General features: G+C 36.6%; 1 protein-coding gene across 9 annotated transcripts; it reads right to left on the reverse strand.

The window, feature by feature from the left end:
* Positions 1-47,974: 47,974 nt before the first annotated feature.
* Positions 47,975-229,170, reverse strand: LOC131078102 (uncharacterized). 9 transcript variants are annotated; one of them, XM_058015761.2, is made up of 10 exons: positions 228,794-229,167; positions 228,329-228,433; positions 227,988-228,066; positions 201,977-202,097; positions 162,845-163,092; positions 128,237-128,371; positions 127,875-128,031; positions 103,497-103,636; positions 103,346-103,381; positions 47,975-49,344 (listed from the first exon to the last, which is right to left on the reverse strand). In XM_058015761.2, exons 4-10 carry the CDS (start codon positions 202,053-202,055, stop codon positions 48,367-48,369), a joined length of 1,773 nt encoding a protein of 590 aa, XP_057871744.2. In that variant the 5' UTR covers positions 202,056-202,097; positions 227,988-228,066; positions 228,329-228,433; positions 228,794-229,167; the 3' UTR covers positions 47,975-48,366. The 9 variants fall into 9 exon arrangements, with proteins under 9 accessions (XP_057871744.2, XP_057871742.2, XP_059067602.1 ...); XM_058015759.2 differs by having other exon boundaries at positions 227,988-228,071; XM_059211619.1 differs by lacking the exon at positions 201,977-202,097 and having other exon boundaries at positions 228,794-229,170.
* Positions 229,171-273,876: the final 44,706 nt, after the last annotated feature.

Genomic DNA, 273,876 nt, shown 5'->3' on the forward strand with positions numbered 1-273,876 from the left:
AGTTTCATTTTGAAGATTTTAGATCAAGTTTGAGGTAGGAGTTGATTTCTTCCCTAAGTATCATTTTCATTGTTTAAATGTGGTTGGATTTAATTTGTACGAGGAAAGAAAACATTCTTTTAGTTTATACCAAATCATTTTTTGCATTCCTCATTTAGATTTCAATTAAAGTTGAAAGCCATGCTTGACAAAATGTTATGCTACCCAAATTTGTATGTAACGGGTGATATATTGAATTGATATGGTTTTGTCGTGTTGGGAATATGGGGATTGAAAGGGTATTTTTACATTTTTTATTTTTGCATTTAAAAATTGAATGTTTTTGAAGGTCCATTCATGGTGGAAAGCCATGGGTTTGGTTATTGGACAAAAATGCAATATGAAACAAGAGTGGATTTTGAAATATTTGATGTGATCTGAAAAAATGTTTATGTAATTTAAATTTAAGATCAAATCCGATCCATTCTCAAGATATTTTGGCCCATTATGTATATTGTAAATACCTAAAAATGTTATGTCTTAATTAAATAAATATTTATTATTTATTTAAGTATTTCTAATCCCAAACCTTAAATATGCATTTTGGAACATTGGGGGAGAGAAATGAGAGGAGACAAAATTTCGTAGTCAGGTGAATATCCGTAGGAATGTGAACACCCACATCAACAAAAGGGAGAGTTGTTATTTGCGACTGGCCACAATAGGCAATCGAATGTGCAGAGACAAGTAAATAGAGATCGTTGGGCAACATCTCTTCAAACACGCCTTCCTTTACCACGGGCAAATGTGATTTTATTGAAAGGGACACAATTGGAGAATCGGAACAAGAGTCACCCCGTCAACAAGATTCCCAAAAGTCCTAGAAGATCGAGAATGGGCGGCTTTAAAAAATAGCTCAAATAGAAATTGATGTCTAAAAAGGGAAGCACGACAATGGTGATCCCCGCGAAACACATATATTTGATCATAGGAAGATTTAAAGATAGATCCCTCTATGTGAAATGTAGCGGAGAGGGAGATCGATTGCAGGATATCCTAAAGTGGTGGCCGATCCAATTCAATAGTCAGGTAAGCATTAAGCAACTTGCAAATGGTTTCTTTTTTATTGAATGTATTGATACACTATTGAAACAAGAAATTTTTGGGGGAGATCCAATCTTCTTTGAGGGGAGGGCTTTTTTGAAAATTGACTAGATCCCAAATTTTAATCCCTGGGAATTCAAATTCATTAAAAAACCGATATGGGTGGAGTTGAAGGATCTCCCCATATAATACTGGGCATTGGAGACAATGATGGTCATTGGCGATGCTATAGGCACTTTCATGGGTATAGAAGATTTAAAAAAAAAAGGTATAGAGCACTTTAGATAGCGAATGCTTGTAGAGGTCCCGATTGCGAGCCATGTTCTGCATGATTTGGAAATGATCTCTGCTAATGGAAAATGGATACAAAGGATTGAAAGTGACAATTTTCAGGACGGGGAGAAATGCATTAGCTGCAAACATCTTAAGCCTTGCAATTCCAACAATAGTTGTCATGAGATTAGGGTAGAAAACTCCAACCCTAATTTAGAGAAAGAGGGATTACAAGGTCACATCGCAATTGAGATCCAAGAGGAGACTGAGAAGCACAGAAGTCTCGCTCGACAAGATATGAACTATTGCGACCCATTATTTAAGGAGTAGAGCCCACAAAAGGATAAAGAGTAGGAACCCTTGCAACAAAAAAATTCCTGAGTGTTGGAATTGAAAGTTTCTTCATTAAAAATGGTGGTCCTGGGAAAGTCGTCTACCACAAGATGGTCAGAGGTGTCTGGTGAACTTGGTGAGACCCAAAAAGAACCACAGGTTTTTTGGAATCCCCTCCACGGACTGAATTAGTAAATTTTCAATTTCTGTAGAACAACATGGAGGATGCTCAATAATTGACAGAGTCCCTGTTGAGGAAGGAGAGATAATCAGCCTTGCAAAAGGAAATTTGGATGTGATCGAATTGGATGTCGTAGAAGAACATATTGTGGAAGAGCATGTGATATGTTGGATAATATCATAACTAATGAAGATCTTTTGGAGGAAGTCAACAATGTCCCAGACTAGGAACCTTTGGCTAGAGAAGATCCAATTGTAGAGATGGAAGAGAAGGAGATCATGGCCAATGAACAAAGCCTCTTGTTTGGAAACTTGGAAGATCAAGCCATCGCAATTAATAGTGATAGGGAGGAAGACAGATTAGGGATTATCCAGATCCCAACTTTCAAGATTGAACTAGATTGTGGTCATAAGAAATCAAGAGGGAAGAAGTCTAATATATAAAAAAGGGCATTGGATGGAGAAGCTAAAGGACAAACAAAACTATCAGAGACTCTGAGATTAGGGAAGGGGGCTACACTTCCCCGCAATCATGAGGCTCATATCGTGGAATATTGAGGGCCTTAATGCCCCTAACAAGCGCTTGGTCAAGCAGAGATTAAATGTGTGTCAAGGTTCAATCATTCTACTACAAGAAACAAAGCTGACCAACATTAATTTTGATCCTTCTAAGAGAAAAATGAAAAAATGGGATGGCATTGTGGTGCAAGCTAATGGAACTTTTGGGGGGTTTGGGTATTCTCTGGTATCCTCAGGGTGTTGCGGTAGAATGAATCGAGGATAGTGATTTTTGGATTGGTTGTAGGGTCAGAAGTCATAATTCAAATCTTCACATTGCTCTTGTCAATGCCTATGGGTCGAATAATTGTATTAGAAAGCGAAAGACTGGGATGGAGCTAGATAGATTTTCCCTTCAGCGCAAGACCAACATATCATATATGGAGGCGATTTTAATGCAATCCTTAGTGGTAAGAAGAAGTTTGGAGCATTTGTAGGGAAAATCAGTTGCAGAAGGAATTTGTGGATTGGGTAGACAAACAATTTTTTGGAAATTCATTGTTCAAATAGTAACTTCACCTTAACCAATCGGAGGCTGGGCTTTAATCAAATAGCAGAAAAACTAGATAGGTTCAGAGGTGATCTAGCAAATTTTCAGTTCAACTTTGATTACGAGATTACTTGTTCTCGATCAGACCACTTTCCAATCCGGTTGGAAATATAGGGGGACAACAAGCCTTGCAGATGCCCATTGAAGTTTGAAAACATGTGGATGAGCGATCTAAATTTTTTCAATCTCATCAAGGAGTGGTGGTCTTTGTATAACTTAAAGGGGGTAAAAAATTGTTCATTTTCACCTCTAAGTTAAAAAGCATAAAGCAAAAATTAGAGGAATGGAACAAGTCACAATTTAAAGATATCTTTGAAGCAAAAAAGGAGATGGAAGCTTATCTATAAACCCTTGGGGAGAAAGTCATTAGTGATGGAATGGACCAAGAATTATACTTGAGAGAAAAACAGTTGATGTTGAGTTATGAGGAGATTTTGGTCAAAGAGGAAATTTATTGGAGGCAAAAGTTTCGTGAGACTTGAATCAGGGAAAGGGATAACAACACAAAATTCTTTCACAACAACACAAAACATAGAAGAGTGGTGAACTGAATTTCTTATCCCAGAGCCCATGATGGGACTAGTGTAGAGGACCCGATAGATATAGTAAAAATTACGGTTGCCTACTTTAGCAATATACTTTCAAATAGAGAGAGATCGAACCTTTTAGCATAGAGGGAGTTATTGCAAAATATCCCTAGTCTAATTATAGCTGAGCAAAATATGTTTCTCAGTCAAGATTTCTCTACTACAAAGATTAAAATTGCTCTCTTTTAGTTGCATCTAGATAAAGAACTTGGGCCGGATGGCTAGCTTGCAAGCTTCTTTCAGAATGTTGGGAAATAATTGGTGAGGATTTGGTGGATGCCATTAATGCATCATGGTGATCTGGACACCTCTTAAAGGAAGTAAATAACCCGTTCATTGCTTTGATCCCAAAGAAATCAGGTATTGATTCTCTTGAGGATTATTGTCCCATTTCCCTATGCAATACAACTAGAAGACGATGACAAAGGCAATGTCTAATTGGATGAAACTCATAATTGAGGGCATAATCTTGTAGGAGCAAATGGGATTTGTGCCTAGTGGATCGATATTAGATGGGGTGATCATAGCTTAGGAGGCTATCCATTCTATTTACTCTATGAAAAGGTCGAGTATGCTCATCAAATTAGACATCAAGAAAACATATGACAGAGTGGGTTGGTGATTTTTGCTCAAGATTATGGAGGCTTTTTGGTTTAGCAAAAGATGGATTAATTGGATCTAATCATGCATTTTTAGTCCTAGATTTTTAGTTATCGTGAATGCATAACCAAAGGGGTTTTTCGAATCTTCATGGGGTATTCGACGAGGAGATCCAATGTCTCCTTTTCTTTTCATCATCATGGCTAAAGCCCTTATTCTTTCTTTAGTCAAAAGTTGTGATAGGGGTCTGATCCAAGGATTGGAAGTCACAAGTTCACTACCTCTTCTGACCAACTGATGATTTGCTGACTATACCTTGCTATTTGGGACAATAAAGGGAGGCATTCCATCTCAATCAAATTTTGAACAAGTATGCTACTGTAGTTGGTCAGGAAGTGAGTAGAGATAAGTCTCAAATCTTCTTTTTTAACACTCCACTATTGGAGAGGGAGATCACACTAATCTTGGAATTCAAACAAGGTCAGTTGCCCTGCACTTATCTACGAGTCCCTTTGGCAAAACGTCTTAAGACCAACAATCTTTGGGAGAATCTAAAATAGAAAATGGGATAGAGAATGCTCTCTTGGAAAGGGAAATGGCTCTCTTGGGCAAGAAGAGTAACCATGTTAAAATCTGTCATTTCAGCCATACCTATCTATCTTCTTTCTTGCATGACTCTACCCATTAGAGTGACTACCAAATTGAATCAAATAATGAGAAGGCTTTTTTGGCAAGGGGGAGAAAACAAAGAAAAAATCTCATTAGTGGCTTAGGACAATGTATGCAAGCCCATGGTTGAGGGAGGGGTTGGTCTTAGAAATCAAGCCATTCAAAATAAGGTTCTTGGGGCTAAATTGGCTTGGAGAATGTATAAGGAACCCCATAGGAAATGGGCTCAAATATTGAGAAGGAAATACCTAGTTAATGACAGTCCAAAAGGAGTGATGACAACTATGGATCCCACGAAGGGATCAAGGATCTAGAACTTAATGCAGAAATGCAAGAATGTCATTATTGACTTCCTTACTTGGGATGTCCATGATGGTAAGAAGGCCCATTTTTCAAAAGATTCATGGGCAAATTATTCAACTATGGATAGTTTGGGTCTTAATCCTAATTTGAAAATTGCATTGACCTAGTTATGGGCCCCCTGTGTCTGCGACTATGTTGTCTTGGATAATTCAACAAATTCTCATGGGTGATATTAGAGGGACTTGTCTGGTCTTGGCTTGGACGATCAAGATGTGGCTCGTCTCAAATAGATTGTAGAGGATAGAAATATGGTCTTCAAACCTAGGGATGATGTGCTAAATGGGTATGCAAAGATGATGAGTATGGATGTTTATCAGAGAACGAACTTGTCCCTTCAAATATGTTGGAACAAATACCGTATTCCTAAATCTGGTATGTTTTTGTGGGTGGCCCTTCAAAAGAGGATATTGACAAATAATAGGTTCACAAAAATGGGGTTCTCGGGTCCTCTAGATGCATTTTGTGCAAAAATAGCAAAGAAACAATAGATCACCTTCTCTTGGGATGGCCCTTCATAGAAGAATGTTGGATCTGGTTATATTGCAAATTGGGATGGTTTAGTACATTGCCTAATGATTAATTGAGTCTTTTTTAGTTTTAGCCAAATATCAAGCACAAAGCAGTGTTTAAGTGTATATGGTTAATTCAACCAACAAAACTTATTTGGGAATTGTGGAAGGAAAGAAATCGTAGACTCTTTCAAGATAAGGGGATGCAAATTTCCTCCCTTCAAAATAAGATTGAAGGTATCGTTATCAAAATAGTCAATACTAGGATGGAGCAATTTATCCCAAAAGTTGCCTTCTTCTTCGATTGGGATGCTAAAATGAGATTAAGATGGAACGGATTGAAAGTACCCCCTTGGGTTGGATAGGAAGAACACATCTCAAATAATCTGAGAGCAAAAGTAGTATGATCTACTCAATTTGGTTGGTTAAAACTGAACTTTGATGGAGCTTTCAGAGGAAATCCTAGGGTATTTGGAGTGGGATGCATTATTTCGGGATTAGAATAGGAAACTAGTGAGTTCTATTTCCAAGTTTCGTCCCACAAGAACAAATAACAAGGCCAAAAATTTCACTCTTATTCTTGGCAGTGATAACTTTAAGAAACCCCCCTAAAAAAAAGATATAAAATCTTGGCGAATTTTTATTTATTTTGCATAAAAATTATAATTTTTATTGGCGAATCTTTCATTTTTAAAAATAAAATATTAATTTTATTGGCGAATTTTTTTACATCAAAATTATTTGGTAGAAAATATTGGTGAATCTTAGGAAATAATAATAGTATGCATTAATTACTATTGCAAATAATTTCCTTTAAAAAATAAAATCTTATTGAAAACTAGAGGCGTAAGTTGGAAATCATTAATGAGTTTAAAGGTTAGACACTGCTTTATTTCGTTACTTCCATTAATTTAAATTAATCCAATAAACCTCTTTGTATTTTGTCAAATAAAATGAACTTAAAATGTGTAATACTCATGGGGCCCAAAATTGTTTTTATACCATTGATTTCCATTGAGGTCAATAATTGAAGAGCAACTCAACCCCATGAGCATTACAACTTGTAACTACAATTTACCTCATGGAATGCAATGATGGTCATTAGATTATATTTTGATTTTTTACAAAAAAATTATATAAGTCTGGCAAATATGATCCAATTATGTATCGAATATTTTGGTGAATCTTTGAGTTCAAAATGTTAATAGAATAAACTCTCTTGTGATTTAAATAGGAGTAAAATAATTTTTTGTTAAAATGTGGCGATTTAGGTCACCTAAACACTTGAACTATTAGACAAATTTTGATTTTCAAATTTTAAAAAATAGTCAATTGGCGAATATTAGCCACTAAAAAAATCACTAATTCTTTGCTTGAAACTTTGCAAAGAGCTACAAATTAAAAAGGTGGAGATTGAAGGTGATTCGACTATCGTCATCAATGCAATCAGAATTGGAATAAGCCCAAATTGGAAGTTGAAGGATTTGTTGGAAAAGGTGCTACTGATAGTCGAGTCGTTCGATTCCTCTCTTGTCGACCATAATTTTAGAGCGAGAAATTTAGAAGCAGATAGCTTAGCTAATTTGATGAAAGATGGTATTGATAGTTTGAACCATGACACGCACAGTAATTTACCTTGATAGTTTGGGCAGGCTTTCTAGGACGAAGCAAGTCATTTCATATTTATTGCTACCTCAAGGATGTTAGTTGGCCTGACAAATTGAATCATATTTGGTACGAACTGGAATGGGTGTGGTTTGAGGTGATCGCTTTAGGATGATTTTTGGGATTTCTTGGAATGTTTGACATTTATGATGCAAGGTGGACACTCATGTGTAGTGGCATTAAATGCCCCCATCAAGCATTCTTCCCTTCAAGTTGCATTATTAATGAAGAAAGTGTGTTCTACTTTTGAGCTAGGTACAGAATGAAAGGTTGGTAGCATTCCATGGACAACCCCATTAGGCTTAAGAGCAAGAAGCGCCAAATGACATTCTTGGGTCTAGTTTCTAATCTTAGGCTGAAATGCATCACGAAAGGTCATCACATTCCATTCATCCATCAGCTCGAGGTGGAGGCTATGAAAATGGTGCTTGGGAGATAATTTTTGGTTTATAAAAATCGTTAACGTGTTAACTCTGACATTTCTTCATGATTGTTGGTTTTGCTTTCGGACTTGGGTGGTAGGAAGGACATTCTTTTATTACTGTGGGAGGTTTTCAACACAAACATCTTGGTGGAAGATCTGGATATCATAGTATGGGTAGAAATCAATGTCGAAATTCCTTGGGAGAATGACATTCACAAACTTTATAAAGGAGTAGAGTCGACAATTTGAATATCAAAGCCCTTGGTGGGCCAATGTGGAGTGAGACTTCCTTCACAAACTTGATGTGGTGGAAAACTTCAACTAACTCTTCCATTTTGTGGACATTGTGATGGATGTCGTCTTCTTCATGAGAGATTGAATCTCTCCTTCTTGACTTTTTGAGTTTATCAGGCTCTTGTCTAGTTTTCTTTTTTCTATCTTCATTCTTTTGGTCTGTGTTCCGGATGTAAGTAACTCATTTTGGTCATGTGTGCGACCTAATTTTATTTCATATGGGCTCTAGTTGATGTCATCGTCCTCTTTGATGTATCATTGGGAATGGGTAGGGTTCCATAACTACTAATGAAAATAGGGCAAACAACTAAGAGGGGGGGTGAATCAGTTGTCACAAAACTCACACTTCTTAAACTTATTTTCAGGTTTGATAATTAAACATGAAAGCATAAATCAACAAAACATCATAAACACACATAACACCAAGATTTTTGTATGTGGAAACCCAGTTAAGGGAAAAACCATGGTGGGGGTGAACCCACAATATAGGTATACTTTTTTTTGTATTATTACAGTCAGGAATGCACATGCATTTAGGCACATTGCCTAAAGCTCACTACTCAAAATAAGAGACTCACTGCCTATACAAACAATCATGGATCACATCTGGAAATTATGTACTAAGAAATAACATCTCCTTAATGCCTGGTTCAGTCCCTTTGAAGCACAAAACAAGTTTCTTCTTCACATTCTTCTCTACCTTCAAAAGATGTATGCATTCAACACACATACACACTCATACTCATCCACATACCACTACATGTAACTACAAATTTATTACATTTATTTATACATGACATCAACCTTGGAGAAGTCATCAAGGTCTGCTCAACACTCACCACCTAAATACAAAAATACAACGAAACTCAATACAATATTACATGTGGACCAAGTAATGTTGGCCAAGACATAACATGAACCCAAATATTTTGCCTCAAACACATTACACCTCCAAGAATTACACTTTGAACATCCGCAACATGTTACAAGCATCCGATTGGCTAATAACATGAAGAACACCAACATAACGAAGGAAAACATCAATTACGAGCTCAATGATCAATGTGAACCACCAACACAAAAGGCACATGATCTAGAAACATCCACAAGCATCATGAATTACCATAGCAACATCCACACCAACACAAATTACTAGAATCACCATTATCTTCATATCGGACCCCAAGAACACTAACTGCAATGATTATCAACCTTGAAAAATCACTTGCGGACCTCCAAACCATGAACAATTTGAATTGAGGACACACACAAATGTTCCAAACATACTTCCAAATCCATAGAACAAGATATTACAATGCGGAGAAATGTAGATCAAAATACTGTCATTTTGTCACCACTGAACAACTGAAAAATCAGCCACAACATAGATACCCATAACTCAATCGAATCTCCATGTGGACCTCTGATAATTGAACTGAATCAACTACAAACAACCCTCTACTAATCCTTTAACTCACAAACTCTGATATTCATCATGCTTACTACACTTAACAAACTAACTCACTAAACTTTACTACATCATTGTCTCAGGCAGAGAAATATGTTGACATCAATGACAACACATCTCTCAAATATCTCTTAAGCACATATTTGCAACATTCTTCCAACAATCTCCCCCTTTGGCATTGATGGCAACATATGATGTGAAAAAAAATCAATGACAAAGAAAATCAACAGCTCCCCCTTAGACCTTGCATACTACTCTATTCTTTATTCATCTCTTCACAGTTTTTCACATGACTCTCTCCCTTTGATATCAACGACAAAGACACATATTTGCAATCAAACCACAAAATTGACTACCCCCCTTGAGTAGCAACCATCAATCCATATCACAAGATATGACTGTGAAATGCAACAGACTGATGCATACCAATGCATCTTAATTTTGATCAGGAGGAGCAATCACCCCTAATTTACCTCTGAGATACTGAAAAGTATTCTTAGGCAAAGGCTTTGAGAAGATGTTTGTGATCTGTTCCTTAGTAAATACATACTCCAATTTGACTTCCTTTTCATTTATCTTTTCTCTCAAAAAGTGAAATTTGATGGATATATGTTAGTCTTGGAATACAACACCGGATTCTTTGAAATGTTAATTGCACTTGAATTGTCACAGTAGATAGCAATAGCCTCATCATACACTACTCTGATATCTTTCAACATCTACTTCATCCAAACCACCTGAGCACAATTGTTTGCATCAACAATATACTCTGCCTCTGCAGTATATAGAGAAATAGAATTATGCTTTTTGCTCAACCATGAAACCAATTTTTTTCCCAAGAAAAATGCACCACCACTGGTACTCTTCATGTCATCCACATCTCCTACCCAATCAACATCAGTAAAAGCACTCAATGTAAAATCATCGTCTTTAGGATACCATAGACCAAAATCAACTGCTCCTTTCAAATATCTAAAAATTCTTTTGACAGAGCTATGTAACACGAGATTCATTAGGATTGGTTTGAAATCTAGCAACAAGACAAACAACATTCATGATATCTAGTCTAGTCTTAATCAAATAGAGCAATCCACCAATCATAGATCTGTATCTAGTCTAATTTTCCCTAGGGGAATCACCATCTTTAGTCAACTTACATCCAGTCACCATAGGAGTATCAACCGACTTTGAATCTTCCAATCCAAACTTCTTCAACAACTCTTTTACATATTTGAATTGCGATATAAAGATTCCTTTTTTTGACTGTGTGATTTGAAAACCCCCAAAAAATTTCATCTCTCCAATCATAGACATTAATTTCAAATTCATTCTGCATTTTATTAGCAAAATCTTTGCACAAACTATCATACCCTCCAAAGATAATCATCAACAAAAACTTCAACAATCCGAATGTTATCATGATCAATATTGAAATACAAATTACTATCTGCAGTACCTTTGGTAAATCCTAGCTTCAATAGATACTTATCCAATCTGGCATACCATGCTCTTGGGGCTCGCTTCAGTTCATACAAAGCTTTCTTCAACCGAAAAACCATATCTCCTTGATCAGATAATTGAAATCCATTTGGTTGCTCAATGTACAACTCTTCTTTAAATTCACCATTTAGGAATGTTGACTTGACATCCATCTGATATACTTTGAAATCCTTGGAAGCAGCAGAAGCAAGAAACATTCTTATAGCTTCAATTCTTGCCACATAGGAAAAAGTTTCTTCAACATCAATTCCTTCCATTTGTGAATATCCTTTACAAACAAGTCTCGTTTTGTTTCTAACAACTTCACCTTGCTCATGCAATTTGTTTCGGAAGACCCTTTTGGTTCCAATCGCATTTTTGTCCTCAAGTCTGCGAACAAGATCCCATGCATTATTCTTTTTAATCTGCATCAATTCTCCTTCCATTGCTTTTACCCAATGTTCATCTTTACATGCTTCATTCACATCCTTAGGTTCAATCTTTGAAATCAAATAATAAACTTGATCTTTAAGAATTCTTCTTCTTGTTTGAACACCTTTATTTCTATCTCCTATGAGTTGATTTTCAGAATGACTCAACCTTACATACCTGAGAGTCTTAGGATTTTCTTGAATTTCAGACTCTTGTGTTCTTTCTTCAACACTTGCACTAGTTCCTTTTCCTTGAGACCATAGGGGCTTCACTTAGTGAGCCTGAGTTATAGTATGTGCATTCATTGAATACTAAAGAATCCCCTATTTTCAAAAAATATTGCCCTAAACTCTTTTTTTGTCACCCCCTCCCAATACATAACCTGAATTAAAAGCCCCCTATTTTCACCAAATATTGTATTTTTTCATAACTGGAACTTAAAACCCCCTTATTTTCATTGATAGGCAATATATTGCACCCTCATTTTTGGGATATTAAACCTCCCAATATGAATGCACATGATATAATATTGCCTATCCAATGAAACCCCCGTGCTTAAAACATTGGATTCACCAGAATGATCTGGACTTGATTTTGGGTTTGAGGTTGCTTCCCATGTTTGTACTGTCACTTTGATAATCTGAATCATATCTGCAAGATTTGTATTGTCTCTCATTGCTTTCATCAACTCTTTGCACTCTCAACTATCTTCCTCACTCTCTTATTGTAACACATGTATGCCTTTCTTTTGGTAGAATAACCAAGAAATATTCCTCAATCACATCTAACATCAAACTTTCTTAGATCTTTGTCCTTCTTGATATAACATTTACTTCCAAAATTTTAAAATATTTAACAGTAGGAGCATAACCAAACCATAATTCATAAGGAGTCTTACTGGTATCACCTCTGATATGCACCTGGTTAAGAGTGTAAACAACAGTACTCACATGCTTCTCTCCACTAGATATTACAATTGGAAGCAATGCAAATTAAAATACTGTCACTCTGTCACCACTGAACAACTGAAAAATCAGCCACAACACATACCCATAACTCAATCAAATCTCAATGCAGACCTCTAAAAATTGAACTGAATCAACTACAGACAACCCTCTACAAAATCTTTAATTCACAAACTCTGATCTTCATCATGCTTACTACACTGAACAAACTAATTCACTAAACTTTACTGCATCACTGTCTCAGATAGAGAAATATGTTGACATCAATGACAACACATCTCTCAATTATCTCGAGCACATATTTGCAACATTCTTCCAACAAGTACTGTGTATATAAGTTGGGGCTAGTAGTTCAAACTTGTTTTGTGGTGTTTGTAGCAATTGACTAGGGCATTGCATGCCTTTGTCTGTACTAATTGTGAAGGGTATGTAATGAATTATGTAAAATTGGTGAATTTTTTAATATAATTTACCTGCTATGCATTTTATGGAGCTAAAAAAATAGTATTTCTAATCTCATATTTTTTTACTATTAATTAAATAAACATTTTTAATTTAATTAATTAATTCATTATCCTCTTCTTTCCAATCCTAGCCCTCCAACTCATTCATATGAATCAGAATGTAAATTTGTAGTCATGTGACAAGTGTCTTATTCCTCTTCATTATACTTTGTCCTTTCTCCATTGTCTATATTCCTTCAACCAAAAAGTCAACTCACCTCTTAATCTCCTCTTGTCATTAAAATTGACCTCTTAATCTTATTCACTCTCCTCCAACTTTTAAGCACATTTACTCTCCCTCACCTCTTAATCTTATCCCCCCATGTCATTCACACCTCTTAATCCTATTGATTCTCTCTTAACCTCTTAATTATGACCATTCATTGTTTAACCACTTAATCTAAGCTCTTGATTCTCTTGGAAATTTTTATAGAAGAGACTTATTCTTCCCATTTTAGATATCTAATTTTCGGGTCTACCTCTATTATGTCAAAATTTGCATAGAGCTTCCACCATCATTATTTTGCTTGCATCATCAATCAATCACACTCCATTTCTTTATGCCATCTTGTTCTAGTACTTAATGCTGAGAGAAAATAAATCTTATTCAAAAGATCTTGAACGATAGGAGAAAAATGGATTAAAGCTTGTCACGTATGTGAAGGTATAACTTTGTTTTTTTATTTGTTATATCCATTTGATTTAGAGCTCCATTGGTGGTGTTGAATGGTTCTGTATATTGAAGGCTTGTGGTTGGGCTAATTAGGAGTTTACAATAGGGTTACAATTCAACATTCACATTTTGTCACAACTGTTGGGACTATAGTCTCATTTCTAACAATTTTGCATGATATTTTAGTGTTTTTGGAAGTGATAAGTCAAATTTGTGCAGTTGATTTCCAGCTCTACACAATTGAATTTTGTTTTTGCACAACTGCTTTATCTTTCTATGCAATCACTTCATCTTTCCGTGCAATTATTTTTCTCCACCTTTCCATGCAATTGCTTTGTCTTTCTGTGCAATTGTTTTGCTTCATCTTTTCGTGTAATTTCTCTATCTTTTTGTAGAATTGCTCCATCTTTCTATACAATTTATGTCTTTCTCTGCAATTGATTTTCTCGGTGTTTCCACGCAATTGCTCCATCTTTCTATGCAATTTTTTTGCTCCATCTTTCTAAGCAATTATTTTGTTCCATCTTCTTGCTCATTTGCTCTCTATTTCTACACTTTTTCTCTCTTTGTATTTTTGCAGGTTTTGTTTGTTTGCACATGTGAAGCCTTTTCCTGTGAATTTGATCACTAGTGTGGTGCATTTGTACTCTATTTTTATGCATTTGTGAGGTCAAAAAAGCAATCTCAAGGAGTTTCAAACACAATTGGAAAGCATTAAATCTAGGTGCACTTGTTCTAATCCCTCTCATTTACATTTCAAAAATGATCATAGTATTATTTATTTATCACAAAATATTTTTGCTTGGTGTGTCTTCCACATATTGGAAATGAGCTTAAAATTGCATATGCACGTTTGGATTTAGGCTTAAATTGGAACCCTTTATCCTTCAATCCCTAAGATTTCCTTATGCATGCTCTCCTCTTACATCCTAGGAACAAAATTGAGTGCACTAGAAATAAGAGATCTTGCCTTTTCTTTTAGGAAGCCTACCTAGAGAAGTGATCACTCTACCATGTTCCAGTGGAGTATAAATAGAGAGGGTGAATCAAAAGACAAGCCTCTTGGAAGTGGAATCTTGTCATTCTAGGCTAAGCCTTTAAGAACTTTATACCTTATAGAAGTGAAGGTGGAGAGTGGGTTACCCTTTCCTCCTGGCTATTTAGCATTATTCTCTTTAATTTCACGAATTTAGGCCTCAGCATACCATTATCGTATATAGAGGATACCTCTAGTTGAACTTGTAAGGCCTATAGTGGAAATTTTTGGTTGTCATTTCTTATGTATGGAAGGATTGGTACTCCTACTTGAGTAGGCTTGTTGGTGTGTCTTATGTGCTTGATTATTTAGATCACCTTCCCACTTGTAGCCAAAAGGGAAAAAAACATTCTAATTGAGCCATAGGGAAAATGTCTTCATCTTTCATTTCTTATTGCATTAAAACCAATCACAAAATTTAAAACAAGCATGCCTTTTTAAGTCTAGAAGTTGTTGATGTGCTTAGTGTCCTTGTAGGGTTGTGTGTATATCTCTTCCAAAAGACATCATCCAGCCAAAACATCAATCTAATAACACGTCAACCAAACCTAGGATTCTTCAAAAACCAATCACACCTAACACATTAAGATCTCAAACATCATGGATTGGTTTGAAAAAATGGTAGTTATGGAAGTTAAAGTTGTTGGCAAATGTTGTCATTGATGTCAACTAGGTCAAGCAGTTGCAGGTTGCAGAAGAATTAATATGCACAAATGAATTGATTTTATGTGTTGCAGAGGTGAAGATCGCTTGGTTCATGCTCTACATAGACCTCACAATGTGTTGGGTTTATCGCTTTTATGTTGCAGATTGAAAAATGTGAAAAATCCTTATGTTTGCCAATTTTCGCGGTTTCACTAGTTAGTTTTTTGGTTGACCCAACTCATTGCGATTCAACAAAAAAATTATTCGCATGGGTTGAAATAAAATGTAAGTGTAGGGGCATTTCGCTATTTCGCAAGTCAATCTTTTCGTTAACTCTAGCCTTTTGCAAAGCAGCAAAAAGATGGGATGACCGCGGGCAGAGGATTATTGTTTTCGCCTTTTCGCGGTCAACACTTTCTGTCGACTTAACTTTTGTGCAAAACTGTGAAATGCTATTATGACTATCGAGCCCATGTCCCTCATGTGTCTGCATGTATCCACGTGTCAGCAGTGGTCTGGTGTGCTTAGGCAGTGATGTGTCAAGTGGGGCCCCACTTCTCTTTCGTGCTTTGCAGGTATTCAGGTGGTGACCGCTCATTGGACCACTTGGTCCACCTTGGCAATGATGTATTGATTGCGTGTGGGCTCTTTTTTTTTATGCACTCAAAGACTTTCACCATTCGCGGCTAAATGGTTCAAAAGGTGATTGTGGCCCGCGAAACCACGAAAAGAGAAATGTGACTGCCAAGTAAACAAAAGTTGTTACGGTGAGGGTTATATTGTGGTTTTCGCCATTTCTCGAGAGTCACTGTAATGCCTGGCCAAAAACCCTAAAGGAAAACCACACTACAAGGCAACTAAAGGGTGAAATAATTTTTTTTTAAAAAGTTTAAGTGCATTAATTATCACATTGCACATTTTAATATCACAAGCGGAAGTCTAACAATGACATCCTAAAGGGTTACCAACGAAGATTACTTCGTAACTAAAACAACATCATAATGTTAATCCAATTATCCATCTAATTAGGGAAACTCAATTGCCATTAATTAAATCATACTCATAAAACTCAATTCCACATTGAAAGACTTAAAGTGTTACAATATATTTACTTCCAATGATTCATTTACACATACAAAGAAAGATAACTGAAATAACATACATTCCATTGAATTAAGATTACAATATTCAATAATTACATGGCTTCCAATAGTACAAATGAAATACATAGGTTACAATGCCAAGGTTAATAGTTTACTGAAACAATGACCACATGGTCTCAAATGTACAATAATCTCGAACATGAGCTGATATAAGAGTCACAAACCAAGAAACACCAGCAAAGTCGATCCTCGCATGAAGGTATGAACAAAGATATTTGATGGGAAGTGGCACTACCACCCGACCATGTGATCCCAAAATGGAACGGCCCCATCGTGCTAGGAGATAGCAGAAGACCCTCAAGCAAGCATAACAAGACAAGTACGATAGTACAACATGACTCCGCAAAACTCAAGTGACTCAACTCACAAAACACTAGTGACCCTAAAGAGAGAGTGTCATCACATGGCTTAAGATGGTTACCCTAGGTAGGTCTCCATAGGTCCCGACCCCCATCCTAGGTTATCCTAGTAACCTTTCCCAAACTCTCGGCTCCATCTGAGTATCATGCGGATGCTACCAACCCTTCGTGAAGACAAGGTGGTAAGTTTGTCATTCCAAGCCTTCCCACAACATCTTGAGCCTATACAAGCACTCAACCATGTGCGAGGTACAATATCTTAATTAACATTACAACTACCCACCCCCTAATCATTTATTATGTTATCACTTATTAACTGACTTTCGAGGGGTTATCCTGCCATCCTCTTTGGGTGCGGCCCCCGCTCGAAAGCCACTCTCTCATAGGACACTAACAGGAACGGTCTCTCAACGAGAACCCTATGGCGAAACTGACAGCCATATCTAATCCTGACAAACTACAGGTGAAGAATACACAAATCAATAACCCAGGATTTGACCATTTGGAACAAAACACACAATGACTCACATCAACAGGGTTACACAACAACACCTTACCAAGGGGTATACCAACCATTACGACATGACAACAACTCAAAATCAGATTTACAATGTAAATATGCTTTTAACAAAACTACCATTTATACTAAAGATCCTATAACATGCAATCTTTTTAAAACAGTAAAAAACATTAAATACTTGCAGAATACAAATATTCTAGAAAAATAAAAAATACATCTTTATTGATAAAAGAATAGCAGAGTTGTCATTTGTCCAATAAGGCTAAATTTAAACACATTAAAATTAACCCCCTAACATCTATCCATGATTAAATAAATAAAGAATCTAAATATATGCTTTTATGAAGATAAAATAAATTCCGAATTAATTATATATATAATAATATAGTATATGCATATGAGTATATATTCACCGAATATATCTCATATAAATATATTTATATTAATATATATATATATATATATAAATTAAAACATAAATTAATTTCCACAATAATCATTCATACTCAAATAATAAAATGTCATGGTTTAAACGCACACACACACACACACACACACACACACAGATATATATACATTTTTACTAAACATAAAAAAGAAAAATCAGAAATCATAATTATTCTAGAGGCACACAAAGGAAGGCAAATTTATGTTTGTCTGTGGCAGTTTTGCTACCCTACGGTAGCATGCTACCCGTAAGGTAGCCCTGTTACCGTACGGTAGCAAGCTACCACCATCCCCCCCCAAAATAAATAAATAAAAATTATATATATATATATATATATATATATATATTTTAAAATTTTAAAATTAAAATTCTTTTTAAACAGAGATGAAGAAATCTCATCTCAACACTCTGAGAAAACAGAGTCTAATAAAATCACAGGGTTCTATATATATATATATATATATATATATATATATATATATATATATATATATATTTTTTTTTTTTTTAAAAAATTTAATACATTTCTTTTTATAAAACTAAAGTCCAAACATAACATTTAATGGTAATTAATCTTACCAGAAGATTCAAATCTCTGAGCCAGAAAAGAGATTCATAAAAACCCAAATTTCTTTAAAAGGGAAAAATCTTTTTACACAAACTATAAGGAATAATTTTAAACGAGATTTCTAATTTTTTTTTTTCACAAACAGGAAGAACACAATCGAACGCACATGAAGAATTTATTTGAAACAAAGGAGGGTAAATCTGACAAAATTTTGCCAGTATAACCCCCTACAATTTCACAAATATCAAAGCTAGATAAATACACAGAAAGAAATTAAATAAAACATGAGAATATCCACAACAGATATTGGAGATTCATACTAACTTATTTATTTTTAAAACAAAACCAGGCAAAGTTATCCAACTTGTGAAGCTTTCCTGGAAGAATCTTGTGGAAGAGCTCAGCCCTGCAACCAGATTTCCAAGCCAATCCCTCTTACCAACAATCCTCTGATTTTTACTTCTTCAACAAAAAAAATGCATTCAAAAATAATTTCTCTCCAAAAATATTCGCCTCCTTCCCGTGAACTCACAGGAATGAAAAGTAAAATATATTTAACCTAAACTTTTAAGTTGAAAATCTTTTCCCCCAAAAAAACATAATATTTAATATAATAAAAGAGATTTTCTTTTCTTTTCTAATTTCCACAAAAGGTAAATAGAATGTAATTTGCAAAAATCATTACTTTCCTTATTTTTTTTTTCTCATGCCCATTTAATTAACTTTCTAAACAAACTAATTAAGGAAAGTAATTTACTCTATTTTCTTTCTTTATTTTATTTTTAAAATCTAGAGAACAATAAATGCAATTAATTTTATTTATTTTCCACTAAATTTAAATAAAATTATATTTCTAATATAATGCAACTTGCAAACTAAATTTAATTACTCCATTTAATTAATTAAATTCATAATCACAAACGCATAATAATACATAATTTAAATATACCAACTATGAAATGATGCAATAAACTCAATTAAATAATCTAATCCACTAGGGCACGCAAATTGAGAAAACCCAACGAACACTCTGAAAAAGTCAAACGACAAAACTCGAAGGCCGAACAAACAAATAGGACGACCAACTGATGGCACTCACAAGAGTGTAATTGGGGTAAAATTAGGATCAACCACTATCTCATCCACTCCCATCGGACAAATAAGGCACGCTCAGACCTGTGAAGCCAGGTGGAGACGATACCCCGTACCTACCTGGTACTTGTACCTGCAATGTCCTGCATCAGCGAACCACACATGCATATATACAAATATAGAATACACGACATACACACCGATGAAGGAGAATCATGACATTCCCTGTCTCATCGGAGTGAGTGAAGGAAAATCATCCCCTCGCATCCAATAGACTTGCAAACACGCAACATATACATGACACATCGCATAAGTAAGGTAAAAGTGTCAGTCCATGACAATAATCCATAAACGTAATAGTAATCACAAGTACTGAAATACTGTAAATAAAGCATACATCGCATATCCAGTTTAAAGCATGAGCTACTATCAATAAGTCTGAATAACACACAAAAGTAATGTATCCACTAAAAGTAAACTACAGTAAAATATGAGTCTAACAAGTTCGATCGAGGAGGGGTACTACAGTCACCACCAAAGATAGTAAACCGCCTGCGAAACAGAGATGAATGCTAAGTGTTTTTGTCAGGTAGCGGGTCAAATCTTCCTGTTGACCTGACCCGTTGTGAAACCCTAAAAGGCTAAGGCTTTTGGCTTTTCGCGAAGATGATTGCCAAAATGATTTAGCCATTAGAGATTCAACGAAGGGTTTTAGGTTAGTATGACCGTTAAACCTCTTAGCGATAAAACCCTATTTGTGGGCTTTTGTCCATATGTGAAGATTTCAATGACACGTCTGCATGTCGATGGACAAAATGATCCATGTGGTGGTTGACCAAGTGTGACCAGATGATTTGGAATACAAATATGAAGACACATGATCATTCAGGTGTTCAAAAGATAATTAAGATATGCAGAGGTCGGTGTCCATGATGTGCTTAAATGAGGTGGTTGTCAATCCAATCAATCCAGGTCGAGAAAGGATGGAGAATGCATTAATGGCATCCATGTTGTAGACTGTTGAGTGGATCAACATGATTGACAAAGAGAATACTGGATCTTATGGGTAGATGACAATTACTAAATTAGTAATTTGAGTGCAGAAAATGATCTAGAGAAATGGAGGATGCATAGGTGGAAAATCTGAGAACATTTTCAGGATGGAGAATAAAAATCTTTTGTAGTGAAGATCTCCAAGATGTTAATAAGTGAATTAAATATTCGAATTATTCTTGGAGGGAAATTTTTTGAGTGTATAGAGATAAATGGAGTATGAGGTGATGTGATAGAAGTGGTTGAGATGAGTTGGCTAAGACTGAGGTGCCTGAAAAATAAAATGTTGTTGCAGAGTAGATGAGAGCAAATTTAGCAGGGAGAGAGAGTTAGAGAATTAAGCAAACCAAAAAGAAGAAATCTAGAAGACAAAGAAGGACAGAGAGAAGACTTCAAGTAGAGGGATTGAAGACTATAACAAGAAGACTAATTTGCAGAGACAAGAAGGCAGAGCTAAAGTATCAGTGAGATATCTTTTTAGAGCAATAGTAAGGTGTTACAAAATTAATTTATAACAAGGTTATTCATTGTAATTATTTATTTCCTTGTTTCATTGCAATTATGCGAGTGGGTGCTTAGAGTAGGGGTAGGTGCTCCTTGGGTTGGTGCCCAAAGATATATTGTAATTAGATTATTTATTGTGAGGCTAGATTGGAGCAGTGGACTCCAACAACTTTTCTCACTGAGGTTTTTCCCACATTGGGTTTTTCTTGTAAATCCATGTATTATATGATTTTTGTTTGGAAACTTTGATTTGAAATTTTAGTATATCACTGATTCACCCCTCTCAATGATCACTTGTGTTCTTCAAAAGCATCTCAGCCAAACCCCACCCAACAAAATATACCTCCAATCCAACCAACATCACTATCATAACATCCTTCATTCTCTTATGAGACTATACCATCACAACAACTTATCAATCCAACTCACACATGTACCAAAACTTGAACAAAACCTACTATTCCCAAATGGACGTCATTTATATTTCACCATGACCAATAGAGATATTAGCTCAACAAATACAGATCTTGGAACAACAAATTGAAAACATGCAACTAGAAGAGACAAAACCTCCACATCACCACAACCTATAATTCACAAATAATTTCTACCAACAACCCAACATACCACCTCCCATCTCACAAACAAACATGACAAACCAAACTCAACAAACAAACCCAAACCAAAATTCAACCAACATTGCATAACTCAACAACAACAAAACACCTTCTCCACAATCACATACAACCTAAACGCCCAAGTCACACATTAACACTACATTCCCCAAAATAACATTCTACCCAACCAACAATCCACATTCACACACACACACCTCAAACAAACCAAACAATCATATACAATTTCAACCAAACAACCCAACCTATTGCCTCTCATCACTACCATCAAACCACATCACCCAATCATGTCACCACATCCATCCCCATGAAAAATCCTCAAAATCACTCATACGCTTCTCATCTTCTAGCAATTATTCTCCACACACCAAAATAAAATATACATAATTCTTACATAACCAATTGAATCTTGCTTAAAAAATTAGTCTAGTAAAACTGTGTCACATTACACAAAATTTGTCAATATAAAATTAAAGTCAAATCCTTATGGTGGAATAGTAGTGACTTTTGTGAATACCATAGGACCAAAGGACATAAAACTTTTGATTGCTCAAAATTGAGAAATTGTCATGCCCAAAATTTAGGGCAAAAACAGAACAATTTTTTTTTTTTTTTCTAAAAAGATACTAATTTAATTAACAAGTACTCTCTTGCAACAAGCGTTAAAGAAAATTTCATTATCAAATTCTGACTAATTCCGATCGAACTAAGCTTCGATAAAATGTTATATTTTAATTGCGGAAAACCTACTGGTTTAGATTCTATCTCCAAAAGATAATTAGTTAATAGCTTTATTAAATTAATCATACTAAAAGTATTAGGAGAGATATTTTAATTTATCCTCCATTATGACTATATAGTCTTAGCAAATTTAATTAATTTTCTCTTTATAATTTACCCAAAATCAATATTGTGTACATATAAAATGTACATATATACATATTGATTATGCATACATTTTGTATATTTATAATTCAATTTCCTTGTTTCAAAAAAAACTCAAAAAAAAACATATTTATATATATATATATATATATATATATATATATTTTACTTATATATTAATATTTTAATTCTAAATTTGAATACCAATATAATTACCAAATTATAAAACCATGTTTATTCCCCAACCCTAATTAGGGTTTCTAATTTCTTATATAAACATTTTCTATCCAAATAACATATTTATTTTTTTTAATTTTCAAATTGCTAAACTGCCCTAGCCCCTTTCGGGCTAGGGTTTAACCCCTTTCTTTTTAACAGGTAAAATTCCTTGCTGGGCCGAAATCCCTACGGGCGGCCATGAAAATTTCTCTTGCAGGTTACGGGAAGAACAAGGTAGGTTTGGGCCGCGCGCGCGCCACTGTGTGAGCGCACAGTGGGCGCCGCGGCACCACTGTGTGCCCACACAGTGGGCGCCGCTGGCGGCACCACTGTGTGGCCACACAGTGGGAGCCGCAAGCGGCTCCACTATGTGTGCACACAGTGGGCGCCGCGCGGTCGTCCACTGTGCGTACACAGTGGAGTCCGCGGGGACCCCAAAACTTAAATTTTTTTTTTAAATTTTTTTTTTTTAAAAAACTATAACATTTAAATATATATATATATATATATATATATATGTATATATATATATATATGTATATATATATATATATGTATATATATATATATATGTATATATATATATATGTGGTATTTACATAACTTAATAAGCATAGATAAAAAGATAAATCTAAATTCCAAATAAAATTTATATATATATATTTTTTTTTTAAAAGAGAATTTTTACATGCAAAATTTTAAGCTAATATAATAAAGGAAAAGATAACATTAAGATTAATCAAATATATATATAAGACAAGCTTTTAAATCAATGTAAACAAAAATACAATTTAAAGCATTTTACAAAGATACATCATACTTTTTTTTTGAAAATAAGAAATCCATTAATATTTTTTTTTAAATATAATATTCACATAAAACAACTTTCCTTTCCATTTAAAATACTTAAAAGCTTTCAGCTTAAATAAACTTCTAATTTGTCCCATTTTAAAATACGGGTAAAATCTAAAAGAAAACAGACCTTTTATATCTTCCATAATACAAGAAGCTTTGCATGCATCACTAATTAACTTTTCTTCTTTTCAAATATACTAGAAGTAGAAATAACAAGCTTTTCTTTTTTTTTAAAAACATCTTAAAGATATCCTACAAATTTACAGAATGCTTTCTCTGAGTAGTCACAACAATAAGACTTCAAGTCTACTTTCACAAATTACAACTTGCTTCTCTTTTCTATGATTGAGGCATATTTCTATAACAACTTTGTAAACAGACATCTGCAACTAAATTCAAGTATCTTCAATAACAATCTTCTGTATCTCTTTCACGGTTCCTATTCTCTTTCTTCTGTATTTTCCTGCATAATGGAAACACAAATATGACCACGGAGTGCTCACCTCCCAGCCTAGGCTAACTGGTAGCCACCCCCAAGCTCGGAGAACCAATTCCTAGACGGGTAACAAACAGACAAACACAAAGGAACACAAAACATACAAATATTCCAGACACATTCCCAACCTGGCTTTCACAGCACCACACTCTGGTGGTGAACATTTTCAAAGGGTGGTAGTGGACCAAATACCCTGAGGAGAATCTGCAAGTATGTAATAACAAGAAGCCACCTCATGGCACAAATAAAATATCAAGAATCTCAACCCCATAATCCTTATGCCCCCCAAAGGCATTCTAGCCTTATAACCCTCCTTATGACCCCCATTGCACAAACAGGCCATGCAGCAAGGGTCACACAAAGATCCCTTGTGATCGCTCTCAAAGGAGAGTCTCTCACTCAAGGGCTATCACTGCTACCACCCTCAAGATCCTCTTCTCCCCCAAGAGTAAGAGATCTTGAGAAAACTCCCAAAACACATTCATTCATTAAACAAAACACCAAAAGATTTTCAAACATCCATTTTCAAGAATACAGATTTTCTCATTCAACAACTTTCAGAAATAAACAAGAAAAAAAAAGACATTAAAAGTATATATTGAAGAACCAACCTTAATCTGCCCAAAGGTTATGATGATATCTGAAGAAGAGCTGCCCAATCCACAATTCTTTTTTTTAATCAAATTCTTTATCCCATAACATTATTTTCTTCCAAATTTTCTTCTGTCTCCAAAAATGGAGAGTGGGTGATTAACCAGCTATTCCCAAAAATCTTCCTTAAGAAGCTCACTCTCCGAGTTCTCACAGGATTCTTAAAAAAAAATAAACAAAAAGAAGGAAGAAAGCAAAAATGCAAAAAGACTTTCCTTCCAAGAGGGAAAATCTTGATTTGATTTCACTTCAATTTTCAATTTTCGCTCAACTCAAAAAAACCAATTTTTAAAGCGTTAAAAAGATCATTATAAAGTAGAAACTTGCCTAAAATTACCCCTAACCCCTAGGTATACCTTATGGGCTTCAGGAAACCCTAATAAACTACCCCTAGGTGTTCATTTAACCCATTTTAAACCCCCCTGAAGTTTATTTTCGGGTCAAACATAAGTTGACCACTCCAAATATTATATTCTCAAAATATCTTTTTGACAACACATTATTTTATTTAAAATTAATTATAATTAACACTTTCCCATCAAGAGACAAAATAAAATATTTAAATTTAAATCCACACGTGTCAAGTGACACTAATAAAATACTTTTACAAAAATAAACATGAAATTGTCTCTTGAGGTTTTTACACAATAAATTTAAATAACACATAACACACATGCAGCATATACTGATATGAATAAAATACAACACAAACGGGGTGTTGTCTCTCCAAATAGACAAACCCTGGCTTACGAACATACATAAGTCTAGGTTTGATTCTCCGTAATTTTCCATGGTCACATGGTAAATTTCCTGCGCATCTCAATTTACACATTAGTATTTCCAAATATCCAAATATAATATAATTTCCATAATATAACAATGCACATCATCACTTGCATACAATTTCCATCCGCACAGATTGAATACATTTTTTATCAAGCAAATTTCACATAAGCAATTTCATCCCAATTCACATAAACTAAACATACATCATAGTTCTATATTCAGAGTAAAGTCCTGCAAATTCAATTAACGACATCTATCATTGCAATTATCATCCTATCTAATAATCATGTAGTGTTCTATCCCATAAAGCATGTAAGTAAATCATCAAATCATAGCAATGTTATCCAATATCCTGAAATCATATAAGTTCTAAGTCTCAAAAATGCATCAAAATAAAGTACCCATAATAGTCTAAAATATAAAATCCACTGAATGTCAAACTGAGTCGAGGTGAGGCCTCACAGAAATCTCATTCAGGGCCTTATTGATCAAAGTGACATTACTATTGAAGAACATCTTAATAATTCACCTAACAAGGAATTAGGCATATGTCAAGATACCTTTTCTAAGCACAATCAAAATCATCCACTTAGGTCTGGCAATGTCCCATCCGAAAAGAATCACACCAATGACATATCTACTTTCCACAAATAAATTCACCTAAAAGTAGCCTCCATCTCTCCTACAATTCCTTCAGCCCCTCAAGCTTTAGAACAACAATTTACACTATCTCTATGAAACAATAAATCCAATGATGACACCTTTCGAGTTTAGCCCCAAGGGCTATCCATAAAATAAATCCAAGCTAATCCATTTCTTGATACAAATCCCTCCTGTGACTCAGAAAACCTACATCCAATTCCACCATGCACTCCACTTGTAATCGAACCCAATCCAAAGAGTCTCATTCAAATTTAATTCATATCATGCCAAAACACAAACTGCATCCAACAAACCGCCATGCATATCCAAAATCATATTCCATGTCAAGAGCATAAACCGAACCACAAAGAAACAAGTCCTAAAATAAATCTAGATCAAAATACCAAAAATCTCCAATTTTATCTAATTATTCACTAGGATCCTATCTCCTTAGAGTTTCATGATTATCCCATGATACCTTTTCATTCCATCCAAGATGATCATGTTGAACACAACCGGATGTTGAGAGAGGAGGGGGAGGGGTTGAATCAGCATACACTAAAATTCATTCATTCATTGATGCTTAAAACATTAAACCTAGATTTGAAGAACTAAATAACAAAACAAAGCATGCACTACATAGAGACACCAATATTTTTATGTGGGAAAACCAATGAGGGAAAAACTACGATGAGGATCTGCTCACAATATATAAAATAAGTATTACAATGTTGTTTTTAGGCACACTGCCAAGGAAGTTCAACACAAACCTAGACTTGCAAGCTAAGGTGCACTACCCTAGGAAAAAATACAAGAACCTGCAAATTGAAGATCATTTCTTCAAGGCAATATACAATATCATAAACATCAAAACTTTACAATGAACAACACTAGGTAAAATGCTCTAGAGGAAGCATCTCATATGTTGGTAATGCAATCCTCTTTGAAACTCAATTTTTTTTGTTACACCGGCTCTACACACTTCATAAGTTTCTATCAATGCATATATTTGCACTAAATGACCATCAAACACCTTGTATCTCAATTCACAAATGATTTGTTCCTTATATATCCTTCACAACATCCAAAAACATCTATTAGGTTAGCATAATCAAACCTAATAAGTGAAACATGTGAGAAGGCATAGATTGGACCAAAAACATGATACAACATCACCAAGATAGGTAGCATATCAACCCAACACGTAATCGACGTCAACAAAATGATAACACACCTCCAAAACATGCTCTAACTCAAAAGGAATATGTTAGGACCCACCACAATCAATGAAACACTCTGGGTTAGCCTCATACATCATAACTACATCTTAAAGATAGATCTTTGTCACAACTAACCTTCAAAACATAATGTAGACCACAAGGAAGACTTGTGGTGCAACAACAATTATTCTCCATTCATCTCCTAAAGTAATTGATCATTGAAAATTGATGCTCAAGTAGAAGATCACTAAACTATTAAACACTTTGTAAAATTGGTGGATTAAGTAACAAGAAGTAATAAATCTTTCACAATTTCACCAAAGGCTCTAAAGATCTTGTCAAAGGTCCAAGACATTGTCCACAACATATCCTCAGAGCATTATTTTGTATGACCTCAAATTGCACCTTTGACAAACTAGGACCGAATGGTCAAACATTCATAACTTTTTCTGTACTTAATCAAATCAGCTTAAAAATTGATAACATGCACAAAACCTTTTACAAACCCAAACACCGGATCCACACCAACAAAAGATGTCATGTGGTCGAATGGAGAGAAAAATACTAACTATCAATCTCATAGAGATTCACTGATACAAGACTTCACCATTTTTCTTCTAATTCATAGTCATGAAATTGAACCATTATAATTGCCAAGACATCCCTAAGCATGCGACCACTAACTAGAGTGTCTTCATAGAACGATGGATATATTATGAGAAATAATGCATACCATAACCTCCAAATAGATATGTACTCAATTGTTAAGCCTCCAAATATACGTTTGCACTACTCACCAAAATTTGATATACCACTAATCATAATGCATCCACCATCTGTCCAAACTAGTTGACAACAAATATTGCCGAATATCAGTATTCACATCAATGACAACATACATTGCCAACATCCTCTTACTCAGATCAACAAGTCTCTAACAAATCCTCTTCCATCTCAAGAGCAAAGTATCCTTCCAAGTCCCACTCATAATCCACTTCCGAAGGAAGATCATAATATCCCTTCCATCCTTTCAAATGATCCTATTCAAAATCAAGAGCAAACCACTCTTTCCACTCCATCCAATGACCCTCTTCCAAGTCAAGATCAAAGTATCATGTCATCTACATTTCATAATATTCCATATTCAGCTCAATATCCCATAATCCCTCCTAATCCCCATCATGATCCTAATCCTCCTCAAAACCCCATCACCCCCATATAGCTATTCTAGAACCCCTTACATATAAAATGGGTTCATGCACTTTCATCCAATCCAATCTACTTCATGATCTTATCATTCGTGACATACCGTATCCGCCTAAGAATGCACTCACAACATCTTTCAAAAGTAATAAGTATCTCATTGCTAAAAAGATTTGGCAAAGCATGCATTATTAAGGAAAAAGGTTAGGCATCTATGAACAAGGTATATTAGAACCCCTTGATATAAAAGAAAATCCTAATTATCATGGCCTTGGCTACATAGATCATTCACAAGACGTTCGTATTGGTGTCATACACCACATTTCTCCATCTAACCCCAAACATATACATTCTCCATCCTCCAAATCTATTTTGGGTCCTTATACCCCAACATTAAAGCCTTCATCCATTGCATCCATCTTAGGCTCTTCTATCCCTCCATCCACTATCCATATCACCCCTAGCTCAAAATCTACTTACCCTACTATATATCAAGATAAGAAAAGGCGTATCCTTGAAAATATTCCAACCATCTACCTACATGAACTCACATCATTCGTATTTACCCATGAATTTCAATGCTCTCAAAAGCAATTTAGATGCCAAGCATAAAATTCATGTCCAAAAATCTACATACGTTCAAAGATCAACATGTCCTATTTAAAAGACATGTAAAAACAGAGCAAAATTTGATCCAAAAGCAAAAAGAAATATAAACATTAGCATAAAGACCCATTTAGAAAAAAGGAAAATAAAAAACCATGTAAATTCCTAAATTTCTCATAAGAGCAATGCATTTCAAAGATTCAAAGAACCAAAAAAAAATGAAAATAAAAAACCATTTGGATTCCAAACTTTCTCATAGTAGAATTGCATCATAAAGAAAAAACAAAATTTGCATCTAAGCTTGCTATTCCAAAGGCTTTATTCGCTCCTCCATCTAAACTTCTCCCACCTTTCAAATCTATTATGGGACCCTATATCTAAAAATCCACTATCTTAGATACCCCATCATCTCCTCCATCCATTTTGGGTCATTATATCCAAAAATCCATATCCACTTCTCCATCAAAATCTCAAACTCCAAAATCCATTTTTCCTTCATCATTCCACCACCCTTCAAGGCGTATGCCAAAGTTGATCTTGCCAACGTTTCCATCCACCCCTACACAAATCCTCCAATGCCCTATCCATCATCCAACACCTATTTTGTATCATTCTACCCCTCCTATCCAATCCTTTGAATAAATCCTTACCACAATCCATCTTATCATCCATGTCATCTCCCTTTACCATCACCCTATCGAAGTCTTTGAGTATACCTTCAATAGCCAAACTCTTTGCCTCTTGTTTTCATGACCACTTTCTTGTCCAAAATTGCCTCAAGTTGCTTTGATGTCTCTTTGGGAACCTATTGCTCCCACTTAATGATTTGTTCTCCACCTTTTTCAGGAACTTGAATTGTTTGTTCCTCACCTTTATAAGGGTATAGGTCTACAACATTGAAGATAGGATAAATTCCAATGCCTCTTGGAAGTTCTATCTCATATGCATTGCTAGAAAATCTCCTCAGAACCCTACAAGGACCAACTTTCTTAGCTTTCAACTTGTTAGCATCACATTCAACTTGAAATAGCTTAGTAAAACCAGGTAAGGACAAGATAGGTTCTTCTGTAATTTTCTTCTTTTTATCTCCCTTAATGGTATCCACTATTGGAGCACAAATCCCAGTAAAATTCCTTATGAATTTTCTATAGAAGCTAGCCAAACCATGAAATCTTCTTACCTCGAAAATACTATTAGGAGTAGTCTACTCAATGATTGCCTTTATCTTCTCCTTGTCCATCTTCAATCCTTCTTGTGAGATTACAAATCCCAAGTAAACCAATTTTGTCTTCAAGAAGGTACACTTCTTGAGATTGATTAGTAGCTTCTCTTCATGTAGTTTGTCCAACATCATTCTTAAATGCATCAAATGTTCTTCCTTTGACTGACTATACACTAGGATGTCATCCAAGTATACTATGATAAACTTTATTGTGAAATCGCTAGCCATTCATAGAGCCCATCATTTGTCTTGAAGGTTGTTTTCCATTCATTACCCTCTCTGACTCTTATCTGATGATATCCACTTTTTAAATCTATCTTAGAAAAATATCTTCCACCACTTAGACAATCCATCAAATCATCAATTCAAGGCAAAAGAAATCTATACTTGATTGTGATTTTGTTGATCGTTCTTCAATCTAAACACATTCTCCAACTTTCATCCTTCTTTGCACTCAACACCGTTGGAATAGCACAAGGACTCAAACTTTCTCTTATTAGTCATTTGTCCAACAACTCTTGTACCTGATTCTTGATTTCTCCATTCTCCTTTGGAATCATCCAGTAGCCTACCTTGTTTGGAAGATTTGCTCCTGGAATCAAGTCTATGTGATGGCTAATACTTCTCAATGGAGGTAAAGCCTTAGGAAGATCATCCACTACTATGTCTACATACTCTTTCAACATGTCTTGAATTTCTTCAAGCAAATCAATTTGCTTTGTGCTAGTGACTAAACTTTTAAGGTTTCCTATCAAAGCAAAGTTTACATCTTCTTTCTTCATTTGATATAAAAAATCCTTACCTTCCATAAACATCACTTTGGAGCTAGTTTCAACAACAACTTGTTCTTCCTTCAAGGGTGTAAGAATGTGTTTCTTCCCATCTTTCTCAAAAGTGTAAGTATTGTGACTCCCATAATGTATATCTTTTCTGTCATATTGTCCGAGTCTTCCAAGCAGAATTTGGCAAACGTCCATGGGCAGAACATCACATACTATTTGATCTTTATAAGTTCCTATTTGGAAATCTACCTTGCACTGCTCATTAACCAAAATTTGATGCCCTTTTTGCAACCATGATACTTTATAAGGAGTAGGATGCATTACCTTTTTCAAGCCTAGTTTCTCCAGCATCTCTGTTGAAAGTAAATTGTCTGCGCTCCCTCTATCTATGATGACTTTGCAGCATTTTCCTTCACTCTTCCATATTGTTCTAAATAAACCATTTTGTTAAGCTGGTTCTATCACCTCCTTGTTGGGTTTAAGTAATACCCTTTTCATCAAGAGTGATTCACCCACTTCAGGTGGATCCTTGTAACTGACATGTTCCTGTACATCTTCCTCTTCTTCACCTTGGGCAATATGTGCACTCCTCTAACTTGTGGTAGGATTCACTACACAATCATAAGATCTATGACAATATTTATTACATTTAAAACATTTGCCAAAAAAAACTCTACCTCTACCTCTTAAATAGGGCCTTCTTCCCCTAAAAGAATCATTTTCTTAAGAAGATCATTAATATTGATGTGAACTATTGGCTTCTTCATTTTGAGCTTGTCATTGTCCTCTACCACTTTGTGATCCTCTTCCTTTAAAACTTTAGCTTTTTCCTCTTGAGCTTTGTGTTTGCTTCCTGGGTAATTTTCCTTATGCTTTAAGAGCATATGGATATGCTTCTTCCATTGTTCTAGGACACAAAAGGTTAATTTTATCTTGAATATTGTATCTCAATCCATTGAGATATCAAGCCACCTTTTCATTATCATCTTCAATGTGGTCATCTCTAATGATCAACCTATAAAATTCTTTTGTATAATCTTTAACTGACATATCTTTTTGCCTAAGAGTTTGCAATTTCTTAAAAAGATTAAGTTGGTAATATTTAGGCAAGAATTTACCTTTTAGCTTTGCCACCATCCTGTCTCAGCTCTTGATCTTGGACTTGCCTTTCAATCTCTTTTCATCTTGTACTCCATCTCACTAGAGGGATGCATGACCCTTCAATAGGGTACACCAAACTTCACTCTCTTGTCATCAACACCATCTTCATACTCAAAAAATTTGTTCACTACATTGATCCAGTCAATTAGCTCCTCAACATCCAAGCTACCTTAAAATATTTGTTCACTACACTGATCCAATCGATTAGCTCCTTAGCATCCAAGCTACCTTCGTATATAGGAACCTCCATCTTTGGTTTGGAAATCACTTCTAGAATCTCTCTAACGATTCTTGTTTCAAATCCTTCTTACTCAAGTTTTGACGCTTCTTCTTGAGGTTCTTCCTCTCTGTCACTGACATCTCCTATGTCAACTCCCCTTCTTTGCACGAGTTCCATTGCCTGCAATCGTGCTTGAATCTGTCTCATCTCTTCTAACATCTCTACATTTGCAACTTGTCTTCCTCGACCTCGTCCTCTTCCACAAACTCTAAAAGCCATCTCTTGACAAAGAAAGTCTTCCCTTATACTGATAGGGATTGCTTTGTTTTTGGATAGCAATAATGGTATAGGACTGAAAAATAATTTTTCACTCATAAAATTGTGAACCTTACAAATGAATTCTACAAATTGCAATCTTTAAACAATAATTCTCGTTTTACTAATGCAAAATTAGACATAATATTGCATACAATCTCCTTAAATGTGAGCGACTTTCACATGATGGAGCACAAAGAACAATAAATGTTAGCCATATAATTAACACAATTTGATATTTGGCATGTAAGTAACACTTTTTAACCAGATCCATGATCCCCAATTTTTATACAATCTATAAATTTGATTACCTTAAAAAACAGTGAACTTACTCCTTTGAGTGATGACTTCCAGACTTGTTGAGACCTATGATTTATTTGTTGACTCGATCTCCTCCTCCTCGACAACAACTTTATCTTCAAAGACATGGTGACCCTACAGAGCAGCTACGTGGCAAGGATGGACAACGTCTTCAGCCAAGGTCACGAACTACTCACTTCTGCCATCATGACAAACTTGCATGAGTTGCACTACTTTCTTCACTAATAGGAGGAAAAATTCGCTCTTCACATGCGATCTTCCTCATCTCACATGTCTTTGTTTTCTCTAATGCTCTGTAGCAATGATCTCTCCTCCAAATCATCTCACACAACAGATAGATCAGATCTCCACAAGAATTTGTCTTCCCTTAATGTAGTTCAACGACTCTCTCATCTATTAGACAACTACAACAACTATTTCATGTCAATGATTAGCGGAAACCTTGAAGCACATTCCTTAGCAGCACTCCTCAAGGCAGCCACTCCAACTCTCCAGTGATCAACAATCTCTTTTTAAGCTTTCATCACACGCTTCCTTTAGGCACTAGTAAATAAACACAATGTTTACTCCTCTATGGATTCTATAGGTTTTTTTACTCTTCTATGAAGCAACAATTCCTCAATAGTGGCAGATTTCCAACAATAGGTTGATATACACCTCCAACTATACTCTTGAATTATTGACACACACAGGAAAAACCTCGCTCCGATACTAAAAACTGGTGCAAACCAAAAAACTCAACTAAAAGTTTATTTGTAGACCAAACCAAATACTATATGCTTGTTTTCTTATTTCCTTACACTCACACTAAACTTACTCTAAACTTACTGTAAAAGTTGAAAACCTAGAGCAAGAATATGTAATAATAATAATCAGATTAATAAAGGATTGCAAAGGGATCAATCCTTATAGAAGGAGATCAAACCTAAAAACATAAACCCTAAAATCAATTAATAATTAATAATAAATATTAATTATTAAAATTCCTAAGTTTAGCTCCCTAAATTTAGCTTAAGTGAAAAAGAGAAAAGGTGACTTAATTATTAAATCAATATGATTTAATTAATTAAGTAAACTAATATCTTTACTCTAGCACCTCCCCTTAAGATGAAGATAGGGAGAAGCTAAAAAACAACTAAGGACTAGATGCATGAAAGCCAAAAAATGGGTCCCGACAACAAGCCCTGATGAGGTACCCAAGTACAAAGAAATCTCTATAAAATGGAGAAAAAAGAGAAAACCCAGTGGAAACAAAACTCCTCTCCAAGAAGAGATGAAATCTCAAGTGAAGGACTACGAAGCCTCCAAACAAGAATGTTCCAAAAGATAGGAACAAAAGACAAGCATGAAGAATCACTGAGGCATGAAGAAACTACAAACGTTGTCATCAAATGACTGCTATAATGCTAAAATCAGAACCTCCTCTGAAACAAAAGATGACTAGGATCAGGAAGACATGAATATGCATGAGTGCCCTCAATGACACTACTCGAATCCGAATCAGATGGCAAACACAAGCAAAACATCTGGAACCCGAAGATATAGATGGCACAAGTACCAACAGTCTGAAGAACCAATCAAATGAAAAATGGAAGGTCACCTCCAAAAAATAGGAATACAAGAGTGTCCATATGGTAAGTATTCCATCTCCCTGAAATGCATGGGTAACTAGCCACTGCATCCGCTTAGTACATAGGAACAAATACTGAATACATAGCTCACTCCAATACGAAACCAAGGAAACATTAACACCAATAGTAGAAACCCCCCATAATGCTGACAAGGGAGAGGTATGACAGGTACGCTGAATCTGAAAGCAATAATGTAGTGCATGAAGAATAACCAAGAACATTTGACTGTGCAAACATCAAAGTACAAGCAAATACAAAGGGTGTGCAAACCAAGGCACACACACATGAGAAAGGTATGAAGGCAAAAAAGGAAAACATCAAACCCCCATGGCACTTTATATCATAGTGCGAGTACAATAAGGCACAAAAATGATGTGTAAGATCCTATAATACATGTGCAATACAGAGGCACTTTATCTCAGTGCGTTTACAAAATCATAAGTGCTTACAGTGAAAGCTCAGAATGTCAAAATAAGACATAAGACTGGAAATACATGAAGAATAGCCAAAAAAAGTCATCCCACACAAACTAGAAGCTTCTACGAGCTCATATGTCCAAGTAATTCACCAGAGTGTGAAAACACAAAAAACTGAATAAAATGTACCTGAAGTAAAATCTGGAAAAAGTGCATGGATGGCTGTGAAGAGCTCCGAAACACCGTCCTAACGCTGCTGGAATCGCGAAAAACGAACAAACTGACGAAAAGATATGAGCTAGGGACTGAAAACAACACCTCTAACTTCAAATGGTTGTAGAATGTACTAGCAACAAATCCAGGTGATGAAACCCACAAATCTGGAAAGTAGACGAAACCATCTTTCCAACAATATCTCGTTTGCCAAAAAACGATATCGTATGCCCAAGTTATGGCCAAAGAAAAAAGCCCCTCTTTAAGGGCACAAAGAGGATCACAAGGGCCATGCAAGTTGTCTGTACTGCTTACATCACCATGATGTCATGCTGATGTCAGCAACCGAAAATCAAAATCCCTTAAAACACACTTACATATATTTAATTAATTAAGTAAACTAATACCTTTACTCTAACACTTACATATATTTCTAGTCTCTCCCTCATTCTTGCAAACACACAATATTTATAGGAGGACATATTGTTTACATCTGCAACAATTTCCCCTAAAACACAACAATAAATTTCTATAATTTATTGTTAGTGATAACAAAATAACTATTTGATGTTACTAAATAACTATATGATGCTACTACAACCTAAACCCAACAACAACTTATAGAATTTTCAAATTCTTAGAAGCTATACAATGCTTCTGAATCAAGGACTATCAAAAGAATGAGACACTTGAGTCCTTCCACCATCTCCTATCATGAAGTAGAGAGAAATAATATGTCCAATGGTGAAAACCACCTCTTGTGTCATCTTAGGCAAGCACCATGATGTAAACCTTGCAAACAACTATCATGTCTAATCTATTATCCTCTTGCACTCTACACTTTCGGGTAAGCTTCATCCATGCTATCCTATCCCTCATCCTCCATTATCCCTCATTCACCCTATCTACCTCCATATTCCCTTTTCTACCTTTGATCTTGCCAAGGTTAAGGATCTCCATAAGCATCATGCATTATATCTACTTGACCTTATCCACACCTTTTAGTAAGAATGTATTATCATAACTAAGGACATAAAATGAAAAACATGTTTTCAAATAACTATTGACATGTCCATTCTTGTGGACCACATGTCATTCAATGCACTATTCTATCACCTTATATTATGATATCAAGTTCCTTAGGCTTGATAAACATTTTATCCCATCACATGATAGTCCTTAAAAATAAAATTACCTTTGATTCCATTCTTCACTTACCCATTTGCATCCCATTAGTTCATGCATATGCTTATAATGCTTTATGCCTTGCTAGACACTAGGGGCAAGCATGGAAATAAATCTTGTTATATGTCTTGTCAGAAATAAAAATCTAAATAATTAAAAAAAAAATTAAAAAATAGTTTTTCAAAAACTTAGTAAAATAATTAATTAAACAAATCTCTTTTTTTGGTTTTTGAAAAACCCAAAAATATCAAATATTTCAAAATCCAACAATATCCAAATAAAACCCAATCCATATCTTATCAACATCCAATCAAAATTCATCCATCATCCATAGTAAAGTATCTCTTGTTGAGACACCAATACTTTGAAAAACCACAATCAAAACATTACACAAAACACCGAGCTTCATAAATCATGAATCAATAAAAACTTCCAAGCTACCCTACAACATAACTAATCAATTGCTTAATCAATATTAGCATCTTTATCAATGATCACTTGCCTTATATGGGTTGTTACATCCTTGAAACCAAACACTTATCTTATACGAGATATTTCATTTCCAAAACCAAACATTATCCTGTTGATCTATGATTTGCCTTATACATGTTTCATTCTCAAAACCAACCACTTGTCTTGTACGAGATGCTTCATTCCTAAAACTAGACACCATCATTACAATGCTACCAAGAACACTTAACTTTGGCAAGCTCTAAATGGTTGTTGACTTGTTTGGTTCACTAAGTCTTCTTTTACTTCACCTTATCTTAATAATATGTTTCCTATGCTACTCAAGGATGTCATAGACTAGAAGAGCTCTGATCGAGCATAGTCATTTATTTGCTGTGATTTTAGATTATGTCTTCAATAATGCTATGACTGCTCAAAGATGTGATTGTCTATGATCATCAAGGACCTACAACTCTAGAGTGAATGAGAACATTCCTTCTTGTTTGAAAGTGTCTTCAATCCTTGCAAATGGTATGCGAGTATCCACTTGCCATAATAAGCTCCATGATAATATAGCAATATACTAAGTACAAGTATTCATCACCATCATGTTCTCTATCTCCCATATCCACTCTCATCCATAACTACATCTATGGCCATTGAACTACCATCTCCTTATCCGAACCCCCTTTCATTCATAATCGACTATTTCATTTTCTTCTAGGATTATTCACCATCTTTCCTTTCGAGAGCACATGCGTGTTCTCTTAACTCACCTATCCTCTGGAGGGGGCATCATCCTACTAACTCATCATTCTTCTTTATCCTTCCAACAACTTAACCATCATGCTTCTAGTCCTTATCTCTTTCTTACACACTATGTTTTAATATTATTTGAAACAATGCGGTAAACCGCATTATCTCAAAGAGGGAAAAAAATGTAGACACCTAAAAATGTCCTCAATTAAATTAATACATATTATGTATTCAATTATGTTACCATCATTTCCTCTATTAATTAAATCAATATTATTTATTTATTTAATTATTTCTATTCCCACCTTTTTCCACTATTAATTAAATATATACTTTTATTTATTTAATTAATTCATTATCCTCTTCTTTCTAATCCTAACCCTTCAACTCGTTCACATGGATCACAATCTAAATTTGTAGTCATCTAAGAGGTGTCTTATTTCTCTTCATTCACTTTGTCCTTTCTCCAATATTTACATTTTATTAAACCAAAGAGTCAACCCACCTCTTAATCTCATCCCTTCATTCAAATGAACCTCCTAATCTTATCTCTCTCCTTCACCTCTTAATTTTATCCCTCCATATCATTTGGACTTCTTAATCCTATTGATTCTCCCTTAACCTCTTAACCATGGTCATTCATTATTTAGCCAATTAATCTAAGCCTTTGATTCCCTTAGAGATTTCTATAAAAAAGGCTTATTCTTCCCATTCTAGATATTTAGAGCTTGGGCGTACATCTATGATGCCAAAATTTGCTTAGAGCTTCCATCCTTTCTTTCATCATCATCGAAAAACGACATTCCAATTCTTTGAGTCATCTTGTGATAACGCTTATGCTTTAGAGAAAATACATCTTATTCACAAGATCTTGAAGGATTGGAGAACAATGGAGTCAAGCTAGTCATGTATGTGAAGGTATAGCTTTATTATTTTATTTTGTTACATGCATTTGATACAAAACTCCATCAGTGTTGTTGAATGGTTTTGTAGATTCTAGGCTTGTGGTTGGGCTAATTAGGAGTTTGTAATAGGGTTACAATTCAATATTCAGACATATATGTAAAATGACATTTTGTGATGTTGTATTTTAATGCATTTTGTTACCTCATTGATTGGGAATGTGATAAGCCTAGGGTTAGATCCCAGAGTGGGTATAGGCAATGGCTCCCAACTTGTTAATGGATTGTAGCTAATACACTAGCAATCACGTTTGAGGAGTCCCTTAATCAAGTGAAAACTTAATAAAACAAAGGGTAAAACACTAAATAAGATATTTGGTTCCTCAAGCATGCCTTTGTGCAGGTATGAGGCGAAAGATGTCTTAGGAAGACATGCTCGCACATGGTAGCATTGGATCTTACCTAGAGTGGTACCCCACATATGTGGCACCAGATCTTGTATGATTATCATTCTCACCTTTATGAGAAAATGCTTGGTTCCATGTGGTGTCATCACATGGTGCACACACACTTGCACTCTAGCTCTAATGCCTATTGTAGACATGAGTAGATTCTCAAGATGATTTCATGGACTTGTATTCTCTTCATCATTGATGTTGCATCATGATCTTGTATGTCACTATGTGTCGTGTATGCACCATTTATGGCACGTGTGTAAGCCTTCCTATCCCCTTGTATGTTTTTGTATGACTGTATGGGCCATGTGACTATCTCTTTCAAAATGTGAACACTTTCATATCGAAAGACAACATTGTAGCATTGATCATTTATATCTTGAACACTCCAAATGTAGATTAATGTAATTGAAAATCATTGATATGGATTAGAGTAGTTTTATGTGCGCTAGTGCTAGTATTGGGCACGATCTATGGCATTGTAACTTAGTCTATTCTTGATGTATCTTGTTATGTTCATAGGAACACTTTAATTGGTGCTTTAAAATGAATCTAGATGCGTCTCGAGTATCTTTGAGAGTGATTTAGTCCTCTCTCAATTTTGTTAAGTAGTCTTGATAAGTTTAGTGAAGTTTAGTGGGGTTTGAGTCAATCGGGACCCGTTTGGGGCAACCCAAAAAGATTTGCAAGGCATCTTAATCAATATTTAGGTAATTTGGATATGACTAAGACTGCTGGAAGTGGTTTAAGGAAGTTTTGTGCGGATTGGATATGTTTAGGATCCACCTAATTTGTGTTTATGCTTGTAGGTGTCACCTAGTGACCTAGAGACACTTTTGCATACCTTGTCTCCAATCTTTTCATCGTTTTCTCTCCATTCAAGTGTCGTATTTTTATTTTTTCTTTAGCAACATGTCTGGGGTGTTGGGGGACCATTCTATCAAAATGAGAAGCTCACTGCTCTCGAGAAATGCACGATTAGAGGACAATAGTGCAAAATCAAGACTGTTATGTGAGTTCGGGACACTAGTACAAGTTAAAGGAATTAGGTGGACCTAATGATATCTTTGAGCTTAGTTATGCATTGGATAGATGGAGCTTGGAATGTCTTGGAACTCTCAAGGTGTCTTGAGTAAGTTTAGAGTGACTTGGAGCGGTGTTGATAGCATTCAAGTGCAAGTCATTGCTTGTTAAAGGTCATTGGTGACCCCTAGGACTTAGTTGAAGGTGTTTGAAGGCCTTTCCCTATGCTCGGTTGATGTTTCATGTGTTTAGTCTTCCACTTGTGCAGTGTAGTAGCATGTCGACAAGTTGACTTAATCTTGAGATTTGAGCTTTGGAACTTGCTTATAATGCATTTGTTATGCTAAATTGCTTAAACAAAATATTTCCATGTCTTCATATTTGTATTCACCTTATATACTCAGTTGTTCCTTGGTAGTGAATTGTGTCTAGTATCAAAGCACATGTTCATGCACTGAGAGCTCTGGTGTATGTGTGCTCATTATGTTTGCCATGAATGATGTGTGTTTGTTATACAATATTCTATGGTACTTATCATTGTGTTAACATTTCTTTAGCATGGCTTATAGGTACATTTATGTTTATTGTAACTTATGCAATGGTGTGTTATGAAGGATGCCTCCTAAGGGTCCCGATCGTAGTCAAGCTCATGGTACTTCATAGAATGCTCGACTCAACCATAATCAGAGGGGGCAATGAAAAATCCTTTAGCATAACCTTTATCTTGATGTTTAATTTCAAAAAATCTTTCTAGTTTTTATCTTGATGTTTAATTTCATTGTTAGAAAATAACTTTGTTAAAATTTAGAATATACCTAACATTTTGTACTAAACTTTTGATGTCATTATTGAGCAAAATTCTAACATTGTATATACCTTTTACTCATAAGTTGTTGTCACTAGACAAAATAGATATCCATGTAATCACCATCAACAACCTATGACCCTCTTATGAGACACCTATTGAATCGTCAAACCTATCAGAAAAAGTTGGATTTTGACCTTTAACAAGATCAATTAGTACTTGTTGCAAAAGAAATGACTATAAGAAACCACAATTCTCTTTCTTCCACTCCACAACAACAATCCCACAAGCAACAAAATGAAGCTAATGTGGCAAATATTGTTAAAGAAGACCATGATGAGCTTACATTTATGTTGTTTTGGAAGTGTTAAAATAAAATATTTATTCTTTGGTCTAGGTGCATCTAGACTCTTCACATGTCAAAAGAAAAAACCTTGAAAAACAAGACAATTAAGTTCTAGTTTAGTTGTTAAACATATTCATTTTGCTTATTCTCTGATCCTTTTCAAGTTTCTAAACCAGAGAATTTCTTCAAGCCCCAAGGAAAATCAGAATGGAAAGCTCATATGCAGGTTGATTATAATTCATTACTAAAAAATCTTACTTGGGAGTTGGTAGAATTGCCTCTAAAAAAGTGTCCATTTGGTGCAAATGGGTTTAAAATGTAAAGGGCAAATTTTATAGTTCTTTGGATAAGTAAAACACACATCTTGTTGGTAAATGATTTTCACAAGAAACAATAGACTGAAGAATTTTTCAGTATTACCATAAATATGGTCACCTTTCAATTATTTCTCTATAATTACTCAATTTAATTAGAAGTATCAAATGGATATCAAAAGTGCCTTCCTAATGGAGGTTTTGATCTATATATTGCAACCTAAGGATTTTCAAATACCTAGTTAACAACATCCAATTAATTATTTATTTGAGCTCTTGTATAGGGTTAAACAAGGCCCTTAAGTCTAGTACATAGATCATTAGATCCAAATATTTTTGTAAAAAGCAATAGTGAAGATATTGTAATTCCTGTTGCATACGTTGATGATCTTGTCATCATTTGAAGCACAAACACTAGAATTCAACACTTGAAATCAAACTTGTGCATAGCTCTTCACAACTCCAAGCCCTCCTACAGAATAGCCTAAAAATTGAGTTTTTGCATTTTGACCATTGCATCTTCACAATTTAGTTAGAAAATGCCATGTCTTTTACAATGTTTTTGAATGAAAAACATGCTAAAGTTATCAACCTCTAATGATTGGTTTAGTCAATAAATCACTTTATAAATGGTGGGTGGCTTAATATATATTACAACTACTAGGTTAGATCTCTACTTTTTATTTGGTATCACTTTGTTATAACTTAAGCTTTCTCATTAAATAGCCACAAAGCAAATTTAGTGGTATGCTAGTGATCTGATTTATGAAAACCAGATTACAATACCTGGTGTGATACCTGCGGTATTGTAGATTTCAACACAAAAATTGACAACAAGAAGATTGCAAACCAAAAACTGTCTCCATTCTATTCAAAATTGGAGTTTATACAAGTCGAATGTATCCCAAGGGTCACACAAATCCCTTGGAATTGAAACGAAGAGTCACCATAATGTTTATTACAATTAAACTACTAAAACTATCAAAATTATCAAAAAACTAAATATAAAATTTTAGTCCACTTTGAGAAGGCATAACTTTCTCATCCTAGCTCCGAATTACAAACCGTTTGATGTGTTGGAAAGGTATTCAAATAATCTAGAACCAAATTTCGGAAACATCGAAGATATTTCTTCATGTTTCAGGGCACAACATTTGTCCAAAAATGCACCGAAGACCCTCAAAATTGCATTTTACTAAAACATAGAAAATTTTGAAAAAATTAGATTTCAATATTTTCCCAATTTAATCCTGATCATTCCTCCCCCCTTAAGAGGCAATGGGCCCCATTGCACTAATCTGCTGCAACAGATGAGGAAATTGTTCTTCAATTTGTTCCTTAGTAAGCCACTTGCCTTGATGAGAATGCTGACCAGCTCGAACCACCCAATACAAAGGGATTTTCTGATTTCTCAAAGTCTTTAAAATGGCTTCAGTAACATGGTCACACTGGACTGGAGCAGTAGTAGAGGGGTTTAATTCTGCAGCTTGAATGTATTCAGTAGCTTGGGAGATATCCAATAAAGGAGGAAAATAGGGTCTCAACAACTCCACATTGAAAACTGGATGTAGTCCCAAAAAGGATGGCAAATTAAGTTCAAAAGCATTCTCACCAACTTGTTTCACAATAGTGTATGGTCCATAACGAAGAGGTCGAAGCTTCCTATTTGGTCCATGCAGACGCTCTTTCTGAAAATGTAACCATACCTCGTCACCAACCTGAAACTGATGGGGAGTTCTATGTTTATCATGTCTTTCCTTATATTTCTGATTACTCTGCTCCAATATCTCATAAACTTGTTGTAATTCCTTTCCAACACATCAAACGGTTTGTAATTCGGAGCTAGGATGAGAAAGTTATGCCTTCTCAAAGTGGACTAAAATTTTATATTTAGTTTTTTTGATAATTTTGATAGTTTTAGTAGTTTAATTGTAATAAACATTATGGTGACTCTTCGTTTCAATTCCAAGGGATTTGTGTGACCCTTGGGATACATTCGACTTGTATAAACTCCAATTTTGAATAGAATGGAGACAGTTTTTGGTTTGCAATCTTCTTGTTGTCAATTTTTGTGTTGAAATCTACAATACCGCAGGTATCACACCAGGTATTGTAATCTGGTTTTCATAAATCAGATCAGTGGTATCAGAGCGGGAACGCTCCTTTATGCCAATTTACACAAGGTCTTCCTACCAAAGATTAGGATTGGATACACAAGATTTGTCAAAATACCCACCTTTGAGACGCACACAATCGAAGATGTCAGACAATGATGTTAAGAAGTTGATCGAGGAAGCTTTAAATAAGCAACGAGAGGAGATGATGAGTCAATTTTCAAACCTCCTACAGAAGCAAAAACCCTCTGAATCTGAAACACCATTTCGTGGAAATACCCCTTTCAAAGTGTAGGTCAATTTCGACATCCCAAATTTTGAAGGAAAGGTCGATGCTGAAGCTGTTGATAACTGGTTATCAAAGTTGGATAGGTACTTTTCTGTAAATAATTTCTCAGATGCTGAAAAGATAACATTTGCCCTCCTCAAAGCTGAAACCCATGTGAAATTAGCATGGGAAACCAAAGTAGCAAACAAAGAACAAGAATCAGTTGCTGAAGATGATTTTATACTATCTCTTGATAAGAAGCCCACATGGGGAGAATTTGTGGAATATATAAAAGAAGCTTACCTCCCGGAGGATGTATATGAACAAAAATACATAGAATGGCAGCTTCTTCGCCAAAGGAGGGATCAGTCTGTGCAAGATTACACCAATACATTCCATTCACTTTCAGCAAAACTCGGTATTAATGATTCAGAGAAGCATAGAATTTTAAAATATCGGAGTGGACTTCACAGGTATATTCAAACAGAGATGGATTTTTTAAATATTGAGACATTGGCAACTGCCTATAAATATGCTACAAAAATTGAAGAAAAATCCAAGCAAAGATGGAAGAGGGACTACTTTGCAAACAACAAGCCAAGGGCTGAAGGTGGCAATAAATTTGCAGGGAAACAGGTGACCAAGGAACCTCATTCAAATTCACCCAAGAACACATGGTGGTCTACTAAAAAGATAGACATAGGCATGTGGTGTGAGCTGCATAGGTCCCCAACCCATAATACAAAGGATTGTCGAAGTATTAAAAATTTGATGACAGAAATACGAGGGGAGGAAGCTGAACCTGAATCGCCACCAATAGATAATTCTAAGAAAGAGGAGAATGATTCCATCATAGAAGCAAACCCATATGCCGTAGTTGGAACTGCTAAAGTATTTCCCCGTGAAGATGAAGAGAGACTTTTTCATTCACAGATGTGGGTTGATGGAAAGCCTCTACATTTTATTGTTGACAGTGGGAGTCAAAATAATTTGATCTCTAGGGAGACAGTCAAAAGATTAAATTTGAAAGTGACAAGACACCCACAACCATACTCTATGGGATGGGTGAATGAGGGACAAGATATTCAAATCAATCAACAATGTCGTTTGCCATATTCAATCAAGCCTTTCAAGGATGAAGTGATATGTGATGTAGCACCATTGGATGTATGCGATGTCTTGCTGGGGCAGCCATACATGTATCAGAGGCATGGGGTGTATGAGTCAAGGCCACGTAGTGTTACAATCAAGCTTGGTGAGAAGAGGTACCGAATACCAGAGGTATGTCCAACAAAAACTGCATCTTTAATTAGTGCTAAACAATGTAAACGGTTGATTGCTCAAACTGGAGCTTTTATTGTACTCATGATTCGCCCTGAACAAACAAAGTCAGTTGTTCTTAATACACATGCTAAGGTAACAGAGAATCAACAAAATCAAATAGATAAAATTTTGAAAAAATTAGATTTCAATATTTTCCCAATTTAATCCTGATCAGCTAGTAAGTACACTTGACTTTGGCATTCTCTTTTAAACAACATCAAATTTTGGTTTAATTGGATATGCAAACTCTAATTGGGTAGTATCAATTGATAAATAATCTACTAACAAGTACATTTTATATCTAGGGTCGAGTAATTTCTTCACAAACTAAGCTTTAGCAAACTATAGCTCCACTGCCAATATTTGTATGAGTACATGAATGAGATCAAAGAAGAGGTTTGCTAATCTCAAGAAGAGATGGCAGCCTTAAATTATTGAATAATGTCTAACAATAAATTAAAATTACATGACCCATGATGGTGGCAGTTACAAACAAAAGATGCTAATAGGCAAGTGTAATAGGAGTTACACCATTATATTACATACAAATATTGCATGTGCAACCTCCTCTTCCTAATGTCTGCTAAATACTCACAAGTGTAGAACACTAAAACCAAAATAGAGGGGATCAACTCTAATTCCATAGCGAAGAAAATGATTTCTAGCAAAATCAAAACCACACGACCAATAATGCATTCTTAATTATAATTCTAATATGAATGTTAATTGAACCCAATATTTTTATGATATATCTAATAATCTAAAAATAAAACTTGTCAAGTAATGGTCTATTAATGATGCATAAGTCTTAATGATTATATCAACTAATATTTCTAGCCCTATCCCATCTCAACTTTTGCAATTTCGCAACATTTATCATTGCTATGTTGAGCAGCTAAACTAAATGTTGAGCAGATAAATTTTCTTGACAAGTAGTCAATCTTTTAGGAAAAAAAAAAACAAAAAAAAACTCAAAAGAACAATGCCAATACACACATTTACATTCAAATTTGCTAATGATTTACTTGGTGGCTACTAACTAGTCTTCCAACGTTTTAATCTATTGTTAGCCTAGGGTATTGAGATAAATCAGTGTGTAAGACATGTTTATATCATACAAGCAAAGTGATAGGAGATGCATCAAGTCCCCTAAGATGTATATCTAATATACCTTTGGAATAGAAGGTGTACAAAAATGCCTCCAATGACCAAAGAAATTGGGTCGGGGCTCCCATTCTGGATGCGAGTATCTCCTATATTCATTAACAAAAAAATTAAACCCAAAACAATAGTGGAAACACTCGGCTATAGTGAGAAAACCAACAAATTCAAGTGAAAAATAGACTACACCAAATAGGCGAGTGAAAATGTTGAACAATGAAAATTGAAGGCAAGTGACAAATTGTATAACCAGCAATAAGGATGTCCATGCAATAGTAGTAACAATGACATGTTACCCTCAATAAAGTTTAGTGTCCTAGTACTTCATCTGTTAGACTATAGACTTTGACTGTTAATTTTTCAAATATATAATTTTTATTTATAAAAATAAATTTTATTGAGTATTATTATTTAGAATTGAGAATTTTACTGTTTTGATTTTTGAGTTTCAATCATTTTTAACCTAGTAAAAACCTTTTTAAAACTTTAGATTTAGATTTTAACTTAATTTTTTTGGATAAATATAAATTTTAAATCAATAACTAAAAATAATTATGATGTAAATTTACAAGTTGAGGTCAAGTGGTTAAAACTTCGAAATTTTTTTGTGGAGACAAGTTCAAAACCATATGACTCATGGTTTGGCTGCTTAATTTCTTAGTTGTTCACAAAGAGCTAGGTATTTTTATCACTCGGCTCGTATACTTGTTTGAGATTATATTTATAGGCTATCAGAAATATATATTTAAAAATAATAATAATAATTCATATTATTTATTTTATTCAGCATAAATATTAATTATTATATTTTATAGTAAATAGCAAAAAAATTGAAAATTAACATTTTACTAAGCTAGTATTTTTATTTTATCATTATGTATTAATATTTTAGTTTTTTTTTTTTTTTTTAAATATGTAAATTTCTTTTACTTCTTACCACTACTTGTACTGTCCCATTTTTCAAAAAGTAGCATAGCAGCACACTACCACTACTAGTACCCATCCCCATCTCCCATCCCAGTACTGCTACTTATCTCCTTGCAACTATGGATATATGCGATGAGGAATTTCAGACATTTATGGCTATTCTCACAAAAAATGTACAAAGAGTTAAAATGCATATTAATGTTGAGGCTTATTCGCTCAAAACAGTCATGCATATATGTCAAATAAATGAAAACGAATCTAAAAACCATGAATCATGTTAAGTGCTTTGCAAAATTAACATTTGCTTATTGACAAACAGCAACGCTTTTGAAAGACATTAAACAAAAGCTATAACATTGTCACGATTCTTAACATACTTTCCTTTCAATAATGTAATCCAATTTGCAGAAAGAATGTATGCATATTAACAAACAGCAAAGGATTCAATGATACTACACAGTAGCAATGAGTTAGTTACAACTTTTAGCATCTTTTCGTTTCTACTGTTTTCTTAAAACACCTGAACAATAAAATTCCATAATCTAAACTTCTATTAACAATCTGGTCTGCAATCTGCAGAAATGTGATGCATATTATTGTTGTTTAATGAGAAACTTCGAGGATATATTCATTTAAATTAAATTCAGAAAAATAAACTCTTGAATCCTGAGCATGTACAAAGTTCCTGACTATTTCTTAGGAATGATACTACAATCCTAAGATCGGGCAGCCCACTTAAGTGAGACTGCAAATACAACAATTGTGAATGTATTAAATCCACACAGGCAGGAAGATATTTGTATCAAGCTACATTATCTAGTTACATTACTGCAGTTTCAAGATGTCTATTGATTTGCAGCATTTATTGCCGAGAAATTGGTGGAGCAGTTGGCAAGGGTGGCTGATTGTAGAAATTAATGTCAGCTGGTTGAAATGATTGGTAAGGATTAGGAGGTATCGAGTAATGTGGTGTTCCTGGGGGAGGCAGTCCAAGCATTGGATACCCAGGTAATGGTGGTGGTCGTCGTATGCCACCCCCTCCATACCCATAAGGCATTCCCATCATACTACCTACACCTTCCATGTACTGCATTGGTGGTGGAGGTGGAGGCTGAGGTTGAGGTTGATGTTGAGGTTGAAGAGGAGACATTTGATGAGACATTGAAGAAGAATCTTGAGTTGGCAAAGGAGATGATACCTGATGATGTCCTTTTGAAGGAGATGTCTGGTGCTGAATATTCATTGACTGATGCTGCAAGTTGGAAGGAGACGCTTGATGCTGCAAGGGAGACACTTGCTGTGATGCAGGAGTAACCTGTAATCTCATTGAATTACTCTGAGGCAGAGCAGGGGAAGGATGAACCATGTAAGGCAAGCTGTCTTCTGAATTAGAATGTTGCTGTTCAGTTTTTGGCCTTTTCTCTGGAGGATAATCTGTTGGAAGTCCAACTGGAGCAGCACTTGTTCTCAAACCACTGCTCATAGAAGCAGCTTCTGATGCAAGAGATGATAACACATAGGAAAGCATTTGTGCAGATGAGGTTGAAGCTGCCAATTTTGCTGCAACAGCAGCCGCAGCCTTTTTATGGTCTTCATCAATTTGTGCTACATTCTCTGCAAAGGGAGATATGGTCTGCATTGGAACACCAGGGGCTACTTGTACTTTATCTCCTCTCAATTGATTTTCATGAAGGAGACTTGAAGACATATCAGAAAACATATTGTTATCAGCAAAACTCTGCCGGGACAGCAACTGTCCCATGTTCTTATTGTTCATCATTTGCTGGCATATACTACCTGCCTGCTCTGATTGACACTGTGCAACCTGAAAATACATAAGCTGAATTGAGCTCAAATTGACGTGTCACCCTAAAAAGAGAAATATGTACTAGTATGACATTAAACTATGCAATACAAACAAATGACCAGATATCGATATTGCCCTCGGCAAGACCCATAGGGAACCTGCAATAACCGTAAACCATGTATACATGCAGATGTACATGCAAGAAATGATTCATCCAGGACAATCTGCCTCATTATCAATCAAATCTATCAAAATAGAATAATCTGATAAAATGTTCATTATAGAACATCAAATGTCTTTTCCATGTAAATATGATCCAGGAATTTTTTCTTGAAGCTTTTTCCTTAATGGTGATATTTAAGACCACAAATTTATCTGTTTATGAAAGGAAAAGCTTTTCCATTAGTGAAACTAATGGCTTGGATAGCTGTACATTCATTCTTCAAAAGCCATACAGATTATCCAAGGATGGAAAAAAAAATTAAATGATGAGGTTAGGTTAGTCATTTGACAATATCAACATCCTACAATTGTGAAGCGTTTACATTTTGTATGAGTTGCACGTAGAATATAATAGGCCTAACGAGATGGGATAAAACATCATAACTTACTAATAATAAAATAATTATCATGCAGTCAAACCAGATGCCTTATATTGTTATGTATATTATGTCTTTGATGCTAAAAGATGTAACTTTGTATGGTGTACTGACTTTTTCATATAAGTTATACTTTATATTTAAGCAATTTTATACTTGTAGCCATCTTATTTGCTAACATAATTCTCCCTCAATCTAACCAAATCTAAGTTGCCCTTTAGGGTTCAGATAAGGCGGTACATATTAGAAATAAGCAACAAGCATAAACAAATAACACAATATAATATTAAAAAATATTGCAATATTACAAAGAGGTTCATCTCTTGATATAGAATTTGGGAGATGTAACCAAATATATATTAACATTACACTTGTCCAAGATTCTAAACACTAACAATAGCAGTACTAACACACCACAAAGAAACTGCAGTGACATTGTCACAGATAAGCCTTATATTCTAGAACCTCTCTTAAGGCTTACTATACTAAAAGCAGAAACATAATAACACAATCACTAAAAACTAAAAACCTCAAACCAAACAAAACCATACATTTTTCAGATGCTTTTCTTTGCAAATAGTTCTTGGAGCAAATAGAACTCCATCAAGCTAGCTCATAACTCTCAAAACAGTGTAGCTCTCGAGCTGAATTATTGGGTTCTTGAATTCCACCTCCCCAAACTCCCAAATTATGAATCTCCTCAATCATTGGACAACCATCCACGTTGAACTACATCCACAATGCTCCATCAAGTTGTCTCATGATTCTCATGAGGATATAATTTCCAAAATCCACAGACTTCTGGACTAGCTAGACAACCATTCATGTTGAGCTTCATCTACACTAGATCTCTTCCTATCTTCAAATTGTGGAATTCCTAATATACATATTCTTGATTAGTGAACAATTCTCACTACTAATATTCAAAAAATCTTTAACACTGGCTTTATTAATTTCATTTCGTTCTTCTTAGAACTTTCCCTTAAGAAGATCATTGGCTTGAGTTCTATAGTTCAATGCTATGTGACCTAGTTTCTAGCAGTAATAACATTCAATCTCCCTTTTGCATTTATCCAATCTTGTGCACTTATTTCTTGTGTAATACCATATCAAGTTGAAGATCATCTTTTGTATCTCCAGCAATTTTTCTCTTTTCTTCATCTAAGAAAGCTGAAATCATATCTTTGAAAATTTTTTTACATTGATAGTCGTTTACAAACATTCTCCTCATATGACATCAACATGAAACCAATACAAGCTCCTGTGAGCTCAACAATGAGACTAATACCAGCCCCTTTCAAGCAACGACACTAGAAACCACTTATGGAAGACCAAGAGTCACAACTTATTGAGAAACCACCTCCACACTAAAAGCCAACTATGAAAGACCAAGAGTCACAAAACAGAATTCCATATTAGAAGTCCCTTTGGGATTTGAACTTGGGTCTCTACAATGACAACTCAATGCTTTAACCAATTGAGCTCAACCCCTTGGACATATCTTTGAAAGTTTGAGAAGGTAGCAGACCAAAAATAAGGATGGTACTATTGAGTTTAGAAGATAAATTATTCAAACCAATGGTTTTCACATCAGCTGCTATAGCATTGACTTCTAGTAGTTGTCAAACAAGAGATCCAAGATTTCTTATGTTGCTAGGCATAACTACTTTTGAAAAGTTGAAGCTTTAAAGAAAATTATGCATTAAATAATTTTGCTCCAAAACTTATTCAGATTATCCAAGATTTCCTTGCATGATTTTTCCATATCTACATGTTGTAACTCAAAATAGAAGAGAACAAGACCAATGATGGCTTTGAATTTATCATCTCTCTTTTGCCAACCGATAATTCATCATTTCTCATTCCCATTTACTATTCCTCACAAACTTTTTTTCAATAATTGCATTTAATTTTTACTTTTGAAGGTGTGGACATTGATGCCAAAATATTTACTATTTGCTCTTATAAAAATAAAATATAACTCAAAAATTGATCGTTCTACTCAACAACCTGTTGACGTGGCTAAAATCGTATTGCTACAACTATATCCGGCCAACGCAGAATAGAATTATTTTAATGAGTATTCTATCCTCTCTTGTATAAGGGATCCCTAATGCTGTTTTAATTGATCAACGGGGACGACCTCAAAGTTCCAACTATCAGTTCATGACTGCAGGATAACTCAATTGTTTGATGTGTTTAGCTGGAAACACAAAGGGGACTTACGTGGTTAGAAAAAATCAGTTTTGGTTGTACAGGTTCCCTAGGACTCTACAGTCTCGACTTCATCAAATTTCTCTTTAATATGATGTTGTTTTGGACTTCAACTTTCTAATGAAAAAAAAGGGGAAAAGAGGTATAAAGCAGCTAATTAGTCTATCTAAGACAACATATTCAGGAAAATAGACTAAAACCTTCAAAAAACCAGATTTAACTTCACCAGCTAATAAAACACAATTTTGTAAAATCTGATGCAATCTTCAAGGAGAGTTAGATTTTCATGCTACTAAACATAAAATGTAGAACTTTTACATCTATCCATCTGATATATAACAACTGAACTAAGCATATAAGTGGGTTCAGATTAACCATGTTGGGGGAATGCCAATCAGTCAATCCTTAATGGAATGAACTCCAAGGTTTCTGTCAAATACTAACCTGAAAATAGTATCTCGAAACAAAATACTTGACATGAAAATTAAATAATGAAGGAGACCATGCACTCACATCACAGCTTTAACTTCCATTAAATCTACATAAAATTCGCCAAGGTTTCAGCAACAATCTTAGAACTTCTTACAAAAAGAGGGAAAAACAATCCCTTACATAGATTTCCAAAATTAGATGAATGGCCCAAATTTAATCTTACACGTGGCCCGGATTCATCCTCGTGGTCATGGCTGGCCATACCTATTAATAAGGAACAAATATCTCCTTACCAACTATTAACTAACTAATAACTACCCAACATAAAGTTGTCCCCCAAAAAGTGCAGTTGTACAGAGTTCAAAATCTGCAATGACTTTGGGTAGTTGGAAAGAAATAACTACTTTGGAAAAGTGCATTTGGAATTTGGAAAGAAACAACCATTTCTAGAAAAGCATTTTTGAGAATCCCAAAGTAGATTCTCTCGCCAAAAAGTCACTTTCTATATCCAAAAAGTCCCCCAAGATATCCTGGTTCGCTGCGCCCTCCATCCGAACATGCTCTAGGACCTTTATGCACACAACCCTCACCAGATCGAGGGGAGGCATAGGCGGGTATATTATCCATTAAGCAGTGTCCTTGCAGCGATTATCCACTTCCTCGACCACATGGGTCCAATCAGCTCTTTCGGTCCCATACTCTACCATGGTTGTCTGAAATTTGTCGGCGTGTGCTAAATCATTAACAATGTACGCACCTTCCTTCTTTAACTGGCCCTCCCAGAGGAGTTTGAATTCACTCGGATCCATGTCCAAACTCCAATTGTCAATTAGAATCTTTAAGAGTTTTGTTGAGTTCTACTTAATATGGAGTAGAGCTGCCTCGTTACTTTCCCAGTCATCATTGAGGTTGTTTAAGACATCATTCTTCACTAATGCAGCTCGAAACCAATCTTCAAAAATACTAAGACCATAAGGCTCGAAGATTTGTTGGGCATTTGGAATTTTCGGGCAGTCCAGAATAAGGATCTCATGATCAGAAGCAACTTGCCAATTATCTCTCGTTTCCTTCCAATGTCGTCCCTTAGGGATTTGACCCTTTGGAAGATTTCCCCTGCATCCTGCTAATATTCAACTAAGTGACTAATCATTGTGCCCCCCATTATTGTGATCTTCTATATCCACTCCTTAGCTGCCTTTGTGATGTATCGGGCACTCTCGAACTCAATTGTAGTCTTCTGCACCAATGCAAATGGAGGAATATGGGATACAGTAACATGTTGTAGTGGTTTCAATAAATGATCTATGTACCCCTCAGCCTGCTCGGCCCGAGCTCAATATGCATCTCGTTCAACAGTCATCTCATCCGGCTGCCTTAGCATGTTCTGAACAAAGTCCTTGAACTCTTCTCTCTCATGTTCCTTGGTCGGCTTCCCTAGGGGGGTAGATGTAATGCTATAATGGACCAATGCGACCTGATCTACTGGTTTGTCTATGGGTGGAGCAGCAATATGAATCGTCTGATTCCTCTGCTCATCCTTGGTGATTCTGGAGTAAGTTCGTGGCTTCTTCTTTCCTTTGGCCTATGCTTCTCCTATCTGAGAGAATATGTCCTCTAGGTTAACGGACGTCTTGACAACTACTTTTTGTTGTGCCCGGGCTATCAACTAGTCATGAGGGATGGTTTGTCCTGATGTAACCACCAACCAGCTCCCCACCTTGTCCTCTAGATATCTTAGCGGACTCGCTGCCCATCTGTGGCTGATCGGATGTAGAAGGTGGGTTTGGTGTTGTATCTGGTCCATTACTCATAGTTGAGTTTTCTCCCACTTCAATGAGCAACTGATGTGTAGCTTCTAATCGTGGCTGCTCCTTAGTTCTACTAGGTTCTTGGGTTCTATCTTCCTCCTTTTCTCCCTCAACTGTGGTGTTATCCATGTTGTCACCTTCCTCCTGCTGCACCTCATGTTTGTTCCCCTGTGTGAGCTATTGTCTATCAGTCCCTTGCTCTGGCATAATTTCTCCAATCTTCAACCTGGTTTTCAAGTCCCTCCAAGCTAATGATCTGTGTCTCTGTTTCTTGCTCACTTTGCATCTGTGAATCATTTGCTTCCGATGCAATTGAATCATTCTGTGAAAGTGGGGTTGCTAGGTGATCAAGCTCGACTACATCATCATCCGAACTGGGATCCTTGGATGAGGTAGTAACTTCTAGCCTCCCAATTGGCATCTTCTCCCTTCTTGTTCTCTTTGATGTCCTGGATCCCCTGCTAGCCTTTGCCTTCTTTCTTTTCAACTTCTTGTAGAACACTAGATGTCACTGAGAGGGGAGGGGGGAATCGGTGATATCCAATCTTTTCCCTTTTATCCTATGTGTGTATACCAGTTAACAGATCTAACATAAAACAGACATGTCGATTAGATGGGAGGATAACACAAGTGCCATCACACATAAAAGGGTACCAACCCCTGATTTTAAGGCACCAACCCAAGGAGCACCGAGCTTCAACTCAATGATTACAAAATCATTTTTTAATACAAAAGTTATCTTCTTATTACAAAAGAACTTTGTAACTCTCATGTATATCTCTCCATCGGTTCTCCTCTCTACAGATCTATGTTGGTTCTCTATTCACCTTCTCTCTGTTGTACCCTTGTTGGTTCAGTCTCTTTTTCTTCTCCGTCGATTCTCCAACCTATCTATCACATTGTTGCTGGCCACCACTGATCTACTTTTCTCAATCAGTTGTCTGCTATCTAATTGTTGTCGATTCTCAGATAACCTTCTCTGCAATCTTTTGTGAGTCTTCTCTGTCGGTTTAGTCACCACCGGTATACTCATCTATCAGACTCAATGGCAAGATACCAATTGCCTCACTCTTGCCAGTTGAACTCTTCAACACAATTCTCACTCACACACTAGGTCTCTTCTCTGATTTGCGTTGAGCACTTGACTCATTTTCTCTCACATGCAGCAGCCCAAACAATGTCTTTGGCTCGCACTCTTATAGCCAGATTTTCCCGCCTAAACGTGAGTTTGAACAATGACACGCTAGGGTTTCCGCCATGCACTGAATCTGCATCCGATTTGATCTTTGATCATCGTGACATATCATATCCAATCTAATATCATGTCCTTGATTGATGTTCAGCACTCAATCAATGGGTATCGCCCATCTGTTTACCTTGCGAACCACGTCTTCTCTCTTTTTATCATTTGTAGCATGATTTTCGGCCTTTTGTCTGATCGATCACGTGCGTGATGTGGTTTCCTTCTTCCTCTTTGATCTGCAAGATTAGTCTGTACTGGATCTCTGTTGTTTCCTTCATCTCGAGCCGCAATCCTCTGCCTTCATTCCTTGAGCTTCGTAGTCGTCATAAATGTTGGACCAGTCGCCAACGACATCACCGACTCACCACACCGACCTGGGCATGCATGCCACTTCACTTTTACGTGGCCCCTTTGTCGGCATCCACCTCTGCTAGGTCGGTTATGTCGGTTTGGATAGGATCACCAACCCACCACACAACCGAGTTCATCTACCGGTTCACAGACTCTGTCGGTTATATCCTAGCTGGTCTGCCTTCAACCTTGCATTTTGCTTCTCTTTCGGTGGAGCACCCAAATCGGTCAACACACCTGCCAACTTAACTCATGCACATCTTCATTAGATGGGAGCCTTCTGCATCTGCACTTTGTCAGCATTACCGATGGACATACTTACTGGTAAACACCTTGATAACAATGCATCTGCTCAAACTTGCCTCCTTCATCAATATATCGGTTTTGCTATTAACATGTTTGTCAAAGTGACAACCATATCCTTCAATCTCTGTACTGGCAACTCATCATTGTCTACATAGCTGAGTTGGTGCTTATCTTTGATCTCATGCACCTAAGGCAACTTAGTGTTTCATCAGTTCATCTGGTGTGAGCCTTCAAACACTTGCCTTTAACTCTTTTCTCTTATCTCCAAGAACTATGATGCATTTCTTGCATAAAAGGAGATAAGCTCCACTTACAGGTGGGAGTGGATCCTTGTCATTTGCATCTTGCATTGCACCAACGTGGCTTCCCTGTTTGAGCATGCCTTTGCACATGTGATCCGGTTTGGCACATTCACTATCAGTCATCTCTTCATTTGGTGACTGCATCTTTATCCGATGGGAGTCCTGTTGTTTCTCATCCACACAACATATCGGTGGCTTGCACAAAACTTCTCCTCCGATGTTGATGTGATTTTGGTAACATTCCCCCTCTTCATCACAATCAATAGCCCAACATACTTGTCCTCTTACAGATGGCATCATTTACCGGTTGTTATATCATGTCGGTCTCATGTCCATATCTTCAGCACATGTCAAACACTAACTTGTGTACCAGTGAAGCTGACATCAAAGACATCACATCCTCTATGTACCAATGACAGTAGTGCACATACATCTCCCATACCAGTTGCCATCCTACGCTGGTTAACATCAATGACAACACAATGCCAACACTTCTTCCCTTGGCGCACTTGACGCTCCTTCGTCCTCTGAAGATTGGGAATCAAGATTGCCCATAAGATTATAGGTGAGTTGGGTCCCTTCATGAGTTAGCCTTTCTATCTGTTGGGATAGCCAATTGTCTGTATATCTTCTAGGGCCTTCCATGATAGCCTCCAAGTCTGTGATTGGGTCCTGGGCCCAGCTAATGGCTGGTGGGAGGTCTTTAACAACTTCATAATCAACTACCTGATCCGAGACATGGCAGTACTCGAAATCTCTCATTTGCTGAACTCTAACCTTGAGTATTCTAGGCAGCGGACCTCAAAGCCATCTAGGCAGTTAGCCCAGTAGTCCTCTATGGATGCCTTAGCTCTGTAAAGCCTACCATAAGCCTTCTTTCCTAACCCAGCGGGGTCGAATTATCTCCTGGGGAGATGCTCTTGCAAGCAATATGTTGCCAATTCATCAAAGGATTCCTCGGCTTGCACAGTGTTTTTGAAATACACATCTCGCTTGCCTATGACCATTGGGAATGTGAACCCCGAATGCCTTTTCTCCCTGAGTATGCTCCTTGTTGGGTGCGCCTGTCTTGTAACCTCCATGAGGACCATTCTATCTGATGGATAAAGGGGAAGCCGGTATGGTGTGCCCTTAAAGCCTGAGATTCTGATGTAGGAGAAGCGAGGGAACTGAATGAACCACGCCTCGTACTTCTGTATCAATGTGGTAGCTTGTTGTGAATGCCTTATGTGTAATCCCCCCTGCATCATCCTAACCATGTGCATTGTGAATGCATCATTCACGCGCTCATACTAACCAACTGCATGGGCAATGTTGTTCTTTTCTCTCTGAGCTATGTTATAATAATGCAACTAGGGGTAGCAGTCATACACCTTTACCTGATTCGGCCCATTCCCAATCTCACCCCTTTTGATCAACCCTAGCAGATACTGATACCTAGCGAACATATAGACTAAGTAAGAGGTCATGGTGAAGTATTTATTCTCCTGAAGCTCCACTAGCTGCGTGTGAATGTTGTTGCTGATGATCTGAGCCTAGTCAAACTTAGCCTTTCCATTAAAGACCTGCTCGGTGAAATAGAACATATAATCCTCACACAGGTTAGACTGGAGGAGCCCCATAACTCAGCTGAGCAACGTGACCATGTCCCCGTACTCATCATTAACTCACTTTTGTAGGTCCTTTTGACGATCCTAGTGCTTGGGGGTCTTCTTACTTTAAACCATTCTTCATTTATTAATATTTTGCACTTATTGGGATCCTCATCAACAACGAGCTGAGCCTCATCAATGTTCACCGCGGTGGCGCGTTCAGGCAGCGGGATGTCAAATGCTTCTCTGGTGGCCTCAAGTGTGAAGTCGACCATTACCATTCTCTCTACCACCACCATTCTTGTTTCCGGCTGATAGTGCCTTGCGGCCTGAACCACAAGCTCATAATTTTGTACTGTCGGTGGGAAACCAGCAGCCTGTGCAATGCCACTTTCTAACATCTGCCTGGGTTTGCCATATGCATTTAGAGCATACACTTTGTCTCTGAAGTCTTGAATGTTTATATGCCTAAGGTTTGTATCCCCAACATTATCCCACTCACTTTGGACCTTCGACTCTTTGATTACCCCCCCCCCCCCTGATACTGATATTTCATTTTTTCCAACTTGCAAGGAATGTCGGCTCTGGAGGTTTGTGATGTTCTTGGTGCACTAGGTGCCTTTGAAGACTCTGCCAACTAATTAGGCATTTATCCTACAAACCCGGACATTGATTATGAGACAATTTTTAATGCGAAAACATGGGTTAGCAGTGCTAGAAGACAGCATTAGCATAAAAAATTGTTAAACAACCAAACAATTTAGAACTTGAAAGCATACTAAAAACGGGCTATTTAAACAATTCAAATTTGTGCGTTCTAAACGGAATATGGACACTGAAGATTAGATGGTTTTAAATTTTGGGTAGTTGATTCGAGCTGATTTTGAAAAGAATTGCTCCTGACTGCCGATGTTCCGAAAAAGATGCTACAATTCATCGGTTTGCACAAATAAGCATTTTAAACTCTAAATTTTGTTTCGCGCTTAATGTTTCAAAGATGATCATGCTTAGAATTTTGCGGAAACATGATCCTATGTGTTTTGTAATTTCGGGCCAGAATTCCTAAATTTTATCCAAGTTTGAAATTTCGGCTAGAAGGCCGAATTTGATAATTGAATGCTGATGTTCACTTGGTTTGCAATCTTTAAAGTTTTCTTAAGTTATATTTTCACAGTCTCTCACATTCACATTTATACCCTGACCCTAGGTTAACAAACATGATCATTTGCGCAGATCTTAAACTACTTGGAGGGGAAATTCGAACTTACCTAGAGATTAGCATTTTGAAAAGATGAGCTTATTGCAAATGCTGATGAAAGCCTTGCACTTTGGAAAGGTCTGCAATTTCACCTTGATAGAATAAAATGAGAGGATGATCTCCCCTTTTGAATTATAAATTTCTTCTCTCCCTACGTGATTTTCTTTGCTCAACTCCTAGATGTCTCTCCTTAGCAAAGGAAATCGGGTGATTGAAGGCACAGATGAGCGATTTAAACCTTGCTATGCATTTCAGGTTTTCAGGCCGAAATGTGCGATTTTGAAGATGTGACTTAAACTTTGAATGCACTTTACTTTCTTGGTGAATTTCGACTTACTAGAAATTGGTGGGAAATTGTAAACTCCTTGCAAATTCTACAAGACGATCGAACCCTGACCTCGCTTCCTTGATCCAACATGGAGTTCGGCTCACTTGTGATGGGCGTGCATTTTAAAAAGATAAGCTTTAATAGGTGATTTAAATATTTGTGCTTTTGGCGAACTTCGGCTTACTGGGTGAAATTGCATGATTTGGAAATTTTAGCATAGTTTCTTCAAGATTCGGCTTCTAAGTTGATTTTAAGAGAGTTGTTCAATAATTTTCAGGCAAATGATTCATTTGGGGCGATACTTTGGATTTGCTCTATGATTTTTGGCTTACAAGACAATTTGAGATCTTTTGATTAGTTGTTCTCCTAGCACGACTTGGATGAGAAGAGATGCGATTTTGATTTTTTTTCTTTTTGTTTTCGGCTTAAATGGGGATTTTGTGAGGTTATGACCTGTTGATCATTTTCGGCATTTGACCCATTTTGGCAAACTAAGAACCTTTTTCAGCCTTTTGGGCCCTTTTGCAAGTTTTAGGATATCGCGCAATTTTAGTTTGTAACTTTTGACGCTTTTTGGCCTAAATGGGCCTTTTGCACAAATTTGAACTTCCCTTCCTTTCGGCCTGAAAGCCGATTTTACGATTTTTAATTTTCATTAGTTTTTCAGCTCTTTAGGTCGATTTGCAAGATTTGGAATTCTTTGTTCATTTTCACTTATTAAGCCGATTTGAGAGCTTATTGGAGTTTTCGGCTTTGAAGGCTATTTTGTGAGTTTCTCTTTTTCCGATATTTCCGGCCTAGAAGCCGATCTCGAAAACCTTCTAAACGTTTTTCTCTTTTCGGCTCATTAGCCGATTTTGAAAACTTTGACGATTTTCGGCCTATAAGACCTTTTTGCGAGTTTTGTCTCACATTTCGGCCTAGAAAGCCAATTTGTGAGCTTTTCTAATTTCGGCTTAGGAGGCCGATTTGCAAGTTTGTGTTGATTTTCGGCCTATGAGGCCTTTTTGCATTTCGTTGGTGGTTTTCGTATTTCGGCCTAAAAGGGCGATTTGCAAACTCTGTCTCACATTTCAGCCTTGGAGGCCGGTTTGTGAGCTTTTGATTTTGTCATTTTGGCCTTCGGCCGATTTTGCAAGTCTAAGGCGTTTTTGTTGGTCTTCGGACTTCTGAGTCCCTTTGAGCGACCTTGGTTCATTTTGGCTCTCCAAACCGATTCATGTAAATCTGAACCTTTTCTTCATTTCAAAATCTCAGCCTATTGAGTTAAAAGGTGAAATCCTTTGATTTGCCTTAGGCATTAAAGCTTCAGGCTACAAACTTGCTCATGAGCAATTTTGACTAGACAATATTTGTGATTTCACCTCAGGTTCTTCATTCAACTTTCCTTTGCGAACAGAATCACGATCAACTTTCAAGGTGTGAATTCTCCAGGACTTAGGATGTATCATCCTCTCAACGCTCAAACTCCTAACTATTGCATCTCCTCTCTGTGAATTTACCAAAATATCCTACTCGAGATCTCAGCGAGGACAAGATGAGAAAGAGGGGGACCATGTCGACGACAGGGAGTGTGTGCAAGGCACAACACAACCCTCTTATAAATTTCCTAAAGAACTGAAAATTTGAAATGCAGTCTCCTACCAAACATTTATGCTATTGCTCATCAACCCTAGCAATGTGAGAGCTTTCATGATTTTATTCTTGACTAACCACAATTGCAAAACAATTCTATGCAAAATTCAGCAAGTGAAAAACAACCAATCTCGTTTACATGTTTGCAAACTTTCAACTAGATTCAAGTTTTGAGACCCATTGATAATGATTAACCTTACATTCAACCAGCAAAAGTTTTCTCTATAATATTGCCACACATTTTCGGACTTGAAAAAAATAAAAATTGCCAGCAAAACGAAAAAAAATTGTGGCATTGTGCAATTGAAATTTTAGCAATTTCTACCTATAATGTGATAACCACAGTTCAAAGACTATGCCAGTACTCTGCAACACTCACCAAACTCCTAAGTCGACTAGACCCCCATGCTGATTTTGGCTAAGTCTTCGAGAGTATTCAACTAAGCCTGGCTCCAAGACTCGCAAGTCTTAGGTTCGAACATGCGAGTGTTGAGCTCGGACTCTTCTAGCGCCTGAACATGACAAACATAGTGACTGAAGTTTCAAATTTTGAGAGTTTTTGGATCATATGACATGTGTAATGTCTAGATTATGACATAATGATAGTCAAAATAGACTTTTTATGTCCTATAAAAGTATTGACTTCTTTTTTATGCGTCATTATGAGGTGGTTTTTTTGCTGAGTCTAGAGTCCAAGTCAAAATTTTGGGTTATCAAGTCGAGTTCTAGTGACAATGTCATACAAATGTTGCACAATTATTCTTGACCAGTTTGTGCCCTCTCCTTACATTCTTTCAACTATTGCTCCTGCATAACACAATATAATAGTTATTTCCTTACAATTCTATGGAAGGCCCGCCTTACAATTCTATGAGACGCATTAATTCACTAATTAATTTGTCGGGTATAGTTATTCTAGATTAATTGGCCTACTAAAGTAAGTTACCCCCCTGTATGACTTGGGAACTCTGGAACTTTCCCTAGATGTTCAACGAACTTCAAGGAATCTCCCAACCATCCTTGATACTTCCAAATATCCCAAATGGAAGGAAAATGAAAAACTCAAGAGGTGTTATAAATTTATATGCCACAAACCTTAACCCTATTAGTCTATGGGATCCACCTAGACCCTAAACACTCACAATAACTTATAAATAGGCATCTAACTTGTAAGCCTCAACTCAAATCACTCTTTAAGTTTCAAAATTAGTAAGGACTTGATGTTGCCAAGAAAAAATGATAAAATTGTTAAGAAGACATATGCCCCTAAACCCTCACAAGAGGCACTACCCATCATCTCTACTGGGGGTTTTGCCCATAGACCCCTACCAAGGGCATTGCCCCTCAACTCCCAAACCTCCACTTGCCATTGTCAATGCAATCAATGCAGTTTTATTAATGTTTAGTAGTTTAAACTTTGCCTAATATGCCAAAGTTGTATTTTTAATGTTATAGATTTTTTTATAACTAATTTTTTAAGTACTATATGTATTTACACTACCTCCCTATCATCATCCCCATACTATCCCCAAACTCAATACCTTAGTCCCTTTGTCCCCAAAACCCGTTTCTACATCCCCTATCAAGAAACTCTATGGAATATAGGATAATAGCAACACTATCACACCACAAGTCACTACGAAGATTTTATTACAAGGGTAAGCCTTATGGTCAAGTGCATTGATATGGCAAAAAGAATTGGCATTATCATTGTTTTGGATATGTTTGTAAAAGAGAAACAAAATCACAAATATATCCATAGTTGTTGTCTAGACCAAAAATTAAGTTCATAATACCATATAGCATACTTATTTTAAACAAAACCATAATAAAAATTAGATATACTATCTGTCATGATAGACATTCATTGTTCAATTAGTGTCATACGGGTTTTCCTAAAAATCATCATGTAGGTAGATTAGAAGAACCATGAACAATGTCACTGGCACTCATACTAAAAATATGTTGGTCATCCAACTCCTTAAAAAAATTGTTGGGCAATATAAGCATCCTAGTAAAGAATGCTCTAGCTCTACATCCTTGTAGTCATTTGATTTGTATAAAATAAGATGCAAGTTGGAATACATGTAAAGTTTAAACTAACTCCATTGCCTTTTTCTATGTATATTGGTTGTGCTTTACTAAGTGGTGTTAAATTTTGATCAGTTTTAGCAAGCAGGTAATTTTCATTTTTTATGAGGACTTAGATCACAATCTGATATCAGTGGATACTATGTGAATATATGAAATCCAAACCATAAGGAGCAGATGTAAATTCTATCTGTTGAATGTATATTCGAATTTGCTGAGTGACTATATAGGTTTGTATTGCTGTGTATAACTATATACCGATCTGCTATGTGTTCTTCAATATGCCAAGTTTATGTGTCTACAAATTCTCTGAATAATATGATCTGCCTGCTGTATATTATTCACGTCCTTTTTCTATTCCTATATGCACTTTCTAAGGCACATAATACTTATATAAACACCTGATGGCTTTATTCAGAATGTCATGACTCTAGACTAAACCCGATGGCTATCACTAACCTTAATCGGTTGCAAACCGATTCATAAACACAATCGGAATCATACACAAACCGATAACAAATACAATCGGTCATGTAATATAATTATAATAGCAAATCAGTAAGTACAGATTCAATCATAGTTGATTGGCTAATTAATCTGTAAATTGAATACAAGAATAAAATAAAAAAATCAAATGAATTGAATACACAAATGTCTAAGGCCGATGGGCCAATTAGACATTTGGGTTAGCTAGGTTGGTCAGAGGAATCCGAACGTAGCTATAATATCATCAACACTCCCTCTTAGCTAGGGAGGAGTCCTCCTTAACCTCTATAAGTCAGATCATCTCATCGTGATGACTAACACAATGATCACACTCGTGTATGAAAGAAGCTTATCCCCTCATCGTGATATTAACCATCATGGCTGCACCCATGGATGGTGTAAGAATAGATATCACCTCATTGTGATATCAAGCATCATGACTCATCCATAGATATCACCTCACGTGATATCAACCATTATGGCATATCCATAGATATCACCTCACGTGATATCCACCATTATGGTTTATCCATAGATATCACCTCATGTGATATCAACCATTATGGCATATCCATAGATATCACCTCACGTGATATCCACCATTATGGTTTATCCATAGATATCACCGCACGTGATATCAACCATTATTGTAAGATCGTCACCTCACAATAATGGTGAGATGTACAAGTGTTCATCATTGTGAAATTGTCACCTCGTAATGATATTCACCATGGCTCATCCAGAGGGTAAACACACAAGTACTAGAAAATCATCACGGACTCTCTCACGTGATGTTGTCATGGCGTCACACATGACATCCACCATGAACCATATCAGAGGGTGTAGATAAGGGCTTTCACCTTAAGTCTCTCTCAAAGAGAAATGCATTAACAAGAGTTTACACTTTAAACATCTCACAAAGAGAAGAATACATTAGTATAAAAATATAAACGAATCAATGATGTTGAGACTCAATCTCAGCTAGGGCTTAATTCTCCACAATACCAAGCTTACCTCGAAAGTACACAACTTTATTTTGGAGAGAGGTTTGGTAAGAGTGTTTGACGTCTGCTCATCAATACTAATGTTTCTTAACTTAATAGCATTCCTTTCCGTCATGTCTCTAACATAGTGATACTTGATCTTCATATGCTTTGACCTATCATGAAATACAAGGTTGGAGTTTGCATCACTCTTGGTGTATTCCAAGCTCACCAAGTATCCATCTATCCAGGAATATCATGACCAAGGAGTCAGCATAAAAGCCTTCCAGCCTACATACATGGGACTCCATCCCATGAATCATAGTCCTATGACTGATCACTGGAGAAACCATCTCGACATGGTCCACTCCCTCTAAACCAATATGACCAAGATCCTCGAATATCAACCGAAGCACATCTTCTTAGCTGCTCCCTTTGTCACGGAAGCATACCCTGCTTACATGGTCCCAATCATGGAAGATATCTTGCTCCAGAAGGCTCTCATCATCTGGTATGATCTACATAAGGCTGAAAGTGCTAGATCCAAGACCACCTTGGACCTACTGTCATAAGATCGAGCCCTAAAACATCATGAGAATTGGAAAAAAAATCACCTTGCAATACGCTCCCTCTCACTGAGAGAACCTTCTTGTCTCAACTTCGCTTTGTAACCCTAGATGCTATCATCACCTGCACAAATGCCTTGATAGTTTTCCCAAGTGGACTGTTGCACTTTTGCAAGTAAATATTTGTTTTATAAAAAATGGAAATGCAAAATCTCATAATCTTCACTAAAGTCCCCTACATATTCCTCTTGAATTTCAATCTCTTCATCACAAATAGAATTACAAAACTCTATAGCCTGAAGAGCAACAGACTGTGATTCTAAAGATGTCCTCTTTCAAATCAAAATCTCTTCAAGTGCTTTGATGAGTCATGGAGTAAGGCTTGAGGAGGAAGAGTGCAAAGTCTATAGAGACATCCATCACAAACTCCAATGACTTGAGTTGTCTTGATGTTTGATTCCTTGGGCCATGCAAGGACTTTGCCATCTATGAATGCAATTCGATGTCCTTTGTCTTCCAAGGCTGATATGGAGACAAGATTTCGGTCAATTCCTAGAACGAATAGTACATCATTCAATTTCAAGGAAATGCCTGACTTTGAGTGAAAAGAGGAGGTCCCAACTCCTTTTAAGGAGTAACTAGTGTCATCTCCAATGATCACTTCTTCATTTGAATTTCTCTCCACCAAATAATTTAGGTGTCCTCTAAATTTGATAATATAGCGAGATTCACCACTATCAATTATCCAAGTATTGTGTTTGGTAGGCACATTGCTTGAAAGGGCTCAATAGAATATGAATCCATCTGAATCCTTTTGTGGAAGAGTCTCACCAACATCCGCAATGGAAGCTTGAGGCATAGTCCTGGTTGGACATTTCATTGCGTAGTGACCATATTTGTCACATCTAAAGCATTGGATTTCTGAAATATCCTTCCTTCTTTTGAATGTAGGAGCACCATTGGATTCCTTATCTTTCTTCCTTTTGAAATGTCCTTTCTTACCTTTCTTCTTTGAGGAGTGTGAGGCAAGAACATGAATATCTTCATTTGTGGAGCTTTGGCCAATGCCTCTTGTAACCAATCTTGGCTTATCCCTTAAATAAATGACTCCCATGATGAAGGGAGACCATTAAGAGCCAACATGGTTAATTCTTTGTTATCAATAGTGTGTCCAATGGTAGAGACTTGATCTCTCAATTCGGTAATCCTCATGAAGTAAGACATGATGGATTCTTCTTTTGTCATCTTGATGTGGTTTAGTTGTTGTTTCAATGCGAGAGCTCGACTCGTGTTGTTAATCTCATACATCTCCTCTAATGTCTTGAACATGTCACATGCCTTCGTCAACTTGGAGATAATTGGCACAATGTTATCTTTCACAGAGTCAACCAACATTTTCATTGCTTTGTTATTCTTTCTCCTCCATTGAAGCTTCTCATCCTCTTCTTTTGGTTCCGGTACCGCTTCCTTCACAAATTCGTCTAATTCGTTTTCCCCCAAGGCAAGCATAACTCTAAACTTCCAAGAGACGAAGTTTGATGCACCATCAAGGCGGTCTTCAACTCTAAGTCCGTTCACCATCTTGACATTGATAGATGTAATCGAAATTGAAGGCAATAATGGAGGATAACCCTGCTTCTATGAATCTGATCTGATCTTTCCTTAAGCCTGTTCTGATACCATGTTAAATTTTGATCAGTTTTTGCAAGCAGGTAATTTTCAATTTTTATAAGTACTTAGATCACAATCTGATATCAATGGATACTATGTGAGTATATGAAATCCTAACCATAAGGAGCAGATGCAAATTCGATTTATTGAATGTATATTCGAATTTGCTGAGTGACTATATAGGTTCGTATTGCTGGGTATATACCAATCTGCTATGTGTTCTTCAATATGCCAAGTTTATGTGTCTACGAATTCTCTGAATAATATGATCTGTCTGCTGTATATTATTCACATCCTTTTTCAATTCCTATATGCACTTTCTAAGGAAGATGCATAATATTTATATACACACCCAATGGCTTTCTTCAGAAAGTTGCGACTCTAGACAAAACCCGATGGCTATCACTAACCTTAATCGGTTGCAAACCGATTCATAAACACAATTGGAATCATACACAAACCGATAACAAATACAATCGATCATGTAATATAATTATAATAGCAAATTGGTAAGTACGGATTCAATCATAGTTGATTGGATAATTAACCTATAAATACAAGAATAAAAAAAAACATCAAATGAATTGAATACACAAATGTCTAAGGCCGATAGGCCAATTAGACATTTGGGTTAGCTAGGTCGGTCAGAGGAATCCAACCGTAGCTATAATATCATCAACAAGTGGAGGAAGGAGTATGTACTCAAATTCAACTCAAAAGAAGATGAACTAGCAACCTGTAGAGGCAAAGTTAAAAATTAAGAGATAAATTATAAATGAAACTTCAAATTGGCAACAACTTTATTTCAAAATTAGAAAGAAATTCAAAGTTAGCATAGTTTAGATAAAAAAATAAAAAATTTACAACAAAACATTTATCACAAAAAGTTGTAGGTTGGAGTGCTTGGCAATGGTGCTACCATCAACAATAAATCCTTCTTATACTTGTCACAATGACCAGAAATAATTTGATCATTGGAAAGTACAAACTTAGCAAGCTCATTCGTGACTACATCCTCCAGATAAAGACCAAATAGTAATCTATCAACTTACCCTACACACCTTCACATCTCTATATGGTAAAGCATACCTTGGTGAATAAAGGATCATGATTATGTAATTATTTTGGATTCAAAGAAAAAGGCCAAGAAAATGCACTCGGGTGGTCATTTCATTCCATTGCTCAACAAGAATCATTTGCACCTATTTGAAGAAAGTTTCACGGTCTTGCTCTTTCCTCGTTCATAATGGTATCCATCTTCTTAATCATTGAGTCAATACAATCTTATATCTCTGCCAAACACGACTTATCCAAGTAATTATAACAAATTGTTTACTACTCTATCTAATAAAATAAATACATGAATTAATAATAGAGATGAAAATGCATACCATATACACAAGTAAAGTATATCTTTATTCGCAGATGAAATTATTACAGAAGAAGACCAGAGATGGGCAGCCAAGGATCGAAGTTGATCGGACTAGATAATACTACTTTCCTTGACAATACACAATCTATCTAAAGAACTTGATAGTTGCCAACAGGAACACAAGCATCAACCAACCCCAGAACTAGGAACAAAAACTTAATATGAACAATTAATATAGTCGGATAATCAATATTATCAAAACATAATAATAGATTGTAAGTGGACTACATCATCCCACCCACACCTCCCCCCCCCCCCCCCCCACAAAAAAAAAAGAAAAAGTCTTCCAAATGACAAGTAAGCATCAAGTAATATTAGGTAAGATTGATGGCAATATTGTCGATGAAAACTTGCACACAAACTTGGAAGTGTACCTTGCAAACTTAGACTTGTAGTGTACTTCACAATTTAGTTGATGTAATGTCCGCATTTTGAAATAGGATTTAATAATAAATAATAATACTATTTTAACACAAAATAATAATAAAATAATATTATATAATTAAAATGTAATTAAGTTAATGAATGGTCAAAAGGCATGGAATGGCGAGTTGCGACTCTCTCAAACATGAGATATAAGAGCGAGAGGAGATCATTTGAAAAGGGATAAGGAGGGAAGAATTGAATGAAGCATGTCAATCAATTAAGGATTAATGGAAGAAGAAAACAGGAAATAGATAAGGAGGTGACTCTTTCAAATGGCAGAAATTATTAAGGGTTGTACTCTTTCAAAGGGTGCCAATTGAAAGGTTGTGTCTCTTGCCAAAGGGCAGGCATGATGAAGAGATGTGACCTTTTCCTCTCATGGGAAGATATAATGGCAAGAAGGTTCATTTAAGGAAGAGAAGGAGGGGAGATCAATTTGGAAAATAATATATTATTCTCAAAAGTAGCAATGAAAAGTGGTGAGTCAATTGTTATGAAAGGTGGCGCCTCAATTCCTATGAAGGTGGTGCCTCAATCCCTATGAAAGGTCGTGACTTTTCCACCAATAAAGTATGAAGGATCATTCCAAGCATCCAAAGATCACTAACTCAATCAGCACTCATCACTCATGGATCCACAAAAGGATTTACATGTTTTGCTTAACTAATATAATCAGCCATGATAGGGGCAATGATGGATTACAAGGAGGGGAAACAGCGTTGGGGTCCTCTTCTAAGTACACTACGTCATCTTAGTAGACTAGGGAGACCCATTAGGTCAAGGGGGTACAAGGGATACTATTATTGGGCTTAGAAGGGAGAGACTTTGAATACACCTCAACCCTCTATCATGGTAGATGAACATATTAAAGAATCCAAACATAGGAAGTGGAATTGGACGACATGATGAATGGGAACGGTTATAGGACACCTCACTAGGTACACTAGCTCATATGGATGGCATGGGAGACATGAGGTCAAGAGGGATAGTATATCCACTCTTGGGCCTAGGGTAGATGATGTCTAGGGCACCCTATCAAATCACCTCACCCTAGCTTCCCTATGGTTGAATTTCCTCAAACTAATTAAAGACATCTTATGATTGAATTAATGTTTCTAATATAATAGGAAAGATCTATACTTTTGATGTTCCTAATTAAAAAGATCTATTTTATGATTTATTGTTATAAGTAGTTTCTAACCTGCTTGTAGGGTCTTAATTAGGTAAATAAGATCAAAGTAGGGCAGAAACTAGAGCATTCACAAAAAGGGGGCATTATAGTTGAGTCTAATAGGGGTTTGGAGGTAACAACCCCTACATGGTCTAGGGGCTCGTGATATAGGACGAGGTCTAGAGGTGGAGCACCTACAGTCAAGCCCAAACTAAGACCTCCAAAACCACACAGATCTTCATGACACGCATCATTTTCATGACGTTTTAATAGGCAAAAAGAAATGCTGACAAAGCCTGAAAATAGAGATTTTGAAGTGTTTAGCCAACATGTGGTGTCAACTAGGGAAGGCAATTGTTGTATGATGGCCGATTATTGTGCAATGAAGGGTATGTTGAAAGATTCCATACTATGAAGAGAAGTAGTCATTAAGTGGTGAGGTAATTTGTCTACTACCAGATGAAATAATTGGTGTAGTTGGGACTCATATGCCTTTCTGGGATTGTGGATGCTGAAGGGATGTCATTGTCTATTCCCTAAGGGGTATGTGCTTTACTACTGGAAGTAAATAGGAAATGTAACAGGAATAGAATAATATAGAATTCACAACAATATATGGCAGAATGATCTATCTTTTATTCCTCGTTCCCAATACAAGATGAGATATATATACCATTCGACAGTTGATTAAGAGTGTCAACCATTGACAACTACCAACTACCCCTAAGGGAACTATAATTCATTACATTGCCATTATTTAACAAAACAGTATTATTTATTTAGCCATGAAATATTTGTTGTCTACATCAGTCCCCCAAAAAGGAAGTCGTCTTGCAAATGACGGAAACAAAATGGTACCACTCAATTACAAAATTACTAAGGAGAGGGAATGTGAGAGGACGTCCCTGGAGTAACTAAAGAGGTCAGTCTGGGGGCACCCTAAGATGCTGCCAACAGTTGATGGAGGTTTGCACCTAATTAGTCTAAATACGAAGGTCCCGCTCAGCAATCCTCTGGCGCTCCCGAGCTACCTTCATCAACTGAACTACTTCCATGAGGTCCTTCTGGTGGTTTCCAACGGTCCACACTAGTCGACTGGGCGGGTCTCTGTCTCTCTCAACTATGTATCTTTCCACACCATGGCCACCTATTGTTGTTTGGAATCTATATCCAACACCATTCGACAGTCCCTCTTGCTGGTGGTAAGATGCTTCTACTTCTCCAAATCCTCGAATGCGGCTAGTTTGCCTGCTTCAGCCTCCTCAGTCGAGTCTGCAATTTACAAAAAACAACACGAAACATGCTCTCCATATTTTGAAGGGTACCCAACACCCCACTCAGTCCCTTGTCAACATGTGGATGAAGCCATGATCCCACCGTCTCGAGCGTCTCAATGCCTAGCCACCCCTGGGCTTATAAGTACTGCCCAAAATCCTCACATTGACTCACCATAAATGTCAAGAGTCTCTCGACTTCAGCTGATATGACACCCACATCCACCCGCTTGCCCAATTTGTCCACCTCCTGACTAACCACAACAATATCCCCATCTCCGAGAGGTACCTCTGAATGGTACCAAGGGCATCATGTGGGGCGTGTTTACAAACCAACGTGTGTTCCCCCTGTGTGGCTCTTCCACTAGAGGCCTCAGCTACTTAGATGCATCCCCCTTGCCACCAAGATGTGCTCTCTCCACATCAATTTCTATCAGCTCCGATCAAACCTCTTATCGAGTGGCTTTCTTCTGTGCGGATGAGGGCATCTCTGCATGTTGTGACTCTTCCACCTGGATGCCCACCGTAACACTTGGTGACAGTGAAGGAATATTTGTGGTACCCATATTGAATCTACTCAAGAAATTATCAACTCTAGCATCAACATCTCCTTCCACCCCTCGGTCATAGGTGTATCAACCTTAGGTAGGGCATTTCTATGTACCATCCCTTCGGCTACAATCCCTTTGTCTGCAAATGTAGTCATGGTGGCCTCGGAGACAATGCTTCCCCTCTGTGGGATTGGTGTGGCAGCACCTCTTGGAGGTCTTGTAGGCTGTAACAAAAGGGCAACAGGAGTTGCCTCTCCAAACAGTGTAGTGATACAGACTTGGCTCGTTTCCACCAAGTGTGTTGTAGGGGACAACCTCACTGGTGCGAACTTAACCCTTGTTGTGATCCTCTTTGTAGATACTGTGCCTATGCTCTTCTTGGTTGTAGGTGATGTGCTTGCTAGCACGGCCTCGATCACCTCAATGGCTAAGGGTTCATTTGCTCCTCCCTCGGCTACTTCTCCCTCACCCTTAGATCCTTCCACGTCTTCAGTGTCACAAACATGTGGTGCTAGTCTGAAGGGGTCGTCACCACTTCCATCTCGGATTCCTTTGTACCCTCTTCTTCCTTCGTAGTGTCTTCCTCCACACTCAACCTCGTGTCCTATCTGCATTTCTTCCTCAATGGCGGCTGAATGTGGGCATGGCTACTCCGTTCGGTTGTGAAAGTATCCAAATGCATCCAGTAGAACGTCAAGGGCGTCGTAGGGTCTACTTGGTTGCGAGGTCAGAATCTCCCCCAATTGTCTACTAGAACCTGTGTCCGAAGGGATTCCAAGAATAAGCCTATGGATGGTGGCACATGTAAAATGTCTTGTGTTGGAGGGTAAGAAACTCATGTATGCACTTTGAGAGTACCTGCGCCCAATTGTGCTCTTAGCCATTGCGGATTCTGTTCAACAAAGCAATCGTCCACACAACAATATCTGAGGCCCTCCTTGCTCTCGTGAAGTAGCTCTTCACTAAATCTATCAAGCACCGCCACTCTAGAGAACCGATAAAAGTTTTCTTAACCCCTCGGTTGCTACTGGTGCTCCACAGACTCCCATTCTTAAGTCGTCAAGTCACTTCAGCACACCAATTTGAGTAACCACTCCTTCCTCTACTTAGTCATTGCCTTCCACTGCTTGGCCACCTTCTCCCCCCTATTAGGGATGAAGATCACTCTTTGAAACTCCCTCGACTTAAAGGATATGGTGATTGTGCACCCTTGAAACTAGACCACCAGCTTGTAGTAGCAGTCATACCCTACCACGAGGGTTTTGAGAACAAGTTCAAACTCTCGAACATTGAAGAGTGGCATTTGTATGGCATTGGCCACCTCCACTTTTCTAAGTATTTGAGTGGGTGGTCATCTAGGGTTTTATCCCATTAGGAGCGACATTCTATGCCATTGATACTCTCAAAGGTAATATTTTTTGTCGTAATTCACTCATCACTTTGGACTCTCCGTCAAATTCTCTTACCACTGTTACAACCTCTGCTCCAATTGCCATGATTGGGAAGGTTGATGACTGACATTTCTCTTTTATATTGTGAGCACCTACCAAATAATGATCATAACCGTCGTTTCTCCCTCTACCAAGGTTACCCATGATAGTCTTTACTGTTTTGAGATTTGGGCTCCCTTCATGATTACCTCATGCATGTACGGTATGACCGTACGGATTTAACCCTTTGTCTAAATCTTCCTCGTCGTACTGAGTGCCTATGTTCCCCTCCTCATACAGATTTAACCCTTCGGTGTTGCAATCTTGGTGTACAGATGACCTTCTCCACCTTTGTACGACCTTCTCCACCCGTACAGACTGTCAAATCCCACGTGCATGGACTTCACCTCCATCTCTCATCATACAACATATGAGCTTCAGTCTCTTCATATGGAAACAACCCCATACGGTTCTTGCACTTTGTGTTTCCTTCGTACGTTGTACGGATCTCTGTTTGGCACGTACGGTGGTGATTCGTACTTTCTTCAACTCTTATCTCATTCGTTTGTTGTACGGATTTCCATTGCTCAACCTACCTCTACCATATAGGTCTTTGTTCCTCACCATAGACTCCTTTCTAGTTCTTGCTCTGCCTTGCCTTCATACTTTTTCACTTGTCATATACTTGCCTTGGTATGGTAAAATAGCTTTGTAGACTTGCTTTATAACAAGTTTTGTCCTTTAGGCTTAGGGTTAAAAATAGATATTTTATCAACTTTTTATAGAAAACCCCCCTTTTTAATTTATTTCGTTTCTCTCTCCTCAACTTTATTATTTCCCTTATTTGTTTTATTCTTTTAATAAACTATAACTCTTTTTAAAATTTACAACCACCCTCACTTTTTCTAATTTTAACATCCTTTTCAAAAAAAATATTTTCTCCAATATTTTCGTGGGTTGGGGTTTTTTAATTTTATTTTTTATACCTTCCACATTCTTCAATAATTTCTAGCCTTTACTTTTCTTGTATTTCTTTTTCCTTGAGTGTGTGGTTGAATTTTTGTCAATAATATGGCAATGGCTTTTTTCACTTTCTTTATTTTTTCCCTTCTTATTTTCTTCTCAGGTCATCGTCGTGTCATTCTTGCTTCTACCATGTTACCAACTTCTCTCCTCCGCTTTTTATTAGCCTTCTCATCACGATCAATCTCTACCCTTCGTTTTGTCCCTGTAGGTTCCTCTTGGGATCATATTTTGATTTTCAACTCATATCTCCACCAATACGTTCCTAGAGGCATCTTATAACACTCATGCTTAAAAAATGTTCCAACATATTGTAAGTCAAAAAAACTGTCAAATAGGGGTGTCAACACAATCCCCTTATATGATTCATCTACATACCGACCTCCGTACTACTGGTACCATGTTTCTTCCTCACCATCGATCTTCGGAGGTTCTGCTAGATTAGGGATGACTTTCCACAACGAGTTGGATACTGGTAGGGGTGGAGGCTCCTTCCCCTAGGCTATGCACCATAGTCAATTCTTCATTATAGCCATCTCTCTCTGCAATAAACATGTCATTAGCCTTTATAATCATCTTCAAGTATGGGCCGAGAGTTTCACATACTCTTTCAAGTCAATTTCCTCTTACCCATCCTCCTGTGGTTCCTTTCCTTTCACAGCCTATTCCTCCTTCTGCCTTGCTTCAACTTCTTCGTCAATCTCGTAGGCTAGGTAGGTTCGACGAGTACCTTTCATATGGAGACTTTCGTTTCCAATGACCGTCAATCCTCACCCATAAAGTTGGAGTGTCAAAGTAGGCATTCGTCAAGTGCTTATACACCCTTGGTACTGCAACACCTTCCACATGCTTTGGCACCATCCTCTCTTCGAGAAAAGTTACAGGGTTGGCCCAATTCTGATTAGGTCTATATGGTTGCTCTTTGATCACCGAGTCCTCCTTTGGTGCTTTGTTCCTCACCACTGTCCAATGGCCTCTTGTAGCGTATCCCAACATTTTGATGGCTATAGGAGGTCTTTCCTTGTAGATTTTTTACTTTGATCTGTTTACAGGATCCCATATGGGGTTGTCGTCAAGAGTGGATAGCTTAACTACACTATACTTGCCAACCTCTCTGATTTTATATGGCCCTAACCAACAAACTCGAAACTTCTCTAGCCGAAGTTCATTACAGCCGTTATACTTCAATACCAATTGCCCCGATCAGAAATTAATTCGCCGGAGATCCTTGTCGTGCCAAAACTTCCGCCTTTGTTGAACAACCTTCATAGCCCATTGTGCCTGTAAGGGAGGAAATTTGTCACCTCAAGGATGAGGGATCCTCAAGAACAAACTAACCCTTCGTTACCTCCTCGAACTGGCACTAGGATGAGCCCAGGGATAACAGAATTATGCAAAAAGTGTCAAACACCCGAGAGGTGTCTCTGGATGGCTCTGCAGAGCCTCTATCCTCGGGACAAGCGCGCAGAGCTAGAACACCAGCGCAACGCATTGTCATCCTGTATGGACGGAGCGCAGAACGCAGACAGAGAGTCTAGGATGTACTAACAGAATTTGCAAAATGACTAAACAATGCTAATATGATTGAAAAGCACGAATCACGAAATAGGATAAGAAAATACTAAAGGAGTAAGAAAATCTCAAAACAAGTCCACATTATGAAGCCTCCCGCAATTCGACATCCTCCTCACGATGATATTCCTACACACATACAAGAGAGAAAAATGTTGGGGTTGTGTTTTGGACTCTGCCTAAGTCAAACCAACGTTTTGGTGTTTCCACCTCAACAGACAACCCAAGAAGCCAAGAGAAAAGAGAAATGATAAAGATAATAGATAATGCAATATGAGATTGGAAATAAAGATTGGAAAGTGAAAAAAGAGAGGTTTCAGTAGACTCCCCTTCCACGAACGATCGTTGGAGTGCTGGTGTGAAGTGTTTCAAATGCTTGAAAATGCTTTAAGTGCTGCAACAATGGTGGTGTTCTCCAAAATAAACTCCAAGAGCTCAACCTGCAAGAAGGAATACCAAAACGCCAAAAAGAATCCCCTCAAATGCCTCTAACATGAAAGATAAATGCCTAAGAAGGAATTCAGACGTCAGTGGGCGCATGCAGAAGCGTTACGATTCGTTGTAGGCACGGGCATAACGCTCAAATGGCCACCTACGAACTCTCAAATTCGCAGGACGCTAGCACGCCTGTTGGTGGAGTTGCTAATAATTCGACCAAAGCTGACAAGGATGGTCTAAGTGGACAAAAGGACAAGATGGTGGAGTCCGACCTCCAACGACATGGGGAAGGTGCCATTTGTCACGTTTATCGCAAAGGGGTGAGATTTTGACACTACAGTGCCATCATCCGTCGTTTTTCTAGCTTTGCAAGATTCAAAAGTTGTTCACTCAGGCTTTCCGCATCCCCGAACTAGTTCTCCATTGTGATCCACAAACTTGGTAGGCAGTACTACTACTTCCTACCTGTACATAAGTTGGAACGGGGTAAGCCCCATCGTCACCTTGTACGTGGTATGGTATGCCCACAAATTGTAGGAGGCGCTCCTCCCAATCTTCATGCTCCACCCCACATGACATGTATATGATCGAGACCAAAACATTGTTGGTTGATTATGCCTGGCCATTAGTGCGGGGCTACTACGGACTACACAAAGTGGAATATTTTGAATTATGTTGTCATGGCCTGAATAACATGGCTCACAAAGTGTACCCCGCAATCACTGGTCGTAGAGAAATCTTGTCGTGTTCATGGCAGCATTGTCTAAAAGTGTCCTCCCCTCCGCCCACTTCGTAAGGTACTCGGTTGCCACTACGATGTACCTACATCGGTGCATGTTACTTTCAATGGCCCGACAAAGTCGAGACCCCACCTCTTGAACAATTCCTATGGCTATGAAGGGAACAGGGGCATAAAGTCTCTCTTCAGTGGTTTACTCGCCCTCTAGCATATATCACATCCAAGCACCGATTCGAGAGCATCGATAGGTAGGGTTGGCCACCACAGTCTTGTTAGTAGTACTTTTGGTGCAGTGGCATCGGATCCCATATGTCCTCCAACCAATTTTCCATGTGCTTCTCTCAGTGCTCCCTAGATCTCTTGTTGCATTATGCACCGCCGTAGGACTTGATCTAACCCCATCTTGTACAGGAGTCTATTGATAAGCTCGACTGTCTTACTCTTCAAGGCCAGCTTTCACCATTCACTCAATGACATATCCCTCAAGAATGTAGAGGTGGACAAGTACTCACCTATGCTCTCATACCATGGTGGCAATGCCGCAATCAAGAATAGATGAGCATCAGGAAACTCTTCATTCACCCCCTCTGGAGGCTCTCCGGACTTAATCCTCAACAATTGATCTGCAATGACATGACTCCTCCCAGGCCGTACTATGATGGTGAAGGTGAACTATTGTAGTAGGAGCAGCCACCTACTCACCCTTCCTTGGATAATTGGTTTATTCACTAAGTACATCAATGCCTACAAAGTACACCATAACAAGTGCCTCCCTCTCGATCGAACTATAGTTCTACTCCGGCTTGGAGAGTAGGCAGTTGGCGAAGAAGATTAGGTGGCCTAAGCCTTGCATGCCAACTTGTGCCAATGTGGCACCAATGGCATAATTGGAAGCATTCCCATGCATGTCGAACACCTTAACCCAATCAAGGTATGCGAGGATAGGTGCACTTACCAACCGAGACTGCGGTTTTCTAAAGGCCTCTTCTTTTTCAGCTCCCCATACAAATGGATCACCCTTTTGTGTCAATTTGTCGTGTGGATAAGAAATATGTGCAAAGTTTTTAATGAATCTCTGGTAGTAGCCCATGTTTCCAAGGAAAGATTTCACTCCAGACACGTCCTCCAGACTCCATTTTAATGATAACCCCTACTTTGTCAATAACTTGCTTTGGTGTACCATAAAACAACATTTCTTCAAGTTGAGAGGCAGTCGTGCCCTTTGGGACCTCTCCAAGCATTCCCTCAATGCTCTAAGATTAGTCTCTTGCCTGCAGGTAAATGGATCAATCATCCAAGAAGGCCTTAAAATTGCCCATCGACATGTTATCAAATATAAGTAGTATTGTCCAGTGGAACGTGGTTGGGCATTACATAGAGCAAATGGCATTCAATTGTACGTGTATGGTCCATCCTCTACCACGAATGTGGTCTTGAATTTGTCGTCTTCGGCAATATTGATCTCGTTGTACCTGGAAAACACATCCATGGATGAGTACATCTTGTGGCCTGCCACTTCCTCTAGAATGCTATCTATAAATGGAATTGGAAATGGATCCTTGATTGTGGTTGCGCTTCGACACCCGAAGGACACACAAATCCGTATTTGGTTTGCCCTCTCCTTCAAGGAAATAACAATTGGTGACACCCACTTACTTGTTTCCACCTTGAAGATAATGCATGCTTCTAACATTTTCTCGATTTCTTCATTCACCTTGGCGGCATAGTTCTCGGTCATTCTGTAGGGCCTATTTTATACGGGTTACACATAGGGTACGAGAGGGATCATTTGCACGCACAATTTTGGAGGTATACCTTTTAAATCTTTATATATTTAAGTTCAAGTGTCCTTGTACTCAAGGAATATCTTGAATGCTACTACCTTCAGTATAGGGTTCCACTCGTCCCCCATCAAGATCACCTTTGGGTTATCCTCATCCCCAAAGTTTACTTTTTTATTTATTTTTGGTTCTTCGTACTTAGTCTTATCCCTCTCAAACCGATGGGCAGGGGTATCGTCCACCTTTGCCACTCCCTCCTTCTACTCTCCATACTCTAGAGGAAAGGTGGTACTTCCCATACCTTCACCGACCTCTTCAATTTCACTAATTTCTAACATATTGCAAACCAAGTAGAAAACCTCATAGTCCTCCATTTGCTAGTGGAACAACCCATTGAGAGAGATTGTCTAATCCTCTAAGCAGACTTCCAGTTCTAGTGTCCCCTCATCATTAGGTTCCATCCTTCTCCTTCCATCCCCCATACTCCATTCACAGTCATTACAATCATCAGAGTCCAAGTTGAAGGATGCCAACTCTTCACTTGCTGCCTAGTTCTTCAAATCAATGATATACTTTTGTCCTTTGCTCTCAATGGAGATTGTGTTCTTTTTCCATTTGTGGTTTGCCTTGGTGGTGATCAGCCTACCTCTTCCAAGAAGAGCATCGTATGCCTTCTTCAACAAGATGATAACAAAGTCTAGAAAGATATGTCGGGTGCCAATGGTGACCTTCTGTGCCATGAGCGTTCCAAGTGGTTTGATGTTGTGCTGGTCCGCACCTACCAGATGTAAGGTTGGTGGCCAGAGTGTTGGCTTGCCAAGCCCCTTCCAAATCTCCTTTGATAGTACGTTAACGCCCAAGCCTCCATCAATGATGGTGTTTGTCAACTTGCATCCCATTATCTCCATCTCAACGACGGTCGACTTCCTCCTGATGCCTACAATCAGCAACAACAGGTTACTGGCTAGGTTGCCTATTGGCTTTTTCGTTGACCTGTTGTGCTCCTGGCTGACTGCAAGTATCTCAAGATGTGCTTGGCTGCAACTAGATAAATTTGTCTAGGTTCACACATAAATTGAAAAAGAGCACTCATTGCATAACAAATGTCAGGTCTAGTGTTAACTAGATACATCAAGGATCCAATCAACTGTCGATACTCGGTAGGATCCACAAGATTTGAACTCGTTGTAGATTCATTCAACTTCATCAAGTTAGACTCCATAGGAGTAGACATAGATTTACAATCTAACATTCCAAACCTCCTCAAAATATCAATGGTATATTTTCCTTAGAATAATCTCATTAGGTCTTCGCCATACTTCTAACCCTAGAAAGAAATGCATGAGACCTAGATCTTTCATTTAAAATTTTGAAGTCAATTCTTTCTTACATCGAAGAATCAGATGATCTTCTCCAATGAGAAATAAATCATCAACATATAGAACCAAAATTAACATCTCACCATTGAATACCCCGAAATAAAGATTTGGATCAGCATCATTCTTACAGAAACCTAAGCTTACCAAGTACTTGTCAATTCTTTCATACCAAGCACGGGGATCCTGCTTAAGGCCATATAATGCTTTCTTCAATCTGCATACATGAGACTATCTCTCATGGATCACAAAGCCTTCAGGTTGCTCTATGTAAACGTCTTCTTCAATAACTCCATTGAGAAAAATTGTCTTTACATCCATCTGATGTAACTTTCATCCCTTAGTTGTGGCAATAGCAACAATAGTCCTAATAGAAGTATATCAAGCCACAAGGGCAAAGGTTTCCTCATAATCTATGCCTTCCTTTTGAGTTACCTTTGGGTCTAGGCACAATATGCCAAACATCATTCTTGATGATAGACTGATATTCTTCATCCATAGCATTCTTCCATGCTTGTTGGTTCATGGTATCTTCAACACTGGAAGGTTCAGTCTCAATGATGTTGCACATCAACGCAACATAGTTGGAGAACTTCTGAGGTCTCCTACTTTTTCTGAATGTGCCACTTGGAGCTGCAAACTTTTATGCCTCTTGTACAGTGTTTGTTGCCCAAAGGGCTCTCTTCTTGCTCACAATAATATCTCTAGGCCCATCAATAGGATCCATAGGCTCAACCGGATCATCATGCTCTTCAGGTTCTGTAGACTCCCTCTGAATCTCAGTATCATGATCAATATCCAAGTTTTGAGGGTTATCATGAACTTCATTGTCAATCTCCATAGTTGAACCTTTAGACTTTTTGAATGCAATATCTTCTTCAAAAGTAACATCTCTACTAACCTCAATATACTTCTGACCTGGAATGTAGATTCTGAATGCTTTGGAGGTTTCGTTGTAGCCCACAAGAATTCCTCTCTTTCCAGAAGGTTCCAACTTGGTTCTCTTCTCTTTGGGTACATGAGCATATACTGGACTCCCAAAGATCCTCAAGTGGCTGATGTCAGATTTGATCCCTGAAAATGCTTCTTTTGGTGTCATATCCTTCAATACACGATGAGGGCATCTATTCTGAATGTATACTGTTGATCTAGATGCTTCGGCGCAAAGACAAGTCTACAAGTCCTGATCATGAATCATAGCTTTCGCAACCTCAACTATAGATATGTTCTTTCTTTTTGCAACCCCATTTTGTTGAGGGTTGTAGGGAACACAAAACTCCCTCTTGATTCCTACCTCAATACAAAAATCATGAAAACTACCTAAGGTGTATTCACCTCCATTGTTAGACCTTAAAACTTTAATTCTTTTCCCAAGTAGATTTTCAGCTAAGGCCTTGAATTCTTTGAGTCTACCTACGACTTCATCAAATTCTTTTGACTTTAGAAAGTAAATCCACGTTTTCCTAGAGTAGTCATCTATGAAGATTACATAATATAAGAATCCACTTGGAGAAGCAACAGACATAGGTCCACATAAATCAGAATGCACAAGAGCTAATTTCTCTTTAGACCTACTTTCACTTTTACGAAATGGACTCTCTGTGTTTTTACCCATAGCACAACCTTTACATGTATCATCATGAATATGACTAAGTTTACGCATACCTTTAACCATGTTCTCTAGGATAGGAAGGGCTCGGAAATGAAGATGTCCATTTCTTTATACCATAGCTCGCTTGACTCAAGTGCTTCATGAATGAGAACTTGAACTGGACGAGCTGAAAGCTTATATAGGCTCTCATACCGATTCCAAATGACACGAGCTGATTTGATGTTGGACTTCTTAGGTCATGCAAGAACTCTTCCCTCTGAAAATGCAATCCGATAACCTTTATCTTCCAATGCTGATATGGAGATAAGGTTCCTCTTGATTCCCGCAACAAACAATATAAAACCGAGGTGAAGAGAAATTTCAGAATCTAAGTTAAAGGAAGTATTACCAGAACCTCTTACAGAATAGCGTGAATCATCTCCAATGATCACGTATACGTTGGACTCCTCCACCAAATCTGAAAGATGCTCCCGGTAGCCGGTGATGTGTCTATATGCTCCACTATCAATCAGCCATGTATGACTGTCTGTAGGAACATTGCTTGACAAGGCAGAGATGAAAAGGAAGTCTTCAGCATCATTTTGATTTGAAACTTCATTTATGTTTGCTCCTTGTTACACCTAGCATAGTGACCGAACTTGTCACACCTGAAACACTTGATGCGTGAAAGATCCTTCTTCTTCTTTGAACTAGGAGCTAGATCAGATCATTGTTCTCTATTTCTCTTGAAATTGTTCTTCTTCCAATAGCCTCCTATCTTCTTGATGGACTAGGCAGCCAGAACATGAATTGCTTCTCCATAAGTGCTTTTGATAACTCCTCTGGCGGCCAGTCTTGATTCTTCTTGTACGCAATCTGCCCTCAAACGATCAAACATGGGAAGTTCTGCGAGCGCACTAATTCCTTGAATGTAAGACTCCCAAGATGTCGGAAGACCATTGAGGGCTAACATGGTCAAGTCTTTGTCATCAACAACATTTCCGCTAGAAAAGAGTTGATCTCTCAAATCAGAAATCCTTATAAAGTATGCTATGGCGGACTCTCCTTTCGCCATCTTGATGTGATGAAGCTGCTGCTTCAAGGCTAGGGCACGGCTAGTGTTGTTGATTCCGTACATCTCCTCCAAGGTTCTGAACATATCGCTTGCTGTCTTCATCTTGGAGATGATGGGAACAATGTGATCCTTCACGGAATCAACCAGTATCTTCTGAGCTTGAATGTCTTTCTTCCTACATTGAATCTTTTCTTCTTCTGCCTCAGGTTCGGTGGATTTTATGTCCACAAAGTCTGCAAGATCACTTCCATTCAAAGCAAGCATAATTTGGACTCTCCATAACATGAAATTGGAAGCACCATCCAATCTATCTTCAACCCTGAGACTATGTACCATCTTGAAGAAGTGGTAAGAGCATAATGAAGATAAATAATTACTGTCAATCTGATTACATCTAATTCGAACCAAGCTCTCATACCATGTTAATTTTAGCAATCAGACTAAAAGTAAAAAAACAGAAAACACAAATGCAACACATAACATAGTGATACCCTAGGCCTCTCGGAGGTGTAAAACCTAGTAAGAAATGTCTCAGATCTGATTAGAATAAACAGAGTAGCAGATTAAAGTCTTTACCCTCCTTTAGGGCACACATCAACTACTGAAACTTATCTGAAGATAGAGGACTGAATGTATATACAGGTCGCTGTTACAGTAAGCTAATCTGAGACTGAATTCAACAATCCTAAGATACTTTGCCCAGTCTGAGACAAGTTCGGCAGCCTAGGATAGTATTTGTTCAACCTTAGAATAACCTCGCCAGCAGTAACATAGGTTCGCTCCACCTTAGGAAAATTCACTGATGTAGAGACACGTATTTGCTGCTCTAGGAAGATTTGAAAGTGCAGAGATAAGTCGCATATGAGAGCGATATTTGTCTTGTGATTGATTGCTTGTGATCTTCAAATCAACTTTCATATATAAGAGATGACACATACAATAACCCTCGGTTATATGCCAAAAATGCTAAGGCCGATAAGCCACTTAGCACTTTATGTACTAGGTCGGCCCTAGAAGGGATCCAACCTAGCTACAAAACAGCACATCCCGCCTTGTCCTTAGCCTCCAGGTCTGTAGACCAATCTATGGCAATTCCCCGTAGGGTTGCAAGAAATGCTTTCAACCAGTAATCTTGGTCATCCTGGCCATTCGCCTCCCATATTGTTATACAGGTTTTGCAATAGCGTATGGGATCATCTAATCTGTCCCCTGTGAATTTCAAAAGTTTTTGCTTCCCCTCGGTGCTTAACATTGTCTTCGCCAGGAAGGTACCATATGTATTCGACCAGATTGGACCGTCTTTCTCTCGTTCACGTTTCAGTGCCTCTCTTGCACTCTTGGCCACACACAAGCTCGCTACGCATCCACCTTTTGCATCTTCTACACCTTGGTCACCTTCTTTGCTTTTGTATTCTCTCCTCCCTGAGGTCTTTGTCTCAAGCCCCCCTATTGTTGGTTGCTCGATAAGAGATAGGTTCCCGATATGGTATCGGTTTGTTTCAAAGACTTCGACAACTTCTGCCTATAAGTTCCTTTCTTCTTTGTCACGTATCGACTCTATGAACAAGCTCCTAGCACTGGCACTAGATTCAGGGTCTTCGCTTTAAGCAGAGTGTACGATTTGGCTATTGGCCTAGTCAACGAGATCTTCGCTTACTTCATCGTCTAGAACTGGTGGGTTTTTGGCAACCTCCTCCAACTCATTCCACGTACACAATCTCTCTCTCCGACTACAACTTCGGCTAGCACTCCAACTCCTACTTCCCACTAGACTCGCCAAACCTTCAACAATTCGTTGTAACCGTCGTCTCCTCTCACTTTTCTCTCTCAGGCAAAGAGATCTTACCAACCCACCCCCTTCCTCTCGAAAGTTTTTGGTCTATCGGTCTTTATTTGGTCATAGGAGCATTAATCGCTATGGGTACATCGTCTGCTAGTATCCCGCTCTTCTTCCTCCCTACGAATCCTCTCTTCGTACCGTTGTAGTAAATGTTGTCGATGTTGCTCTTGGCTAGTCTCCTCCCATTGGTTTTGCAATTCAATTAGGTTTCGTGCCAACAACCTTGGGATTCTTCCATGAAGATCGAAGACCACAAGGTTCACTGAGAGTTTGTTGTGTATCGTGCCTTCAAGGACCACTCACTCGAGAGCTTCCCTCTGCACGTACTATGCGACCAAAACTAACTACAGATACACCAAGTCCTCCATCAATCGATCTTCTCATGCTTCTCCTCAAGTTACCACTTCTTTGCTATCACTTTCATTTACATATGCTTCCTATTCGAATCATCGGCCCATTACGCAGGCATACCACTTGCCATATTGATCTCCGAGTTTGTATCGCCAATGACGCCAAAATGTTTACTCCCTACGGGGTATGTGCTTTACTATTAGAAGTAAATAGGAAATGTAACAGGAATACAATAATACAAAATTCACAGCAATATATGGCAAAATGATTTATCTTTTATTCCAGGAACATGTAATGTATACAACAACAATCTTCTCGTTCTCGATACAAGATGAGATATATATACCACTCAGCGGTTGGTTGAGTGCCCACTGTCGGCAACTACCAACAACCCCTATGGGAACTATAATTCATTACACTACCATTATTTCAAAAAACAAAGTATTATTTATTTAGCCGCGACATATTTGTTGTCTAAAGTCATGAGTGTACAACTTGAAGATTCCTAATGCCATAGAAAGGTCTTTGTAAAACATGCAACAAGGTTCGTATGGAATAATGCATAGAGAGGAAAGGTCGTTGCATAAACAAATGCTAAACAAATGAACAACACTGTTGTATGGTGCCTGATGAAGAATGGTGTATTCTACAAAAGGTATGTTGTCATATATCCGCATATCGTACAATATGCCTAGTGTGGTAAGGCCATATGTTTAAGAGATTTTTGTGCCGCTAGATGAACCACAAACGGATGCACGGAGGTTGTACGATGAGAAACAACAACCATACAATGTGATTGGATACCACCGTCAAGTATCACAAAGAAGTTGTCATACGACATGGAAGAGTGGAAGTCATGCAAAGACATTAAAACGTTGTCATATGTTATGAAGGAAGAACAAAGGTAGTCATGCAACGGTCCTCTTATATTTTTTTCCTCCATATACAATTTGTTCCACTCTTCAAGATCACTTCGCTCTATGCCATACAATGTAATGATTAAATGAATTTGCCCGACCTTGCTACCAAGTTCAGTAGTTTATCAAAAACACAAGGTATGAGTAGGGACATGCACATCTACTTGTGACAAGCAATAGTGGAACTAGCCTCACCAAGCTTCTTCAAAAGGAATAACCATTTTGGACTTTTATCTAGGAATAGGGACTAACACTTCTATCCAAGATAATACAAGGTGGTTGGATACCAATAAACACATCTACTCAATATCAAATTTATGAATAGGGACATACACATTACAAATAACCAATCATAATTACACAACCACATAAAATCGCAACATAAAAAATCCGAGAACTAAGTTCTCGTTGTTGGTCATGCAACCATCATTATAGATCTTTCACTATGATAAAAAATGATACAAGATGGTTATTGTTGCGACTTTGATAGCTAGCAACTAACAAGACGACACTAGTAATCCTCCAACCTCATGTGCCTCCATCCTCCAATTGATTTTCTACTAAGAGAAATTAGCTTTGAAGCTCAATTTAAGAAACACCCTCACACCCCTTCCCCCACAAGTTGGATTTTGCCTGCAAGCAAGCAATAGTGCATCCAATTACAACTAGAAAGTTTTTATCTTTTATTTTTCTACACTTTTTGACACAAAATATCTATATATAAACGAATAGAACAATAAATCGTAATAATCACCTAGCAACATGAAACTATTAAAACTTAACTTCATTCTAGAAGCTATCATTATATACTCCTCTAAATTAAATTTTTAATAAAATTAATTTATTATATAAATATATAGATAAGATGAATTTAATCACGAATTTTTTGTTGATTGTTTTCCCTTGCCGAATTTCATTCAAATTTTATTGTTGCCGAACTCAAACTCGAATTCAAACCTTGTGACATAGGTAGGAAGTATCAATTCTCAAGGAAGATAACACATGTTTTTGACTCTACAATATCAATCAATGTTCTAAACAACTCACAACTACTCTCCTACAGTGTTTTTGTCAAATTTTGGAGGTTGAAATATAATCTAGACTTGGACAAGAAAAACTCCTCACATGAAAATGTCATATCGATCCAAGTGCAAAAGAGTTTTTGGCCTCCATCTACAACAACCTCCAAATAGCCTGAACCTCATTCTTGTGGGATAAACCTGAGATCTATAACAACTCTTCAATCAATTCAAAGTTAGAAATACACTTTAATTTGATCATCTGTTGGTGAGGAATCTCAGTTCGATGACTAATATGGACTCCATGCCAATTATTCACTAGTTAGATAAGCTCTAGACTATTAAATTTTGAATTATTGCCTATTGATGACTGCCCAACCTTGAGTGAGTCAATGGATGAAGATGCATGTAAAAGGTGACACGAAGTCCTGGAGTATAAAGGAAACTCTAAAACATAATTGATTGCCTCCAAGTTTGAGGATTCAGCATCTCTAAAAATATTGTCAGCATTCAAGACTTGAAGACTTGGCAATTCACCTCGTCACTAGTGTCGGAAAGTGCAAAAGCATCTCCAACTTGCTCATAGGTCAAAAGGAGGCTAGGCCTCAGAATATATTATTTGGACAAAGAACATCTATTGTAATCTCTATGGTGAAAAATACAGTAATGTAGAGATTTGGAAGAAGAAATAAAAGACAAATTCTCTCTTCTAACTCATAGCCTTGCACAACTCCATGCTCACAATGGAGCCCAAACAAAAGTATATCAGACAAATAGTAAGTAAATGCCAATTTTATACAGAGACCAAACGAAGAGTCCAAAATTATCAATCTACCATGACAGCTAGAGGATGTTCTGATTGCTACAATGGTTCACACAATGATCCTCCTTTCAGATGCCACCATAATGGTAACAACTTAGTTTTCAAAAAAAAAGATATTATAGAACACTTCTCACTCTGTAACCATATCAAAAATTTGGGCACTACCAAATAGAAGCTTGAAACATTTTGTACACATTATATTGTGCTTCTATATTTTATTTATTTAATAGATATTATATATTTAAAAGATTTCCATATCGTATATTATACAGAACCTCCTATAACAACTCCTATATATATATATATATATCAGTTGTTTTAACAATTCCAAATAAAAAAACACTCCCTATTAATAATTATTGTATTAACAAGTACAAGAATGATGTAATATTACAAACAATGAAAAATAGGAGCAATTTGCATATTAAAAGTATCTTTTAGAGTCAATGGGGTTGTGATCTACCAATGAAGCAATAGGTTTCCCTTGTGGAGACCAAAGTTCAAATCCCTAAAGAGCCATCTACATGTGGATGTCTAAGTGGTGACTCTTGCTCTTCCATCGTGACTTTGAAAGTATACATTTAGGTTGATATCTAACTACTGACTCAAGTGATGTGTTTGCCACCTCTAAGTGCATGGCTGGCCACCTTGGTGTAGCCATCAAATCATAGTGTGTGGTGGGCTGCATAATTATGTTCGTCGCCTCTCAAGTGCGGTTGACCGCCCTAGAGTGGTCGTCACCTCTCAACTATAGTTGGCCATCCAAGCATACTCATTGCCCTTAGTGTGTGGCTGCTCACCCACCCAAGATAGACTCTTATTGGATTATTGTAATGTCCCTTGAGTAGTATCTTGAAATAGAGAGGAAGAGGTCCACCTTGTAGCCTCCACCAATATAGATTGGGCTAAATGTACCATAATACTAATTAAAAAAAAAGAAACAATTTCTTTTGCAACCTGATAAGTTAGCATGGTCAATTTATTAGGCATTAAATCAGCCATGGAACCATATCCTCCAATTGGAATATTTGTTAGTTGCAGACCTCACCCAGAATTTACTCGACAACTAGAACCACAACAGGGTAGTAACATGCAAACATATCAGAGAGGGGATAACTATACTGAGAGGACTTACAATGGCATACCAATTATGGCCTCCATAAAGCTCCTAAGACAATACCTGGAATAATTTTCCCATTCCGGGAAATGATTCCACACTCATGCCAAAAGCACAAAAATGATTCAGCGGGTAATAGCATAGATAAAGTTAGCAGACTATTATTTATAAATGTTCCTCAGGGACATTTCCTGGGTCCTAGCTACCCATCCTGGACATCCACATTGTTTTAGGAATGTGGGAATGGGGACAATTAAGACATCTAAAAAGTGGAACATTCCCCTTTTTATCATCTAATAATGAGGATACCTCTGGCTTCCTTGAGAAGATCAAGACACGTCATGACATCCCTCAAATGCTTCAAAAGTCTCAGGGCATCCACACATCACACCCTTAAATGGACATTAACAGCTAAGACTACCATGTTTTGGCTAGGCAGCAGAAAAAAAAACGATTGAAAAGCTGCTTGCTGAAGATGCACCCTTTAAGGAAAAGTAGTAGTAGAATCAGACGGTTTAGTGAAAGAAAGCCAGAAATAAGATAAGGCATACTTAAGTGTTAAAAGGAAAAGAATATCAACATGAAAATTGGCGGTCCCAACTTGACATTAATTCAAATAAGATGAAGAAAGTAAATAAACCACTTGTCAATGAGACAAAGGGGTGAAGCACCCTGGCAATTTCAGCAGCACTTGGATGAAGAAGAAAATCAATCCTTAAACAATTAAAGCATCTTTTTGTGTAGAGAATTAAATGTTGAGGACTATTCTTAGAAGTACTAAGAGAAAAAAAAATGAAAGCAGAGGAAGCTGTGATGATTTTGAGGACTAAACATACAGCTGATTCTTAGGGTCAGCTGCCACTACAGTTGTTTTGCCAAAGACCAGGCAACCATCACAGAAGTCACCCAAAGAACACAACCACATTTTCTGACACCACAAATACCGAAGTTGACCCCACAATTACCTTAGATGCCATACACCTGTCAGCTTGTTCTTAAGGAGTTGGCAGATATGCCAAAAAATGTAGTGGAGAAAGTAGATGAAGCCATCACATTCAGTATAAGAATAAGACAAAACAGAAATCTTATAATGCCTTGGCAGAATCAAGATGATATTACAGTTGTTACACACAAGTTAATATAGTTTTTTTAAATGAAGTTGATATAAAATTTGTTATACTGGACTGTGTTTGTTATGTTTGTTCTACTGGATCAATCTGTCGGATTATAGAATCAATGGATTGTTATTGTACTCACCATTTAAATTCGGCTTCTTAGTTTGATTAAATTATTTTTAAATATTTCAAATTTAATTTCTATATACTAATTAAATATCCATCTCCCTATCGTCCCCAAAGTCTTTAAAACTTTTGCAGCCATAAAATTATTTAAAGAGGCATAACAAGCTACAGCTTCAAAAGAATGACGAATGTTGAAAGAATTTTTTCAGGCTCGTGATGAAGCAACCAGTTGATTAGAGATGAGAAACAAAGCAAGCGATAACGAAAATGTATTAGAGTCCACAAATAACCAAAACAAATCAAAGAGACTGGAATGTACAGCAGTTACAATATCAAAGGACTAGGCCGAAAAATCCAATACATGAAGCCAAAAGAGAAAGTGAGAATAGTTGGAAACTTGGAATACAAGGTTGAACCTAAAAAGAAAAACCACCAGCATAATACAATTATAAATAGAACAGTGGGAGGGAATCCTGTAAAATAGTAGAAACAGAGGGAGACAACCAAATAGAGAATCAGCATTCTGAAGTGTCAATGATTAGTGAACCATTGTAGTAGCCACCAACATTATCATCTATCACTTTAGGAATATCGATTTTAAGTCTAAAAATGCTCCTTCAGGAAGTCCAAGGCTAAGGAAGCCTGGCTTAACAATATTAAGAAAATACAGATTCTACATAGGAACTCTCCCAACATTCAAGACCAAACAACTATCAATTATATGAAATGAAGTAGAAATGTGAGCTTGCCCCGACGATTTGTGCCATGGAAGCGAGCTGTAAGATAATTCCCCACTTGGAGGAGAGATGTAACAATGATCTATGTCGAGAAGTCAAAGAAGATTGCAAGAATAACTCGCGCCTCCCCTATCTTTTCACATCCATAAGTGAATTGATAGCATTCAAAAGGTGCATGATGCCTCCAACATTTGTGATGGGTTAAAACAAGCAAGTAATCTATCTGGTAAACTTGATACCACACGGAGAGAGTATGCTTTAACATTGTGACCTCGAAAAGAAAAACGGCCAAGCCCCTGTAATCAAGGTGACAAACGAAAGTAGACAGAGAACCACCAAGATCTTTGTAAATAGCAGTGCCTCCTACAAATTTCACAGCTTGAAGTTGACACAAGAAAATAAAAAATGTTCCTATCCAAGTCCTAAAGAAAACAAAAGCTACATGATCTTCAACTTTGTACAATATATTTATTCATAGCAACAAAATGCTGATGAGAGCACACCTGCAATTGACCAAGGGAAATACTCAAACCATGAGATCAAAGATATTGAAGATAGGTGGAGCAATAAATGGTCCCACAAATGACCTGTAAGAAATGCTTAGCATAGAAGCTAGCTTCGGATGAGAGAATTCGAAGGGTGGGTGTGTTCCAAGACACCAATATGTATCAACAATAAATGCCCTCTCAAAAGGATCTATTAAGCATGTATTTCCTAAGAAGGTCACGAGGAGCCTTCTGGGAGAATCAAAAATAAGGAAGTTGGTTCAAAGAAATACTTATAGACTTGAAGAGTAGACAAGAATTGGAGAACCAACGACATCAACATATAACGAAAGTCAAGACCCAACAAGGCAATCTCTCCAAAGAAACAAAGTGCCACAAAAAGGATATCTTCCATAAAAAAATAAACTAAACAATCATCCTTTTGCAATAGATCATGAGTTGAACTTGAAGCATAATGTTCTAAACACTGTCAACAAAAGCCTTATTACAAAAACCCTAACTAGCACACCAAACCACAAAACCATCTAGTCTTACAGGCTTCATTATTGCATCGAAAATCAACATCTTTGATGGGATATCCTAGAAATGTACTTGAGAACATTAGCACTAAAGAAAAGAAGAGTGAGACCTATCATTTGCAAACTTGAGACTTAGGAATAGGTCAAAAGGAGAGACAACCTATAAATTGAACTCCTAGATAAGTATAGTTAGTGGTTATCCCTATAGGTCCCCCTTTTCAAAAGAAATAAAACCAAGAAAGAATGTGATTTTGGCATTGAAGACCAATGACCATAGTTTTATTAGGTTGGCATTAATTAGAGAAGATCACCAAACTCAAAAAGTGCATAAAGTTGTCTTTGCAAGCGTTCAAGGATGAGAGAGGAGGACCACATCATCAACAAAAGGTAAAATAGTGATCACAAAATGATGAAGTAGACAACTATACTTTGCATGGGTATGTTCCCTAAAAAATCCTCCAACTCACCACTGTCAATACTAAAGAGAGCTGGAGAGAAAGGACAACCTTGTTGAACTCCAATAGTACTTTGTCATGTAGATCCATGAGGAGACTCGAAAAACCCAAGAATTGTCTTGTATAGCAGCACAATAGCAATAATGAGAGTATCAAAAATACCGATTTCTCATAATTTCTAGAAGAACAAATATCATAGCATGGAGTCAAAGGACTTCTTAAAGTTCACAAAACAACAAAAGACTTTATAGGACCACCAACAAGCCTCTTCAATGATAGAATGGAGTGTGAAATTAGAATTAAAATTTTGAAAATCCTTCTTGAAGACAACCTAATCCTTGGCCCTCAAATTATTGTCATCCAATACCTTAGAAAGCAGTTCCGCAAAAGTATGGAGTGGATTATATGTTGCAAACAAGCAAAGGGGAACCCAAGACACACGACCTCATTGAATAATTATTAAATGGGGTAAGCAGGTATCCACACAATATTTGACAAATGCACCATAGAGCCCCTCATAATCAGCTACTTTGTTGGAGCAAACCTTTAAATGTTCTCCAACCACAACCTAGGAAACAAGTGAAAAGATTTAAAGAAAATAGCAAGGCTCATACTAGGATACATCAACATGTCAAAGTTTAATGCAACACCCATTACATGCTTCCAAGCTACAGTCTTTGGCATGACTCTTCCAACTTGACTTAAGCTTTATCCTTTTATATAGACAAGATAGCATCACAATCTTTTGGCTATTGAGAATCCCATAAAGGAAAATGGTAGGCCACTATAGGTCTGTCACCTTTGAGATGAAACAAGACTTGGAGAATCAAATTTTCATTATCCCACATTTGCTCAATAAAAACAATTCGGTTTTTTCCTTTCAATACATAAATGCTTCAAATGATTCTTTTTCAATTGGTGTTTGATATCGAAATCATGTCATGCTAAGTCAATTCACAAAATGACTCATGTTGGTATCCTCCGATATCTAGATGGAGTGCAATTGATGAAATTTTGAAGAGAACACACCCCCCCTTTTCAAATACTCGACCATCAATATACAAAACTATGAAAAAAAGTTGCAGATGTATTCTAAAACACCTAGATATTAAATTTCATCTATTTGTAACTTTACCATTTTCTAAACTACTATGTTAGTGTTGTTTATAACTAGGGAAGATGGGTTCGGATTGCCTTAAAGCAACATCCGAACCCATTTAGGACTGGGTCCTCTCTTAAAGGGGTAGCGTGCCCCCAAGACAAGTCCGGCCCCATCCTCCACGCCACAATAAAGTAAATTGGCGCCAAAAAGGACTAAAGCCGACCTAGGATATATGGGTTAAAGACCCATATAAATAAAGGTTAAATTGCAAACACAAACACAATTCATTCATTCATGCAATCAGCGAATTAGCTCTGCAACTAAAGGTGCGAAATCACTAAAGAGGATTGTGCGAACTTATCCAAGAGGACATAGGGCATTTTGGCGCAGTCTTGAAGCATTTAAAAGGGCAGATCTGATATATAAAAGATCAGATCCGGAGAAGCAAGCTAATTATTGTATTTGTGCAATAAGAGTGAATACATAATCTGACCTGTGGGTCTTTAATGCTGGTCTTGAGTTTACTTGATTATAGTTTACTAAATTACAACAAACTAATCAAATGTTACAAATCTGATTAATAAACTAGGGCATAATTAAATGTTACAAATCTGATTACTGATCTAGGGCACAAATTGAACAGTTAGTACAAAATCAATATCCTAGTTCTACTATTTATCCAAGTAACAAGTAGCTAGCACTAAGCTTGTCATTTATCAAGTTCATTTTTTATAGCCCAAGTATTAGGATTGTAGATTAGAATGTGTTAGAGGTGTTTTATGGAATTCAAAAGACTTACTATGTTAACTAATAAAAATCACATGAGATGGGTTACAAATTAAATCATAGAAGTCTAAGCCTCCATAAAACAACTACATGTTGCATAAAAGCTTGCTATCGAATCCATTAAAGCCATCCAATTCATTCTTCAACAAAAGATAGACTTCTTTGAAACTACCAAACATAAAAAAATGCAACATTCCAAAAGAGCAGCAAATCAAGTCGCAAATTCATATATTGTGCCACGCAATACTCCAAGTTATCAATAATCACTTGAGAGAATAAGTTGGCGTTGACGAATGTAGCAGAAATATCCTTAAGAAGCCGATATTATGTTAGGACTCGCTGATTTTAACTAATGTTTTTTTTTTTAATTTTGTAGACGTCTCACTTCACCCTTGAATAGTCGCCTCTATTAGAGGCCGACTATCCAAGAAGAGGCACGATGTACATATTTATACACAAGGCAGGCTCATTCATTGACACTGAATATACACACACATTCAGTTTTCTTTATACACTCATCTACAGCAGTTCGATTATCATCAAGGAGATATTATATTTTGTATATCTTGCATCTTGAGAGGTGCTGTTATAGTTCTTCAGACTGAGAAATTGGTCATCTTGTAAAGCTTATTGCTGTTCATTGATTCAATATATAAGTGATATATTGTTGCTGGGTTTTTCTCCCTCAAGGAGGAGGGTATTCCCGGATATATTCTCAGTTAATTGTTCAAATATTGTTTGATTTCTGCTTAATCTAATTCTGATCATAAAAATAACAGTTGGAACATGACAAATATGATGTAGCAAGGAGTATAATTGAAGAATTTTGATTCTATTGTTCCATTCCATTTCGCACAACTATTATTTTTATTTTAAAAAAGATGTTTGATTTCTTTGTCTCTTGTATTTTTCAATTTAGGTTTTGTAGAATTTAAGCTCTTAATTTTATAATATTTATTTTGTTTATTTTATGTGTTTAAGAACTCCTTATTGGTAAAATACAGTAGATGTCATTACTATCAGTAGAGCAAGGTTCAAATCACCTAATGCTGAGATGAAGAGCTCCATTTTGTCTTAAAAGGTGGCAGATGCCAAGGCCAAAACCTATGAGCAATGTAGGAAACCAAGGTACAATTGCGCCAACATGACCCATGGTTGAACAAATAAGAGAAATTGGACATTATTGATTTTTTTTATTTCTTCCTCAAGTGATTGTACTTACTCAAATTCCGTAGTGTCCCCATTTTCACGTCATCTTGTTCTGGGAGCGTTGGCCATTTTTCAAGGTTTTTCCTAGGTTTCCAAATCCACTAGGAGAGTTCCGATGTTCTTGGTGAGCTCAGTTCTCAGTTTCAGTGGGTTTCAACTTTCAACAGCAGTTGCTATTTTCGTACATGCTTGCATGGCACCGATCTTTCTAGGTTTTTTTTGGATTTATTCTTTGGCTCTCAGAGAAAACTGCTATTCACAGTATGTGCTCATGTCAGCATTTTTTATCATCTTTCAACTTCAGTTATGTTCAGGCATGATCAGATTTCTATCTTCGGTGCCTTGGCCATTTTTTAGTAAAGTGATTGGAATTATTTAATATTTTCTTGTAAGTGCTAAAGTAATGTTTCAATATTTAAGTGATGAAATATTTCATAAAATTATGCCCTCAAGTTGAATGCCTAGGCTATGGGAGACATGAGTTGATTTAAAAAGGTGCTATGGAGGCATTTTTTGAGGGAAATAAAATATTTAAAAATTTGAATGTCCTAACTTCCCCCCCAAACTATATAAATTCGAGTTTGGGCTCTCATTTCTTTATACGGAGTTTGCAAATATAACAGAAAGTTTTCGGGATGAACAAAGGAGTTTCTTATGGGTGTTGTAGAGGACGAAAAGATTCTTCAATCTGTTGGTTTTGGTGGTGAGAGACCCACCCTAGCTGGTCTAATGTTTTCAATCAAGAAACGCAGAGATCTTTAATGAAACTTGGATATAGGCTTACAGAGAAAATGAAGATTTTTGAGGTAAGCTGATAGTGAAGTTTTTTGGATGATTTTGGCTTTGATTTTTGGACTTTTGGGTGTCGTTCTCAGTGTTGCTTGCCTTATAGTGGTCATAAAAAAGTAAATCAACCAACTGCCACTTATTGCATGTTCCCATCTATTTACAGCCACTAATTAGCAATTATCCAGCATCATTAATCGTTTCCACTGAATCATATTCTGGAATACCAGCTTGGAAGGGGAGAGAGTCATTTAGGTCACTATTCATGCCATTTCCCACATTTTTTCAGCATTATAGTGGTCATACCACCCTACATCAACCAACAGCCACTTATTGCAGCAATTGTACAGGTCTAAAATTCATCCACTACGAGTTTGATCTTCATACTTGCCTTTGTGAGTGAGTTTTTCCATAGTTTGCATAAGAGACTAGGCAAGCCCAAAATTTCTGACTTTGACAAAATGTCAACAAAAACTTGGCAATTTAAAAATACTTATTTTTTTAGAAAAAACACATTTTTTTACAAAATGTATCAAACGAGTCTAATAAACCATGAGTTAGTGTTTTCTATTAGATTTGATTCTTGATTATGTATGGATTACAAAATTACATTATCACGCAAAGCCAAATATAATAGCTAGCTGCTAATTGATAACTAAAATCTAAGTTGCCGGTTCTGGTACGGCTATGGGATTCTGGTATGCCAATATGGAAAATTCTTTATCTTGGATGCAGTACATTTGGCTACGGAAAAAATAAAACAATATAAAGACTTGTAAATAAATTTGATAGTATGATGTTTCATCATCGATCAATGATAGTGATAAACATAATGTCAATTGATTAGTGTTTTTTCTGAATCAAATTTCAAAATCAATTTACAGTAACACATCTCATTTTTCCTTCAAAAAACTATAGATCCACATTAGCAGATTTTTAAATCTATATCGATTGTTACTTAAACTTTACAAAACAACCAGACAATAAGATTTACAATCACAAGTAACTAGGTCAGGGGAGCTCTTACATTATACTAGAAAATTTGAAATATTTATCAGAGCAGCTCTTACAATCTGCTGGAAATTCAGAAATGTTTAACAAGAGAGTGGAGAAATAAAATAAATAAATAATTAATAGTACTACTCAGCTCTGTTTGTTCATTGATTAATGACTTTCTTTACAAATAGCATCTAATATCCTGCAGTACAAAAAGCTGCAGCAGTTACAAGCTTTAAAAAATCTTTTCATCTTCAAAACAGCTTTACATAGAAGCAAAAAAAGATTAGAATTAAAAAAGCAGTGAAAAACAAGACTGAACAAAGCCAGAAAACAGGAAACATTCTAACACTTAAAACTTAAGAAAAGTGGTATGCTATCTAAGACACGTTGATCAGCAATGCCTTCATGTAGAATACAAACAAAGAAAAACAAATGTCCAAATATCTTCTTTGTTGCATGCAGTTAAGCTGCTCCGCCTGGAAAATTGAAAATTCAATTAAGAAAACATAAATTGACAAATAATTTGCAGTTAATAAAGATAAATGCCAATTGATAAGTGTTTTTTATTATCAACTTTTCCGCCCGCAATGCTTTGGCACGTGTGGGACCGACTAGGAGCGCTCTTGCCACCCCAAGTTTTGTATGGGTATGTCACAAGATGCTCTTGTCGCTGCTCCCACTCCCACTCCCAACCCCTTTCGGAGTGAGCATGACGCCTACAATAGGTCATCTTGATAACATAAACTAATATGAATTTATGATGATTTTCTTTGAATATCATCATGAATTGCATATCTAGGCAAGTAAAAAGTTATAATGTTTTAAAATTTCCTATATTGTAGTAAAAATTTGGTAGTAGCGGTTATAGTCCTCTTCCTCAATTGCGGCTCCATGCTTGGCCTAGAAGACTATGATTTTAGTTCCATCTTGATGCAAGATGGCAATGACTCCTCTACCACATGAATATCATCCAATCACAATCCAATGTCCCTTGCTTCTACTACAGCCACAACCTCTTTAGCTTGCCTCTTGAAATCAAAAATTCCATCCTTTGTAAACAAAAACATCAAAACATCTTACATGGGCAATCACTATAGGGATTGACCTCATCAAAATCAACAAGCCACTCTAATTTTTCCTCCACCATTCTTGTGCAAATTCGAAAGTTGTATTGCACAAATACTAGGTCATTGAGGCATTGTTGAGTCAACTTAACATGCTTCTTCATGTGATTGGTGTCAAACAAACTCTAGTTGCACGCCCAGCCTAAAGCCCTACGAGGTTGAAGCAAATTCAAAGGAATGTTTTTTGAAGAATTGGGGTTTTTTGCCTCAATCATCCCTGGCCTAGACTGAAGCCCTGCGAGGTTTAATCAAAATTCAAAGGAATGTTTTTTGATGAATTGGGATTTTTTGCCTCAATCTTCCCACCAAGAACCTACAAATAAAGAGTTTGTAAACTAAGTTGCCTACCATGGTAAAAGGTCAAGTATAGGTATAGGGTTTTCGTACGACAATATCACGAGAAATTTATCGGGTGCAGTATGGCTCGATATGGTTGTATATATATATATACAAAATTGCAAATACATTTGATATATTAGATAATATTTTATTATTTAATAAAAAATGACAAGTGAGTCTTTGATAGTATAATACTTCATCATTGGTCAATAATAGCAATAAAGCTAAACCTCAATTGATAGTTCAAAAGTTCAATATTATGTAATATATAATATATGTCCAAGACAATTCGATAGAAAATCATTACAATTCTAAAATTTGAAAATAATAGAATAAAAAATTCATGACTTGATCTTCATTCTTCACCAAAAGCATTTAGATCAAATTCGTTGCTTGGTTCAACATCATTTGAACTACAAGCATATAAAATGCCACTGTTACTACATACATCATCTGTAAGAGCCTCATCATCATATACGTTAACTCTAGCAAGCTCTCAATAGATGCATCCAAGTTGGTACACTCAAGGAATGTATCCCAATTCTTCATTGCCCCTTCCTTGTAGTCAACTTCCTTATGTGATAGGAGATGCAAGTTGGAATAGAAATAACCAAGTTCTCTACCTTTTTGTGGCCAACTGCTTACACTTCACTAAGTGGATCAAGGAGCAATTACTCCAATTCCATTCAGCCAAAGAAGAACTTGCAAACTATTGAAATTGGAGAGAAAGTCAATACAACTTAAAAATAAAAATTGCAAAGAATGTTACGTACTAAAGTCTACAAATATTAAAACATAAAAACGCTTACTTGTAATAGAACTTTGAATGCAAGCGGTTGGAGGAACAAATAATCTTGCACATGGAGGCACCACCACATAAGAGCAACTTCCTTGTGTTGGCCTCAAAGAGCACAAATACTATGATCTTGTCTTCATATGTACTTGCCAAACACTTTTCTCACATTATCCACCATTTCTGGATCAGAAAAGATTTTTTGGAATGTCAACCTGTACCCATTAGCAACTTCACTATCTATATGGTGTGGTTCATCCTAGCAAAGAAAGCATCTCAATGCTATAATATTTGGACAACAATGCATATGCAAGGAGCTGCAATGGTTTGTTCATATTGTTCCAATGACAGTAAATGATTTTTTTCCACTTCAAAAAAATATGTTTCTTCAAGGTCATTGTCCTTCTATGTTGTTATGACCTTTATTTTTCTATCATGGAGTCAATGCCATGATGGATTTCCCACAAACATGGTCGATATATATCAACAAACTTGATCATACTCATGATAGGTTTGGTAAAACTCAAGACAATCCACATAAACCCACTAATCATCACCTAGGATCAATGACTTGACCTATTGGGACCTCTCTAAATTTGATTGATTCCAAATTCTTAATTGGTGGCCAATGACCATGGCATCCAACACCACTTGCACCTTCACAAGTCATCTCAAAATGATTGTGTGTGATGTGAATCGGGACTCAACAACCTAATGTTCTGTAAAAAATAAGTTAATAATATTGAGTATTGACTATGGCAATAATTAAATTTACCTTAAACAACTCCAAATTTGAGAATGCTCTATAGATGCATTATGACACATGATAGTTTCGCACAAACATTTGGATCTCCTAATAATTAGTGTATATAGTTTTCACCCAACACTATCTAAGTCCCTATCACTTGCATCCCTAAGTTACGGAATGTACAATATGTGGTGTCCAAAAAATTATTAGAATATATTTGGTCAGCTATTTTTAGGTGTTCTATTAATGGTCACTTAGTTCATTTAATTTATTTAGTGTTTTTATTTTTATTTTTTCTAGGCTTCTTTTATTAGAAGACTTAGTTGCTATTTTTGCTTCAGTTTTAAGCTTCAGTTAAATGGTTAGATCTTTTTTGAACACCATCTTGTAAACTGCCTATGCATATGGTGTTTATAATGAATAAAATCACGCAATTTATTTTTCATGGTCTCAGAGTAGGAAAAAAAAAATTGGGCATCCTTGTTTGAAAATCGAAGGGTGTTTGTATTTTTGAATTTTTCGAGGGTATTTACCTCTGAAAAGCACATTCATGGACAGCTTCGTGGTTTTCTGCAGGTTCGTGGACCTGTTTTTTTCCCGCCATGAAGGATTCTATGTTATGCACAACGCAAGGGTTTCGCTTTTTTTTTGCGTCTAAAAAATCACAGGAGTCACGCAGGGTTTGTTTACAGCTGCGCGCTCTTTTTTCCCTCCGCTCACGATTTATCCTCGCCTTTTTTCATCAGGATTTTTCTGCACACAACAGCGGTTTTCGTGGCGGCAACACAATTTCCATTTTTTTGTGCACGATTTTTCGCATCTCTGTGCGTGATTTCTGGATTTTTTTGGCAATTAGTTTTTTCTGCACCTTTGTCCTCTACATCGAGTCTGCTCATGTGAAGGGTCTACAAACTAGGGTTTTTTCAGCTTCACAATTGTCTGCTTGACGAATTTTTCAAATTCGTGTTTTTTCCTGCTGCTATAAATCCGACCTAGGGTTTTACTGAGCTAGGTTTTTTCAGCAGAAATTTCTAGATTTTCAGAAAAATTTGCGCATTGGGTTTCGTGCCAAGGTTTTCAGCATATTTTGGGAACTTTGTCAGCTGATCAGCAGCTTTTGCTTCAGTTTTTGTGCCTTCACAAGTTGACCAGTGTTGATCTCCTTTTTGTGATGGCACCTTTGACCAACATAATGTCAGAACACAATTAGAAGTTCAACAGCTGCAACTACAACATCTAGAAACAGCACATGATGACCATTTTTGAGTATGTTGAATAAAATCACCCAATTTATTTTTCAAAAATGTGTGTACCTCTCATGACCAAAGCACCTGTTGTCCAGCAATTTTTTGCATTGTTTGCAATGACTTGGAAACAACATTATTAGCACCCACCATTTCTTTAGAGTAAATGAGAATTTTGGAATGACTTCTACATTCTTGACTTGCCCCTTACAATCAACCTCCCTCAAAAACATTGCCCCATTGGGAAACACTACAATCACATTTATTAAAGATTGGTTTTTGCAATTCTCCCATCCATCAAAAAGAATGGACACTCCTACTTCAATCCATGAGTTCCTTATTGGTTTGAGTGTAGTCTCTACAAAATAAAACTGATGATAAGGCAGTGCGCATCTTTTCATACCCAAGACCTATGTAATTGAAAGGTCTCTTACTAATTGTCATCGCATAAAAGCTATAGCAAGACGGATGCTCATCTTGACAACGAATTGGCTTCCATCTCATAACGTGCTGCTCCAACTAAGATCTAGATAACATTTACCTTCACCTACTCAAATGTTGTAATGATGTCTAACATTTGTTTTCTCCAAGCAGATGATCCTTGTTGTTTTCATTTAAACCATTATCTCATAAACCTCCAAGATACCTCTAGGTTGCTCCTAATAAATTTGGGAAAAGCAATGAGTAATTCCATTACGAGTCAATCAAAGGAAAAATTGATCAAGCATACCTAACCGAACTACTCTATGTTAATAATAATATGTTATATTATTAAAATATACACAATGATCTGACATATTTATTTATTCTCAAGATTACAGATTAATAAATTTTGGCAAAAAATTGAACTTCACAATTGCAAGAGATTTGGTAAAGATGTCAACAAATTGCTCTTGACTGGAACAATATTGCAACAAGTATTATGTAGTTAAGTATGCTCGTAGATGTAATGGCACCAGACCTCAATGTCTTTAGTGCATTTATAAAAAACTAGACTACAAACAAGCTTCAATACTCCTAAGTTGTTTCAAAACAAAATTGTAGGATGTGCCATGAGCACAACCATTCCAATCAAGATGCAATGTAACCATATCGCTTGACAGACAACTCCGCCTACAGCACAATATTCTGCTTCTATGGAAGAGAAAGCAACAGTGGCTTGCTAGTCCTCTCCTATGATATCATACTGACTTCCAACAGAAAGACAAAACTTGAAATTGACTTCTTGTCATCAAAAGATCCTACATAGTTTGCATGTGTGCATTCTTGCAAAGAAAAACGTTCATTCTGCTAATATTCCAAGCTATACTCCATTACACCATGCATGTCCATCAAAACTCATTTTGCTACTTTCAATTATGAAACTTAGGTTCTTGAATAAACCTTGAAAGATAACAAATAACATAGCTGATATTTGGTAGGTCAAGTAAATAAGACTCCCAATCAACTAGTGACAAAGAGTAGCATCCACCCAAAGGAGTATATCATGTTTAAAAAGGTGCAACCCTGTCTCCATGGATGTCAATATGGGCTTCAAGTTTTCCATCTTGAACTTCTCAAGAAATGTATATTGGCATATTTCATCTAAGATTAAAAAAACTATAAAATAATATTTAATAGCTTGTATGGAAGTTACCTGTAATTGAGAATGAACTTGCTCCAACTTAGACTCCTACAAAACATTATTTTAATTAGATTTCTATATGTATATCTAGCTTGGCCCTGTATTTATCTAACAAGGATAAGACCAAAGTTCAAAAAACTGTAGGATAACATTAATCTTGTACCTCTTCCTGAAGAGCCTCTCTTAGCTGAGAGACAAGAGCTGCCCTCGTCATTTCACTGCTTGATAGCTGTTGAATGCATTGCCTTAAAACATTATCTTGTTCCCGCAATTCCTCTAATACATTTGATTCATGCATATCTCCTGTGGAAGGCCATGTAATAATAAAATATTATTTTTTATATTTTTAAAAAGGCTCATCTTAAAAATGTAATCAAAATAGTTTACCTGCAAAGTACAATTCAAGTGAGGACCCTCAAGACAGAAAAAATAACAACTATACCTGGCCAAATCAATATCATGACGATCATTGCATAAACACAATTTACCACCAAGAAAATGGAAGGGATAATCATCAGAGAGGTTAATCAGCCAAAAATCACAAAGTGTCCTCCCAAAGAGAAAGTTAGAACCTAAAGCTTCCAGCTCTTTCAAACAATCAATGATGACTCATATGTCAAAAATTTCAAGAAAACATTTTTAGATAGCCTAGTTTATTTCATCAGCTCCTTCCCATGTCTTGGACAATTTTTAAGCGTGCTAGTTTCCACACACATCTCAAACCACGAGTTAGTCTGAGAGGGATATGGGTCCTTTACATTTATAGGATCAAAGGCGAAGCATGATATGTCTAACTAACGCCAATCAAACTTGGGTACAATGCATAACTCTGACTTTAGTTTATTGGTAAAATGGAGAAGATTGATAAACAACTGTCGAAGCAATGCAGGTTTATTTGTGAATATTTTACTGGCCACCAAGATCCCCACAACACACTCAAAAATACAAAGAAAAATAAATAAATTACTACAGTTTTTGGGTGACACAAAATTGTGCATTGAGCCAGATGATCATCCCATGTCACAAACTAAAAGTATCTCGACGAAACTCAAAACATATTTTTTGATAGTACATTTGTCAATAATCTGCAACCACAATATTGCATCTAAATATTCTTCTATAGAATTTTGGCATCTCCACCATCAATATAAATTTGACCAACACATATTTCAACACTATGATTTGTTAAGAGATCTAAATATATTGCTATAGTTTTCGTAACCACACTATTTTAGTGCCTTGGCAAGCTGCACTATATTCTATTCCTGCACTTATAAATCCTTCTCATAGAAAATACATCTATGTGATGGCTACATTCTATGGTCTTATAGAGGATTACTTCAACACATACAAAGTAACCTGCAGCTTACATATTAATTGATCCTTAACTATTTGCACAAAGACATCAAGATGCTCAATATACATCGCTTCTTCTAAAAAATCATTTCTAAGTGTTGTTTTATCTTCCAGATGATGCACATGAAGCTATAAAGCTGCTGCAGCTACTAACAACACTCTTTTTAAGGGCATTTATTATCAACCGCCACTAAATAAGTGTCATGGTAATCTACAGCTCCCACTTGAGTATTCCTCTTAGCAACTAAGATTGCTTTATATTGATTATGCTCATAGTTTACCTCAAATATACATTTACACTCAACTGTTTTTCATTGAGGTTAAAGTAACAAGGTTGGATTCTTATGAGGGAATTGTATGCATCATCCATTATTTGCTCCCAATGCACTAGCATTTCACTCTCACCTGCTGCTCCGTCTCTTTTGTGCTCTTGCTTCTACTATTTTGTGTTCCAAAATATTTGAAGCAAATACATTGACCCAAATGCCTTGTATGTAGAATTTTTATCTCTTGCTAATTTCCTAAGCAGTATTGGCTCTTATATTTGTCCACCTTCTTGATCATCCTGTTATAGGTTCTTTCTTGTACTGCTTATGATGTACCACTTAAAGAAGATACTTCGACTGCAACTTGTCTTTCATATTCAAAGTCTTAATTCTACATGCATAGACTTCATCCCCCATTTACTTCTACATGGCAGAGTTCGCATAGAAATTAAAACCCCACTTACTCTAATATCATTTTTTATATGATCATATAATCTGTACACTATTGAATATGAAGAGTAACCAATTAAAATATTTTTACTATCCTTGCTGATTTACAAGTGGCATACATGCAAATCAAGTGTAACCAAAGTTTCTTAGAAGTTTCCACGCCAAGCTACATAGGAATCTTATCCAATGCCTTAGCTAGTAACCTCTTGTAAACATGGAGTGCAATAGAAAGTGCCTCAACCCAATAGTGGTTGACAATGGACTGCTTCCCATCAAGCTCCTTGCACTTTCACATAAAATCTCTTCTATCATTTGATATCACAGTTTGATGTTGGGAATATGAAGCAGTATATTTTACATTTGTCCCTGCACCAGTACTATTTGAAGGTATATTCACATACTATCACATTTCAACCTTTCTAAAGATTTCCACAGCTGCTTCTCAACATATGCTTTGAAAGTTTTAAACATCTTGAAAGCATCTGATTTATATTTTATAACATAGAATAGTTTTTTTCTTCAGTAATCACCAGCAAAGATAATTGTATATTTTATAGTAGGATTGAATGTGGTGTTGTGTTGATTGTTGATGATTTATTTCAAAAGATAATTTCAGGATGAATTAGGTCAATTTTAGAGCTTTATTTTGTAGAAGAACTAAAAGGGTATTTTTGGATTCAATTTGATGGAAATTTGAGAAAAAATTACTAAGTTTTAAAGCAGTCGGAAGTTTCGCTTGAACCAGGAACAAGTTAGAGGTTTGGATGTTCCAAGAACACTCACTAAGTCTGATAATGCTTGTTCCTTTCAAAGGTCTAACATGTCTTCAAGCATTTTGGAAGATTTGAATAGTTCCTAATGGAGTAGAAACCTCTGATAAAGTTGAACAAATCCTATCAGGATATGAACCCCCGACAAAATGAAACAATTCCTAGTGGAATAAGAACCACCCACAACATGGAACAAAGTGTAGAAAACTTAAAACATTTTGAAAGTTCGAATAAATCCTAGTGAAGTGAGAATCCCCAACAAAGTGGAATGGTTCCCATTGGGGTAGGAACCTCCAACAAAGCATAATGGCTCCTAGTGCCTGTCACATCTCTAACGGATTGAAATGACTTATTATTGAAGTGACTAGTTGACTCGAAGGTGATTGGGAAATGCCATTAGAGTTCCTAATGGGTGTTAAAGCTCTGACAAAAATTTAAATACTCTTTCAATCGTTTTGAGGACCATGGCAGAATGAGATTTAAAGTTTTAAACGAATTGTGATTGTTCTGCTCCAACGGTTCAACTTCTTTTCTTGAATAATATACAAACTAAATTGATACAATTGGAGAGGTGTTTCATAATGTGTTGAAGAGAAATTTGAGGAAACGGTGGTGGCTGATGTGAATCGTTTCTATGGTGTGTATGTGTTTTGGCTGCTAATTTAATGGTCTGATAAGACTTTTGGATTAAATTTGCATCAATATTACACTTCTTTTTAACTTTGAAATGTATCAAAAATGAAAGAGAGAAAAAAATCAAAGAAAACCTATGTATTTCACATCGTCGATCCCATGCCCTAAATCCTCGTGCATTGTTCATTCACTCACCAGTAAAATGCAAATATTGTATAAACCTTTTAACATTAGGCTTTTTTTAAATTACACTTATTTGGGTGAGTTTTTTAAGAATCATGGAAAGCTTTAATGAAAAATTGCCATCCTCTTCCAAACTTGTTTCCATATGCATTGATACATGCACCCATCAATGACATCTTCCTCATTTAACCTATAGGCTTTACATGAATTTCAAAATCATGCACCCACAACTTATCCTATCAAACCAATTTAAGTTTTCCCATCCTCCTACTAATACATTTTCCCTCTAGCTCTCCTCTCCCCTATACATATTAACATTATTTTACTTTCTTTCATCCTGATAACAACAAAAAATTGGCTCCCATTCACTCTAAATTTGATAACCTCCATAGCCTACACTTTTATGCTTCAATCTTTATCAAAACTAGAGTACTTGAAACAAATGAAGCAGAAATCAAGAACCATCAAAAAGAATCATGATTACTCATCTCTCACAAGGTAAAACAATTATGGTTGTCTACAAATGCCAATAATCAAGCACAAATTTCAGCGTTGTGATAAATGTGATTTTTGATAAAATGGAGATTTAATCAAAATAACTTACCACATCAATATTTTATAAATCTTCTTTTTTTTTTTCATTTTTGGCCTCACTTTTACATAATTCAATTGTTTGGGAACAGTTTTGCAAGTAGATTGAGAGTTTGGGGAACCAACATCACATTGGATAATCCAATTGATTAGGATTAGCAATGGCTTCACACTTTCCATCATTGATCCAAGTATACCCTAAAGGTGAAGAATATTAACATTAAAACCTAACTATTAGGATTTGTGATGTTAAGTCCTAAACTTTGAGGATTTATAACACTAGACTTAAACCCTAGGACCTAAACATTAGGATTTTTTAAGTTACACTGCAAGGTTTTGTTTCTCATTTAAGGTTTTATTATTTAAATTCCATACTTTAATGTAGAGCTATTATTGCAAGATAATGATTTAACTTTAAGGTTTTGTTTATTATAAATCCTAACATTTTATGTAAGCAAAATCCCTTAAGTTAAACATTAAACACAAAACACTAAACCTAGATTATTGTTATTTCAAGAATAAGATTAGGGTCTTTTAAATTAAATTTATATTTGACCCGAAATGCTAATCTTTAATTATTATTTTCCATTCTACGGGGACGCTTCCCCTATGGTTTTACCGATGTCCTCGTACCCAAAACGTTTCGAGGTCTTGGGGGCAGGTAGAACACCTCCCTATCCTGCACACTTTCACCATTGAAAATTGGAAAAGTACCTATGAGTTCTAGAAAAATTGTAGGAGACATAGGGGATGACTAGCAATCCCCTACAAACCAAACCTTTTTTGAACAATTTTAAAAAAACACAACAAAAAAAGGGATTGGTAGGGCCACAAGGAACCCGCCCCTCCACCCCTATAAAGTAAACCTAAACCTAATTTTTCATTCATATCAAACAAAAACAAAAAAACACTCATTCATTCAGTTGTATCATTTGGCAAACAAAGTGAAGTGCAGCAAGAGAGGGGCAGCAGGTGGTGAAGTTTTGAACAGAAATTGAAAGAGGACTCTAGGGCATCAAATCTACTACACTAGAGGTAAGTAATTCATCTTTCATTTGTTTTTGGCATTTATTTTACAATTTTTCAATTTTTACAAGTTTTCAACACATAGGGAGGGCATTATGAGTTTTTTTTTGTTTTTGAACTTGCAACTCTCTTTGCAATTACTATCAAAACAAAGTCATGAGTAGCAGTGAGAGCAGCGATAGTGAGGATGTTGAAGTCCAAATGCAAGAAACAAAACAACCTAGTAGTATGGCAGCCATTGGGGGGTCTTCAAGTTCAAACCCATTTGCTTGTCCTTCCTAAGTTCTCAAAACCTATGCAAAAGAACTACTCAACCCCAAAAAACCTCTATTATGATTTGCAATGAGAGTTGATAAAGATAAGAAAAAAAATTCAGTAGGTAGTAGAATATGGGAGTGCCATTTGTGCTACAAACAAATATAGGGGCCGCTATACTAGATTTTATTGTCATCTTTTGCACATAGGTGGTCAAGGGGTTAAAGGTTGCAAAAAATAGCTCAAGTTAAAATAATTGATCCAAATAAATTGCATATGGCGGGGGAGGTATTAGGTAAAGGGAGTCCATTGGAGAGTGTGCAGCCTAGTGTATCAATACCTATGGAATCCATGGATGGTGCTTCTCATGGGGGAGACAGTTTTACTATTTCTACTAGGGGAGAGAAGAGAAGTGCTAATATTGCAGATTTGTTTTAACATTCACCACACTTTAAAAAAATGTTCAAAGATATTCAAGTTTGCAGACCCTAATTTGTTCCACCTGGGGAAACTAAGCTACACACCACCCTTCTTGATAGAGAGTACTCCACGGTGAGTGCTTTGATGGCAGATATAAGAAAACCATTAATAAGGGATGGATGCTCCATAATCATGGATGGGTAGACCAATATCAAACATTGGCTATGTTTGCAACAAGGCAGAAAACTGAGAGGAGTGGGGGTAGTGAATCAGTTTTCTCATAAACTATACTTAACTCGAACACAAATTCAGATCTGATAATTAACCGTGAAAGCACAAATCAACACCACATCAATAACACAAATAACACCAAGATTTTTGACGTGGAAAACCTGACTAAAGGAAAAACCACGGTGGGAACGTACACACAATATGATAATACCCTGTTAGAAGTATATGAAATATTACAATGGGGAATGCACATGCATTTAGGCACACTGCCTAGAGTTCACTGCTCAAAAACAACAACAACAAGGGCTACAACCATGGGGAAGACTCGCTGTCTTAAAAAAACATTCGGATTACGTCCGGAATATCATGAATTGATAGAATAGCATCTCCTCATGCCTAGTTACAGTTCCAGTTAAGCACATAACACATAATTTGCTCCTACGCACTTCTTCACACTACTTCAATGCTTCCGAAAGAACAGCATTATTCGCACACACAGACACCTCTCTCACATTATTATTACATTTATTTATACATATCATCAACTTATCTTTCAAGGTCGGCTCAACACAAATCACAAATTACAAAGATATAACCATACACACTACAATAATACATGCGGACCGAAACAATGTCCGCTAAGACATAGTATGGACCAAAAACCACCACCTTGAACATGAAACACCTCCAAGAATTATGCCTCAAACATCCGCAACACACTACAATCATCATGTCGGCCAAGAACATGAAGAACACCACCGGGTCAAGGAAAACTATCAATAACTCGCACAATAATCAATGCGGACCACCAACACAAATAGGACACAATCTAGAAACATCTACAAGCAATGTGAATTACCATAGAAACAACCGCAACATCACCACTTACTAGAATCTCCATCACCATTATACCTAACTTCAAAAACACTGACTGAACTGACTGACAAATTGAAAAATTCACTTGCGGACCTTCAAATCATGAACCATCTGAATTGAGGACACACCAGAACGTCCCAAACACTCTGCCAAATCTGCAAACCAAAATATTGCAACGCGGAGCAATGCAGAGCAAAATCCAAAACATTGATCAACACTGAACAACTGAAAAACCAACCACAATACCGAATCTCATAACTCCATCAAGTCTCCATACGAACCTTTAACACTTCAGTTGAATCAACTAGAGATACTTATCTCAAAACCCTTTAATCCGCAACAACTCAACTGCAACACACTGGCCAAACCAATCATTTAATCTGACTGCAACACCAGAACACACAGAGTCATTTGTTGACAGCAATGACAACACATCACTCAAGCAATCCAAACACATATTTGCACATTATACCAACAAGTTACTCATCAATTTTATTGTCACTCGTACAGCGAGCTCTTATTTTCTTAGAGTTGTAGATTGCACATGGAAAAGGATGGATGCAACCTTCCAATTTCAAATTTTGAGAGATGCCATTGTCATGTCCCCTAATAAGTAATTGTTGAATGCATAAAAATATTAATTACTTTATATAAAGTTCCCATTCACTTATATAAATAATTCATATTCACAACTATTAGTTAACTATCACTAACTATTACGGGAATTCTCAAAGCAATTGTTGTTACTTAAGGATGGGCACCCGAGAGGAGGGGCATGGTAAATATATACAAGCAAGTCTGAAGTAAAGATTGATATTCGGTGGGATATCAAGCATTAAACAAAAGAATTCCTTTTGCCAGCTTAACTGGCCTATTGGAAGTAGAGATCCCAAAGTAATACACAGTGGGAGTATTGGCTAACGTCGTGGTTAAGAGCACTCTAACGCATCAACCAATCGATCTGGAGATTGACAGAAAGGCACGCCATTAATCATCGCGGAGATTACCCGAAGGCACAGAAATTTACACTCGCGTCAGAAGAACCCGATATCGGGTGCAGTCAACATGAACACTAGTTTGCGTACGTGAGACAGAGGCGCATCGATTGGGGAATTTCCGTCTACATACACGAGGCTCGGAGGAGTGACAGACCAACGCGAAGGGTTTAATCTATTCCAGCCGTGGTGGAGTTGGTAACTATCAGGAGAGCCAACGCAAAACCCAATATCGAGTATCATTTCGGGATCCTTGCAATCATAGGGAACCACATTGTGGAAGAATGGAACGGAAGCAATAATGTCATGTTGCGTCTGAAGAGGATTCTAATCTGAAGGTATCGCTCAATACACATTCAAAAGGCCCGTGGACTGGAAGTGACAATATATAACCCAAGAAGCTACCTAACATGCTTACGGCGAAATCCAGATCAACAACTGATAACCAACAGCCCGAGAAGGGGGGGCATCTACAATTATACTATGGCTACCAAGTGCACTATTTTGTATTCCTCCTAAAATAATGTATTAATTTTGTCAATAAATGAAGTACCAGCCAAAGGGATTGACATTGAGTTATGTAATGAGACAAGCGTCACTGTTTGAACCTATTTTATTACTCTGTCTGATGAACTGAACATATATCCAATAGATAATTTAAGGGAATTTTACAGCCATAGAGGATGTTGGATCCTCTAATGGTGTGTCGGTAGTGACTGAAGCCCACGTGTGTAAGTTTGTTGGATTGATGGTGGAGGGTACTTATAAGCACATTTATGGGACACCGTGTTGTGTTCATGCATTGAAAAATACCTTGAAGGACATTACAAAGATACATTGGGTTAAGGTAGTGGTGTCAAAGGCTACAAACGTGCAAGATATTCATTTGCAACCATTACACTTCACTTGCTTTGTTTAGGATATTTTCAAGGAAGGAATTCCTCAAGCCCCTATAGACTAGATATGTCAACTACTTAATTTTGTTAGAGAGGATGCTTGAGGTCCAAAAAGCTCTACAATCAATGGTGGTCAATGCATAGTGGGGTAGATGGCATGAGGCAAGCACACCTAAGGGAAGAAGTATGAAACAAAAATTCCTTGATGATAATTGGTGGTCCACAATGAGGTAAGAAAATTAGCATTGCTGATTTATTATTTAATCCATAAAATGTTAATTTAATTTAGTAATTTGAATTTCATATATGTTTCTAAAATGTGAAACACGTCCATTCTTTTTTTTTATTTAATTTTTTTTAACTTGTTTGCACTTGCAGATACATTTGCTCCTTCATTGAGCCTATTGTGTGAGTGATTAGATATGCTTGTTGTCAGGTATTCACACATCGCCCCATTGCAAATGGGGACCTCAACATTTTTCCTGCTTTCTAGGTTGTGTTAGAGTCCTTAGCTATTAGCCTTTGCATCGGAAGGGTATAGGTGGTCAAGAGGCCAGGAGTCAAGTGGATAGTCTTATGTAAGGTGTGAGATGAGTAAGTCAAAACCTTCACTTCATGTGCATACCCTCAGGAGCGTACTTCATGACCATCACCCTTGGGGCAAATTCCCTTAGAAGGCCTTATTTGAATGTGTATTGGAGCATTTGAATGAAGATAGCGAGCATGGTTTTAATTTGAAATCACTCATTCTTGAGAGCGAAGTTTCCTTCATGTGCTCTATGAAAGGAGCGAATTTTGCATCTTAAGCCTTCATGAAGTTAATTTGACATGTTTTGTGAATGAAAGCTTGTGAAATCTAAGGATTGACATTGAAGTAATGAAGGAAGGGTTCATTTTGGTTTTCTCTTCATCTTCATGAATGAAGCAACCTAAGCGAACTTCATGAACTAAAGGAGATGAGCGAACTTCATGATCTCAACCACATGAGCGAAAATCACCTTCAAGCCTACATGAGCGAACTTCAAGAATGAAGGCACATGAGCGAACTTCACCTTCAAGCCTACATGAGCGAACTTCAAGAATGAAGGCACATGAGCGAACTTCACCTTCAAGCCTACATGAGCAAAATTGGAAGTAGAGGAGTGAAGGATATTTCATAGCATTTACCTTGAATGGATTCAATTTGAAACGAATTTCACAAACGCAACAAGATGAGCGAGCTTCATGAGTTGAGGGAGATGAGCGAACTTCATGAGTTGAGGGAGTTGAGCAAACTTCATGAGTTCATGGAGAGGAGCGAACTTCATGACTTGATGGAGATGAGCGAACTTCATGAGTTGATGGAGAGGAGTGAACTTCATGACTTGAGACACAAGAGCTATCTTCATGACTTGAGGGAGATGAGCAAACTTAATGAGTTGATGGAGAAGAGCGAACTTCATTACTTGAGACACAAGAGCTATCTTCATGACTTGAGGGAGATGAGCGAACTTCATGAGTTGATGGAGAAGAGAGAACTTCATGACTTGAGACACATGAGCGAATTTCATGTCGAACTTCATAAACTCACCTACATGAGCGAACTTCATGATTGGAGGGAGATGAGCGAATTTTCCTTAAGAGCTTTGTTTGAGTGTATGTATAAGTGTAAGGATTAAACCAATGAAACAACAGAAGGATTGAAGAGAAGTTCATTTGAAATTCATTTCATCTCCAAGACCTCAAGAACTTCATATTGAACTTCACAAAATGGAGGAGATGAGCGAGCTTCAAGAATTGAGCTACATGAGCGAACTTCAAAGATCAATGCCCATGAGCGAACTTCATAAATCAGCATAGATCAGCAAACTTCAAAGATCAGCATACATGACTGAATTTTTCTCCTTTACTCACAACAAGATGCAAGGCAGCCAAAAAGTCATTTCCTTAAGCTGATTTGATGCCTTAATTTTCTTGAGAGGGAAGAATTTAGAATTTAAGATGAGGCAAGGTGAGTAAGAAGTTAACTTCGAGAATCAAGGGGGGTGAGTGAATTTCATGTTGAACTTCAGGAATCAGCTCATATGAGCAAACTTCAAAAATGATAACACATGAGCGAATTTTACAACTTGAGCTTCAAGAGAAAAATTCAAGTGAGTGAACTCTACCCCATGTGTTCCTAGTTGAAGGCGAAGTTGCAAGATTGGTTAAATGACTACTACCTTAAACTGATTTGAAGTTTGGAAAGAGTCATTTTGAGTTAAGCTCATATAATGAAAGAAAATGACGGAGAGTAAGTTCAAATACAAGGACAACTTCATGATCATCAAGGGTGGAGTAAACTCAAAGAGCCCCTTTCTATGAGCGAAAAACAACTTCAAGTGCCCCTTCATGAAGGCAAATTCTCTTTATATATTCTTATTAAACCTGCAAACCACATGAAATCACATAATTACATCAAGCTAGGAGGTTATAATAGAAGGAATATCATATGTGTTTAATGCTTGCTTGTTTGTTATGCAAGAGATGAAGAAAGAAATCAAGGAGATCACATTGGAGGAGGAATGAAACAAGTCGCTCAAGGATCAAATTTAAACATCAAAATTAAGATGCAAGGAAGATATCCTCAAGGGAACTTCATAGACAAATACAAGAAGGAGATCACACAAGAAACATTCACTTACACAAAGACATGATCTACAACATCAACGACATGGAGGGAGTCACAAGAGAAGGAATTCTGAAGGAGAGAGATAGTGGTGACATCAGTAGTTCTTCAAAACTAAGATTTTTATACCTAGCACTTCCATGATCAAGGCATTCGAGAGGATAGTTTCAGAAAAGTTAATCAAAGTTAGAAGATCATCGTCATCATCGCTGAAGCTGGATAATATTGAGTATCAAGAAATATTCCTTCATGATGATCTATCAAGCCTACCAATGCAAAATAAAGGTGGAATCCTAGTCATCGTCCCAGTCACCACTCGCCAATCAGAGAAGTTCCACATCAGCACATCTTGATGCAATGTACTTGACTCACCCGTGATGGCACAAACTTTGAGACACCTACCCCTATCATCTATTGGTTGAATGTTCTAGAGAGGACATGTGCCAAAGTGTTCTAATTATTTCATTGCCTAGAATTGAGTTTGTTGTAACAAACCCTAATTAGGGTTTTCATTGTAAAATCTCGGCCATTGATCTCAAATTGATCTAAGCCATTGAATTGTATTGAGAGCACTATAAAAGGCTCAAATCTATCATTTGTAAAGGTTAACAGTGAATAGAGTAGTGAATAGAGCTAAGATGGTAGCTAGATTAGAGTAGAAGTTAGATTAGGAGAAGGCAAAGATTGTTGTCAAACCCTTGTTGTAAAGAACAATTGATTTCATTAAAGTTATGGTGAATTTGATTTATTACTTCAACAACTCGCATTCTCTTTACTTCTCAATTTGCTTTCTTGTTATTAAATTGAATGGAGGAATTTGTTGAATGCATTTGTGTGGAATCCGTTTAGTCTATACCACTAGCCTCTTGCCGATTGTAAGCGTGCCTTGTGTGCTCAACTGGAATACTACGCGCTTAACTTCAAATCGCCATACATCCATTGTTTATGCATTAATTTGGATGGTGAGCAATGTTTGATGGTAATGATTTGAACATCTTTGAATTGTCCTTAGAAGATTGCACTGAGCTTGTGTTAAATTGTTCAAGTTGATAGTGAGACCTCGCCCAATAGGATTCCATCTAATCATTCATCCATCTTCTTACGTTCTAGGTCTTAGAATAGACTCTCTCAACCCTTGCTAATCTAGGAACAAAAGCATCACCAAATTGCAACATCAGATGATCAAATTCCAGCGATTCAAGCATTCGACAATTCAACGTAAGTCCCTTTGTGATACCAGCAATCACATCAACCAGCTATGCTTATCCACAAGTCAAGACCTGACATATAAGAACCTTGGAGTTGTCTCAAGTGATCCTTAAGCTAATCTTTAGCATTCGAGAAGCTTTGTTTAAGAGAGAATAAGATACTTTTGGGTATTTTATTCTATGTTTGCATGTGCGTAAAAACACATCAACAATGTTGATACTGACTCTCCTAACCTTAGAAAGATTTATGAAACCTTTTATAGCATGCTTGGACAAATCAAGCAAGCAATTTATAGCAGTGACCGTAATTTGGGATTTTAATAGGAGTATCATGAACACCCTGCTTAATATGGCAGCCTATGCTCTCAATCTAATAGTATGCACCAAGACCTGGGAGAGTGCCTCCATATAGTGATCAGGAGGTGAAAGACGGCTTTTTTAGATCCCTTACAAAAAAGCATACTAAATTACGTTACCAAGAGACCCGTCTCCTACCCCCTAAGACGTGTACCGGAGATGGAGACGCATCTCCGGTACAAAAAACGTCTTCGGAAACTTCCCAATGCACAAGCCACTTAGATTGGCTAAAGTACCAGTATTATAAACAATTTTAATTTCAATTTTAAATTTAAAGCTTAAACTTAACCAGTGCTCTTGTTTTCAAAGTTCTATGTCATGATATTTTCTAGAAATTATTAACTTATAGAAATAAAAAATTGGTGTCTTGAAGTACCCATCGTCTCCTATTTTTGGAAATTAGTTATATCAATACTGGTACCAGTCTCCAACATCTCTTAGCACCCCTGTCTCCAGGTAACCTCGATACTAAAGAGGAATCTACTCTACTTCGCACATAGTGGCTTGCATTTACCAATCTTTCTGGTCCAACCTTCAACAAACTAGAGGCAAGGTTGGACAGAGCTACATTGGCTCAAATCTACCCTATTGGTTGGTAGACATGGCATGGAAAGGATGCACCGAAGCGGAGATTACTTGTCGTTCATCTTCTTTCATAGGTTGTCAGTTCTTTTGCTTTAGAGAGGAATTGATCACACATAGCATCATCAAATCAGTCAAGAGGAACCATCTTACCACTAGACCATTAGAGAAGGTGGTGGTTGTACATAGTGTTTTGCGGCTATAGCATTGCCGAGGTCTTGCATACCATCACACTACATCCTTACGTTGGGATGTCAATCCCAGAGATGTTACACAGGCTGAGGGGAAAAGACAGCTGATGGATTGGTTGTGGTTCCATTGGTTGAGGCAACCCCTTATACTGGCAATGACTCACGAGCTCTGATTTTGATTTTGACTCTTAGACCTACCATGTGTTAATTATCGACAGCCATATAATTTATAGTTAGTTATATGCTTATTGTTTACAATACATGTCATTTCATAGTTGAAACTTGAAGCCTTTCAGCATTTGTTATAATTCTAACATAATATGTACACACATTGACAATGAAAGCAATTCAATTTTGTTAATTTGTTTGTCAATTCTCATGTGAAATCTAAATTCAAGTCTAATGCTATGTATTAAGCTTCTCCAATGTCTATGATGAATGCTTTATCAATGTTATGATATGCACATTGCATATTTGAAATTTCTCTATATTTTTAAAATTCCCCTATTTTTTAACAATCATCCCCTGACGTCCCTTAAAAAATGGCCCATAAGTACCCCCCATACTGAAAACACATCTCGTCGTCCCCTTTCATTCCCATCCCCAAAACTTGATGGAACATAGTTATTATTTCCTTAAGTATGCTCTAATTCCAACCTTAAACCCTATTTTTAATGGTTAAGAGATATAAAACCCTTTAATGTTTAGCATGCATTGACCTTCCTAAAACTTAAATATTTTTAGGGTTTAGGGTTTGAATTAGGATTTTCTTAAATTTATACTATGTTCTAGGTTCTATTTCCAACAGTTATCCTTGAGTTTTTAAGGGTTTATAGCTAGGCTTAGGATTTTTTTTAACTTATGTATTGAGGTTAAGGTTAGCATTAGGGATTTTTTTAAATCGGTATGTATTATGTCCTAACCCTAACCCTAATGATTTTTTTCTTTGACTTATTTTCCAAATTTTAAGTGACCCTCCCAAGAGAAAAGGGCTTTGCATTGACATGTCAAAGTTGTTCCTAATTCAAATGAAATCAACTGCATTTTTTGTGGCCTTGAATGTTGTGGGCAATGTATTTATCGTTTCAAATGGCATTTGAAAAAGGTGTGAGGTTTGATGTTAAGCCTTGCAAGCAATGATTTGTAGATGCCATCTATCAAGCTTTGATAGCTCCAAAGGCAAGAATTAATTCTTTCGACAAAGCAAAGCTATCACAATTACAACAACATAATTCCAAAATCATCTACAATTTGTACATCACAAGGACCTAACACAAAGAGTGGAAACATTAATGCCTTCTTTGCACATCATACTATACAAAGAGCATAGCCATCTTTCAATGGTAAAGTTGGAAGATCATTTTTTATTTACACAAAGGTCATTGCTAACTTTTTGGTATTATTCTAGATGTTGTAATACCTCAAAACTTCAAACTACAACGAAATCTAGTGTAACTGCAGACCTTGTATACTAAATTAAAATTGGAAACTAATATGTTGAGGAATGTGGTTCAAGATGTGAGTTATTTGCTACATCGCAAGAAGTCGGCTTAAATAAGTTGCACTACCATGCACTATCATGTTAGATGATGTGGACAAATACGAGAAGTTATATTTTTATCAATTCCCAAGTGGAATTCAAGCTTGGCAAAATGTTCTTGAAATTCGTGGAAGCATTAAATAGGATCAAATCAATGCAAACATTTTTCACTCTACTTGAAAAGGTGGTAATCAATGTAGGGCCACAATTAATTGTCCATTTTGTAACAAATAATGTTGTTACTTGTGTGTCTGCTAGGAGACTTTGGACAAAGAGATATCAACTATGTTTAAAAGCCAAAAAGTGATGCATTGTCTCACTTTAGCCCTAGAAAAACATGGCCATCTTCCACAAGATAGATTTGCATTAAAGAAGGCCCAAACCATGACCAAATTTATTTGCAATCATATGAAAAAATTTGAGAGCGATGTGCACTTTCACAGATGGTTGAGAAGTTCTTAAAACAAGGGTGACAAGATTTGGTACCCACTTACTTGCATTGTCAACTCTTAGCGCTCAATAAATGGCCTTGGAACAAATGTTCATTTCAAATGAGTGAGATTTATCAAAATTTACCAATCATTTGGATGGTAGGACCATCAACAGCTATGTTTTTTATGAGAATTTTCAGGTAAATACATAATAGAATCTAGATTGTACAATTTTTAGAGCCATTTAGAGTCTTGAGACAAGTCTAATGAGGAAAAATGCCCCATAGGCTATTTGTATGAGGCCATACATAGAGCCGAGGAGGCTACTAAGATCAAGATGGACAAGTAGATGGAGAAATATATGACACTCAAGAAGATCAAGAAAGACAAATGGTATCAATAAATGCATTGTTCCCTCTATGTTCTTGGCTAACTTTTTTAATATTATATAATAGTCAACTAAAATAGGTTAGGATAAGAGCCAAAAGGTTAATAACAATTTCTTGAAGCAATATATAAATAATGTGTACTAAGAAGAAACAATAGCAGCAACACCCAAGAAAAAACCTCGAAAAATTAAAAGCAGTTGGAATGCTTACATTTTGCTTACCAGAGTACCAATATAACCACCATATACACTATCTATACTTAAAACATGATTAGCAAAAAACACATTTCTTGAGCGATTTTCTTAATATGTTAGCATTTTAATTTGCAACTTTCAATGCAACACAAAGCAAAATAGATGTGCAATAGAACTACTCATCAAATTAGAAGAGAGCTCCCAATAAAATAAAAACTAACCTACTTATTAATAATATGTACTTATATTTTACAATATATAAAATGCGTTCCCATCAATTTCACATTCAAGCTGAATAAAATTTAAATGAGTATCTTTTTGGGTTGCCCTAGAGGAAAAGGCTGAGATGCTCTTTCAACACAAGGCAAAGGATTGTATGATTTCTGACTAAAAGTAAATTTTAAGACTAAACATTTGAGTTATTCAACTCAACAACGATACTAAACAATGAGAGGACAACATAAGGATTAAATAGACTAAAATATATACACAAGAAATTGCATGTTAAATATGACAGTTGCATTCAAAGCTACACTAATCAACTCAACACATACTACAATACAACACTTTTAGCAATTATAAAAGCACACAACAAATGGAAAAAAAACAGTTCAACAGTAATTTAGAGACAAAATAGGCATACTTAATTCTAATACATGATGAATTCTAGATTTGACAAAAACATTAAACACTTGGTGAATAGCAACTTTAGCATATGTAGAAGTGAGAATTACCATTGCTCTAAATGCAAAATTGCACTTATTTATTATGCTTAGAAAGCTATTGCATGAAACTAAATGAAAGGAAATAACTCCTAATTTATCTATGACTACTTTCATGGCTTGCAAGCTTTATTATATATATAATCCTATCCATTAATAATAATTCTAAGACATGTAACTGTTAGTTAAACTGACAGTTCAAATTATTACAATTATCTCTTAATGCTCATATCCATCGTTTGACGAGATGGAGGACTTAACAATAGTCAACTCTGGGATATAAAAAGTGAATCCAAGAATAGTGGAAAGATAAACATAGTCTGGGCTTCAGCTAAATATAACAAACTCATAATATGCTCTTCTATTTGAAAATGGTGAGAAGCTAAAATAAGAGTGGGCTAAAATATCAAACTAGATAGGTGTCTTTAAATGATTCTAATGAATTTTTCATGGTGAATCCTCTATTATAAGTCTAGCAAACCATCTGAGACACCATGAAACTCTTTGAAAGTTTTACTAGATAAATAACCTACTTTAATCTGACTATCCTCTTGTACATCCCTTGCTAAAATTGGCAACTCTGAATAGTGAACAATAACATCGATCTAAATCTGCAGTCTTCCTAATGCTCTTGCTATGAAACAAATTGTACACTAGAAGAATATAATGTGAAATATTCTGCAAATACTCAATAATAATATGCCACTTCGAGGGGGCAATCTTCTAATCCACTTCAAGGGTGATACCTCCACTAGTCTCTAATAAAAACACAATACTCAATAAGATGATAATAAATAGATACCAGCATCTATATATATGTAATTATGCCTTGGCTTCTACCCAAGCCAATATAGATAATTATAACCTCTAGAATAACCTAACCACTGAAATACACCAGCACCAAAATAGATGTGGATCCAAACACTAAAGGCTTATAACAGTTCTCAGTAAACACATATTTTATGACAGTTCTCAAAAGTATCTAAAAATTGCTTTGCTTTGCTTTGTAACAGTCTTACAAGAAATTCATTACTCCATGATCAGAATGATAGTCATGATTCAATTCACAATCAAACTTCTGTGTAGGCACCTGGCAAACTGATCACATAAGCTAAAGCAATAATCAAATGTACAGCCTTTATACTTTCAATTCTAAAAACAAATACACTATACAGACTTCACATACATATATGACCATATCATTTAGGAATGCACCATACTGGTTACCTCAGGACTCCACAGGCTGTTGGCATTGCCCAGCTGAGGATCTGATAAGAATGTGTGCCTAGAAAATGGCACAAATCAACAGCAATCTGATTCTGGGCCTGCTTGATGCTGAGCACAGTATTCTGAAACGGATCTGATCTTGGCTTCTTCCTCTCAGAAATCTGCCCAGCATTCCAATGGCGACCTCTTTCTGCTCTAGCTGAAGGTCTCTGGCAGGTGATGCTCAACCTTCAAACTCCCCTTCGCTTCCCTTTATGCTCTAGGCCCACAGCCAGTATATGCATGCACTCAATGTATCACATTAAACCTACAAGGATTACTGGGGTTTTCGTCCCAGTATCTGAGAAATGCCTCCTTAGGTTTGCATATAAGAAGGTTGGCATTCATTTAATGCACTTCAATATGAAATCCGTTGATGATTAAAGTAACCAAAGATACCCCTTATATACTTGCCTGCAACTAGGTCAGCCAACAAACGTAAACTGACCCAAGGAGTAGGTTGGCCTTCAAGACAATTTATTGAAAATAGTAACAATGCATGAAGTCAGCCTCTAGAGGAGATTTAATTAAAATTAATAATATTTAACATTTATTTGTAATTTTAATTTATTATTTATTTAATATTTGCTGGCCAACCCAGCCATATAAATCAGGATCAGAATCGGCAACTCTGAATAATGAACAATCACATCGATCTAAATCTGCAGTCTTCCTAATGCTCTTGCAATGAAACGAATTGTACAATACAAGAATATAACAAGAAATATTCAGCATATATTTAATAATAATATGCCACTTTGAGGGGGCAACCTTCTAATCCGCTATAAGGTTGATACCTCCAAATTTCCAATAGTCTCTAATAAGAACGCAATATTCAATATGATGATAATAACTAGATACTAGCTTCTATATATACTTAATTATGCCTTATCTGCTACCCAAACCAACTTAGATGCTTAACTATAACCTTAGGGTAACCTAACCATCTATACAGATTATAATATGATTATATAAGTTATCAAAGAGTTAAAGGTAGCTAAGAGCCGACTACTCATAACCCAATACACACTAGTACTAGGGGTATATCCGCTCTGATACCTTGAATCTCTTGTTGGCAATAAAAATCAGTTCATGATTTTTTAACAAGAACAGTAGATGAACGATGAAGAGTTGGAGAATATTGGTGCTCATGCTCTTTCTCTTGCAACTGCAACTTTGAAACTTTTCTTTAACTGGTACAAAGATCAACTTTGACATCTTTCACTTCTATTTAATCAATTCAGTCCAAACTAGCACCACTCCTCACCTTTTCTCTTTTCTTTCTTTCTTTTCTTTTTTATATTTTCTAACACTAGCAAAAGTGTAAAACTCTTTGCATGTGTGACTTTTAGAAAGAAGTACTTTTTTCTTAATAGCATTTTCTATTCATGTAACCTATCCTAACTGATACCTATTTTTAAAGAAGCACAATTTTATGGAGGATATCAATACTTACTCACAATTTTGACAAAGTATAGAAACTTTTAAGGTGCAATGTTTTTGGGAAAATGATAGCAACATAATTTCAATCAAAACTTTAATCCATTTCCTTATTACATTAGCATGATTCCCCAACTCAAACCATGGCTGCTGATTAGGAATGTGCACTGACTTAAATCTGAGGTGAAAGTATTTACTAGGCATAATTCTTTGTTTTTCATCGCAACCCCAAGAGTCCACCAACTCCTTAGTGAATGATTTTACTTCTATTACCATGGTTTTATTATGAAAATCATAGACCACACTCTTTTTTCTTCAGCCAAATATCTTCATTTTTACCTTTTTGTTGCCGGTGTACCTTATGTTGTTTAATCTTTTCCTGTTGATATATAATGGCAGCTTAAACAACCTGGGCATCCTTATTCCTTTGCCGCAGTTTCTTTCTGACTAGATGCCATTACTAGCATGGTACAATTTTCTTACAAATATCATAGCATATCCTTTCATATGTTTGTCTATTCCTTTCAACTCTTTCATGGCATTTTAAACTTTAACCAAGCACATTCTTCTAAACTTGATGATCTATCCATGCTGACTGGGACCACCAAACTTGTCTTTTCTGCCACTTCATAGCATAAGACAACAATTTCTGAGCATTCTAAAGTCTTCTCTCCATCTGCCTCTGCAATCCAAATTGAATTTTAAAGAAAGGTGTGATCATTGATTGAATAAAATTGCTTACCTTATTATCCCTTTGAGCGTGTAATGTCCCCAATTTGAAATAGAGTTTAATAATAAATAATAATAATAAAATTTAAATACTAAAAACTAAATTAAAATATTAAAGAATATAATTAATTAAAATTAAATTAAGTTAATGAATGGTCAAAAGACATGGAAGGAAAAGTTGTGACTCCCTCAACAATGAGATATAAAAGGGAGAAGGGAACCTCATTTGAGAGGGGGATAATTTGGAAATGAGAAATGCACATCTGATTTAAATAAGAAGTGCAGACCTGATTATGAAGGTTATGTCCCTTTCAAACGGTAGAAATAATGAAGAGTTGCACTCTTTCAAAAGGTGCTAATGGTGAAAGGGTTTGTCTCTTGCCAAAGGGCATGCATGATGAAGAGGTGTGACCTCTCCCTCGCATTGAGAGATATAAAGGAAAGGAATCAAAGCATCCAGCAACATCACCATGGATTGGATCAGATCAGAACAGTTATTAACTTACAGGAAGTAGCATCTTTGTTCTTGGTGGTATGCATGGGCATGATACATGAGAAGTTAGTATACTTATAGCCTGAATCATGTTATTACTATCAGTATTTAAGAAGATGGGAATGAGATGTTCCAAAGAGGGACAGTCTGAATCCAAGCAATAGGTTAAGTCCCAAGATAGGGTGGGGATCAGCAACCCATAAGCCTTGAGGGTATAGGCCCAAGATCAGTAAGGGCTTGGATTTGTAAACTTTGAGGTAACCTATTGTATTTGGTCTCTAAGTGCTTTGGTAACATACATAGACACTACTCCCTTAAAACTGAAGTAGTAGCAGGGTTTGAGTTCTATATTAAGAACTATGAATAATGAAATTAATCATCTAATGAGGAAAATAAATAAGCACTTGTTAATAACTAATAAATTGAAGAATATCAATGACTGGCTTCATGATTAGTCTCTCAATCAGTTTTAGTATATTGAAATAGATTAATTGTGTTAATCAGATAGGGGACATTACAGAGCATGATTCATTTACACAAACCATCAAGCTAGCATTTGGATGTAATTCCTATGTTATGACACTCCACACTTTATCTTTTTCCATCCTACACCATCCTCTCAGTTTGGCTGGATGTAGATCTTTGATTGAAATTGCACCTTCCTAATTATCCGCTTGAACACCAATACTTAACCCAAAACCACTTGCATATTTTTCTTGAAGAAACTACCATGTTTGCTGGCCAGAAAATTTTGGACACGACATTAGAAGTCAAACAATGCTTTTTAGACTCATACCAATGGAAGTGGAAGGAAGTGAAAGTAGAAGTGGAAGGAAGTGGAAGTGGAAGTAAGTGGAAGTGGAAAGAAGTGGAAGAACTAAGGTGAATGTCGCACCTTGGCAAGGGTATTGGTAATTTGGTAGTGATTTATCACTTGTTGATTGGCTTGGTACTCCATTTGTGTTCCCTTCACTTGCCATGGATCAGGTTTTTGATTACTTCTTAACAACGTTCTAGCAAGGTTGTGATCATCCTCAAGCAAAGGAAATGTGAAGCCAAAGTTTTCTGATTTGGGAAGCAACAGGAAGTGTTAGGTCAAACTTTTGAAGCCCAACTAGAAGTGTTAGGTCGCACTTTTGGAGCCCAACTGGAAGTGACCTCAAGATGTCAACTTTGCTAACTTAATCATTTCTCCTTGAGCCTTTTCAAGATAATTTAGACTTCTAGACTATCCTTCCTTCTAAAAGTTGACTCTCTTTAAAAATTTGCCTTAGCCAGATTTCAGCACTTGACCTCTGATTCAGCATGTAAAAGATGGTGATCAAATAGAATGGTCATCATGGATCGTTCACTTCCTAAGCCTTGAAAACTAACCTCACTTCATCCTAAAGAGAGGCTTGACTCGATTACCTCCTGGCCACCTAAGATACTACACCTCTTCCAAGTGAAAGGCTAATAGCTAAAGACTCTACAACTATCCTCAAAAGCATAAAAAATCGGGGGTCCCCATTTGCAATGGGGCGATGTGTGAAAACATCAGAACAAGTTCCTTGGATGGTTAGGATTGATAATAGTATATTGGCATTGCATATGCCATAATAGACTTGGTTGGTTGTCTCCTTTCTGCCATGTGAGCCATCTTGTTGTGAAGGTCTCAAATTTTGCTTGTGTATTGCTTTCAATGTCTGGTAATTGTTATGTATTGTTTGTATACCAAAGTACACATATTAAACAAGGTCTGATAATTGTGATAACTTATGTACTTCTTGTATACAAAAGTACACATATTAAACAATCATGAATAATCTTCTAAAAAACAGGTCAGCGAGACAAAATTTAATCTGAGTTGCCAACCCCATTCTGAAAAATAATGCACGAAAATAATTGATTAGAATTTATTTTCTGCCATGTGAAGCTTTCACATACTCTGACAGTGAGAATTCTGTACACATAAATCATCTTCCAATATTTATAAACACTTATTCAACAAACAACCTTCACTAGCTCTTCAAACCCAATGATGAAGCAAACAAAGTTCCAAACAAAAGAAATACAACAGAAACTGGAAAAAATTTTCTAAATTTCTTGCATTAGAGAACAATTTCAAATTACTTATAAATTTATAATGCATGTTTCACAAGAACTAGAAACTCAAAGATGATGTTCAAATATCTGACATCAAAGAGCAAAATAAAATTATTTGTGCTACATGTTTCACATGAATTAGAAACTAGGGAAAGAAGTCCAACCATCTTGCATTAGAGAAGAATTTCAAATTACTACTAGTTCTGACAAATGTTTCACAAGAACTGGAAAATAGCAAATGTTGTCCAAATGTCTTGCATTAAAAAGTGGTATCAAATTGCTTGTAATACATGTTTCGCATCAATAATAAACTTCCAAAAAATGTCCAACTCTCCTGCATTAAAGAACAATTTCAAATAACGAGCAATTCACGTTTCATGTGAATTTCATGTGTTTAAGCCTTAATAACACAGAAACCCAGGAGACCTTATCCAAATATCACTTCTTGTGAGATTGATGATGATTTGTAGCTCAATACGATAATAGCATTTCCAGTAATTGACTCATTACATCATGAACTGTTTTGACACAACCAAACTATTTGAACTTGCCTTGAAATATACCAACATCATTATAGTATTTCATTAAATTGCCAACTCCACCAGATATTCTTGTACGATATATCACTTCTTGTGAGATTGATGATCATTCATAGCTCAATACTACAATAGGATTGCCAGTAATTGAATCATTACATTATGAACTGTTCCTGGCACAACCAACCTATTTCAACTAGCCTGGAAATATACCAAGATCATTATAGTATTTCATTAAATTGCCAACTCTACCAGATAACCTTGTTTAAATATCACAAAACAGCTATATCATCTAACAAATCTAAGAAGCAGCAATCACAATATAAGAAAAAGTAAGCACCTTTCATAAACCTGGACATAACAAAGGGAATTAGACACTAAGAGATGATAGGCAAGAGTATGTAAAAATTAGTGATGACTGATAACAATTTTCATCCCTCCTCTCCGTGCAATCAAATCAGATAATCAAAGACATAGAACCTAACAACAAGAACGATGCACACATTCAGAACTTCAAACAAACGGTATTACCAACCCACTGAACAAAAATGATTCATCATAAAGGTTAAACAACCAACATAACAAGCCCTAAAGATATAAATCATACAATCAAATATTTCAAAAGATTATATTCTACAGGTGGGTCATTTCTCGTGCACAGCCAACATGACCAAGAACTACACAGAGAGAAGCATGGCGAATTTAAGTCTAATACACATCTAAAGTTGGCATTAGAAGCATCAATAGCAAGCAACCATCTTATCTGGCACATCTCTCCCTTACCAAGTTTCAAGCCATCCTGAAGGTCTTTTTCCATCTTCTCAACACAGCTGGCAGCAGCCTTGCATTTACTCAAAACAGCATCCTCCTCCAGATGCCCATCCTGAACAGCCTGATAGGCTGACACTATCTTTTCCAAAGCACTTCCAGCAGGCAGTTTCTGATTTCATGTCAAAAAGAGCAAGATATATTACTGCGGCATTGCATCCATAATAACAGCTATATAAACCTTTCTTTATCAACAGTATTGACAAGTACACTGTAACGTTAAGCTGATAAAACATGTTTATAGCAGTCATCCAAAGATTCAAACAACTGTCTGCTTCAGAAAAATCAAATGGATGAGTACAGTTCACTCTACTTACTAATTTACTGGAGTGTAAATTTTTCCCACTGTTTGTATTGTTATCTGAGGGCAGAAGAGAACTTCTGTTTATCAGCTCCTCCTTAAGGATCTGACCACGAGACCCAAATACTTTTCTTTCCTCCCAAATATCAACCTATCATTTTTTAGTACAATTACCAAGCAACTACCGTTAGACAAACAAATATATGTAACATGTGCATTCAAATCATAAGACACACAGCACATTATTCAATAGCATCATATAAGTAATCAAACTCTTCTTATAGAAAATGTAAGATGGATTATGTTGTAGATTATTATATCTATGCCAACAGAAAAAAGATATAATAAACAATTCTTTCTTAGTAGTTTCAATGCTCCTCAGGATTCGGCTTAAATATGGAGGAAGAGTAATATTCGAACCAAAAGCAAACTTTCATAGAAGAATTTATCTGAGTATGGTGCATTATTACAATGCTACTGCAAAGCTAGAAAATGAATTACTTGGGAACATCAAAATGTGACCTAAAATTCCTTTCATCCATATTGTGTAGATCTACACCGGTTGATAAAATCTAAATATTTCTCTATTCCACTTGAAACATAATGCGTATTGGAAAATTGTCAAATGAGTAAAAAGTACATTGCTACAAGGAAATGGCAGATAGCTCATAAAAGTGAAGTACGCTTCACTTTCTATGTCTCTTACCCATATCATATAACACCTTAACTCTAAAACACTAATCTTAATTTCTATACCTTAGATCTGTACCGGTGACAATCTTGTAGTCATAATATTGTGCATCCAATGATATCTACTAAATTTAGATTGTGTGTTTTCCTCATTTTTGTTTTAAAAAATGAAGGACCATTACATGAAATTTTTGTGAAAAAATGAAAAAAATTACTCTGTGGCACGCTTCCCGATGCAGAATTTCGACTAATCCTTGGACTGGCTTAATCCTTAGTCCATCCTCGAACTATGTTTCGAATTTCGTCAAATTTTGGGTTCGTTTGCTATATCTTTCCTTCAATTGGGTTTTAAAATCCTGACTGCAAGTGGAGAATTTTCTTCAAACTGCAAGTTTTAATGATATTCATTGTTTTGGTCTTTGTAGGGGAATTTTTGGCTTATTACATGTGCACTTTTATTCAAGGATGAATACTTGTAATTTGTTTTAAATTTCCCTTTTATTGTTTTTATTATTTTTAATGTTTTTGGTCTTGTTTAGTTAAAATAGGGATTTTTTGGCTAAATTACAAGTAAACTTGCAGTTTGGTCTAAAAACCCCTACTTTAATGGTTTTTACATGTAATAGGGATTTTAAATCCCCATTACATATGTGCAAGCAAGTATAACTTGTTGTAGGGATTTTATTTCCCTTTTACAAGTATTTAAAACTTGCATTTCTCTCCAAAAAACCCGATTTTGCCTTGCAAGTGCATTTTTGACAATTTTAAACTTGCACTTTGGTCCAAAAAACCCGATTTTGCTCATAAAGTGCATTTTTGACATTTTAAACTTGCTATTTGGCCAAAAAATCCCGATTTTGCCTTGTAAGTGAAAAAGTGACGATTTAAAACTTGCACTTTGGTCTAAAAAACCCGATTTTGCTTATAAAGTGCATTTTTGACATTTTAAACTTGCTATTTGGTCAAAAAATCCCGATTTTGCCTAACATGTTGAAAAAATGAAATTTTAAACTTGTTATATCCTCCAAAAAACCCGATTTTCATTGTTTCATGCATTTTAAACTTGCTATTTGTTCCAAAAAACCCGAATTGCAAGGAAAAACGTTTTTTTGAGGATTTTAGGCAAATTTTTGTGGAGATTTTTTGGGAGATAGAAGGCGTTTAGGATTCCTTCCTATTTCCATGCATTTTTAGACACCTTTCACGCCACATGGAGGTTACGTTTGCTGGTTTTTAGGTTTATAACAGCAAACACGTTTTTGCCAAAAAACCACGTTTTTCTTCATTAAAAATGCCACGAATCAACAATCTTATGAATCGTTTTGACTTGGTATGCTAAGGCGTTGAGGTTATAAAGAGTTTTGGCCATTTTCCATGCCATTTCTCATGCATTACGTTTTTCAGTTTTGGGCATTTTTTCAAAAACGTGGCTAGGGTTTTGGAATACGATTAATTTCTTTTTAAGAGATATTCTTCTTTATTTCAAAGATTGATCATCTTTTGGAGACGCATTTTCAGATTGGAGCAAGGTAAGATTTATTTTCTTCTTTTTTCTTGTTTTCTTGTTTTCTTGTTTTCTTGTCTTTCCTTTCTAGTTGTAAATTTGTAAATGGTTGGTTCTTCCCCAAAAATCAGTTTTTGTGAGAGAGATTTTCCCCTTTGTAAAGCAATTTTAGAATTGCATTGTTCTTCCCCGTTTTCCCTCTTTACTTGTATTCGGGATTTTAAATCCCGATTACAAGTTGGATGAAAATAATTGTTCTTCCCTTACGGATAAAAGATTTAACCATCTTTTGTTGAAATTCCAAGTTGCAAAGATGAAAAAATACCCATCCTTTCAAAATCGGGTTTCTAGAACCGGATTACATGTTGAAAGTTCTCATTTTCTTGAAGATGATTTTCCCAAAATCTTTTCATATTCATTCCCATCATCCACTCATTTCACACCTTCATTCATTTTCCCCATTTAAAGTCTACCTACAATCAGCCATCCAAAACCCGAAATTGGTCCAAAACGCACTCAAAAAACACTTGAAAATGAGTTCTAAAGGTCCAATTACAAGTGCAAACTTGTAGTTACCCATTACACATATGAAGTTGCATGTTTGTTGCCCGCAATTGTAAGTTAATGCTCTTGTTTTCCCCACACATGTAATGCAACTTCCAAAACCCGAAATTCACTGGTGAGCCCATTTTTGCATCAATTTATCCCTTCCCTTGTCAGTCTGGTTTGCACACACGATCTACCAAATCAATGGATTAAGGCATGGGCCTTATTTTGCAAGAAGATTTCAAGAATGAAGGATGATACAAAGAAGAGATACAACAACAATTCATGGTTGAGAGCATAGAATGCTTTCAAGACAAAGATGGTCATGACATGAAAAGAGGAAGGCGCCTTTTCCCTCTTGAAAATCTAGTACTACCCCAAGCAAGAAGATAAGGATGCAAGTTCCCGTTTCGGTTCAAGATGTCTTTACCAATCCAGAATACTTCAACTTCTAGCATCCTGAAGTGACATGAAGATCATCACAGACAAAGAATGATGCAGTTAGAGTCGTGTCTTTAGACACATGGAATAGTTTTAGTTATGCATTTGTAATTTTGTTTTGACAAGTTACATGTAAAAGTATTTTTTGTAAAATGCAGGTTACACATTACTTGCACTTTTGTAATTACATGTAAGGCAACTACAAGTTGTGTCCGATTAGGACTGTAGTTGGAATAAGTCTTAGTTAGTTATTGAATGAGTCTTAGTGGTTGAGAGAATCTCTCAAGTTGGTTAGGATCCTCCCACCTTTTTCTCAAGGCTCCTCTCCTATAAATAGAAGAGAGGGTCCATTGTAATTTTTATCTTTTGGAAAGCAAGCAAAAACTCTGCCAAATTTACAACAAGAAGTCTTTGAGCTTATGTATGTGGATTGAAAGTTTTTGAAGAATAATAAAGAAGGATTACTCAAGTTTTGAGTCTTTGAGGTACATGTTTGAGTTTGAATCTTTTATTTCTTCTATGCCAAGTGTTTCTAAAGGAGCTTAGTCCAATCTGATTTGAAGTCTTTGAGCTGCAAGTAGAGAAGATTAATTAAATTAGGAAATTCTCTTGAAGGAGCAGCAAGTCTTTGAGCTTGCGTCTATTCTTGAGGAAAAATTACTGTTTGATAAGAAATAGCAACAAGTCTTTGAGCTTGCATTAGTTCTTGTCTTTGTGTTGAAAGAATAGATTATTCCAGTCTTTGAGCTTGTTATCTTTTATTCGTTGTAAAATTTAGTATAGCAAAGAGTAGATAGGACTTCCAATAGTCAAGTCTTTGAGCTTGATATTGTTGTCCCGTCCCAAAGGAAGTGACGGGAGTCTTTGAGCTTTCAGGAAACTTCATTTCCTTTCTCTCATTTTACTTGAAAGTGGTTACTGTTGTTCATATTCAATCGCTATCATTTTTTGTGAAGAGAAAAGGATATTGTCTTTCTTGAAGAAAGAAGGAAGACTGTTGTCCCATCCTGTTTTTATTTCAGTTTTAGTTAGATAGGGGGAGTCTTCCCTTAATTAGGAGAGTTTTTACTCGTGTGTTGTGGTTGAAACCACAATTTTGTATATTTCCCCAAGTGTACAAAATTTTCAACCAACATTATGGAACTCCACCTCATGTGAGTACTTAGCCTACTAAACATCTTTCTCTAATTAACGGATCCATCACTTGAGGTATGTTACAAAAAATTGGCCATTCGACTTACCTGTACCCCAATATAAAAAATGAATCCTATCACAGTTTTATAGACTATATTACCTTAGGGACCTTGCATTTATTGATTGATTTTAATTGGGATCTAAAATTAAGAGAACATTGTCAAGCATCATGATGCTTATTTCACGAAAGTTGCATGGAAGACTGTGTTCTTACATATGATTGTAGTTATACTAACGCATGCTCCATGGTTTAATATCTTAAGGAAAGGTTTATGTATCTTCCCATTAATATTATTATTAACTTATGCATTTTAACTCTCAGGTAAACTTTGGCACTGATTTCGCATGGCCTTGAAGTGCAATCTCGAAGTTTAAATAATTCTGTTCCATGTTGCCACATTATGATGCTTTATCAAATCTTTTTGTCACATCTCTACAACATTTTGCAAGATATTTCTGTTTTCCCTAGGAAGATCACAAAACAAATAGTCATCAGTGTTGATATGTTATAAACCTCTGAATGAATCCATTCAAATGCCCAAGCATGCACTGGTTTGTATGATAAGGGTATTTCTACTTCTGGAAACAATACCTTTTTTATTCTATCCAATGTCAGTGTATGTTTCATAATATCATTCATTTCTTTCAATTCAGCCATTGATATAATGGCTGTTTCTGCAACTGATGAAGAGGTCCAACAATCTTGAAGTGGTCTTCTTGCAAGTTTCAAATGAAATTTAAGCCCTATTACTTGAAATTAATTTGAAGAGATCACAGAAAAGTTAGAACAATATTTGTGATCCCCACTTCCTTTTTGGTTTGTGTGGCATGGTGTGATCCCTATCTATTTTGGTGAACTTATCCGAAAACCATGAGCATCTGGTTATGATCCTCAAAATTTTTTAGGGGATTCCTTGCAAAGTTTATACAGATGCTTTCTCATTTTTTTCTCGGAGCAGTTCGTCAAAACAGATTCATTATGTTTTTGTAGTGAAATAATTTTTAAAAAAAACTGTGATGTATTCCCCACTTTTTGTTTCATAGGTTTTTCTTTACCATCACACTTGAATACAATAAGTAAAGAGTGGTAACCACCACGATTTTCTCATGTGATTTGTATCTGAGATTATGTGTTGACAGTATTAACCGCCCCTGCTGGGACATTTTTCTAAGTTCTCCCTTCTAAAGTAAAACATGGGAGAGTCTGTTATCTATGAGTACAACAAATTCATTTTTTTAGAGCAGAAAATGCTTATACAACTCCATGTTCAAAAAGGTTTCTTCATTCTGCATCATTCAATTTTCTGCCCTCATATGATATTATTTTTCTTGTGTCCTAGCAGGATCAACTATCATTCCATGTCATTTTAAATGATTTAGGGAACATAGGAGTGTGAAATTTTTCTTAATTATTTCTTTACGATCATCGTTCACTTTTCTTATCCCATATGCTATTTTTTTTCTTGTATCATAGCACAGGACCAACTATTATTCGATCCCATTTAAAATGATGTAGGGGATCTAGCAGTGCGACATTGGTGTTAATCTTAATTATTTCTTTATGGTTTGAAATGAATTTGGTTGATGTGTTCACCCAAATATTCTTAGTTCCTTTAGGCATTACAGTTGAAGGCTAGCTATTGGGTAAATTCCACATAAAATTTATAAATGTTGAGAGACATCATATCCAAATGTGTTCTTTAACAGCAATGAGATACATTAAGCATGCACCCAGTTACATCAAAAATAAAAAAGCAATATCCAGCAGTTATAAGCACATAACAGCAGATACAGGTAACAATTCTATTGATATCACAATTTCAGTTTTATACAACTCTTCTAGCCCAACCACCTAGAAATAATTTTCGTAATTATTCATTGCTGCACATGCAAACTACAAAGCGACCTTGCTTTCTGCACAACCCCTCACCCATTAAGAAAATGCCAAGCTCCTAACTAACTCTATAATTTCTACAAAACATAAGATATTCTTCTGCCACTTTCAAGATCAACAAAGAATAGCTCAATGGCCAAAACCACCTATTCTTAATCCTTACCAGAATGCTACCCAGATGAATCAAGTATTAAATTCTACGATGAATGAACATGTTCTTGTTAATGCTCTAGATGAGTTTATGATCCCCTTTCTAACCCTTCACAAATAACCCTATTAAATGGTAGAACTAAGGCATAGCAACTGTTGATGAATTTTTTATGCACCTCGAACACAAAATAAAATACCAAGGTATTATATCCTCTCTTGAACAAAGAAACCTCATATGCTATGCAATGTGATCAAATCTCCAAGGTTTACAATGCGAACTATGTAACTTAAATGCTTGGGATAGACTCGGTGTATTGATGTGATTTTGTTGAAAGCATAAAGGGACTTACGTTTATGAACACCTGGAACACGGAATCTAAACTCTACTTTCTTGGAAAATAAAGGGCAAAAGAAAAAGGTTAAGAGATCTATTCTAATCCTAAGAACAATGATGACAATGAACGATACTTAGACAAATTCCCTCAAACCAAGGTTTGCTTAACTACGATGACGGCAAATACACAAACTTGATGCAATCTTTTAAGGAAATGGATGATTTTCATATTGTAAATACATCACTCAAATACCCAATGTTGGTGCAATCAAAATCAAACATTCACAATCGAACTTAGCAACAATGAGGTTCAAGCTAACTTTGCACTATGGCTTACAATCAACAAACCACAAAAAGTACGAACCAAGAAATTCATCACAATATCTCAGAGTTGCCGGAAACTCCTTTGTCCTTCCCCGGGAACGCATTTCCCCGTATCCATTCCCGTTTCTGAAACGGATACGTATTCGATACAACCCAGATACACGTCGAATATTGTACCCACGCATGCCCAAAAATACTTGATTTCCAACCATGCTAAATACTAATGTGATTTGATTTTTAAACAAAATTGACGTAAACCTTCCTAAATTTAATTTTAAAAAACTTCATTAACGCATTTTTTTTAAAAACAATGGTATTAACAAAACCTACACCAAATGGGAAAGACAAATGAAATGTTTTTTTATTTCAGTGACCCATTTTTGGGTTATCTTCCAATGCAACTCTTCTATTTTTGCATATTGTAAAATGTTAAATCTACTTATCATTATTTATGTAGCAATTGTGTGTCTATATTTCTTTTGATGTAATGAAAATCTCCGTGAATAACTTGGAAAATTGTGTTAAATATATGTGTATGTGTTTTTTATGAATGACGTGTCCAACCGTATCCATATTGGGGGTCTTAAAAAATAGCCGTATCCGTATCCAATACCGTATCCATATCGGATACCATATCCGTGTCCATGCAACTTTGCAATATCTTCATAAGCATCCACCATAATCAATGAACTTTAATTAATCTTGAGAAGTAACTTTTATATATTCAATGTACAATTATTGAGGTGTTTATAGACATCTCCTTACAATTCAAGGGCCAGGATTCATTCTCAAATCAATGGCAACAATTTTACAATGAAACCCTAATTAGTGCTTGTTAAAACAAAAACATTTTTGGCCAATGAAATAATTACATTAAATTGGACACATGTCCTCCTTTGAATTCTAACAAATCAGAGATGAGGTTAGTTATATGAAACAATATTTGATGAATGAATCGCCTTGTGTCACTAGCTCCACACTTGGATGAATCCGATTCAATGTATCTCGACACTTTGACTTGGAATGATGTGATTGGATTGATGATGAGTAGGATGCCACCTCAACTTGCCATGTTGGTCGTCACAAAGTGTTAGTACTTGAGTAATATCTCTTGATACTAAACATTATCTAACTTAGTCAATGTGATGAAGATTGTGGAACATATTCCCAAATTGTATAATCTTTGGATAATCAAGCAAACTTTCTAACTTTGCTTAACTCTTTTGAAACTATCTGCTTGATCAAACTTGCATTTCATCTTCACTCCTCCAGCTTATGATGAATCTACACCCTGATGATGTTCGATGTAGTCCTTACAATGTTGATCTTGTTCTCGCATTATTCTCCACCTTGAATTTCCCATCTTAAATTACCTCCTTGTCTTGGCATCCTCTTGAAATGTGGAACATTGTACTAAAGAGTCCTTGTGTATGATGATATTTGATGTAGACTATGCAATACCCACAGTTGATCTTCCTTTGTTCACAATGTACCTTACCTTGATCACCATCTTGTAGCTCTGATTAGAATTCCTTGCCTCAATCTTACGTTGATGTGAGGGCATCTTCTTGTTACACAACCGGGATCATTTCCTTATACTAACAAGTATTCTTGGATTTTAGAAGGAGATTCAAGATTGTCGAATGGTTCTCCTTGTAAATTTGTTCCATCCAGATATTGATGTTGATACACCTCCTTGGTGTTGCATTGTTGATGATATGAGGTGCATGTGTTGATTTCCCTCTTGTGCGATCTCCTTGTGCGATCTTGTGAATTTTTCCCCTAGGATGTAGACTTGGAATCTTTGAGCATGATTACCTTAAATTGATTCTTTGTAGAACTTGATCTTCCTCAAGTTGTGAAGCTCTTCCCTATCATGGACCTGCTGATCTTATCCACACCTTAGAATGTAGATCCTTATATTGCCCCTATTGCAACAAACCTAAGAGATAAACACATCATGCATTATTAACCTTGCATAAAATGAAATTAATACTAACATCCTACAAATGAGACTATAATGTCCCCTTTGGCTAAAGATATAATTGAATTATTAAAAGCATGTTTAATTATTAAATAAGCCATTAATGTAATTATTTAATATTATTCCTTTAAGAAAAGTACATCATAAGGATAATATTATATAATTACTTAAGTGAATTAATAAAGTGGGAAATCAAATAAAGTCACCTTTAATTCAAAAGTGAAATAAAAGAAAAGAAAATGAAAAAGCAAAAGGAAATGGAAGGCCACGGGACATTCAGAAAGTTATAAAAGAGCATTGAGAGGATTGTTTGAGCATGTTGGGTTTATTCATTTCTCGGTTGTAACCCTATGAGGTACTGGAGATTTGGACTTTGTCCATATCAGCCTTCCTGAGGACGAAATTTCTCTTGAAGAAGACTAGCTACAGTGGTGAAAGATCTACTCTGGCTGGTAATTGCTAAAGATAACAGATCGATCTGTGTGTGGATTTCCAATCCGACTATACATCATGTATCTATGATTGGTAGGTTTCTTGTGCATCCAATCTTTTTGTAAGTTCTATGGCTACGATTGGGAAGATAATTCTGTTATTCTGCTGAAGGTTGTAATCATTAATCTATTTTGATGACAATATTCATATTTAATTTCAGATCTCTATTTCAGTCTGATATTATATGATTTTCAATATAATCTATTAAATAGAAATCAGTTTTCATGCAAACTGTTTGTTAAAATTATTGTGGAGCATTTGGTAAAATCTGGAGCAAATATCTATAGGGGATATTTCAGAAACCCATTACAACCCTTCCAATCTGGAAAAGAGACTGAAAAATTAAAATAAAAAAATTAAGAATCTGTAAATGCACCTTATCTGTGTGGAAATACAAACATTTAAGTCTGATTTTACCTGCTTCAAGTCTCACTCACTTTAGGTCTGAGACAAATTTACACCAAATGGAGGGCAAAAATAGATAAAGCAAGGTCTGAAATTCATTTCAAAATTAAGTCCTTGGTGAAATCGCACCAACTCCAATTGTAAATTTGATCAATGCAATGATCAAATTGGCTTAAAGAAATCAATGGCCTGGTGAAGTTCACACTGCTCTACTCTTTGATTAAATCCGAATTGGTTTGAATTGTTTCAAATGTTTGCATTTGATCTCCCTTTATTGGTGCTTAAGGCCTAAAGACACGCCCATTCACATTAGGCCGACCTCATAACTCTTTTTCTAATTTGAATTGTTGCATTTTATAATAGGCCGGCTATCTTTGAGGATCAGGTCGCTGTTTATTTCGGTTTTGCAATACAAAGGTCGGAATTTATTTGACATTTGCAACCATGCCAAAGCAGTGTTTTAAACAACTTTGCATTCAAATTTGATGTTGGAGTTTGTTTAAGTCTTGCAATGAATGCGTTGGACTTTACATCATCTTTACATTGACTTTTCCTCTAGGTCGGACATCCTTCGAATGTTGCATTGAGACTAGTCGGATTTTTATGAAGTTTTCCATTGTGCAAGTCGGACTTTATTTCAACTTTGCATCTTTCTTGGGAGATCGGAGTTTGTGAGGATTATGCATAACAAGGCCGGACTTCCACGAGTCTTGCATTGACAAGATTTGCAAATTTTCTTTCAGCTGGTCCGACTTATGACAAGACTATGCACTCACACTGTGCAAAGTCAGAGTTTCTCAAATGTTTGCACAAGGAAGATCAGACTTCAAATTAGTTTTGCATTTTGCACACCATTGCTTGATCGAAGTTTCAACCAAATTTGCATTCCAAGGTCAGAATTTCATCTTGATCTGCATTTTTTAGACAAGATCAGACTTCGCAATAGTTTTATAATGATAACCAAGTCGGATTTTGTCCAAGACATGCATTCCTCTCTCAACTAGCTCGGATTTTGTTTGAGATATGCACTTTTTCACCCTAGATCAGAGCTTGAAATAAGTTTGAAAAATGCCAAGGCTAGTCGGAGCTTAGATCAATTTTACAATTTATACACCAAGGTTGGAGTTTTAGAAGATTTTGCAATGGTCCTCATTCCCTTTAATGTGAAACTCTTAGTACTCAATCACTTAGAGACAAATGCAACATTCAAAAACTCTTGACAACTTTGACACCTCACCGACACTTAGCATCTTGACCCTTTTTGTAATGTCCCCAATTAAAGAAACCCTATTTTTTTGAAATAAACTTCCATTTCCATATAAAATAATAACTGAACAAGGAAGTGTACCTAATTAAGCTCCTGCAATAGGTTAGGTAGCCGTTGAAATGTATATATTATATAATTCATAATGTGTTTCTTCTTATAAAAGATAATTAAACATAAATCCTCTGCATCTAGGGTTGGGAACATTAGACCAAATAGTTAATTTCTTCATTATGCTCTTGAATATAAATCCTGCAACCAATGCATAGAAAACACAAATGCATACAAAACTAATGACAATTTTAGAGTTACTTTAAGTATATAAATATATCTCCTATACTACTATTACTAACAAACGTATGTTTAGTGTAGAGATAGGGACAAAATAGGTTCGACCAAGCCAACCCATACTAAGCCCAAGAGCAGAACTTTGGCCCTCTTGGCCCCGATAGCGGGACTTTGACATCCACCCAAGGTATATACTACTTAGTGGGTACTTGTCTAGCTTCCCTATCCAACCCTCATCCCCTATAGTTAATAGTTCATAATGGTAGGAATGCTATAGAGATAATGGTGGGGTCCTCAATTCGTCCAATCTAAGCCCAAACGCAGGACTTTGACCCTCTTGGCCTTGGTGGCAGAACTTTGGCTACCACACAAGGTGTATTGCCTAGATGGCAACCTCATGCCCTCTTACCTACCTCTCTTATTTATCATGTCTTAGGGTATGGAGATTGTAGTGGCGTTCTCAGCTTGTCCAATCTAAGCCCAAGAGAAGGACTTTGACCCTCTTGGCCTTGGTGGCAAAACTTTGGCATCCACACAAGGTGTAGTACTTAGACGCCAACCTTATACCCTCTTACCTACATCTCCCCTTACAGTTAGTAGCTCATCATGGTAGGAATGGTATGGAGATCCTAGTGGTGTTGTCGGCTTGTCCAATATAAGCCCAAGAGTGGAACTTTGACCCTCTTGGCCTTGGTGGCATAACTTTGGCATCTACACAAGGTGTACTACTTAGATGGCAAACATATACACTCTTACCTACTTCTCCACCCTCCCATCCATGAAAAGATTCAGTATCAGATAACATGTAAATTAAGGTGACTTTTCTATCTAGTGTTATCATGATTACTGAAATAATGGTACTAAGCTTCTATTCATACAAATGGTTTGATATTAATATTGCAATGTCATTATTGCTTTATATTTATTATTTCTAGTGGATCAGAATTGAATTGCATTTATAATCCTACTGCCTCAATTATCCCTTTATTGTTCTCAGAATGACCGGAGAAGGATGATCTTATCATTTAGTGTTATCATAAATAGCAATTGAATGTTATTCATACTATCTAGTGCTATTAGAATTGAACAGTAATCAGATTATTTAGAATTAACATAAATCACAAATGAATGTGATTCAAACTGCCTAGTGCTTTCAGAATAGAGCATTGATCATGTCATTTAGTTTACCATAAATAACAAGTGAACAATATTTAGACTAACAATAGAACAGAAATCGTAGTTGGCAAGTGAATGGTAACTGTTATCACAAAAACTTGCACCCTTGCTGAGCTATAAACTCAGCAACCTTGTGAAACATGGAAACAACCCCGAAGTGTGGGACCTTGCGCAAGGGGGTTGAATCTCTGGAGAAGGACGGCTTCCTTCTCAATCCAGGTGCAGGCGTTGAACCAACTCAACACTTCAAAACTTACTTCTAAGCCTATCCTAACAACTTGCAGAGGAAAAGGGAAGAAGGAAATGTTTAAAATGAAAGGAGATGATGCACCAAGATAAGAGATAGTTTCTCTCCCTACCCGAAATGACACAAAGAATCAACTAAAATACCCAAGAGATGCACAAACTTCAGATGTAAGAATGACCCCAATGCATGTATGGAGGTTAGAATTCGTTGAATGTCAAGAGGAGAGAAGGATTCCCACAAGTCACAGTCGGAAATAAATTAACATAGCATATATGAGAGAAGAGCCACAAAACATACACCTATGATGAAGGTAAAGAAACATACACAGCATGCATAAGTTGAAGGAAGGCAAGAATAGAAATTTCAATTCATTCAAAGGCCAATGGCCAAACTTACAGTTGCAAAAATGCAAGATAAATACAAGAGAAGTGAAAGAGCATAGAATAGCTCAAGCCAGCAAGGAGAGAACCCTTTACAATGAGGCTTAACAGCCTTTATATAGAAAACTGGTTGCATAAGAGAGATCATGATCCCTGTGTGTGCAGAGAAATATCAGTCTGGGAGTGCGGGGAACTGCATGCACCTGACTTTTTGTACATGCAAGCAACCTAGCCATACCCTGAAAATGCAACCCTAAGAAGGGTGGATTGACTGACATTCCAAAGTCAGAGCATGCAGACATGACATAAGTTACCACAACAAGCATGGCCATGTACTTCTCTTGAAGGAAATCCTACCAAAATCATTAAATGCACCCCTGTAGCTCCACAAAAGAAGGTGCACAAGTCACAAAAGCCGTCAGAGCATTTAAAACCTTCGAAACCTTGGGGTTTCGGAGTTCTAGGGAAGAGGAAAAAGACGCAGCAGGGAACTTCGGAACCTCGGGGTTCCGAAATTCCGGAGAACTAGAGAGAAAAGGCAAGGAGGTTCGGAACTTCGGAACCTCGGGGTTATTGGCCTCGAGTTCCTCTATCATGGACAACATATCCCATCTCAACGATTTCCCTGTCTTTGACTCACCATTGCTATGGTTATCCTCCATACTCTTGTCATTGCTTGTCTTCTTCTTTCCATGTGAGAATGTTTTATTCTCACTCTCGATGTCCATCGCCTAATTGTAAGCATCAAGGTACGAGGATAGAGCTGCTTCATTTTCTTTCTCAAAGAAGGGATCAATCCCTTGAAGAACAAGCGCTTCTTCAATTCGTCAGCTACTTGGTTCTCCAATTTTACCAACAATTTCTTGAGCCTCCAATTATAAGCTCGTACATTTTCATGCTTCTCTTGTTTGGTGTTGTCAATTTCGACAACGAACTCATTGTCATTTGGTAACAATTTAAACTCGGCCTTGAACACCTCCTTCAGCACATCCCTATAAACTGTGGATTCTTCATCATGTTCTGAGAACCAATCAATGGTTATTCCTCATAGTGTTGTAGGAAATTCTTCGAGCCAATAATCTTTATCCAATTCACCGCCTACTATCCAGATAGTCTTGCAATCTTACAGTGCCTTACCAACTCCTCCAACCCATTTTCAATAAACTTAGAGAGTTGCTACCTATCGACATTTGGACTCTTCGGGGGAGTCACCATCCTTCTCAATCAGTATGTACCTGTGCCTTGGACTAGTTGGGACTATTTGGCTCTTTACGTTCCAATGCTTCACTTGCACTCATGACTACATACCAGTCCTCTACACATCCACCCTCAATGTCCCTTGCACCTTGGTTACCTTCCTCATTCTTCGATTCTCTTCTCCCTGAGCTCTTCGACTCAATTCCCGCTATCATAAGTTCTTCTAATATGGATAGTTACTCTATGCAATGTAGATTATTCTCAAGTATCTCGGCAATCTCGTTCTCAAGGTTTGCATTGTGAGGCAAAAGCAATCCCCCAACATAAAAATTTTACTTGGTGGAGGTGGGCATCCCTTGTCATTGCATGACATCATTTCCTACGTCAACCTCTTCACAATGTACAACATCATCTCCTAACTATATAGCCCCTCAAAAGACATTCCTTCATCGCATGATAATCAACCATCGTACAACTACTTCTTTCCCTAGTCAAGAACATGCATTGGTTAAACACTCCAAAATCTCTAAATTTTGGCTTTCTCAACATTTCTTTTGCCCCTTAAGCCACTAGCCCACAAGGGGTGCTGCCCCTTGTCCCAACTAGAGGCATTGCCCCCGAACCACCACTGCACTCATTTGATTTTCCAAGTACACTACAAGTACAAATTTGCAAAGTACATTTCCAAGTTTATTTATAGGTCCTTGTCTACGATAACGTTATCTATTTCGACAGTCTTCCCTAATGTTACTTGATGTTACTTGTTATTTGGAAGAAGACTTCTTCTTTCAAGGTACATTATGTAGTCAACATACAATGTCTATTATTATATTTCAACAATATTGGTTATCTGACTATGTATTAGTTGTTTGTTAGCTTCAAGTAGTTAAAAGTGTGTGTTAGTTGATGGTTGTGTTCATCTTGGCAATCGTCGAGTCTTTAAAATAAATTGTCTATCATCAAAGTAAGCAATATGATCTAGTTGAATCAACTTTGATCCTTGGTTAACCATCTTTAGTCTTATTTTCCAATAATTTCCTGTGAGAATAAAGATATATGTTACTCATGCATATGGTATGCATCATCATCTCTATTATTAATTTATCTATTTATTTTATCAAACAAAGCAGTTAGCAATTATCTTGTTGCCAACCTTGTCACTGACTTGTGTGTACCTTTAATATTTGATTTTTTTGCCAATTTGAATCATGCCACCAACCAAATGTATCTGTAAAAAAAATTCCATCTGAGGACAACTCATGCTTTTTAATCTATGCAACTGTATCTCTCATCAATCTATCAACATCATCCTCTACATTGTTTATTATATTTGTTTTTCCCAAAGAGTTCCTTGTCAATCATAATTGATTTTGTGCTTCTTTCAAAATTTCACGTCACCAAAACCAACTCAATGCCAAACTATAGAAAACATGAGCGTAAACTGTTACATTGAAAACATCAAATATAGGGTGGAATAAATTTTTGTGGCTAGACATGCAATCAAATTGTATATTTTTCTCTTAACAGTCCCTCCAAAGGAAATTCGAAACCCTGAAATCTTATGATATTGTCCATGTTGAGTTGATTCCACCATAGGTTAAAATAAAGGATGATTTTGTCAAAAGATAAAGAAAGGAAGGATTGTCCAACAAATAATATCTATACTTTTCGACTAAGCAAAACATTCCCAATAGTTGCTCGAGAATCCTTTTTGCCTCTATTATTATTCTGCAAGCAAAATATAAGAGGTGATCCAGCTTATATCCCTCTTTGAGCTAAAATACAATTAGTTATAAAGTTGGACGAACTTAAGTTGTGACAAAATAAGTGTAAATACTACATAATCTCCAATTCACCAATCATATTGATGCTAGAGCCACCCTTCAAATGGTGACACCTCAACAGCTAGTCCAAAAATATAATTTACCAATTGCCTTGATGTTCAAGTCCCCCTTCAAATGGTGACACCTTAACAACTAGTCCACAAAGTAGAACAAATTAACAATACACCAAAGCTCTATATTAATCTTCAAAAAATTGCCATGTCCCACAAAGTGATGTACCTGGCCTGAAAATTTAAGAGCTTGAAATTAATTATTCAATATCTTGCTAGCTCACCAACCTGCATGCCTTAAAAATTTGTTGTATAGCCACAGCAATTTACACTCATTTGGATGGAAAGAGCTTTTACCCAAAATAATCCCATGCATTTTGAGAGTGCCCCTAAGTGGTCATCTTCCATGCCACGAATAGAATTACCATCCAAAATAGTGAGAGAAAATACAAAACAACAAAGAATCGCCAAAACAATTGGTTAGGAAACAAGTACAAATAGCCAAGAAAGGGGAGAAAAAACTTTTAAGAGAACAGAGCCAGCCATAGAGGATGGTAATTGTATCCATGGCACGAGACATGATGGCTATTAATATGATGTATATTATGATGATTGAAAGTCATCTTCAAAAATTATAATTCCATTCAAGTTGCATCAAATTATATTTTTTCCTTCCATGTATACATCCTATCAATGGTTGGTGTCCTACTTCTTGTCATCGATTATGGATCCACCCTCAAACTAAAGGGTAATGACTCCTCATTAGGCTCAAAATCAGCAATCTCGTCTTTTGTTAAACATGGCCTCCATATCCTGTGCAATCTAGTCACTATATACTATTTGAGCCATCCAACTTTTCCAAGCAAGAAGAGGATTTAACTACACAAAGACGAGGTCATTGAAGCACTTTTATGTCAATTTATTGCACTTCATCATATCAATGACATGAAATAAGATCCAATCCCACTTACATCTGAAGATTAGGGAAAATTTCTCAAGGCTAGCTTTTGAAGTTTTGGGATTTCTCCACCCAATTTTTTCCACCAAGTAACTGCAACAAAGACATTCACAAGTTCATAATCAACAATAATTGTTCATAAAGATTTGAAATTTTGAAGTGAAGTGACAAATGAGTTTTTACATTGCCTAGTGCTTGTGAAGTTATCCCTCAAATAACTAAAAGTGAAGAGAACAGATTCCCCTCAACATGCTTGTATTTATACAACACTTCAATAACATGTGCCTAATCTCTCCTCAGAATACTCCACTCAATGCATGTTGAGAGGCTCTCCAAATCCTTTCCATCAACATCATTTAATCATCCACAAAAAAATATTTGAGGTTGAGTTAATGTTGACAACTGATAACAACAGTTTTATTGTGGCCTTGTGTTTTCTTTTATCAATCCTCAACTCTTATGTCCATTTAATTTGTTCCTTGCCTTATCCTATGTCTTTGATTTTATATTTGTTCGCTTAGTTGTTAATGGCAATTCTGATATTCCTTTAGACACATGACCAATTACCAATGCTTTGTGGATTTTGTAAATGATGTTCAATTTACATTCAATATGCAAGTTATATTCTATTTGATATTATCTTGTTCTATATATTACTGATTTAAAAATATAAATCTGACTATCTTCTTTTGTATGGCAGGTGAGAGGAGCGTTTATGAAATTCGATGTACTTTCTCACAAATAGCATTTGATATATATATAGCAGACTGGGTACGGTCAAGCAATGCCTTGACCGGCCATGTCTTTTAGACATGGCCGATCAAGACATTACTTGATCGTGCCCCTTCGCTATAATAATAATACATGGCGTTTATTTACCAAACGGTGTATGCTTATATTTACACCCGATAACAATCAGTGTATGCCAATCGGTGAATGCTTGCCTTAACACTCGATATCAATCGATGCAAACATAAGTTAACATCGATACTAATAGATGTTTGGTCTACCAAAAAATTGTTTGTTTTATCATTAAATGAGTTAACCGAATTAACTCGGATTGCAATGATTAACCCGATTTAATAATCGGTGAACACAAATAGTGTAACCGATATTAAATCGGGATTCTATGCTATAGAATGATAATTGACAGTTAAGCATTTTGATCAAACTAATTTGATTGATCATATACAAATAAAGAATGGTTTATCAAATGAGGGCTTGAAGTTATTCATCATAATTACCGATATGATAAAGGATTGAAGGAGAGACTTCATTTATCTCTGATTCAATCATCTATCTTACCGAAGCTACTATGCATTAACACTCCCTCTTAGCTAGGTAAGATAAATGAGAGTAGTGTATCGAGCATCACAATTCAAATGATAGTTAGCATTCTTTTACACAATCTAACCTTCTAGGAGATCATATCACTTAATCACATGATATAAAGTATCACCTAAACACGTGATACAAAGTGTCTATCACATCAATCTTGTGATGACAGGATATCACCTTAAAACGTGATATCAATATTGCCTAAGCACGCAATACTTAAAGATAATCATATGAGAAAATATTCAATTCTCATCTTTATCCAAGTTGTGGTAGGTGCACTAACATTTCATATAAATGTTTTACCACAACACAATCATGGCTCATCCATGATACACCAGAGACACAACATGATAACTGGCTTGGACAGTATAAGATCGTCACCTTATAATGTCTCCATACAAGTGTTCATTATCTTGAGAGATCATCACCTCTTATATATGAACTCAGAGGATAAAAATCCAAAATGTCCTATCATGACAAAGAAGTTTACACATTAAACATCTTATTGATATGTAAAAATAGATTACAAAGCAAATTACCTTTCTATCATACCTAAACCTTTTCTAAAGTGATCAACCTTCACCCTGGAAAGAGGTTTGGTCAGAATATCTGTCGTTTGATCTCTTGTACAAACATATTCTAATTGAATTACATTTTTGTCTACCATATCTCGCACATAGTGGTATTGGATCTCAATATGCTTGGATCTGTCATGGAACACTGGGTTAACTGAAAGTTTTATGCAGCTCTGATTGTCACAGTGTATAATAGTGGGTTTCATAGGTTCTCCAAACAACCCCACAAGCAACTTTCTAAGCCATATTGCCTCTCGAGCAGCCATAGAAGCTGCAATGTATTCTGCCTCGGTGGAGCTTTGAGCTACAGAGGACTGTTTCTTGCTGATCCAAGATATCATGACTGAACCCAAACTGAAGCAACACCCTGAGGTGCTTTTTCTGTCAGTTACACTTCCAGCCCAATCTGAATCCCAATCTGAATCTGTAAATCCATGTAGGTTTATGTCAACTTTCTCATATTTGAGACCAAGGTTTAGAGTACCTTGTAGGTATCTCATGATGTGCTTCACTTCAACCAGGTGTATCTCCTTAGCTTCACACATGAACTGGCTTAAGGCATTAACTGCATAACAAATATCTGGCCTTGTATTCACCAGGTACATCAGGGACCCAATCATCTATCTGTATTGAGTAGAGTCAGTGGGTTGTGACTCTGTTGCTGCTTCTTTAAGTTTACGTAAATTGGTTTCCATAGGAAAGGTCATGGGCCTACAGTTTAGCATTCTGAATCTCTTCAATATATCCAAGGTATACTTTCCTTGGTTTAGTATAATGTTGTCAGAATTCTGCCATACTTCCAATCCTAGGAAGTAATGAAGGAGTCATAAGTCCTTCATATCAAATTCTTTGGATAGATCTTTCTTGCATTGATCTATAAGATGATCATTTCCTGTGATTAATAAGTCATCAACATATAAAATTAACATTAGCATATCACCTTTATTTCTTTTGTAGTAGAGATTAGGATCTGCATCATTTTTAGAGAAGCCTAGACCTGAGAGATAGGTGTCAATTATTTCATACCAGGCCCTGGGAGCCTGTTTAAGCCCATAGAGAGCTTTCTTCAGTCTGCACACATGAGACTCTGCATCATAAATTTCAAACCCTTCAGGTTGCTCTAGGTAGACTTCTTCTGAGATCTCACCATTTAAAAATGTTATCTTAACATCCATCTGGTGTACCTTCCACCCCTTAGCTGCTACAATGGATAATACAGCTCTTACTAATGTGTATCTGGCAACAGGTGCAAAAATTTCTTCATAATCTATTTGTTCCCTTTGAGAGAAACCTCTAGCTACAAATCTAGCCTTGTGTTTTTCAATACTACCGTCTGCAGCATGTTTGATCTTAAAAAGCCATTTAGATGAAACAACAGATTTCTTAGTTGGCCTAAGAACAATCTCCCAAACATCATTTTTCATAATGGACTGATACTCTTCAAACATGGCATCCTTCCATACTTGATGTTCAAGAGCCTCTGATACATTGTTTGGTTCGGCTTTGGAGAGATCATTCATAAGGGCAACATAGCTAGTGAATTTGTTAGGCCTTTTGCTTTCCCTGAAGGTTCCTGAAGGAGCAACAAACTTCTGAGCTTCTGCTACAGTTTCGGTGGCCCATAGTGATCTTTTCTTGAGGTTTTCTCTAGGTGGACTTTGAGTTTCACTTATAGTTTCCTCACGATTCTCCCTCTGAAGCTAGGGGTGGGGATATAGACTTCAGGGTCTAGAGAGCTTTGGGCTCTTTTGAAAGCTAAGTCTTCTTCAAAGATTACATCCCTACTTACTTCAATATTCTTTTGACCAGGTATATAGATCCTGTAAGCCTTGGAGGTTTCACTATATCCTACAAAGATTCCCCTTTTTCCAGAAGGCTCTAATTTTAATCTTTTCTCCTTAGGTACATGAATATAGACAGAGCATCCAAATATCCTAAGGTGGCTAATATCAGGTTTTGATTTAGTAAGACTTCCTCAGGGGTCTTATCTTCAAGATGAAAGTGGGGACATTTGTTTTGAATATATACAGCAGTGCTAGTTGCTTCTGCCCAAAGATTGATATTTAGATTCTGATCAAGAATCATAGCTTTGGCAGCTTCAACGATTGTCCTATTTTTCCTTTCAGCTATCCCATTTTGTTGAGGGTTATAAGGTATTATTAACTCCCTCTTAATCCCTGAGTAGTTCTCTGTTAGTGATTTGAATTCTTTAAACCTATTAAGGATCTCTTCTGATTCTTTACATTTCAGAAAGTAGATCCAAGTTTTCCTAGAGTAGTCATCAACAAATATTACATAATACAGAAATCCCCCCAATGAAGGTACGGACATAGGTCCACATACATCAGAATGAACTAACTCTAAAATTTTACTTGTTTTCCTAGTACTATTCTGAAAAGCACCCTTAGTATTTTTTACCTAGGGCACGTCCTGTGCATGCCCCTGAATGATATTGCTTTAACTTAGGTAGACCTGTGACAAGGTCTCCCATTGATGATAAAGCTCTAAAAGTTAGGTGGCCTAGTCTTCTATGCCAGATTTCGTTGGTATCTGTAGTCTCATGAATTAGGGCTAAGTTAGGCTTTGTACATAGCTCATACAAATAGCCTTGTCTTTGACCAATTGTTTTAGCTTTCTTGATGGATGAATTCTTTGGCCAAGCCAATACTTTGTTGTCCATGAAGGTTACTCTGTATACATTGTCCTCCAGTGCTGATATTGAGACTAGATTTCTCTTGATGCCTAGAACATATAGCACTCCTCTAAGTTGTAATGATACACCCGACTTTAGTTTGATGGTGTAGGTTCCAACTCCTTTGACAGGGTGTGTAGAATCATCTTCGATAGTTACTTCCTCATCATTCTCCTCTTTCAAGGAGTCTAGTACTTCTCTGAATCCTGTGATGTGTCTGGATGAGCCACTGTCGATCACCCAGGAGTTCACTTTGTTTGATGCTTGATTTGTGAGTGATGAATAGAGTACATACTTCTCGGAGTCCTCTTCCCTTTTGGATTTTCCTATTCTAGCAAATGTGGCTTGTTTAGCTCTTTCTGGACATTTGGCAACATAGTGCCCAAATTTGTCACATTTGTAACACTGAATCTGAGAGAGGTCCTTCTTGAAGGAGTTCTTGCCGTGACAACCTTTTCTCTTCCCGAATTGCTTCTGCTTGCCTTTATTGTTTGAGTTCGTATTTAGAACTTGAAGATCTTCATCTATATTCTTTTGTTTGATCCCATTCTTATTTTGCCTTGATTCCTTTTGGAGACAGTCAGCCTTTAGCCTATCGAATTTTGGGAAGTTATCCCTTGCACTGATGCCTTGGACAAATGTTTCCCATATGCTAGGCAACCCATCTAGAGCAATGAGGGTTAATTCTTTGCTTTGGATCTCATATCCAAGGGTTGCCAGTTCATCCCTTAGGGCAGATATTCGCATGAAGTAGGTGTTGACTGATTCTCCTTTTATCATGGCTATGTGATTTATTTCTCTTTTAAGAGCCAAGGTTCTACTGGCATTAGATATCTCAAAAGCATCTTCAAGTGCTTTGAACATGTTGAAGGTTGTTTCATGTTTCCTTATAATGGGCATAATGTTGTTCCTTACCCCATCAACTATGACTTTGATAGCCTTATCATTTCCTTCTCTCCAAATTGCTTTGTCAAGTTCAGTCTCAGGTTCTTCAGTTTCAATCTTTACAAATGATTCGACTTTATTTTCTTTTAGAATCATTTGAATTTTGAATTTCCATGCGAAGAAGTCATCGCCTCCTCCGAGTCTGTCTTCAAATCTAATAGCACTAGCCATTGATAGGAGTGTGATGTTGAATATATGCTTGAATTGAATTTTGCGTAAAATTGAACAGCCTTAGGTTCGTTTTAACTATAGCTCTGATACCATGTAAATGATGTTCAATTTACATTCAATATGCAAGTTATATTCTATTTGATATTATCTTATTCTATGTATTACTGATTTAAAAATATAAATCTGACTATCTTCTTTTGTATGGCAGGTGAGAGGAGCATTTATGAATTTCGATGTACTTTCTCACAAATGCCATTTGATATATATATAGCAGACTGGGTACGGTCAAGCAATGCCTTGACCGGCCATGTCTTTTAGACATGGCCGATCAAGACATAACTTGATCGTGCCCCTTCGCTATAATAATAATACATGGCATTTATTTACCAAACGATGTATGCTTATATTAACACCCGATAACAATCGGTGTATGCCAATCGGTGAATGCTTGCCTTAACACCCAATAACAATCGGTGTATATTTATTCTTCCACCCTATATCAATCAGTGCAAACATAAGTTAACATCGATACTAATCGATGTTTGGTCTACCCGATAATTGTTTGTTTTATCATTAAATGAGTTAACCGAATTAACTCGGATTGCAATGATTAACCTGATTTAATAATCGGTGAACACAAATAGTGTAACTGATATTAAATCGGGATTCTATGCTATAGAATGATAATTGACAGTTAAGCATTTTGATCGAACTAATTTGATTGATCATATACAAATAAAGAATGGTTTATCAAATGAGGGCTTGAAGTTATTCATCATAATTATCGAAATGATAAATGATTGAATGAGAGACTTCATTTATCTTACCGAAGCTACTATGCATTAACAGATTTGTGGACCAGCTTGGCAATTGAAGTGCCTACACCAATTATGTATTACAAATTCCCTACACAAAAGGATTTTCATCCTTGAACATAGAGATGAACACAAGTGCTCAAGTACTAAGAAAGGGTTCTACAACAATAACATAAGGATGATCTCTTATGATCCTATCTCTTTTTCTTATAAGCTCCTATTTGGCCCATTCAATTTGCCTCCAAAAATTTTCAAAAACACATTTTAATAAAATATTACATAAGACCTTATAATGTCCCATTTAGATGGCCACTTTATTGAAATAATACTAATGCTTTAGTGGTCCGTTTTTCAATGTTTTAAAATAAAGTCACTAAGACCAACTTAAAATATTATTATTAAGCTATTTCCCTAATTTAATCCCTTAGCCTATGGCAAATAAAAAAATAAGCTACAACTCTCCCAATTATTCTAATGTTAATCTTGTGGTGGATTAATTAGTCAAAAAGTTATGCACTCTAGGTGAATTACAAAATTTATGCATCCTTTGATTTCAACTGTGATGATTTTAGACCATCAATCATGGCCAAGGCTCAAAGGGTTGTAGCTCAATTGGTTGATCACAATTGGTGAGGCTTGTGGTATGCGATATAGAAGTCATCCAAGGTTCAAACCCTTGGAGGTGCATTCAAGCCAAGTTCAACCCTTGGGTGACTTCGACGGGCTCAATGCCCCTACACATGGCTACTTAGATGAAGATGACTTTAGGTTTAGATGCATGCTTACTCATATTGTTGCAATCCACTTTATAACAAGTTATCACAACAAATCCTACTTCTAGTCCAAGAAGGCATAAGACTCTCTATCACTACACATCTATCACTACACATCCTACCACACTATCTATCCCAACATGGCCACATTTCTTTATTCAAACATCTAACACAACCACCCCCAATGTTTGACTAAGGTTCCCACTGTTATTGATTTTCATTGAGGCCTTTACAGATGTAAAGAACATCATATCTCCTTCTAAGCTCTGCTCTAGATCTGCTATGAATGGGAATAATGTTCAATGAATTGCTTGATAAAATAAACTCAAAATGATCTCTTATTTAAACCAACAAATGCACCTCTTCACAAAGTAATGCAGCTCTTCTTTCTAGTTAAGCCAGGACAGAAATAAACCTATTTATTTAATTTAAAACCCTGTCCCATAAATGGGTACTCAAACCAAAGAAGGGTTTGCCCCTTTTAAAAAATATTTATTTAAGGCACTTTTTAAAACTCTAAATCGAGCGCTAAGTAGAGGGCGTTGGCCCAAAATAAAGTGAATTAATTTGCATTCCAATTTTTATTTGATGCTGCTGAGCATAAAACTTCTGCATGACCCTGCTTAAGTAGCAACATGATGTCCTTAGATATTTCCTTTGACATCAATGACAATACTCCAACAATCAGTACAAGACTATTTTACCTTTTTCAACTTTAAATAACCACAACAATAGCAACCACACAAGATTTAGCAATTATACAACACAATAACAGATGAGGGACACAGGATTTTACGTGGAAACCCTTACAGGAGAAAACCACATCAAAATATTGCTTTATGAAAGTTCTCTTACAAATTTCGTAGGTACCAATTCACAGGAGACACAAATCCCTTCTTGAATGATTTGTAGGCACCAACCCACTGATCCCCATGGCTGAGCACCAACTGAGAAAAAGACACCAATCTCTTCTAAATTGGAAGGCACCAACCTCTCCAATATCTGCTCTAAATTTGCCCTACTGTCAACTCCAAATTGGGCATAATGACTGCTCCTAAATTGATGCAAATTCTGATCCAAAATCTGTTTCAAGTCAGGCACTAGGTCTGTTATAAATCTGCAAAAATGACAGCTCCAATGTCCTTGAGAATATGCTTCACAATAATTATCTTCAATGAATCAAGGATATGCTCAAAATTCGAGTGATATTCAACGAATTCTTGCCCCTTCTCACCTTCTCACCTTCTCACAAATGTATCTTTATATCTCTACTCAAAGGTCTGGTCTATATCTGCTCTGAAATTCAAAAAATATTCAATAAATTCCTTCAAGAAATAAACTCAAGTGATCTGCCTTATATACATGCATATGCACCCTTACACCCAATGGTTACCTCTCTTCATGCTGGTCAATCAAGGCAGATAACATTTTTATTTAATTTTATTTGCCTCCCAAAGTGGGCGCTCATGTTCATGAGGTCAGCCCAAGCAAAATTGATTTATTTTTGTACTTTAAAATACCCTTATCATTAGTTGGCCCCAGCATGGAGGAGGGTCGGCCTCACACAAAATAGATTTTTTCTTTGATTAGAAGTTTTCCAAGGTAGGTGCCAAGAATAAGACCTCAAATAAAAATTTCATTTGACATTTAAACTTCATTTTTCTGTCTTCTAGGCACCAAGAATTAGGGAGGTCAGCCAGCAACATACACATAAATTTATTTATTATTTATCAACAGCAAATACTAATCTGCTAAAGAATTAGAATTATAGGGTTTGAATATCTCCCAAATAATTTTGTTAGAATTTATAGAATTAGAATTTCCTAAATAAGTCAAGATGGATCCAAATTAATTGAGTTTGTGCAACCAATTTATGGGTGGAATTATGATGGAAATATTGTCATTGATGTCAAAGATGCAAGAAGACTATCATCAATGTCAAAGGTGGTGGTTAAGGAATTGGATAGCTGTGATTTATATGAAGACATCTCCATAATCAGATTAGTGATCAGTTTTGAAGATGAATTCCATATACAAGATGTGGGTATACAGTGATCAATGCAGCAATCTGTTTACAAAGACAATGAACCACTAAGTAACAAACTGATATATATATTGTCTCAGTAAATGGCTACAGAGCACATTGACTGAGATTATATACTGTATATTCTGATATCTAATACTGTACATACACAGCAAGACATGACTACAGCAACAAATGACCAGACCATAGAAGAAATATAGAGATTAACTTAATTTATGTGTGCAGATCTCTATGAAACAATTACATGTTACTTTATGCCTCAAAAGTTTTACAAATAAATTATTTGTGGGGCCCATCTCCTCATGCTAGAAGCCCACTAAAAGATAATATTTATGGGGCCCACAGGTAGTGATTGAAATTATGCAGCGATCTTAATAAGATCTGATCAATTCACAGTGACCAAGTTAAATATTTATGTGTGGCTAATTTTGGAATGACAAAATGTGATTAATATTAAGGTGACACTCAGAGTATAAGCATTTGTTAATATTTCATCATGCAGCAATTGAATGAGGAGAAACGTTTTAATAAAAAAATTTAATAGCCAACGTTTTGTGTTGGGCATGTTCACCGAGTTATTCATGAATTACAGTAAATAAAGACGGCAACTATAATGATTCTATGAAGCGATTATGAATAGTAGTGACTATATTAATAAAGCAGCGACCAAGTTTGTTATGCTGTAATCTGAGCATTATTAGAAGAAAGGTTATAAATCTGTGAAGATATTACAAACAGCGACAAAAATTCATTGGAGTAAAGCTTCGATGGATTAATTTGGATGATAACGATGACTTGTTATTGGATGATAGGAGTTTCAGATTATTAGAAGAAACTCACTATAATAAAGATACGATATGTTTATATCAGCAATCATGTGAAAGACGGCAGTAATAATAAATCTTCTTTATATGCATTGAACTTGTAAAAAGTGGTGATCTGTGTAGAGGTATGAAGTATATTTTTGGAAGATTACATTTGCCATCTGTCAAGTAATCAAAAGATATATGCAACGATTAAAGACGATTAGTTAAAGTTTACTTTGACTATTTAATAAACAAGTTAAAGGCAGCGATCCATGATAAAAGGTTAAAATTAAAACATGGAGAGATTGTGGATTAAGAAGGATGTGCGATTTGTTTAAAAGCAAATTAATTCATCAGTAAAGAGGTGCGATTTAATTTGTGTGTATAAAGACATGCCTATTTAAAAGGACGTCTCTATTCAAAAGGATAGAAAGATGATATAATATATGAAGTATTTTTGTAGTGTGATTGATTGAGTGTGTGAGAGAATAATTCTGAGATTACAACTCAGAGAATAAAGTAGTTCTCAGATGTGTGCAGTGTGAAGAATAAAATAAAAAATATATATTATGGAGTGGAGATACGTGAAATACATTTAAAGTGTGTAGAAAAAGAAAATGTGTGCAGTGTCAAGAATAAAATAAAAAATATATATTATGGAGTGGAGATACATGAAATACATTTAAAGTGTGTAGAAAAAGAAAATATCAATCAGACATACACAGATCTGAAAATGAAGGCATAGAAGACAGTTCACTGCAGATTTGATCAAAGAAAATCATTCCAGATTTGTAGGTGTGTTCTGTGTTAAAGACATATCATATATACCATCAGATATCTGGACATGAATGTGCAGATTTGAAAGAGGGTTCAAGGGACAGAAAATATATGAAGATCACGTGAAGAAAGAAGACTGATTGAAGAACACTATACAGTAAACTGTAAAGTAATCTTTGAAGCAGATTTATTAAAGAAGATAGAGGATATACTGTGTATTGGTATATCTGCATAATAACAGAAATAAATCAGACAAAAGTGATTCTTAAGAAAGATTTTAATGCAGATTTTGAAGCAGAATTATGAAAAGATCATAACAGATTTGTGGAAGATAATATAACAGTTTTATGAAGAAGAATATATGCTTGTGAGGAAGGAAGTTATGCAAAAGATTAAACTGTCCATCATCAGTTGAGATAGCAACATTGTCAAAATGGAAATTCAGATTTATATGAAGTGGGTTGGTGCTCACTAATTCTGGATCGAGGAGTTGGTGCTCACAAATTCAGAAGTGGGAGTTGGTGCTTCCAGTGGGTTGGTGCTCATGAAATCAGATTTGGGAGTTGGTGCTTCCAGTGGGTTGGTGCTCACAAACAAAGTTAGGGGTTGGTGCCTCTAGTAGGTTGGTGCCTACAAATATTGTAATAGAAAAATTATATAAAAGCATTATTTTGACGTCGTTTTCTCCCATAAGGGTTTCCACGTATATATCTTGTGTTCTATTTTGTTATATTACATGTGATGTTGATCACCAATGAATATGTTTATAAGATAAGTTATATACATGTAATGGAAGTTGAAAAAGTTTAAGTTGGTGAAATTTATTGTTATATTGATTCACCCCCCCCCCCCCCCCTCTTCTCAGTATAACCATGTGCTCTTCAGATTATATAGGATTAGCAAAGATTGTTGACAACTAATGTAGTAAGAATCAAGATCCTATTTTATTTTCTTGCAAGTTGTGAAATTTATTGAGATAGTTGTTGTCATTTTATGACACCCTTGGTCCATCAGTAAGAACCGATCAAAGATATGTTCCATGGACCAGCGCTGCCCCATTTGATCAAAGAAAAAGCAATGGAATTATGAAGTGTGAAGTGTTGTCTTGTCTGGAGGAAGTTCCTTCCTTAGCCTTTTCTCTCTTCCCCGGAACTCCGGAACCCCGGGGTTTCGAAGTTCCTTCCTTTGCTTCCTTTTCTCTCTAGTTCCCCGGAACTCCGGAACCCCGAGGTTCCAAAGTTCCTTCCTTTGCTTCCTTTTCTCTCTAGTTCCCCAGAACTCCGGACTCCGGAACCTCGAGGTTCCGAAGTTCCTTTCCCTTGCCCTTTTCTTTTCCCGGAACTCCGAATCCCGAGGTTCCGAAGTTCCTTGTTGCCTCTCCTTTCTCCTTCCCGTAAGTCCACAACCCCGAGGTTCCAAAGTTCCTTCCTTGTCCCCCCAACTTTAGCAACCTGTGCTTCCGAAGTCTTCCCAACTTCCTTCCGGCTTGCAACACTTTTAGATGATGTGATCAACACTCAAGGTTTTTAATGCTCCAACAACTCTTGCAACCAGTTTTCTATATAAGGTTGTTAGGCCTCATTGTAAAGGGTTCTCTCCCTGCTGGCTTGAGCTATTCTATGCTCTTTCACTTCTCTTAAAGACTTGTATATTTTAAATTTCTGCAACTGTAAGTTTGGCCATTGGCCTTTGAATGAATTGAAAGTATCATTCTTGCCTTCCTTCAACTTATGCATGTTGTGTATGTTTCCTTACCTTCATCATAGGTGTATGTTTTGTGGCTCTTCTCTCATATATGTTGTGTTAATTTATTTTTGAGTGTGACTTGTGAGAAATCTTCTCCCCTCTTGACATTCAGCAAATTCTAACCTCCATACATGCATTGGGTCATTCATACAACTGAAATTTGTGCATCTCTTAGGTGTTTCAGTTGATTCTTTGTGCCATTTCAGGTGGGGAGAGAAACATCTCTTATCTTGGTACATCACCTCCTTTCATTTTAAGCATTTCTCTCTTCCCTTCTCCTCTGCAAGTTGTTAGGATAGGCTTAGAAGTAAGATTTGAAGTGTTCAGTTGGTTCAACACCTGCACCTGGATCAAGAAGGAAGTCAGTCTTCTTCGGAGATTCAACCCCCTTGCGCAAGGTCCCACACTTTGGGGTTGTTTCCAAGTTTCATGAGGTTACTGAATTGATAGCTCAGCAACGGTGCAAGCTTTTGTGATAACAATAGCCTCTCCATAAAAGAGAACACATATTTTATTGTGAAGATGGTGACAGCATATAGGTATGCTAATTTGGAAAAATAATAATTCTTCTTCGTTTTGTATTAGCCCACTTTTACTTATGGATTGTGAAAGGCATAGTGATCTCCTTCAGATGCAGCAAGGATGGGGCCTTTATTTGCATGGAGGAGAGATTTGCAGCCCGTTAGTAGATATAGAATAGGTGTTTTTATTTCATCAATATATTTCCTTTCTTTGCTTTTAAGATAGGCTAGATCCAAATCTCTTTTGTTGAAGCGTGTCTAGAGCACATGCCTTGGCTTAACTTTCAATGATCTCTAAGTTGACAATTATGAAACATCACACACTCACCACCAGATTACTGCCAATCAGTTTGATACCCTCCGGTTGAAGAAAATGTTCCTCAGCACTATTGGTTTCATCCTGTGCCGTCACTAATTATAATCAAAAAATATTGGCTAGTAATTAGGCCATATTCAGAACATATCATAAAAAACACATTAAACAAAAAACTCACTCTTTACACTATGGATTAGACCATAGCCAAAAATTAAAAACTTCAATTAATTATGCAGGTCAAAAAAATCAGAAGGTTCACCATTTATCAATCTATTACCTTATGCTTTTGTCAAACCCTAGGCAACTCTTCCAGCTACATCATATGATAATTTAAGGTTAATTAGCAAGTGGAAAAGGTGAACTACATTAAATTTTGATGATATTCTTGAAAAATAAATTGAATGAATGATTCAATAATCGAATAATGTATTCAACAATATACAAGCGTATATATAGAGATTACAAGACGATGTTCTAAATTAAGAACAAGTTGTTTAAAGTGAACTACTAAAAAGCTAAACACTAAATAAAGCTTAAAAGCTAATTAACTAAAAAGAAAAAGCTAAATGCTAAATAAAGCTTAAAAGCTAATTAACTAAAAAGTTAAATGACCATCAAACAAGAAACTAAATATAGGTGATAAACTTAAAAGCTAAATGACCATTGAACAAGGAACTAAATATAGGTGACTAAAATATAATTAAATATTTTAATACCCTCCCTTAATGGTCATTCTATCTTATTAACTACCCTACAGAAGACACTGCAGGTCTTTTGATCAAAAACGAAAAGAACACTCTGCTGCGGTGGAGACCCTCCCTGGATCTGAAAAGTGTTAATGACCAAGAATACCAGAATCCATCCAACCTAACATTGGGTAGCCAAACTGAAACCTGAAACCATGATTTTGAGAAAAAATCGGCAAACCCTCAAAAACTGAAGATACAAATCATCATTTTTGTGGAAAAAATGGTAAAAACCCTTGAAACGATTTTTGTGGAAAAAATTGAACAAAACCCTGAAACTTCGCATAGCAAGACCCAAAACACCACGTGGTAAGACACCAAACATCACACGATAAAACATCAGACATCATGTAGGAAAACACCAAACAACATCACATGGTAAAATACCAGACATCACGTGGTAAAACCCTGATTTTTGAGAAAGAAAATCAAGCAAAACCCTCCCATGATTTTTTATGGAGAAAAATGTGAAAACCCACGCAACCTTTGCAGATGACAGATAATAATTTTTTAGAAAAAAATTCTAAACCCTAGGAACAATTTTTGAGGAAAAAAAATGTGAAAACCTAGGACCTGTAGGACGAGGTCTGGCCTAAATCAATCTAATCAAGGCAACGATATTCAGATATTGTGAACATGCACTGTTTCCAGGTGTTGTGGCAGTTGTTGAACTTATGTCTGTGTTCCAACATGATGCTGGTCAAAGATGCCATCACAGAAATAGAATAGAAGCAACTATTGAAAAAATTGAAACCTTTGGAGAACTCTGGCACAAATTCCAAGGTGTAAATTTTGAGGTTTGGAAGAAACCCATAAATTAAAATTTTCTGCAAAATTAAAACCTGAAATTTTCCTTGAAAATAATTAGAAAAAAATAATAATTTGCAAAAAATAAAAAATACCTCTGATGTTTTTGTAAAAAAACGCAAAAAAATAGGGGCAGAAACCCTAGGTCGAATGTACAACATAAACGGCACCCAGAAGACACCAAAATTCCCAACGTCCACAGAATTAGCAAAACTCGCTGACTGTTTTTAAATTCCAAGGCAAATTCGCTAACACAAAATTCGAGGCACAAAAAATCAAAGACCAATCCAAAAAAGCCCTCGAAAAACCCACAAATAATCTGAAATCCAAACGCAGATCCGACGGCTCAAAACCCTAGTCGAAAATTGCAGAAACCCTAGGGAAATTTTCAATCTGCAAAAAAAAACATCAAGGTTGGAGGGCTGAAAATCTCCAGAACCCTAAAAAAAAACATGAACTGCTGCCTAGCACAAAGAAATTCACCCACAAACCAGAAAACCCTCAAAAAACCTTCAGAAAAGAATAAACGTTTATTATAAAAAACCAATAAAAAAAATCTAGAAAATATTCCAGAAAGAAGGCCATGAATTTTTATTTAAAAATTCACCAAACTTTAAAAAACCCCATCAACCCGCTCTGAAACCATGAAAAATAAATTGAATGAATGATTCAATAATCGGATAATGTATTCACTAATATACAAGCGTATATATAGAGATTACAAGACGATGTTCTAAATTAAGAACAAGTCGTTTAAAGTGAACTACTAAAAAGCTAAACGCTAAATAAAGCTTAAAAGCTAATTAACTAAAAAGAAAAAGCTGAACGCTAAATAAAGCTTAGAAGCTAATTAACTAAAAAGCTAAATGACCATTAAACAAGGAACTAAATATAGGTGACTAAAATATAATTAAATATTCTAATAATTCTTATTCATTTGATAAGGAGATATTGTGTAAAAACAATTATAAATTATTTTGCATCAATCCTTGCATTTAACTACATATTATTTTATTGTGCAAAATAATTAAATTTTTACCTATCAAATGAATTAATTCACTCAATAGAGAATTATTGTAAAATGTCCGTGAAAGTGAAAGAAATATAAGTGGGAAAATTAATATTGGCAAGAAAATTATTGTAAAGAAGGTTGGGTAAAAGGGAGTTACAAGTAGTTACCTAACTACTTGGCCATGGTAAGTTCTTTAAAAGGGAAAAATTTTATTGTAAAGGGGATTCACTCCTCCACAGGGAAAATGGTAACCAAATTTCAAGATTTCTAAGTTGGTGAAATTGATTTAGAAATTGATAGTTTGTTCATAAGAAATAAATATTTTCATTCATGAATTAATTTATTTTAGTAGTCTTTGTGCTACTGAAATGAAAGTGACCTGTGTATCGACATTTTGGAGGAATATTGATAGTCTGTGTGCTATCAATCTTCTTGAAATTATTTATTTGCAGATTTGAAAGGATATTGATAGTTTGTGTGCTATCAATACATTAGAGATTATTTATTTGCAGATTTGGAAGAATATCAATAGTTTGTGTGCTAAATATATCTTCTATTTTTCTTATTTGCAAGCATCCATTTCACTTTCTGTACTACTTCTACCAAAATTATTAATAGACTTTGTTTTATTAATAATCAGTTATATGTTATTTTGGTTATAAAATTTATTTTGTGGTGAGGTGAATTATTACAAAATATAAAAAATCAACATTTGACCATCCTTTCCATGATGGTTTATCCAATGTTGTGATGTTTCTGTCACTGTCCATTGGGCAAATTAATAAGGAAATCATGGTGACAAAACCATTTGCTAACACAAACGCCTCCACAACAAGCTTCACTAGTCTTCTTAGAAGAATGTCTCTACGACAACAACTAGAACAAAGAAAAAACAATCACTTACAAAAAAGGCTGAACAAGAAGCAAATATTCACTGAAAAAGCAAAAGCTGAAATCAAAAATTAGCATTAAGAGTCAAGAATGCATGTATTTATACTGAAATATGGTCCAATGATAAGAGATAAACAGCAACTAATGATTCATTATATTAGAAAATTTAATTGAATCAACATATACAGCATTGCATGAATTACAACATTAACAGGGAAAACCTACCATGCATGTCCATTCTTACAGTCATATATCTGTTTGTAAGTTTCAGAAAGTTGGAACTGTTCAGTTACGTGGATTTCAAAATGTCTAATGGGGATTTTTATTCAAAAAAAATTAAGGCATACCAATCTCATCGCTGCATTTCTTCCATGTTCATCCCCCTTGTCAAACACATCCCTTAGAGCTCCAGGAAGAACCTTCCAAAACTCGCCCACAAATTCTGAACCTTTTCGCCTACTGTTTTGCAAGATGTCATTGGCAAGATACAAAAATGGAACCCGCTGCTCCCTGGGAGCACAATGAAATTGTCTATCCCATGTTTCCACAACTTGCTTTGCTTTCTTCCGATGAAAAATACACCAATGTGATAATGCTATTCAATAGTCAAGTACAACAAGAAGTGATTAAATGAAAAAACATATTGCAGTAAATTCCTCCTGCATGGAACATGATAGCACAGTTAAATGTGTATTTTAAATGTTTAGATAAACAAAATTCTTCAGCCTATAAAGAAGATTTTGCAACACTCAAAATAGATGTGCTATGTCAGTTTGCATTAAAAAGTGTGGGATCTTACAATTAAATTTCTATTATCAATACAAGGAACAGTACAACATGAGAGTATGTCTAAAAATGTGTTACTGAATGACCATCCTGAGGATCCAAAGAAGCAAACAATGGAAATTATTTTCAGTCAATCAACCAACAAATGACCAGTCACACCACTGATGATAAAATTAAGATTCTATTACAATGAAATTCTCATGGGAAAAAATTGTTAATAAAAAGAGAAAACATATAAGGGCATAAAACAAAAAATACATTTGAATTAAGGTGCATGAAAATAGTATCCAAATAATAAGATAATCATCTAGAGCATATAATAGAATACATTAATCAAAGATAATGACAATAAGAGCAAGTGGTCTCATTATATAGCCTCGCACATAAGGTGGTCATCAGTACAAGTCAAGAATTCAATAAGCACTAACAGTTACATGTGGATAATTCTACATAGTCACTAAATTATCGACTTACACATCTGATTACAACTAATTTAAAGCATACTAGTTAGAGTGCTAGTGCCATGCATGTAAAAATTTTAGATGCATTATAAAAAGTAAAATCCTATATAATGTATATGATTTACTAGATCTGAATTATTTCCCTGATGTTAAAATCATTTTTCAATGGAATCATGCACCAATTCTACAACCAATATATTCTAAGAACCTGAGAAAACGAAAAACCCTCTGACCTCTTAGGAATTCATGTTAGTGTTCAAATGGGATCGAGTGTGTGAGGTAAAGTAATAACTCACGTAGTAATTATGTTTGTTAGTAATATTAAGTTATATCTTATGCTTGTTAATCATATGTATAATTATATTGTTGTGAGGGTGTATGTTTGTTTGAGTTGTTAAAACAACTCTAATAATGAATGAATTGTTACTATAATGTAGGAACCCAAACTCCTATAAATATGCAATCCATTGAATGAATTAGATATTGAAGCCTATTATTTTGTGTGCAAAATTGTTCTATGCTTCTATATTTTTGCTCAAAATTGCTTATATGGTATCAGAGTGGGTCACTATGCCCATTGTTTAGTCATAAAGAGAGAAAATTTGCGCCTATTATACTGATGATTATTTCATATCAAACACATTAGTTGGTACTAAGAATGCGTGCAAATTCTCTGTAATACATAGCGTAGGTAGAATATTTGTGAAGGAGAGCAAGGCAAATATGAGAGGACGGGTAATGGTTTCATAGCCTTTTGAGCTCCGGCATTAAACATCATTTTGCCTGATAGAAAGATCTTAGAGACCAATCCCACTGCAAGCACCTTTCAGTTATTATTGACTATGTCACCCCATCTCGCATGCTCAGTATCTAAAGAGCGCATGATAGACTACTCTTTTGTTTTGTAGGTCCTGTTTTTTTTGGCAAATCCCCCACATAGAAGGCAATGCACATTTTCGATCCTGGTCCACTACCACCAACACTAAAGAGTGGATTTTAGTTGAATTAGAGGAAACTTGCCTGTTATCCCACATAAGGATCCACAATAAGTCAGTACTGAAGTGGGAAATTGCTCTTACGCTATTTGCTTTGGTCTTTACATTCTCTTTATTTATTAAGACACTCAGCTCTGTCTGTCTCTTTTATGCTACATTGAATTCCTTGGTTTACTTTTATATGGTCTATTCCTAGGGAGGTTACACTTTTATAATAAATCTTATACCAATGCAGTTCATCTATGCATCATCACTGGTCGTTATTCATCATGCATGTATATTGTTTATGCTCCTCTGATAGTCTTGGGCACACTTTTGGTTGCCCTTTTCCCAGTTGTTGGGTTCAATGCAGTCATGACATCTGAGCATTTTGGATCATTTCTGGTATTTCTTAAACTTAATATTGTACCACTGGGATACTATATCAAATGTATTGTGCCAGCTAAGACATTTAAAGTGGTCATGACACTTGTGATTTCTACTCGCATGATAGTGCTTGTTGCATGGATAGCAATATTGGTGGCATCAGTGGCAGGAAGTCCTACAAAGAGGTGGAGTGGACAGAGTATAAGTCCTCTTAATCTGGCCTATGCCAGCAAGTATATTCCTATTATTACGATGTTAGAAAACATCAACGACCCACTTGGTCTTCATACTTTATGGATATAAATGTTCTAGCATTCTAGTACCTACAAGCATCATTCCTACCATTGTTTGATGCAAGAACGTTTGGAGGCAGGACGAAACAGAGGCTGGAGAACGATCAGTGACCTCTCGTCTGTCACCAACGACGAGGCCGCTCATCAGCTTTGGTGACATTTTATTTTCTAGTGTGTGGCAGCGATAAGTTTTCTATGTTGTTGGAGATCCACTGGCATGATCAACAACAATGGGTATTTATATTTTGTGTGTGTAATCTCCTAGTGTAAAACATTGTAATGAACAAAAGCACTAGGGTAATATAGTTCATGGATCTTGAAGAAGTTAGTGGTGATACAGAAAATCATATGAGGTGAACAGATGAGTGTGTTCCTGTTCGTGCCTAGTTTTGTGGTAAACCTATGTGAAAACCATGAAAGGTTGATGAGATGTGCCTTTTGTTTAAATCAAGATCATGATCCAGAAGAGTTGGCTTACTGCAGTTTGAAGTGCTAAGGTGGAGAATATGGACATCAACGATATTGTAAACAGTTGTATAGAAGAGCAACTGACTACAAAGATACTCTGACTGTCGGACTTCTTGGAAGTATCGTAGGCCAGTGATAAGTTCATTGGAAGTGAAAGCCAGATAAGTTCTCGTATGTAGGTGATCATGTGCAGCAAGATCCAGATAGCAGTATGCAGACCCAAAAGTATGCATGGGCATACGATTTTGTTTCCAACTTGTGTGATGTTCTTTCTCCCCATGTTCACACTAAGGAGGGGTCTTAGGAATTCATGTTAGTGTTCACACGGGATCGAGTGTGTGAGGTAAAGTAATAACTCATGTAGTAATTATGTTTGCTAGTAATATTAAGTTATATGTTAGGCTTGTTAATCATATGTATAATTATATTGTTAAGCGGGTGTATGTTTGTTTGAGTTGTTAAAAAATCTCTAATAATTAGTGAGTTGTTCCTATAATGTAGGAACCCAAACTCCTATAAATGTGTAATTGTTTAGTCCTTACGGTGAGGTTGGTAAACTCATGGATAAACAGAGATATTCCACACGTACCAACAATTCATATAGCAAGAACATTAACATATATTAAAGCATAAATAACAATTACAGAACAGCTATGGCAAAATAATGATATCTTTATTGGATTATCAAATATGTCAGTACAATACTCCCCTGCCGAGGTTCCAACCATACCATATATAGACTCAACGGTTGGCCAAGTCGTCACTAACTGCCAACTACCCCACGGGAACCTCTCGGCAACTCATACATAACACCCAAACCAACTATAAACTAACATGTGGTATTGACCCCTAACATCAGCCCCCAAAAAAAAGTAGTCGTCTTCTAGACGACTAAGACAACAGGAGCTAGAATAACAAAACAAAAGACTAAGACTGAGGAGGGGGAGGAGGCGTCCCTGTCGTGGTCGAAGAAGAAGGTTGTCACCCTGTGTGGAGTCTGAGGTTCTTCTCTGCAATCAATTGCCGCTCCCGTGCCTTCTTGACCATGTGTGCAACCTCCAATAGTTTTTTGTCCTTCTGCTCCATGTGCAGAGTAAGGTCAACCACCTGTGCTACCAGCGTTTGTGCTTGCTTCTCCCGCATGCTACAACGGGTCTCATAAGTGGTCACCTTTCTCTCCAGCTCAATCCTCAGGTTCTTCTCTACTGCGACTAACTTTGCACGCTTCTCCCCTTCCTTCTCCAATTTTGCTACGTACAGTTGTTGGGTCTGTTGCTCTATCTGATTTTCTCGCATCTGTAGGTAGACATTCTGAGACAATCCCTCCATACTGCGCAAGGTGGCTCCCAAGGTGCCCACTCCCTCCACCAATCGCATGTGCGTCCACTCCTGTACCATCTCCGACATACTACTGTCTGGCCACCCCTACCGCTCAAAGTGGCGTGCAAACTCCTCCGCACATCCGAAAGCCATGAAGTGGAACAGCTTCCCAGTGTCAGCTGAGTTGTCGACATCCATCTGTCCAGTCAATTGTGCCGTTCCTCGTGCTATATTTGAGATCCCCTGTAGCTCCCCAAGGAACTGCTGGAGCAAGCCTACTGGATCACTAGGGTCTAGCAAGGTGAAGTGAAGACCTGTCGGTGGTCCTCCAGACCCACTCTCCTTGACATCAATGATCTTCGGGCCATGTCCACCTCCTCCAGTTGCTTTGTTCCTCTGCAGACACCATCTCATCCTGATCTATGATAAGAGTGGTCCTATGTTGTGTCTGGCTCCATCCAACTGCCATGGCGTGCGGTGAGGGCGAAGTGGGAAGGTGAGGTGTGAATGCAAACTGTACCAGCCACTTGTCCAGAGATGCATCTATATCCTCATCAGCCAATGTGTCCAGTACCGCCAACTCCTCCAGATCCATCTCCTCCTGCCATCGGTACATCCGCGGACTCATTTCCCCCTGTTGGTACCGTGCTGCCCTCAATTGCTACAATCCCCTCCGTACTAGTACATGATGTGCCAGTACCTATCTCTTGTACAGCTACTTCTTGCACTATTGTCTTCGCAGCTTCCTCTAGGACAGTTGCCTCTTGTACGACTACCTTCAGACTATGTTGTACGGCCTCCTCTGCCACCGTACGGTCCATCATTCCTGCATCGCCTAGGTCACTACCCTTACGGTGTGTTGGCCTACTAGTACGCTCTGTTGCTGGTACGGCTTGTGATTCGAGTACGGCCAAACTAATCTACGGCAGCGACACTCGTCGTTATGCTAGCAGTTCCTCTTCATCAATTCTCCGGAACAGCACTCCTACTGGTCTTACGTCGCCACCAGGCTGGCCATTGTGAGTGCTTCCTGCGATACCAAGTGCGCTGAAGGAGGTAATTTGGGTGTGTAAATTTCACCCACGTGATTTTCCACTGTGCTCGCAGTCCTCCATGCTACTCTTCCTCCTCCCCTTCCTGTTGTTGTGATTCTGCTTCCTTTGCTTCTCCGGTCGTGTGCGGTGCCATTCGGAAACCTTCATCTCCACTCTCTTGCTCCTCAGTTTCTTTGGCCTCCTCATCAGAATCTTCCATGCTGCTATCCTCTTCAACCTCGACTGCTACGTCCAGCTTCCTCCTCTTTGCTAGTTGTATGGTATCACCAAGAGTGTCAAGGTGGGCATGATAGTACATGGATGGTTTATTGGGTTCCATCCTACCGCATGGTTCAAAAGTAGCCCACATCTCTGCAGGTACCTGTAAACGTATTGCATCCAGGAATAGACTGATGGCGTGGTGGCACATATGGAATGTTTTGTGCTCCAGTTTGAAGAAATCATGAATCCTCTCAGCTAAAAGTTGTCCCCAGTTGTAAACTTTGCCACACTTGATGCCATTCATCAACCCTATCATCCAGATGGCTATATCAGATGCACGGCTGGCCCCTGTGAGTCGACTTTTCACCAAGTCCATCAGCATCCTCCATTCTCCTGGTGCAATAAAAGCACACTTCAATCCCCTACTGTCAGACCAGGCGCTCTTCCATTGTTCTTTTGTCAAGTCATCTCTGCACACCAAGTCCAACAGCCACTTCTTTTTCTCTTTGGTGAGCTTCTTGGCCAGTTTTGCTGCAAATGCTCCCTTCTCGAGTATACCAAATACCCTCCTGAAGTCTTCAGCCTTGAAGGAAACCCATATTGTGCAGCCCTAGAACTTAATGATGGAGGCCCTTTCCTAGCGGTTGTATCCAGACACCATGCTCCGCAGCAGCGGTTCAAAATCCTTGATATTGAATGTGGGCATCTAAACGGCATGGTCGACCTGTGCTTTTCTGAGAGAATCTTTTATCACATGGTCGGGAGGGGTTTCCTCCCACCAAGCACGGCATTCACTGTCGGTCACACTCTCGAAGGCCACATTTTCTGCTGTAACTCCTTCTGAGTCCTTTTGCACCTTTGATCTAATTTTCGCCTTCTTGTTGTTGTTGGTTGGGTCTGTAGCAATCATGATTGTGTTGTAATTGCTTTGCCCTGTGGCTGTTTTCCTGTCTTTGTCAAGTCCTTGACCATTATTATAACAATCCAAAAGTTTGACAAGCCAGTTGGTATGAACCATTGTACCAGTTCCTTCTTCTGACCGTACGACTTCTCCAACTCAAGCGAACTCAGTCCACAATTCTGTACGGATGGCACGAGTTTCTATACTAATACCTTCAAATCTTTGATGCAACTCTTCTTTGCGTGTACGAATGTCGTACGGTCTACAATTATCTTGCCTCATGCACTGCGCAACGTACGGTAATTCTGTACGCGTCTCTATTGCTACTTGTCGTAAATCGTATGGTATGTTTGCTTGATCTAGTCATACACCGTACGGATTCACAACCCTTTGTTCACTGTGTTCCTTGCCATATGGATTCACCATCTGTGCCTCGACTCCTTTGTCCGTACATGCAAACCGTACATCGTACGAATTGAATGTTTGTTGTACCTTCCCACCATCGTTCGTACGAACAATACGTACACCGTACGGGTTGCTTCGTTGTACCTTGCCTGCTCTTTCTTCCCTTTTTGTACGGACAATGTGTGCTATGTCACAAATTCACATGTTTGCTTTGTGCCAACCATACAGGTAATCCGTACATTGTACGATGTCTCTCCTTCTTTGCCCATGCGTGCACTATACAAATTCGACTTCTCCTGTGGCTGTACAGAATCTTGACTTCCCTCTCTCGATTTTGTCCTACTGCCAGGTCTGCTTCTCCTACTTCGACTTCTTCCCTAAGATGTGTATGAAGGGGCTTCTTGGGGGTCTTTATAATCACTTGCCTTTGTCAAGGTTAGGTTTAGCCATAAGTATTTTATTAACTTTTTATTAAATAATTGCCTTCTTATTAATTGTAGTTTTCCCTTGCTTATTTCCATCACTTTTGCCTTGCACTTTAATTTTTTAATACTCACTAACCCCGGCCTTTTTATTTCGTCGCTATCTTGTTCTTCTCCAACTTTTAATACCCCCTTTCTTAACAATTGTTTTAAACTTTTCACTTGACAATATTTCTTAAATGCAACTCATCATACCTTCAATTTACTAACGTGTCTCGAAGTCAGGTTACGTCGTTCACTTCGCCCTTTGTGATCTACAAGGTAGCTTATCGCCCTTGACATCCCTTCCCGGTACCTACTGTGCTCCAGGGGAAATGATTGCTCTTCCATACCGCCACTTGATTCCCCAATCTCGCATATTTGGAGCATGTGGCACTCTAGGTTGAAGACCTCGTAGTCCTCCATCTGCCAATGGAAGAGTCCGGCCAATGAACTAGTTCTATCTTCACAGCATCCGTCCAGTTCCAGCACTCCTTCCTCGTTGGGTTTACTCCCTCCTTTGTCTCCTTCCGAACCCAACTCCCATCTGTTTGAGTCCTCTGAGTCGAAGTCAGACGACGCAAGCTCTTCATTGACGACCTGGTTCCTCGGGTCAATCACATACTTATGACCTTCACTCTCGATTGAGAGTGTATTCTTCTTCCAGTTATGATTGGCTCTAGCCATGATCAGCCATGCCCTTCCGAGGAGGGCATCGTACGCTTTTCTCTCCAGTGGAATGACTACGAAGTCCAGAAGGAATTGTTGTGTCTCGATCACCACCTTTTGTGCCATGAGAGTCCCGAGGGGTTTGATACCGTGCTAATCCGCACCGACGAGGTGCAATGTTGGTGGCCAAAGGGTAGGCTTGCCAAGACCCCTCCAAGTTTCTTCCGGTAGAACGTTGACTCCAGACCCCCATCCACAATGGTGCTTGTGAGCTTCTGCCCCATTATCTCCATCTCTACCACGACAGGTTTCCGTCCAATGCTTACGGTGAGCAGCATAGGATCTATGGCATCCGTACCAAGTTCCGTCATTGGAGCCGTACTAGATGGTCATGTCGTCATTCGGTGTTCCTGGTCCGCAGTGGTGTCACCGACTGCATTTGTCAAGGCCATCCTCAACTGCAACATGGTCTGTAGGAGGTCAGATACCAGTACGAGTATAGTGGTCTGTAACATCTGCTTAATGATAGTTTTTTCCAGTCCCGACCAAAGTGGGGTACCAGCAGCCACATGCGAAGCCCTCCGTTCTTGTGCCATTGCACGTTCAATGTCTGCCCTAGCTTCCTAGAGTCTTTCCTTCTTCATGCAAGGGTCAAGATACGTGGCTTTCTTGTTTTGCAATCTTGTGATTGCCAATACATCTTCCTCCAGTTCTTTTACCTCGAGCATATTCACCCCTTTTTTGCTTTGGACACTCTGTGTCCTCGTGATTTCTCGGACCACACCATTTGCACAGCAAACTCCCCGCATTATCTCCATTTTGACATTCCCGAACAAGGTGACCCCATTCATTGCATTTTCGGCATTGGATGATGGGTCGTCCTTTTGCGTCGTACTAAATTCTACTGCTCGACGTGTTATTGTTGGACCCGTTGTTACCCCACTAGTTGTTTCGGTACCCTCTAGGAGAGGCGACCGAGTTTGCTACTGGCTTCAAAGGTGTCATTGGCGGTGTGACTTGGTCGGGTTGGGCGTAGAGCACTTGGGTGCTCCGTGCTTTCAAGTTGTACGAGCATTCTTTAATGGAATGTCCCATTACTTGGCAGATGTCACACAAGGCTTTTCGAGGGCAACTACCCTTACTGTGCCCTTCTATCTTACAGTTGGTGCACCATAGTTCCTTCCCTTCCTTGCCATTTTCTTTGTCAGCCCTTAGTTCTTTCATCATCCTCATCATATCCCTTCGGAGTGCTTGTACGGTCTTGGATTCCCCGTCGCTGTCTTCATCTATACCATCATCATCACTCACCTGATGCTTCCCTTGGGATGTCTTATTTTCATTCTCAATATCCATCGCGCGTTTGTATGCTTCGTCATAGGAGGGCTGAGGGATCACCTTCATCTTCCGTCTGAGGGACGGTACCAGTCCTTCAACAAACCATCTCTTCTTCAGGCCATCAGCCGGCTAGTTCTCCATTTTGTTGAGCAGTTCCCTCAGCCTACTGTTATAGGCCCGCACACTTTCACTTTTTCCCTGCTTGGTATTGTAAATCTCCACCATGATATCATTGTCATCCCGTGTTTGCCACATACGGGTAAACGTTTAAATGCAGAAAGTAAATGCACAGAACATAATGAGAATATATTTAAGAACCAGTCTATGTATTAATTCAACAGTCCATGTACATCAAGTGCACCCAGATACGACTATCATGATGCTACTTCGAAGGAAAGGTACGCAATATATAATACCCGAAGGGGTGCGACCAACCGTCGCGTCCAACTGCCCTTCGGGACGACTGACTGACTGACTGTCATAACTCATTATTACCGACGACAACATAACATAATGATTATTCTCGGCAACATCCCATAGGAGTTTAAACTCCTCTTGGAATACCTTCTTCAAGTTGTTCCATGATGTTTTATACTGTGCATCCAGGTCTGTATACCAGTCAATTGCTATTCCTCGCAAGGCGGTCGGAAATGCCTTCAACCAATTATCCTTGTCGATCCTCCGACCCATCGCCCATGAATTTTGGAAGCTTCTGTTTCTCTGGAGTGTGTGCCATTGTTTTCGTGTGGAGGGTTTTATGTAGCGCCTGGAAGTTATTATATGCCCAGAAGGTATTATGTGTTTAGAAGGTACCGTACGTGTTTGACCTAGTTGGACCCCTATCCGCAGGACTTTGGTCACCCTTGCTTCTATAGTCCCTCCTTCCCGAGGTTTTTGTGTCTGACCCTCCTATTTTGGTTTCCTCCGTCAAGGACAAATTCTCGATGCGAGATAATGTCGTTTCAAAAATATTGGCGATCTCTTCGTGCAGATCTCATACCGCCTCCTCTACTTGTTCAGAACACTTTGACGGACTGCTCTGCGACTCAGCTCCAGAATCTTCTTCACTTGACGTCGAGTGTGGGGCATGGTCGGCGAGATCTTCCTCCGCTACGTTTGGAAGTGGCAAGTTCCTGGCGACCTCCTCCACCTCCTTCCACGTACACGGTCTTTGTCTCTACTAACTATGACTCCAACTCACACTCCAACTTCTGCTACATTCCTCAGGGCTCCTTGAGTCAGCAACTTCCCTTCGTCGTCGTCTTTGCTCAGCCTGTTCTTTTATGCAGAGGGATCTTTGTATGGTTCCCTCATCTACTCCCTCAAAGTAGTGGTACGTCTGTCTTTGTTTGGCTATAGGGGCATTAAGTGTCGGGGGTACGAGGTCGGCTTGTATCCCTTTCCTCTTCCTCCCTACGGTTCTGCTCTTCGTACCTTTGAAGTACCTGTTGCCGACGGAGTTCCCGTGCAGTTTCCTCTCTTTGGTCCTGGAGTGCAATTAGATTTCTAGTGAGCAACCTTGGAATACTTCCGAACAGATCAAAGACGGGAGTGTTGACGGTGAGTTCACCACGTACTGTACCTTCGGATACGGCTCTCTCTTGAGCCTCCCTTTGCACGTACTACGTGACCGACACATCCCACAACTCTACCAAGTCTGTCATCAACTGATCCTCTCGTGCCTCTTCTGCGGTACTTTCTTCGTGTGTGTCACTGTCTACGACAGTTAATTGTTGGTTGAATGGTCGGCCCATTAATTCCTTCCACGTGCAGCCATAATATCTCCAGGTTCGTACAGGCAACGGCGCCAAAATGTTTAGTCCTTACGATGAGGTTGGTAAACTCACAGATAAACAGAGATATTCCACACGTACCAACAATTCATATAACAAGAACATTAACATATATTAAAGCATAAATAACAATTACAGAACAGCTATGGCAGAATAATTATATCTTTATTGGATTCTCAAATATGCCAGTACAATACTCCCATGCCAAGGTTCCAACCATATCATATATAGACTCGACGGTTGGCCAAGTTGCCAACCATCACTAACTACCAACTACCCCACAGGAACCTCTCGGCAACTCATACATAACAAAACATAACACCCAAACCAACTATAAACTAACATGTGGTATTGACCCCTAACAGTAATCCATTGAATGAATGAGATATTGAAGCCTATTATTCTGTGTGCAAAATTGTTCTATGCTTCTATATTTTTGCTCAAAATTGCTTATATGACCTACCTTATTAATTTCGGATAAGCTTACAATTGTGTGAAAAGGCAGTTGATAGTCAAAAAAAATTTAAATCGAAAAAACTTTTATTTAAATAAAGATTCTAGCATTGGATCAAGAAAAGGAGCAAGATAGCCAAAGGGTTGTAGCTCAATTGGTTGGGCACAATTGGTGAGGATGATGGTAAGAGATATAGATGCCATCCACCAAGGTTCAAACCCCTAGAGGCGCGTTTGGGCCAGGTTCGACCCCTGGGTGAATTTGACGGACGGGATCCCCTTCCACATGGTTGCTTAGCCGAAGGAGGCTTGTAGTTTAGAATCTCAAAGAAGCATTAATTGTTTGGGGAAATAATCAGCAAAACATAAGTACAAGATTTTTTGAAAAAATCAGATTTACAAAAAAAGGTAAAAAATTGCAAAAAAATAGTCATAAACCATTTTTTTAATATTTAAGGGAATTTCCATAGTATACAGATATTGTAAGCAAAAAAAAAAAAATTGCAGAAAATAAATTTTCGTATTCATATTGTTGCACAAAACATCAGACAACAGCATAAATAATAAGCAGACAGCTCTCAAAATGTCAATTACAATATAGTTTGTGATGTAATTGTTTGTGCCATGGTACAATGTTAACCAATAAACTAAATAAAAAACTTCCAAAAAATCGAAGGTAAATATTTGATAGACTATTTAGAGAGGACGAAGAATATTTTTGAATTAAATTTCCGTATTAAAAATATAAACAAATTTGCTGATATTAATTAAGAATTTATATATTTTTTAATTTATTTATTATTATCCTTTATAGGTTGTTTAAAAAAAAGACACGTTTTTATGGAATAAATTATTATTAAGTAATATATATTTAATCAAATGTAAAATAAAAATTATATATTAAATTGATTGAAGCTCAAATTAAATATTAAATATTGTTTTCTATTATAAAAACACAAAAATAAGTATTCTATACAGAATAATAATAAAAAATATTAAATAAACTAAAGAATATATAATTTTTTATTAATTTCAACAAATTCATTATTTAAAATACAATTTTTTAGTAAAAATTTAGAAAATTTATAAAAAATTTCCATAAATTTCTGAAACAAAACAAATATTTCCAAACCAAAATAAAAATCCTGAACAAACTAAAGATTTCGAACGACTATTGAATATGAAATGATTTGCACATTCTTCCTCCGAATTCCGACTATTCATTACTGACTATTGTACTACTTCCTGTAAAAACCCTTGCAATTTCTGTCGATTTCTCCTCTATCATGACCAGGGATACTATGAATCCGTCACACAACATGATCCATCGCACGTTTGTGGCATTTTTTTACTGTTTTGCGGCTGTTTTAGGGTTTTCCTCCCATTTTAAGGGATACGGTTATATTCACGATTTTCTACACAGATTAGACGTCATTTAAACATGAATAAACCAAAAAAATTCATGGAAAATCGTTAACCGATTTTTCCCCGCAGCAGCGATTCACGATTAATCGCAACCAATCGCGATTTATTCCAGACTATTGCTTCTTTGGTTTAGATGTATGCTTACTCGAAATGTTGTAATCTGCTATGTTAAGGCTGAGATGACGACATTTATGTATGCTGACTTGTTTCCATCAAAAAAAAGGAGCAAGATTAAAAATTGGGCCCATAGCAACAGACTATCATTTATCACAACTCCAAAAACACATTCAATTTTGTCACTCACCGACGTAAAACAATGGTGCAAAAATCAGGGTTGGCAAATAGTCAGCAATCATATAAAACAAACGTAAGCAAAAAAAATTGAAACACAAGAAAATTCTGGGAAATTGATAAAATAAACCCACTTATCAGAAATAAAATCAAACTTTTTAAAAAAATAATATTATTAAAATAATGGTTTTATGTGATCAAAAGACATGAACTTTTTAGATCTCGGTGCATTTAAAAAATTACCTTGTATCATTTTTTCTCTATTTTTCAAAATCTCATTTTCCATAATTGTTTGTTGAGTGTCTGACCCAAAAATCAACAATTAAATGGTAAGTGGCTAATAGCTGAATCACAGTAGATATAGTAACACTTGATAAACTCTCCTTTTCAAGAAAAGGAATCAGGAACTACTATGATAACAGCAGTATAAAAAAGCAAGAAAAGTCTTTACCAAATAAAAATATATAAGACTAGTTCAAACCAGCCATAATGGAATCTTGGATTTGTACCAGTGAAAAAAGCATTTAAAAGCTTGTGTCTTGGTAAAGTCAGGTCCACATTAAGCAACCAAAGAATCTTTAAGTAATAATATTCGTATCTGCTTTGAACTTAATCCAGCACTCAAAATGAACCCAGAAAGGTGCAATTGCTTTCAACTCAAAAAATCTTGCAAAAATTCAAAAAATCAAAGATGAACTTAAGGGATCCAATGTTATTAGACACCTTATCTACAAGAGAGATATAAACAGAAAGCAATGAATTATGTATTTGTTGAAAGCTGTTATTACAAAATGTGTGCTAATAGTTTGCAGCCCAGATTGGAAGGTATAGTTTGCAGCCCAGATTGGAAGGTACCGCCTCACCAATGAGAGTAAAAACACCTCAGCAAAGAGATAAAGTTAGGAAATCAACCTTAGAAACTAAAGGAGAATAAAACAATGTATTGAGATCATGAGAGATTGTCTAGTAAAAATTGAGCTCGGCATAAATACAGAAGCACAATTGAACTCCACTCAACACCTTTGGATTACAAACCTGACACTGTGGTCTTAAACAAAACAATGTCCACGAAAAAGAAATTGCCACAAAGAATTGAGCTTACACACTTTCAAGAAATAGTTAGAAATTAATCTCAGGTATACATTGTTTCACATTTTGCCTGAACTTATCTTCCAGGATCCTGGATCTAGGCATATCATGACAACTATGTAATTTAGAATTCCAGAAACAACGATCTTATGATAAAACACTTGGCTGAATGAAGGCATCTGGTTCTCTAAACTTAGAAGGAAAAAGAAAAAACCTTTCAATTATAAGATTGGATAACAAGTGCCTTGGTTATCTCAATATCTATATAACTAGTTTCAGATTTCTCCAATCCAAAACATTATTTATTTTGATGAAGGTTCACGATGGTGAACAAAAAACATACCACCAAATGTTAGTTCGCAGTTACAAAAGATGTTAAAAATGACCCAAAAAATCTCAAGGCAGTTTCATTAAGACCTAAGACAAAAACTACGAGTTACAAAAAATCATGAAAAAATCATGAAGTGTTTAATAAGAAAAGTGGCATGCTTAAATGTTAAACTAATCAGAAGAATGAAAGATGTATTTAAGAAAAGTTAGTTTGGGAAACCATAAATGATATTGAACTAATAAAGGGCTTAAAAAATGCACTATTACCAAAAGAATGCTTAAGACTAGCATGGCTTATTGATACTAGATACACGTACACCAGCAATCTCTAAGGTTGAGATGATGAATCTTGCCTGGAATTATTTCTAGAAACCACTTTCTAGCATACAATGTCACGCATAACATTGTCAATCTTAAAATTCCAAGATATCCTGTTCTCATGCTAAATATCAACAATGAGAAAACACCAAGAGATCAATCCATGTGTTCAATTATACAATCTACATTCTCACAAATTGTCTAAACCCGTGCTCTGAAACAACTGATTCGGTAAACAATAAATTTATATTTCAGAATTAGTGAGAATTTGCTTCTATAACACTCTATATTTCAGTATGTTTGTTACAGTCATTGAGAGTCGGTATCTCCAAATTACTAATGTAAAAGGATTTAATGTGATCCACTCAATACTTTAATAGAGGTTCATCACAATTACAAGATCACTAGATTATACAACAATTAACAAACCTCATTCAACATGTTAGCACCTTCAATAAGCCACACAAGCACATATTCTCGAATCTTTTAATGAGATAACAAAACAGCCAGCTGTGCTAGACTGTGATATAGAAAGAAAACAAGCATAGGAAGTAGATGCAAGATCGTTTACAAACAAGTTATATTTTCTACTTTCTCACCAAGATATGTTCTGAGGTTTTAAGCTTAGATGGAAACTTCCACAAAGCTCTAGTGTGAACATGTTGGAAAGTTCATGAGGTTTGAGTTAGTCTATCTTGCATTTCGCTATAGTAATTAAAGTTTAGATATATATTTAGCCTTATCAACCATCTCATCCTTATAAGTGATAAGGATGTTTTTGTAGGTAAAGCTATGTTTTTGTAGACTTATCTTGTGCCCTTTGATATGAAGAAATCACATGTTTTTTGAGCAAAAACATATGTGAAGTTTTTGTTGGAAAATTGCACACTAGATTGAAAGAAATCGTGAGTGTTTGTTTGATGAAATTGTGCCATCCAACACTCTGAAAAATTACTCCCATATATTTGTAAAATTGTGTGGATATTTTTTACCAAAAAATCCCTTTTTGTTTTTGTAAATCACAACTTGCATTTTTCTATGAAATCACAATCGGTATTTACTAGTGTAATAGAATGTCATATTTCTGCATAAAAGTATGATACAGCTAGGGCAAAGTAGAATTGTGGCCAAGGTTTTATGAAATACGTTTCTGATTTTTGAGTAAATGTTTTTTACAAAGGTAAACCCACGACTAGGGTTCTTTGTGATCACAGCAAGGCCAAAAATGTTTTTACTTGCAGCAGTAGGTTGTAATGTCCCTTTTTCACATATTCCTGATTTTTGTCCTATAACAATAATTCCAGCTATAGATGACAACTGCCCTTCCAATTCTCATTAGCCTTGATATCTTACCTAAAATTCAAAACCGATACCTACCAAATTCAAAACCGATACCTTGATATCTAAGATACCGGGTTCTTCTATTTTAGCTCAGGTCCTGGTACAGGTACTGTTCGGGTACAGGTACATCTTGGGTTCTTCCTGGGTGCTTGGATTCTCTGTGGGTCCTTTTCAAAAGAACCCATAGAGAACCCAGGCACCCAGGAAGTACCGAGGGCCGTACCCAAGAATATTTTCATAAATAAATACCTCAGTTTCACTCTCACAACTTTGTGACAGCATTTTTTACAAGACTATGCCAGCAAGCAAGCAATTAAATATCATTTCAGTTGCATTTGTGAGCTACACCTATAAACACATGGTTACTAAACTTTATATCTGCATTACTGAGATTGATTTCAGTTGATTTGCATTATGCATATGTAGCAGCTGTTTGCTTATGTCTTATGAAATCACTTTCCTTGTGTTGTTAATGATTTGGCATTTTGTCAAATGTTTGAAAAATGAAATTGAACCAATTTCTGCACTTGACACAGCTAGAGGTGGTGGCAATCCAACTTATTGTGGCTCAAATGAAATTCGAACAAATGTTGATATTGACATTGATGCTTTTGATAAAGAACATGAATATTAAAATAGATTAGAACTTGAATTTTCATGTAATGACATTTTGAGACTTGAGTAGTTTCATTTTTGCAAATTATGAATGAGGTATCAAAATACTCTATTTTTTTATATTTATTGATAATTATGGATTTATAAGTATAAATATATGTGTGTGTGTGTGTGTGCACACGGACGTACCCATACCCATACCCAAGGAAAAAAAAATTGTCGTACCCAAATAGGTAACTTAGTTTGATATAGTTGCTGCTTTATTGCTGATTGTTTGATTTCTCTTTATTGACATTTCTTCAAGGGTTGATAAGTGGATGCTTACATGTTGCCTGAATGTAATGATTCTTGCAAATAGTTGATGTTTGAATGACAGATATTTGAATAATCCATGTTTGTATAATTGATAGATTGATTGATTGTTGGTCTATCTATCTATGTAGCAATGGCTGGATGACTCTAACCGTTCAAATATCTAATTGGCCTAACGGCCTTAGACATTTGTATGATATATTCTTTTACTCCTACCCTTGATCGTACTTCACTGAATATCTGTATTCTAATCACAGATCACAATATTATATGATGATCGATTTGCTCCCTAATCATCTATATGACAATCGGATTATACATATCATCGATTATATGTATAATCGGTAATAGTTTATATTAACGATTATACATAGCATCGATTATATTTGTATATCGATTAGCATGTGCGAAGATTAAATGTTGTTTATCAAATCATAGTATCGGTCACTCTAATTATACCGATTACAAATTATTTGATTAAACATTGCTTAATTATATATGGTTATCAATGGTCATTGCTCCACATAAGAGTCACGACTCTATGTGGATCCATGTCGATTCCACATAGAGCCGTGACTCTATGTTGACCATAGAGTGCATATATCATCGGCTCTATTCCATTCGATTGATATATATGAGGTTGATATTATAATATGCAGTCGTTATTATTAAGAGTACAGTCGACATCATTGTGGCATAAGTGAGCAATCTGCAATACACTAAGTTTGTGATATTGTGCAGAATATTGTGTGATCTACAGTTACAAAAATAATATAATTTGAACTGTGAATAGTTCGATATATATAGTGTAATCAGCTTTAAAGGAAATTCTGATTCATATATACTACTGTGCATAATTCAATATTACATTGCAATCTGAAAATTTATCAAGACATTTGTAATCTATATTATATTCTGTAATATAGTATTAGATTAAACCTAAGTGACTATAAATTTAAAAAATACCATATATATAAATCTGATCCAACTTTAACATGGTATCAGAGCAGGATTGAGGAAAGATCAAGATCAGATTGACATAAGCAAGATTATCTTCTATTATTGTCTTCAAGTTCGTCTATTTCTATCAACGTCATGATGGTGTATGGAATTAGAGTTGAGGACAGACTTGAAGGAGCATTAAACTTCGTATCTTGGAAGTTTAGAGTGATGCTTGCCTTGGGGAAAAATGAATTAGACGAATTCGTGAAAGATGTTGTACCGGAACCAAAAGAAGAGGATAAGAAGCTTCAATGGAAGAGAAAGAACAACAAAGCAATGAAAATGTTGGTTGACTCTATGAAAGATCCCATTGTGCCAATCATCTCCAAGTTGACGAAGGCATGTGACATGTTCAAGACATTAGAGGAGATGTATGAGATCAACAACACAAGTCGAGCTCTCGCACTGAAACAACAACTTAACCACATCAAGAAGACGAAAGGAGAATCCATCATGTCTTACTTCATGAGGATTACTAAATTGACAGATCAACTCTCTACCATTGGACACACTATCAATGGCAAAGAATTAACCATGTTGGCTCTTAATGGTCTTCCTTCATCATGGGAGTCATTTATTCAAGGGATAAGCGCAAGATCAAAACTCCCTAAGTTTGATCGATTGAAGACAGATTGCATTCAAGAAGAGTCAAGATTGGCTACAAGAGGTATTGGTCAAAGCTCCGCAAATAAAGATATTCATGTTCTTGCCGCACACTCCTCAAAGAAGGGTAAGAAAGGACACTCAAAAAGAAAGAAAGATGAGGAATCAAATGGTGCTCCTACACATAAAAGAAGGAAGGACATTTAAGAAATCCAATGCTTTAGATGTGACAAATATGGTCACTACACAATGAAATGTCCAACCAAGACTATGTCTCAAGCCTCCATTGCGGATGTCGGTGAGACTAATCCACAAAAGGATTCAAATGGATTCATAATCTGATTTGAAAGAGATAAGTTTTCTTTTTGCATGAATAATGTTTATGAATTTAATATGTAGTTTTTTTTTGTTAATTCATGCAATTACGTTATTTGTGTTATTTGTGAAACAACTTTGTCAGTACATGTTCGCTTACAACAACCTGCATTTGGATATCTTGTGTTTTAAATTTCTTCAATTTACTATGAGAAATTTGTCCCTTACATTTAGGACATCTTTAGAATCACAGTCTGTTGCTTTTCAGGCTATAAAGTTTTGAAGTTCTATTTGTGATGAAGAGATTAAAATTCAAGAAGAATATGTAGAGGACTTTACTGGAGATTCTGAGATTTTGCATTTCCATTTTTATAAAACAAATATCTACTTGCAAAGGTGCAACAATTCACTTGTGAAAGCCATACAGGCACTTGTGTTGGTAATGATGGCATCTAGGGTTACAAAGCCAAGATTGAGACAAGAGGGCTCTCTCAATGAGAGGGAGCATACTAAAAGGGGTTTCAGTTCTAAATCTCAAGATGATCATATTCCTGCCTAGGGCTTGATCTTATGATAGTAGATCCATGGTGGTTTTGAATATAGCACTTCCAACCGTATGAGAATCATATCAGATGATGAGAGTCTCCTAAAGCAAGATATCTTCCATGATTGGGACCATGTGAGCAGGGGATGCTTCTGTGACAGAGGGAGCAGCTAAGAGGATGTACTTCTATTGATATCCGAGGATCTTGGTTATATTGGTTCAAAGGGAGTGGACCATGTCAAGATGGTTTCTCTAGTGATCAAGCAAAGGACTATGATTCATGAGATGGAGACCCATTCATGTAGGCTGGAAGGCCTTTATGCTGACTTCTAGGTCATGATATTCCTGGATGGATGAATACTTGGTGAGCTTGGAATACACCAAGAGTGATACAGACTCCAACCTTGTATTTCATGAATGGTCAAAGCATGTGGAGATCAAGTATCACTATGTTAGAGACATGGTGGAAAGGTATGCTATTCACTTAAGATACTATGCGAAAGACTTTCTAGAGATATGGTAGAAAAGTATGCTATTCACTAATGTATTCTTCTTTTCAAAGATGTTTTAAAGTGTAAACTCTTGTGATTGCATTTCTCTTTGAGAGAGACTTACGATGAAAGCCCTTATCTACACCCTTTGATATGGTTCATGGTGGATGTCATATGTGTGACGCCATGACAAACATCACGTGAGAGAGTTCGTGATGATTTTCTTGTACTTGTGTGTTTACCCTCTGGATGAGCCATGGTGAATATCATTGCGAGGTGACGATCTCACAATAATGGTTGATATCACATGAGGTGATATCTATGAATAAACCATAATGGTGGATGTCACATGAGGTGATATCTATGGATATGCCATAAAGGTTGATATCACATGGGGTGATATCTATAGACAAATCATAATGGTTTATATCTCTAGTAGTAATATCTATGGATATGCCATAATGGTGGATATCACGAGACGTGATAATCCATGGATAAGCCATAATGGTGGATATTACATAAAGAGATATTCATGGTGGAATGTGACGTGAAATCCGTGGACATGCCATGAAGTAATATCTTTAGATATACCATGATGGTGGATATCATGAGACGTGATATCCGTGGACAAGCCATAATGGTTGATATTACATTAAAAGATTTAGGTTGGATATCATGGACGTGATATTCGTGGATATGCCATAACTCCTGATATCACAGTGAGGTGATATCTTTCTCCCACACAATAGATGAAGCTATTGTGAAGGATAGAAGAATTCCTCCCTAGCTAAGAGGGAGTGTTGAAAAATATGTAGCAATGGTCGGATGACTCTAACCGTTCAAATATCTAATTGGCCTAACGGCCTTAGACATTTGTATGATAAATTCTTTTACTCCTACCCTTGATCGTACTTCACTGAATATCCGTATTCTGATCACAGATCACAATATTATACGATGATCGATTTGCTCCATAATCATCTATATGACAATTGGATTATACATATCATCAATTATATGTATAATCGGTAATAGTTATATTACCGATTATATTTGTATATCAATTAGCAAGTGCGATGATTAAATGTTGTTTATCAAATCATAGTATCGGTCACACTAATTATAACAATTACAAATTATTTGATTAAACGTTGCGTATTATTATATATGGTTATCAATGGTCATTGCTCCACATAGGAGTCACGACTCTATGTGGAGCCATGCCGATTCCACATAGAGCCGTGACTCTATGTTGACCATAGAGTGCATATATCATCGGCTCTATTCCATTCGATTGATATATATGAGGTTGATATTATAAAGTATGCAGTCGTTATTGTTAAGAATACAGTCGACATCATTGTGGCATAAGTGAGCAATCTGCAATACACTAAGTTTGTGATATTGTGCAGAATATTGTGTGATCTACAGTTACATAAATAATATAATTCGAACTGTGAATAGTTCAATATATATAGTGTAATCAGCTTTAAAGGAAATTCTGATTCATATATACTATTGTGCATAATTCAATATTACATTACAATCTGAAAATTTATCAAGACATTTGTAATCGATATTATATTTTGTAATATAGTATTAGATTAAACCTAAGTGACTATAAATTTGAAAAATACCATATATATAAATCTGATCCAACTTTAACATTATGTCCTCTACAATCGAAAGGTTCTCCCCCTTATATCGTCCAATTTGAGGGAGTCACACCTTTTCATTAAGACTATTACCTTTGAAAAGGATTAGACCCTTTCATAATTAATAGATGCCATGGAATTATTTTTAATAATCGCTAATCATGAAATTTCCTTCAATCCTAATCAATGTAATGTCCCCTTCCTAAGTGACAGGTAGTTAGCAAGGTTTTGCCTATCTTCTAGTTTCCATAGGCCAGTAGAGTGAAGAGGGAACCCATTCAAGAGTCATGGAGCCTTGCAGGGGGCTTTGTGAGCTGATTCAAAAGTTCAAACGACAGTTCCTACTTTTTAGGGAGGTCTCCTATTTTTTAACAGGTCGACCACCCAAGAGACCACGAAGCTGAGCAAGAGCCTCTAGGACAGTTCTTGGCACTTTGAGCGAGGTTCCTATTTTTTAGGGCGAGTTCCTATTTTTTAGGAGGAACTATCAATCAGCTTGCAGGGGTTCAATCGTCAACAGTGATCATAAAACTTCAGATTGAATTCCAATTTAAGCCCCGAATCTCATTTTATTAATAAATAAAGAAATATTTTAATATTTCCTAAGTTTGGATTTAATAAAATAATAATAAAGTGATATTATAATCACTTTAAGGGGAAATAAGTTATAATAATTCATTGGCCCTCTTACCTAGGCATTTTAGCAAATATTATTATAATAATGAGGGAGCCAAATTAAAATAATGATGGAGGCCCCTTGTGGTTCGTTTTTCATAAGGAGGCATAAATTAAATAAAGTTATTTTATTAATAAAAGGGGAGATGAAACCCTAATTCGAAATTAAGGTTAGAGCTGAAATAAAAAGCTACGAAACCCGGGGATGCGTCCCCTATTTGAAAACCCCCGTCCCAGTCCTGGGGACGTTTCGGGGACTTGGGGACGTCCCCCCCCCCCCGTCCCCAAATTGCCAGAATTTTGAGGGGACGTCCCCGAAACGGGGGGACGGCTTCCCTAGCTGTGGGGGACGTCCGTACGTCCCGGGGACGGCTGGGGACGGATTGGGGACGTCCCAGCCGTCCCGGGGACGGCTAGACGTCCCCCACATCTAGGGCTAGGAAAAAATATTAAAATTTAAAAAGTCGTATTTTCATTTTTTTTTAATGATGTTTTTTGCGTAATTGAGGGAGTGAAATATCTCATGAAGGGTTTTTTGCCAATAGAGAAATAACACTCGACGCCTAAATAAAATAATAAAAGTATTCTTGGCCTCGCAGGGCGCTGCCCCTCGACCCCGCCCTGTATCGCGACAGGGAGCGCGCAAGGGGTGCTGCCCCTTGACCCCAACTTGGGGGCACTGCCCCCAAACCCCCGTCGAAAAATATTGGGGGAAACTGCGTTGATGGAAGTAGTGAAAATTTAACCTCTGAGTCTGATTAGGCTCCATTATGTATGTTATTTCTTTAATATCTATTATGATATGCATATTGACAATGTGAATGAATTGAAATTCTGAATTATGAGTGCATATTGAGTATTGAGTCTATTGATAATGTTGTATGTTCGATGTTTGCATTCTAAAATGTTTTCATAGTATCATACACATGCTATATCCATGTTTTCATATGAATATAATGTATAGATGCATGCTTTATCCATGTTTTCATATGAACATTTAGAATTTTCCTATATATTTTAAATTTTCCCTATATTTTATATAGTCGTCCCCTTTGCCGTCCCCTCCCGTCCCCAAATTTGGCAAAAAAAATTGCCGTCCCGGAAACTCGTCCCCCCATCCCGGAAACTTGGGGTAACGTAGATAAAAAGTGAATTTGACAATCATTTTGGCATGGAATTGTTTATTTTTTGAGAAAATATTATCTTCTACAGGTTTGCAACGAGTTTGGCAAAGTTCTGGAGTGGAATTGGGGACAAAAACCTCCATTTCTTGGTGATAGGACGAAATCCCTTGCACCAATCAGCAATTTGTTCAACAAAGGAAGCTCTTATCAGGTTATTAGAACCAAAGTCAAGAGCTAATTAGAGTAATACAACATCATTAGGGTCTGATTTTCAGATCTGAGCAGAAATAAGAGACATTTCATTGTAAATTGTGCCATTTTGGAGCTAGCCGTACAGTTCCCAAATAGCCATACCATTTCAGCTTGACTGGGGTTTCAATTAAAATAAAATAAAGGGTTTGCAGCTGGTCTTTTTTGTACCAAAATTATTATCATCTGTAGGAATTGGCAAATAAATCATTTCTTCAGGTTTATCTCAGCATTGGAGATAGATTTGAGCAAATCAATGGGGAAACTTGACCAGTTTTAGTGAAGTGTCCTAGGGCCCTGAGGGAATCAGCATCAGACTTATCTATTTTTGCAAGAATTGTTTTTGATAATTATTGTTAGAGCAAATAAATCTCATTGGAGCCCTGGATTTGCTTTAGACATCAATATTTTGCAAAATATCAATAAAAACCTTCTAGGCGTGGGACTTCCCACGCTATGCTATTTGTCCTTCTTGGTAGAGAATCTTCAAAGATTTGTTTTTATATTTTGCTGTTATTAAATTCAGAATTTGGAATTATATTTCAGTCATTTATTGTCTTGTATTCCGCATTCAAAATTCATTCAAAGTCAAAAAAATGAATAAATAAATAAGAAAAACATCAAAAAACCAAAACAAACCCGACAAAATCCCATCACTGGTCAAAGACAAAAATTGGAAACAAATCAGAAGTTCAGTTTGGAATCTTTCAATCAGCCCCCTTCATTCAATTGCTAACATTTTCTAACTTTATTGCCCAAGTTAACTGCTGAAAAAGCCATGAACTGATCATTAAAGACTCTGATCTCATCTACAAAGCCTGTGATCTCATAGATTGGTGGGGGTATGACAAAGGTGACAGTCAAGGTTTCATACCAATGGCTAGGCTAAAATACGCAGCTAGTGTTTTCTTGGGGACCAAACTAAGGTCTACGAGCAGCACGTTGGGTTTGTAACAAGTATTTTCAAATTTCTGAGTAGTTTTAAATAAAGGAATTTGTTTTTGTGGAGAAAAATATATTTTTTAATGCTATCAGCTAGCCTTGAGATCAAGGATAGATTAGATGGCACATTATATTTCTTGCATTTGAAAGTTAAGATGACTTTGTTGTTAAAAGAAAATGATCTCTAGAACATCATATCAGATGAGGTGTCCCCACCTAGAAATCCACAACAGCTGGTAACTTGCAAGAAGAAAAAAGTTAAAGCCAAGTTGCCGATCATCATGTTGGGATTAAGCTGTCTCAACCTTTGCAAGTCCAAAAATTAGTATTTGGATTCATGTATTTAATACTTGATTTAATTTATGAGCCTACAAGGACATTTTTGTTTGCACATGCTATTTTGTCATCTAGTGGGAATTGGCATGTTGACTTGTCATCCTACAAAAAAGGTGACATGGAGAATTTTCTCCTCAGATGGAAGTAGGTATCTCACTTAGAGGACCTTGGACTTTTGTGGAGGTGGGTGACAAGTGTCATCTTATGACAAAAATATGACAAGATTCTATGATACACCTACTTATGACAGTTTATGACATATTTTATGCCAGAATGGACAAGTGTAAAGAGACACTTTGCATGGAAAAGGTGGGCACCCGAGTTGGTTAATGACAGGCTGTAAGAGGATTGTTTATTGTTAGACAGTTATGATTGATTCTCTTACAGCTGTAAGTGTTGTTAGTATTAGTTATTTTTATGACAATTGTAAGAGTAAGACCATCTGTCATACCTAAAGATAGTAAATTGTGGGCGCCCAACTTAGGAGGTTTGAATGAGGAGTCGTTTGCAGATGTACATTTGTCCTTTGCATGCTTGCAAGTTGCTGAAAAAGTGTGCCAAGTGTTTTGCACAACCCCATCTTCTATCTTCATCTAGAAGCTTCCTCCTTTGTTGTATTTCTCTATATAAGATGGTCTTCGACAGCATTATGAATGTTATGTTTTGCAGGTGAACTATTATGCTGTCAGGATTTATCCAGACTCTAGGTTGTCAGTTGTAGACTCCAGTTGAAGGTATTACTATAGTATTGTAATTGTTCCTTCAGTAATACAAAGTGTTGTGCTTTTGGAGTGTGGTCTCTTTCTCCCGAAAGGTTTTTCTCCACATGTATCTCATGTTTATTGTGTTTATTTTTATACATTTTTACTATCTCATTCTGAATTTGTTTCTATTTCTATAATAGTTAAAGATTGTAATGAAACTATGCACTATCTCCCCCACTAGGCTAGTGTTAGGAAGCATTTTTTGAACTTTAGCTTCCTTTCAATTGGTATCAAAGCCTAGCCAATTTTGGTCTCATTGTTGAGTAGCGGATTTTTTATACTGATCTCAGTTTGAGTGGGAGCTTTTGCAGACCATTTTCAAAATCTTGTTGCAAGAAGATGATGGCAACCACATTCAGAAAATTTGAAATGGAGAAGTTCAATGGCAGCAACTTCGAACATTGGAAGTTGATGATGGAAGATATGCTCATAGATAGAGAACTATGGTCTCTGGTTTCTTCAACAAAACCTCAAACTATAGCACAAGATGTTTAAGATACAATGGATCAAAAAGCGAAGGGCCTCATAAGGATATGTTTACCAGACTCCGTTTTGTTAAATGCCCATGAAGAGAAGACTATGGCAGAACTTTGCAAGAAGCTTGGAGATGTTAATCATGTTAAATCCCTAGTAAACAAGCTTTTCTTGAAAAAGATGTATTCTTTGAAGATACAAGATGGAGGATTTGTTGCTCATCATCTCAATGCTATCAAAATGATTGTTGCTCAGTTGAGTTATGAAGGTGATAATATCGAGGAGGATCGTTGCATGCTACTATTATGTGCCTTGCCTGACTCATGGGACCACCTTATTATGTCTATTAGGAGTACAACCACCAAGTTCAAGACAATTGAGATGGTAGCATATTACTTTCTGAAGAAATGTGGAGAAAGAATTCTAAGTCAGCTAAGGACACTCTTGACATTAGTGGTAGCTCAAATGAGAAACACAAGAAGGACAAGAAAAATGAAAGAGGCAAATCCAAATCTCGTGGTAGATCTAAGTCTCTGAGAAAGTCAAAGGCAAAGTGTTGGAACTGCGACAAAACCGGTCATTTCTATAAAGAATATAAGTAGGAGAAAAATAAGAAAAAGCAACCCTCCAATTCAGATTCAAAAAAATCCTCTCAAGATGATGGTGAAGCATTCATCGCAACCTCGACAATGCATGCATCAAAAGATGTGTGGTCAATAGATTCAGCTGCATCTTTTCACATAACCTCACATCAAGGTTGGTTTTAAAAGTATGAAGAATATCATGGTGCAAGGTATATCTTGGTGATGAATCACATCTGAAGGTTGTTGGCCATGGAAGAGTCAAAATTAGATTCCTTAATGGAAAAATGAAGGGGATCAATGGTGTAATGCACATCTTGGGTTTGGCACGAAATCTTCTCTCTATAAGTAAATTGGGTGATGTCAGTGTGCAAGTTGCTTTCCCGCAGGGAGGATGCAAGATGACTAGAGGTTCTATGGTGTTTGCTAAGGGTGTTTAGATTGGCTCCTTATTTAAGCTGGATGCATGCAAAATACAATGCAATAGTGCTTTTGTGGAGTCCAAGAAGATGGATCTAGATTCTTTGTCCTCACCATCACATGGATTTGTGAAGAGGATCGTTGCTTCTACATCTAATGGTTGTGCTTTCTAGGTGCCTAAGGGTACCAATGCTTTGTAGATGAAACTGCCAACAAAGAAGACAATATTATGGCACCAAAGACTTGGTCACATTGGTGAGAAGGGTCTAAAAACCCTAAAAAGTAAATGCCTCGTCGAGGGGCCTAATGATTGTAATCTTGAGTTCGAATTCTGCGAACACTGCATTTCTAGTAAACAAAATCATGTTCAGTTTTAGTCTAGCTCTAACAAATCTTTTAGGTTATCAAATTTGATACATTTTGATGTTATTGGTCCTATTAATGTTCCTTTGATTTCAAAAATTGTGTATTTCGTATCATTCATTGATGACTACAATAGAAGGACATTTGTTTAATTTCCCAAAATTAAATCTGAAGTATTTAGTTAGTTTAAGAAGTTTATGGCTCTTGTTGAGAATAAGACTTGTAGAAAGATTAAGTGTTTAAGGACTGATTGACAATGGTGGTAAGTTTTGCTCGGAAGATTTTTATAGGTTTTCTAAGGACCAAGGGATTGAGAGGCATAAGACAACTCCATAAACCCTTTAGCTAAATGTTGTTGTGGATAGGATGAATAGGACGTTAATGGAAAGGGCTAGAAGTATGCTCAATGGTGTTGGCCTTGAACAAAAATTTTGCACTAAACCTATAGAAACTATCTGCTATCTAGTTGACAGAGCTCCTACATCAGCAATTGTCGATAAGACACCTATTGAGGTGTGGTCAGGACAGAAGCCTTCTATGAGATATTTCAAAGTATTTGGTTGCAAAGCTTATGCTCATGTTCCGAGTGAAAAAAGGTCAACTTGGAGAATAACGCAATGAAGTGTATCTTTATCCACTATGGTATTGCTATAGAAGGACACGGATTTTGGGATCCTGAGATAGAGAAAGTTCTCTATAGAAAAAGTGTTATTTTCAAAGAGATGAAACTGTTGCAGCCAAAGAAGGAGGAGAAAGAGTATAAGGAGGTAGTTTCGATTCCTTCTACCCTTGAGAGAGAAGAACTACAAGCTCCTAATGGACCTAATAATGAGGAGAGCTCTACAAATCTAAAAGTTCAGAAGAAGATGATGTACCTCAACCTTAGCCTAGAAGAGGTCTACGAGAATCAAGCGACTATCGGATAGGTTTGGATATTCATTGTTAGATTCTAGTTGTATTTTTGCTTTGATTACTAACATTGATGAGCCCAGGATTGTTAGAGAGGCTATGGTTAGGAGTGATGCAGATTCTAAAATGGAAGCCATGAACAATGAGATGGCATCTTTGAAGAAGAATAATACTTAGCATCTAGTATCTTTGGCAGTGTTAAGAAGCATAATGTAATGTCCCCTTCCTAGCCTGTTGAATTGGTGGACCATTAGCCTTTCAGTTTGGTTCTCATAGGCTAATGACTCAAGGTCAAAGAAATTTGGAGGCATCATGTCCAGTAGTTTGCCAATATTTCATGTTTAGTTGAGCTTCCACCATCATTATGAGCATAATGCCCTTTTTTGGAATGATTTTGGGTTAGCCTTTCAATAAATATTTTTAGTAAGTCTATTTTGAGCACTAACTAAACCAACTAGCAAAGTTACTATATTTAGTATTGTCAATGGATTTAATTTTGAGCATTATCTCAGCATTTCACATTGTTGAAATAGTAGCTAGCTCGGATAACTATCTATTGTATTTTAATGTTGTCAATGGCAATTAAAATACACATGTATTATCTATTATGTAAATCGAATTTAGGGTTGGGCCCAAATACATGTAACTTGTAATTATGTCTTGTTTGGGCAAGACCTATATATAACGTAACTTGTGGATAGGACAAGCCCTATAAATGTAACTTGAAATTTGGTCTGACCCTAATTGGGCGATGTAACTTGTGGTCCTATATTGAATGTAACTTGTAGATAGGGTAGGCCCAATATATATTTTGAGCGATTATGTAATTGGGTTGGGCCCAAACTCATGTAGTGTGTGGTAAAGGCAATCAAGCAATAACGTCTTAATAGATCAAGACCTATTTGGACGATATACCTAATACTATTATTAAATTAACAAGGCAGGCTAATTTGAGACTTGACACCACAAGTCAAGTATATAAGCAAGTCATTTGCACAGCATAATGAATCAATTTATATACAAGCCAAATCATTCTTAAGGCTGTCAACACATGTAATCTACTCTCCAACATTTGGCGATCTCTCTCTCTCGCCAAATCATTCTTAAGGCTGTCAACACATGTAATCTGCTCTCCAACATTTGGCGATCTCTCTCTCTCTCTCTCTCTCTCTCTCTCTCTCTCTCTCTCTCTCTCTCTCGTGCGAACTTGCTCCTCATCCATTGTGTGAAGGCTGGCTGTTAGGTGATGCTATCAAGATCTTGTGAAGCTAATGAAGACTTGCCTTGAGCGAATTTGATGCTGATGATAAGGGTTGCAATCTCCATTATCATATAAAGAGGAATTCAGATCTGCTATCTTGATGGTTGAACAACAATATGAGATAAGCACACTTGCCTTGTAATTGCCTACATTTGAGATAATACACATTGTACTTTGTGGCTGGGTTTTTCACCTCCACGAGGGAGGTTTTCCCAGGGTATTGGTGTGTCTTGTTTTGTGTTTTTATTGTTGTTATTGTTCTGTTATAGCCTGATTATTTAAGATTAACATCTGATTGCTTAAAATTAACACACATAGTCCATTGGTTTTAAATAAAATAACAATATATTATTATTTAATAAAAAATTAATGATTTAACTTTATCATTAATTTAATTTATATGATAAAGGGACTATATGGGTCAGTTATAAACTAAAAGATGATTTATTTTAAATGAATGGTGCCTTTCTATATTTGGATGCTACATTGTGTTAGTTTTAGTGATCAGATTTAAGTAAACTCAGAAATTAACTTAAATGTAAACACACAAGAGACACAAAACACAATATAACCTAGGAAAACCTCCCTCTTGGAGGAAAAAACCCAGCATCAAAGATCCAGATCAAAACCCTTTAGTATGAGCAAATTACAATTACAATAAGCATCATATCACTTATCTGATAAGACTCCCAATCTAGGGCAGTGCTTTGTCAATATGAATTCCTTTATGTGCAGACCCTAATCTGAAGATGCACAGGCAGGGTTCTGTCTGTAAGGTAGATGATTGTCACAGCCTGATATCACCAAACAAATCTGCCAATAAGTCTGCTACCTGAAGATACACAAATCCGAACTTGAATGGAGCTTGACATGCACAGTATTTAGCACATATGTGAAGGAGATCGACAGCCTGGTCTGGCATACAAATTCGCCCAGCTGTTATGAAGCAATTCGTTGATTTTCTGAAGACCAATTTGCTGAAGAAGAGCAGAGAGGATATTCGCAAGGGCAGAATATTTGATTGCTAGAAATGGGTGATTGAATGTATATATCTGATTGCCATGATTGAGACTTGTTATATACAAGACTCAATCCTCTTACATAGGTCGGCCTAGCATTATTAGGCCAACTTCATATTATTTTCCTTTTGACAAGTTTGGCGCCCAAATCAAGTTACATTTTCCAATTGGGCCTAACCCAATAATTTGATTACAAGTTGTATAAATAATTGCATATCACACGTTTCATTTGGGGCTGGACTCAATTACAAGTTACATTATGAGTCTCCCTTACATTTAACTTAATCACAAGTTACATGGTGTGATTTTGGGCCTAGTCCAATAGTAATTTAATTGCACAAGTTATAAACCAAATTTGAATTGCATTTACACAACATTTAAATTTGAAACATAATCCGAGCTAGCTATAATTTCAACACATTGGAAGATTAAAAATTTAAAAGTGACTTTTATTAAATTTAAAGAAAAAAGTGGAGAGTCGATTTTTCTAAGAGAGTTATAAAACAGTTTTTGTGGAGCTCATTTCTTATGTTAAGTTTGATATTTGATATTGTCATTTCTTCTAGATGAGATTTCCCTTCTTTGATTTATGAGGACAATACCCCTTGCAAGCAACATTCTTCATGTTATTGAGAGACATAATTTGGAGAATTTTTTGGTGTTTTCATTTATGGAACACCATTGAGCTGATTAAGGATTCCATTGTTCAGTTTTATTGAAGTTTCATTGCAAAATCTGATTGAGAGAGATCGATATTGAGGAGATTTTTGTTGTTCTTGTTTCTTTCAAGCTAGTTGTACTCTCATATGTTGGTCATACCTCTTTGTGGTTGACCATACTCTATTTATTGGGCATTAGGGTTTGAGTTAAGAGCTACCAATTGGAGGTGATTTGGATCTGTTCTATCTTGCTTATTCCTTGTGTGGTTTTGGTAGAGTTTATGGAGATTGGAGTGCACTTTTGGCACATCCAGATTGCATATTTTGTGAACAGCTCAAGCTTTATCATTGTTTCATTTTTTGGGTATATTTGAAATAGATACCTAATGTCATTTAATGACCTGGGTCGCTCATAGTTTTTAGAAATATTGTCTATTCAAATCAGAAATATTTCAGAATTTTGTAGAATTTTTGAGTTATTAGATTGTTGCAATTACTTCTATTACCTACATTTTATTTTCCAATTCAAAACTATTGTAAAAAACTTTTTAAAACAAAAAAAATCGAAGACAAAACAAGGCAGCATATTACAATGGTATCAATGCAGTGAATCCTACCATCCTGGAGGGTACAATATGACAAAATAGTAATATGTTAGGTTGGCAATGATTGCCATATCCATGGCATTATCACAGAAACAGAACTGGTCTGAATTTAAGTGTAGAGGACCAAAGGTCGACACAATATAGAAAATATGGGTGAGAGGAATGCCAGAGATCCAAAAGGCACAACATCAAAGTTAGCATTCAAAGTTATTAACAAAAATAATGGCTCAACAAATGGGGATACATGCTAGTGCAAACAATGCCAATAGTGGAGGTAATAATGGAGACAACAATGGAAGCAATGATGGAGGGAAAAATGGCCGAGGAGAGAACTCAGTTCATGGTGGTAATCCAAATCAGCAAACTAAAACCATCAACCCAAGGCCTCTTATGCCTACCTTTTCACCTAAGATACCAGCACTAGCAGATAATGTGCCTTAGCTAACTAATTTCCAGGATCAGTTCAAACATGATTTGGAGAGTGAGGTCCTAAGTTGCAGCTGCTATATTATTAAGGCACTATATTGACGTCACAATGAAGCACAGACCCTGCACTAGTGATAGAGCATAGAACTATGACTTGCAGAAGAAGCTGAGGAAATGTACTGTTCCTTATTACGATGATACAGGGAAGACTTCAGCTAGTGCTTGGGTTCAGAAGGTAGACACCTACTTCCAACTCAATCCTATGCTAGAAGAAGAGGTTATTAAGTATGTGGCAATAAATCTTTCTGGCATTGCACATGAGTGGTGGCATCATGGGATGATCACCATGAAACATGATAGGATTACTTCTTATGCAGATTTTATAGAGAGATTAATTTGAAAGATTTGATAAGGAGGAATCCAGAGCTGCATTTCAAAGAGTTGGCACAACTAAAGCAATGGAGTTCAGTTGATACATATATTGGAAATTTTCAAAGACTTGTAATGTTAGTCACTGATATTTCAGAAAGAAGAGTCATTGACAGATTTATTGAGAGGTTGGATTAAGGCTCTCAATCCACCTACCTTACAAAAGGCCATCAAAAAGGCTAGAGACATGGAGGCTTCTACTTCTATAAGCAAATTTCAGTCTAAGGGATTCCCTCATAAGAAGGACCACGACAAGAAACAGCTCCAAAGGGAATCACATCAGCCATGGAATGATTCGAACAAGTTGGATAGTGAGCAGTTGAATGACCTCTCATATAAGTGCAGTATGAAAGCAAAAGCTAAGCAGTTGGAGTATTTTTCAACTAAGGAATCTGCATCAGAAAAATCAGATAAGTAATTTCATTTAGAGAGTAGTGAAGAGGAAAACACATCAGAAGAAGAGTCCAAGGATGATTGGACCATAGCACCACTCAATATTGCACAAAGGGCAATAACATTCAAGGTGAGAGGTGCAATATAGGAGCAGCAAGTAGTTGTTTTAAATGATTCAAGAGCTACACATAATTTTATTGATGGGAGGTTTGTAGCTAAGAGAGGATTGCAAACTAAAGATCACAATGGATTTCAAGAGACCATAGCTAACGGGTATCAGCTTTCTTGTACTCATAAGATCTCTAGTATGAGTATACAATTGGATGATTATGAGCTGAAAGATAAATTCCTTTGGTTGGCACGGTGGGCAATGATGTTAATTCTTGGTATGACATGGATGTGATCACTGGTAGAGCTCTCTTAAGAGGATGGAGGGGCAAATTAGACCTGATCAGGTAGAGTGGGCAGAAAAGTATCTCATCATGCCAACAGTTCCTACAATTTTAGACCAGCAAAAGAACACTTACCATTCAGATGTTCAAAGCTTGCCATCCAAGCATAGTAAGGTGTTTGGGAGTATCCCTCATGGAGTTCCACCTGAGAGGGGAATAGAGCATGTCATTCAGCTGGAGGAGGGAGCCAAACCTGTAATCACTAATTATCAACATCCTAAAGGCAAAAGGATGAAATCGAAAAGGCAATTCAGTAATTACTAGAGATGGGGCACATAAGAACCAACAAGAGTCCATTCGCATTAGCAATAGTTTTAGTGAAGAAAAAAGATGCAACAATGCGGCTGTGTATTCATTCTAGGGCCTTGAATCCTAGGATAGACGAGTTGATTGATGAGTTGCATGAGGCTCAACACCTTTCTAAGATAGATTTGAGATCAGGGTATCATCAGATTCAAATGAGGAAAGAGGATATTGAGAAGACTGCTTTCAGGTGCCACTTTGAGCATTTCAAGTTTTTGGTAATAACCTTTGGATTGACAAATGCTTCGGCCACTTTTTAGAGTTGTATGAGTCAAGTGCTCAGAAAACAACTGAGGAAAATTGTTTTGATATTTTTCAATGACATCCAAATTTTCAATAAGACTTGGGAGGAGCATATGCAGCATTTTGAGGAGGTATAAAGCATCTTAGAGAGTGAGTCTCTGTATGCTATGTATGCTAGGAGTCTAACTGTGACTTCGGGATGACAAAACTTCTTTATCTTAGTCACATCATTGGTGAAGAGGGAATGAGAATTGATCCTGAGAAGATCAAGGCTATTGTTAAATGGCCTACTCCTACAAATCTCACGCAGCTCAAGGGATTTTTTGGTCTCTGCAAATTCTACAAGAGGTTTGTTAGAGACTTTTCATAGACTACAACTCCAGTTACAGATTTGACTAAGGGAGCCTTTGAGTTGTCCGATTCAACACAGAAGTATTTTAAGCACTTCAACAATGTCTAGTTTTGGCAATACCTAATTTTACCAAACCTTTTGAGTTGGAGTGTGATTCTTAAGAGAGGGGATAGAAGCAGTTTTGATGCAAGAGAAGCACTCCATCACATTTGTGAGCAGAAAATTAAGAGGTGTGGAGAGAAGCTAGTCCGATTATGATAAAGAGATGTTGGCCATAATGCATGCCTTGGCCAAATTCAGAACATACCTAGGTGGGGGTAATTTTATCATCAAAACAGACCACAACAGCATCAAATACTTCATGAACCAAACGGATCTCAATGATAGGCAACAAAAGTAGGTCACCAAATTGCAAGCAAGTGATTTTGACATTGTTTACATCAAGGAGAGAAAAAGATATAGTTGTTGATGCACTTTCTAAGAGGCCTTACATACGTTCTTTGATGGATATTTCTACTGATTAGAGAGAATTAATTGCAGCAGAATATGCCAAAAATTCATGGGCAGCAGGAGTTACAGAGGACACAATTCATAATGACAAGTTCAAGGTGACTAATGAGTTGATCATATATAAGGAGAAAATTTATGTGGTGCCTTTTTCACAACTTAAGGTGAAGACAATGAGAACTTTCCATGATGCACCTACAGCTGGTCACCCGGATTTCGTCAAGACCTACAGGCAGATCTGAGAGAGGTTTACTTGAAAAGGGCTTAAAAATGAAGTCCTCAAGTATGTTAAAGAGTGTCCCACTTGCCAGCAGAATAAGAATGAGCACCATTATCCCACTGGTATACTTCAGCCCCTACTCATTTGTAATGAAAAATGGGAATGTATCTCTATGGATTTTATCACAAGGTTGCGTAAAATACAAGGCAAAGATTGTATTTATGTGGTGGTTCATAGGTTAACTAAATTTGGACACATCTTTTCTATTTCAGTGACTTATACAAAAGCACAGGTAGCTGATTTGGTTTTCAAGGAGATGTTTAGATTGCATGGGATGCCCAAGAGTATGGTGACTGAAAGAGACAGCATGTTACTAAGTATCTTTTGGTATGACCTCTTCAGTTTGAGTGGAACTAAGCTCACTCCTAGTACAAGCTAGATAATCCTCAATCAAGTAACTCATTTGAGTTTGATGACGTGTTCTTTGTTCCTAGTCTCAAAAATATTACTTTCAATTTATATAATGGAGGATAAGATAAATGCTATAGAATTCAAGAATTAACAAGTTCTTAATAGACCAAAAGGATTCAGTTTAGACATTGGACAAGTAATAGGTGTTAGATAAGGAAATCTATATATGTTATAGGGTGAATCGGTTCATGATCTAGTTCATAACAATGGCAATTTGTGTGAGTTATGGCAAAAGATGATAGGGCATCTACATCACAATGCATTATCTATTTTGAGGAAGATTCTCACAGGGGTTCCAAAGTTCAACATTGACCAACAAAGAGTATGTAGAGGATACACACTTAGCAAGAATGTCAAAGTTTCTTTCCCAAGCAATGAGCATAGGTCTAAGGAGAATTTAGACTTGAAGCATTCAAATCTGTGTGGACCAATGTTAGTTGGATCAATTGTGGGAAGCATGTTTATGTTTCCTTCATTGATGACTTCTCTCGTGAGACATGGATCTTCTTAAAGATGAAAGATGAAATCAAACAAGGAAGAAGACCAAGGTCTTGAGATTAGACAATGGGGGAGAGCATACCTCCAAGGAATTTGAAGGTTTTTGCAAGAAAGTAGGGGTAAAAGGGAGCTTACAGTTAGATACAACACACAAAATGGGCTTGCAAAGCAAAAGAATCAATCCATTATAGAGGCTGTTAAGACCCTGATTCATCAATTGGACTTCCAATGTTTCTTTGGGCAAAAGCATGTCTTACAATAGTGCATATACTATATCCAGAACAAGTGTCCTCACAGCATCCTGGAGTACAAGACACTAGAAGAGGCATCCAATAGTGTGAAGCCAAAAGTGAGTGATCTCTACATCTTTGTTTGTCTAGTTTATATACATATACTTGTAGAGAGGAAGACAAAGTTGGAACCTTCCAACAAGAAGGGTATATTTGCAGGTTATAGTGAGACTTCAACATCCTACAAGATATTTGTTCCAGGGCAGAGAAATGTACTACTCAGTAGAGGTGTTAAGTTTGAGAAAGGCTTTGCATCCAAAAAGACTCATGAGATCTTTCCAATGACAGACGATGAGTAGGCAACTCCGAAGTTTGAGCCTAGGACTTCAAAGACACCAATGGCTTCCAGTTCAAGACAATAGCCTTCAGATGAGGAGGGGAGAGACTTCAACCCCTTCCAATTCTATCAGAAGAGCACGATGGTTCACACAAACATTAAGGGATGCTCAAGAGAATGTTGAGGCTCCTAGGAGCACATTTAGGGAAAGAAAGCCTCCAAAGAAGTTTTCTAACAAGCATTGATGAGTAACATCACAAAAACTTTTAGTTTTTAGGAGCAGCAGATCAGCAAGTATAGATTGGTGTAAAATTACTTCCTCATTAAGAGAGACAGCTATTTTGTTTTTTCTCAAATAGGAACTTCCCTACAAAGGTTTAGTGTCAATGTGTTTGAAACTTAAAGTGGTTCAAGTCAATCTATCTTGCATTTCACTTTATTGATTAAAATGAAAGTCTTTTATTTAGCTAAATAAGTCAAAATAAAATGTAGATAAATATTTTGACTTGTCTTCCATCTCATCCTTGTAAGTGAGGTGGATGCTTTTGTAAGTAAAGCTGATTTTTAAAAGACTTGATTTTTAGCTAAATTAATATATAAAAATAGAAGCATGATAGAGAGATTTTACCATACTGAATAGAGTAAATTTCCACACAGCTGTGAGTAATATTAGTTACTTTGTAAGATTTTTGAAAGAATCAAAGATTATTTGAAGGCGTAAATATCTGTGCACGGTTACATATTTGAAGAATTCAACTATCGTGTGATTGATTGAATGTTTTCTAACATCAGGAAATTAGTCACCAGGCTTTGAAATTTTTCTTCAATATGCTTGTTACTATACTTAATAATTGAATACATATGAATTGGAGCTTTACATTCATGGGGCATAATGAGATTTTCCTCGAGAAATATAAATCCTTAAGAAAGTATGGAGTTCTTCAATCACAACCCAGGAAGACCGTGCTATATTACAAAAGGACCATAGCAAACAGGTAACAGGGAATTTGGTTATCAAAAAAAATTTGGCCATGCCCAAGGCTGCTCCAATCATGCCAGAAATACAGAGATCAAAGTATGCTCACATATTTATGAAAGATAGGAAATTCCCTTTACATGCTACGCTACTTGCAAGTTAAATAGTCCGTAGCCTGGTAATGTCAATATATCAACACGTTTGTTTGTTTTGGCAGTAACCAGTCATATCAGTTGAGAGTCTCTGATTACTGTTCCTATAGTCAACCAGGTATTCCAACCTCCTGGCCAGAGTAAGATCCTTAAATCTAGCCCTGTCATTTTTCTGGACATTCCATATTCCAGCTCTCATCTCACTTCTACATCTCCCTAAGATCCCATCGCTACAGAGGACACACAATATTTGCACCAATAGAATTCAATTTTTGTAGTCCCATAAATAGGCTACTATAATGCCGCAGTCCCATCAACTCAAAACCTCTGCAATTTTATATTTTAAATGCTTTGTTTCAGGTGGATACATCAAATGCTTCTATGGAAACAGTAGTCAATAATATGTCTCAACTCTCATTCTCAAATTATACACGTCCAGCAGTAATGGTGGTAGCTAAATCATGAAAAGGCTGCTCTTTTACAATTTTTTTCCCACATCCCCTCGTATCTGAGTTTAAGGTTATATATTAACAGATGTAGTTACATATTATATCTTTTCATCTGCCACTTAATCAGATTTTGATTATTATATCCCATCATACTCGGGCTACTATGTTACTTAAGTGAATGATATATGGGTCAACTTCAACAAGTTGTCCTTAATACTGCATTATATCTTGAATTCTGGCCTGTCAAAAAAATCCCATACACAATATCCAAAACTGCAAAATGTCTAGATGCCTGAAAATTTCAACATGTTCAAACATGTACAGACCTGTAGAGAATACATGAAAATGAAGACAGATAAAAGGATACTCTCAATACTCTGTTGTGAGTTGTTCAACTTGGTAAGCTTATCTGCCAATATTTGTCCATTGAAAGCACCACCGTTCATCCCTCCTAATTAGAAGTCACCCTCAGTTTGCATTCAAAAATTCTGCACCAATATAGATTAAAATCATGAAAGAGCTATCACGATTCCACTGGAGTGGAAAATTAATAAAATAACATGTCTGGATTTTCAAAACTATGTATAGATTGATGCATAACATGAGGACTAGAATATACATTATTAAGAGATTAAAATAGCCAGCTCAAAAAAATGCTTTCATACCTCAAATATTCAGTGTCATATGGCAGGTTACAGTATGGAAAAGGTTAAAATTTAGTCATTAAATTACTCTAAACCAATGAAACACAACCCCAAATTTCAAAATGAAATCCACACACTGCTTAAACAGTGAAAACTGGATTTTATACAGGAAACCATCTTAATGACTTTGTGCTATACTTGAGATATAGCTGACCATTATGGTGTTGGCCTACAGCATGATGCATAGCCAAAGTGACATACAGATACTAGGGTAAAGCAATTCATACTGTAGTATATCCACCTACAACCACTGTGGGGGTCAGACTGAAACTGCCAGCCTTTGATGCTTCTCCACCAATTGATGATTCTCTCTATCAACAATAGGTAGACAATTTTGTAAATCTTATATCCACTTGACTTAAGATCTATCTTGTTGCTAGGCATTCTTGAATTTTGAGCTATCCAGATAAACAAACTCTGATTGGGCTCATTTAATTGATACTAAGCACTCAACTACTGGCTATACATTTGCTTGGACTTCTAGAGTTGCTTCATGGCAAAGAAAGTTTCACCATGCTCATGTGTTAACTTCCACTAAAGCATAGAATAAAAGACAGTTCTGACTCTGGGTTGTGAGCTTGTGCAGTTACCCAGAATTTTGTTTGATTTACGAATAGCTCCAACTACACCTACACCACTTCATTGTGAGTGAAAAAACCTAGTTTACAATGCAAGAGCCAAAAGCATCAAGTTTCATAAACACTACATTCCACAATTGGTCAACATGAGGATATTTCTCTTCATCAAATTCATCAATGATAAATTTGACAGTTTGTTTCTCTTTATCAAGTGCTACTCAAGAGCAGATTGCTGACATAATGGCTAAATTTATTGCTTTTATTCCTTTTGTAAAATTTTCAGAGAAGTTTGCAGTTTCTCTGGCTTAGCCATTGACAGGAGTCAATAAATGTATTGTGAAATCAATCATCAAATATAACTACAGTTATAACCACCATCAATTGCTTAATAATCAGAACAGCCATGAATCTTTTTCTTTGTAAACCTTACGTTATTAGTGTACATTATGCACATCAGTAGAGTGCATAATGATGCATCTCATTTTTCAGATACCAAGGGATGTTGTTGAATCTGTCAAGGCTACTGCAGTGCTCATTAAGATATGTTGGTTACAAATAGGTACACCAAGTCACCTTCAAATGTAAAGTTGCAGTGCCAATTTGCACGTTGATATCTCTGCTCAAGAAGTGAAGAAGATGACTTAAATACTTCCCTAACTATAAAATATACCCTTTGACCTGATATAGTGTAGAAGATATATTTATGGATGAGTAATGTGTAGTGGAATTGTCTCGTACAAAACAAATTCAAGCCTAACTAATTCAGAACTTTTCCTTTGTTGTATCGGTGATATGTTGTAATAATAATAAACTACATGATGTCTTTAACTGTTAGCAGGCCAAATGGAGTTCATTGCAAGGCAAAATATGAAGGATGCAGTTGGTTGGCATGGGGGCATTTGTCTCATTTTCACTAACCTCATGAATCATGGCAGCAATTGCAGCTTCAAGTTTGGTGAGACCATAAATTATGGTAGCTGCATTTATTCTTGGCTTGGAGTTATGTTGGGGATGGGAAGGGGCTTGGGAGGGCCCACTGAACCTGAGAGATGTGATAACAGTCTATTAATTAAAATGTCTGAAATTGATAAGCAGTTGGAAAGAAGTTACTCGAATGGTATGGGATAGAAGGGTTGACAGGATGATTACAACTAGAGCCATGTAAAAAGAACCAGAAGATTGGACACACGTTCTTTAAGAATGTAAATTCTTGTTGGTTGGGATCTTGATGTCACATGATAGAGAACATGATGGCAGCCTCCTATTCACTCACAACAAACTAGATAATGCCTATGTTGTTCGACCTCTTCCGTTCAGCAAAATATCAAGAATTGAGTCATTCAACTGAGTTACTGTTGTTCAGAGGACCAAGTATTTGACATATTTTTGCAAGAAGGATGAGATACAATTCATCCAAAGTCTGTTATTCTTTAGTACATTTATAATAAGCAAAGAAAAGATTTAGAAAATTAGTTAGCAAAATATTTTTTATTTTTTTTACTTTGAATCAGTTAGCAGATTATTTTGTACCATGACATAAGAAATTTATATTTTGCAAATATAATCAAATTGGCTAATACTTCTAGAAAATTTTAAGAAATAGAAAAGCCAATTTTGATTTACTCCACTCATACACATTTTTTTCAGACTCTTTTTTTCTATACATTATGCACAAGGCAAAATATACCCCCAAAAAGTTCTATTCATAATCCCTTTAAAACTATTATCATGCTTCTTAATGAATTTATATGGTTTGATGTCAAAAGCAAATCATAGCTATTCTGATGAGGTCTTATAAAATAATGTTGGGTCATTTATGCATGATGCATTGGCTTTGTAGACTATCAAAAAAACAATGGAATTGAACAAGAATATCCCACATCACCTTTTTTCCAAACATATCCATCCTTTGTCCCTTTCACACTTTCAAATAAAAATGAATATTAAAAATCCAAAATAAATGTGATATGAGGGAAGCTGACCCTCTCATACACTGATAAATCAATAATTCCATTTGGTATTCTATAACAGTTGCCCAGTTTTCTCATTTTTTCTTCGACAAGAAAAAAAATATTCAAAAAGGGTTTCAATGAAAAAATTTGGTGCTAACAGATCGCAAGAATCTGTTTTTCTGGTACTCTCATGTCCACCTAATGATGTTGTCATCAACAATAGCTTTACTTAAAAAGTCTGCAACCCTGTCAGTGTCACTTTATTCATGGGATAATTGACCTCTATCATATTTTCCATGACTTCTAGTATGCTCATGAGGATGCACTCCATTTTCCATCTCGCTTGATGGATATATCTTCCTTTTCTTGTCCCTTTGACCAAAATGATTTGAATTACCATATTGGGGTTATTTTCCATAGATAGATTTGAAGACTCATTCTCAAGAGCTAAATTATACCCTAATATGACTTTGTCCGATTATGGGCTTAAACCTTATTATATTTTTAATACCCAAAAAATAGTGGTCTAGTATAATCTCTATTCATTCCTACTATATTTTCTCTCACAGGTGTTCTTGGCAAGTCCATTAAAATTTAGTAAAGTCTTTCCATATTTGTCAAACCACATCCAATTGTCCAAGGAGTTGAACTTAATCAGCTAAAGCATTGAATTCTCATTGTGGAGACCAAAGTTCAAATCCTAAAGGGACATTTAACATAGAATTATATGTTGTGACTCTTGGTATTCCATAATTGGCTTCTAGTGTGGAGGTGGTTTCCACATAAGTAGATTTCTATGTAGTGACTCTGGCTCTTCCATATGTGGTTTCTAATGCGGTTGCTCAAAAGGAGCTGGTCTAAGTTTCATTGTTAAGCTCGCAAGAGTTTATTTTCGTCTCATGTTGATTCTCATATGAGCAGAACATTTCTCAATGATAGCAATAAAAAAAAACATCCAATTAAAGAGGATTCAATGTAAATCCTAGTCATGCTTCAAACTTCAGCCTATTGCTCTAACTAGGATGTGTGCTAACCTTTTATGTATCTTTAAATATTCTTTTACTTTTTAATATTTTATCTTTTTGTAGATTCTAAATAACAAATCATTACTGGAAAATCAAGAGAATCCTGTTTGATTTGCTTGTCACTCCACTGATACTTTATTAGTGTAAAATTTGGGGCAGCAGGATGTCAAATCAAAAATAGAAACAGGTGGAAAGAATTGAGAAACATTTAATCATAAGCAACCTCAACAGTCCGAGTCCGAGTCAGGCCAAACGAGTCCCAGGGGCTCGGACTCGGACTCGGCCGAGTCTGGAGAGTAAACTCGCCAGACTCGCCGAGTTGGCGATTTTGGCTCAAAATCGCCAGACTCGCCGAGTCCTGAGCCCCAGACTCGGCTACTGGCTGGGTTAATAAAATGACAAAAAAAAACATTTTAAAAAGTTTTTTTAAAAAGTAATAAGTTTTTTTGGAAGGGCGAAATTTGACATTTTGGTCTCTCCGTCAGGATTATTTTATGGAATATAACATTTAAGTATAAGTGACATTCTTATACTTTAAGTTATATTCCATATATACTGTCAGGATGTTTGAGAGTGGTTTCGGGCCTCCAGGAGTTATATTGCAAAATCTAGTTTTTGGAGGATTCTTCAGTTTTCCAGACTTAGTCAAATTTCAGGATCAGGACATTCCAGACTTAGCCAAATTTCAGGGCATTTGAAGATCAGGATGACATTCCAGACTTTATCACTCACCAACTTGACCTAGCTTGGACCTTCAAGAATGATACTCACCAAGCAAGACCCAATTAGCAACAAGTGCAAAACCAGGCCCTAAGGAAGACTCTCAAAGAAACCCTAATTCAGACTTGTAATAAGTTTTTTTGGCCTCGCGGGGCGCTGCCCCTCGACCTCGCCCTGTATCGCGACAGGAAGCGCGCAAGGGGCGCTGCCCCTTGACCCCACCTTGGGGGCGCTGCCCCCAAACCCCCGTCGAAAAATATGGGGGAAACTGTGTCGATAGAAGTAGAGAAAATTTAACCTCCGAGTCTGACATTGATTGGATCGACCAGGTAGATATAGAGGTTGAGACTGTAGCCATGGCAGAGGAGGAGCGGAGAGCACGAGCACAGACAGGAGATTCAGAGGCAGATAGTGACACGGATGTTCCTAATGTTGGTGAGCATGGCAGGTGTCACGGGGAGCGGCTATGGCAGTCGAATCATCCAGGAACTACCTTAGACGCCTTCGCAGGGGGCTGGGGCCGGATGGTGCAGGCTCCTCTGAGCCATAGACTTGTAGTTGTATTTACCTTTGGTATTTGTATGAAACATTTGATGATGATCATATGATGACATGGATTTTTTATTCCATGAGTTTTGTAATATTGTATACATTTGACAATATTTATATATCTATGTTTGTTATTTTCTTCAGCTACAATTTGCGTTTATGCTTATGTGATTGATGTATACTTGTGTATGTAATCAAATGAGCCGAGTTTGATGATGTTATTGTGTCTTTAAGGTGTATTCAATAAAGGGTGCATGAAACAAGTTTTAAATCTTAAAAAATCTCTAAATTTTTTGAGTTTTTCACTTTCCCGAGTCCAGCCGAGTCTGGAGCCGAGTCTGACGCCGAGTCCCGAGTCCGAGTCCGATTTGGCCTTGCTGAGTCCGAGCCGAGTCCGAGTTTCGTTTCTTTGCTCAACACTAAGACTTTAGTTCCCTATGAGATTTTATTAGCCAAAGCAGGAACTTTCTCTTTGGAAGCATTAGTGATGGCCCAGTTTTTAATCTACTAAAAAAAGTTCAAAGTATGAAGAACCACCACTGGTCTAGACTAACCATTGAAGAAGAGCAAAAATTTTGATAGCCAAGTCAAAGACTGGCTTAAATCATCTTAGGTGTGAAACCAAAAGATGACCAATACTTAAAGGAGTGGGAAATGAGAACACGCCTATTTTGCAAGGGATGTATGATGGAAATAGAATGGCACTACAATATGGAATGTATCAACTACAAAGACATACTGAGAGTAGATAACTTAAACACCCTATTTAAGAAGGCAAGGTTGGCTAAACCTGAAAAAAAATTGATCATGATCCACTACAAAAGATCTGACATCAAGAGGAATTTACAACCCTTACAAAGCTTCAATGCTCTTGTGCCTCAAGTCGAGGCTTCTATGCTACTCTTTTGTTGCTGCTCTTGGTCCCATATGCCACACTGGTCTTGTGGAAATTATTAAAACATTTCATTCATTAGTTCAATCATGGAGTGAAAGAAAGCATGCATTAGAGAATCTCCAACTTGGTTACAAATTTTAGCCATTCAAAAACAAAGCACTTGAGAGTTGTGCCTAATCAGATGACCTTGAAAAGAGAAGACAATGCTGACCAATTCTTTTTAGCACAGGGACATCCAATAAATAGATAATCGAATTTCCAGGTGTGTCTGTTGCTAATTCAGCATCTCGTTGGTCCAATGCATTCAAGTTAATTATAAGAAAACCTGGAATTTTTACCAAGTTTTTATTTAAAGCTAACAGATTTCCACAATCCATTCTAATCTTGTATGCAAGTTTTTATTTTCCACACAATTTTCCACTTTCGATTCGTGTACCAATTATTTTGAGCAAGGGCCACATATACAGTTGCAACTATGCGTTCCCATCAATTGATGTGTAGCAACACAATCCTACCTTCTTTTGGGAAGTGAATGATTACAGCCTTTTAAGCTTATTTATGAGTGTGTTACTTGTGCCGCTTGGATGATACCCTCTCTTTTATCTCCTCTGTGTTTCATGGTGGCATTAAACTATTTATTATATTATTAATGGTCATTAATTGATCTTTAGTTAGTTTTAGATTGTTTCTATTTTGGTTGTTCGTTCACGATTGCTTCATTTAGAAACGTCATTCTATAATTGCCTATATGTATTTGTTTGTCTTCATTAATTTAATAAGCAATTACCATTTCATGGTATCAGAGCAACCTTAAAAAAAATTGGCGAAAAAATTCATGGGTAATCCTGAACTTGTTTTTCAAAGTTTTTTACTGATAATTTTTACACAAAAATTGGAGCTTTCAAATCGTGAGGGTTTGTTTCAATCTGAAAATCAAAGGAATTATTTTCAAGGGAAGTTCGAAGGTTTTTTTTTGTTAAGAAATCCAATCAAATTTTTAACAAAAATTGCGTATTCGAGTTCACTGAAGAAAAATTGCAAAAAGGTTTTCATGTATTGCTTTTTTTTTGGAGATCACTACTTCTTTTCATGGCAAGCTTGTTTGTTGAATCGTGTGGCCTTCCTGCAGATTCGCACGGGTTTTTTATCTAGGCATGCAAAGTGTTCTTCTTTACTACGTTTTCTATGGGTCGAAACTTTGCAATTTGCAGGGGTCTTTTAAACATCATGACAGCTCTTTAAAAATCACAATGGGTTTGGTGTTTACTACGATGGGCCACAAAATTGTGGGCTATTTTTTCTTTCTGACTTTTTGTGATCTAGGTGTGAGTTATTTTTGTGCAACCTTTCTGCACATCACAGCTCGAGAAGGGTTTTGGGGGCCATGGTTTCCACTCTGCACATGTTTCTTTTCTAAAAAATCATGGATCTAGGGTTTTTGATCATGTTTTTTTGTTGCAAAACCAAGGCAATTTGGGTTTTTTTTTAATTTTGCCACCAGTCAAGGGTTTCATGCAAGCAAACCCTTTGATCGTGATTTTTTGTGCCTCGAAATTTGTGAAGTATACTACTGCAGTTTGTTCTACCTCGTTTTTGGTGCATCAAAAAGCTGGAGGGATGGTGACGTTGACCAACATCATGTTTGAAAATAATCGATGCTTCAATGGCAAAAATTACATGTGGAAACAGTGAATGGTCACAATATTTGAGTATCAGTGTCTAAACCAAGTTGTTCTAGGTACGACTCCTCGTCCCATAATGGCAAGAAAAGACCAGGGCAAGTACGATGAGTGAAACCGGGAAACAATTATGCTCATCAAATTGTCAGTCATTCATGACATGCTTCCACAAGTGTCATCTAGCAAGTCAGCTTCGAAGATTTGGATGCATATGAAGGATCTCCATGAAACATCAAACAAGGGCCGAGCATTCTTTCTAAAGAATATGTTGTTTTCAAACATGATGGACAATAAGATGTCTCTATAGGAGCTCTTATGAAGATCAACGATATTCGTGATCAACTAAAAGCTATTGGTCGCAAGATGGAGGAAGAAGACATGGTGGCGATCACTCTCAGATTCGTATGAAAATTTTGTTGAAACGCTCAACATTACATCCACGAATGTTGACCAGAAGTTTCCTAAATTGTGCAACAAGCATCTACAACAAGAAAGGTGGAAACAACAGTTTGGGAGCGGCAATGAATCATCACCTGCAGAACAAGCCTTCACTACTAAAGCCAAGGACAAAGGCAAAGGCAAAGGAAAGTCCTTTCACCCAAAAGGGCAGAGCAAACCTGAGAGCAACTCCAAGAAGGTTATCACATGTCACTAGTGTGGTAAGCTTGGCCACATGAAGCAACAACATAGAAAAAGATTGACTGACAAGCAATCCAACTAGAGAGGGTCTCAACAAAAGGGCCATGTTGCAGAGCACACTGAGCAGGAATTTGCTTTTTATGCTTTTATGGCCAAAAGATAAGCAAACCAAGTTGAATCATCTGCCTAGTACATTGATTTTGGAGCTTCTCAGCATTTCATGCACATAAGAGATTGGTTCACGGAATACACGGCTTGCCCTAATTCAATGATCTTTGGAGGAGGTGAAGAGTATACAATTATCGGCCAGGGCAATGTTCAAATAACATCTGGTTGGAGAAATCTCATATTTCTCAACGTATACTATGTTCCAAGCATGGAGCTCGATCTGCTTTTTGTCAATCAAATGATGCAACATTGTCTAAAGTTAGATGTGATCTTCAATGCACACAAGTGCCACATTGTTAATAAGAAGTCAAAGAAGACAATTGTTGTTGGCCTTGAAGATCATGGATTGTACAAGCTGATTGATACTAGGAGAGTCTCAAGAGATTGCAATGGCTACGAAGAGTTCTTCCATAAGCACTCTTTGGCATCAGCGGTATGGGCATCTCAACCTATCATATCTCTCTCAATTGGCTCGGGAGAATCTAGTAGAAGGCTTACCTGAGATTCAACAACAAACACATGGAATGTGTGGAGTGATGGGGAGGAATCCTCAAAAAGAGTTAATTCCTTGTTTAAGGGCAGTCAGGTGTTGTCCTAGTGGGCTTCATTCATTGTTCATCTGCTCTACTAATCAATTTAGACACCTCAACTCTCTAAGAGTGCTCCCAATCAAGATGTGCTCACTGGTTGCTCAAGCATGGTTGAGATTCAGAAGGGTGAATCCAACCTTCCACTCTTAAACTCCTAACAAATGCTTGCAGAGGTTGTAGTAGGTGTTTGTGATGTTTTTCAAGGATAATCAACTGGTTTTGAGTGAGAGTTTGATTCATTTCCTCATCGGTCCTTCCTTTTCCTATTTTCTAGGCCTAGTAGCCCTAGAGCCCCAATTAGCCCTACCTAACCGGTTTTTGTGGATTTTCTCACAATTTCTCCAAAGACCCACACAAACTCTTTGCTGATCAGGATACCCTTTTGGAAGTACTTTCCAATTAATGAAGTGAGGAATCTCAGTCTGACCGTACAGGTACGGAACCCGAGAAACGCTTGTTTTAGGTGATTTTAGGCTTGTTTTGGTCTTTTTCCAAGGGTTAGGTGTCTTCCTTGATTTGCCACACCTCCAAATTCACACATATGCTCTGCCACACATCACTTGTTCATCCCAAACACTCTGCAACTCCAACCCTGCTCATTCCTACAAACACTTGCATAATCTCATTCATTTCCTAACCGGGCTATGACTGAGCTCGCCTAGGAAATGATGCTCATTGGCCTTTCAATGACCTCCAAAGGAAAATTAAAGCTATATACACTATACAAAGGTTCCATGGCTCGAGTCCCAAGGGCTACTGAGAAGAACTCAAAGGACTTCAAGCTGGAACCATGTTTGGGCCTCTCAAACCCTTACTCAGGCCGAGAGCTTGCAAAATTGAAAACTCAATTCAAACCTGCAAATAAACTAACCAAATTGCTCCATGAGCACTATAAGAACATATACAAAACAACAAGCAAAGAACAGCAATGCAATCAATCCATTAGGTACGGATTGCTGCTCTAATTCTTGGAAAATGCTATGTAAAACTAAAAAATGGTCTCCAATTTGTATTCCAATCTACTCCAGGCGTTCAACAACCTCATTACATTCATTCGCAGGGCTTTTATATGCCATTTTTGTCCTAACTAACTCTCCATCGATTCCTAACCAACCCTTTGCTCAAAAATGCAAAAAGTTGCTCAACGTTGCAAAAAGTTGTCAAGCAACTTTGACAACTTTTGCCAAAAAAAGCATTTTTGCCTTACATGCTTTGTTTTCTCCTCAAAACCATCTAGGATGACTAAAAACCATTACATTAACATGTCCCAATGGCAAACAAGGCTATTCAAGGCAATTTTCATCTAAATGCAAGATTTTGCCATTTTAGGCTTACAATGGCTTACAAGCCAAAATTGAGCAAATGCATTGTCCCAAGGACATTCAACCTACCAAAGCATTACGAAAACATATGAAGACCTAAGAGAAGACTCTTATTCACCACTCCAAACCAACGTATGAACAAACACACCAAAATGAAGAAGTTGGACTCAAAACTAGCTCAAAACTAGGTGCTCCTGCACCATGGAGCTTGCCAAGCAAGGAAGCAACATCGAACTCCATTCTCTGATATGATTTCATTTTCAATAACATTTCCTTCACACCCACGATTCCCAAAGAAAATTCTATTCTTTGGCTCTATAGTTTTCATTTTCAATTAAAATTTCAATTACACCTACAATTCTCAAAGAAAAATTTAATCTTCTAGGTTTGTAGAATTCATTTTCAATAACGTTTCCTTTACACCCACAATTTTCAATTTAATCCTTTAACCACAATACATATAGAACTTTGCCTATTAAAACTTTAAACAATTTTTCATCCTAATAATTACAAGCTCAAAAGTAAAAAGGACAAGAAGATGTAGGAAGAATTTTGGTGGGATTTGCAAGAAGTCAAATTTATATCTAATACCCTTATTATGATCAACCATGATTTTCAGCAAGGGCTTTCTAAATTAGTAGTCCTTGGACTATATGAATATCCCAATGAATTTAATAACCCTATGTTAGGTTTTCCGATTGCAATGTACGTCCAACACGGATGCTAATTGGAAATGGACTTCTAGCGAGGATTGCATATAGTTTAGAATCTAGATCACATACAACTATAATGCTCTTGAACTCGATTGTGAACACCATCCCAATTATTTTTGCCACAACCAAATTCTTTATAGATATCTAAAAAATCATAAGATCCACACATAATAAGTAATAAATTAAAATTTTAAATAATTGATAATTATTATTAATTTTAATAAAATAGCTTTTAGAGGCCCACCTGTGGTTGAGTCAGTTTTTCCTTAAGTCGGTTTTCCCTGGGCCAACTCAGCTAGAGGTAAATATACATGCATGTGTTTTTGTGATTCCAAGCATCGAAGAGATTATAATTCCCTGGCATTAAATGAATGCTTGAAAACCTCAGATCCAAACCTGAGTCTTTTGCAGCTAGTAGGATGTGGCCCTTGACCAGCATCTTCTATTAGATTTCATTGTTCATCCTTCCTTAGTATTCATTCTGGTTAGTCAACCTAGTCTTGTCTTAATTCGCATTACTCTACAGGCTATTCACAGAAGTATTGGAGTCAAGTCACAAGTTCCAAGGTTCAATCCCTGCAATAGCTACAGATCCAATGCACTAAGGAAGAGCTACAGGGAGGTATCAAGAATCTCAGACCAGCGTAAGCCTTGAGGAGAGTTGGTGTGGAGATCCAAGAGGGGCACAACTGGTGGACCAATATGGACGAATGCAAGAATGTAGTAGTATGCAGACAAGAAGCTTGCAATAAAGGTTATTGCTTGCGCCTTAAATACAAGCACGCTGCCTTACAAAACATTGGCCAGATACCTTGAGCATGGGAGCTCAGGATTACATATTTCTGATTAATCCAGCCAAGGCAGCCAGCATGTTTTTAGACCAAATTGCATGATTAGAAATTTCAATTCAAAAGGAACGTTAAATGACCAAAACAATAATCTGTATGTATTTAGAACATCTCTATTTATTAAGAACACACGAGTCTGCATCAGCTACTCCTAGATGTATCTAAAACTGGATTATTATGTGAAATTTATTATCATCTACAAGTAAATTTTGAATTATTGAATTGAGAAATTGAATCTGAGTTTTCGTTGTTTGAAGACTACTATAGTTTCATTTGCAGTTAATTTTTTGCATTGTCATAAGCTAGCATATTTCAATGGTTTCAGAGCTTGGCATCCTGCAAACCTAATGGTGTTTGATGAGTGAAAGAGAGCAACGTTACCAGCTACGTGAGAAGAAGGGGACTGCCATGGGTGACAAGGAGGATAACAACGCTCAGGAATTTGTTAGGGAGACCAACAAAATTCTAGAATGACATGAAGAAGTCTATGAGAGAGATTGTGCAGCTTCTAAGAGAATTCAGTCAGTAACAGAGTACTGACAGGCATGTACAAAATAATGTCGAAGGCAGTATTTCTAGTGCATAAAAGGCTTCAAATTGTGAGGGAAAAGCCTCAACTAATACAAGAACTTCCAGGGTTATTTTTTTGGAGAAATAAGGAGCCATTAGTAGAGAGGAAGGACAAACTGATCAAGAAGATCAAATGGATAGGTTCCATGATGAATACAATGCCTTAAGTATTCCCATATGAAGAGACATGACATTTACTAAATTCTATGAGATGAAGACAAGGAGTGGGCATAGGAGCACAAGGTATGAAGAGAGGAAGGATATTCAGCACCATTTAGGGAAGATCACCAGCCCAACTTTCAATGGATTTGGTAGTTCATCAGCAAGGGCTTGGTTGCAGAAATTAGATACATACTTCTTATTAAATCCAATGTTTGAAGAGAAGGCCATCAAAATTGCTACCTTACATCTAGAAAGGATAGCTCACAACTGGTGGTTTCATGGCATGATAACTCAAGGACGTGATTCCCTAACCACCTTAGAAGACTTCAACAAGAGAATGACAAAGAGATTTGATAGAAGGAGACCAAATTTTCATTTTCGGGAGCTAGAACAGCTGAAGCAAGAAGGCAAGGTGGAGGACTATGTTGCAGAATTCCAGAGGCTTGCAGTGATCATTCCAGATGTAACGAAAAGAAGACTCATAGTGTTGCTTGTAGAGGGCCTAGCTTAACCCCTTTAAGGTCTTGTAAGAGCATTTTATCCAAGTACATTGCAAGAATCCACCAAGATAGCTCTTAACTTAGAAGATTCAATGGAGAAAGATAGATTCTACTCCAAGAAAGAGGCTCCTATGTTTCCAAAGAAACCATTTCAAAAGAACACACCACCTGCCAAGGTATCAGCTCCTAAGCCAAATCAAATGGAGGCATCCAAGAATGAACTATGAAGGAAGAAGCTAGCTTCGCATACTGAGAGCCTTGGCAACCAAGACATAGGTGTTTGGGGAAAAGAGAAATACTTTACATAGAGGTAGTTTCTCATGAGGACACAGAGAACAATGAGCCTGAACCTGAGGATGAGGTAGAGGATGTTTATCATGAGCAACAAGGAAGAGAGCATTCAAGAGGTACACTTGCAACACTTTCAAAAGCACCACAATATAATGCTTTTCGTGTTAGAGGAGTCTTGAGTGGACAAAAGGTAACGATTCTTATTGGTAGTGGAGCAACTCATAATTTCATTGATGCAGAGCTAGTAAGCGGATTGGGAGGGATTTGAAGGGTTTAATGTTATAGTTGCTAGTGGGTCAATTCTTCCTTGTAAGAAGAAGATACCACCAATGGAATTGACTGTGGGGGAGTATAAGATGAAAGATGACTTCTATATTATCAATATGGGGGATACAGAAGTGGTTCTAGGAGTGCAATGGTTGTACTTATTTGATAAATATGAAGAGAGTTATTGAACAATGAGTTATATTTCTAACACAATGGAAAGAAGATAGTTCTACAAGGTCTATCTAATAATGGACCCATGACAGTTTCTGCCAAAAGGATGGAACAAGCTTTTCCCAAAGACCAAGTGTCATGGGCAGCTGAATGTTTAATTACAAACACACGTCCTACAAAGGATGGGAGATCATACAATGAGGAAATTCAATCTATTTTGGACAAGCATAGCATGATTTTTTTAGGCATTCCTCCTTGACTACCACCAACATATAATTGAGATTGAGGAGGAAGCAAAACCAATTATGACAACTCCATATTGTTATCCTAGGGTATACAAGGAAGAGACTGAGAAGGCAATCAAGGATCTATTGCATATGGGGCATATAAGGCCTATTTCTAGTCCACTTGCATCATCCGTAGTTTTGGTCAAGAAGAAGGATGGGACCATGAGGATGTGTATTGATTATAGAGCACTCAACAAAAGGACAATCAAGAATCGGTATCTGCTACGAAGGATTGATGAATTGATTGATGAGCTTCATGGGGCAAAGTATTTCTCCAAGATTGATTTGCATTTAGAGTACTACCAAATTAAGGTAAGAAATGAAGATGTACACAAAAGAGCTTTTAGATGTCATTTTGGGCATTATGAATTCTTGGTCATGCCAACAATTGGTTTAACCAATGCACCCACAACAATCCAATCTCGCATGAACCAAGTATTCATTCTTCAATTGAGGAAGTTTGTATTGGTTTTCTTTGATGACATTTTGGTTTATAGCAACACATGGAAGGATCACTTAAAGCATCTAGATAAGGTGCTTAGCATACTTGAGCAGCACTCATTTTATGCCAAAGTCTCCAAATGTGAGTTCGGATTGACTGAAATTTTATATTTGGGATTTAAGATTAGCGCCCAAGGGGTTAGTGCGAATCAGGAAAAGATCAAGGCAGTCCAAAAATGAACTAGGCCAAGGAATTTGACACATCTAAAAGGATTTGTGGGTCTTTGCAGCTATTATAGAAGATTTGTGAAAGGGTTCTCAAAACTTGCAACTCCCTTGACAAATTTGACAAAGAAAGGAGCATTCTCTTGGAGCCCAGCAACCCAGCAAGCTTTTGATAAACTTAAGGAGGTAATGAGTTCATGTCCCATTTTGGCAATTTGGCAATTCCAGATTTTTCACTTCCTTTCATTTTAGAATGTGATGTTTCAGGAGAAGGCATTAGGGCTGTTTGATGCAAAATAAACATCCCAGAGCATATGAGAGAAGGAAACTCAAGAAGGTTGAACTATTTATGACAAAGAGGTGCTGGCTATAATGCATGCCTTAGCTAAATTTTGACAATATTTGGTTTGTGGGAAGTTTGTAGTCAAAAAGGATCATAACAGTCTGAAATTCTTCCTCAACCAACGGGATTTGAATGATGGACAATGAAAATGGGTGACTAAAATTCAAGCCTATGATCTTGACATTGAATACATTAAAAGAAATAATAATGGTAGCCGATGCACTCTGTAGGAAGCCTTATCTTTATTCTATAACTGATATATCTGCTGATTGGAAGGCTTTAATAATGGCTGAGTAAGTCAAGAATTCATTTGCTAAAGATATTTTTGGAAGGGAAATTGCAAGATACTAGGTTCAAGGTAATATATGAGCTCATCCTTTACAAAGACTGAGTGCATCTCATACATGAATCTAAGATGAAGGAGAAGATTTTGAGGGAATGTCATGACATACCACTTGTTGGTCATCTCGGCTTCTACAAGACATACAAGCAAGAGAACGTTTCTCATGGGAAGGGTAAGAGAAAGATGTGTTGCAGCATGTAAGAGAGTGTATGGAATGTCAACAAAACAAAGCAAAGCATATTTTCCCAGCTGATCTATTGCAACCCCTACCTATTCAGAATCAAAAATGGTAAAGCATATCCATGAATTTCATCACAGGGTTGCCCAAGGTTCAAGGTAAGGATTGTATGTATGTGGTTGTTAATAGGCTCACTAAATATACACACTTTCATGCCCTATTTTCAGAATTTAACACTCCACAAGTGGCAGATCTGTTCTTTACGGAAATTTTCAGACTTTGTGGTTTGCCCAAGAACATTGCAAGTGATAGGGACAGCAGGTTCCTCAATTAGTTTTGGCAAGAGCTCTTTCATTTGACAGGTACTGAGTTGACACCTAGAACTAGCTATCATCCACAAACTGATGGGCAAACGGAGATCGTGAACAAATGAGTAGAGGGCTACTTGAGGAACTATGTCACAGGCAGCAAACCACTAGGATCAAATGGTTGCATCTAAGAGAATATTGTACAATACCACTCATCATATGTCAATTGGTATGTCTACCTTTAAAGCTGTTTCTAGTTATGATGCTATCTCATTTATGGATTTGATTCTTATTGATAATAGAGTGTCAGGTGCAAAGGATGTGGTACAGCAAAGTAAGGACATCTTGGAACCTCTCAAGGAGAAATTGCAGCAGGCCCAAAAACAGCAAAAAATACAAGCTGATAGGAACCGAACTAAGAGAGTTTATGAGATCAATGACATGGTATTTTTGAGGTTGCAGCCTGTTGATGTGTTTTTTATGCACTATGCAACACAGAATAAAATACTATGTATTCTATCCTCTCTTGAACAAAATCCTCCCAAGTGCTAAACTATGTGATCAAATGGGATGACTCCAAGGTTTCCAAGGTTCCAAATGTCAGATCTTGACGTGCTCTTGGATAGACTCAATGTGTGTGATGCGATTTTGCTGGAATCACAAGGTGGACTTACATTGAACCTTGAATGCTTAAATGTCAAAGGAACATGGAAATTAAATTGATTTGAAAAAAGACAAAAAGGATAAAGGGTTTAGAAAGCTGATCTAATCCTAGGAATGCAAGAGCGATGGACAATCTTTGGTGAAACTCAACTAGACTTTGATTTTCCATGCAAAGCAACAACTCCACAAAGTTTAGTGCAGTCTCCTATGGTAAGCATGTGACGTTCAAATCACGACCACAAACATAGACACCATCAAAACGATGCATATCATTGAAGAAGTAGCAATTGAAGTTAAGCTTGGATAAATGAGTTTAGTTGACTACGCAAGATACTTCACAATCAACGAAATACTAGTAGTATGAACATAGGAGCTTCACCATCAATCATGCACGAAGATCTTTCATCCATCTAATTATCATCATCTAACATGAGGATCCAACAAGAAACCATGCAATTATGTAGAAGAAAGTTGAATCAAGAAACAACACATTCCACCATATCTTCGTTGAATCAAGAAACAACACATTCCACCATATCTTCAATGAAAAGGATGCTTATTTACAAATTTGGCAACAATTTTTGCCTTCTCCTATTCTACTTCTACTTGCTAACTGCTATCTGCTAACTATTAACTATTAGCTATTACAAATGAGAAAGCTGAGCTTTATATAGATAGCTCTTTACATGAATGGCTCAAATTGACTCACAATCAATGGCCAAGATTACAAGATAGAAACCCTAATTAGGGTTTGTTACACCCATTGCAAAGCATTTAATGCTTGACCAATGATAAAATTACATTGAGTGGAACACATGTCCTTTAAATGATTGACCAATAGATGATGAGGGTAGGTACATTGGACTTTTGCCCACATGTGGTAGTTATTTGCCTCATCCTAGTTATTTGCCTCACTGGATGAGTCAGGTGCATTGAACCTGGACGCCCTGACCTAGAATGATGTAATTGGATAAGTGATGACTAGACGCCACCTCAGCCACTTGATCTTGGTAACTCATCACAAGTTGTAGGCGAATGAGGCATATCTCTTTATACTCAACATTATCCAAGCACCTGCAGTGGTGATGCAGGTAGGAGATATTCCCAAATTGCATCATCCTTGGGGATCACTCTTTCTAACTTTGATTAACTCTTATGGAACTATCACTTGATCCTGAATCCCTTCACTGGAAGCCTCCGTCTTGGATTACTTTCTTCATGTACTGGTACTAATTCTTGGATTTCTAGAGGAAATTCAAGATAGCCATATGTTCCTCTTTTGATGTTGACCTCTACACTTGCTTTATGGTGTCTTTCCTTGATGTGATTGTGTGATCTCTCCTTTACTACTTGAAGTCCTTTCTCACTTGTCTTTGCTTTGAACATGCTGATGTTGATGTGTGAGTCCTCCACACCCTAGCAAAGTCGATGTTGTGAAGCAACTTATCTTGGATACTTAATCTTCCCAATGTTGCAAAATCTTCTTTGTCTTCTCATGTCCTTAGGCTTGAACATCATGAGCTGATCTCATGCGTGTCCCCATCTCCTTCAAGTGATCAAGTTCTTTTCCTTTTGCTTTCATAACTTGAAAAGTAAATAAACCTTGATCAAGATATAGAAGAGAACAATTTCATTCTTTAAATCAATGATGAATTCCCTTTGTTTAATCTCTAATTTTCACATTTCAAGGTCTGATTCCCTGATGTTCTAAAGTCTGATTTGTCATATTTTCAGTCTAAGACTTCACTTTTTTATGTATGATTTTTCATTGTTTCTGATCTTGAATTACTTCTGCTCTTAGGCGTGGATTTAGGCATCAATTGGAAGTCAACTAAAGACTGATCGGAGATTTGGAATACTATTGGCAGCTGATGTGAAGGCGGGTTGGGGATTAGGAGGCCAACTGGAAGTCCTTCATAACCGATCAGTCTTTTTATCATGAAGTAGAAGTAACAACTTCTATCTTTTCATCATCTTTGATCGCATATTTGATCAACCTTGAAATCGCTCTTACCTTTGCATTCTAGGCCAGACTTTTCAAGGCCAAGTGGAAATCATCTAAGAATGGCCAGGGATTTTGATAGGGCATTGGAAGTGCACATGAGATGGTCGTGGATTTGACTTCCAATTGGAAGTGGCTTCATATCCTAACAATCTGATCACCTTCTTGCCTTCTTATTGAAATCATTCCTACCCTTTAGTAGTACAAACAGCATTCATCATGTCTTTGGGCGAGGTTCTAATGGCTGATTGAGAGTCTCCAAGACAAATCGGACTTTTTGGTACCCACTGACAGTTCGGACTTTTCAAGGGTCACTGACAACGGCGAGACTTTTGATGCCTCACTAGCAGTTCAGACTTTTGGTCTCAAACTTGAAATTCTGGTTTTTTAAGGGGCATAGGAAGTGAACGGGGTTTTGTGCCTTCATTGATAGTGACATCAAGAAGTTCGTGGATCTAAGGCTCTATTGACAATCAGTCAAAGATGTCAACTTCACCTGCCCAATCACCTTGTTTAAAGCCATTCAAGTCATTGCTAAAAGATTTCATTTATGTCAATCATTACTATCTATTAAAACATCAGGCACTCCTTCAAGAAATCTTCATCTCACCATGTGCAAGAGCTTCCACACCTTGATCGGGTTTTAGTGGGTCACAGGAAATGCTCCCTTGAGGTGGTCAGACTTTTGGACACCAAATGGAAGTCAACTAAAGCTGGTTGGGCTTTTTAAGGTCCATTGACATTGGTCGTGGATTTTGCCTCAGAGTGGAACTGGGCATGGATTTAGGGGTCCACTGGAAGTTCAATCCAAAGCATCAATGTTACTTGCTCAATGAGCATTTCAAGGCATTTCCACTCACTTCTAGCTGATTCTACCAATCTCATACATCATTATCCTCAAAAAACCTTAAGTATTAATTTCATCAACATCCAACTCACCAAACATGAGCCTTTCAATCTAATCAGACTTTGGGTAGGCAACTAGAAATTATCTCTAGGCAGCTCGGAGATCTCACCACCTACTCGCAATGCTAGAAAAGGTAGGTCGAACTTTTTGGACCCCACTAACAACGAGTGAAGGTAGGTCGAACTTTTTGGGGGTCACTGACAGTGACCTCACTTGCTCAATTTCATAAGTAGTGGCACTTCCCTTGCTCACTCTAAGGGTCCTTCATCATCAACAAAATCTCTCCATGGTTGTTTAGGCTTCTATCTTTATTGACTTGCACCTATCATCTCAATTCCCATGGTTGATCTCCACACTTGCATTCATTGTTTCCATCTTTGAAGATGATGAACAAATGAAATGATCGTCATATATCGCCCATTGCTAGTGCATTGAAAGCAAAACTAACATCAATTCCACCTAAAGAAGGGGATATGACCTGATCACTTCTTGGCAATCTAAGACACTACACTTCCTCAAACACAAGGTTAATAGCTAAAGACTCTACTAGATGACTAAGCAAAGACAACTAACCTAGAAACTGGAAAAAAGTGGGGGTCCCCATTTGCAATGGGGCAATGTGTGAAAACGTCAAAACACAACCCTATCAGCAATCCTCTATCAAAGGGAGTGCAGCTGAGAAGCTAAAGCCACGTTTTTTTGGGCTCTACAAGGTGATAAGAAAGATTAAGGAGGTATCTTATGAGCGCAAACTTCCATCTAACAGCAGAATTCATAACAAATTCCATGTTTCGTGCCTTAAAAAGGCCCTTGGACAGCAGGTCACTCCTTCATAAGAGCTACCACCATTTGACTATGAAGGAAAATTGGTTCTCAAACCTGAGACAGTGTCGAACATGAGAGAGAAGTTAAGAAACAATGCCACTCTTGAGTATTTGGTGAAATGGAAAGGACTTCCCCTTGAAGATGCAACATGGGAGTGCGTTGAGATTTTTGAACATCCCAGTCTGAAATTGCTTGAGGACAAGCAATCAGAGAAAAGAGGATTGTGATGAACCAAATATTTTGCTAAATCTCTAATTAAATAAATAATAAATTAAAATAAATAAATGATAATTATTATTAATTTAATAGAATTGCTTTTAGAGGCCTACCTATGGTTGAGTCATTTTTTCCTTAAGATGGTTTTCCCTTGGCCAACTCAACTGGAGGCAAGTATATATGGATGTGTTTTTGTGATTCCAAACATCAAAGAGTATTATCATTCCCTGACATTAAATGAATGCTTGAAAAGCTCAGATGCATACCCAAGTCATTCGCAACTTGTAAGATGTAGCCCCTAACCAGTGTTTTCTATTAGCTTTCATTGTTCATCCTTACTTAGTATTCCAACTCATTAGTCAACCTGGTCTTGTCTTAATTTGCATTACTCTACAGGCTATTCACAAAGGTATTGGAGTCTAGCCGCAAGTTTCCAGATTCAATCCCTGCAATAGCTACAGAACCAATGCACTAAGGAAGAGCTACAAGGAGGCATTAGGAATCTCAAACCAACGTAAACTTGAGAAGAGTTAGCGTGGCGATCTAAATGGGGTGCAGCTAGTGGACCAATCTAAATGAATGAGAGAATGTAGTAGTATGTAGACAAGAAGCTTGCAATAAAGGTTATTGCTTGCATCGTTAAATCCAAGCACATCGCCATAAAAACATCAGCTAGATACCTTGTGCATGGGAGCTCGCGATTACATATTTTCAATCAAAAGGCAGCCAATATGTTTTGAGACCAAAGAGCGTGATTAGGAATTTCAATTCCAAAGGAACGTTGGATGATAAGATCAATGACTTGTATATATTTAGAAAAACTTTATTTATTAAGAACACATGACTTTGCATAAGGTATTTGTAATGGTGGAAAAGAGAAAGGGAGATGAAACCCTAAAAACATCTTTCACCTAAACATTGGTATACAGAACCACAAAAGGGTAGGAAATTGCTTGACCAACTCTTGTAAAAAGGGTCAAGCAACACCTTAGGGTTCCTATTCCTTTTTTGCAATCGGATACTAACTTAAGTTGATTTGTGAATGCAAAGTGACTAGGATCTAAGCAAGTATGACTGAACAATTGAACTTTTGAAAAGATCTAATACAGTAACAAAATCTGTAGGAAATGTATAGAAATGAAGAGGGAATACAGAGGTTCAACTATTCCCGCAATCTGACTTGAAGTTGACCAAATCGATGGGCCCAAAACGCCCTTGTCTTCGAATGCCTTGTTGCACAAAAACATAGATTTGAAACCCTAAGGCTTGCAACTATGATCCTATTGAATCTAGGGTAAATCTTGGAGGACAATGGCAACCAGCGCACCCTTGTCCTGGACAGATGTGCCCAAAGTTCCCTTGTGCAGGGTTTTCAGGCTCAATTTTGCAATGAAGATCTTTCTCTGTGTCCTAACTGCATTCAAAACTTTCCATCTCAATTTGAAACCTGTAACTGCACCTGCAAGACAGAAAATGGTAGGGTTGTGGCTATATAGGGGTTTGCCTTAGTCAACCACTTGTTTTGGTGATTTCAACCTTCACAAATAGCCAACATTGTACTTGGAATAATGTGTGTGCTCTTGAATCTTAAGTGTGTCTAAGATTGCTATGAGCTAAAACCATAAAATGTAAACTAGGATCCTACTCAAATGTGTTAGCTCAAAACCCTAAATGATATGATTAAATATAAATTGTAACTAAATCAAGAATGTATAAATCACATAACTTGAAATGATAAATCTCAGATCTGAAGCTTAATGTAGAAATATGAGAATAACATGAAATCATACCCAACCCCTTAGGGAGAGGTACAAGCCAATCATCAATCAATGATTCCCTATCATCCTACAACATCTCCTAAAGCTTCCATCATGATTGATGCTTGATGATTAGATCTTCAAATTGCTGGTCTGAATCTTCACATAAAGCTGAGTCTTCACTTCATGAGGATATCACAATATTGCACCTTCAATTGCTTTAGATTGATATCTCACAAATGAGGAAAGGAACTCACTTATATATGACATCCTAACTTTAATTTGATTAAATGGACGAGTTAGAAATGTTATTTTTTTGCATTGAGATAGTTTTGAAAATGGTAAGACCGACTCTATAACCTCTCAAAAAATTTAGCCAAAAAGGGTCAAACAATGGAGCTCGGACTGAAACTGTCCCGACAAAATAGGCCCAAATTTTTAGGATTGCTGGATTATAGGATCTAATTTCCAAAAATGTAAGTCTCGTGAAGAATTATAATATTTAACTGGGAAAAATGTTAATCTTCTTGAGTTTCTGAAATAGGGTAGGACTTAATAATTGATTAAAATGATGAAAGATAAAGGGCACACCTAGAATTAAGGACACGCGTAAGAGTGTGATGAGATTTAAATTAAAATAGGACTCATATTCTTGAATTAATTATTAATTAAATGCATATGATGGTCCTATAATGCATAATAAAATGGTATACACTAAAGTGATTGCTAGAAAAGCATGGAATTGAACACCCTAATTAAAGGTGTACAATTTATGATGCTACACAATTCCTAGATGTATCTAAAAAGGAGTATTATGAGAAATTGATTATCATCTTAAATTTCCTAAAATATTCAATTGTGAAAATGAATCTAAGTTTTTTATATTTGAAGACTGCTACTCTAATTTTATTTGCAGTTAAGTTTTTGCATTGTCATAAGCTGGTATCTTTCATGCACACTAATGTTTGTTGTGCCCAAAGATTCTAACCAAGGATAACCAAAAAAAATATACAACCCATCCATATCTGAAGCATAAAAATTTGAATGCAAAATATATCTATCCATAGAAAGCTTCAAGTCTTCAAAAATTGGAATATCGTTACCCTTTGTTAGACTATCCTTCATTAGCTTTGCTTGTACATATAGTTTCTTGATGAAATTATATTTGTTGCTACACTTTATAGAAACAATAAACCTTGCTTTTTGAATACAACCATGTAAGTGAAGAATTGAATCTTCCTTCCTTGAAGCTAAATTGCATGCAATTTTATCTTTCAACTTCTTTTCATATTCTTCTTCTACTCCACCTTTTATAATTTCTTGTGGTGCCCATATATCTAGGGAGGCTCATTCCAACTCATCGAAAGAACAAAAGTAATTATACAATGGCAAGTACCATTGACTAGCTTCACCTTCTAAACATAGAAAAAAGATGTTTTCCACGATAAATTTTCACCATGAGATCTTTTATATTAGTTCCACCATTCTAATGTATCTCCATTTCTATCAAATTTAGGATACTCCATTGAAACAAGGGTTTTAAGAAACAAAAATCAATAGATCTTCTATCAAAACCATTGACCCAACTCTGATTGGATTGTTTCATGATGTTATTTGCCTCAAAACTAAAATAACAAATAACAGACCCCTAATAAATTTTGACAAGCTTTCCAAAAATGTAAAACAATCAAAAAAGTTCCTTGAATTACAGCTTGGAGATATAATGCGTGAAAAAAACATGAAAATTGCAATAAATCGCTCAACATTGATGATCAAAAGCTTAATTTTGGACTATAGCTTACCTTCTCAAACCCTCAAACTCTACTAAACAAAAATATAGAAAAATTCACAAAAGTTTGGAAAATAGATAATCTTCAAACATCATAGTTTTGTACTCTTTCTCCAAATCATAGCTCTAATAACACTTAATAAGATCCACATGTATAATAATGCAAATAATACCATGTAAATGATAAATCGCACATACCACAAGAGATGTTCATGGGCCACGATGTCCAAATATCCAATATATGCAAAAATAGGATAAATCCTTGAGATAGGGTAACACCATATAATACTCCTTATAAAAGAAACCTCAAATACATAGCATACTCTTCACATATTCTTACAATGATAGACACCTTTTTTATAAACCTCCTCCTAATAATATAATAAAGGGGTAAACTAACAAACCCATGTAGGCCTCCTAATTACTCAATATAACTAACTTAAGGGATGTGAGGCACCTGTCAGCATCTCCATCAACCTATATACAATACAATATAATGTCTGTTGATAGATAACATAAAACAAGGCCCCTCAACAATGCATCAAACAAGTCAAGAAGGTTGATAAAGAAACAATATTAGAATTGCAGGTACGAATTTCTGAGCTCAATATCAACAATTCATTGTCTATAAGAAGGAAACCATATACAAGAACAACTTTCAGCTCTATGGTAGATATAACGATACAGCTAACACAAGAAAGCATATTCAGATAAAGAAATGTTCTTCAAAAAGCAATAAAATAGTTGTGGATACAATGTAAAGTATTTTCTTGATTGTGGTAATGACCCTACATTCCAGCATGGTAGTTAAAGAAATATTTTCTGCCCTCAAGCATCTATTCACCAATAATCTCCCATAAAAAAATGTTAAAGTAGTTTCCTTGATACAATTTAGGGCAAAATGAAATTCCCAACATGCATAAACAAATGTTAGAAGTATTAGCTGCGAACACACTAAGTACCACTAGATCATACATATAAACTTCATCTAGAGAAAATTTGATATACCAGTTCTTCTAGGAAAGAAACATCGCTGACCAGATCTTTTTGCAATAAAAAAGGGCTCTTTTCATTTTTTATACATCTCATTTTTGCTATAGAACAAATCATTGTGAAGTAAGTGTTTTGAATCTTGAGAAAGTCACAATATTCATTTAAGAGAGATTTTGTTTGATTAAGAGAAACCAATCTGGACTCTTATTCATCAAATAACTATTCTTTTGCCATTTTCCTTAAATCAAATTTGCCAATTATATGTTTTCCACTAATATTGTCCAAATTCATAAAAGATCTGATATACAGATCAATTATATTCACAATGATTGATAATGATAACAAATAAATAATGGGTTTATGTCGGATGTATACAAATGAGTAGATCAAAATGATGAGATATTATTTATTTAGGATCTTATCCTTAGCTGCAGAGTTGAGCATATTGGATTGATCTAATCCACTTGTATCAATATCTTTACATAAAAATTACTCATAACAAAAAACATAATAGTATCTTATTTTATAAAATCTAAAATTTCTCCAGTTATATTACACATATAAAAAAATCATTCCTTCAAGTTAAATGTATAAGAAAAAAAACTCACTGGCCCACATTACACAGAAAAAGTAAACTTCAAATTCATATGTTCTTCTGTAACAACATGCTATTATTCCTATTTTTACAAAGGTCCATTCTACCATTTTCCATCACTATTCCTTGTGTTGAATTTCAAATATTTCCATATTCAACTCACCTGTAAAATTGTACATCGAATTTATATTGCAGATGCAAACAAGCTCACTCCATAGCATCCTTGTTTATATGAGATCAAGCTTCTCTGACAACAAAAATGCCACAAATACAGGGTCACTCTACATAATCTTTGCAAGCCAAGCTATATATACGATGCCTACTTGTCAAGAAAGTGCAATTAACATTCTCCTCCAGCTACTTGGTACTGATAAAGTTCGTCAAACTCCAATGTTTTTTCAAGTAAGTTGCTTTATTCAGATATGAAGGTTTTTTTATCTGTATGTACGACAACTAGATGCATTGTATATACATCAAACAAAGGTGAGAGAGCTGAAGTTTCACAGTTCGCAGGGCTGTGTTGATTCCTTATGCAATCAGGTCTGATCTCCTGATCATCTAGACACGCACACAATTGGCCAGAGAATTTCTCCACAGCCAAGCTTTGAACTAGGTGGTCATAACAAGCACCGGTGTTATCTACGCCCAACTCAAGACAAACAAATAAACTAAACTATAAACTAATAAATTGCAATTGCTTGTTGCATTGAGTTTTCAAACTCAAAACCTACAAAAAGACTGTGAATTGACTAAAGCCTTCGCAGCTCTTGAACAAATTTTGAGACATTTAACTTCAGATAACCTAAAAATTTATCTATATTCCCACCAGTAAAATTGCATATTAATATTTTTCTAAGACTTAAAAATGTATCTAATATGATATTTTTGTAGCGGCGGCCCTAGCAGGATTTAAAAAATAATACCCGAAGCTTGCAATGTACAGAGAACGTGCAGAGGAAACCTACTAACCTGATGATATTACTATTGTTCCAAAGAGGCGTGTGACGGTGCCGCCAGAGATTAACACCAACATGACCTCCGTTGCCCCTCTCTGCAGCTTTAGATTGCCCAGTGGGGCTCCTCCATCCGACCGACGGTTAAGCTGCTGCTATTAGATAAGAGATAAGATAATTTCAGCGGTTTATTTGCTGTTACAGATTGCCTCCGTTTAGGAGGAGCATTGCTAGTAGCGCCGAGGCTTTTGCTTGCTTAGCTCTACTGGGATTCGTACTCTGGACCGCGATATACTTGTTAACGTAGTAGACTTGTGAACACCACAAAGGGTATGTTGTGGCAATTGTTTATATATGAGGACCGAAATACATGATCACATGGTTTACTCATGGTCGAGTACAGATTTCTCCATGTAAATTAGTGCTCAAATTTATTTCCTAAACCCTTGCTTATAAGGTTTAATAACCATGGTTTGTTTGAGTTAGCAGCCTAGTTTAGATTAAGAGCTTGCATTAGAGGAACAATTGTGAATTGAGTGAATGAGGAATTTATTGCTGTACAATTGGTTTTGGATTTATAATTTTTAGGCACATTTAATTGGAGGAAAAAGATAAATTCTAGGAGTATTTGATTCAAATTACAAATTTAAAAATTTTAGAAAGTGAAGCAGTTTGGGTAGAGACAGTAGCAGCATATCCAGATGTTCCAGATATTCCAGTCCCAGTAAAAGATATAAGTATATGAGATAAATTTTAGGAGTATTTGATTCAAATTACAAATTTAAAAATTTTAGAAAGTGAAGCATATAAGTATATGAGTGTTAATGGAATTCAACACATTAATTTGATTGATGATTATAATATTTTTTTAAAGAATAGACAAAATAAATTATTAATTGTGCAATTTTGAAAAATATCACAAAAATAAGAATTATATTATAACTAGTGCATTGTACATTTGAAAGGTCAATTGTTATAAATGTGAATTTTATACCTAACTTATTTGAAGATGAGATACTAGAACAAATAAGAAACATATAATCAAAATTAATGATAGGAAGAACCATGTATCTAACTTAAACTCAAATAATGTGATCTCATCAAACAAGTTCTCATTTCTTTGGATGTCTTCTATATTCTTGCAATTCCAAGCTCATTATATGAATTATTTTGGCCTTATGGGTCTTATTGATTTTTTCTAAGAATGACTTAATCTCAAAGGTAAAAGTTACTCTACATCGCACCTAACTCAAGAGCAAATTTAATATCTTAAGACTCCCTTTGTGAACTCCACAAGTTATATATTTCTCATTTGTTATGTCATGGTTTGAGTTTATGACTAAGAGCAAACTAAACCTTGTTAACACTTTGAATATATTATAAGAGTGTCAATGGGCTCTTGGTCTACTGGTGAAGTGGAATGTTTCCAAATGAGCCCACCATGGATCAATTCTAAGACTTTGACATCATAACAGATGAGCCCAAGATCATGCTCCGAGCGAATTTGGTGGAATGGATACCCCTCAGTCCTTGACTCTTAGCCAAAGAAGTTTTAGCCTATAGACGCATGCCCTGTATAAGGTATCAAAAACTAATTTGTGTGTGTGTATATATATATATATATATATATATATATATATATATATATATATATATATATATATATATATATATATATATATATATATATATATATATATATATATATATATATATATATATATATATTTCAAAGTAGAAGGGGGCATCAAAAGCTTGGAAGTGTCACTACACAATTTCATAATACAACAAGAGTTAGAGCTTTCCATGTCTACAAGACCAAACATTTAGCAAGAAAACAAATGTACGTGATAAAGAGCATAAATTAAACCCACAATGTTATAGTATAAAATGGTTAATGAAGTCTAAGAACATAATTTTTTTATTTCAAATAATATTAGTATAGTGTACAATGTTGATATATATATATATATATATATATATATATATATATATAGAGAGAGAGAGAGAGAGAGAGAGAGAGAGAATTTTAAAGTAAAAGATGAAATCACAAGTCTCAAAATTTCAAAGTAGAAAGGGGCATCAAAAGTCTAAAAGTGACACTACACAATTTCATAATACAAGAACAAGAGTTTCAACTTTCTAGGTCTACAAGATCAAATATTTAGCAAGAAAACAAATACATGATAAAGCATTTTATATTCAAACTATTGAATAATAAACTTTAAGTGCAAGACAAATTATAAATTAAATCCACAATGTTATAGTATAAAATGGTTAATGAAGTTTTAGAACATAATATTTTTATTTCAAATAATATTAATATAGTGTAGAATGTTGATCTAGATATCCTCATAATTTATATTGTACTACTAAATATGAGTGATGATGTCTATAAAAGTGTGTGTGTGTGTGTGTAGAGAGAGAGAGAGAGAGAGAGAGAGAGAGAGAGTCACAAATCTAAAAGGTTCACTGGATAATTTTAAAGTAAAAGATGAAATCACAAGTCTCAAAATTTCAAAGTAGAAGGGGGCATCAAAAGTCCAAAAGTGTCACTACACAATTTCATAAAACAACAATAAGAGTTAGAGCTTTCTATGCCCACAAGATCAAACATTTAGTAAGAAAATGAATACATGATAGAGCATTTTATATTCAAACTATTGAATAATGAACTCTAAGTGCAAGACAAATTATAAATTAAACCCACAATGTTGTAGTATAAAATGGTTAATGAAGTTTAAGAACATAATATTTTTATTTCAAATAATATTAGTATAGTGTAGAATGTTGATCTAGATATCCTCATAATTTATAGTGTACTACTAAACATGAGTGATGATGTCCATAAAAGGTGGAACGCTCAATGTTAGAATACATGCAATTAAGGCTCGAAGTTTGAGCACAAAATTTTATAATAGGAAATAATATTGCAAACGTAGAAACTTGATAACAAATTTCTCAAGCGTAATTAAATTAATAAATTCAATGCATCATGTATTCATAAAAACTGAACGCAATATTTTAGACTATAAAGTTATCAAGATATAAGATAATATATTTATCTAAAAGAATAAGCTTACAATTGTGATAGTATATTTTATCATGATTCAATTAAATGTTTTTTAACTAATCTCATTAATCTATATTTCATAAATAATTATTCACAAGAAACAATTTCTAATGAACATAAATGATATAATTAATACTCCTTTCATCTAAATAATATTTACAATTGTATTTTATAAAATATATATATCAAACAAATTTAAAATTAAAAAATATAAAAAATACAATAAACCCCGATTCTTGAAATATACGGCTTGGTAAAAGTTAAAGTACATAAATATAAGAGGAGTAAAGGAATAAAGATTTAAGGGTATAAAATTACATAAGAATGAAATTGTCATAAATTTAATATAGTCATCTACTTATACATATACATGAGATTTCGCTTGATTCCAAAGTATAGGATGAAATAAGGTATAAAGGTAGGTAGAAATGACATTAAGTATTTTAATAATAACATCTTTTTTAAAATAACTTTATTATTTAGATCATATCAAAAATAGTATTTTTTAATTAGCGAGAAGAGTCTTCTTTCCAAGGAATCTTCTAAATAAAAATATTTCAAGTTAATCATGAGTTTTTTTTTTTTATTGGTGATTATTTTTATTTTTTAAGAAGTAAGTTGTAGTACATATTAAGCCATCATTCATCCACACCACCATCTGAAAACTAAACCACCCTACCAAAACCATACTGTTCATTTAATAGAAATATTAAAAAAACCCATCCCCCAACCCCACTGTAGAAAAAAGTTTCATTACAACATGTCGCATTGGCATAAACTGTTTTAAGGGAGAAAAACACTAAATAGCTACTGAGTCAAAAAATTATGTACCAAGGGGTACCATTGATCATCCAAATTGTTCAACCAGCTGCAGCATTATGTGAGCTCGAAGCATCCACCGACCCTAAAGAGCCACCCACCACACCGCCCTGCTCAACCTGTCTTACCAACTCCGCAGAGAGTCGTATGGTAATCGACCTCCTTCTTCGCACCTCGTCCACCAACCTAGCCTCCACGCCCTCTTGTCTGATAATTTCTTCGAGCTCCATTAGCTGAACATAAACCACCAGGCCCTCCCATCCTCTCCTAGCATCATCTCTGAAACGAGCTTTGACCTCCTCGCGGTGTCGTAGAAACAGAATTTGGGAGTGTCTAGCCTGAAGCTCAATAATGCTCTCTGTAATACCCTCGGATAGATTAAATCCACAACTCGGAACAACCCACTCCAACAAAGACTCCAAGTTTAGCAAGCAAGCATGTAGAATAATCATCCTCGTCACATTCCTAACCTTCTCGCACACAAGCCCCGAGTCCAGTCCCCAAGCCATGAGTAGAGAATAAATATCAGCTCTCTCGACCGATAACTATGATCGATTACTGTCACCTCCTCACCTAAAACCAACTGAACCGCTTTCAAGAACAGGGGGTCTTTTGCCAAAAACATATTCTCAAGCTTCTGCACCGGGACGAGACCCCAGAAAGCCGACATTAGCTTTGAAGATCTCAAGGTAAAGTTTGCTTCCATTCTGGAAGTCCTCAGAAAACGTCGAACTCTGCAAAAAACTGTCAAGCTCTGCCAAGAACTTGTAGCCTTCACCACCAAAATCACATAAAAGCCACATTGAATACACGAAAATACCAATATTAGAAATTATCGGGCACGCTCCACAACCGCCGCCATTTCAGAAAGCATTATGCATTAATTGCCCATTAACTCGACCCATAATTACATCTTTAGATTAAAAGTTGGCTGCAAGTCGCACATATCGAATTTACAGGAGTACAATTCTTGGCAGGGTTTCTTAACTCCATCACACGATGCAATCATGACAATCTCGCCACCTCACCTCCCCTTTGGAAAGCTCACACGCCATGTTTGATAGATCGTCAGCAATGACATTCCCACCTCTTTTAACATGGGAAATACAAAAATCTTGGAAGGATTTTAGTTTTTCACAAATAATATGTATGAACTTATTTAGTTTCTAACATGGGGTGTCACCTTTGATCAAGGCGTTGATCACTACTTGGGAATCCCCTTCCAAGTGGACTTTTGATGCCTTCATGTTCACTACCAAGTCAGCCGCTAACAAAGTCGCTTGAGCCTCTGCCTCGTTATTGATTTTGTCCTGTAATCTTCTAGCTCCTGTGAAAAGGATCTTCCCCTCATCATCGCAAGCCACACACCCCGCACCTGAAGTGCCCAGATTCCCTTTTGAGGCCCCATCAAAGTTAAGCTTCACCCAACCCCTCTCAAGCTTTGACCATGTCACTACATCAACTTCAAGAGGACTGCTCACTGGATTAACCCTGGAAAACCCATGAATGAGTCAAGTTAATCATGAGTTTAATTTAATAATATTTTTTAATTAAAAAAAATTATTTATAGTAATAAAAATATTTATATTTATAAATTTTTTTATATTTATAAAAGATTTAGAATATATATAAAAAAATTAAAATATATATTAAAAAAAATTATTATAAAAAAGTAGGCAATATTGTCATAATAAATAAATATTAATAAATGGCATTATTTACATTGATAATTGTGTTGTCTACGAATGTGTAGTGTTGCGATTAAAACACTTTGTTGGTGAAGCAACCACTAAGGTTCAAATCCTTGTTGGTCCATTGAGCTCTAATGCCTTATGCCTTCGCTGGATCATTGAGCTCACAAGTTTGATCAAGTGAAGTGTGGGAATGAGGTCCCCTATTTGTGGTTTCACTAGTTCATAGCTTCAAGACAAAAGTGTTTCACGTGGAATTGAAGGGCATGTCATGCTAGTGTCACTATTTTAAATGTTATATTATGATAAAAATAACTCGCATGCAAGAGTCAAGCGAGAATGGTAAGGACAGATGGGGAAATCCAACCTCAAGATCCCTACATTTGCAACTCCGAGGCAAATGAAATTATGTTATGAAGTAGATTTTATAAAGGAAGCAATGGACATCAACAAGATTCTCAAAACAAGGAAAGGGGACACAAAATTTCAGATCATTAGGGGAATGATAGAGCCAAGAATCTAAACTTTAGAGATAGACCAAAGACCAAACAAAGGGGATTCGCAAGGCCTTCGAAGAGAAAAGCATTTTTCATGCCGTCAAAAACACTCTCTTAAAAAATGGATCGCCTCAAGGAACAAGATCTTTCTATCAAACTGTGCAAAAGGGGATGCCTTAAGGCACAAATTCTAGACTGGTGGAACTGGAAATTTAAGCATAGGTATGCATAAGTTCATTGCCTAATGATTTCTTTTTACTAGAATGCGGTAATTAAAAAATGGAATTAATGCATGATAACCCTCTCTTTTTAAAAATATTTAGTTTATGTTGTTTAGAATGGGAACCAAATTTTGATCCATTAAAGCACCAAATTGGAAAGGCTACCACATGGATTAGGTTAGCTAACCTTCCCTCTGAGTACTAGAATCCAAAGTCTTTGATATTGACATGGGAGGCATTGGGATCATTCATGGGAGTATGTGAGGACTTCATCAATGGTAAGTCGAGGCCAACAACAAAGATTTGTATAGAATAGATCAAGAGGGATGCAATATGAGATGAATTGGAAATTATGATGGAGAATGCTTGTTGGCATCAAAAGATATCAATAGATCACAATCTAAAGGGAGGAAAATGTTATTCTGGCCAAGGGGATGCTTCAATTGATCCAAAATTGCAACCATCAAAATTCAATCAGAATGGGTCTAATAAGAATTTACCTACAACTGAGGTTTGTACCTCGAAATATATTAGGGAAAACTTAGAAGAGGGAGAAATAGTGGAAGTTAAGGAATCAAATAGAGATATCATGCCTTTATTAGAGGAGGGTCTAGCTAAAGCGTAGTTGCCTCAATTGAGCTCTTCATTTCTAGAGAGATTGAAAAAGGGAAAAGTGATATTGTAGACACCTAAAAATTTCTCATTGGTCGCATACTAATCATTTGTCTTATTAATTAAGTAATTCTTTAACTGTTTAATTAAATTAAACAATCGTATTCTTATGAACTAATTTAATCATCATTATCCATCTTACTAATTATTCAATTTCTATGTCCCTTATCAATTCATCATTCATCCCTTTCTTAAAAATTAATTAAATATTATTTATTTATTTATTTATTGATAGGTAAAGGGTCGTAGCCGAATAATTTTATTAATTTAAAAATAACAGAGTTATAATCCCGATTCAGTGTGAGCATCGGTAGGAAAGAATCAGGTAAGAAAATCTTCAATCTTGCCCAAGGAATTCATCCTGGATTTTATATATTACATTTTAGGCCTTTAGCTGTTTATTACGATATTTAATAATCTACCACTAATGAGATTTTAATCTAGTACTTTGCTGCCATGGTGTACTTCTTTCTAAGCTTCAAGTCTTTCCCCTTCTCTGATGTTGCATTACCTACCTTGGTTGTGAATGTGTCAATCTTGTTGTTGATCACTCCATCTAACTAGATAATGAATCACCTGAACACCTTACAACCACTAGAGCTCACAGACATGTCAGTTTGTTAGTTAAAATCCTTAAATCAACATATGGGGTACTAATAAGCCTTTTAGGTAGAAATTCAATTATGCTGATGAGTTCCATCAATTGATCTCAAGAACATTCGCACTTACTGAGCAGTATATAAAGCATGCTTAAATGCCTAAAAGAGAATTACCTTAAAGCTAAGCCAATTACGGGAACAATCTATCATTCGACAATATTTCATAATTCAAACAAACCAGAGATTAATTCTTAATATGTATATTCAGAATAAGTGCAATTGTAATTAACCTCCATATATTATGTCTATATGTATCCGATTACTTGATATTTATCACAGAAAAATAAAATACCATAAAGTTCTAAGTCTAGTCCATCAAAACCTAATACTGTGGAAACAACCTATATACCATTTGCACATAAAGTCCTGCTATTGTAGAATCTTGTATCACTTAAACTGAAACCTACTTAAAGAGAGAGAATAAGTAGTCTGGATCTAAACTGTAAAAGTTAATGGCCTTTATGCTAATACTACTATAATTTCAGAAGCCACTAAAAGCATGCAAAAATGAACTAGTTTAGTCTCCCATAAGACTTCGGTCAATGAAGTCGCAATCCATAGCTTGCCCAATAGTGGACGGACCTACCTCCCCTGCTTTCAGAGACCGGGAGCTTCCTGAAGCCCTTCCTCCATCCTCGGATTTCCTTTTGGTTTTGCCAACCTTTATAATTACAGGTGGAAGGACTTGAATTATTTCTATCGGGATTTTAGGCATATCGTCTGGGATTTTAAAACCTTCCAGTTTTAGGTATTCCATCCACCACGTGCTATTAGGCGCTTCCTTTAGATGTGGCCATTTGAAGAGGAAGTTTGCATTTCTTTGAATGCTTCCCCGACGTTGATTGAAGGACTCTTTATCCCTGATGACTAATAACGGGCGCTTGACAATAATCCTCCCTTCAACCAGAAGCCCTCTTGAGCCTGTATTAATGTAATCTTCTGGGAACAGGATCCTTAATTTGTCATCCACACTTCCTATAACTAACTCTAGATTGCCCAAAAATTCATCCTTGAAGATCGTCCTACAAAGTTGTTTTACGTCCCCTTTATCTACCCCAACTATGAGAAGAATGGTCGTGAATGTGTCAGGTATATCATAATTTACCCTATATATACATTTATTGTCACTAGCCGAGATCAATCTCATATTTAACTCCATCACTTCCCAATATTTGTTTTAACTACAAAAACCCCAAGCTAATGTAGTCGTCTGAGGTTTCTTTGCAATTAATAGGTGTTGGAGGTGATAGAGTCACTCGATATGAATGAAGTCGCACATGTGAGGGATCACTTCAACTAATGCTATAATTATTAGATAGCCTTAAGTTTTACTTCCCCTACAATCCACGTCTCAGTTTATCAACCGAGTATAACGTGGCTGAAAACATGATCCTTTATGATGACAATCTCTTAATTAGCTATCTTTCTATTTTACCTAGATTTGGAATTTATACAGTTGTCATCCTCTTTTATTTATTATTATTATTTTAATACATTTAAACCGTAGATATGTTTCAATAAATAGGCCTTGTTTCACTTAAATATTTAATCCCCTATTCTTTCAATGTGGTTTCCATATGTATCATAATTGGCTAACCTATCGGCCTCTACATTCCCTTCTCTATATATATGGTTAATAGTGTATTCATCAAAATACTTCAATAATTGAATGACTCTAGTAAGCCTAGAATTTAATGACCAATTAGGGGTGGTTTTAGTTCTTACTGCATTGATGATAATATGGGAATCCCCCTCTATTGCTAGCCTTTTAATTCCAAAATACTTGCACATTAGTAGTCCCGAGATTAGAGCTTCCATTCCCTCTATATTGTTGGATGTTTTCCCAATTGGTTTGGCTATTTTGGCAAAAATAGATCCATCGCAATGATGAATGATGCTTCCAATGCCTGCTAAGCTAGGTTTCCCTCTGGAAGCTCCATCGAAATTCAGTTTGAACCATCCAAATTTTGGTCTTGTCCACTTACTTTCTTCTCTTGCCTACTTACTATATTTGTCTCCCTTACCATAATGTGGTGGTATTATTAACCCAAACCAGTCCTTCCGGATCTTGCTATCCCAAATTGTGAACTAACAGTCTTTCAAATTGCTTTTCCTAAGTCTTTTGTTTGTTGTTTCTACTATTGACGCTTCTATCTTATTGCAAAGATTGTGTGTTTCCATACTTTTGCTTTGGATGATCCTCCTGTTTCTTTCTTTCCAAATTTCCCATACCAAAATGGAGGGAGCAATCTTCCAAATATCTTTATATAAACTATGCTTTTGAACAATTTGTCAACCTTTCATACTACTAATTAAGTCATTGGTCATTACTGATTTCCATTGGAGTTTCCTACAGAGCCACTCCCAACATTTTGAAGTATAGGGACATCTCAAAAGGAGATGATCCATTGTTTCCTCGTTTGACTTGCATAGAGCACATCTTAATGGACCTTCAAATCCGATTTTCTTGAACCATTATGTCGTCATAATTCTTTTCTGCAATGTTGCCCATGACAACATGCCTGCTTTTGGTAGGCATACTTTATCCCAACAAAGTTGGAGAGGTATGTCAGTATTTTCTGATAAATTTTTCATAACCTTCTCTAGCTGTGTATTCTCCTGATTTCGTACCTATCCAAACTATTATGTCTACTCCATCCCTTATTGTTATATTCCTTTATACTAATATGCTACTGAGCTCCTCCTTTTCATCTACAAAGAGGGGAGTTTGATCTAACGATCTCCATTTCCAACCTAACGATGGGTCACCCCCCCGAGATTTCAATATAATTATTCAGATATTTTCCCCATAAATTCTTTAGGGTTTCCTTTGTTTTGGGGTTGGTAAGGATATTGTCTAATGTTGCATATCCCCACCAAGAGTCGCTCTAGAATTTGACTGTGTTTCCCATTGCTACATCCCAAGTGACATAGTCTATGATTAGCTTCCTATAGTCTAAGATGAAATTCTAAATCCTGGATCCCTTGGGTGGGTTTGTTGTTTTGAAGATATTGTCGGGGTCCATTCCTATCAGGTGTTTCTTTCTTAGAATTTTGACCCATTTCCTATCCGGCTCCTTGTACATTTCCCATACCAATTTTTCTCCCAAGGCCCTGCTCTGCTTACCAAGGTTTATGATTCCAATGCCTCCTACATTCTGAGGTCTGCATAGCTTATCCCACTTAATTGAGGCTAATTTATTATTTTCTGAGGCCCCCTGCCAAAATAACTGCCTCAGTGTTTTTTCTAGTTGTGCCTTTGCAACTTGAGATAGTGGAACACATGATATTTGATATGTTGGGATAGTTGTTAGGACGGATTTCAGCATTAAGGCCCTCCCCGAGTTTGACAACTATTTGCCTTTCCATGAATCTATTCTACTTTCTATCTTTGACACAATCAGATCCCAAACCTTTTGCCCTTTGTTTCCTTTGACCAATGGAAGACCTAGATATTTGCATGGAAACTTAACTTTCTTATACCCCAAAATGTTGCATTTTTTAATTTTGTTCTTTCATTGGTATTTACAAAAAATATTTATGATTTGGTTGCATTGACTAGTTGTCTAGAAGCTTTAGTGTATCTATTGACTATTGCTCTAAATTCCTTGGCTTTTGTTTTAGTCGCTATTCTGAAAAACATTGTATTGTCTGCGAATTGTTGATGGGTTACATTATCCACCCCTTCAGTCATTTTGATCCGTCTGATTTTGCCCAGAGAACGGGCCGTACTAATCGCTCTGCCAAAGGCCTCCACCACAATTATGAACAAGAATGGGGATAAAGGATCTCCTTGTCTTAGACCCCTGGATATATCAAAATAGCCTTCAGTGGTATCGTTTATTAGTAAGTATATTTTAGGACTGGAAATACAGTGGAATATTATATTAATATATTGCTTAGTGAATCCAAATGCTTCCATACATTTGCAAAGAAGCAGCTAGTCCACCATGTCATAAGCTTTTTTAATGTCTAATTTTATCAACATGCTAGGTCCCTTGTTGTTATGTACCGAGAGTATGGCTTCTTGTGCAATTATGACTCCTTCTAAAGTGGAACTCTCTGACACAAAGTTGGTTTGTTCTTCTGAAATAATTGAAGGCAATAATTTTTTAACCCTGTTTGCTAGTGCTTTAGAGAACACTTTGCAGACCGTATTACATAAAGAGATAGGGTGAAAATCATCTAATTCCTTTGCCTTCTTTTTCTTAGGAATTAGTGTAATGTAGGTGTTGTTGATTTCCTTTAGTATCCTACTTGAATTTCTCATGTTTTCCACTGCTTCCCACAATTCCAAGCCAATAATGGACCAACATTTTTTAAAGACGCTTGCAGGGAACCCATCTAGTCCTGGAGCCTTTTCCGGGTGTAGCTGAAAAAATGCTTCTTTAATTTCCTCAAATGTGAACCTATCAGTAAGCATCCTATTGTCTTCTTCTGAGATAACCCTAGGTATATTGGCTAATAATTGTTGTTGTGAGTACATATCCGAATATCCTAGTTATTTAAGATGTTCTTAAAGTGGGAAACTATCTCTAGAGAAAATTCCTTTGGATCTTCGACCAAATTACCATTTTTACCTTTAATTCTTAGAATTTTGTTTGTAATCCTTCTTTGCTTGGTGTTGTTGTGAATTTTATTTTATTTTGTCACCATCTGATAACCAGTTCTCTCTAGATTTTTGTTTCCAAAAGATTTCTTCTTTGGTTAGAATATCTTCATGTTTGTGAAATAATTGTTTCTCCTTAAAATATATTTCTTTTTCTATTCCATCCTTGATGATTTTCCCATCGAGTTTGTCTAACTCGGCCTCTATTTCTTATTTTTCTGAAAATATATTTTTAAAAGGTTCCTTATTACATTGTAGTATTTTCTACTTTAGTTTCTTCATTTTAATAGTAAAGCAGTACATCTTGGAACCTATAATTTGTTCTTCCTTCCACCATTCTTATACCAACCCCACAAATTTTTGATCTTGGAACCACATTCTTTCAAATTTTGAAGGGACACTTCCTTGGCCGACTATCTTCCTGGATGTTTAACGTTATTGGGAAGTGGACTGAACTTGTTGTGGTAAGGATTTTAGATCTCAAAGACCTATTTAACTCTACCGGATCTCCCTTAAATAGAAATCTATCTAGTTTCTCTACTATGAAATTATCCCCTATCCTTCTATTAATCCATGTAGCTTAACCAAAAGCCATACTGATATCCAGCAGGCCATTATTCTGAACCTACCTCCTAAAATTCTTTTAGGCAGCGGTTTCAACCAAATTTCCTCCTACTTTTTCATTTTGGTTTAAAATAACATTTAAGTCTCTCCCAATTATGTAATTCCTAGTGACATCTTGTACCATGAATTCTACCACCTCAACCCAAAATAATCTTTTCCCTGGTGTGCTAAGTGGTCCATATATGTTTATTATCACAAAACATAACAGATTGCTAATGCTTTTTACCCAACCTCCTTGCCAGTTTTCTTTTTGTATGATTTCTTCAAAGTTGATCTTCCTGGGATCCCAAAGGATGGCTAGACCACCTGTCGCCCCATAAGTTTTTGTAAAGGAGCATTTGCAGACCCTAGTTTTTTGCCTAATAGATTCCAGTCCTCGGATCTCAATTTAGTTTCTTACAATAGAACTAATTCTGATTCAAAGGTTACTAAACAACGTTTGAACAAATGTTGTTTGTTAGGGGTGTTTAGGCCCCTAATATTCCATGATGCGACCTTCATTTCTCCATGGGAAGGCACTTCCCCTTCCCAGCTAGTAACATAGTTGTGATCTAAGTCTGATCATCTGTTGCTCCAACCATTTCCCTTAATTCATTCAAGGATTTCCTCCCTCTCCTTTTGGGTGTTTTCCCATAATCAGGGGTCTCTTTGTTTGGACAATCCAAATATAAGCCCAATTTGATATTAGTTGCAATCTCCACCTCATGGATCGGGGGCACAGTATTTTCAAACCCATCTTTCTCTGCTTCCTCAAGACTCATAATTGTTGAAATCAGCCTCTGTTTTTTCAGGGCTGCTTCTAAATTGTCTTCATCTTCATATTTCGATCCAACATGCGACTTGTGGTTTAACCCCATTAGGTTAAATACTACTTCCTCATCCGTGAGAATTTGATCATCCCCAATGATCTCTACTACCCCTAACTATTGGTTGGTGATGTTAGTCTCTTCTTTAGGGTAGTAGGAGATTAAACCTTCTAAAGTTAATTGGGGTATGACGTCTACTACAACCTTACTTACTTTAGAGGCTTCTAATTGCCTGATAGTGTTCAAGGATCTCACATCCATTTCGTGTTTATTATCAATTATCCTCTCTGGAATGGTATTCTTAATTTGGAAGCCTCCGACCTCCCGATTAAAGCTAATATTTAATCCTACTTCCCGATTGTTACTAGGGTTGCATGATTTATCCCCCATATCTATATGCGTGATTACATTTTTTGCTATTGGACCATTATAACATTCTACCTTAATTAGATAGGATACCTGAGCTGTTATCAGTTCCAAGGATTTTGGTGATTTTGTGTTACTATTAAATTCCACCAGGATCTTAACATCTATGGAATTTAAATAATCCCCTTCAATACCTATAAACGAACCTAGAGAATTATCGATTTATACTAGGGCTTTGAAATGTAGCAATTATACCGGAAGATAAGGGATTCTTACCCATCTAGGAGTGGTTTTAAAATGAAGAGCTTTCGGGTCAAAATTCTATGCCAATCAATGAACTAAAAATTGTAACCTTTAAAAATGACTCGATCTCTAATTAGCAGTTTTATTTTTAATGCCTCATTGTTACAAGTAATGTAAAATAAATCTTTAGGCAAGATAGAGATACTTACTTGGTTGGGAAATGTGCTATTCCACCAATTCACAATGTTCATGATTGGTTGACCCGAACCCCCCCATTTTGCAAATAGCCCAAATTTGGGGCAATTTTCCCATTGATTGTCCATAATATTGTTGTGAATGATGAAAGACATGTAATTTATTTTCTATATCTATCGGGATTGGGCCCTTTCCTGTGGATTAGGGTTTGAAGATTCCCTAGGGCCTTCGTTGATATTGTTGTGGATATTTATTTGAGGTTGTTGGATCGGCTGATCATTCGTTTTAATAGAACCCTCGTGCTCTTGAAAGGAAACATTAGGTTTGATGGGGCCTGCTCTTTTGCTTGTTGCAAGGGGGAGCCTATTCTCCACATTCCTTGTTCCTGGATGAATAAATCCCCTCTTTGACCAAGGATTATATGTCTGATTTAGGCGAGTTTGTTGTTGCCTTTCCATCTTCTTAGTTCCTTTGATTTAACCATCTGCCAATCGTTAGTTGGGAATTGAGGCGAGATCGACATAGTTATCTATGATGTTTCCTTTCTGCATTTTTCTGCCTATGATCCATTTTCGACTACCCATTAAGGTCTATATCCTTCTTGGGAATTACTAGGATCCGTGAGAATTTCCTTATTTTGTAGGAAATTAGATTGTTGGTGGAAACTACTGCCATATTGAGGGCGAGATACAGAATTATAGAACCCTTTGGGCCCGTGTTTTTGCTTATGTGCAAGGACCTGTTTTGAATGGATATTCGTAGGATTCACATAATTGTTTTTAAAATTTGGCATTTTCGCTAATTTTTCAGAGCAGATCAATATTATTTATTTAATTAATTACTATTTTCTCCTTAATTAAATAATCTTTAATGTTTTATTAATTCCATTTCAAATGATTAAATAATTTTATTTAAAAAATTTAATTAATTAAATTTATTCTTCCAATTCCCCGATTTTGAATTTCAACTCATTTCATCTAATTCCAATTACCCAAATTTACATTTCATCTAATTCTAATTTCATCCCATTTCAATAAATTTCATGTGCATTTAACATTCAAAAATCAAAATTCAAATCCAAATAAACATGAAATTAAATTTCAATTCAAAATCCTACAACACGTGTTGAAAATCATGACTGATTGATTAAATTAGTTAACTAGTCAGTTAACTCAATTAACTCTTCAATCTTCCCTTTTCACTCTCAATCACCTATGTTGACTAACTAATCAATTTAGTCTTCTCTTCAATCAATTCATTCCTCTCCTCAATCAATTCAATTAGCTAGCTAATCTATCTTGTTGACTAGGTAATCAATTGAGTAATTTATCCAATCAAATGACTTAATAGGTCAACCAAAATGAGTTAACTGATCAATCAAATCAATTCAACTAATAATACACACTTCAGTTCTATTTCCAACTCAATCTGTTCCAAAAATCTATAAATACAAGATCATTTATATTCTCTCAATAATCACGATCTTCAAAATCTTTGTGCCATTTGCAGGTTACTAGCACGATATATGAGAGCCACCATACTATAGAGATGAGAAGAACAATGGAAGCTACAATGCAATTGAGGGGTTTTTTTAATTATTTAATTGTTTAATTTCTTCATTTATGTATTCATTTTCATTGCTTTATGTTTAGAATTAGCTCAAATACTTAAGGATTTTGTGATTATCCTTATTACCTAATTAACTTTAATTTTTGATCTGATTTTAAGAATGAAAACAGATGTAAGAGTAAGACTCGAAACATCAATCGAAGTCACTAATGCAGACAAACAAAATTTATGACGGGGCTACTATTGGTTGCTCAGTAGAAGGGGTAATTATAAAACTCTTAAAAGGAAATAAGGCCTTTATTCTAGAGGTGGAATGTGAGCTCTTTGGAATCACAACTTGTCATTGTCTCGATCTGAAGAAAAAGTTAGTTTCTATTGAGGGATCTCCCCACTCTGGAGAAAAACCCATTGCAGGTTTTCTTGGAGGAAGGATAATTGTCAGAAGAAGAGCGAGATTTTTTGTAAATGGAAACATGACAAAGCACATAGTACAGATTGACTTGAAGAAATCTTAAACTAAGTTGGTAACCAGACAAAATCAAAGGCAAAGGGAGGAAATATCTCCAAGAAAAGAGAGATATGAATGGTGAGGTAGAAGGCCATGTGAAAATTACTAGCCTACTAAGATTAGGGAAGGGTTCCCCCCTCCCCTAGGGTCAATGAAGCTCCTATTATGGAATGTTGGGGGTTTAAATGCCCCTAAGAAAAAATGCTTGATCAGGCACAAGGTTGAACTTTCAAAAGTAAATATACTCCCAGTCCAAGAAACCAAACTGACCAACACTATACAAGAAGTCTTTGAAATCAAACTCAAAAGTGGAAATTAGAGGTAGTGTGTAATGTCCCCTCTTTCTAGTTAGGACTAGTGATCTAAAGTTAGTCTATCAACAAGTCCTCACAAACTAACGAGATGGCTAGAAGGCATTTAGGATGGTGTTTTCCTCGAGATTCAAGTACCAGTACATAGTATTTTGGGATTGATTCAATTCTTTATTGCGTCAACTTTAGGATGCCAGCTTGAAACTACATTAAACATCATCTGAAAGTGACAAATCCAAGAAAGAGAGTGTGGTGCATTCTTGCTAGGTACCCACGAGGAGAGAGAAAATAATAAGTTAAAATGGGATATTTAAGTCGATGCATAGAATTTTGAATAATCTCTCCTTGGGTCAGTTAAAACATATTTATAATATTAAGTTTCACCTTATCTATGTACCTATTCCTAGTGAGAGAGTGAATGGGGAAGAGAGAGAGATAAAAGGTTGGTATAAGTGGAGAAAACATATAACATAAAGTGTACATCCTAAGTGGGAGAATTGTTACGAGGATAAAGTAACTATTATTTAATACATTAAATTTGATTGAGGTGTTAGGGTTTGAACCCTAATTCGGGTGACTTGAGGAAAGGTTTTTAAAGGTCACCGGAGACTCATTTCTTATTCATGTTTTTTGTTGATAATTATTTATGCCTCCTCGTGGAGCTTATCAACCTTAGGGTTTTTAAGACCTTGGAGACAAAAACCTCCATTGTTCTTGCACATCTGCAGTTGTGAGAGACCAGACAAGGGTGTGAGGAGGAACTCCATATCAGGGGTTTCCATTGAGCTTAAAAGAAAATAATTTTTGGTTTGCAAATCTAAAGCCACGTCCTTTCTCGTGTGTGTGGCCATACTTCTTGGCTTGGAGAAATTGGAAATACGTTTTTTTGTTTATCTTTGTAGGGTAAGTGCACAAAGTTGAGTCCCACTTAAGGGGAAGTGCGTGCATTGGAAAGCTCACTACTAGGAACGAGGCTCTGCTATTTTATAAATGGGGCCTCGTTATGCTTTTGGGGCCTAAGGCAGAAAAAAATAACGAGGCCCCATTATTAATGAGTCCCAAACCATAACGGGGCCCCATTTAGAAACATAACGAGGACCTATTATTTAAGTAAAAAACATAACAAGGCCCCATTTATTAAAAAAGGGACCCGTTTCTTAAATTTTGAAGATAGAGCCTGCCATGTGCATTGAGTTTTGGTTCGAGAAAGGCATGGAATGCCCAACCCTTAGCCTTAGACTTGCAAGTACAAGTTTGTATCAATGACATGGTGAAATATTGACTTCTGGCATATGTTTGATGCCCATTATCACATAAATTTTCAACAAAATTAAAACCCATTTCACATTACAAAGTGTAGATTCTCAATATATAATTCTTTTAAAGATTTGATTATATTTTTTTCTCTTTTATTTAATTTCTACTGAATTTGGTCCATAAACTTCAAATATGAATTTATCTTGTTGATTTAATAACTTTTTGTTTTTACATTTTTTGAAAAATAAATTATATGTCGTCAATCTACACAAAATTCTTTTCAATTAAAAAAAAATCAAAAAATGATAAGTTTAGGTCAAATTATGTTGGTCATGCACAACGAATTTTTAAAACGACAATTAGGGCCAATAAAAATTTAACAAAAAAAAAATCAACAAAAAAATACAAAAATATATTCTCATCAATCGTCAATGTGTTACAAATCATTTCTCACGAGGGTTTGAAAAAAAACTTTTATTTGTGTCAAAAAGTGCCAGTCGTCCACGTGCATGGTATGGTCCTAAAACAGGCATTTTTAAAAAGTGGGTTTTATAAATCCCTTTTGAAAGTCAATTTCAATTATTTGTGTATTAAAATAAATTGCGTATTTGGAAACTAGATTCCGAGTGCTATATTTCATATTATTGACTTTTTTCCAAGTTCAATCTCTAAGTGCTTCAAATTTTTAGGTCAAATGTGGCAAAATTTAAAAATCAAGGAAACCACTTCCACTTTTTGGCCAAAAAGTGGGCTCAACTTCTTGCACTAACCCTGGCACACAAGGGTTAAATTGGCACATGAGAGCATTTTGTGTGAAGACTTACCAACAATTTTGAAGAATCTTTTAGACTAGTTGAAGAGTTTACATTACTAATTGTAGTGAGGTGGTTGTTTGGTTGGTTGACCCTCTTATCCAACTCTTTCAAGATTGTTTTCACCGCAAACTACGTTCTAATTAGCTACAAGTTATAGTACTATCTTTTCCTATACAACAAACAAGTTCTGAAAGGTTGCAACAGTGAAATGGATTTCAAAACACATCAAAATAGACCTACAATAGACCCTACCATTTGAGGAATTTGGAGTGTGCAATAAACGCCAACTCAAATGAAAACCTTAGTCTATACACTCTATCATTATCACCTTCAATAGACTATCACATGGCAGCAGTTTGCAAAGAAAAGAATCATATTTCTGATCTTTGTGAGTCTTTAACTAAGTAAGCGCCTCATTTTCTAAGTGAGCACCTTAGTTGTGCGCTACATCCAAAGTTAAAAAAGTCCTCTATAAACTACTAGGTATGTTAGTAGTGGTTTAAGGGACTTCACTTGCATGTAATAGAACTATTAAAGAAGATTGATGTATTGATTTTCAATAGAATACTGATATAAGTATTGAGCTTAAATGTAATTTCAAATCCATTTTTTCAATTTACTTCTTGTTATTAGAAGAAGGCATTTATCAAAACTTCAAACAAAAAAACAAGTACACCTTCTGCAACTTCTATCTAACTCTAAAAGATCATATTCAAAGAAAAGACATATAGTATTATTAATTTAATTAAAGAACAAGCAGGTGTTCTTCTTATACTGTTTAGAAATTTCGGTGTTCTGGAGAGGGTGGGAAATTACACTAGTATTAGAGCACGGATATTCCTACCATCCTATGTTTTCAATAGACATTTAGAGTTAATAATGGGTTCATATGAGTAGTATGTGAGGGACAATCTCAACCCACAATACTGGGTTACACTTTTTTGCCAACTTTGACACTGCAATATTCATTTTCAGAAAAAATTTCAGATTCAGACACCTATTACTGCTAAACCGTAAGGATTTTGTAGATGATGTGAACTAGTGATTTGTGTCATTTTGTATGTAGATTCTAAAAATATATTTTTGATAATTTTTGGAATCAATTTGATTCCATTTTAATATCTCCCTCAAAAACTAGGTTTTTTTAAAAAACAACATTTTTAAAGAGTGATACTCACTCTATATAGCATAACTTTTTTTCTATTATAGATATGAACTTGATTCTTTCGAATTTGGTTTTGTGACATCCATATCTAGTGTTTGCAATTGGTTTTGTAACTTTATCTTCAATATATCATATTTTATTAAGATTTGAAGTTGAGTTAACTGTAATTTTGACATATGTCCATTTGATATTACATAACTTGTTGTATATGTAACGAAAATAAAAAAATTTGTTGTTGGAAAGAGGACTTCAATACCTAGTGCGTAAATATTTTTCAGGTGATGTTTACTATTTTTCCATAAGCATTGAACTCAAAGGTTGATGTTCAACGCGAAACCTATGTTTAGTTAATCTAAAAAAAAATTCTTAATAAATTCAATACATAATAAAATAATAATTATCTGAAAGCTCGCTTCGAGTACTACTTGCATGCTTTTGGGTTTGTCAAAACTCATCCATTTGAGTACCCAAATTGAACTTCAAAGGCCAGATTTTTGTAGAAACTAGGAGGGTTTTTGGGAGAGGCGTCTAGTAAGCACTTTCGATAGAACATGTGTTATATCGAAAAGGGGGTTTGATCGAACCCCCTTTCTATCGAACCTGCTAATGCAAATTTTGTATTTTACGCTTTTTGGGTTTCGATAGAACATTGCTAAAATTGAGTTTTGGATAAAAGAGTTAATTTCTTTTGTCTAAAAAAGTGTAACCCACTATTCTAGGAATATGATAGACTTCCTCAACTTGTTAAGAATGAATTATCTTTCAACAGTTTCATGAACGTACATCCAAGGCGATGTTACAAAACTAAGTTTATAATGAATCAATATCATATGATAGCTTCGAATCTATTTTCCCAAGAAGGAGAAATAAAAACTTTTAGTGAGGTTTGTGAAAGTCTCCATGAAGAGTTTGAGTAAAATGACAATTTGGCATTTGCAGTATCTACAAATGAGAATGTTGAATTTGACGAAGATCCATATGACATGCATGCTCCTATCATGGATGATCTTGTCCTCCAAAAACAAGAAGAAAAATAAATAGTTGAGGTTGTGCTTGTTGAGCTCCTTAATGTGTCTTATGGAGCTAGTAACAATAGTGAATGCACTCTTGTGTTTCCAAAAGGTAGAGCATATGAGGATTGTACTAGGTACAAAGATTGAAAAGATAGAACTAGTGATGACGGAACAACTACAGGGTGGTATGAGTTCATTTGGGTTCCCTCTTATAGCATCTTGTATTGGTTAATCACTATCTCCCTAGCTTGGCATGGAATCAAAAGATTTTTTTGGAGATGTTGAGTTAGAAGATGTTCATACACACGATGAGTACTCAGAGATTGTGTTATGTAGTGAATAGGGAGGCTTGGATCATATTATTATTGAGCTAAGCAATCAATAATTTTGTACATGGGATCTGGATGTGTTGGATCCTACATATGGCATGGTTTATGCTTGTCATAGACATATTGGTGACAATATGGCATCTGCTACTTCATCCACGCAGTTGGGCTTTAAAAATGACAGCATTAGCACTAATGGGTTTGATGCTAGCCATGGAAACAAATCTGATTTGACATTGTATAGTATTGATCTCAAATCAAGAAAGCGGTTATTTATTGCAACCCTAGCCAATGAGCAAACTCCATATGAAAGTGCAATTTTCAATCTTGGGAAAGTTGTTGCTACAAGTGAACATTACTCGAGTTTTTATGTAGTAAATGTGGAGATCAACGTTGACAAGTATGATGAAGAAATGGATTGCATTCACAATGCTATCTTATCTTCCAAGGATTGCAAGATATCTTCATGCAAGTCATCTACCATTGATTAAGACGATATTCAATCAAATAAAAAAGGATCAGTATTCTTCTTAGGTGACAACTCAAATCACCTGAATGAATATGGTCATGATTCCATGGCTTTGCAAGTTATTAAAACTCAATGTGTAGTTATAGATGACATAGTTATACAAGCACTTACAAGGATGGACAACACACACAAAGCCATTGAAAACCTCATTAATAATATCCAAATGGAAGAAAGAAAAAAAGGCTTCCTAGGTAGGATCTCTCATGAACAATTACAACCTATCAACGAGGCAATAGAAATCATAAAGGCTAATTATCTACACTTGCTCAAGGATAGGAATCAAGCTATCAAGTTGATTAAGCAAAAAGACAAAGAGATTGATGATCTTTGTTTACAAGTAAGTTTGCCATTTACCTCATCATCCAAGATAGACATTCAATATTCTAAAATGGACACTCCAATGGAAGAAAAAAACAATGCTAAGATGGATATAAATCACACGTATAGTCCAAGGGATTGAAGAACGCCATAGAGTTGAAAGTAAAAAGGGAGATTGCAGCCACGAGGAAAATGACATAACAAAAAATATTTCTTATGGAACAACATCTAATGACAAGGCTTTGAAATTTGAAAGAGATGTCATCAAGGAAGATGATTTGGATTTGGTTTTTGTGGAAAAATTAACAAAAAACAATGAAGATTACGCCTACAACCGCTAGACAACAATTTAGGGTAATATGCTTGACTCTTAGCTGGAAATTTCTCATGAAACAACACTTGCCAACGATTATCCTCACACGAGAGAAAAGGTGCTTGAGAGGGTTGATAACCCTACACCAAGAAGTAAGACATATTTTGATTTTCCAAGTTACAACAACAGTCATGTACCTCCTATCGATCATGAGATGATAGTCCTAAGACACAAAGATGTAAGGTTTATCGAGTCTCCTATGAAGGACTTTCAAGATTCAAAAGTTAGACATGATGTTCTTAATGCAAATCCAAACTAGAAAAGGTCTAAATTTATCTATCATGACCTAGAAGATGAAGAAAGGACCCAAACTTTATATAGTGATTAGATGGGAAGAACTAAAAAGACTAAGATTTTGGTTGCCTATATAAGACAATGCCTTAAAAAGATGCTTGAACCAATTAATTACATACATCATACAAGTCATCCAAGGGAAGGACATCATACTTCCTTAATTATTTAAGGGGTACGTACTAAAGATGAAGAACATTTGATGAGAAAGATTCTTATAACAACCAATTATATAGATCAATTAGAAGTATATGATGAATAAATATGGTATGAATATGAAATTACATGTGTTTTTTTAATCTTGGAAATGATAGTGCTAAGATACATCATTTGGGGAAGTTGATTAAGACCCAAGACACGAAGAGATCAAACAAGATTGTGTCTGCCAAGTATGAATCGACCATCAATAATTTGCCATCACCAATAGAAGAAGATAAGCACAAATCAATTTTGATTGAGAACCCAAATATTTTTGAGATTTTCGATGAACCTAATATTAGGACTTGAGTCAAGTGAATTAGAAGCATTTAGTAACAATTGGTATGGGCATGAGAGAACTGAACTTCATATTGATTGTAGACCAATTTGTGAAGAATGTTGACTTTATGAGCATCAATTACTAATGTGTGGTTGTCCTACATTGTTGGACATAGAATATTCAAAATTTACATGGAGAACATTAGGCGTTTGGGCAATTTTGAAGGTTTGGAACCACTACTACATTGTTGGTGATTGGTATGAGATTACATGTCTATCATCATACACTCTTAGACACACTATTGGTATTCACATTATTACGGTTTATAGTATGTTTGATGCGGATAAAATTTATATCAGCAACATTAGATGGAGTGAAATGGTTTTCATGGTAGATGCTTGTAATATCTTTATAATGTTGTACCAATGCAGGCAAAAAGTTAATGATGATCTTGTGGTGAGATACATTTATCTCCTTACCTTCAACATGGGTGACAAAATGATTTGGAATCTTGGTATTAGTATGTTCAGTGCCTTCCCTTAGTAGAACTATAATGAGTTGCTTCACATCTTTGGGCATGATGATTTAATAATTATGATCATAGTGGTGCAACATTAGAGTGGTGGTTTCTTCCCGAGGATAATTTGGAACCTTGGGATCATTATCCTTGATTTTAGTTGGCTTTGGGTAGTTGAATCGAGGATTGCATTAGCATTGCTTATGGATAAGCAATCTTGGGGAGGGTAGACTGTAATGTCCCCTCTTTCAAGTTAGGTTCAGTGATCTAAAGTTAGTCTATCAACGAGTCCTTGTAGACTTACGAGATGTCTAGATGACATTTAGGATGGTGTTTTCCTTGGGATTCGGGTACCATTTCAAAGTATTTTCCGATTGAGTCAGTTCTTGATTGTGTCAACTTTAGGATGCCAACTTGAAACTACATTAAACATCATCTAAAAGTGGCAAATCCTAGAAAGAGAGTGAGGTGCCTTCTTGACAGGCACCCATGAGGAGATAGATAAAATAATACATTAAAATGGGATATTTAAGTTGATGCATAGAATTTCATAATCTTTCAGCCACTTAAAACATATTTATAATATTATGTTTCACCCTTCCTATGTACCTATTCCTAGTGAGAGAATGAATGGAGAAGAGAGAGAGAGAGAGAGAGAGATAAAAGGTTGGTATAAGCGAAGAAAACATATAACATAAATTGGACATCCTAAGTGGGAGAATTGTTACGAGGATAAAGTAACTATTATTTAATTCATTAAATTTGATTGAGGTATTAAGGTTTCAACCCTAATCAGGGTGACTTGAGGAAAGATTTTTTAAAGGTCATTGAAGACTCATTTCTTATTCATGTTTTTGTTGATAATTATTTCTACCTCCTTGCGGAGCTTATCAACCTTAGGGTTTTGAAGACCTTGAAGACAAAAATCTCCATTGTTCTTGCACATCTACAACTATGAGAAACTAGCCAAGGGTGTGAGGAGGAACTCCATATTAGGGGTTTCCATTGAGCTTCAAAGAAAATAAGTTTTGGTTTGCAAATCTGAAGCCACCTCCTTGCTTGTGTGTGTGGCTATACTTCTTGGCTTAGAGGACTTGGTAATATGTTTTTTGGTTTATATTTGCACAGGGGTTAAATTGGCACATAGGAGCATTTTGTGTGAAGACGTAGCAGTAGTTTTAAATAAATTTTTAGACTAGTTGAAGAGTTTACATTAGTAATTGTAGTGAGGTGGCTACTTGGTTGGCCGACCCTCTTATCCAGCTCTTTGAAGATTATTTTCACCCTAAAATATGTTCTAATCAACTACAAGTTATAGTACTATCTTTTGCTATACAACAAATAAGTTCTGAAAGGCTGTAACAATGAAAGGGATTTAAAAAGACATCAAAATAGACCTACAGTAGGTCACACCATCTGAGGAGTTTGGAGTTTGCAATAAACCATAACTCAAGGAGAAACCCTAATCTATACACTCTATCATTATCGCCTTCAATAGGCTACCATGTGGCAGTAGTTTAGAGAGAAAAGAATCAAATTTCTTAATTATGTGAGTCTTGTATTGAGTAAGCACCTCATTTTATGAGTGAGCACCTGAGTTGTGTGCTACATATAGAGTTCAACTTTTGCTCTACAAACTACTAGATATGTTAGTAGTCATTTAAGGGACTTCACTTGCTTGAAATAGAACTATTAAAGAAGATTGATGTATTCATTTTCAATAGAATATTGATATAAGTATTGAGCTTAAATGTAATTTCAAATCAGATTTTCAAATGTACTTGTTATTAGAAGAAGGCATTTATCAAAACTTCAAACAAAATGACAACTACACCTTTTACAACTTCTATCTAGCTCTGAAAGATCACATTAGAGAAAATATATATAGTATTATTAATTTAATTAAAGAACAAGTAGGTGTTCTTCTACTATAAAGAAAATTTAATATCCTAGAGAGGGTGGGACATTACATAGTGCAATCTGAAAGGGGTGTCCAGAGGCTTAGCAATCTTCTAGAGTCCAATTTTTGTAGTGGTAGAAAAATCAAGAGAATCCAAGAATTGGCTAGGATGCAAGGTGCAAAGATTAACTTCCAATTTGTATTTCTACATATTTAATGTATATGATTCTAATGCATGCATTAAGAAAAGAGAATTATGCGTATAACTGGGTGGGTTGATTTATGTTCATCCTTATTCACATTTCATCTATAAAGAAGACTTTAATGTGATCTTCCATCTCCAAGAAAAGAGGAGGTAATACAAAGATTTAATTATTTACAAAAGGATTTCAATGATTACGTGGTGAGAAATAATCTCATGGAGATAGGGTTAGGCAATAGAACCTTCACTTGGAACAATAGAAGGTTAGGATTTAGCAATATTATGAATAAGATAGACAAATTTCTCTTTCTTGGGGAATTGGTGCCATTTTCTTTTAGAATGGAAGAATCCATTCTCCCATGTTCATGTTTGGATAACAATCCAATTTGATTTCAATTATTTGGTTATCAAAGATTGATCAAATTCCCATCCAGTTTGAGAATATGTGTGTGAAGGATCCAAATTTCTTCAACTTGGTTGTCAAATGGTGGAGGGAGGAACAATATACTAGATCAAAACTATTATATTTTGTATCCAAAGTAAAATTGCTAAAACACAAATTGTTGCAATGAAATAAAACTCACTCAAGAATATTTTTTAATCTAGGATAGACTTAGAAGCATAATTATCAGATCTAAATGAAGAAGTTTTGAAGGAAGGAATGGACCTTGGTAGCTTCTTGAAAGAGAAGGATCTTTGAATATATTCTTCCCAAAGAAGAAATTTTTTGGAGGTAGAAGTCCAAGGAAACATAGATCGAAGAGGGAGACAAAAACTGAAAAAAATTAACAATATCACTAGACAACATCGAGATTTGAATAGGGTCAAAAAATTAAAGATGGTAGATGACACATTCATTGAAGATCCAAAATAAATTACAAAAGGAACACTAGCATTTTTTCTCTAAATTGTTAGTAACACTATGGGCTCAGATCTCTTTGCTTCATGAAATTTTATTTCCAATATTCCTAAATTAATAAGAGAGGATCAAAATAGGTGTTTAAATGAGTGCTTCTCCATGGAAGAAGTTGAACACATTGAGGCAACTGTATCTAGACAAGCTCCAAGATTAGATGGATTCCTTGCTATTTTGATTCAAAAATGTTGGAGCAGGGTGAGGAAGGAGCTGGTGGAGGCTTTGGAGACATCCAAGAATTTAGGAATTTAGGCTGGCAAAAACATTTTGTCAAGGATAGTTATCTTTGTTATCCCCATTTATCAGTTCTCATGTCTTTCCCTATTATATGGACTTCATAACCCTTATTCTAAATAAGGATAAAGAATTAGCATTGGAAGAATTCATGTCCATTTATCTTTGCAACACTATCTACAATATATTGGTAGAGGCAATAGCTAATAGGCTCAAGAAGATCCTCTTAGACATCATCTCAAATGAGCAAACTAGGTTCGTCCTAGGAATGACTATCTTGGATGGGGTCATCATTGCCCAAGAAACAACTCATCTTGTTTAACAAAAGAGTAGCTTATGTATGCTAATTAAGTTGGATATTAAAAACACATATGTCAAAGTGGATTAGCAATTTTTTGTAATGTTATCAAGGCTTTTGGCTTTAACAAGAAATGGATTGATTGTGTTTTCACTTGCATATCAAGATCAAGATTCTGAATCCTTATCAATGGTTCTTCAAAGGGGTTTTATAAGCTTTTGTCTGTGCGAAGGCAATCATATTTCTCTATTTTTATTCATCATAATGGCCAAAGTCTTGGGTAGAGATATAAAAAGCGCAGGAGACTCAAGTATGTTGGAAGGGACTAAAGTTACAAGTGGGCTTCCAAGGATCACTTGTCAATAAATTGATAATGACACCATGGTTTTTGGGGAAGCTAAGAGGAAGGAGGCCTTGCAATTTCATAATATTTAAAAAAGATACACAAAAGCCTCAAGGTTAGCAAATAGAAGTAAAAAAATTCTTCTTTTTTACCTCTGCCCCAAAAAATTTTAAAAATAATAATAATTGGAGATTGTTAGAATTCTCAACTTCAAAATAGGAGATGTGTTATGCTCTTATTTAGGCCTTCTTTTTACAAAACGGTTGAGAAATATAAATGTGGGATCCGTTAGGAGACAAATTACACAAGAGGCCAACCTCATGGAAGGGTAGTTGGTTGTCCTAGGCTCGTAGAATCATCATGTCAAGGATAGTTATCTTTGTTATCCCATTTATCAGTTGTCACGTTTTTCCCAATTAGATGGAGTCAATTAGAATTTAGTCTAAAATATGAGGAAGTTTTTTTGGCAAGGTTTGACATGGCAGGTTAGCTCTGATCTCTTGGGATAGAGTATGTAGATCTAAGAGTGAGAGAGAGTTGGTATAAGAAATCAATTTTGGCAAAACAAGGTGTAGACATAAAAATCTGACCATCTAGTTAAATAAACATTTATTATTTATTTAATCACTTTCCCCTATTAATTAAAATACATGTAATTAATTCCCCCCACATTCCTTTATTAGATTAAATAAATTATTCAATTTATTTAATGTAATTCATTTAGCCACATGCAACCCATTAATTAAATAAATCACCTTTATTTAATTAAATCTCGTTTCCCATTTAATTAAATTCACATTTAATTAAAAATCCCCTTCCAATTTAAATAAATCAATTTTATTTTAAAATCTTCCAAAAATGCAAGTTGTCATCCACTTTTTGGAATAAATCGCTTTATTTCAAAAATAAAATCCAAAAATATCCTCCTGCTTGCATTCTCCTAACAAATCCACTTGCATGACTAAACATCTTCTAGAGTCTTCTATATTCTTCTAATCCTCCTAATTAGCCTAATCCACCCCTTAATCATTTGCACATTCCTTAAGAGAGGTCACTTCTCAAAAATGCCTCAAAGTCTTTGAAATACATTGAAAGCTTTGTGTCTTCAACAAGTTAACCCTCAAATAATTCCAAACCATTAATGGTTAACTCAACCTTGCCCCTTGGTTAGAGATTTTCTCTCTAACTTAACCCTTATCCAACCCAAGGGTCTCATCAAGCACTCGTAGCTTTGACCCTAGTTATCCTATTTAACCATTGCACGAGAGTTTACCCAGAGGGTAAAAGCTTTATCCACTTGTCTAACCCTAACCTTACCCCCTAAGGTAACCACCATGTCTTCTCAAGCATTTAATACACCCTTATCCATCCTCTCAATCTTCCTCATGTTGACACATGTCAACATAGGATTGGATTGAAAACCTCACATGGATTGAATGACTTTCAATCCTAACCTTTTTTAAGATTATTCAATCTTAACCATCCATTTGATCATTTCTTCTATCAATAGAGCTTCATTTCCTCCATTTTCGATATCCAAGTTTTTATGCATCTATACTATAGTCTAATTATATCAAGCATCTTGCCTCTCTTTGATAGAATAGCATTTTAAGCATTTAGAAGCATTTTCATCTCGTTCATATAGCATATCCATGTTAGTATATCATGTTAGCATAGTTTGTTAATATTTTTATCATATCATCGTCTTCATCACAGCTTAGTACCATATATTGAACATATCATATAGATCTTAGATGCATTCATGCACATCATTTTATCACTTGTTCTTGGAGTTGTCGTTGCTAAGTCATTTGCTCAATGATCTGAGAGCAAAGCATTGACTCGAGGGATCTTGTGAGATAGAGAACAACGAGACACGTCTTGGGAAGTTAACTTGTTTATACTAGTTTAATTTTAGTTAGCCTTTACACTCAAAAGTTTCATTGATATGTTAGCTTTTTTATTTCAATTTTTGAATTTTGATCACACTAAAATCTTGCATACATTTTTGGCGCCCACCGTGGGGCTCGTCCCCAACTATAATATCATTTTTCACATAGGTTGAAGAAAGAAATCACGTTAGAACACCAAAATAATGCATCAGAGACATCTTGTAGCGCATCTGCAACTTAGTTTAGTGCATTTACCACACTGTTTAGGGCATGGAAAGCATATAGCAACACATAGGAACTCCATTTTAGCGCTTGGCTCTATCAGATATTTCAGCGCTTAGAAACATCAGTTTAGTGCATTTGGGTTTCAGAGTAGCACATAAGATCTACCTTTTAGCATGCATACATAATTTTTTAGCGCATCAGTTCCATAGTTTAGCACATAGACCAGACATAGAGTAAAATTTTTGTAACAAAATCAGAATTTAGGCTTCTGAAGCCCACCATTAGGATTGGCTTTTTGATAACTGACTGTGTGCAAGTTCTAACAGTTTTTGTGTAGGAACAAAAGGAGTTAGTTTAGTTTTCTTTACTTTCTTTCCAATTTAGTAAAATGAACTTATCTTTCCATTTTTTCTTGAAAATGATTAAAATGAACCTCATGATTTCTTTTGGTGTTTAAAAATAACCTCATGACTTCCTTTTGGTGATTAAAAGAAGACTCAAGTTTTTACTTGCATAGGTAAAAGGAACATCAAATCAAATCTTTTCTTTTATGCAAGTTTTGATCACATTTCTTTGGGTTTTAAAAAGAACAAACACAAACATTCCAATTTTTGCAAAAGGTTAAAATTGAACATCACTTTCCTTTGGTGCTTATTAAAACAAACCTCACTTTTTATTTTGGAAAGCTTAAAAAGAACTTCACTTTACTATTTCAAAGCTTTCAAAATTGAAGATCATTGTGATTCATTTTGGTGAATTTACTTTGGCGGACCAGGATTTCATTTGTCCAAAAGTTTTTGCTATCATACACATATTTCTATCTTGGGTTAAAAAGAACCACATGTATTTTGGAGCAACACGTCCAAGGTAGCTTTTAGAAAACAATTGTGATATTGGATAAAAAGAAAGTGTGTATTCTGTGTTTTAAAGGTATTAGGTATATGCTCTCTCCTTAATTGGGCGATCAAAAAGCCAAACACATCATTTTTCATGCTTTCTTTCAATTTAGCATTAGGATAAATCCTTTAGTAGGCCTGCCCTCCCAATGTGCCTATAAGGCCGATGAGAGGGGAATGACCTAAGTGGGAAATGACTTTTAGCCAAGTATTCCAACCCACTACAATCAAATGTGGAGGCTGATGAAAATCCCCTCGAACGGTTTTCCTTACTGATTATCCTTCCCCTAGTATCCTCATGATACATAAAACCTTTGTTCTAAAGGTTGGGAAGCCTCCCGAGGGAGTTTACACTAAAGACTGAATGAAAGCCTGATTACGAACTAGAAGCCTCGTCATGTCAGTTTTACCAAACATTTCTTATATTATAGTGCAAGGGTGGGAAATAATCCGCCCCCAAGACACTCACCATATATCTCCTAAGAAAATGAGCCAATTGAGGAGCAATCTTCTTTGGTTCAACTTCTGGATAAAGGGAAAAAAATGGGTACACCATAGGGTGTGACAGGGTTGTTTGAGCTGACGGAGTATCAAGATGTGAGCTATTGATATTTTAAATGACCCTTGAGAATAGATAGGTCTATCTAATGTGTATTTCTTGTGCAAACTAGTGAAAACAAACAAGGATTTGAAAAGATCCTTTTGAACATACACTATTTGTTTATGATAGAAAAACTGTCTTTTTCTTGCTACTATGTTTTCAAATCATTTCCAGAAGATCATCCATTTGAGAAAACAAAATTTTCACAAACACAAGTTAAATTTATAAAAAAAACAGTCGTGGAGGATCAGTATAGCGCATTAAACTAAGATTTTAGCGCATTGATTGTTTGTTTTAGCACATCAAACTGTCATCACTGAAGACAAAGAGCAAAATAGATTTTTTCTCAAAAAAACTAAAAACATTTTCAGATACCCTTTTCTGAGTTGTCTTTTTCCCGCCATCAGAAACATCAGTTTCAGCCTAAACATTTAAGAGATTCGGAATATCACAAGTGTCAATTTTCAACTAAACTTAGATCAATCAAAAGGGAGTGCAATTTATCATTCGAATCTTTAGCTGAGTTTCATTATCAAGATATATCGTTCCTTTATCACGAAACAAGGTTGCAAATCAGATTACCCCGAGTCATATGAACAGGAAGGATCTTTCCTATTAGACTTAGGTATCTCACATCAAATTAGCACTCAAACAAATATCAAAAGTTTAAATCAATTTTAAAGACTTGTATGACCATTTACCGTCAGTTGAGAAAAAGGCAACTCAGTCAAAGGAAATGAGTCCTAGCATAAATCTCCTAGCATAAATCAAGATCAAGATATCATGACTCTCCAATCTAATCCCATATTTTATCAAGATCCCACCTGTCAAGAATCTTATGATGATCCCCTAAGATTTTGGTATTCCAACTACGATGATCCCCTTTCATCTCAAGAGCAAAGTGTCCTTTAAAGTCCCATTCAACATCCACCTCCTAAGCAAGATCATGATATCCCTTCCATCTCCTCCAATGATATAATTCAAAATCAAGAAAACAAAACAAACTCAAATGATCCTATTCCAAGTCTAGATCAAGGTGTCCCTTCTTCTAAACCCCCACATAAACATCCCCCTTCATCCTTCAAATCCATTTTACTTCCTTTCATTCCAAAGTCAAAGCCTTCCTTCCTTCTATCCATCTTAGGACCTTACATCCACCCATCCAAAATACCTCCATATCATTCCTACCTATCCATGAATCCCATTCATTTTGGAATAAATTTGGATGTTGAGAAGAAAATCCATAACTCTAAATGTCCACATGCAACCAAAGATCAACATGTTCAATCTACAAGGCATGTCAAATCAAAGAGAAATCTGATCCAAAAGAAAAAATCAATATCCAAAAGGCTACAAAATCCCTTTGAGAAAAAGGAAAAATAAAAAACTATGTGTCTTCCTAAGTCACCCATAAAAGCATTATAATCCAAAGAACAATCAAAATCGACATCTACACTTGTTGTTCCAAAAGCTTCCTTCAACCATCTATCTAAACGTCTCCCACTTTCCAAATCTATTCATCCACCATTTCCTCTATCTATTTCAGGTCCTTATGTCCCAAAATTCAATTTTTATCCACCACTTCATCACCTCTCAAGTTGTGTACCAACGCTCATCTTGAAGACATTTCCATCTATCCTTGCACAAATCTTCTAACATACTATCTATTTTCCAACACCTCTTTTCCACTTTTCCATCCATTTCATTCAATCCTTTGCATAAATCCATCATCTCTAAAATAGGCATTTATGTCATCTTGTCATATGCTCGCCCATGGTCGAATCTTATGTTTAGTCCATTTCCTAGATATCTATTCACGAAACACTTTAGAATTTGAGGTTGTTCCTCTTTAACATTATCCTTTGGTTGGGATGCACACTCAAACAAGAAAAGAACCACTTATCATATCTTGGTACCGACATCTTTTGATTACTATATCTCATACACTTAATCAATTGCTCTAAATCATTGTGATCTCTTAGTTGAAGACACAACTAGTGAAAAATCTAAAATCTTGCTTCAACGCTAGTATAATTATCAAACCCGTGCAAGTTTCATCACTTACAAGCCAATGCAAGAAAAATAAAAAAGAGAAAAAAGGCAATATCAAAAGATCAAAACAAAAACATGATCAAGAAAGGAAATATAAAGAAAAGAAAAGAAATTAATGAAATGCAATATCAAAATGCTTGTCTTTGGCAACATGAGAGTAACTCCATCGGGGCTATGGACTCCTAGCTGGCAATGAAGCAATATTTGTGATATTACAACGATAACCTCATCAGAGCTATGGACACTTGCTGCCAGTGAGGCTCTATCTAGGACGCTTTTGCAGTTAGGATAACTCATGTAGCTAGCCACGTTGGATTCTGAAGATTACAATAATCATATGAGTTGGAATAAACCCATTTACACACACATGGGTAATCAAAGATTAGGTACCTTGGTCCAATTTGGGATTCTTCTTCCCTTTTGAGTATGCTTCCTAGTCGCTAGATATGTTCAATTGAATTTTCTGGAGGTTCTAAGTGTGGGTTGGGTCTCGATCTTTAAAATGTCGAGGAGCACTTTTTTAGGTGTTGCTGGGTTGTGACAATCTCACATATCACCTTTGTTATAAGAGACTTCTATACTTGGGGGCAAAGTTTCATCCACTCTATTCTTCCTACCACATCTCCCATTATCCTTCCTCTAATGTCCATTACCTTATCTAAATCCATCACTATCTATGATCTTGCTTCACCTTATCCATACCCTCTAGTCCATATCCCTTAATCCTATCTATTCATTGCTTCCATCATCCACTACTATCTAGGATCTTGCTTCTCCTATCCATATCCTATCTTCATCCATATCCCCTTTTCTAACATGCAAACTCTCAAAATTTGCAATCAAACTGATTACGCGTCTTGTTAAATCAATTCATCAATAGAAATCTATCAACATCAACATGTCTTATATAGAGAAGGGTACACTCGAAACCAGACAGATCGGTCTTACACGAGGTACTCACTCTTTGAAATTAGACATCATTATCAACCATCACATTGAGAAATCAAAAACAAAGACATAGATCAGTATCCATCTACTAATCTACCATCTCTTATATATCATGAATCTGCTATCCACTATTATTATCCATATAAGCAAGGCCTTGTATATACCTCAGGCATCACAATAGCATCTCCCCGTGGCCTTGTAATCATTGTATATATCCAAAATTTAAAGGTTGTGTCAAAATTGGGGGCAAAATCCTAATCTCAGTAGGGGCAACCCGTTTTAGGCTTCAGTGAGCAGACAACCAATCATAGGGAAAACACATCAAAACAAGAATCAAAACATACCACAAAGACAAATATCAAAGCTAACCGTCAGACAACATCAAAATCACCAGCAAGATTGACACAAAAACATAACACAATGGATGATCTATTCTTACTCATGATTTGTTTACTCTTAGCATGAAGTTTGACTATTTGTATCTTGATTTTTGGGTTATTAGATATCTAGAGCAACTCAAGGATGCATTGAACTGGAGAGGCAAGGAAGGAGACTAATATTTTCTTTGACTACTATATGTGAGTCGATCATTAGTAGTATGCAAATTGTCCCAAGACGTGATTGGAAACATATCATTGAGGACATTTCGCATTTGCATATACTAATGGTTAACTTTTGTCTTTTTACCCAAACAACACTCAGGTCATTTTGGTTTAATTATACCTTGATGCATGTATCATTTTGCAATATCAAAATCCATGTAAGTTGTACTCAGGTCATCATGGTTCAACTATACCACTGATGTTTGAACTAACTTCCAACATTTCAAAAGCTCAATGATGACAAAAAGAGCACAAACAATTGACTGATGGAATGACAACATGGCACAATTAGACTTGCAGAGATCATTATCAATATTGCATTTAGTTGCGTCATCGTCATCGTCATCGTCATCGTCATCGTCATCGTCATCGCCATCGCCATCGCCATCGCCATCGCCATCGCCATCGCCATCGCCATCGCCATCGCCATCGCCATCGCCATCGCCATCGCCATCGCCATCGCCATCGCCATCGCCATCGCCATCGCCATCGCCATCGCCATCGCCATCGCCATCGCCATCGCCATCGCCATCGCCATCGCCATCGCCATCGCCATCGCCATCGCCATCGCCATCGCCATCGCCATCGCCATCGCCATCGCCATCGCCATCGCCATCGCCATCGTCATCGTCATCGTCATTGTTATCATTGTCATTGTCATTGTTATCATCGTCATCGTCATCGTCATCATCATATGCATATATGTTGCATCATCATGACATCATTCTTCACTTTAATATCTTCATCATTCATCCAACTATCGTCTATCATGTCTTAGACAAAAGGTATCTTTCTTGAAACTAGATGTTTTGATCATCTATCATGTCTTATACAGGATGCATCTTTCTGAAAACCAGATGTTTCGATCATCTTTGTCTTATACGGGATGTATCCTTCCCGAAACCAAACTTGATCTCAACCCAATTCATCTGATCAATCTACAATCTATCCACTCATCTATCTTTCATATAACATTCTTCTTCTTTCAAGAGATCATTCATGCTTTTAATGCACAAACCATCTCTCAAGGGGGCATCATCATCATATCGACTTCATATCAAGTATCAATATTCATATCTGGGGCATCATATCAAAAAAATTGGAAACATATCAAGTGATTTTTCTTTGAACTAACGCGTGCACACACATCACTTCAAAGAGGAGTAAAATATAGACGTATAAATCTGACCATCTAGTTAAATAAATATTTATTATTTATTTAATCACTTTCCCCTATTAATTAAAATATATTTAATTAATTACCTCCAAATTCCTCTATTAGATTAAATAAACTATTCATTTTATTTTATTTTATTGATTTAGCCACATCCAACCCTTTAATTAAACAAATCACCTTTATTCAGTTTTTTTTTTGAATAGAAGGGTAAAAACTTTATTGGAAATCAAACACAAGAATTAAAAAGAGATCCAGAGCCCCAAGGCCCCAGAAAAAAACCACCAACCCAACCTCAGATCAATCAGCTTCAAAACCCTCCATGTCCTCAGTGAAAATCTTTTGCAAGTCCTGACAGTAATCCCCGGAGAGATGCTCCCAACCTTTAACTTTCCAATCATTACCATGTCCTGAGGCCCACTTGGCCAAACAATTAGCTGCTCTATTCCATTCCCGAGGGATGTGGATGAAAGACACATGCTCCATTAAAGAACTAATTTGGAGAATTTGCTGGACAATCCCTGCCAACTGCCACTCAATCCCACTCACCTTCTGCTCAATCAACAAGTTAAAAACAATTTGTGAATCCAATTCACAAATCACCTTCCTTCGACCCAACACCCAAGCCCGCTCTAGTGCATAGAGAATCGCAAATCCCTCCATAAAATTATTAGACTGCCACCCTTTATGCACTGAAAAGAGGAAAACTACCTCCCCCCTACTATTCCTGCCAACACCACCTATTCCAGCAGGGCCTGGGTTACCCCTAGATGAGCCATCAATGTTAATATTGATACTCATCCTGAGGGGGTATCCACCTTCCCACCCTATGCACCTTCCTCATAGCCCATCTACCTCTCCTAACACAAGCAGAATCAGGAGACAACTCCTGCAAGCCAGGCCTACTCACAATATCTGCCTCATCTCTACCCAGCGAAAAATTCACCTCACATTTAGCTTCCACTGTCTCTCGGATCATAGCAATGATCCTATTCCAAACTTGCTAAACAAACAATCTGACCTCGCGAAAGATCCTCCTGTTCCTTTCGAGCCAGATCTACCACAGAATGAAGATGGGCCCAATATACCAGACAGTTTGGAGGAAGGAGGACAGGATAGGAGGTCCGCCTAAACTGCTCCAGAACTCCACCAGAGAATCTGCATGGACACAAGGATGCTTCCACACCCCCCACCAATAGTGCCAAATAAGCATAGAGAAGGGGCATTTGAAGAATGGGTGTGAGGAGTCTTCCTCCCCGTTACCACACAAAACACAGATAGAGGGCCCCAAGAATCCCCGCTTGCGGATATTGTCCCAAGTTAGACATCTATTCAAAGCCAAAGTCCAAGCAAAGCAGTTACACTTCGGCCAAGAAACATTATTCCACACCTGTTTCCACCAATTCACCTCTCTTCCCTCAAGTCTTCGGTTCAATAATTCCCGATAGCCACTAGCCACCGAAAAAACGCCCTTAGGATTTGGAGACCAAGCAAGCCCATCCCTACCCTTAAGGGAGCTACAGTGTCTACTTGCCAAAATGCCATGCAACTCGACACACTCTTTCTCCATCCCAACAACCGGCCACTCATTAGGAGCCTTCCACCGCTCCAAATCCAGCTAACCATACCTATAAACAGCCTTGAAGTCACTCACCCTTGACCATCCCGCCTCCAAAAACCTCTGACACAAATTCCCAAGGTTAGGAAACTGATCAAGGATGGGAGGGTATCCATCCCAAGAGTCATTCGAGAAAAGGACATCTTCCCCCCTTCTGCAAATCCAAAAGAGTCCAGCCTTAATGAGAGAAGCCCCCTTCTTGAGAGTATACCAGATCGATGAGCCCTTTCCCTCAAGCAGATATCTAGGGATTTCCTGCATCAGGATCCTCTGCATATATTTGTTGGCCAAAATCCTAGCCCAGCCTCAATCCTGCTCAACACACCACCTCCAGTATAATTTAGCTACAAGAGCTTCCCTAAAAAGAATAGACTGCCTTAAACCAAGCCCCCCGATTGCTTTGGGCTACACACCAGGTCCCAATTAACAAGACTCCATTTGGAAGATGAGAGATTACCTGCCCATAAGAATTACCTAGCCAGAGAATCCAAACCCTTCAAGAACCACTTAGGAGCCACATGACGCATACACCGATAGATCAGAAGAGCCTGAACCACCGAACGAATCAGTTGAACCCTCCCAGCAAAGGATAGCCATCTATGAGTCTAGTGATCAACCTTCGTGCGAAATTTATCCAAGATACCCTGCCACAACTCTCTAGGAGGGTTGCCAGGAGAAATAGGGACACCCAAATAAATCAAGGGCAGGGAGCCAACTTGGAATCTCAAGATAAGAGCAATCCTCCTTTGAATAGTTTCAAGAGTGTTGAAAAAGAGGATAGAAGATTTGTCCTCATTGATCAACTGGCCTGAGGCTGCAAGATAAACATCCAAGACCTTACGTAGATTAGAAGCTTCACTGATCCTAGCTAGCCCCATAAGGGTCGTGTCATCCACAAACTGCAAATGATACTGCGACTGGAAGTCATTACCCCATCTCCAACCCTGAATAATACCCAAACCCACATTGTGCTTAATCAGCCTCCCCAGACCCTCAGCTAGAAGAATGAATAAATAAGGGGAGAGGGGGTCCCCCTGGCAGAGAACCCTAGAAGCACCAAACAGCTCAGTATGGTCTCCATTGATAAGTACAAAGAAAGAAGTAGACGTAACACAACTCATAACCCACTGGATCCACTCATCAATAAAACCAAAAGCCCTAAGGATCTTCTGAAGGAAGGACCATCAAACTCTATTGTACGCGTTAGCCATATCCAACTTGATAAACATAGTTTTTTCCTTGGAGGAAGTCATAGAATGAATGGTCTCCGTAGAAATGACTACACCATCCAGAATTTGGCGCCCTTCCACAAACCCACTCTGCTACTCAGAAATAACCTCCCCCAGACACTTCTTCAATCTATCCGCTATCAGCTTAGAGATGATCTTATAAATCACATTGCAGAGAGAGACAGGGCAGAACTGGCCTAACCGGTCGGCCCCATCACACTTGGGGATTAGAGCAATGAAAGCCGCATTCAACGCCCGAAGCATCTGCTTATTCCTCTAGGACTCCTAGACTACTTCCAATAAATCCAGCTTGATAATATCCCACAACTCTTGAAAGAATTCAACTGGGAACCCATTCGGTCCAGGAGTTTTTCCTTTCCTCATGTGAAAGACAATCCTCTCAAGTTCTTCCAACAAAATAGGACACAAAAGCTGCTCATTCATCTCCCCGTGACAAGAGCAGGAATGCAAGCCAGAACCAGATTCTCCTCCATCATTTCCTCCTAAGAGTCCTCCCTGAAGAGGGACTGGAAAAACTGAAGCGACTCCCTAGATATTTCCTGCAAGGATAAGCACTGCTCACTTCTATCATTAACCAGAACAGGGATGGAATTTCCATGTCTTTATGCTTTCACTAAGTTGAAGAAGAAAGCAGTGTTCTTTTCCCCCTCCTTCAGCCAATCAATACAAGCTCTTTGCTTCCAGTATATTTCTTCCCTAAGCTCCCATTCCTCTACCACCTTGACAACCCTGACTCCCTCCCTAAGCAAGTCCTTAAACAAACCATGCTCTCTGATTACACTGGTGATCCCATTCAGCACATCTTGAGCAGCTTTCTTCTCATGAAAAATGTTCCCAAAACCCTGTCGGTTCCACTGCTTAAGCTGAAACTTAACAAACTGCAGCTACTTGGCAAAAGAGTACATGGCAGTGCCAAAGGCCGACCTCCCTTTCCTCCACCACTGCGCAACCAGAACCTGCAAAGAAGGGTCCCGAAGCCACATAAGTTGGAATTTGAATGAAGGTGAGTGGACAACCCGAGCCGAAGAAGACACCAACTTGATGGGCCAATGATCCGACCCTCTCTAGTCAATAATCTTAGAACTTGTGGACCACCCCCCACCAATCCAAAAACTAGAAACCAGAAAACGATCCAGCCTCTCTGCAATCCAATGCTCTCCCACCCTCCTATTGTTCCAAGTGAACAAACCATTGCCATGATTAATGTCAACAAGATGCAACAAGGATATACCATCCTGAAAAAGGAAAGAAGAAGGTTCCAACCGCATAACACCCCCTTCTTTTCACTCAACTCCAAGATGACATTGAAGTAATCTGCCATAATCCAAGGATTAAAAGGGGCCAGCCTTCGCATACAAGAAACATGAGACCATAAGTTTTGCTTACCTTTAAGATCAGTGGGAGCATAGATGTTCGAAAACAAGGTGAATTCCCTAGTCTCAAGACTAGATATCACCCCGGATAATGAGGACCTGGAGGCAACCCACCAAACAGGGCAAAACCTTAAAGGGTTCCAAAGACAGGCCACCCCACCCGAGGAACCAGCTGCCCCAACACACTGACACTCACCTCGCCCCCACAGCTTTGGCACCAGACCCATCATACTCTCCACTGAAAGTTTAGTTTCTTGCAAGAATAGGACATCAGGTGAATGATTCCTAATCAAATCCCGAACAACTTTTTGTTTATGGCCACTGTTCAAGCCCCTTACATTCCATGAAAGCACAATCATTTTGGAATTGGAAAAGTGCGAATCCAAAGTCTTTACTGATCCCGACTCAACCAAATTCTCCCCCATCAATTTGATCTTATCCATATCCTTCTTTCTGCCAGCCTTTGAGCTCTTCTCTGAAGCACTTTTCTTAATATCTTTTTGGTGTAGACCCAGGTGAACAAAGGACTTATTACTTTTAACCGCAACCGGTTCCAATTTCAAAGCTATCAGAGAGCCCTCCCCCTCAACCAATTTCACCTCAAGACAAAAATCCAACCCCAACTGTACCCCTACTAGCTGGTCCATCTCCATTTGCTGGCTTCCAACCACTAGTAGGGCCTGGGTAGAGTCCTTGATAACACTTTCTGGAGCCCCTCCTGATGCCCCTTGATCCAGAGGGTTAACCCCGGGTTTACTTTCTGATGGCCAAGGTCATCCAAGACCTCAAATATGTTAAAGGTATCCTCTTCCTATCTCTCCTGTAAGGGCCTCTTTTGTCCTCTGTTCATGTTCTTTGTCTTAACTGAGACAAAACCATCAGCACCATCAACCTCGACCGACATGGCAGCTTTCCCTTTCTTAGTCCTAACTAAGCTCGGGTCAGACTGCTGAGGTTGTCGCACCATCGGTTTGTATCTAGGGCACTTGCGCTGTAAATGACCATACTCATGACACAATCGACAGTGAAATGGCAAAGTCTCATAATCTAACTGTTGAACCCATGAATAAGAGCCTGCGCACATATCTATAGCATCTGGCAAAGGTTCACTAAGATCAATTTCAACACAGATACACGCAAAGGTCATTACCTTTCTCCCCAGGGTTTGCGTTGAGGATCCCACTGGCCTCCCAAGCAGAGCAGCAAGCATCCCTAGCACATCCTCGCGACAACATTCCACTGGAAAATGTGGTAATCGGACCCACACTAGAACCCTATTTGGGAGCTCCTTTGAAGGATTAAACCCCGCATGCCAAGGCTTGATGAATAATCCCACCTGGTTGTAAAAATATGGGCCTCCTTCAAAGACCCTATTGCGATCCTTCATGCAGTTGAAAGAAACTATGAAATAGTTATTTGCCAGGAGCATAATCTCCATTTCCCCTTCTGGTGCCCAAGTCCTCTGCGCCCAGTTTTCCAAAAACTGCAAGGAAACCCTCATTCCCAAAAACTTGCAGTATAGCAAGTGATTTGAGAAATATTCAATGTCTTCAGCTATCATCTCTGGAGGAATAACCAACTTTGGCCTCTCACTGCATCTCTCCAGACAACCATTAATCTTCCCAATGCGAGAGCTGCCAACACTCCCAGACCCCGAATCTGAAGAGAAAATATTATTGTTGAAAGTCTTCATACTCTAAAGTGGGGGTTTTGAGCCCACCACAACATGAAAAATCCATGGCTGGAGAAACCTGCGAGGCCTCACCACCAAAACTCACCATCGGGGCACAAAAAGTAAATAATAAAATAAAACAAGAGGGTCAATGACCCACACCCCAAAGGGCCACTCACGGAGGCTCAGCACCCAAGGCACCTCCCCTCCCACGCACCACCAAAGAGAGGGGCCTGTTGAAACTCCCTGTTCACACGGGACTGCCCTGGGCCGCAGTAGGCCAGAACCCCACCCCTGCGCAACCTCCACCCCTCCCGGTGACCACACCCACACCCACCACCGAACCCTACCCAACACCATCCGCCACCGCTCACCCCCAACACCCTGCACTTCCCTCCCCCGCACGAACCTGCACTTGCGCCTCCTGCGAGCTAGGGCCGCGAAACCCTAGCTCAGCCGCCTGCGAGCCCCCGCAAAAACACCATCTCAACCCCCCAAAAAACAAAAACAAAAAAAAACACCTTTATTCAATTAAATCCCCTTTCCCATTTAATTAAATTCACATTTAATTAAAAATCCCCTTTCAATTTAAATAATTCAATTTTATTTAAAAATCTTCCAAAAATGCAAGTTGTCATCCACTTTTTGGAATAAATCGCTTTATTTCAAAAATAAAATCCAAAAATATCCTCCCGCTTGCATTCTCCTAACAAATCCATTTGCATGACTAAACCTCTTCTAGAGTCTTCTAGATTCTTCTAATCCTACTAATTAACCTAATCCAATCTTTAATTATTTGCACATTCCTTAAGAGAGGTCACTTCTCAAAAATGCCTCGAAGTCTTTGATATGCATTGAAAGCTTTGTGTCTCCAAGAAGTTAACCCTCAAAGTCTTCCAAACCATTAATGGTTAACTCAACCTTACCCCTTGGTTAGAGAATTTCTCTCTAACTTAACCCCTATCCAACCCAAGGGTCTCATCAAGCACTCATGGCTTTGACCCTAGTTATCCTATTTAACCCTTGCATGAGAGTTTACCCAAAGGGTAAAAGCTTTATCCACTTATCTAACCCTAACCTTACCCCCTAAGGTAACCGCCATGTCTTCTCAAGCATCAAATACACCTTTATCCCTCCTCTGAAACCTCCTCATGTTGACACATGTCAACATAGGATTGGATTGAAAACCTCACATGGATTAGGTAACTTTCAATCCTAACCCTTGTTAAGATTATTCAATCTTAACCATCCATTTGATCATTTCTTCTATAAATAGAGCTCCACTTTCGATATCCAAGTTTTTATGCATCTACACTATAGTCTAATTATATCAAACATCTTGCCTCTCTTTGATAGAATAACATTTTAAGCATTTAGAAGCATTTTCATCTCATTCATATAGCATATCCACGTTAGTATATCATGCTAGCATAGTTTGTTAATAACTTAATCATATCATCATCTTCATCATAGCTTAGTATCATATCTTGAACATGCATATAGATCTTAGATGCATTCATGCACATATATCATTTTATCACTCGTTCTTGGATTTGTCATTCCTAAGTCATTTGCTCAATGATCTGAGAGCAAAACATTGACTTGAGAGATCCTATGAGATGGAGAACAATGAGACACATATTGGGAAGTTAACTTGTATATACTAGTTTAATTTTAGTTAGCCTTTGCACTCAAAAGTTTCATTGGTATGTTAACCTTTTTATTTTTATTTTTGTATTTTGATCACACTAAAATCTTACATACACGAGGCCTTAGGAGAAATTTTGTTTCAAAGATGTATAATTAACCTTGGTTGAAATTAGTAAAGAATCCTACAAGACAAGTATTTGGGTAGAAACGACCCATCTATCATCCTTATAACTTTAAATCCTCCATAAGGATCCATGACATGGAATTACTTACAAAGCTACAAACTAGTGATAACATGCCACTTGTCTTAGGATAACTTCAATATGGATCAACACGTTTTTGGGAGGACTCGTGGGAGCTATCCAAGTCTTGATAGTTTCATAGTAGTTGAGAAAACAAAAGGATTTTTAAAACTAAATTAGGGGTGTTATGTTAAAGATCATGTGGATTTTGTCAATGAAGATTGTTTTTGGGGTTTGGCATAAAATAAATTGGATGCGAGAATGTTATTTGCTAATGAGGTAGATTAGGTAAGTTCCATCCTTTTAAACAAATCACTTGTGTACTAGAAAGGAAGGGATAACTTGGTTTGGATAGGTTCCAGGAATGTTCAATATAATGTCAAAGATAAATATTAAATTACCTTTTAGATGGGCCTTTAGCCCAAAATAAAGATACCAACACACTAATATTGGAGCAAATTTTGTTTGCCCAAAGCCAATATTTTTGCATGGGTCTTTCTCTAAGGGAAGATCCTGACCACAAATTTTTTTTTAGGAGAATAGGGTATCAAGGTCCTTCAAGGCGTACTTCATATAACAAATGATGAAGAATCACTCAACAATTTGATGTTGGCCTGTTCTTTTCTTGCAATCTTGTTGGAGATGGTTATGTGCTAAATTGGGACTGGTGACTACTCTACATAATGACATATTGAGCCTATTTAATGGCACACCAATATTTGATAGATAATATATTTTTGGAAATATATGGATTGGAGTCCCATCATTGTTGTTGTGGAAGCTTTGAAAAGATAGACATATATGAACCTTCTAGGAGAAGGAGATGTCCCATCTATATTTCCTAAACAAAGTGGAAGCAATTCTAGTAGAATTTTTAACAACAAATCTTCCTTACATTTGAATAAGCATGCTTCTTTCATAGACTGGGATGCAAATATGAGGTTTGCATGAAATGGTTTGAGAATCCCTCCTTTTGTGGATGTGGGAGGCAAAGAAGCAGAAACCATAAGAGCTCGAACCATATGAAACACCCACGATGGGGTTGGTTCAAATTGAATTTCAATGG

Source organism: Cryptomeria japonica, chromosome 9, assembly GCF_030272615.1.
Source record: "Cryptomeria japonica chromosome 9, Sugi_1.0, whole genome shotgun sequence".
Lineage (NCBI taxonomy): Eukaryota > Viridiplantae > Streptophyta > Pinopsida > Cupressales > Cupressaceae > Cryptomeria > Cryptomeria japonica.

Excerpts from the sequence above, each read along its gene's own strand:
- LOC131078102 (XM_058015760.2), bottom strand. The coding sequence starts at position 202,055 with ATGAACGGTGGTGCTTTCAATGGACAAATATTGGCAGATAAGCTTACC. Across the intron at positions 128,372-162,844 it reads GAAATGCAGCGATGAGATTG|GTTGATATTTGGGAGGAAAG; the intron begins GTATGCCTTAAT and ends AAAAAATGATAG. Across the intron at positions 128,032-128,236 it reads ATTTACACTCCAGTAAATTA|AAACTGCCTGCTGGAAGTGC; the intron begins GTAAGTAGAGTG and ends ACATGAAATCAG.